The following is a 288,358-nucleotide window of genomic DNA, read 5'->3' as shown; positions in this document are numbered from 1 at the left end:
GACCAAATGTAATAAACATGGCCTAGGAGGGGACTAAAGCGTGATTTTCTGTGGGACAACTTCACAGTCCAGAAGCCTTCCTGAGCCCAGTCCACCTACAGGAACTGCCCCAGAAGCCTGTCCCTGTCTTGTGGCTTGCAGGAACTTCCCATGCACCATTGAGTGGCTGGGTTCCCTAGGATGCTACTTTAGGGCAGTCTGTGCTTGTGAGAGCAGATAAGACATGAGCTTAGAGGGGCCTTTTATCAGCTGCTATGTTCACAGAGGCCGGAGGATCTTCAAGGAGTTGCTTAGAGATTTAAAGCACTGATGTGACAAGGATGCTTTGATTCCAATGTTCCAGCCATCTCCCTGCAGCCAGTGTTTATGTAAACTTGAAAAAACCTGCCACTACTGTTCATCGCCCTCGTTTTTCAACCTTAATGATAATTACATTCCACGGACTAGGAGAGATTTAGCATCCTTCAAGTCTGGGTTGGATTCCTCCTCACATGTGGAGATGGAGTGTTATAGTCCAGCTTCTGGGGGCATGGGCGGAGCAGGCTGTAGGAGACAAGGGAGATTGCTCTCCACTGGAAAGCTTTTTGTCCCTGGAAAGTTTTAACTTGTTTATTGATTATTTGTATATGTAAAGTTCTGACTTAAAAGACTTGAAGTCTCTTTTTGCTTTAATGTATGAATCAACATTCAAGAACTGCAATATGTGGCTTTGTCACTGCACTCCGTGAAGACTGTGATCTCTTTCCCAGGCCCTCAGCCTCCTTAGTCCCCTTACTATCCTTTTCTCTAAAATTCAGATCCTATCTTCTCTCTTTTATGACCCTGCTTTTAATAGCAAAGATGGGGCTCTGAGAAACAGAGAGAGACCTGGTCCATCAGTTCAGAACCCCAAATCAAGACAACAGGAAGGGACATTAAGAATTGAGACTGCTCCCCCCAAATCAAGGGCAAATGCTAGCCCTTTAGTTAGCTTTAAGTATCTCTTTCCTGTCTTCCACTTCTAGGAGAACTTAGATGTCCCTCCCATCATCATTTCTCTTCCTCAATCTATCTTTATCCCTATACCTACTGTCCTATAAAAGCAAAGGAAAAACAAATGTCTTTCCATAGGGGGTAGAGTTATGTGTGCAAATATAAGTTTTCTTCACTCCCTTTCCCTAATCAAGGCCTAAAGGATGGAGTTGGTGGGTACCAGCAGACTCTATCATGGGTCTTAACCATCCCAGCCACTTCTAGGGCAGTTCCTGATCTCTGTTTGGCATTCTTGGTGCCACTAAGCCCTAGCTCCGGCATAGTGCCATGCTGAGCCCTGCCTTCAGGCTGATCTTTGGAATGGTGCCGAGGACTGTGAACACAACCATCCAGATGAAAGGAATTCAGATCCTGTTCCTGGAATCCAGAGCAAGCATACTGATGGAGCCTTTTTTTCCCCTCCAAGGTCCAGCCATTGGCAGATTTCTTTTCCATCTGTCCAGGAAAGCCGGCTTTCAACAAATACAGTTTTCAGAGCTTTTATCCTGCTCTTGCATCCAAGAGTTGGCCCAGAGCACAGCCTTGGCTTTTCTCAAAACCGATTCTGCTTGATATGAACTCCATAGGATTTAGTATTTGGATACTGGCATTTTTCAACTTGCCTATCTTAAGTAAAAATCCATGGTCAGATGCAGGTTTTGTGAAGCTTAAATACTGGTACAATTTTTAAGGACTCTCTTTAAGAAAAATTATATAATATTATTTTTAAAAAAAGATATGCCCCTGAGGCGGATCTCCAAAATGACGATGACATCTCAAAACCATCAACTTGATGGGAGGTGTGATAAAGGAGAAGACAGAGTGGAGAGAGACAACAGCCTTGCAAACTGGGTTAAAATGTCTTACTTTAGCAACTTAAAAAACAATCAAGCAGCATTATGACCAGATGAGCACATTACTGGTGATCGTCCAATGCCTGGGAGGGAGCCTGTGCAAGAGTGGAGCTCTGCGGGACATACTTCATTATCCTTATTGTAAATCTACCTCTATGGGAATGTTTTCCTCTTAAAAACATGAAAACATATCTTTCTCTTTCCCCAAACCACATTATTTTACATTTCCAAGAACGTCTTTCAAGCAGTCTTTGCACAACTTGACAATGAATCAAGAGTCCAAAAGCATTCATTCCAGATTCATTCCCAAAGCACTCAGTCTGGTCTCAGGAAAAGTATCTAGATTATGGAAGGGCTTTGTGCACAAAGACATCTGCGGCAGCATTATTTATGACAACCAAACATTGAATAAGCTTTAGTGACTAGCAATATGACAATGACTAATGGAAATATAATAAATTTACCTGCTGAAATATTATATTATTAATACCAAAGGGTTTTTTTTTTTCCCCATATATGTGTCTTCCTTGGTGAGGAAAAGAGAGTTCTGAATCCTTTGGATCCTTGGAATTTCCAAAGTTGAGGACTCACACTGACCACACTAGAAGAAGATCTCATTTTAAAATAGCCTCTGATTTTATAAATTTTTTATAGATAATTTAAAAAAATATTTTATTTATTTATTTGACAGAGAGATCACAAGTAGGCAGAGAGGCAGACGGGGGTGGGGAGCAGGCTCCCCACTGAGCAGAGAGCCCTATGTGGGGCTCCATCCCAGGATCCTGAGATCATGACCTGAGCTGAAGGCAGAGGCTTAACCCACTGAGCCACCCTGGCGCCCTTTAGATAATTCTTGATGTTGATGGGAATATGATGAAATCAGCACTTTTATTTATTGTTGATAGAAGAATAATAAATGATACAACTTTTTTGGAGACCACCTTGGCAAAACTAATCAAAAGCCCTAAATGCATTTATATGCTTTGACACAGTGATCCCAATTCTGAGCATTCTATTCCAAGGAAATTTTCAGAAATATAAAGGTGTCATGCACAAAGATGCCAATCGCAATGAAATGTAGAGAAGCATTATTAACAACTTAAAGACTCAACAATAGAGAAATGATTTTAAATAGAACGCAATGTTACTTAATGAACATCATCCTTGAAGGAGAGACCATACTGCACTTGATGCCATTTTGCATACTCTCCCTTCATTATAGACTGAGCCTATTACTTGGCACAACAAAGGATGCTTCAGCAAGAGTGGTTCTATAGGGGTAAGTGGGAGCAAGGAAGCCATATAGTAATGCTCAAATGCTTTCTTTAGTGAGACGACTCAACTCAAGGATAACTTAAAGAATATCCAGAAAAATAAATACAGTGCATGATCTTCATGCAGTTGTCCATAAATACTCTTTCTCTCAATAAGCCTTTTGACAGAGGTTAAGACACTGCTTTAGTATAGTAATCTCATTTATCTCCACAATTCTCTGTAGGTATGTAAAATAGGTATATCAGCTAATTAAAGAAGAGAGGTAAAGGGACACAGCAGTTCAGATTTCCAGCCCTTAGCCCATATTTTTACATCATAGAGTATTAGAGAAATCAGGTAAGGTCTTGTGTTCATTACCTTCTGTATCCCACGTGGCCTCTGTAAGTCTGCAAGTAAGCTGCTGGAGCAGGACAGGGGCTGTGTGGAACGCAGAGCAAGTCCCTTCTGTCTCAGTCTCTGGGCACGAGAATGTATTTGCCTATGGATAAAAAATACAAGTTATAAAATTCAATAGGATTTTTACAATAGTACCTCTTTCCTATATGTAATCCTGGTTTAAAAAAAAAAAAAAAAGCAAAGCCAAGTGTGATTGCACCTAATTCCTGCTTTATGCAACATCAAAACCTGTTCGGCCCTCTTCTCCCCCATCCCAGGCGGTAGGAATGAGCCAAGTCAGAGCAATGGTGTGCTTCTGAGTGATAGTCCAATAATGTCCTGCCTTTCTCAACCAGTTTCCAAGACAGTCATAGCCAAAACAAACGTGCAGGAACTCTTTGTTTATGGTGTTGATTTCTTTAAGGAAAGGATAGGTCTGATGGGCTAGCTCCAAATATGGCACATGGCTCAGGAAGCAGTGAAGAAGTAGCCATTTCTACTTTCTACAACCCTTAGCTCTGTTTTGGGGGCTGTCAGCCAAAATGCCCTCTGTTCTGTTCATTCAAGCATCCAACACTTATTATGGGTGTAGGCTTACTTTTGTCTTGTTTGGGGGTAGTTCTTACTCCCTGTAAAATCTGCTTGTTATAGTGTCCCATCTGTGAAGTATGAGTTACTCTCATTAACTGGGGCTTTATTTGTGTTGACTTGTTGTGGACATTTTATTGGAGCCACTGAATTAATATACCCATAGGGAATTATGGCTCATTTGAGAGAACTAATCTGTCCTTCCAGTATAGATTGCTGTGCCAACTACCACCTTACAGATTTTTTTTTTAAGATTTTATTTATTTATTTGACAGAGAGAAATCACAAGTAGGCAGAGAGGCAGGCAGAGAGAGAGAGAGAGGAGGAATCAGGCTCCCTGCTGAGCAGAGAGCCCGATGCGGGACTCGATCCCAGGACCCTGAGATCATGACCTGAGCCGAAGGCAGTGGCTTAACCCACTGAGCCACCCAGGCGCCCCCTTACAGATTTTTGTATTAAGTGCAGCACGGAGCAGATTTCATTTCCTTAGGGATAGGACCTCATTCCATGACTTTGGTCTTTTGGGACATTTCCCCACAAGTATAGCCCTTTGTATCTCTCTACACACATCAGTTCATAGCTAGACACTCAGGTCTTTCCAATCCTGACTAGGGCTTTTCAACATGACCGTTCACCCAAAAAAAAAAAAAAAAAAATGGAATTATACAGTTTAACAATTGAATAATATGGAGGTGTTCTACTTGCAATAATACCAGTCTAGATTTAGAATGACCATATCACTGAGAATAGCTAGAAAAAAAAAAAAACTGGGCATATGTTAAAAAGAATAGTTTGAAGGTTTCAGTGGAGAATTACAGAGCCAGATACTGGAGGAGAGAAACTCAGAGAGGTGACTGGTCCCTAGAAGTATTTTGCTGATTCACAGAGATAGCTAAAAGTTGTCAAACTTAGAACTTTTGACAGGGTCATAGGGCTAGGGGGACAAAATTGGGATATAGCACCTACCAAAAAGGCTTTAAGATGAGAGTCGGAGGGAGTATACACAGGAGCATGACAGAGAGCCGCCATGTTCAAACCACCTCAATTCTTGACTGGATGAAAATGATTGCTTGACTGGTGTTGGGGGGTGGGGGATTTCCCCAGCACAGCCAGGTACCAGAGGCAAACAAAATATCCTTTCTGGAGGAAGATAGCATCATTTTAGACGAAATTGACTTTATAGCTTTTAATTTACTATGTCCATCCTACAACAAGAAACAACTAGGCATATCTGAACAATACACATGAAAACTAAGAAAAATAATAATAGAAACAAAGCCACATGACATCCATATAATAAAATGATCAGATATAGAATTTATATCTAAGACACATAAGCTAACACGTTCAAGGAAGTCAAAGACAAACTTTTGAAGATAACCAAAATAGTCCTGAGAGGTTAGATGACTGTTAAAGAAATTGAACCCATAATTTAAAATATTCCAAAAATAAAATGGAAAAATTTTTATCACACATTTAAAATAAGACCAATCAGCCCAGACACTTCCAGTGAAGAGAAAAAGAGGTAATGTTTTCCAAGTCATTTTATGAGGCCAGCATTACCTCAATACCAAAATCAGACAAAACAGTACCAAAAAAAATTTCACTCTAGAAAATAGATGCAAAATTTAAAAATAGATGCTAACTAAATATTAGCAAATTGAATCCAATAATAAATAAAGGATAATACAGTCCAATGAAATTGGATTTGTTCCAGGAATGCCAACATTAGTTTTATCATTCAAAAATCAATTAATATAATAAAAGAGGAAAGCCTTATGATTATTTCAACAAGTACAGGGAGAAACGCATTTAACAAGTTCACTACCCTTTCATGATCAATAGCAACAAAACACACATGCAAATCCTCTTAGCTACCCAAGAATGAGGGAATCTTCTTTAATCTGATAAACAGTATCTAAAAATTGTAGTAAAATCATACTTAATGGGGAAGGTGTTAAAATTTTCTCCTTTGAGATTGGTAAGGAGATAAAAATGCTGCTATTCTCACTCTATTCAACATTGGTCTAGAGGTTCAAGCCAGTGCAATAGCAAGAAAGGGAAATAAAAGGTGAAATTATTTAAAATTGCCATTTTTGAGGAGGAGGTAAGATGGTGAAGTAGGGGAACCCTAAGCTTGCTTCATCCTTCAAACACATCTAGATAAATATCAAATCATTTTGTACACCCAAGAAATCTATTTGAGGACTGAGATAACAAACTGCACATCTACAGGTAGAAAAACCACCACCTCATAGAAAGTAGAAGCTTTGGAGAGTTGATTTGGGGGAGAGAAGAGCTGCAGGTCCTGGGGATCATGGAGAGAGAAGTGAGAGAGAAAAGAGAGAGAGAGAAAAAGAGTGAAAGCACTCACAGTGGATTGCACAAGAAAAACTCTTCCCTAAAACCACTGACTGGGAAAAGGAGAAAGACTGACTACTACAGTTTTTATAAGGAGCAGAGCATAGGCTGAAATTTGGGAGATGTGAGCCATTGCCAGCATTGAGCCTGGCAGGCTTGGCTGTGCTCTGATGGGGAAGAAGGGCAGAAACCTGGAATTGGGCAGCACAGTCTAAGGATCCTCTGGGTCTCATAGGGAGAAGCAGTTCTGCTTGGAGAGCCTTAGAGAATGGTGGCATGACTTCTCTGAGAACAAAAGAACTAGTGGCACCAATATACTGCCCTGTTCACTGGCGTAGGAACAAAGAGACCTGCTGAAGGCAGCAAACCTTGGTGCCAGCTGTCTTCTACACCTTACCATAAACGCCATAACCACCATAACCACCATAAACTCCATAACACCATAAACTCCGAACCACTGTGTGGTCACATAACCAAATTCTGGACAAATCAGCACTGCCCACCTTCCCCCAGGGGACCAGTGCAGGTCCATGCCACAGGGATCTCTAACACACAGGAGTACTGTGCCCCCTGGCAGGTAGGCAGTTCGGAGGTAGGCAGGATAAAGGCAGGGATCTGGGGTCAGCTGAGGACACAAGAGAGTTGATTGTTTCCTCTTTTGTGGGTTCTTGAAGACTGGTGGTCACAAACTCCCTTTTCCTGGGTTCAGAGAACTGTGGGGCCCAATTTCTCCCCACCCATCAGTGCTGACTCTCTTCGCCGAACAAAATAGCCTCATCTGGTGGAGGTTGGAGCCACTTACACCAAGCCATTCGCCCCTGCATCCTGCAGGGCATCTTCCTGAGAAGCAGGGCAGCAGGTCCAATCCCCAGAAGACCAGCACAAACTCCTCCCCCACCAAGTCTACTGATCGTAGAGTGCAGTAAAGCTTCAACTCTAGTGGAAATAGGATCTAAGTGTTGTTGCTGTTGTTGTTGCTGTTGTTATTGTTATTGTTTTTGTTGTTTGATCTTGCTTCTTTAAATAAGCAGATCTAGCTTCCCTTTTTTGGTGGTGGTCAGGGGGAACCTTTTCTTAATATAGCCATTACTCTTAGGAACAGCAATACAACAGGCTTTCTTAACAATCACACACACACACACACACACACACACAAAATAGTGACCCAAACAAAATGACAAGATGGAAGAATTCACTCCAAAAGAAAGAACAAGAAGAAGTCATGGCCAGGGAGTTAATCAATTTAATCAATTAATCAGTTCATGCAAGTAAGATGTCTGAACCAGAATGTAAAAAAATAATAATCATAAGGATATTAACTGAGCTTGAGAATAGCATAGAAGACACTAGAGAATCCCTTACTGCAGAAATAAAAAACTAAAATCTGGTCAAGCCAAAATAAAAAATACTATAACTGAAATAGAATACTAAATGAATGTAGTGACAATGAGGATGGACAAAGCAGAGAAATGAATCAGTTATATAGAAGATAAAATTACGGAAAATAATGAAGCTGAAAAAACAGGAAAAGAAAGGTATTGGATCATGAATGTAGACTTAAGGAAGTCAGTGACTCCTTGAAGCGTAACATTCATGTCTTAGGAATCCCAGAAAAAAGAAGAGAAAGAAAAAGAAGCAGAAGTTTCATTTGAGCAGATTATAGCTGGAAACTTCCCTAATCTGGGGAAGGAAACACACACTGAAATCCAAGAAAGCCCAGAGAACTCTCATTAAATTTAACAAAGGCTGGCTATCACTAAGATATATCTCAGTTAAAATCACAAAATACACAGACAAGGAAAGAGTCCTGAAAGCAGTAAGGAAAAAAAAGGTCCTTAACCTACAAGGGAAGACAGATAAGGTTTGCAGTAGATCTGTTCACAGAAACTTAACTGGCCAGAAGGAAGTGGCATGGTATATTCAACATGCTGAATGGAGAAAATATGCAGCCAAGAATACATTATCTAGCAAAGCTGTCATTCAGAATAGAAGGAGAGATAAAGAGTTTCCCGGACAACAAAAACTAAAAGACAGAGATCCTACGATGCATATTTTCAGAACAAAACACTATGAAACTTGAAGTCAACTATGAGAAAAAAATTGGAAAGATCACAAATACATCCTACTAAAGAACTAATGGGTCAAATACCAGGAGATTAAAGAAGAAACCAAAGAAATACAAAGAAGCAAATGAAAATGAAAACATGACAGTCCAAAACCTTTGGGATGCAGCAAAGGCAGTCCTAAGAGGGAAGTATGTTATAGTAAAGGCCTACCCTAAGAAGCAAGAAAAGCCTCAATATACAACCTAACCTTATACCTTAAAGATCTAGAAAAGAAACAACAAATAAAGCCTATAAAGCCTAAAGCCAGCAGGAGAAGAAGGGAAATAAAGACTAGAGGAGAAACGAATGACATAGAAACAAACAAACAAATGAGCACCAGTAGAACAGATCAATGGAACCAAGAGCTGGTTCTTTAAAAGAATTAACAAAATTGATAAACCCCTAACCAGATTTATCAAAAAGAAAAGAGAAAGGACCCAAATAAGTAAAATAATGAATGAAAGAGGAGAGAGATCACAACCAACACCATAGAAATACAAACAATTTTAAGAGAATATTATGAAAAATTATATGCCAACAAATTGGGCAATCTGTAAGAAATGGACAAATTCCTAGAAACATACAAAACTACCAAAACTGAAACCAGAAGAAATAGAAATTTTGAACAGACCCATAACCAGCAAAGAAATAGAATAAAAAATAACCCCCCCCACCCCCAATCTCCCAACAATGGTCCAGGGCTAGATGATTTCCCAGACAAACTCTATGAGACATTTAAAGAAGAGTTAATAGTTATACTTCTGAAAATTTTCTAAAAAATTGAAGTGGAAGGAAAACTTCCAAATTCATTCTATGAGCCCAGCATTACCTTGATTCCAAAACCAGACAAAATCCCCAAAAAAGGAGGATTAGAGATCAATATCTCTGATGAATATACATGTAAAACTTCTCAACAAGATACTTACAAATTGATTCCAATATTATATTAAAATAATTATTCACCATGATCAAGTGGAATTTATTCCTGAGCTTCAGGGGTGGTTCAATGTTTACAAACCAATCAGTGTGATATACCACATTGAAAAAGAAAAGGTAAGAGCTATATAATCTTCAATAGCTGCAGAAAAAGCATTTGACAAAATATAGCATCCATTCTTCACAAAAACCTTCAACAAAGTAGGGATAGGTGGAACATACCTCAACATCATAAAAGCCATATACAAAAGACTTGCAGTTTTCTAGCTTAATGGGGGAAACTGAGAGTTTCTCCTCTATGTTCAGAAAAAAAACAAGGATGTCCACTCTCACCAATCCTATTTAATGTAGTACTGGAAGTTTTAGCCTCAGCAATCAGAAAACAAAAAGAGATAAAAGGCATCCAAATTGGCAAGAGAGAAGTTAAACTTTCACCATTTGCAGGTGATATGATACTCTATGTAGTAAACCCAAAAGACTCCATCAAAAATTTGCCAGAACTAATATATGAGTTCAGCAAAGTCACAACATATAAAATCAATGTACAAAAATCTGTTGCATTTCTATATACCAATAATGAAGCAGCAGAAAAAGAAATCAATCCCATTTGCTATTGCACCAAAACAAATAAGATACTGAGGAATCAACCTGACCAAAGAGGTAGAAGATCTGTATTCTGAAACCTACAGAATACTCATGAAAGAAACTGAAGATGACACAAAGAAATGGAGAAATAATTCCATGCTCATGGTTTGGAAGAATGAACATTGTTAAAAATATCTATACTACCCAAAACAATCTACATATTTAATGCAACATCTCTCAAAATACCACCAGCATTTTTCACAGAGCTGAAACAAACCATCCTAAAAATTGTATGCAACCACAAAGGACCCCATATAGTCAAAGCAATCCTGAAAAAACCTGGAAGCATCACAGATCTGGACTTTAAGCTATACTACAAAGCTGTAGTCACAAGGCAGGATGGTAGTGGCACAAAGGGAGACACATAGATCAATAGAACAGAATAGAAAACCCAGAAATGGACCCACAACTATATGGTCAACTAATCTTTGATAGAGCAGGAAACAATATCCAGTGGAAAAAAGTCTCTTCAACATATGGTATTGGGAAAACTGGAGAATGACAGGGAGAAGAATGAAACTGGACCACTTTCTTACATCATACACGAAAACAAAATCAAAATGGATGAAAGACTCAAATGTGACACAGGAATCCATCAAAATCCTAGAGGAGAACACAGTCAGCAACTTCTTTGACCTTGGCCACAACAACTTCTTACTAGACCTGTTGCCAGAAGCAAGGGAAACAAAAGGGACTTCATCAAGATAAAAACCTTCTGTGTAACAAAATGTAACAATCAACAAAACTAAAACACAGCTTATGGAATGGAAGAAGATATTTGCAAATGATATATCTGATAAAGGGTTAGTATCCAAAATCTACAAAGAACTTATCAAAATCAACACCCAAAAACCAAATAGCCCAGTTAAGAAATGAGCAGAACACATGAATAGACATTTTTCCAAAGAAGACATCCAGAGGGCTAACAGACACATGAAAAGATGCCCAACATCACCTATCAGCAGGGAAATACAAGTCAAACAAACTCAGGGTTGCTGATGGGGAGGTGGGTAGGGGGATGGGGTAATTGAATAATGGGCATTAAGGAGGGTACTTGATGTAATGAGCACTGGGTGTTCTATGCAACTGACAAATCACTAAATTCTACCCCTGATACTAGTAATTCACTATATGTTAACTAAATTGAATTTAAATAAAATATTTTTTGTCTACAAATTCATTTATTTATTTATTTATTTATTTATTTATTTATTTATATTTTCAGCATAACAATATTCCTTGTTTTTGCACCACACCCAGTGCTCCATACAATCCGTGCCCTCTCTAATACCCACCACCTGGTTCCCCCAACCTCCCACCCCCCCCACTTCAAACCCCTCGGACTGTTTTTCAGAATCCATAGTCTCTCATGGTTCACCTCCCCTTCCAATTTCCCCCAACTCCCTTCTCTTCTCTAACTCTCCTTGTCCTCCATGCTATTTGTTATGCTCCACAAATAAGTGAAACCATATGATAATTGACTCTCTCTGCTTGACTTAAATAAAAAAATTTTTTAAAAACTTGATGAGGGGCACCTGGGTGGCTCTGTTGGTTAAGTATTCCACTCTTAGTTTCAGTATAAATTGTGATCTCATGGATCATGAGATTGAGCCCTGCATTGGGTTCCATACTCAGTGGGTAGTCTGTTTGAGGATTCTGTTTCTCTGCTCCTCTCCCCACAAAATAAATAAATAAATCTTGAAAAACAAAACAAAATAAAACCACGATGAGATACCACCTCACATCTGAATGGTAAACATTAACAACACAGGAAACAACAGATGTTGGTGAGGATTCAGAAAAAGAGGAACGCTTTTTTTTTTTTTTTTAAGATTTTGTTTATTTATTTGACAAACAGAGATTACAAGTAGGCAAGAGAGGCAGGCAGGGAGAGAGAGGAGGAAGCAGGCTCTCCTCGGAGCAGAAAGCCTGATGTGGGGCTCGATCCCAGGACCCTGGGATCATGACCTGAGCTGAAAGCCTCAACCCACTGAGTCACCCAGGTGCCCCAAGAGGAACCCTTCTACACTGCTGGTGACTATGCAAACTGGTGCAGCCACTCAGGAAAACAGTATGGAGGTTCCTCAAAAAGCTAAAAAAAAAAAAAAAAAAAAAAAAAGAACTACCCTATGACCCAGTAATTGCACTACTAGGTATCTATCCAAAGGATACAAAAATACAGGGGTACATGTACCTGCTATATTTATAACAGCATTATCAACAATACCAAACTATGGAAAGAACCCAATTGTCCATTGACTGATGAATGGATAAAGAAGATTTCATATACAATGAAATATTACTCAGCCATCAAGAAGAGTGAAATTTTGCCATTTGCAATGACACGGATGGAGCTAGAGTGTATTATATTAAGCCAAATAGGTCACTCAGAGAAAGACTAATACCATATGATTTCACTCATATGTGGAATTTAGGAAATAAATGAGATGAATATATGGGAGAGGGAAAAAAAGAGGGCAGCAAACCATAAGAGGCTCAATGATAGAGAACAAACTTAGGGTTGATGGAGGGGGCAGGGGATGGGTTAAATGGGTGATGGGTATTAAGGAGGGCACTTGTTATGATGACCATTGTGTGTTATATGTAAGTGATGAATCACTAAATTCTATTCCTGAAACCAGTTTTATACTATATGTTAATTAGAATTTAAATAAAAATGTTGAATGAAGAAGAAAAAAAAGCTGCCATCATTATCAGATGTCATAGTACAATATATAGAAAATGCCAAAGAATCTACAGATTTGGACTAATCAGTAAGTTGATATATAACTTAACAATGTAAGTATTACACAATATTACAAAAATCAATTGTACAGATTTAAGAAATATATTGTTTACAATAGAATAAAAATAACATCATGTACCTAGAATTATGTCTAACATAAGATATACTGGACTGTTATCCAGAAAAATGTAAATTACTATAGATAGAAACTAGAGAACACCTAAATAAATGAAGTTGTACTATGTTCATGGATTGGAAAACTATTGTTAAAAGATATGAGTTCTTTCTCTACCCAACTGATCTATAAATTCAGTGAAATCCCAAGCAAAATCCCAGCATTTTTATTTTCTCTTTGTGAAAATTGAGGCTAATCTAAGGTTTACAAAGAAATGCAAAGAACTAAAGATAGCCAAAACTTTCTTCAAGAACAAAGCTGGAGGACTTTAGTATATATCAAAATAACCAAAAGTAATTATTTGTAGGCATAATTAGTATTAATACAACATTATATTAAACCTCCACTTCTTCTTCCATCAACTTTTTTATTTTTATTAAAAGCATGTATAGCATATTATATATATATTTTATTTCTTTTTTATTTCCTTTCAGTGAAACAGAATTCATTGTATATTTTATATTTTAATTAAAGATATATATGACTGTAAATAATAAACTTTTATGTACATTAAATATATATGTATGTAATATATGTTATATATATTTTAAAAGTTACATAGTCCTATTTGGCTTTATAAATAAAAATAATTATTTTTGATAATGATATGTCAGCAGTGGAATTTTTTTAATTCACTCCATTTTCTACTTTGTGGACCTTTTTTTTATTTTTAAAGATTTTATTTATTTGACAAAGAGAAAGAGAGACCACAAGTAGGCAGAGAAGCAGGCGGAGGGGGAGGGGGAGTGGGAAACAGGCGGAGGGGGAGGGGGAAGCAGGCTCCCCATTGAGCAGAGAGCCCAAAGCGGGGCTCAATCCCAGGACTCTGGGATCATGACCAGAGCTGAAGGCAGAAGCTTAACCCACTGAGCCACCCAGGCGCCCCCTTTGTAGACCTTTTCAATTTGAAATTCTCATCTGTCTTTAGTTCTATAAAGTTCATTTTTTGTTGTGTGTGTGTGTGTGTGTGTGTTTTCTTTTCATTGAGAATTGTTTCCTCTGCATTTATTTGTTGTCTTTTATTTTGCACTTATCTTAGTTGGCTTGATCCTCTTTATTTCTTATTACTCAGATTTTTCATCTGTCACTCTACTTTCATGCTCTGACAGGTTTTCTAGACTTCTCCCTCAAAGTTTCTATTGAATTTTTATTTCACCAATCATATTTTTAATTTCCCAAACTACTTAATTGTACCCTGATCATTCTTATGCCTAGTTTCCTATTTCTGACTTGTGAATTAAACAGTTCTTCAAATTTTACTGAGCCTGTTGATTGGAATTTTTAAAAAATAAAAAAAAAAGGAATTAAAAAAAAAATCAATGAACTTCAATTATGTTCATGCTTGATTTCTCTTAGGCTTTCTTTTTGACAGCGCTGTTTTTTCTAAAATGGTAAGCGCAAGTGTTTGTTGATTTTTAAAAGTGTGGACTAGGAAGATGAATCAGGAATTCTCTATACATGGGTGTGGGCTTTTTATTGGCAGGCATGTCTTTAACATGAACAGGTGGAGAGCTATTATTCTGAAGGCCCTCCAAAAGCCAGGATGAAGACTGCTTTACCTTGGGGGCAGTAACACCTTCAGTAGTTGCCTTACTTCACTTCAGGTATATTGTAACTTCCTTCTTGTTCTTCTCCCCTTTACTCCCTCCTTTGTTTCCCTCTCTTTCTCTCTTTCTCTTTTAGAAAAATGTCCTTGTTTTTTGGCTGGGAGTAAATGCCTGCATGTTTGAGCTTTGTAGAAGAATGGAGATATTGACCATTTTGTTTAGTGTATTTTCACTTTTCCCCTGGTTTTTAGCCCTACTTGTTTTTTAACATAAAGATTTTATTTATTTACTTATTTGAGAGAGAATTAGCAGGGGGAAGTGCAGAGGGAGAGAGAAAGAGAGAAGCAGACTCCCTGCTGAATAGGGAGCCCACAATGGGCTCCATCCCAGGACCCAGAAATCATGACCTGAGGTGAAGACAGGTGCTTAACCAACTGAGCCACCCAGGTGCCCCATTCAGTTCCGTGTCTTATTTCCACTCCAACATATGTTCACTCTGAGTCAAGAGGTTCTATGGCTTTACTGTTTTGGATCCCACAGCTTCCTCAAGACTGCTGTTTCCTGTTTTGCTTCAAGCTACTGATACTCCTGCATCTACTTTCTATCATCTTGAAATTTGTTAAGATCTCTTGTCTGTTGATGAGTAAACTTCTAGTCACTTTCTGTTATAGGTTTATGGCTTTTTGTTGTTTTACTGTCATTCTTCTGAGGGTTCAGAAGATGGAGAGTCTAAGATGGGGGTTTACTCTGTCATCTTGAAGCCAAATCCGTTAATGTTAGAGGACTTTCTTAAATTCTGTGGAATATATTTGATTTAAGCCCACCTTTGCAAAGTAAGTAGGATTTGTATAGAAGCAGAGGATTGTAGCAGACCATATAGATGACATATTTGAGTGGCAGAGTGGAGATGGGTATGAGTACATTAGGTTTAAAGAATAATGAGTAACTCAGCCTAATGATCTCTGAATTTTGGGGAGGGTAGTCACAGGATAGAAGATGTGAGAAATAATCTGGATTGAGAGCTTTCAGTTCTATATGGAAAAGTTTGGCTCTTTTGAAAGCAATGAAATCAATATTTTAGAAAGATTCACTTGGCAGGACATGAAATATGCTCTGGAGGGGAGATATATCAGAGGCAGAGGGCCAGTTAAGAAATAGCAGTAATCACCCATTTGTGAAATGAAGGATGATGGCAGCAGGAATGGAGAAGTAGGAAGAGATATAGGCAGATTAGGAATAAGAACCTGTAGTAATTTGTCACTGATTGAAAATGGAGGATCAGATAAGTTTGGAATTGTTTGATATGGAAGATCAGTAAGTTTTGGGGACTATCTAATTATGGAGAATTATTGGCATTGATGTAATTGAAAAATTCATAGGTACCTATCATACTTTTACCTCCTTTCTCCACCAAGAGTAGGTTACTCATAGTAGAATCCTTGTTTTCCAGCCTAGGTTTTTACTGATGGTGACAGCAGTGGTGGTAGTGTAGTGATCATGATAGAGAGAGTGGTGGTTGTCGTAGTAGTGGTGGTAGTGGTAGTAGTGGAGGTAAGTGGCAGGAATCATAATGATGGTGGTTGTGGTGATGGTAATGTTGAAGGTGGTGGTAGTGGTGGTAGTAATGGTGATAGTAATGATAAGTGTGGTCAGGGTGGGGTGAAATAGTGGAGGTGGTTGTGATGGTGATATTGGTGATAGTGATAGCGGTAGTATTTGTGACAGTAGTCATGGTAGTAATGGAATAGTGGTGGTGGTAATTATGGAGGGAGCTGGTGGTGGTAGCAGTTGTGCAATGAGGATGGTGAAGTTACAGATGGTTTTAGTGATGGAGGAAATGAGAGTACAGGATCGTAGTAGTGGTTCTGATGGTAATTGTGGCAAATGATTGTGGTAGAGACTATGGTGGCAAGGGTGGTGCTGATAATGGTGGTGTTGGTGATGGTAGCAGCAGCTATGGTGCTGGTCATGGTGGATGGTTGTAGTGTTGGAGGGAGTCATGGTGGTGGGAGTAGCAGCAATGGTGGTATGGCGGTACTGGGGTTTGTGGTCGGGTGTGCTAGTGGGAGGCATATCCTACCTATGCAAATATGACTTTAAGTCTTGAGCTTACTCTTGTTCACACATATCATGAATTTAGGAGACAACAGAAGGCTTCGTTGTCACAGAGCTATGCAACCCTGCTCTACCCTGTGACACAGCTGATTAGACTCAAAGTGGACATCAGCCTCAGGGTAACAATACATAGACTCCATTGAACTAAGAAGACTTGCAACCTCTGGAATTTAACAGACTTGGAAATTGTAGCTATGAGATATGGACAGTTGAACTGAAAAGACTTGTGGAGTCAGAGCTGAGTCATCACCATGGCAATGAATTGCTGCATACAGTTAAGGTTAAGAAAGAGTTCACAGGTTATAAGTAAGCAGAAAAGAGCAATGTGCTGAGAGGGGCAGGAAATGAGAGACAGAGCAGCAGCCTCCTTCCTAGCTGATAAGGCCCAGGCCTTGTGGGTTCCCAAAGAAACCATCCAAGTCCATTATGATTTTAGATGGCCATGATACTGCCAGTTGTATTCTTTCCATAAACTTTCCTTTTATTGGAATTACTTTGTGTGGGCTTCTGTTTCTTGCAACCAAATAGCAGGGATTAAGAGATTTGTGAGGTAAATTGCTTATTTTCCATGCTGTTTACAGACTTCAAGGTCACTGGGCCCTAGATAACACTATTACATGTTTTTGTGTTTGGGCCACTTAGCCCTCTTCCAGAAGCATACCAGGGACAGGTCCTAACCTAAGAATTACATTTGATATCAGGTCCATTTCACATAGGGACCCAGGCATTAGTTAATATAATCTATTACTTAAGAGTGCCCCTTAGTATTTCAAAATTCGAGTTTCCTCACCCTGTGGGATATCACATCCTGCTTCTCCATTGGCAGGAATGTTTCTAGATTCTGTCTCCCACACATTTTCACTATGCTGTTGTTTCTCTGGCTTGCATTCTCTTGACTTTCACCCTGAGCCTCCTTCTCTGCCTTCCCCTTCACATCCTGAACCTGAACTCTCCATCTGACTTTGGTTTTGGCTCACTCATAAGAACCTAGCTCCAGTGCCCCTCGCCCAAGGATGAAAGCGCCCAGCTGACTAACGTGCTATACTTGGGTGTAATTCCCACACTTTTGCCAAGTTTGTAAGAGAGGAATGGAGGGAAAGAATCTTGATATTCCAAGTACCCTGCATGTGTCCAGTATTCTGTAACCTGGAAGATGAGCATTATTGCCCTCATTTTATAGGTGATAAAATGAAGCCTGGAGTGTTGAAAGTGACCTCCCAAGTTTATATAGTGAAAGAGTGGTAGATCTAGGGTATGAACGCAAGTGTGTTTGACTTCAAGACTTACTTTTTCCTTTTAAAGTGTGCCAAACTTTTGCCAAAGATGGACTCAAACCAAGACATGTTGAACACCATGGCAGTGACCTTTAGAGGCTACCCAACATCCATCCATTCTCCCTTTTCTCTAAGTTGCAAACCCTAGTTTTATTTGGTTTGAAAATATGTGGTTCCCTGCCCTCCCCCTCACCCCTGCCAAAGTCTCCATGCTGCGGACTTACTGAATCGAAGTATGGCATGTGAAATCTGTATGAGGAAGGAGAAAGGGTCATATGGGGCTTCTAAAAAGCCTGCTTCAGGAAGTCCTGAAGACAGAATCCATATCCTAGAGCGGTGGAGTCTGGGTCCCCAAAAGCTGCAGTATCAATTCTGGAGATTGCCTCTGACTTTGATGCAGAAGAGATATAAACATCTATTTTGTTTGAACTACCTTTATATGTAATAGAATTCTAGCATCTCCCATATGTGAGCCGCTAGGCTGGCACTTGGATATTTCATTGCTCCTATTTCACGTGAAGCCCTAAGTTTTAGAAAGCTTGCGTAATTAACTCAAGATCACACAGCTGCTTAAGTGGGCCGTGTTGACTTTAGAGCTTATTGCTCTACCAGAATAAAAATCTAAATTCCTTAGCATGGCATACAAAACAACCTATTGCTTATCTATCGAATCTTATATTTTGTTTTATGCTTTAAAACCATCTATTCCTTCTGCCTAGAATTCTCTGCCCCTGTTTTCCCTCTGGGAAATTCCTACTTACCTTTAAGACCCTGTGGAAGTCCTCTCTCCTCTGAAGTTTTCCCAAACAGCTGTCTCATGACGTAGGCCTTCCTTCCTTGTTCCTACCTCTCCAGGCTGTCCCTTAGGAAGATACCGTGTCACATGTAGAGTGGTAGTTGGTTTAAAAAATTTTTTTGAGTATAATTGACACCAAGTGTTACATTAGTTTCAGGAATACAACATAGTGTTTTAACTTCTCTATCCTATGCTCTGTTCACAAGAGTAGCCAGTATCTGTCATCATACATCACTACTACAATTCTATTGACTATATTCCCTTTGCTATGACTTTTAGTCCCATGACTGGGAGTCTGTTTTGCCCAACACCAACCCCCAACCTCACTTTCCTCTGGCAACCCTCAGTTGGTTCCATATATTTAAAGGCTTGATTCTGCTTTTTGTTTGTTCATTTGTTTTTGGTTATTTTTTAGAGTCCACTATGGTATTTGCAGAATATACGGTGTTTGTTTTTCTCAGTCTGACTTAATTCACTCAGCATAATAGACTCTAGGCTTACTCATGTTGTCACAAATGGTGCTATCTCATCATATTTAATGACAGCATAATATTCGTGTGTGTGCGTGCGCACGCATGCGCAGCATATCTTTTCTTATTCGTCTATCAGTGGACACAGGTTGCTTCTATATCTTGGCTGTTATAAATAATGCTGCAATAAACATAGGGATGCATATATTTTTTTAAGTTAGTGTTTTTGTTTCCTTTAGGTAAATACCCAGGGGTGGAATCACTGGATCATAGGGTAGTTCTACTTGTAATTTTTTGAGGACCCTCCATACTGTTTTCCACAGTGACTGCACCCATTTTATATTCCCACCAACATGCATGAGGGTATTTCTCTACACCTCACCAACACTTGTGATTTTTTGTTTTTTTAATTTTAGCTATTCTGACAGATGTAAGATGATACCTCATTGTGGTTTTCATTTACATTTCCCTGAAGATCAGTGATGTTGAGCATCTTTTCATGCATCTATTGGCTGTCTGTACATTTTCTGTGGAAAAATGTATATTTGGGTTCTCCACACATTCTTTAATCGGATTTTTTTTTTTTTTTTGTATTGAGTTGTATCAGTTCTTTATCTACTTTGGATCTCAATCCCTTGTCAGATAAACCATTGTACATATCTTCTCCTATTCGGCAGGTTGTTTTGTTTTGTTGATGATTTCCCTCACTGTGTCAAAAAAACAACTTTTCATTTTGATGTAGTCCCGATAGTTTATTTTCACTTTTGTTTCCCTTGCCTGAGGAGACATTTCTAGAAAAATGTTGCTATGGCCAATGTCAGAGAAATTACCACCTGTGTTCTCTTCTAGGATTTTTATTGTTTTAGGTCTCACACTTCGGTCTTTAGTCCATTTTGAGTTTATCTTTGTGTATGGTGTTTAGCATCGTAATTGGTTATGTGCCTGACTCCCCTCTAGAATGTCAACTACTTGAGGGGCCAAGCTCTTCCATCTCTGTATTCTCACACTAGTTCACTGCCTGGTATAAGAAAAGGAAGTAATTATTGAATGACTGACTGCCTGAATGAGTAAAAGGCAGTCAAATTGAATGGTATCTCTTAGTAAACTTCAGTGGCTAAACGTCACATAATGCAGCTTATCTCCTGGTATGTCACCCAAGCTACCTGGGATGCCTATCGGAGCCAGTCACAGGAGCGCTAGTTACCTTACACAGAGACCCCTTAGAGGCAAGTTTCCATGGAGACCCTTCAATTCACTCTTTACTCCCAGTCCATAACCCTTGTTTCTAAGGAGGACTGGGGCATATTTCCAACTCAAAATATCATTTTGTGAGGGAATGTGACTGAAAAGATGATAAAGGTAGATCTGATTCTTGCTTTAATCCTTTAATCCTTAAATTGAATCAGTTCTGACACATCCTTTTTCAAGATTTTGAAAACTTTGAATCCATTTCAAACTAGATTGTGATCGGCAAACCCACGGGAACATTAGCGAACAGTTAAATACTAATTAGCCAAGTCTCTGCTAATCTCTCGGCTGTCAAAGGCAGAGATAGAAACAGAAGCTCAAATTCAACCTGAGTGGGTCCCTGAGGAGGAAGAGGTCAGAGGGGAGTGTTCAGTCAACTGTGAGATCATGTGAAGGAAGTCCCAAGTAATAATCATAAAAACATGCAAATGTCCCTTCACTCATTTAAAAAGACATTATATTGACATGAAAACTCCTTTTGTCATTTCACAATCCCAGTTTACCCCATCATTTAAATGTTGCCCATTATTATTAGGATCAAGTTCAAAGTTTCTCCCATTTCTGTCCCCCAACTAAGATTTCCTTTGTATTTGTCACTTCCTCCGACTCTTGGGCTTTCCGCTCACATGCTAAATGTGCCTCTGGGAACAGAAAGCTTGGAAAGATAATTGGAAGGTTCCAGATAGGACAGATATTTTTGCGATTGTGAATGGTGGGGGAGGGGGATGGGTTGCTGGGAGGAAAAGGTAGAAAAGGCTGCCTCTTGAGGACCCAGATGGGTCTACACAAAAGACCTCTACCACTGTGGACTCTCTTTACACTTCACTACCCTTCAAAATTTCTCCTAATTTTCTATCAAAATTGGAACAAACGTAACCCAGTATTTAAGGTCAAGTCTGCTAGTGAAACCCCAACAAACCCATTTTTTAAAAATTCCATTGCTGTGAGATGCTTTTCTTCCACTCCCTTGGTATGCAGGTGGAGTGGGTAGGGGAGTGCCCATAATTTCACATAATTCTCTCCCCCAAAGATAAAGAAACAAGTTAGAGGAGATTAATATGAAAGATTAAAACAGAGTTTCTTAAATTATGGTCTGCAGCACATTTATGTTAGGATCAACTAGGGGACTGTTTTGTGTTTTTTTTTTTAAGATTTTATTTATTTATTTGACAGACAGAGATCACAAGTAGGCAGAGAGTCAGGCAGAGAGAGAGGGAGAGAGAGAGAGAAGCAGGCTTCCTGCGGAGCAGAGAGCCCGATGCGGGGCTCGATCCCAGGACCCTGAGATCATGACCGGAGCCAAAGGCAGCATTCCAAACCACTGAGCCACCCAGGCGCCCCAGGGGGGACTGTTTTTGATAGAGATCCTTGGATCACAACCCAGAACTCTTGAATTAAAAAATCTGGGCTGGGAATCCTAGAATCTGCATTTAAAAATCTTCCCTGAAGAAGTATGTTAAAATTTGAGAACTACAGGCTTTAAAATGGATCTAGATCCATGTTTTGTGGTATTTTATAATTTGTGATTCCTTTCTAATTACCCATATTCCTGAATTCTAAAAGTTTGATCCTTTGGTTTTCCTAAAAGACAATCATAACATTAGAACTAATGATAAATTTTCTTCTTCCTTTCAATTTTAGTCATTATTCTTTCTTTCTGTTTTCTCCTATTGCATTGGCTATGTTGTAGAATATGGTTGGTAAACTATGGCTCACAGTCCTAATCTGGCTACCACCAATGATCCACAAATTAGGAATGATTTTTACATTTCAAAATGGTTTTTGTATAAATACCTATATAATATCATCCATGTTCCTTTTGGCCAGCAAAGCCTAAAATATTTACTCCTTGGTCCTCTACTGAAAAAGTTGGATGATCCCTGTAGATTCTGAAATGCACCTTTCAGACCCCAGTGGAAGGAGGGACAACTCACCCACAACACGGAATGGGCAACAAAGAGCCTCCAGCCGGCAGCTCCTCCAAGGCTGGTCTTGGCTTCAGGGAACCAGCTTACAAGGGGCAAAAAGCCCTTCTGGGACAGCTCATAATAGTCAACCAAGCGCCATGGGGGGTATAAATGTCCATTTCAGCCCACAAGGAACACTCTGTGGGCACTACTTTCTTGGGAGCTACCTCCAGGCCACTCTGACTCCGTTGGACTGCATGGCCTTGTACTTCTTCCTCTGGACATTCCTGTTTCCTCCCCCTCCCTTCACGGGCATGGACCCCTGGAAATATCTTATGCCTGTGCTGTCTTAGCATCTGCTTCCAAAGGATTCAACTTTTGATGGCTTGTAATTTTGCATACAACATTAGTCATATTGGCAATAATGAGCACTACTGTGTGATTTCTAGCTCCAAGAGGCATGTCTCTTGTTTATTATATGAAATGTTTGGTGTAGATTTCAGTAGTTCTATATTGCTTTAAGGAAGTCTGTTACTAGTTTTCAGCATTATATTTTTTGCAAATTTTATTAGGAATACATTTTAAATTTTACCATGTATTTTGGACATTTTCCATCTTTTTGTATTAATATAATGGACTCCATTTAGAGATGTTTTCACACTGAAACATTCTTGCATTCTAGACTAAACTTGGGTAATAATATGTAATTTTATTTATTTGCATCGTATTTGCTGGTCTTTTAATTTTTAACATTTACAAAACAGTACTGTAAAATTAATTCTTTTTTTGGAGTACAGTCTTCTAAATTTTTTTATAAGATTTTATTTATTTATTTGACAGACAGAGATCACAAGTAGGCAGAGAGGCAGGCAGAGAGAGAGGAAGGGAAGCAGGCTCCCTGCTGAGCAGAGAGCCCGATGCGGGGCTTGATCCTAGGACCCAGGGATCATGACCCAAGCCAAAGGCAGAGGCTTTAACCCACTGAGCCACCCAGGCACCCCTAATTAAGCATTTTAGTATGTGTTTATTTGCCATCTGTGTGCCTTCTTTGGTGAAATGTCTTCAACTCTGATCATTTTTTAAAAATTGAATTATTTTCTTATTGTGTAGTTTTGAGAGTTCTTTATATATTCTGGTTACATTCTCTTGTCAGAAATATAATTTGGAAATATGTTAATACTATTAACAGTGTTTTTTTTCAGAGGAGAAGCTTTTTACTTTTAATGAAGTCCAACTAATCATTTTTTTCTATATCAGACACTTGGGTGGCTCAGTTGGTTAAGCGTCTGATCTTGGCTCAGGTTAGGATCCCAGTGTCTGGGGATTGAGCCCTTGCTTTGGGCTCCTTGCTCAGCAGGGAGCCTGCTTCTCTCTCTGCCTGCCACTCGTTCGCTAGCTCTCTCTCCGCTTCTCTCTGACAAATAAATAAATAAAATCTTAAAAAAATGCCTGTTTATAGCAGCAATGTCCACAATAGCCAAACTGTGGAAAGAACCTAGATGTCCATCAACAGATGAATGGATCAAGAAGATGTGGTATATATACACAATGGAATACTATGCAGCCATCAAAAGAAATGAAACCTTGCCATTTGCGACAACATGGATGGAACTAGAGTGTATCATGCTTAGCGAAATAAGTCAAGCAGAGAAAGACAACTATCATATGATCTCCCTGATATGAGGAAGTGGTGATGCAACATGGGGGCTTAAGTGGGTAGGAGAAGAATCAATGAAGCAAGATGGGATTGGGAGGGAGACAAACCATAAGTGACTCTTAATCTCACAAAACAAACTGAGGGTTGCTGGGGGGAGGGGGCTTGGGAGAAGGGGGTGGGATTATGGACATTGGGGAGGCTATGTGCTTTGGTGAGTGCTGTGAAGTGTGTAAACCTGGTGATTCACAGACCTGTACCCCTGGGGATAAAAATATATGTTTATAAAAAATAAAAAATTAAAAAAAAATGCCTGTATCATGTTGGTGTTATGCCCAAGGACTCTTTGATTAACTCAAGTCACAAGGATTTTTCTCCTGTCTTTCCTTTAAAAGTTTTTGGGTTTATGTTTTACAATTAGACCTAATTATGATTCATTATGATTGACCGAATTAATGTTTGTGCACGGTGTGAGGTAAAACTTGAGGTTCATTTTTTGCATATAGATATTCAATTGTTCCAACCACATTTGCTGGAAAGACTATTAGTTATCAAAAATAAATTGACTATATATGTGTGGATCTATTCCTGTGCGAGTCCTCTAACTTTATTCTTTCTTTTCAAAATTGTTTTGGCTATTCTTGTTTATTTACCTTTCCATGTAAATTTGAGAGTAAGCCTGAGCCTGCTAAATTTTCAAAAATTCTGCTAAAGTTTTGAGTGCTGTTGAGTTAAACCTGTAGATCAATTTGGGGAGGACTTTACACCTTAACTCTGCTGAGCATTCCAATTCATGAACAGAGTGGGTATCTTCATTCATTCAGGTCTTCCTTCATATTTCATTAGAATTTTGTTCTCAAGGTGCGGATTATATACATGTTTTGTTAGTTTTATACCTAAGTATTTCGCTTTTTTTTTTTGAGCTATTTAAATGGTACTTAAAAAATTTTTTCAGTTTCCAATTGTTGATTGCTAATATAAAGAAACACAGTTGATTTTTGTATGTTGACCTTATACCCTGTGATCTTACTAATAAGCTCAGGTACTAGTCCTAGGATCTTTGTTGAGTTTTGTCAAATGTTTTTTTCTGTGGCAGTTAATATATAATCATGTAGTTTTTATTCTTTAGTCACTTAATGTGATAGATTACATTGGTTGATCTTTTGAGTGTTGAACCAATCTTGTGTTTCTGCAATTGAACCCACTTCTTGTGATACGTAAGTCTTTTACAGATGGCTGGAATTGATTTGATAAAATTTTCTTTAGAATTTTTATGTCTGTCTCCATAAGGGATGTTCTTAGCTGTGTTTTTTGGTTTTTTTCTTGTACTGCTTTTGTCTGGTTTGGTACCAGCTTAATGCTTGGGAAGGGACTTAAGAAGTGTTTTCTCCCTGTCTTCTGGAAGACCTATTATAAAATTTCTGCTTTTATTTCTTTAACTGTTGGCTAGATTTTACAGTGAAATAATGTGGGCTTGAAGCTTCCTTCTTGAGGAGGGCTTAAATTAATTTTTAATTTCTTTAAGAGATAGAAGACTAGTTAGATTATTTCCTTGTTGGGTGAGTTTGGGTAGTTAGTGGCTTTTAAGGAGTTGGTCCATTTCATCTAAGTTGTTGAATTTTTATTCATAGGATTGTTATACTATTACCCTATTGTCTTTTTTTTTTTTTACCCTATTGTCTTTTTGATGTCTATGATTGATATCCCCTCTTTTACTTCTAATGTTGGTAACTAGTGTGTTCTCTATTTTTTTCCTTATCTGTCTGTAGGTTTGCCAATATAATTAGTGTTTCAGAGGATCAGCTTTTGGTTATATTGATATTTTCTTTTATTTTTCTCTTTTCAATTTTATTTATTTCTGCTCTTGTCTTTGTTTCCTCTCCTCTAGTTGGCATCTCTATTTTAATTGTTATACCATCACATCTCAAAACTTAATCAGTCTAATTTGTTGCAATTCTTAAATGGTCTACTATGTCTTCAACCAATTATTTTCAAGAAAAATAATATGTGTCATATAATTTTTTGAACTTTTGCCTCCCTGAAAATTTCTCTCTGTTGGTCATATGTGAAAGCCAAATAAGCTAGGTATATAATTCTGAGGTTACAACATATTTTCCTTCAAAAATCAATACATTCAGCTTCATTGTTATCTAGTATTTATATAGAGAGATGTTTGAAGCTACCTGGTTTGTATTCTATCATAGGACACCGATTTTCCTGACTGCTAATAGAAATTTTGTAATTTATTTTTGTGATTCAAAGCTTCTGCCAAGAAATGTAGGCAAATTTTCAATAATTTTTCCCTGGAACTTAGCAGGTGTATTTAATCTGGATTTCTTCATCTCATAAAAGTTGTATTGGATAATATACTTTGTTACTGCTTTATGTAGTATTTCTAGTTTTCTAATAGTTTGGACATCTTTCTTATAAATACTATTATCCAAGTGGTGATTTGCCGTTCCCTATTCTATATATCTAGTGACTTTCAATGGTTTTCATTGTTTTTTCCTTTTTCTCCTATACTCTATAATACCTTCTTATTTTGTTACTTTTTTAATCTTATCTTATTGCCTTGATTTTAAGTTTTTTGCTCCTATTTATTGTGATTATTTCCCCTTGCATTCCTCTGAATATATCAATTAGTTTTCTGAAATTTTGAGTTTTGTAGTAAATATTTCATAGGTTTATGCTTTTCTTCTGAGTCTTCACTACATTGTTCTTTTTACTTTGTTTTGCAGTACTTTAAAGAAATGTTGGTTTTCTTCCCTTTATGCAGTTATTGCCTAAAACAAGGACTTGCATACAATAGAGATTCAATGGGCATTTGTTTCATGATCCAATCATAAGTACAGTGAAATCCTTCTAGACATCAGGTGTGTGAATTGCCCTTGGCCCTGCTTTTACCCTACTCATGAAATGGTCTAATTTCAGATCTACACTTGCAGGGTAATTGGTGTACACAGTTTCCAATCTAATTCCCAGGCTTTCAACTAATGTGTCTCTCTTCAGTTAAGTTGATAACTCTCCCTGTGTCTGATGTCCACCTGTCTGGTACTCCATTGATGAAATGCATGAACCAGCATAATTCCCACGGCTATCAACTTTCTTCCTATGTCTGTGCATATCTATAATGTTATCCTGTGGTAGTTACCTATCTCATGGACAATGGACAATGAAATGAAAGTTTCTTACCTATACTTTCTAGCCAACTGTTATCTAGCATTTGTTCTTTGAATGTAGGAAGATGTCACACAGAGCAGAGAGGTCTCAGGCAGATGGAAACAGTAGTCCAGCTCTGTTCAGTGGTTAAAGGAAAGACTTATGCCCCGTTTTCTGGGTCATATAGAGACAGCCTCTGAATCACTGGTGGTATAAAATGCAGTCTCGTTCTATGGTTCAGATCTTTTAAAATTTAAATTAAAAACATTTAAATACAAATTTAATTTGAATTTAAATCTTGATTTAAATTTTAATTTAAATAAAATTGCTGTTTAATATTTTGAGAAGCTAGATGATACTAAACACAGAGCTATTCGCTAGCATCCTTTTGAACTAGAACTCCATTTCTCGGGTATTTTAACGGTTAGAATTTATATTAAAAGCCAGCCAGAATCTAGGGCATTTATTTTGAATGAAGACACATTGCTGTTTTTTCTTATCATATACACCTCCTCCTACACTTTCTTATACATAAATATGCCCAAACTAAACACCCGTAGTGTACTCTCACTCCAGACAGTTGACGAAGGATTTTTAAAACAATTTATAAATATTTATTAAAGTAAAATAATAGCTCTGTTTCCACAAGTAGCATCCTATCTAAGTATATTCACAACAGATGATCTCCAAAATCATTTTACGCTGACTCATATTTTCTTTTTAGTCTAAAGCTGACATGTTCCTCTCTCCCAAATCACTTCAGAGTTATCAGCGCCTCTCCCTCATGAATTTCCAGTCCAATTAGCAAACCCTTATGTATCCTATTACACTATCTTTCACAGTGCATTACTTAATTTCAAGTCCAGCACAAGCTATTTTCAGCCTGTGGTTCTTCCCACAGGAATTTTTTTGCAATTCTTCAATGTCAAAGAATTTATTTTCAAAATAAAAATGGATAAACAAGTTGTAGAAAAATGTGTCTTTTCCTCCCAAGAAAGATTACTGCAAAATGTCAGAAAAACACATCAACTTCTGATTTACCATCTACAATAATCCTGATTTACACAATTGACCCCCACCATCCCTTTTCTGAAGGGAGAAAACACAGTTGGGGAAAGTCCATCAGCTACAGAACCAAAGGCAAGGAAATGCTAAATTAGAAAATTAGGAAGCCATAGACTATATGTATTGATTCATTTTTCATTTAAACTATTTTAGCAACCATCTTAGCCATTAATTCTCTCCCCCCACCTTTTGACATTTTTTAAAGCAGTGAACATGGTCTCAACCATTGCATTTACTGTTTTTAGATCTGATGTTTGTCTTTGTTTGAACAATGGCTGTAATCATGTTTTCTCAGGTCTCTCAGAAGTTACACTAATAAGAAGTAGCAGACAGGCCTCTCCACGCATTCTAAAAGCAGATTTCTCGTGTGGCAAGACAAAAAAGGGGGGAAAAATCATGTAACATGAAATGAGGTCCTATATCTGAGACCCTGTGAGGTCATGTCTGTATAGCAGATAGGAGTTCTGCTTAACTTTTTCTTAGGGAGGCAGGAGTGATTGGGTGATGACATAAAGGGGCCCTAATAGGGGACTGTCAACTTTTTCTTAGGTGACCAGACTAGTTCAGAAAAACAAAAAAATTATTCACTCAGCTCCTCCCCCGGCTTTCCCAGGGCAGAAGTGGAGTTGAGGCTTGTCCAAATCTCCTCTGTCTACCCCCTTTAAAAATAGGTGTTGATGTGAAAATTAGGTCTCTCCAGTTCTTACCACCAGCACTGCCCTTACTCCGCTCACTGGCAAAAGTACAAAGTTGGCCAAATGAGTTTCTTGAAAGTTTATTTCCAAACTAAACCCAAGGTACTATTGTGTTTACAGTACCTTCCCTCGCCTCATCGATTAAGTATCAAAACAACGTATAGGTGCCTGTGTGTGATTGGAAAGAAAGGGGAATTTCAGAATTGGGAGAATCATTTGTCAGGGGGAAACCTTTCTCTGTTTTGTGAAGTACATTGATGGGCCATTTTGTTGTATGAAGAGCTCACAGTGCATGGCTCGAGCATGGAATGAGGCTGAGAGAAATAAGCTTCTTTCCAAAATTCACATGTCCCTGGCTTTCCTTGGTGGAGCTGGCAATCCTACCGTAGATCCCCGTTCACACTATTATTCCAAGATGATTTTTGCAGTGACTCAGTCAGGGCTCCATCGGAAAAGCAGACCCACTGAGTTATAGAAGAGATTTATGACAGTCACTAGACCTTACACAATTGTGGAAAGAATTGGGGAAATGAAAATTTAAGAGGGACGTTGAAGGATCAAAGAAAGAGTCACCAACCAGCCCGTCAGTCTCAGAGGCTGAGCATTTTCAGCCTCCAGAACACAAGGAGGCTTGTGGGAAGCCACATCTCCGAGTTAGCAAGCAGCACTCAGCATCTCCTGCTAAGTGTCTGTAGGATCGTAGGGGGCGGGGGGCGCTTGTGGTGACCCTGCGTCGCCTGGCACCACACCTCACCATGAAAACCTTCAGAGAATAATGGCTGCTTCGCTTAGATTCCAAATACTGTCTGCATGCTTGTATTGGTTAACTCTCACCCAGAACCTACAGGGAAGAGGATTCTGGAAAACATAGTTCCCACTTCATCAACCTGACACAGTATAAACCACCACAATCAGGAAATCTGGAAGAATCTATTGCGAAGTTATTTGAATTAATATCATAATTGAGTAGGTAACAGAGAAACAAGATAATAATTTTCTGATTTACAGTGATAATGAGTTAGAAAATAGAGTAGGAAAAATCCCATTTGGCAATCCCAGAATCTAAAACAGTCAGGAATAACGTCAATGAGAACCGGGTGGTACTTATGTATAATAAACTTCATGACATTCTCAGGAACATAAAAGCAAATTTGGATAAATGGAAATATAAGCCATGTTCTTACATGGAAACTCAGTATTGCAGAGCTATTGAATATTTAAATTATAAATGTGATATAATTCCAATAAAAAATCCAATGCATTATTTTTTAGAACACAGTGAAATTATTTAAAATTCATTTGGAGGAATAAAAACAAGGGAGAATAACAAAGAAAATTTAGAAAAGGAAAAATAATGAAAGAGGACTTGGCCTTACCAGATGTTAAGACACATTGTAAAGTTACAAGAAGCACAGCAACATAATACTGGCACCTAAAGAGACAGACATGCCAAACACCAGAATGAATTACTGAGATTTGATAAGATGGCATTTCAAATCACTAGATACAAAATACTCAGTAAATGACATTGGGGCAAATGGCTAACCAGTTGGAAAAAATTAAACTGGAACTTAAAAAAAAACAAAACCTCTAACAAAAATAATTTTCAGATGACTTTGAGATGTAAAACATCAGAAAAATATAGATAAATACCAAGCATACAAGTATATTTAATCTTGAGGGAGGGAAGGCCTTTAAAGCAAGATGCCATAGGCAAAAATCATAAAGGGAAGGTCAATGGATTTCACTGTATAAAAATTTTAAAACACATAAGCAAACAAAACAAAACAAAAACCTACAAAGTGACAAACTACAATTTGCATTTGTAATATTTTTGACAAATGGTTAATATTACTAACATGTATTATTTTTAAAAAAGAAATAAGATAGAACAATTAAAAGATATGTCAAGAAATCGCCTCCCCACACAGTATAACTAAAAGCAAAAAAAAAAAAAAAAAGGTAAATTCATAGTCATTAAGAAATTGAGGGCATGAAAATTATAATGGTATAACTTTTCCCCCATCAAGTGGGCAAAGATAAAGGGAAAGATAACATCCACTGTCAGACTGTCCTATTAGGAAAACAAGTCAGCATCTCCCGCAGACAGAGGCATGAACTGTAAGGTGTTGGTGGGTACATGTCAGTAGGGTATATCAAAAGCCAATGGTATATCAAAATTCTTAAAAATGTGTACCCCTCTGATCCAGCACTCCTCCTTCTGATATTTGTTTTCTAAGGATTTATCATGAACGTACCTCTTTAACTACAAGAATGTTCGTCATGGCTCTGTTTAAAAGAAGGGCCAATCACATGAGGTTTGGTGAAGCATGATACACATATTGATAATATCGTGCAATCATTTAAAAGATTGTTTTAATACATGGGAAGTTGTCTACAATATAGAATGTAATAAATGAAAAATCAGTTTATGAATCAATGTCATCAGTCATTTATGGCCATTTAATACTTTAATAAATATTTATTAAGTCTCAGTATGTGCCATGCACTAGGCAGTATAATCATATTAGTATTAGTATTAGAACTAAATAGGACATAAATAGTACTTTAACAGTGCCTGTCCTACTTTAATATACACATAGAAATACTATATACATAGAGACATATATTACACGATATACATGTGCATATACACACACAGAAAGTACTGGAAGAATATCTACTTTGGTAGATCCCTGTGATTTTCATTTTTCTACTTGGCTTTGTTTTGTTTTCTAAATTTTGCACAGTGAGTAAATTGCTTCCCTTTGTTTGATAACAAGTTGTTTTATTCTTCTTTTCCTTTTATGGTCTTTGACCTATTTCCCCCCTCCTCTGTCCAGTGTGCAGCTTTGGTGGAGAATCAGAGGACAGGAAATCAGTCGCACCTGGAACAGCTGAGTGACCTAACACTGTGGCTAGGGAAGTACACAGGCAAAAAAATGTCAGCCGGGGGCGCCTGGGTGGCTCAGTGGTTTAAGCCGCTGCCTTAGGCTCAGGTCATGATCTCAGGGTCCTGGGATCGAGTCTCGCATCGGGCTCTCTGCTCAGCAAGGAGCCTGCTTCCCTCTCTCTCTCTCTCTGCCTGCCTCTCCATCTACTGTCAAATAAATAAATAAAATCTTAAAAAAAAAAAAATGTCAGCCGTATAGAGAGACAACCCCCGACTCTCCCGCCTGCCATTTATCAGAAAGGAAGGAGAGCGGCGCATATTTGAATTATCAGAGACTGGACACACAGCAAACTCCTCCTCTGAGCAGCCACTTCCTTTCCAACAGCACTCCCATTCTCCATTTCCAGCTCCCCGGGCTTCTTCCAGCCTCCAGTCTCTTGTGTGCTTTGTGCTACAGGGGGCTCTCCCCTCACACTCCTTCGGCCGCTCTCCACACCTATGTGATGGGATCTGAGCACCTCAGCCTGGCGTTCAAGGTCCCTTCATCTGGGCCCCACGCTCCCAGGGATCTGCATCACCCCTCTGGGGTATGAGGGGGTCCTCATTTTAATATCCATCGCCTTGATACGGGGTTACAGAATTTAGCACTCCAGGAGGTTTGGGGGTTGCTTAGGATCTGAATAGACTGGAGGTATTTGGGATCGGTTCACCTAGCATCGTAGCATTGCCAGTGCATGGATGTCCCCGCTGCCCATCAGCTATTTGTCCATGTACCTGTGAAGTGACCCCGAGGAGTTCTCCTTTCCCAGGCTGGGGGAGGGCCACCCGGCTTCCCCACGGATGCTGCGGGCCTGCCCGGCTTCCTTCACGGAGGTCACTGGCCCCTGTATTTTCTCCTACAAATGTCTCTGGCATTTGAGAGGCGAGTAAAGCCCCACAGCGCCTGCTTGTTCACAGAGCGCCTTATCAGTTGTTGATGAGACCCTGTCTAGGCTCACAGACAGGCAGTTTCCTCCAGCCCCAGAGCCCGAGCCCGCTGTGGAGCCAGAAGAAGGTGATAAGCCTCCGAGAAGATTTTTTAGGAGCCTTGCCTATCTTTCACACCAAGTCGCCAGGGTACATTTTCCATGGTCGCCATTTACAGATAGGGTGACTGCTCTCGGATAAGGCTGGGGACAGCAGTGGGTGGAGGGACGTTAAGGGGGCAAATGGTTTTTCCAATTAACTACCCTTGGGAATCCCTCAGGACTCCACAGGCTTTGTCTTTGACAACTGAGTTTTTTTTTTTTTTCTTTTCAATTGTAAAAATCCCTCCCAGGCCAGCCCAGCAGACCCTTTGTGGCTGGCTCCAAAGCAATCAAATAGGGTAGGCCCGAGCCTCCCGGTGAAAGAGCGGAGTTTCACTGGGCCTTAACTATGGAGAATGTTCTGCCTACAGCTGCCAGGCAGGAAGGCTGTGGCGATAGGGGTGGCGGGGCGGTCCCAGAAAAGCCCAGTGTGAAGCCCAGTGTCTCAGACTAGTCAGGTTTCAGGAAATAGGTTTCTAGAATCGCCCACAGGCCAACCCCTTGACAGAGTCTCCTTGCCAAGTGTTTGGACAAGGCCAGAAGAAAGCACAGAGAGACTGGCCATTGCTTGGCTGGGAAGCAAAAGACAGGTTTGTGTTCCCAGCACTGAGAAAACCTACCTTCTCTTCGGACACTTTTTAAGAGTGAGCGATGAGTGATAGAGTGTATGAATGATTTGCGGCATTCTTACAAAGTTAAATGAGAGTTTCAAATCACGTTTAGAAAATGCATTACCTTCATTTCCTGTTTGGACCAGGAAATACATATTCTAGACCTTACAGAGAACTGAAATACAATCCATTTTTGAAATTCAGTATTTTGAGTTACTTGTAGAGTTATGTTGTCTTGTAGAATTATGTTGTCTTACTTACCCATTAGGTTGTCTTGCAGAATTCTTCTTATCCTCCCCCAGTGTAGGGCTGAGATGCAGGGAGTGAAGCCACTGGCCAGTGTCACACAACTTGTAAGGACACAGAGTATGCTTTCAGTGAATTATCCCTTTCCCCCATTTCATGCTGCTTTAGTTTTTTCAACTGTTAGTTTTGTTTTGATCATTCCCGCAAAGAGAAGACCCAGACTGATTGTAGCCTTGTAGGGTCAATTTTGGAGTAAGTGTGAGGTTTGGTAAGAATACGACAATGTGTGTGTTGGCCGGTGGGTGGGTGAGTGAGGTTAGCAGAGGGTGGCAATAACGTAAGGTTGGCTGATCTGGAATAGGCTATTTTATGGTACACCATCCAAAAGATTGCTCCTTTCTTGATTCAAGTTTTCCATGTGATAACACCCAGACTATTAGCAATGCTTTTAAACGCACTGTTCTGTTTTGGTCCCCCTGTTAACTCACATCATGATCTCACCATCGTGTCTCAGATACCACGGTGCAGAGCAGGTGGTTTGGGTCTAGTCACATGTTCTTGGGTGAGGTGATGTCTGTACCACCCACAGTACACTGACGGGCATAGAGAAATGGCTAATAAGTGTTAGCCAGAATGGTCATTGTTTCCAGTGACAGCAATGGTGTAAGAACAGATGGGTCCTTTACTACAGAGAAATGCATAAGCAAAGTACAAATGACAGGACTTCATTTCAGGCTCCCAATCAGTCACAGAGAGAAGGTGTTTATGGCCTGTGGGACCACTTTGTAGGCATTATGGCATCAAGACAGCTGTCTCTTTCCTCTATGGCTAAAGCTTGCACACTCTCCTTTCTGGTTTCTATTTGTCCTCAGAAACTTGAGCCTTGGTGAGACAGACATAGACAGAAATGCCTTTCTAGTTCCCTTGGTGGAAGGATCCAATTAATGGTCTGTAGAGGAGACTTTTAAGCCTAACATTGATCTTCCTGCCCAGCTTCCTTTATTTTGGAACTTGATAACTCAAGGCAACCACCAGTGAAGACCACCAACTACTCACCTTGTAGGTGAAATTCTACATGGGAACTTGGGTTTGGGGCTTCACCGTGAAGAAACAAAGTGGGTAACAACAGCCATGGCTAATGGTATTAGCACTATTGGCCACTGGATGCTGCCTGCTCCCTGGCCCCTTTCTTCTAAAGGGATGGTTTGGGTCCAGCCCAATGGTTACAATGTTGCTTAGAGACCCCATGTGACTCTCTACCCTTTGAGCTCTAGGGACAGACTCTGCCTCTAGAAGTGCCTGAAGAATCACTTCATAACATAAATGGTTTTTTTTTTTTCAATACAATGCTGGAAGAATTATTATGAGGAACTTTGGTGTGAGTGTGGACAGTGCCAAGACCTTGGCAAGCCTGGATTTATTTGGAATAATAACAAGGCCAGGACAGGGTGGGTGGTAGGCTATTTTATAGGTGAGGAAGTAGAAGAATGAAGCTAACACTGAGCTCTGGGATTCTAAATCTTGGAAGATACTGGATCCTGGAGAGCATGCTGCCTGGTTTTGTCTGGTTGTGCATTTAACGCAGCAGGATAGACTCGCAGGAGGGGCCGTATTTCCCAGCTTTGTGCTCTAGTCCAGGCAGTGTGCCTCATGGGGACACTAAGGAGCTGGTTTTAGTATTCCCAGGGCCCGGCAGTCTGTGACTCAGTACCCTCTCTTGACCACTAACACTGGCCACGTGAATGTCACACCTCCCTTGCTTATGGTGCAACATTACCCCAGGGTTCTTTCTCTCACCAAGATGGAATGTAGCAAATTGCCCCCTGGGGAATCCTCATTACTTGAGTTACTGCACGTCCCAGCATTTATGAGTCTTCCTTTTCACATATTTTTTTCCTGGTAAAATTGGAAAAATAGAAATCATCCAGGAAACATAAATACAGCATGTAATTTTATTTTTCTTGAAATGAAAGACATCTCTTTTATTCATCCCCTTACCCATCATCTAATCAACTAGAAATTCGGTAACCCAAGAATTTCACATAACACTGGTTGTCTTAATAAAAGACAAATAATAAAGTAAGCATGCCTCCATTAGGATATTTTTTAAACAATTTTCAGAGTGAGCAATAGTAGGACCAGTTTGCTTTCCCTGTAGGACCAGTATGATACCCAAATCAGGGTTAAAAGTATGTGCCCAGGGACAATCAGGTATCAGGACTCCACTTCCCTGAAATCTCAGAAACTCCAAAATTCTGAAAAAAACCTGCCCCTCTCACATTTGCAAACCTGTTATCAAAACCCTGTGGCATGACTCCTAATTCTCAAAGTTTCTTCCAATTCATTCACTCTCATTTGAATGGCAATTGTAGTTTTATTGCCCTTAAACTCTGAGAATCAATTAGCTCTTTGGAGCAAACGGATAACACAGCCAACTGTTAGCATTACTAGTAGGTTCCTGGAGCTCCCCTACTTTCTCTCATTCTGGAAAAGTTGGGGGCTTTTTGCATGTATTAAAAAAAGAAAGGCGATTTCTTCTTTCATTTACCAAATTTGCCGAGTTGGTTTCAGTGACTGTCAAAGATGGCCTTAATTTTGTTCATGACTCAGTTTTAGGCCATTCAGTTTTTTCCTTCTTCTTGCTGAAGTTATTTCAGAATTTAAAGCAAATATTAACTTAAAAAATAATCTGTGTCCTGAGCAGCTCGAATGTCCATCAATAGATGAATGGATAAATAAAATATGCTATTTGCGTACAACGGAATAATACCGGGCTTCGGAAGAAGGAGAGTCTGACAGATGTTACAACATGAATGAATCCTGAGGACATTATGCTTGGTGAGATCAGCTGGACAGAAAAAAGATAAACACTGCATGATTTCCCTTACCCCGAGGTCCCTAGAGTGGTCAGGTGCATAGAGACAGAAAGTAGGCAGTGGTCCGGGCTGGAGGGAGGGGGTCGGACCTGCCGGTGGGCATAGAGCTGTAGTTTCATGCGGTTGGTGGCAATGGTTACACAGTTCTCTGAACGTACTCATGCTGCGGAAATGGGCACCTAAGAAAATGGCTACAGTGGTATCTTTTATGCTCTGTATCTGCTCAACATTTTTAAATTTAAAAAATTTTTCAAAATTAAAAGCCATCAGGGAAAAAAACCCCAACATTGCCCTCCCTTGACCTTGGTTTGTGGGTTCGGGGGATTCAGGAATTTGGAATGGAGAACAGAGATGGGCTCTCTCCACAGCACTGGGGGCAGCTCCCTAGCTCCCTCCCTAGTTCTGTTAGGCCGGTGTCAGAGTTCTGCCACCTGCAGTCAGGCTCCCTGGTGTCCAGGACACATCACTGAGGCCTTTTCCTGCATCCCTGTTCTTTCTTGGCAAGGTGATAATGCTCTTAATTAGCACAGAGTCCTACTCCTACAGCCTGAGGCCCAGATGGGGAGGGAGGGGAGGAGGGCTGCCTGCAGGGCCAGGGGAGTGGCTGCGCCGTTGGAGGCAGAGCCTGGAAGGAAGAGGGAGGCCCTAGATAGAGAGGGCAAGAGGGGAATGTTTTGCTGACAGAAAAGAGATATATTTTAGACTGACTTCTAATACAAGTAATGTTCAAATCTCATTCCCAGAGTACAATGCTCTCAGGATAACCTGAAGTAATTTAGTGTCCTCCCTGCTCTTCCTCCAGTGAGGACCCAGGGAGGCTACGGAAGACTGTCTTTCTCTCTCTTCTCTTTCTGCTTCTTTCTCATAATCAAAGCCCATGAGAACACTTGCTGAATGATTTAACCCAAACTGGGACCCTGACAGTGGAAGGTCATCTCCAAAAATGTGGTACCAAGCCCTCTCTCTCACCCTGTAATAGACCTTCAAGTCCTAGAGATCGTCCCTCTCACTGACTCCCCAAAATGCAGTAGTGTGTTGAATGGTAGCCCTCCAAAATGTTTGTCCACCCAAAACCTGTGAATGCCACTTTAGCTGGAAAAGAGGTCTTTCCAGATGTAATTAAGGATCTTGAGATAAGATCATTCTGGATTATCCAGGTGGGTCCTGAATCCAATGACAAGTGTCCACATTAGAGCAAGGCAGAGGGAGAGTTGGGACACAGAGGGATAGGCCTTGTGAAGGCAGAGACAGAGATTGGAGGAACACAGACACAAGGGAACACAGACACTCCTCGCTATTGCTGTTGTGGTTTTTCCACTGATCCATCAAGGGACCCGCCCTCTCTGCAGTGAGCTGTGAGCGTCCTTCTGAAGATCTAATTCCTATGAACCAATTGTAAGTGAGCCTCTCTGATATCTCCTCCATTTTCAGGGGTGGGCGTTTGAGTGTGTGTGTGTGCGTCTGTATGTGTCTGTGTGTGTAAACCTTACTGACCAAATCCTTGTGCTTTTCTTATATACAAAACCCAGTGTGAAGTCTGACTAACCAGAGCCTCCAGGAGCTCGGAGAGGCAAGGAAGGATGCTCTCTCTAGAGTGTCTACAGGGAGCCCAGGCCTCCTGGACCCTTGATTCTGGGCTTTGATTTCCAGAACTATGAGAGGAGACATTCCTGTTGGTTTAGGCCATTCAATTTATAGTCATTTGTTACAGCAGCCCTACAAAACTAATACATGCCAACACTTGTAACCAGCATGGCAGTCTCCTTTGCTGCCGAACTGTAGCTGGTAGGACTCACGCTTCCTGTTCTTGAAAAGCAACTGCGCTGGCGACGCATAGGAGCCATGTTCTTGCCCCGTCTGTACGCATGCGCCATCCAGGGGCCTCTTGCAGCTCCGTCTGTGAGACAGTTGCCAGGCTGGGGTACAAAATTCTGCCTTTCTAAGATGCTTCCTATGGTACAGTTGCTGCTGGTGGTGTAGTACACTTTGAACCCACAAAAACTATTTGGGGACAGAGGCTTTCCAACAGAAGCATAATACACAAACATGTTAATTGTGTTCAGCTTGGAGCCACTGGCCAGCATTCAGTGCTTATCGGGGACTCCTCATGATCTTACCTACGTTTGTGATTTTTATCACGGTATTTGACCTAATCTGTTTGATGTTGTTTGATAGAATGCCATTATCCATGATCTCTGCCCCATAAACTTAGAACCAATAATCTGTTTTGCATAAAGATCTCTGTGCTGTATCTTCCTTACCTGCTAAGCAAGGGTCTTAGGCTAGGTTGCTCAAATTTCCTCCAGCTTGAACTTTCTTTGAGTGTAGGATGCTTTCCCCACACCCAGATATAAGACTCTCTGGAGTCTTCGTATCTGCTTTCGCCTCCAGCTTGAGGCCTTTCTCCTCATGTTAATGCCGTGAACCAAGGGCAGAAAAATGGCCTGAGTCTCTGCAACATAAAGGAAGGTAATTAAATATGCCTCACTTATTGCTGTTGTGGTTTTTCCACTGATCCGTCGAGGGACCCGCCCTCTCTGCAGTGAGCTGTGTGTAAGTGTCCTTCTGAAGATCTAATTCCTATGAACCAATTTTTAGTGAGCCTCTCTCATATCTCCTCCATTTTCAGGGGTGGGCATTTGAGTGTGTGTGTGTGTGTGTGTGTGTGTGTGTCTGTGTCTGTGTAAACCTTACTGACTAAATCCTTGTGCTCTTCTTATATACAAAACCGAGTGTGAAGTCTGACTAACCAGAGCATGCATGTGCGCCCCTAGCACAATCTGGAAAATACCAGTCCTTGGCAGTTGTTGCTCTGAGAGCAAAAACAACCACTGCCTTTATCAGAATGTTACTCCCTTAATAAGTGGTATTTACAAAAAGCACTTTACTGCCAGGATTGACACTGTAGAATTTGGCAAACGTGCTAGAAGACTGTCTATAATCCCAGCAGGATGGCCATTTTCAGGCCTCACATTTCAGTTCCTCTCAGTTCCCACTGCCCTGCCACACTTCTACTAGAAAACACTTTAAAGATTGGGCTTAAAACATATGCACACAACTGGTAATACAGGAGCTGCTGTTCGATGGCACAGATTCTCCAGCTCATCAAAAATGCATTTACCTTCCTCACAGGTCTAGCCTGTAACCCCTCACTGAATTTCCCAGGCCAGTGGAATGGGAGGCTGTCACCAGAAATGGAGTGAGGTAACATTAACATGTCCCCAAACAACATTGTGTGGGAAATATTCCTTCTAGAGAGTGAACCACGACCACTTACTTCACTTGGATTCATTTTTCACTCACTCACCCTCTCTTCTTCTCACTTGTTTAGTGATGAAAACAGAGACCTTCACAGGCCTCAGCTATGGGGTTGAGAGTAGGCAAATGGATTCCTGAGCAGGCATCTGTTTGTGGAATCTGGAACAGATGCGTGTCTAGGGCTGGTGTCCCTTCCTCATGCCTCTGGCTCTGTCTGAAGGACTACTTTGTGCTGTGTCCTCTCCCAGCAGATTCCTCAGCTCAGGGCTTTAGCCACTCTCTCACTCAGGCTTACACATGACTCTCTTCATACCCCTTGACCTTTTTCTTGCTATGTGGTACTTCACCTCTGACTGCATATTTGCAAATTTTTGCCATGTGCCCATTCAAAGTCTCAAAACAAAGAATCTGATCATAGGAGGATCTTACTTTTCATGGCCAGCCTTGGTGCGCCTGGGCCACGTGACCCTGGGTCATATGACTTGACTTGATCCAATCAGCTGCAGCTCAGGTATTAGGGACACAAACCATGGCCCAGGCAGCAAAGGGCTAGGGGTTGGGCAGATTCGCTTTGAAGAGGGTTTGGGCAGGGCTTGTGATGGAAGGACATATGCTTCCCTCATCTTACTTTGAAAAGGCTTTATATAAAAAGCCAGGTGAAGACTCAAGGGGCTGGGGGGTCATAGCTGTACAGTAAGTACCAGCCCCCTCCTGTTTTCTATTCCCAAATGTAAGAAGGGGTGAAGCCAAAGTCACAGAGAATTGAAACTGATCTCCTTGAAAACAACAAATGAATGTGGCTCCCCAGCCACAACCCAAAAAGTTTGCTAGTGCCGGCATAGAGGCAGCCTGACATAGCGAAACATCATCGGGGAGAGCAGGCTGTGGAATTGTGGGGAAGAGGTGGGGGTGACGGGGCAGGAAAAGCAAGCTCTCAACTGTGAATGTGTTGTGTGCACTTGGATGCGAATCAGGCTGCAGCCCGCCACACTGCACACCGAGGGTCATGGCACTGTGTGAATTCCATTTGCAGGTCCCCTTTTTAAAAGGCAGAGCTGGTCTCCCTGGCTCTAATGGAGGGAGATGGCCCCGAGCTCACAGCCAGACAGTCAGAGGTGCCCCCAGCACTCTGGAGACTTTGTCTGGGTTGGGCATCCACTTTGCTTCTGCTGGCCTCAGCTCCCACTCCATTGCCACCTCCTTCCCATTTCCTGTGCTCTTCACATTCACTAGTGATTTCTTGTGCTTTAACACCCAAGGTGGCATCAAAAATGACTTTACTTTTAAAATAATGCAAGAAAGCTTCTGAAAGAAAATAAAGAATATCTTTATACCTTCATACCTGGGGACAGGTAAATCATTTCTTAGATAAGATACAAAAAGCACTAACCATAGAAACATATAAATAAATTGGAATTCATCAAAATTAAAAAATTTCTGCTCATCAAAAGACACTATCAAGAAAATAAAAAGCCAAGGACCAAGAGAAATATTCACAATGTGTATATCCAACTTACATCTAGAATAGATAAAGCACACCTACAAATCAGTAATGAAAAGATAACCCAGGCTAAAGCCTTGAACAGATGCTTTCCCAATATAAAAATGGCCTATAAGCATATGCAGAATACTCAATATCACTACTCACTAGGAAAATACAAATTAGAAACTAGAAGGTATTACCACTTCACAGCCACTTGCTCGAATGGCTGTGATTAAAATGACTGACAATACCAAAAGTCTGTCAGCTGGAGAAGGAACGAAGGGACTCTCACATATTGCTGGGAGAAGATCACATTATAGCCACATTGGACAACTCCTTAGTGCTTATTCTTTCATTGTTAATTCTCCTACCCCATGACCTAGCATTTCCTTTCTAAGTATTTATCTGAAAAATGAAAGCACGTGTCCACACACAGACTTGTTCAAGAATGTTCCTAACAGTTTCATTCTTAGTAACAAGAAATTGGAGGGAAAAGAAGTCTATCAACAGGTTCATGTATAAACAGGAGTTAGGGCAACCTCCTGCAAGAGAGAGAACTGGGCAAGGCAGTCCCCCGAGGGCAGTGCCCAGTAAGAAATGCAGATGCAGTTTATCCCAGCTGATGTTCCCAGCCGCTGGGACATGTGAGTTCCAAAGAAGGCATCTGGGGGACACACTATAGTTTCTACTACATCATGTAACAAACACCCCACATAAGATAGAAAACATTCCTATCACCCAGTTCCCAGTACCCTTTGTGGTCATATAGTGGAATACTACTTAACAACAATAATTCTGAGGTACACAAAAATGTGAACCTAAATCTAAAAATCCATTATGGATGCCAGACACTGCAGACGATCTTCTTTGTGATTCCATTTATGTGAACCGGTGAAACTCACAAAAATAATCTGTGGCGAGAGAAACAGCAATGCTTTTCTCTTGGTGGAGGTGGGAACAAGGTGAGGGGGTGGAGATTGACTGCAAGGTGAACCTACCAGTACTAGCTACTGGACACTTGAGAAAAACGAGGGCCACCACTAAATGAAGTAGAAATGTTAGAACTGCCGTGACAGACAGGGAGGAAATCATCAAAAGACTCTGAGCAATGGGCATGCTAGAGCAGATATTTCAGAAGGCCAGAAATTCCATCAGCTGACCAGTTTTGCAGGACGGCCTAGAGAATGTGCTGGTTAGTGAGTGTGCACTAGAGTTGTTAAATAGCTCAGTGGTGGTTGTCTTCATAGATCAGGGCTTCCAGCAAAAGATGCTACTACAGAACTGGGCTTTTGAAAGCAATGGGGATAATAGGATCCCAAAATAAATAGAAGCAAGATGGCACAATTATTACAATGAGCAGCAAGGTCAGAGCAGAGACTTGACCAAGCAGGATGGACCAACAGAGAGATAGAGATGGTTGACAGAATACATTGTTCCTTGGGCAGAGATAGCTGGGCAACCAAAAGAAGCATTGTTAATATGTACAATTAAAAGAAATGCAGGATGAATGATTGGGGCCTGTGGACAGCAGCCCTAGAAAAATTCAAGATTCCTGGCTGTTCTCAGACCTGGAACCCATTGACTGAAGTATAGGCCAAGTCCCCAGGAGGAACAATTTTGCATGTCTGCAGCATGTATACTCAGTAGTAATTTCCCCAATCCTTCCCTGTGGCTATTTATTCATATAACCATGCAGTGAGCAAAGGAGAATATGCATAAACTTTTCAGAAATTGTTGGACATTCTAAGGTCTTGACCTAGGGAGTTGACATTGATGTCAATGAATCCAAAAGCAACTATGACCTGCCTGTTAGAATTGGAGCATATGGGGTCCAAATGATAACTGCAGCCCCGAACCTAGTTCAGCTAACTGTGGACTCATCGGCCCATGGTACCACCCAGTATCATTTCTCTAGTCTCTGAATATAGAGTTGGAGTTATCATTGTTGGTGGTTGGCATAATCCCTGTTCCTGGGCATTGCCATCCAAATTTCAACTTCCACACTTGGATCTTTGTTGCTCCATGAAGACCAGCTTGGACTCAAACCCATAGGCTCTTCCCAGTCTCAGCTGTGTTGAGTAACTTCTGTGGACATGAGATCCTATCCCTGACTCTAGCCCACCCAGCTGGACTCACCTGCCCCAGGAGGGACTGCACACTTTTCAGCCCAATAGTCCAACCTCCCCCATGCAAAGACAACCTAGACCTGGCCTGGACATCTTCTAGCTTTGCTTAAAGTGATAGCAGAATGTAAGAAAGGATATTGCATCCTGAGATCAGGGCTGATAACATAGAGGAAACAGTTCCCCGTTCCCACCAATGCAAGGGGAAACAAAATAAACGCATTCTAGACAATATACCAATAAAAAGCAGGGATACGAGGTATTTGGAAATGGGATGGGGAGCAGACCTGCTTATTATTAAAACCAGCAATAAATAATACAAGCTACAATGCATTTAGCAAGTACCACGTACCAAGAATGTTCACATCTGCTCTCTTATTTGATCCTAATGATGACCCTGTGTGGTGAACGGCATGCCCATTTTATGGGGAAGGAAACTGAGGCTCAGGGAGCTGTGATAAGAGGGCCAAAGTCCTAAATCTCCTAGGCAGCAGAGTGAGAATCCCAGTCTGGCCAGCTGATTGTGTCTCCAGCCCTGCAGCCGTCACACCGAACTGTATCCCTCTTGCAGAGGTTTGTGATTCAAGCACCTTGAATAAATCGCTTGGCTTCCAGAGAGTGGGCTTAAGAAAATATGCTTTTTCTTTCATGCTTTTGAAGACAGAATCAGTCATAAAGGGCATTCCTTTAAGACCTTCTGCTTTGAAGTGATAAAAGCTAGATTGAGGGAAGGCTCACAGGCCCCTGATCTGGGCTCACCCCTGCCCCTGGAGCCAGGAAATGTGATTTCTCCTGCCATCCCTTTCACTCACTGCTCTTGCTCTGCTTCTTGGGTCTCTGGTGATTTTTTTTTTTTTTTTCCTTAAGAAAAGAAGATAGCTTGGGTTAATTTCGAGTTCTCCACGATTTATCTGTGCTGAGCTGGAAGAGTGTTGAGTGGGAAAGGGTTTCATTGTCCACGAGGGCCTCACGGCTCTTCAACACCCACCACTTCTGCCTCATGTCAAAGGAAAGCAAATAGGTTTATTAAATAGCTGTCAAGCCGAATGAGCGAGCACCAAGAACACACGGAGGGGAGATTGGATTAGAGGGAGAGGACATGCCACACTAAACAAGGGCATAGATTTATGGCCTTGGCCAGGCGGCCTTCGAAATGATGCCCGAGGTAGATATGTGTGAGGGGGGAGGATGGGCCAAGGAGGTGAGTCCTGAGGTCCTGACGGAAGGACTGAGGCACGAGAGCCTTCCAGAAAGGCCGGGCACTTCCTTCCCAGCACATGGAGGGTTGAGAAGTGCGGTCTTTGACTTTTCAGCCTCTTTGATATTGGAAGGTCCAAGAAGAGGATCAGAAGGATGGAAGGAGCCAATATGCAGCATCTGCTGTATTATTTGCTACGTTTAAGCCAGTTTTTGTTGGGTTTCCTGCTACTTGAAACTTGTGCATCAAGTAGTGAATGTTGATCATTTTTTGGAAAACTTAGCCTTCAGTACTGGACAAAGGAGTTCAGAGTTTAATGATGAGGAACTAGGACTCTCTTTGAGTAGAAGAGTGACCTTAGTATCTTATGTTTGTTGTCTTTATATTTATCTTACAAAAACACCAATCTTATGAAAGCGACGATCTAGATGAATCCCAGCTCGGTGATTATTGCAAACATCTAAGTGTGGAGAGGTGATAACCTGATAGCCCGAATGGGTAGCTGATTAAGATGGAAATAAACCCTCAGATTTGAGACATGTTACTTGATTGGAACTGGTAGGACACTGTAGTTGGAATTCATTTAATACTTAGAATACTTTTAATTATATTAGAAATACCGAGGTATTGATTTAAGCAAAATGGGGACTTTAGTATCAGAGCGCAGTGGTGTCTGACAGAACCCAGGGCAGGGGAGCTTAGGGCCAGTACTCTTTCTCTCTCTTCTTTCCTTCTGCCCCTGTTGTTCTTCACCCTCCTTTTATATCTACAGAATGACTTCCTCTGCATTCCCATATCTCAGAGAGGAAAACAAGACCACCGAAGTCTTCTGTGTTTAGATGGCCCTCGCTCTCTTTCTCCTTCTAAATTCCCTTGGAAGGGACTCTGTTTGGCCCCACTGAGCCAATCGTTTATGGAGGAGGAGGGAAGTGTTGGAGGTCAGGGTATCCCAGGTTCTCTTCTGTGGTTCTGGGAAGGGGGATTTTGAGATGTATTAGCCTAGTGGGCTTCCATCCTCTCAGAACTTGGTGTCCTTGAAGGCGCCCTGACCAGGGGTGAGTTAGCAAGGGAGAAGGATGGTCAGTGACGACAGTGAGGCTCCTGGTCTGAGTGACCAAGAACACGAAGCAGCATTTCCTTAGATGGGAGGTTCGGGCTCCCACAACTGAATGAAATGTGAATGTTTTGAATATAGAGTGACACGGGCTGCAGGAGAAACAGCTAAGGGCTGATAGTATTGGGCATGGCATCTATGACTTTACCCATGTTTGAAGTGAGCAGAAGAGAGACAAAGTCACTTTGGGAACAATCAGGCATCTGATTTTCAGGAGAAAAACTTGAGGCTTAGGGGACACCAAGAATAAAGTGACCCTTTGGTTACAGAACATAGGCCTGAGCCCCAGACCAGACTCAAATGTGGCGAGGACAAGGCAGGGTCTGTGGCTACTCTGGCTTTTCACGTGGCTACCTGCTGGCTTTGTGGCTTGGAGAAAAGAGCCACTAGCCATGGCGGGGCATGAGAAGGGAAGACACCATCAATTTGTAAAGGCTATGTGTTTATAAGCAAGGTGGAAAGCTGGTCTGGGGGGGACATGAGTGGGTTACATGCACTGTTCCTTCAACATGCATAGCGGAAATTTTTCATTGATCAAGGATCTATTTCCTGCAGAGCCCAGAGGGAGTCTTTCTCAGTGAAGGGCTCCAGGCATCCTCTGTTGATCAGTTGGCACCTGTGATGAGCTGTGCTGGTCACACTGCTCGAGGCAATGGCTGGCAGGGGAAGCAGGGGAGTCTGGGCTCAGTGTAGCCGATCCATACATTTTGTGAAGAACCAGAGAGGTCATGGCGACCACAAGTGGGACTCTAACACAAAGGCCTAGATTAAGACATGAAGGTGTCTTCCCCTTCTGACAGTGCTGGTCTGTGATGGCGATTTTATACCGTGCTCTTGCACAGGGAATTTCATTCTCCAGCAACTCTGTGGAGCTACTGGAAGGTGGGTGCCTTGTATAGGTAAGAGATCGGAGACCTGAACAAGTGAAATGCCACCTCCAAGTACAACCAGTTGGGACCAGATCTCCTGTTTCACCTAGAATTTGATATTCTGATTGTTGGTCAGTGTTTTCTATTGCTCCAAAGTATAGTTTGATTTGAGACCACATTCTTCCACTGAAGTCCCTACTAAAGAGAATGTTCTCCAAGATGAGGATGATAGCCCCTTAGAGTCTTGGTCTAAAGTCAGTACCATCAGCATCCACTAGGAGCTTGTCACAAGAGCAGAATCCAGGCCCCTCCCCAGACCTCCTCTGTCCGAATATGCATTTTCACAAGCCCCCCCTGTGGATTCACGTGCTCACTGAAGTTCGAGAAGCACTGTTCCATAAACCCCTAGTCCTTTCAAATGCTCCGCTATGGCAAAAAGACTCTACAGGTAAATATGTTTGGGAAACACCAAATTCTATCCTAATTTTTTAATGCATTTACATATCAAAGACTTGGGAAAATCCTAAAGAAAAAAAATTTAATTACCTGATTAACAGGGTTTTCTATATTTTTATATTCTTTGTATGAGTGAGAATTATTAATATCCCATAGATTTACCGTTGAGCAGAACAGTTTGAGACATGGTGCCCCACAATAAAGCTAGAGAAAGCCAGAAATGCTTGTGTGTATTAAAAATAGCTTAAAGAGTTGCACAAAGATTGATCTGGCAAACAATTATTAATCAGTATCCTCTGGTGAAAGAGAGCACTGCTATTGTCAGGGCATTAATATTGGAAAATAGGAAAAAGAAAGCAATGAGGTAAAGGAAAACAAGCAATCAGTGGCAGTTTATTTTTTTTTTTAAAGATTTTTATTTATCTATTTGATAGACAGAGAGAGATCACAAGGAGGCAGAGAGGCAGGGGGAAGCAGGCTCCCCGCTGAGCAGAGAGCCCGATGTGGGGCTCGATCCCAGGACCCTGAGATCATAACCTGAGCCAAAGGCAGAGGCTTAAACCATTGAGCCACCCAGGTGCCCCAATCAGTGGCAGTTTAATGCAGGTAGGTATGTTTGACCAAGAAGAAAATGGATGGAAAATGGATAGAAAGCTGTTTCATTAAATGACTGCACTTTCCTACCTCACAGTCTTTCATTCAATGTGAAGCATCATGAAGTGGGATCTAGGTATGAAATGGGTCTATTCTGTATTCTGTATGTGATCTCACTTAATTTCGGTAGCACACCTGGGAGACAGGTATTAGTAGTCCCATTTTACAGACAAAGAAACTGAGGCTCAGATCGTTTGCTAAAGGTCATAGAGCAAATGAGCAGGAATGCAAAACCACAGCTGATGACTCCGAAGGCAGGCTCTTTAACTCGAACATGGTTTTGTACCGAAAACACAGAGAGAGGTCTGGGGCTCTGGGTGCCTGTCTGATCTTACCCTGCAGTCCCGAGGAGAGGGTACACCAGCCAGGAGCATCTGGGACCTGTGGCTCCAGGTTGTCTATCCCCTTGTGATTGACACGCTCTGCACCAGCTTCCTGCGTCTGTCTCTGCTCCCAGGGGGACTGCGCCGGGGTCCGGGACCTTGCACATTTGACCCAGCAATTTAGATCTTGTGTTTTACCCTCCCCACCCTCCAGATTAACAGAGAGGAGCTGTAACAGAGAGGTGCAGCCCACCACTCCCACCTGAACCAAGTAAAATAGATTATTGAACAAAGAAATGGATAGAGAATTGGGGGGCAGGAAAGGGAACCACCAGCCAAGTTGCCTGTTTATAAGCAGCAACTGCGATTGGGATAATTGATTGCAGGGAAGACCAGACCCAGGTTGGCCTAGTTTGGGGATCATTAACTCAATTAGTTAATTTTCAAGGAAAACATTTCTGTGATAAGTAAAAAACAGAATAAACCACGAGACTAAAACTCCTCCTTTCAGTGAACTCGGGTAGCGGGCCTGATCTGCAAAGGGAAGGCAGCTGAGGAGAACCAGACCAGGTGCACACTGAGGGGGAGAGCAAGAGTGGTGACAGTCACAACAGCCAGTCACAGACGCTAGGTTACTGGTCAGGCTCCGGTGTTTTTTTGTTTTTTGTTGGTTTTTTTTTTTTTTAATTTTTAAAATTTCTTTTCAATACCAGAATTCATTATTTATGCACCACACCCAGCAAGAGTTGCTCTCCATAACCTCCGGTGTGTGTTTTAACGCATTTAATTTTCACAGAAGCCCAATGGAGACAAAAACCATTATTATCCCCATTTTACAAGTGATAAAACCAAAGCCCAGAAAATTCACATAATTTGTATTTAAGATCGCACAGCTAGCAAGTGTTAAACACCTAGAAGACAAATTCTGAACCGACTGCCTGAATCCAGGCCCCGCCTTGCCAGTCATTTTCTCCTTGGGAAAAAGAGGTGGTGGTGGTGGTGGTGTTAGATCTTTTTTTTTCTGCGAAACCTCAGTCATTTTCTTAATGCTTTTGAAATTTTGGGCCAGCTGCCATAAAACCAACACTATCCCCCTCTTACGACTTTTGGTGAACCACTTTTCTATTTGAAAATTTAAATAAGCATAGGAAATAGGAAACACATCAAAAGGTAGGTTGAAAACCAACATCTGTTATCTTAAATACAAGTTAATGATAAAAATAAATATCATGAGGAAAAAAATACTATTATGTGAGTCTGGGGCACAGATCTGTTTCCTCCTTCTTAAAAAGAGAAGTTAACAAATCCTCCAGAAACGTTAGAGACCTATTAGCCTCGGTCTATAATTTTCCTCCTGCTTAAAATCAGAAGTATCGAAAGAGAACAGAACAGGAAATGCCTTACTCACAATTGTGCGTCAGGAAACGCATGTTGCCTACTTCTCAGTGCTTTCTCCTACACCACAAAGCTGAAATGAAACAGCAGGATGGAATGCTGGGCCTCAGAAGCTTAGAGAGTCCCAGAGCAGAGGGGCGGACCCCTGCTCAGGTGATCTACATGCTGATCTTGTAAAGGGAGATGGTGAGCGCGCCATCTTTATCCACTCAAGACGGATTCCCCCAGCAAAGTGGCACAAGCTCCAAAACATCTAAGTAATACTGTGGTAGCAGTTTATGACCATATATCCAGCCCACCTCTCCTTTCAGACTCATGGGAGGATTATATCCTACCCCTCACACTTTGACATAAACCATGGCTATTTGACGGGCTTTGTCAAGGGAAATGTGAGAGGAAAAGCTGTGTGCCACCTCTTGGTGGAAGCACTGACGAGTGGGGGCATGCTCTCTCCTCCCCTGCTGCCGTGAATCCTTTGGACCTCGTGTGGAGACCGCATGTGATAGGATGATCGAGTTCCCATCTGCCTGGGTTCCTGAGTGACCACTGTATACAGCAAAGCCTTCCCCAACATCCCATCTCTCTACTGACCCACAAGAGCGTTCACATTGTTTCAAACCACTATGACTTTGCCTATCTCTTGAGATCAAAACAGAGACCAGCCTATTCTGACTAATGAAGAGACAAAGCTCTTACACTGGCCATCAAGGCTAAAAATCCAGGGACTGGTTGTCCGGCAAGCTGCTTCTCCACACTGCTTCCCTTGCGTTGGTCACCGTCACTGCCTCTTTACCACCAGGGGAGCTGGAAATTTACAGATGTCTCTGGTGTCATTTACAGTCTCAGTTCTGGCCACTCTTGCAGTTCATGCTCTTACTGAGCTCTGGGATCCTGAGCCCGAGGTGTCACTGTCTCTCAGTACTGATTCCCTACTTTCACCTCAATCAGCAAGACCAATACTCCCTGTCTCTGTGTTACCTTCTGTCAAGTGTGGCCCATCAGTGAAGGTTCTTGGGCACCAAAAGATCCCAGCATTTAGAGATGAACACACAGCTCCTTCTGGCTGGTCCCATCTTCCATGCCATTCTCAGATCCCCATGTCTTCAGCCTCCTTTAGGGCCATCTCCGCTCATCAGACATGTTTATATGTGACAAACCACAATGTGTCCACTGAAGAATTAGTGGACATGAATGGATACTTGGAGGGAAAGCCTGAGTGCCTTGTGTGCTTTGGCCCTGGGTATAGTTTCTAAGTATAATATGGCTTCTTCTTCCTCATAGATTATAGCTTCCTCCCAAAGAAGACATAGGTTTTGATTGCATTTGCATCTATCTTCTGGTGCATGACAGGCCACCTCAAGCTTAGTGGTGTAAACCCCCAAATCATTTTGTTATGCTTACAGATTCTGGAGATCATGAATTCATTTGGACACAGTAGGGCATCAAGAACTCTGAAGGCTCTTGCTCCTTGCAAGCTAACAAGCCAGCTTGGCACAGTTTCATAGATGCAGGTAGAAAAAGGAGACACCTGGGTCAGAGATGAAGAACTTTATTATTCACAGCTACAGCAGCAGTTTGACTATCATTACTTTTTGGTGTCAGTTCCCTGAGGCCCAATTCCCACAGCGCGAGAGGAAGAGGCAGGGGACACCAGCACACACAGTAACCTATTGTGGGATTGTAGGGATTATTATTAATATTATTACTATTGTAGGGATTCCCAAGGATATCCTTATCCTTGGGAGAAGAATACCAAGTATAGGGAAGCTGAATCTTTTATAATGGGAAGGAAGCAAGCCTTCCATAAGATATTATCTTTATTATATGGAAAAATTTTCTGTTTTTCAAGGCTGTAAGCAAACTGGCCCTTTGTTCTAAGGGTGGTTGCAATCTCATTTTTCTGTGGTATTTTTGCTATATAAACATCTTATAAAAGAAAATCTGACTACATCAAAAACTAATGATGTATGACTAACTTAACACAATTAAAAATAAAGGATTTAAAAAAAAAGACAATCTAGACCAAAGACAGTCTGTGTTTCTGTTTACAAGACATGCAGAAAAGCACCATAGTCTCCCAATATGGCAGTGATTCTTTTCTGTTCCAAAATGTATGGAGACTTAGCTGAGAAGACTCACATAGCTGGGGACTGGAATTATCTGGAGGCTTCTTTATTCGCATGTCTGGTGGCTAGGCTGACTTGAAAGCTGTGCTCACATGGGATTGTCAGCTGGTACCACGCTCCCTGTGGGTTGGGATTCTCACATCACGGCAGCTGGATAGGGAGAGGAACATTCCAGGAGGGAGCATGTGGAGAACAACAGAATGAAGAGAACCCAAAGGACGTTGCATGGCCTTTCCTGACTAGTCTTGAGTGTCATGCTGCATTACTCTTCCACCCTCTATTGACTCTAAGCAAGCCGCTAGGGGCAGCCCAGACTCAGAGGGAGGGTCATCAAGCGCTTGATGTGGGAGAGTAGCAAGGGCACATTAGAGAAGAGCATACGGGATGGGATATTGTTGCGTCCATCTCTGGAAAGCATGCCCATCGAGTGTGGTACCAACCCGTCTGGGCTCATGGCAGAAGTGGAAACACCCTGGTGTGTACCAAGAATCGCCTTACCTCAGCTGCTATTCATGCGGCATAGTGTAGTAAAAAAGAACCCTGCCTAAATGTCTGCAGGGCTGTGTTCTAGTTTCTGCTGTAACCACTAAACGCCTGGCTGTGACCTCGGGCAAGTCACTTATGTAGCTGAGCCCCTGAGATTCCAGTGCCCTGGGAAAGCACCTGAAACATAAAAGGAACCTGCCCCCCCCCTCGCTTCACAGGATTGTTGCAAAAGTCACACGAGAGTCCTGTGAGGGTCCCGCACTGTGCCAGGCAGACGGGCGAGGAGTTCTAAGGATTATCCAATGTGGGACTGTCCTGGTGGTCGAGAGTCTGCAGGCCATCCGCATCTGAAGATCTCCTGGACCCTTCCTGAGTGAGAGGCACACAGCTTCAAAATTAATAATGTAATCAAAGCCTTTTAATTCTTATAATTGAGTTATCCATGAAGAGCAAGGGGAGCGCCTGGCTTTCTGCCCTTTAAGGGCTGGCGAACAACGAAAGGATTAAGTGTACCATGAAATTGCTGTGGGACGTTCCCACCCAGGGATGTCCTCCAGCTAGTGAAAAGAGAAAGAGACAGGGAGCAAGGGAGACAGAAAATGAAAGAGACACACACAGAGAGGGAGAGAAACGGCAGATAAGATCGTGGAGGGAGGCTCGCAGAACAGAATGAATAATTGGCCCCGAGTGACGGAGACTGTATCTCACGGCTGGATACAGCTGCCGACTGTAGGGGACTCGGGAGTGGGTACACGTAGCTTCCTAGGCACTCAAATGTCCAAATCTTGGGACTGGAGATGAGGAAAAAAGGGGGAAATATTTTTTTTTAGTTTAGAACATCAGAGGGTCTTGAAATGTTGCTGAGTAAAGTTGTGGAGCGTTCCTCTGAGGCAGGAATCTCACAGATCTGGGAGTTATTATTAGTATAAAGGAAGAAACCAAGATGCAGAGAGGAGAAGCAAATTGCCCCATTTGCATGGCCTCGAAGGGACAAAAGTAAGAGTTGAACCGAAGGCTATTTGGCTCCAAAGCCCAGCCCTTTCCACTGTTTCCCTTATTTCTCTGCTTGTCGGTAGAGATGGGAGTAGGAAAGAGAAAGGGGAGGGGAGTGTGCTGGGGTAAAAACTGGAGAAGAGGAGGCCATCCCAGCTGAGCCCGCCAAGGGCTTGCTGCCATGAGTCTGTCACTTCCCACCGTCAGCCAGAGACACGCAGAGGCGCCGGCGAGAGACTGGCAAAGGGAAAGCTGGCTCGCCACGTGGGTGAGGGGCCGCTGTATTTGGATAGCTTGAGGATGATGCGTTCTCTCTCTGAGAGCACCTGCAAAGCACACGCTTTCATCTCTAAGACAGATCTCTCTTAGAGACGCAGAGTGCTCTCTCTGGAGAGTGGTCTCGGTTCACTCTTCCTGACGGATGTCCCACTGCTCTGCTTATAACTTCGATCGGCAAGTATTTGTTGAGTGTTTATTATGTGCCACGCACATGCCTTCCTCTGAGGATGTGGTGATGAATCTGATTTCCTCGCCCTGGAGGGGCATTCAGTTTAACGAGAGAAGTGATCATTTCTATTCCGATAGATGAACACCTTTACGGAGGAAGGAATAAGGAAAACAGTAGTCAAGGGAGGCCTCCTGGAGGATTTCACTGCTGCGTCGCACCGTTGAGGACATTAGATAAAGAGCAAAGGGGAGCATGAAAGATGTCATGGTGGCATGGAAAGAAGCTCTGAGCCAACTGCTGCAGTGCCAATGTACATGATAGTTTCCTATTTCTTTCCTTCTATCAGTTAGATACCTTTAGTTTAAGTTGTATAAAACCCAGTTCTAGCAGGCTTAAACAGAAAATAGACAACTAAACAAATGTAGGAGGGAAAAGGGGGCCATAATTACAGAAAGAGTAGAGACTTCAAAATCTTTAAAAATCTTGAGAAAGTTAAATGAAGTCATCAACTTTCTAGAAATGCAAATTAAGAAAATTGACAAAGAAATAGCTAACCTGAATATACCCTGAACTCTTAAAGAAACTAAATAAACAGACAAAAATCTCCTTGGCCAAAAAGGCAACAGATGGTGTTACTAGAAAGTTTTATAAAACTTACAAGGAACAAAGAACTCATATTTTATATAAACTGATAATCTTCTGATCAAGAGGGCAAACCATATAATTTCTTCCATTAGGACAGGAAAAAGATATGATAAAATCCAATAGCCATAGTATGAAACCCTGGCAAACCATGAATTAAAAAGAAGTTCCTTAACTTTTAAAAAAACAAAGACAATGGGGCGCCTGGGTGGCTCAGTGGGTTAAGCCTCTGCCTTCGGCTCAGGTCATGATCCCAGGGTCCTGGGATCGAGCTCGAGCCCCGCATCAGGCTCTCTGCTCAGCGGGGAACCTACATCCCCCTATCTCTCTGCCTGCCCCTCTGCCAACTTGAGATTTCTGTCAAATAAATAAATAAAATCTTTAAACAAAAACAAAGACAAATATTATATTTGATAGTGAAACATTAGACATAGTCATTGTAAAGTTGGGCACAAACAAGGAGGCCTGTTACTACCTTTCCTAGGCCCCATGGTACGGAATGTTCCAGCCAATGCAATAGGACAAGGGGAAAAAATTAAAGATCTAAGAAATGAAAGAGACAAATTACTATTATTTGTACATTAAATAAAGAAAAAGAAAAGGATTACAAATAAACTACTAGAACTAAACTTTTAATAAAATTACTTGATGCAGGATCAATATACAACAATCAACAATATCCCTATGTACCTGAAACAAATTAGAAAATATACTAGAGAAATGTATTGTACCAAAAAAACCCCACAAACCTATAACTTGGCTAGAATTAAATGTAATAAAAGTTATGAAAATCTTCTATAAAGAAATATAAAACATTATTTGATGGCATGAAAGATAATTCCAGTAAATGGAGAGGTATGTCATTTTTATGGACAAGAAGAATTGATATCATAGAAATGTAAATTCTCCCTCAGGTTAACCAATGAATGCAATGAAATTCCAAATAAACACCTGTGTGTGTGTGTGTGTGTGTGTGTGTGTGTGTGTACATGTACATATACATGTATATATATACATATGTATACATATACACGTACCTACACACACACACACACACACATATTTTCCCCCATAACATGCCAGCTGACCCTAAAAGTGATAAAAACACAGGCCTAGAATATCCAGGCATTTTTGAAATAGAAGATAGTGTGGGAATTTTCCTTAAAGAGATATCAAAGTTTATTACAAAGCCATCACAATTAGGACAGTGAAGAATTTGTATGGATTATACTAGAAAGCCATAAACAGACCACCACAAACTCCCAGAAACATTATCTATTAAAGATGTAGCATTTATAGATCACTGGAGTAAAGATATTCTATTCAGTGAATATTGCTGGGCCATTTGGTTATTCATACAAAAAGAAATTGGATCCTTACCGTAAATAATACACAAAAATAAATTCTTGGTGAATTAAAGAACCAAATCCAAAAAGTAAACCATTTAAAGATGTATTTATTTATTTGAAAGAGAGAAAAAGAGCGCATACAAGCAGGGAGAGGGGCAGAGAGAAAGAGAGGATACAGATTGCCTGCTATGCGGGCCGCCTGACACAAGGCTTGATCTCAGGACCCTGAGATGGTGACCTGAGCTACAACCAGGAGTTGGACAATTAACCAAATGAGCCCCTGCCAGGTGCCCTAAAAGTAAACCATTTAGAAAAAGAAAAAAAAAGAAAAAATTTTGACATAGTTATAGAAACGAATTTCTTAAAGCAAAAACGATTTTTTGAAGTCTGATAAATTTCACTGCCTTGAATGAAAATATTTTGTATGGAGAAATACACCATAAATACAATGAAAAGATATTATATTTATATATAGGGAAATGGGAATGAGAAATTATATTTATATATATATAACCTTCAAAGAGAAGGTTTTTTTTTTTAATGATTTATTTATTTATTTATTTGACAGAGATCACAACAGATGGAGAAGTAGGCAGAGAGAGAGAAAGAGGAGGAAGCAGGCTCCCCGCTGAGCAGAGAGCCTGATCTGGGGCTCGATCCCAGGACCCTGGGATCATGACCTGAGCCGAAGGCAGAGGCTTTAACGCACTGAGCCACCCAGGCGCCCCTCAAAGATAAGTTTTTAGTGAAGACAAATCAAAAACAATTTAAAAGCATTAGCATATTTTTATCTGAATAAACATTGGTGCATCCTAGAAATGGAAAACGATTCAATATTGATGTTTATTGCTACCAATGCATTTTCCCCCTATTTTTAAAAAAGAAGCATATAGGGCAGAGATGAGTATTTTACCAGCTTGTATGCCTAAGGTAGGTACCTGTGTTTGTGTGTATGTAGGATCGGGTCTTCACTGAGGATGAGGAACTTCAGGGTGACAACAACTTTGCTCAGCACTGTGTAGGGAGCACGAGGTGCTTCCCAGACAAGGAAGTCAGGGGCTGCCCCTCACTCAATTGCAGAGGGAAAATGACTTCCTTGTGTGACAGAGGGGTCTTTTTGCCTCGTAGATATTCCTGCATGGAGAAAGGGCTGGAGTTAACCGATTTAGTTTGAGTTAAGATGCTTGTTTTTGAAAGTTTTTTTTTTTTTTTAATATTCCATAATTGAGAAAGCTTTAAAGGAGTCATAATGGAAAAGCTCCAATTTAAAATAACTCAAAACTTCAGAAACTAGTAATAAACTTTCTAAGAAATGTGTAAGATTTCTGAGAAGAAAACCAAACACCTACCAAGTCGCTTAAGAGAAGATGGTTAGGGGGTACCTGGGTGGCACAGTCAGAAAAGCGTCAAGGCTTGGTTTTAGCTCAGGTTGTGATTTCAGGGTCGTGAGTTCAAGCCCCCATTGAACTCAGTGCTCAGTGTGGAGTCTGCCTGGGATTCTCTCTCCCCTGCTCCCTCTACACCATTCCCACCCCACCCCTGTACCCTGCTCTCTTCTCTCTTTCTGTCTCTCTCAAATAAATAAATCTCAAATAAATACATAAATCTTTAAAAAAAGAAAAGATGGTTAAAACGAAGTCTTGGGCTGAGGCCCAATATATAATATATATACTAGTATTTGTTGCACAAACAGATCGCAGAATCGATTTATCAGGCACACGTTTATGCCAGACACCCCACAAAGCATTTCATACACATAGGTTCATTAAATCCTCCAATAATTCACAAAGCAAGGACTACCCTAATTCCTGTTTTACATATTCTCATATGCAAAACCCCATGGAATGTTGAGGTTCTCTGTTCATGATCTGGGATCCAGGAAGTCATGGAGTTAGGTTTGTAGCCCAGGAATTCCAGGCCCCGGAACCTAAAATCTTTGCTGCACTGTAAAACCTCTCATTGAAGTGGAGTGAGGTCCTAGAGCCCTATCTCCTTACATCCCTTTGCTCCCTAGGAGTGAGGAACTAGTTCTGCTAAGATGGAAATACCGTGCAGTTCCATACAAACTTGGCTGATTCATTATTTCTTATATGCTGCTCTGCTGTCCTCTGTTTGTTCACAGTTCCAGCCAGGGTCTTTGTTGCTAAGCATCATGGGGGTGGCAAGAAGAAACAGGGGAGAGGGTCTCAAGGGGAAGATAAGACAGAGGCAAAGGGTGGGTCCAGGTTCCCCTTCTCCCCACCTCCCATGCAGGGAAAACTTCTGGAATTAATCCTCAAAGCCTTTGTGATCTGGTTTTATAAGAAAGGTGATTTCCTGTCCCAAAGGAGAAGGTAGGAAACTCTAGAATCCAACACACTGAGTTTCAAGTCTCATCTCTTCCACACAGTAATGTATGAGCTCAGGAAATTTACTTAGCCTCTCTGGACCTCAGTTTCTTTAAGCCCCCCAAAATGTTGCCAAGGTTAAATGGCATAATGCAGAAATAGTGCATGACACAGAACTTAGCCTATGATAAGCCCAAATTGTGTCTCATCTATCAACACCATTGTCACTGTGGTCATGTCACCATCATTTCTCAGAACCAAGAGGCCACCCCCAGAATCTCAACTCTCAAGCCTTCTTGTCGCTTTGGCCACAGTCTCAGCTTGGCCAAGTTCCCTTCAGCAGTGACTCATGATAGACCAGGGCCCTGGGAAATGCCCACTCCATCAGCCCCTCGCTCCCAAAGTACAGGACAGATTTGTTTGTGGAAGCCTGAATGAGAGACTGATGACTCAAGATAAGATAGGCAATCAGCTTGGGCTCGCCACTGCAGACTTCTGGTCTACTTGTAAAATGAGTCTTGTCATTTATTTGACAGTCCCCAGGATTGCACAGAGCAAGAGGAACCAATAAAGCTGAGTCCCCAGCAGAGTGTTCCCGATAGCCTCAAGTGGAGACTTTGCTGTTCCTCGGCGCCCCCAGGCCTAAACATGTCCTTCACCATCCTGGCTGTCTCCAGGCTCACCATTCATTTCAGCCAATGTTTGTTGAGTGACTACTAGGAATGAAGGGGTCCAGGTGGTCTTCCTCTTTAGAAGCCAACAAAATATTTTCACTTCAAATGAATTCAATCCAGATCCAAAATTGTAACTCAAAGCAGAAATGTCCAACTGCTGTGCCTCTAGCTGCCAGCTGCCCTTTGCTCGTCTGTCCACTAAATGGTCAGGAATGTGGTCTTGGCCAGCAAAGATCTGGGTTTGGAGGCTGACTCAGCAGTCTGTATGCCGTGTCAGCTCTCCGAGCCCCATTTTTCTCCTCGGTCTGCTACCAATGTCAAAGAACTGTGATGGTTAAATGAGATGGTGTGCAGAGTCTCCAGGAATGTGTGCACCTCATTAAACTAATCCCAGGGAAAATCTCTGGTTAAGCAGAAGACCCTTCAGTCACTTTATCTACTTTATAGAGAGTGTTTTCATACTTCAGATCGCCTTAGAATTCAGACACCACAGCAGTGAGCGGAGGGGGCCCCAGTCCAGGGATGGCATATGGCAATCCTACCGCACTGGTGCAGGCTTGGGCCTCCACGGCCTGCTGATCAGGGAAGGTCATCTCCACTCACCTTATGCTTTGGGTGTGGTTCACCTACCTCTGTGTCCTCAGCACTGGGATCAGAACCTGCCACAAAGATGGCACCTCCATGGATATCTGCTGAATGAGTGATTCAAGGAATGAATAATAGAGAAACAATGGGAGAATCCCATTGTTTGTTTGTTTCTTAAGATTTTATTTTTAAGTAATCTCTACACCCAATGTGGGGCTCAAATTCATAACCCAGAGATCAAGAATCACATGCCTTCCCAGCTGAGCCAGCGAGGCGACCCGAGAACCCCATTGTTTGACTGGACCTGTGACTTATTCTTTTAGAGCTGACCAACACCACCTTCTCTCCTAGCTTTCCTGGCTTCCTCATCTCGTCCCAGTCCACTAACCAGGCCCTTCCTGACCCTTTCCTCTCCTTCTCTCCCACTTCTCCCTCTCCCATGATAGAATGCATTTGTCTCTTTTCTCGTATAAAACTTACTGAGAAAGTTGCAGGGGATGACGTCCACGAGGCGTGGATAACACAGCCACATAAATGCAGTGCCCTCCTACTGCGGAGCCATTGTCGACTTGGCTGTGGCAAAGGAGGGTCCTCTCTGATGCCAAAGACACAGGATAGCAGGAAGAGGTCATCCTGAGGGCTGCGAACCTAGAAACAAAGGGTAGAGCCTGATTACAGAGAATATTGAAGAATGTTAAAGGAGCGGGAATGAGAGAAGAGGTGTTCCTGTGGAGAACAAACTCTGACTAGCCAGGAGGCAGAAGCCATGGGCAGCATTCCTGTCGCATCAACCTGTACTTCTCAGACTGCAGTGTGCCTGAGACTTATCCAGATATCTGGTCAAAAGTCAGAGAGTCTGCTTTGATAGGTCTGCAGCTAGACCTGAGGTGCCATACTTCCAGCAAGCTCCCAGGTGCTGCTGTTGCTGGTCCAGAAACCACACTTCGAGGAGTGTGTCCAAAGGCATCCTTTGACCCCTCCTCCCTGCCTCTCATCTCATGGCCTCTGCAGGCACTCCCATGCACAGGGCAGGCTTACTCAGACAGTATAGGCTGAAGGGGGACTAGAAATTCCAAGAGCTCAATTTCAAACTTCTAGCATGATCCCAGAACCATGACAGCTCCTATATCATAGATGAGGGCAGCCATAAAAACACTTTTGGGGCGTCCTTCAAAGAATGCTCAAGTCCTCTGGAATTTAACTCCACTGACTACTGTCTCTTCTAAATCAGTGATATCGCAGTGTGTCTGTAGGTATTTATCCCTCGTTCTACCCTCCTGCACCTCCAACATACTCCCACTCTAGACATTGACCACCTGAGGACGGTGGGTTCTTTATTTCCAAGGACTTTAACTTAGTAAAATGCTTGGTAAATGCTTGCTTAATTAACAAAGTTTGACTTTTCTTTTAAACTACTTGGGCTAATCAAATTGGATTTTCTTAAGGCAGTCACACTTCTTTTGCATGACAGCTCAGGTTTTATGAGCTTGAGCAGTTTGACTTAAGGTAACTGGCAGGAAAAGGAATGGAACCAAAACCATGGTTCCAGGAACACACTGTAATCCTAGTTGCTCACAGTAGGCAGTGAATAAACTATTTAAAAAATCAAAAAATTCTATTACTAGTGTATCTTAGACCTTGCCTAAATCTGAGATGACAATAGCTAGCATGAATGGTGAGTTCTCTCTCTCCATTCCTGTGCCTAGGGCAGACATTACTAATCAATCATGGCACTTTCCCTACTAAATCTGGGTGTGACTTCAGAATCCCAAGGTTTGAATCCAACATTGAATTTTTTTCACCTGCCCACTGGTAAACTCTTAGGCTTCTGAATATGTCCATCTGAGCACATACTAGGTTACACCTGCTTTGTAGTTCACTTATAAAAGTATACACCTGATGTCCCTTTGCCTCCTATAAATCATAGCTCAGCCTGAACTGACATAGGCATAAGGTAAGAGAGGCAGCACACTCCACCATGCAGAGTGTCATAAGGACAGAGATTGCATCTCTTTCATTCATTCATTTATTGATTAGATACTTATAAGACCAGGCACTGGTTTGGCCTATGTTCACTTCCGTGTCATAACCCCCTAATATATGTATTTTTCTTTGTATGAAGGATGGATGGATGGATGGATGGATGGATGGGAGGGTGGATGAGTGGATAAATGTTTCATCAGTTATCTTTCATGAGGTGATGCCTGATAGTCCTGAGCCAGGACACGCCTCTTCTGCCTCTTTCTTTGCCCCAAATAGGTCATTTGCTGTTCTTTCTTCCTTTGTTTCTACTGAGCACACTCTACACACAGCCTCACTTGCAAGAGGTCCCCAAGAGCATCACTCTCTTCATCTCAAGGCACTTCTAGGTTGGTCTTCATCTGTCTTCTAGACATCTATCTTCTAGATTTCAATCCATTTGATGTCATTTTTGTGGATGGAACTCATTTTGATGTGGAATCTTATTAACATCAGTAAGGTTCTCTCATTTATTATCTATGAAAAATGCTATTAGTCCTTTTACATAGACCATCTTATTTCATCTCAAGTACAGTTGGGCAAGGCAGTGATTATGAACCCATTTTATAGTGGAGAAAGTGAAGGTCCAGAAGGACCTTTTGATATGCCCAGGCTTACAAAAATTACAGAGTAGAGAACAAGCCCAGCCTGCCTGACCCACAAGTCCAGACTCGCAGAGGCGGCTGCGGCTGGTTAGGGTCGACTCAAGTTACGGTAAACTGTGCAGGGTGACCAAGAAGCCAGGGCTTTCTGCATTCGTGATGATCTGTTCACAGAAAGAGTATTTTACCCAGGGCTAGTGAGGAGGCTGATCTCTCTTCTCTTCCTTCTGAGGCCAGGAAGGCAACGGCTCCCTGGCCTTTGCTGTCCCCATTTGCCCAACACTGCCTTGGGTGTCTCTAAGTTTTCCAGAGAGGAAGGGTTGGGTCATTCTGGAGTTGACAAGGTACCCCATCCCCTCCATAAAAGGATGGGGGATTCCTTTTAGGCTTTACCCAACTGAGGATTTCCTGAGGACAGAGAGAGAGAGAGAAAGTGTGTATGAGCACACTTGGGCCTCGTCCTTCCCTTGCGTCACTCCCCACTCCCCGCACCCCAGCACCAGAGGCGGCAGCTGCAGTGCTCCAGCCCCATCGCCCCTGGGGGCAAGTCTGGGAATGACCCAGGCACTGCTTGTCACCTCATGGCCCTGGAACACCCCCCAGGCCTCCTCCAGTCGTGGCCACCCCTGCTAAAGCTGCTACACCAGGAAAGCCCCACTTTGTGTAATTGTTTAATTATCATGTCAATGTGGATTCATTAGCATGGCAGCTGTCATTGCAAATGGCGGACATGGGGGCTCCCAGAGCCCCTAGGGTCAGCCTAATTGATGTAGTGAACAGAATACTATATTTACTCAACAATGGTTTGGGTTTCTCTTCTGACCTGGGAAGGGCATCCATGCTTACCAGGAATCAATAGCAGCTGGATTTTCATCCACAGTGATGGGACTGCATCCACGGGCTTAACCCCTCCAGGCCTGCCCAGAGTCGGGGCAGGCATCCATGGCAGCGAGACACTGGAGACTTGTCCTTCTCTCTGGGACGGGGATGATACGTGGGACCAGAGTGGAGGGAAATATATCCCTCATACACTCCACAAGTGTGGGACTGGGTTCTAGCTGCTCCTAATTTCCATGAGGTCCTGACTGCTTGGGTCACAGTCACTATGTGTCCATCCTAGCTAGAACACACTGCAGAACGACTTGGTGTTTAATACATGCTTGTGCAACTCACTTTGGTTGAATGCCGACTGTGCCAGGCACTGCCCTGAGTGATTTACAGGTGTATCAGCTTATACTTTTCACAAGAACCTTCTGAGAGGCATTGTTCTGGTGATTGCTCTCTGACCTTAGTGGGTGAAAATGGCACTTTGTTGTTATTATAGCTCATGATTCCGTGGGTTAGGAATTGGTGCAAGGTACAGAGGCGATGGCTTATCTCTGAGGCCTCAGTCAGGATGACTCAAAGGACTGGGAGTGATAAAGCCAGAGAACGCCAGACCTCCATCTCCAACACTTGACTTAGTAATTGTGTGATCCTTGAAAACACTCCTAAGTGTTTTGAAACCATCTTTTTATCTGCTAAATAGGAGTCATAGGCCTTTCTTCATAGAATGAATAGTTACTTAAATAAGACATTATGGAAAAACCTGTCAACCCCGAGCCAGGCACACTCTAAGTGTTCAACAAAGATTCATTGAATCTGAAGGCTGAGTGCCTTTGGGATGTACAGTAACAGGCAGGGTGGACTTTAGTTACCGAAACAAGTCTTGTCGAAGGTAGTAAAACCCATATTTGAGTAGTCTGTGCCATTTTAGATCAACTGAAAGGCTATAGTTAATACCATAGGCATGACGGAATACGGAAAACATACAGTAAATGCCCTTTCCTCATCTAAAAGATGGAAATGAAACCTACCGTAAGACGAGTAAAAGTGGTCAGTAAATGAGGTAAATATATATAAAACACCTCATGCGGAGCGAGGGCTTGATAGTAACAGGTATGGGAGAGCCTGTGGCTGGAAGTCTTACCTCACCCAACATTAAAGAGTGCAGGCTGGGGAAGAAAAACCCATGGATCTCATCAACATAGGAAAAACCTTGGGTTCATCTTTCACTCTTTACCCCAAATTGCACTTCCGGTTAAGTCCCACAAATGTAAATGTGAGGTGTCCTGTCACGTGTCAGGGAATGCCGGGCAGGAAACAGGACTCTGATGAGGTTGTGGCTTAATAGTTGGGGGATGACCAATAGACTTGCAAGTGAACAGACATTCATGGTGCCACCTCAACAATAACCATAATTTAAATTATAGTTTAATATCACACCGTGAGCACATACAGTGTGCCAGGCACTGGGCAGCTCATTTAGTCCTCACAGTAAGCCAAGGGGGGCAAGCCCCCATTTTCCAGGAGGGCACAGAGAGTTTTGGACATGCCCAAGGACACATGACTAGCACATGGTGGAATGAGTCTGTCTGGCTCCTAGCCTGCGCTCCCAGCCTCACGGCCTCTGAGTAACAGACCTCACCACTGTGGCTTCTTCCAGGAAAGTGACACAGGGTAGGAAAACTAGCTCTTTGCTAAGCCAGGAAGGCCTCTGGAGTGGGGGAGCCAGGCAATCCTGGGTTTAAATCTCAGTCCCAGGACTTATCATCTCCTTGACCCTGGGCAAGAGACTGACTAATCTTTTCAAGACTCAGTCTCCTCATCAATAAAGTGGGGATACAAATCATTGTCATGCCCATCTTGTTCTGTTTCTGTGAGGATCATGCCTGGTACATAGTAGCTGGCTAGTTATCATCAGTCTCCTTTTCTTTAAAACAGGGTGCCAGTGAACTTTCAACTACATTGAAATCACTGCGAGTTCCTCCGGGAACTCAGGAGGCCCTGGGAGTCTGAGACAGTGTTTGTCACATCTACCCGGACCTCTGTTAGGTGCCTAATTAGGAGGATGCAGGGGTTTTGTATATTTCTTTTATATAAAAATATGATTTTTCATATTTTGGATTTGGGCTTACTATTGATAAATAGTAAATAGTAAAATAAATAATAGTAATATAATATAATATAATATAATAATAATATAATATATAATATAAATTAAATATAAATATAATAATATAATATAATATAATAATAGTAATAATAGTAAAATAAATAAATAGAGCTAAAATGATTCAGGAAGAAAAAAATATTAAGATTCAGATAAACACATAAATAATGCCCACAATTTCAAACTCAGTATTTCTTTTCCTCAGAGTCTCTAGGTTTATCTGTCAGTCTCTCCAGACTGTCTTTTTTTTTTTTTTTCCATTAGACAACACTCTCCGCAAATTATTTCTAACTTTGGGTGATTTGCTGACCCTCACTGACTAGGGTGTTCCTTCCCCCCCACCCATAACACCCACTTTGCATCATAACCAAATGCAGCCTCCCTGTTGTTCCCCCACCTTCCATTGGGAATGATCTCTTTATCAATAATTCGACCCCTGGAAGCCCAGCGGGTGACTCTTTAGTGCCCCCGACACCGATGCAGATGGGGGCTTCGGATCCCCAGTGTAATCCCAGCCTGAAATGTTACCAGGAGCCCCACGGCTCTTCAATTACCTCCCTTGGCCTGTCAAGACCACAGCATCTCAAATTCAGTTAGCTGGTCTTTGGGTCTCAGCCAAGGCCCAGCCTCTGCTCCTAATGACAGCCAGCTGAGGGGACACTGAGAGGGGCTAAATTCAATTTGCAGCCCTTCTAATGAGATTAGGGGAGCAGGGTTTTTTATTTTCTCCAAAGTTTGCCATAGGCAGGATGAATGATGGCCCAGGGATGAGCTGTCAACGTCAACAAAGGCTCTGGGCTGGGAGAAGGGGGATGGGAGACAAGGATGGGGGAGAGAGGGAGAGATTTTCCAGACAGAGCCAAGGGGCCCTGAGTGAGTCGCCCAGCAGGTGACAATGTCTGGTTGGCAGAGTGTCACTCTGTGGACAGGATACAAAGTCAAGAGTCAATCTGGAGGAAAAGCAAATGTCAACTGTAAGCAATATTCCCAAGTAGAATCTCTTTCCCTCACCGCACCGCTTCTGAATTCTTTCTCACCTTTTTCGACTTTCTTAAATCATTAAGCAAACGGTGTTTTTTAAAAACAAGTCAACTAAAAGGTACTGTCTCAGATAGGACAGATGCCCACACTGTGTTGTGGCTGGTGGTGAGGAGCTGGGAAGTTCTTTATCTGATGCGAGTCACCTTGGGGTGAAGTGCGATGTGCAAAATGGGTCTAATGAGTGTTTTAGTTAGCACCTGCCTCTGAGGAGCTTCAGCTCGGAGGCCAGGGTAGAAGAAAGGGCAGGACATTCTGCTGGGTCGTTTCGCAGAGCTAGTCTTGAGTGGAGAAGAGCTAGCAGCCCTCTGGCATGATGGAGGATAGGAACCAACAAGGCTGTGAACGGAGATGAAGTTCACCCTACAGCTGAAGGTCTCCATGCTTCTACTTGCACACCCAGCTATGCCCTGTTTCCGGCTTGCTCCTGGTGGGAACTCCACCTGCCCAGCCACCTCAGGCCTGGATCTCATGCTCTGAACACTGATTTGTTGACCGCACCTTCTTCAAGTTCCTCAGAGATGCTCCATACATACAACAGAGCTCCTGCCCAGCTTCCTGTTCCGTGCTCAACCCCCTTTGATGCAGCCACCCTGCACTAGACCACAGCTGCGGCCTGACACCTCAAGTTGCTTGGTCTCACCACTTCTTCTCCAGGTGGCAGGAGTTGGGAATCACATACCTTGTCTCTTGTCCCTCAGCCACTGCCTGAAGTCCTGTTCCTAGTAGACCAATGACCGAGGACCATTATGGCCCCTTCTGTACTTCCCTTGAATACGGAAACCAACCCAGACCCAGGCCTTTACACAGTTTCAAGACATGTCAACATGAGTTAAAATGTCTTATAGGCGCACAGTAGACACTCACTAAAAATTTATCAGCTGAATGGGCTCACAGGGAAGGTGAAAGTTGATTGGGCTTGAGCATGGGAGCAGTTAGACAAGTGACTACAAACAGGAAGGCATTCTCCATGAATAGGAAAGCTCAGAGCCAGGACCATGTTGTTTGTGTTCAGAGAATGAGAGTTTCTTTCCTGTGATGCCCTCCTCCTGGCCAAGTTGTGACCCCTATGGCCCACTGGGCCCACAGCCAGCTCTTCAGGGCCCCTGCCTAGCGGAGCCCCAGTGATGGGCTCCTCAGTTTGTCCACACACAGGAAGGTGTTACTGAGTACGCAGATGGGACAGCTATGCCACTGGTACCACAGTCTGACCCTGGCCATCAGTCAGATGATCCAGAGGAATCCTACAAATTCCAGAACCCCAGGGGTGTCTTGTAGCCAGAACCTCTCAGAATATCTCCCATGCAAAACAAAACACAGCCCCTTCAGGCCCTGTGGAGGATTATGTTGGATTTCTGGGCCAGGCTAATCTGGGTGATTAATCCAACCCACCGCCTCATAAACCTAATGCTGGTAAGAAAGACAACTTCAGATGCTGGGGTTACGAGCCCCAAAGAGCACAGTTCTACAGTTAGTCATGGATGCTTTGTTAATGTGGTTCCTTTTATGCTGTGAGTCATTTCTATATTGTTTTTCTGATTCCACTTATTTTTTATTAAAATTCTTTGTGAAAAGACCATTCTGTCCTAGAGGGGTTTTGTGCCACGAAGTGATACAGGCATCAGAAACGTAAGGCAAAGGGCCGGGACTTCTCTAACTCTTCTCCACTCCACCGTGGAGGGCAGTCTGCTTCGGCCCTAATAAGAAGGGCTTGTTCTAGAAGGTGTTGTTTAGGAGCACTGCATGGGCTCATGAGTCAGCACCTGTGGCATTTTGATGAACCTCCAGCCTATGCCCTTTTCCCCAGCTGAGGGGAGGATCGAGATGGAGAATTCAGCTGGAGGAAGTAGAAAAAAAACAAGGATAGCAGAATAAAGAATGGCCAGCTCTCCAGACATGGTGCTTATTAATGAAAAAGAGTCCCCAGAGGCCAAGCCCTCAGGAGCCCAAACTCTCTGTTGTAAAGCACATTTTTTATCCAGGTTTTCATGTCTGTTCCTTATGTGAGCCTGTGAGCCTGTGAAGAGGGTGTGCTGATTCTCATTGCAGAGATCAGGAAATGGAGGCACCGGGGACCTCAGTGAGTCACCCTGGTTCAGGATGAGAGGCCAGGTCTATCTGCTGCCCGCTGTGTTGCTGGGCCCACCCTCCCGCATTTCATCTTAATATACCATCCATGTGAATATGGTGGACAGTCCTCCTCCATCTTCTTTGACTTTATTCCTGTGGGGAGCTCCAGATTCTTCTCCCCATCCTCTGATGGCAGAACTGATGACTCTCTGGGAAAGGGCCTTCAGGAGACAGCTCCCTTGTGCCAGCTCTGTGTCGACAGGGAAAGCACCTCCCTGCAATTTTGGAGCCACCAAGGACGCGGGATGTGGAACACAGAGCCCTGAGCTGGGTATACAGCCCTGCTGTCGCCAGTTCCCGCCCCCATGATCTCGGCCAAGGGACTTCCTCTCTCTATGCTCAGTGCCCTCTGGGCTCCTTGCCAGTTCTAATGTCCCCGGATTCTCATTCTCTAGCTGTCCAACTCTCTGTATGGTCACTCCAATCCATTTCGTGCTGCCTACAAATTACATTTTGCTTTCTTCTTCTCTTCCTTTCTAGTCTCTTCTGTTTGCCGCAGAGTTCAGTTCCACTCTGCTGTGGCCGTGAGCATTTCCAATGCAAAAGCTCACCCCGGTGTCTGCTGGGTTTGCTAAAAACACCTCTCGGGACTGCCCCTCCCAGGGCAATGCCAGACCAGGAGGATGGAGCCCTGGGTCTCTTCACTTTGCGCCACATTATCACAGAAAGGTGGATTAGAAGTTATCTCCGCTCTGCTTTCTCTCAGAGCTCCTTGGCAACAGAGCCACCTCGATATAAATACACACCAGAAACGTGCACAGGCTCATACTCAGAGTCGAGGCCTTCGGATCCTGGGGGCGGATACCGCCAGCACGCAAGGGCGGCAGGAGGTCCCCAGGACACGAAGGAGCGCCAGCCTCGCCACTTCAAGGTCAAATGTGGCACCCATCAAATAAAACGCCTGTGATCCCTGATAATGCTCTGACACCCCATCCCAAATGCTGGCAATCTCTCATCTCTCTGGATCGCCAAATAGTTCACAGCTGAAGCTTCTTTCGCATTCTTTACAGTTAAACTAAGAGCCGAATGATCCTTCCTGTCTTTGCTTTTCTAACTTTTTTTTTTTCTCCCTGAGGTTGCTAATATAGCCCTTTCGGGCCAAAATTCTGTTGTTTCTGGTTATTAGTTGTCTGAAGAGCTAAAAGGAAAGAGCGGAATCTTTCAAGAAGTGGATATTTAAGTCAGCCATGATGGTGGTGTGCTCCCGAATATAATCATGTGTAACATTTGAGGACTGGGGCGCCTGGGTGGCTCAGTGGTTTAAGCCGCTGCCTTCGGCTCAGGTCATGACCTCAGGGTCCTGGGATCGGGTCCCGCATCGGGCTCTCCAGAGAGCCTGCTTCCCTCTCTCTCTCTCTGCCTGTCTCTCCATCTACTTGTGATTTCTCTCTGTCAAATAAATAAATAAAATCTTTAAAAAAAAAAAAAACATTTGAGGACTGAACTAATGAAAGGAATCTTGAACCAGTCCATTCCACGCACACTGTTAACTCTGGTGTCTGAGCACTTTAAATTTTCAGGCAACCAGTGTGCACAGGTTCTCAGGGATAGCACAGCCTCGGAAGCAGGCCATGCCCGCTCCTTCTCCTGGCCCTGTTCTACACAGGACAACTCAAACATGACAGAACTATCAGAAACCTGACTCAGACATACCTAGCATAAGCAGGAGACACACACATCACCTGAAAAGATGGTGAGAAAAGTCCCCTTGCTTGGAGGCACATGAATAAAATTCCCCAGTATCTCTCATATATATGAGCATCCTCTTAAGATTTAGTTATGAGGCTCTGTCAGACATTTCAAACTACAGAGGGCCTGGAAAGAAAATACAATAAAGAGGTCAGAGACCTAAAATGCCAGGCCAAAGAAAAGAACCAGAAGGAGCAAGATGTGTTCATTGTAAATATTTTAAAACTACATTCTTATCTTGGTTCAGTGCTGTGCACTGTCTTGTCTCTGATAATTGTAAATATTTAATGTGCTATAGCTCCATCTCCTAGCTGATACAGGGATGATGAATAAATCCACACACGCAGGACGTGTGGTTTCCCTTGCTGTGCAGATGGCTGGAGAACAAGAGCCCCGGGAGGGGCCACTGTGGATGGTTGTGCAGGCTGTGCATTGTACAGGGGCACTGGGTGGGGGTTGGGGGGAGCTGAAAGACAAGCCCCACCCACCAGCTCTGGAGTCTCTGGGTCTGATCAGGACTGATCAAAGAGCCCTCTTGTGCAATGCTGGGTGTGCTTTTTCTGCAGTTCACAGTTTACGAGTGTGAGGGGGATGAAGCAGATCTATTGGGAAAAGTGCTCATGTTTATTAAAAAAAAATCAAGAAAGCTTTTAAGTCTCGGTGTGATTTTCTCTAAAATAAAAGTATAGTTGTTTCATTCCATTTTCCTTTTTTATTCCCTTAACAACTTAAGCCCTGTCTTGATACTTGATTTTCCCTATAAACTGACAAAAACAAGCTTCCAGAAGCAACCATGTACCGTAAGGGAAAGGAAGGTGGGGCCAGGAGACGAGGTAGCTTCAGAAGCCCTGGTTCTATGGCAGCCTATCCTGCTTGCCACCCTGCCCCTGACACCTGACTTGGTTTGCCCCAGTGGATGATAAGGTCTGAATTTGGCTTCAGCTCCCCTGGCCTTCCCAATATTCCATTCTTGCCCAGTTCTGATCTCTCCTCTTGGTTTCCTCACTCCTCTTGGATACTTCAGCTCTGCCACTAGAGCTTACATCGCCGGCCTTTCCAGGTGATAGCAAAAGAGCAGGTAGGGGAAACCCTAGAAATTCTAATTGGACCCCTTATCCAGAATAACCTTCCATAGTTACTCTGACTCCCTTGACCTTGTGAAGATGAAAACTGGAAAACACCCCCACCGCCCTCACAATCAACTTGAATCTTGAGTTTTGACATATAAAGGAAGACAACTTCAGTAGCTCTGTGATGCACACATTGTGAGGAGGGCTGGCTATTAGGAAAGCAAGCTCTGAGGCTGGAAGGTCTGAATTCCATGCCCGCTTCACAGCTTCACATATAGGGCCCCTGAGCATGGGCTCTGGCCGCCTCCCTGTCCTCATCTCTAAAGAGGGAGTAGTAGAATTGTAAGCCTCATGGCAGAGCAGTACTTGGAAGAATAAGTTGTCATTGTGTGTTGGCTATTATTATGATTCTTACTTCTAAAGGCTTAGAGTCAGGGCATGGTAGAGTCCTGAGAAGATTTTCTTGCTCGGAAGTCTTTGTTTTCTTAAAGATGTATTTATTTTTTTGAGAGCGAGAGAGGAGAGAGCATGCATGTGCATCTTGGGGAGGAGGCGGTAAGGGAGGAGGGGCAGAGAGAGAGAGAGAGAGAGAGAATCTCATGGAGACTTCCCGCTAAGCACGGAGCCCAACCTGGGGCTCGATCTCACAACCCCTGAGATCATGACCTGGGTCAAAAATCAGAAGTCAGATGCTTGATTGACTGAGCCATGCAGGCGCCCCCAGAAGGCTTTTAAATTTGACCATTAATGGGTTCCCTGGGTGGTTCAGTCAGTTAAGTGTCTGTCTTTGGTTCAGGTCATGATCCCAGGGTCCTGGATCGAGCCCCACATCGGGCTTCTTGCTCAGGCGGAACCAGCATCTCTCTCTTTTTCTCTCTCTCTCTCTCTCTCCACCCCTCCCTCCCTCAGCCCCTCACCCCCACTATTCGTTCTGTCTCATTCTCTCAAATAAATAGATGAAAGCTTCTAAAAAAATTAGTTAAATAAATTTGACCATTAAGATGCTCAGTTTCCATGTTAGAGAGCCACTGTGGCATCATAGGTAAACCCAACATACACACATGCACAGACAGATTCAGCCACACTGCTGCACACACACACATGGGTCCACACTACGATCTGCCAGTGTTGGGTTTTCATGGGCCTGCAGGACAGCCACCAGTCGGTTGCAATCCTGCAAAGACTTCTGAGAATGCCAACCTTTCTCATCCTTCAAACTTCCCCTTCCCTGAAGAACTTTCAGGGGATTTCATGGGTTATTGTTAAAGGATTTCAGCTGGGAGGGTCCTGGGTGCCAATACCTACAGAGGGAGGCAGGTGGTGATGTCATTGCTGATGGCACGTTCTCTAGACAGAATGTCAGAGCACCTTGGCCAGGTGCAAGTGGGTGTCCAAAAATGAGTTGCTGAATAAATGACCAAATAATAATAGATCCCAGCTCAACCAGTTGTCGGCTGATAGCCTTGGATAATTTGTGTACTCTTTCTTTATTTTAGCACCTTTGTGCCTAAAATGGAGGTAAACACACTTTACCCATAGGACCATGTGAAGACTAAATATTAAATCAGAGACTTGGCACACAATCGTCGTTTTTTCAGTGGTGGTCTCAATATACAGTAGTGGCTCAGGGCAGTGCAAGCAAGGATGGTCTCTTTGGAATGGACACCCAGGGACCCTGCATCTTAACACAGCCAGAAAGACTGGTGCTTGAGAAAGAGTCTTGCGAAGAGGAAGTTTCCAGGAAAGAAAAGGATTTTATCCACTTCCCTCTGTGGGGAGGACACAGTGCCGTTCTCCCACATCAAGAGGCTCAGACAGAGAGGGGGACTACGCTTTCCCGCACAGGATCCTGGCTGGTGAGGCATCTGCCATCTGCCCAGGGCGCCCTATGAGAGGTGGGACTCTCCCTGAGCTTTTGCTGCCTTTATCAGTTTTATGGCCTCTTTCTGGTTTTCTCATCGAGTTAGTCTTCAGGGAGAAGAGTCTAAGCCAGAAAGCAGAGCAAGCAAAAAGAAAATGTGTCTGGAGCCATGTTCTAACACTAACCAAACATACCAGAGACAGGGAATAAAAGACAGCGAAGCCAAACAGGGTGGGCTTGTCTGGTTAAAATTCTAGGACAGTGTCTCATAGTCTGATTTTCTAGATACTCCAAGGCATTGCAAAATATTTCAATAGCATAAAATACTGGGATATACTGAGATCTAACTATCTATCTATCTACCTATCTATTGAATATACCTACCTATCGATCTACCACAAATACATTTTAATTGACAATAACGGAACTGCAGGCACACAATAGGAGTAGGGTATATTTGGACGCAGGCTCTGTCAGGAAATCACGATAGTGAGCTGGGATCCCAGGAGGGTGGAAGTCATAGCACCAATTATTTAATGTCCCTCTCTGGATTTGAAGGTCATAAATGTTCTTCCCACAATTTCCAGCTGTGTTTCTCCAGTGGATGTGGGAATTACTCTCTGGTCACTAATTTGTCTTTGTGTGTGTGTGTGTGTGTGTGTGGATTTTAAAGTCATTTAATAGTTTTCCTACATCTTACAACACTTTCCTTCTATGAGATGGGGGATTCCTCTCCTCTTTACAGTTCTTTCTCTCCTCTCATCTTGGGCCCTTTCCCCATACCTAAAAAGGGGTCATTCATTCATTTATCAACCATCCAGCTAATATATATTATAAGCCTGTTAGAAATTATACTGGGAACTAGGAATGTACCCTGAATAAGAAAGACACAGTTTCTGCTTTCATGAAGCACACAGTCTAGTGAAGAGAAAGAAAATGTACAAAACTATGGACATTGGGGAAGGTATGTGCTATGGTGAGTGCTGTGAAGTGTAAACCTGGCGATTCACAGACCTGTAACCCTAAGGCTAATAATATACGTTAATAAAAAACAAGAAAATGTACAAAACTTACATAAAAAAGGATATGATGATGAGCTAGATGCTGCAGTGTGTTATCTAGAGCCTCCTTCAGGACAGGAGAAATCATTCTCCAACCACTGAGCACTCTGCCAGAACATAGTCTTCAGCTGAACCCTTTTCTGGAGTTCCTTAACTAAAGAGAGCTGCCTCACCCAGGATCCTGCCCCCTTCGCAGGGGCACTCCCATATCCAATGCCATTTGTCCCATTGTCTACTCTGGACAACTCTGAAGGGCCATCTGGCTCCTGAGCTTCGCATACGTGTAAACTCACCTCAACTTCACCTTCCTCTTCCCATAGGGTAGTTGACCTATGAGACAGCCAAAGTTGTGTTAACAACCAGTGTTCCTTCCTCCACTGATTGTTAGAAAATAGGACATCTGAAAGCAAAAACATTAAGAAGATGGGCAATGGTCTATGGTGTTCCGGAGGATGGAAGTCTCCAGAAATAGGGCTAGCTGGGTGATGACAGCAAGAACAGTGGAAGCATTCTTGGAGTTGTGACTTTTTCATACTCCAGTGCTTCAGAGTTATAAAGCCAAACAAAAAGAACACCTTCTCAGTAGGGCAACAACATATTGGTAAAGCCTGAGAAATACTGGAAGCTCGATGGACAGCTGTGAACATCGATTCACCTTTCAACCAGAGAATGAAGAACAGGAATCAACCATCACTGGTGGATAAAGCACAGAATCAAGGCCAATCCACACGGATTATCTGTTGACAACACTGAGCTTAAACTGCCCTCACCTTTTTGAAAATGAGTAATGCTTTTGAATAGCATAATGGTAATAGCTATTGGACTTTAAAATGAAATATTTAAAATATTTAAACATACTAAGGATGATAAAAGAAAATAAAATATGCTCTTCATTTAAAAAAACTGAAAAAGAAGGAAAAATCAAGGACATAGGAAACCAAAAGTCACAAAAGAATAAGGCAGTTTTAAGATGTATCAATAGATTATAACAATAAATGCAAAATAATATGTCAATATTTTCATTCAGTGTCGAAAAATCCACTTAAGCTTTAAAAATGAACACATAAATACATTCAGAGAAACATCAAACAGAAGTATGGCTTATTACCCACAAACAGATAGTAGTAGTCACAGTTTTAATTGTGAGCAATCAAAATGATGAGGGGAGAAACCCACTAAGTTTCCCTCCTCTTCTGTGCACTTACTCGCTTTCTGTCCCCTCCACCACTTGCTGAAGACAGATATGAGGGAGAAAAATTAACGTTAGAGAACTACATTTCACATGGGACAGGATACCGGAAGACCTCGTGTGTGCAGAACGTACTGTGGCACATCTCGTGAGGCAAGGTGGAGAAATTCTCCAAGACAAAGAGAACAGGATAGTGTGGCCGAGAGACATAAGCGTGGAAGAAAGACTGATCAGGGGCTCTATAAAACAGATTACAATAATGTTCCTTTAAAGAATTGAAAGAGACACAAGTAAAATGAATTCCAAACTTAACCTTTTTTTTTTTTTCCCCATTTAAAAAAATAAAATACAGTTAGGGACCTGACTTTTCCAAACAATCTCAAAATTTTCTGGGAGGAAACAAAACAAAACAAAAACAAAAACAACTATAGGTCATGCTCTTGGACACATGTAGTAAACCGGAAATTAAAGCTAATTATTTAAATCAAATCCCTGACTCCTCACAAGCTGTAAACATCTTTTTGCAGAGAACAAAGAAAATCGCAACATAAATTATTTAGAATATGCCACAAAGAATGTATGGAATTTGGCCCAAACTATAAAAAGAATATTCATAGTCCCGAAGTTTTTTTGTTTGTAAGCAGAAAGGATGAAAATAAAGTAATAACGAATTTGAATTATAAGGGGGCAAAGAAAACATTTAAAAATAGAGAAAAAGGGGAAAACATTATACAAAGAAGCAGAAATTATGATTTCAAAATAATACAATTAAGAAATAAGTTGATTCTTTGACAAGATGAACAAGTCTAGACAGATATCTAACAATGTTAATTTTTTTTAAATGACAAATATATATGGTATTAAATATAGGAAACATAATTACAGATTTTCCACTTTTAAGCATAGACTTGATCATAATACTGTACAACTGGTTAACCATTTGGAGGGCACAAAGCTACATTCTTAGCATACCAAACCCAAAATTAATTCCAGATGGATTAAAGTACAAAAATAAAGTATATGTAAATATTTATACATACTTACAGTAGGGAGGTACATTATAAATATAACATCAAAAGCAGCAACAATAAGGGAAATAATTAATCAATTATATCACATTAAAAAACCAAGACTCCTATACAGGAAAAAAAAACTACAAAAGATACATGACAAAATATTAGTGACTGTAATGCATATGAATATAATAATAAATAACAAAATTAATAATAGTCTTAAAATCAAATGTATAAATTTGAAATATTTAGATTTTTTAAATACTTTTTTTATTTTTAAATTTTATTTTACTTTATTTTGTAACAGATATAGCTATTTAAAAATGAGATATATTTTGCAACTACTGAATTAGAAAACATTGAAAGAGTAATATCACCTTTTGACATAAATGTTTTGGGGTACAGTAGGGTTACAGATCAAGAAGTCTTGAGGATGTATACACATTTCTGGAATTCCACTTCTAGGAAACTATCTGAAGGAGATAATCTAAGTTTAACTATTTAGTTATAATGATTTTTTGCTCCATTTTTTGAGAATCATATTCCTAAATTGGGAACAACATTAATTCTTAACAATAGGGATGGTTGAGTTAATTATGGACCCTCTATTGATGGACTGCTATGTAACCAATGAAAAATAATGAGGTATATTTATATGTATTAATCCTGAGTGATGCCATTAATATGTTCAGGTAAAGAGCACACTGCAGTACAAACAGTAATATCCAATTGTTTAAAAACATGTATATGTATATTCATGGACATACAACACATGTATGTTCTTCAGACATTTCCATTACTGGCTGGTGAGACTGGGGATTACTTTATTGATTTTTTTAAATGTTACACCTTTCGATATGCTTTATTATTTTAAAAAAAGAGTGAGAGAAAAGAGAAAAAAAGTCAAATAAAATCAATTAGGTGTTTTAAAGCATAGGCATTAGCTATGGTAGCGCTTATAGACTTCTTCCATTGTAGTCTTTGACACATTTTTTACATCTATCAATTTCCACATTAATTTGAGATCTCTAGCTCTTATTCCCTTGGGGGCAAGGTACTTACTATCTTTGCATGCCAGCACTCGGCCCAGTGCCTTATATACCGTGGACATCATTAAATGTTAGTATTTCGAGGAAGGAAGAAAGGAGGTCAGGGAGCAAGAGAAGAGGGAAGAAGAGAGGTAAGAAGGAGGGGGAACAGGGGAGGGAGAAAGGAAGCAGGGAGGACGGGAGGGAGGAGAGAAGGAATGCAGGCAGGCAGGCAGGCAGGCAGGCTGGGGGCGAGGGAAAGAAAACTTGGTCGTAGGTGTCATTTCTGCACAAATACAGTTTTACCTCCGGCAGTGGAACCAAGATCCCAACTGCCGCCGTCTCAACAGCCCAGTCCGCAATCTGCAGGTTGCTCTGTTTCAGGAGCCCTGTGGTGCTGTTGGGTCTGCCAGTCTTTCAGAGCTCAAACCAGTGGGATCCAGCCCAAGAAAACCTTTTCCCCCAAGGTATGAGTGTCCCTTGCAGATGTTTGTTCCCATTTCAACAGCTGGAGCTCTGCATAACACAGTTCCTCAATCATTAGCAGACATTACCTAATTGATAAGGGTGTCCCTTTAAGCACAGCAGCCTGTTCTCAGTTCCATGTGACACACAATCAAACTCTGTTCCCTTTCCCTGTGACATCAACATTCTTGGCCAGACCATTGGAGGAGAACTCCTTTCCACCCTAGATAAACGGAAATCTTGGGACAGAATCATTTCCCTGAGGATCCCCATAGGCACATTCTCCCAGCCACTCCCATCTTCCCGTTCCATGCCGAGCTCCAATTCTAGCCATGAGGCTGCTCTTCAGGCCTTGCTGACATTGACCCCAGCGCAGCTGTAGCCCTTCAGCAGCTCCCTGTGACAGCGGGAAACAGACTGAAGGCACCAAGCATTTGGTGTCAGTGGACAGACACACATGAACCCCTGAGGCTGGGACTACCCTCCCTCCCCCTTCCTCTGGGTGCCCCCACACCATTGTGCATCAACACTGAAAACGTCCATTTGGTCCTTCCTGGCAGTAGGTTCCTGGTGAGAATCTATTTCCTTAATAGCACTTGAGGATGGCCTGTGAACCCAAGAAGCAATGGGTCTTGGCCACCTATGGCCAGCTTAGGTCAAGGCACAGAGAGAAGCACAAAGCAGAGCCCAAATGAGAGAGAAAGCCCCTGAAATGTGGCCCTAGACAAGCCTACCCTTCTGCTACCTCTGATGCCTACTGAATGACCCTGTCGTGTTGAGATTCCTTGGCCAGCCTGACATATCTCGTAAGTACTAGGATCCCTATCTGGGTTGCAAAAAACAAACAAACGAACGAACACACACACACACACACACACACACACACACACACACACACACACAAAACTTTACCACTAAATTGGTCCCTGGCCATGAGATTAATAGAAACACATAAAATCAGCAGGAGAGAGAAAAACAGAACTTTGGTTTTGGAGGGGGTGGTAAGGGGAGGTTTAAATAAAATGAAAGGTTGATCTATCTTATCTTTGTCTTACAGCATAAGGGGGAATTTGGAGCCAAACAGACCCAAGATCGGGCATTGGCTCTACCACTTCCTGGCTTATAGCTTTGGGTAAATTTATCTCTTACAGCTTTCATTTTCTCCAGTGGTTCTTGTAAAGATTCAGTAAGAAAACTTATATAAATCCCTGGAATAAGTGCAATTTCTTTTTTCACTCAGTGCATATGAAGAGTTTTGGAGTCAATGCCTTGGATACATGTGTCTAGACGGCCAACTTGCCTTTTGTTGGAGTGGCATTATCTTCCCCTCCCAGAGTAAATTATAAGCTTATTAGCAGAGTGGTCAATAATCAAAAGAGAATGCCAGCAGGGCAAAGGCCTCAAAATCACCTCCCCCAGCACAGGATCTTTTACAGATGAAGCACCTGAGGCCTAGGGAGGGAAAGTGAGGACAAAATTGATGCTAGGATCCTGACCCCAGGCCCAGTCATTCATCCCTGGCACACGTGGGGGCCCAGGAAGGAGTAGGGGGCACAGGCCTGCAACCAACTCTTGGGATCAGGCTATCTTTCATCACAGCCCCCTACAGCAGTAACACAAGCCTCCTAAGGCTGCAAAAAAAAATTTGCTCATATTTCCCCAGCTTCCCGTTCTCATCAAGGTTGGGTCTCCACTGGAGTGTTCAGCCCAAGATTTTTGCTAAAATCTCACTCTGTAGAAAGTTGTGTGAGTATGAAATAAACTCCCAAGCCCTTTGACTTCTGGTGGGTGCCACACCCTGGCCAGCGGGGGGCCTCAGGGAGTGCAAAACTGGCCCCAGCCAGGGACAGTTATACCCCTGTGCTCGCCCCAGAGGGTGTCTGGGGAGAGCTTACTAGAACCTGGGCACTGGTGGGCAAGTAGAAGGGTCAGGAGTCACCTCCATCAGTGGTCCAGAGCGGCTGCGCCAGTCTGATCCTCCCAAGTGCAGAATGCTGGTAGGGACCTGGGCTTATCCGCCTCATTTTGGCCTTTGGTCAGCCTCCATCCCTGGGAGGCTTTGAGCAATCACGCCCCACTCCCTGAGCTCTGTCTCCCCTTATGGGTGGAGAGGAAGGTTGTGAGGGCCTCTCTCGGTTAGAGTGTCATGGGATGTCTTCCACACTGGCCTCCCTTCCCTCCCTGCTTTGCAGGCCTCGACCCCCCCACCGCCCAAAACTACAACTGAAGCGGCAGCACAGGGCTGCCCCTCACACCGTCCTTTCAAGAATTCACTCTCCAGAGGGAAGGATGCCACGGTGCAGGATTTCACTTTCATGCACCTGAGCTCACGCTGCCAATTTTTCCCGTCACCGGAACCCATCAGAGACCGGACTAAGTCAACAACTATTTCCCTATCTCATTCTCTTGCAGAGAACACAGCCATAGCTGCACAGAGAGTAAACATACACGGTCTAATCTTTCCCCTCACTGGGACAGTTTGTTGAAATGGGTGAAAGGATGCAGACCCCACCGAAATGGTTTGATAAGAGCTGTAAGTCTGGTTTTGTGATTATTAAACAGAGGGAGCATAACTCAACTGCTTCTGATCATTTTTAAGAGCCCTCTCTCTTACCAGAACCTTCCTTCCTACCGTGTATGCATATGGTTTCTACACACGTAGAAGGGTGGAGGGTCTTCCAAGTCATGTGCATGAACGCCCGTTCAACTTCTCCGTTCCTTGGGGAGGGTGCCTGGACTCTAGAGAGAGAGAAAATCCTACCATAACTTTACGATTGCTCATTGGGTTATTAACAACGTTATAAGAGAGGAACCATAGTCTGAGTGATTCATACTGCACAAGAATTATGCTGAAAAAAGTAGTTAATGCAGTCTGGGATATGCAAAGTGTTCATTTCTTAGAGCAAGGGTCAACAAACTACAGACCACAGGCCAAATCTGGCCCACAGCCTATTTCTGTATGGCTAAGAAATTACATTTGCATTTCGAATGACTGGAAAAGATCAAAAGAGGAATAATATTTTGTGACACGTGACATTCAGATTTCAGTGTCCATAAATAAAGTTTTATGGGCACACATCACCCATTCATTGACATAGGGGCTTTGGCTACTTTGGGGCAGACTTGAGCCTGAAAACTGAAAAGATTCATTATCCGGACTTTTACAGAAAATGTTTGCTGATCCCTGAGCTGGAGAATTTTTAGAAGTCTTTTTTTTTTTTTTTCAAAAATTTTTTATACCATTTCACAGATGGATGAGCTGGGAATCTGAGCGGGAATAAGACTTTTAAGAATGTTCTCAATGTGACTGAGCCCGAGGAGAAACCGCTTTCTCACCCTCATGGGGTAGGGTTCCTTTCTAATCCTTCTACCATGCACTGTTCTTCAAATGCTATCCCCCCACGGAAGGACTGTTGAAATGCCCATTAAGAAAAATTGATTCTGAAGTGTGACATCATGTCCTTGAAGATACACGATATCATGACGGGACAGGATATAATGTCCTGTGCAAAAATAAATTGTATTGTCACAGGCCCCTGTTCCTTCAGGAGGAAAGATACGGCTGTGAAAAATAAAATCATAATTAATGAAACTGTGATGTCTGTGGAAGGAATGTTTAGCGTTGAGAACGCCTCTCTTTACAGTGAACATCAGATTCTGTGTTAGATGCTCCATGACCACTTGCTTCCCTCCTTTTGTTCTTTTACTGACAACACCTCACAAGCACCGAGTTTCCCATGGTTATTTTATTTTTAGGCTTTTGCCTTCACTCAATGAAAGTTTCAGGAAGGTCACTTTCAAATTCAAATTCAACTTCTTATGTGCCATTAAAGCAACACCAGGTTGCAAATTCCCAGAACTTCTTTTTTTAAAATCCATTTTTAATGAAAACCCTGTAGGATTATGAAATCATCTAATTCATTTAAGTGCTGTAGGAAGTCTCAGAGAAAATAATGTGCAACCACATCCTACATGCCAGAGGAGAGGTGGCCTAAAAATAGGCAGGGGGAGAAATGGTTTGCCCCATCTTGGGATGAAATGTACAAATTCTAGAATGGTTCATAAAGGATGTTTGTTCTGGACCCAAATTATGTGTCCTGTTTTCATAGATGGTACCCTTTTATTGACCCCAAATGTCTTTTTCCAGCTCAGAATCAGCCTAAAGGAAATGGAATTGAGAAACACACAGGCTGGTCAGAGGCTCACAGGTGCCTTCTCTTCTGACTGACTTTGGGCAACCACACTGAGGCAAAGACGGAGGAACCAAAGAAGACAGGGACCCGGGGCCCATGCAGTTGTGGGTCTCTGTGAGCTGTAGGGAATGAGCAGGCAGATGGAGGTCAATCCAATGGACACCGAGAGCAGGGTACCTGAGTGTCCCATACTTTGTCTTGGTCTCATGTCCCAAGAAAATCATCTCCAGCCCATGTCATCCAATGCACCTCATAGCTCATCTAATAGATATTCATGTTGAACACTCAAGAAGAGATTCCAAGTTAACTTCTCTTTTTTGAGTGGCTAGTCTATGGCAGCCACTGCACTAGCAAATCCCTTGGACTTAACCTCATGTAATTCTCATAATGGCCCTTAGTGATGGTCACTGGCACATCCACAGTGTAAAGATGTGGAAACCAAGCCCCTAGAGGTTAATTATTTTGTCCCAAACCACACAGCTACAAATTCTAGGAATTCAAGACTATCCCAGTCTGCTGATTTTTGCCAACCTCCCCACCTCTCTTCTCTAATAAAATGAATCAGACTGAAACTGCCATTGGAATAATGTGGGTTTCACACAAGGAAGAATTTCCCAAGAGCCGGTGATGTTAAACATTAGAACATAAGGAGGGAAGGGCCTTGTGCAATCTCATTGGGCAGACTCTAAAATGATCCATCCTGCTTTTCCATGGTGGATGCCAACTTTTGAGTTGAACGAAGCTTGCTTCAAGCTAGTATTTGAAAGTCCTAAACATTCTGAACCCAGCTGAACGAGCCATGACCAGGCTGAGAATTCGGGGCTTCTCTGTCTCATTAGCCATCAGAGCCAAGCAAAGATGCCCCCAAATATTCAGTAGACAGTTTCACTGGACCCCACTTGTCCGGACACAGAGGCTACGCAAGAGAAGTTTAAAAGAGGGCTGAGCCGCTGAACGCTGCCCAGTTCTTCCACATCGCACTTCCTCTTGCTTCCTCTCTGATGCTAGTGGCTGATTTCCTGAAGGTTCTCTTTTCACCTTTTAACCATGTGTCTGTCGCCTGGGCTTATTAATGGCTTTGGGGCAGCCTGCGGCATAGTGTATCGCTACGCAGCTCCTCAGAGACTCCTGCCAGCCTCTCTCCTTGGTAAGGTCTTGCTTACAACTTGTGAATCAGCATATTAGTCACAGTTAAATGTCTACTCAAGAACTTTCCAAACAGCCTAGGAGCACCAGTTCCAATGAGGGATGGTGGGAAAAGGTTTCCAGAGCAGAAGCTTCATTGGCTTGTGGCCCAGAGTTGAGTCTAATCCCAAGAAACATTTGAATAGGCCATCCTTCCAGGGGGGGTGGTCATTCAACACTGGGAGCACTTGGGGGCACAGGGAGAGAGCACACACATCCAGAAGAAAACAGAAGGAAAATAAAGAGATTGCTGCTAGGCATTTTCCTTCAGGAGTCCTGGTTGGATACCCACTCTTTTATGCTGACGCCTCAAATACCAGTTTATTCAGAAAACTTTCTGCTCTACTTTTGGATTTATGCCCAGAGCATTTTTTCTTTTTTGAGAACATGGATTGCTGTATCTTCACAGCACACAAAGCCCCGACACCTCCTTGCCCTATGGGTAAAGGAATGACCTGAGTGGGTCCTGAACTCCTCATGCCAACCTGGAAAAGGCAGGCTGGTTGTGCAAGGGCTTCCATTATTACAAGGTGACTTTCCTAGGCTTTGGGGTCTAGGCCCTTGCATTAACTGGCCCAACAACTAGAGGCATTCAAAATTGGACTGGGCCGCCTTGTGAGGGGTGAGCTTCTCACCACTGGGAAGGTGTTGTGGAGACAGTGTGACATCTTCTCAGAGTTTAGAAAGAGAGAATGTCTGTACTGAGTGAGCAGCCCAATTCCGCAAATGTTTCCTGAGGTTACCATTCCTGTGGGGAATGGAAGGTGACATGGTTGCCACAGGCCACTCGCTTGCAGTCATTTGACCGTGTTCCACGTCAAAAGAAAGACTTAACCACCACTGTCTAGGACTGGAGTGGATGAAGTTTCCATATATTTCAGTCTTCAATTAACGCTCAATGAGATTACCACCTCACCCACACACTACCATGTAGTCATTTGGGGAAAATTAAAACAATATGGCCCATAGAGGACAGAGTCTGTCCAAAGATGGACCAAAATTTCCTGTCCTTGAAGATTAAAGAAAACTCCTGTCTAGTAGGTTTTTTAACAAAGCAAATTGCCCACTTCATGGCACCAATTTCCATTTCTAAAGAGATCAAGTTATTCTCATTCTGAGTGGAAAAAATCAAGAGTCAACCCATGAAGGCCCTGCTTGCCAGTAGCAGGGACTACAAAACGTGCATCTCTACCAATGTATATTTCACTATACCTTAGAATTTAAGAGATACTCAATAAACACTACTGAGTAGATGACATAGATTTCTCTTTCAATTACAGATTTGACATACCACATTCATTTTCCTTTTTTTTAAAGTAGGCTCCACACCCAGCATGGAGCCCAGCACAGATCCAAACTCTAGACCTTAAGATAGTGACCTGAGCCAAAATCAAGGGTTGGACGCTGAACTAACTGAGACACCTGGTGCCCACACCACATTCCTTTCTAACTGTTTGGAAGGGTGGGCCTTGAAACGTACTGCAGAGGAAGGGCCAGCAGCCCAAATAACAGCTTTGGTAGTTCTCCTGATACTACACTAAAAGTGAGGGTCTCTCTACTGTATTTTATTTGAACTATTTTTAAACTGGGACACTTCTGAGAATGAAAGGAGGTACTATTAATAATGGCTCCGGGATGTCACATGCAAATATGCACTGTCCCCAGCAAAGTGGATGTTCAGCCATCTTTCTCAGAACCCACTTAACCTCTGACTGTCAGACGTCAATCATAAGACAGTAAATGGCACAAGCTGAAAACAACATTGGAGGCCATTTGTCTTCAAGACTCTTCCTTAATACAAGAGGGCCCTTGAGGGGCACCTGGGTGGCTCAGTCAGCTAAGCATCTGACCCTTGATTTGGGCTCACATCATGATCTCATGGGTCATGAAATCGAGACCCTGAGTTGCTCTTGATACTCTCCCTCCCTCCTCTGCCCCTCCCTCCCCGCCGCATGCCTATACTCTCTCGCTCTTTCCCTCTCTCTCTCTCAAATAAGTGATCAAATCTTGAAGAAGAAGAGGAGGAGGACAAAGGAGGAAGAGGAAGAAGGAAGAGGAGGAGGAAGAGGAAGAGGAAATGGAGGAGGAGGAGGGGGAGGAGACATTTGGGCCAGAGAGCTTAAAAGACTTTCCCTGGGGATGACTGGGTGGCTCGGTTGGTTAAACAGTCAACTCTTAATTTCAGCTCAGGTCATGATTCTAGGGTCCTGGGATCAAGCCCCATGTTGGGCTCCTTGCTCAGCAAGGAGCCTGCTTTTCACTCTCCCCACAGCTTGTGCTCTTTCTCTCTCTCTCAAATAAACAAATTTTTAAAAACCTTTAAAAAAACAGAAAAAGTCTTTGCCCAAAGCCATACAGTTTGGTGGTGGCACACTCAGGCTAGACGCCAGGTCTGCCTGTCCCCCATTCAGGGCACAGGTGCTGCTTCTACATGCAGTGCAGCGCGCTTGCTTATGGTATGCCTGGCAAAAGAAAGAGCACAGCCACCAAAGTTCACAAAGTGTCACACCAAACAGAACACTAGCGCCCATAACAGTGTGTGCCATGAACTTCCTGGATGAGTTTAAATAAAATACCTAACCCTCCTGCGTCCTGTTTCCTAACTCGGAAAATAAGGAGAGATGACTACCTCCATGTAGGTAGGTGAAGTGGAAACAAAGAAGCCCGTGGAACCGTCGGGAGCAGGGGGCATCAGTGACCACCATGGAGAGCAGCAGGCATCCTTGTGCAGTAAAGTTATACCCAATCTCCTGATGGACAAGCTACTGGATAGTGCTCTTGGGTCTGGAATGTAACAAAGTGATCCCAAATACCTAACCTGGGAAGCAAGAGCACCTTACTGAAGAGAAGGATGTGACAGGAGACGGGGGACGGAGAATAGTGAAAAGACTTAGGCAGTGCAATCATGATTTTCCTAACTGAGCAGGAGAAAACTGCAGAAGAAACAGAGAACATAGTTCACTTTCAAAGATTTGCAGAAAAATTTAACATAGACTTACTATCCCCTCGAATTCCACTGTGACACTCTTACCCAAATGGGAATGACTCAATGAACTAAAACGGCTGAGATGGTGTTGGTATTGATGAAAAATACGGGGCAATGGCCTCAGCTTAACTCACTTGTCCTTCATGCGCCAACCTGGCAATCAGCCGCCCTGCTTCCGGAATGATGGAGCATTATGTAAATGCAGGTGGGATTTGCCTCTCAAAGTACGGAGTGCTCTGTGCCTCCCAAATCAATTTCTTCCAGTGAGGACAAGTCCTCTGTAAACTTTCCAGGCATTGCTGCATGTGAAATGTGCGCAGCTTTCAGAATAAGACTTCCATCTGGAGAGCCTCCTGGCTCCTGGCATCCCGGAGGCCAGGGGGTTAAGCAAAGGGATGCATCCTGAGAAAGCCAAATGTCGGATGCATAAAGAGCAGATTGGTGTACGAGCTTCGGCTGCCCAGTGTCAGCACCATTTTATGGGTGACTCATGTGAACATATGGTATTGAGTGTGTGTGAGAAGGTGACAGGGAGACTGGCGGGGTTTGGGGGGGGGTGGTCCACAGGCAGGCAGCCGACTCTGTTGTCAAAGACGGAAACTGTTGAATTACAAAACTGCAATTTTGCAACAAAGTAGAGCCTTTGGGGTTGCTGTTATGTCTGCTTTTCTTTAAGGAAGACAGCAATCTGTTTAAATAAGCATGTCCTTCCTATGGAAAACCAAAAATGTAAAATGCAGGGATATCATCTCTTGGGCAACTTGTGACTTTTAGGAACAAAGTTAAATCATCTGGCAAATATTGTGGATTTCCTTGAACCCGAAAGTCTGTCCCCACACATGAGAGGTTTATGGCAACCGAAAGCAAGTGGACTTTCTGTGGTTAGTTCCTTAAAAAGTAGCCGGGGTGAAGCCATTCTCAGGCTTGTGGAAAGGAAAGCCTTGTGTTTCTTCTAATTTGAGGCTTTTCATGCAGGGGGTAGGGGTTTGGAAGATAGAACGTAAAAGCAGAAGTGAGCCTTGGGACCAGCATGCTCGGATGGTCAGGGATAGAGCTATCAGGAAAGAAGGAAAAGTGGTCAAATTAAGAAAATGGATTTTAAGAAAGGGGATTTCATCAGGCTTAAGGGATTCATTGAAAAGCCTGCACAGAAAGGAGATCAAGGGTCAAACAGGGGCCCAGAGACAGCCAGGTGTTCTTGCAGGAAAAAAATTCCCCAAAGCTCTTGCATTGTTATCACTCACCAAAAAAAAAGAGGTAAGAGGTGGAAGCCGTCCAGTGAGTAAACCCCGGGCTTTCCGGGAATGAAGACACCCACCGAAGTGGCTGAGAAACTGTAAAAAGGACTTGTTCCCAGGGAGGATGACAAAGAAATCTGAAAAACGTGCTCAAGGAAGTCAGGAAATGTGAGGCAGGAGATGAGATTGAATAACTTTTCAGGGGGCGATTGAATAACTTTTCAGGGGGCAAGAGGAGAGTAAAGGGAAATACGGTCCCTTTATTAGCTGGAGGAGAAAAGGAAGAGGGGACCATTGCCCCTCCCCACCACACTCGCTCTGGAAGGCTCATTTAGTCTGTGGGATAAGCTAAAAATGAGAACTAAGAATGGGCTTCCCTTAAAAGTTTTACAATTTTCTAAGTGCTCTCGTGTCCTCTTACTGGAGCCACGTCGCAAGCCAGGGGAAAGATATGGAGGGGGGGGCATCAACAGAGGGAGAAAAGGCATGGGCGGGCGGGATGCCAAAGCTTGCTTTGACTCATCAGCCCGGTCTGACTTGCAGTCTAAGGACTTGTGACCCAGGGGCCACCAAGAGAACCACCCGGGGACATGCCAGGTGGGAAGCACGACAAACCAGAGTGAGCTGGTAGAGTGAGCCATCTTTGAGCTCGGTTCCTACACCAGAAAACTCCTGGCAAGACAGAAATAATGCTAAATGACTTCACAAGCACTGAGAAGGAAATAGGGAAAGGAGTGACATCCCTTACTCGTGTATTCATTCATCCATTTAACAATTAAGTTGGGGATGCCTGGGTGGCTCAGTTGGTTAAGCAGCTGCCTTCGGCTCAGGTCATGATCCCAGCATCCTGGGATCGAGTCCCACATCAGGCTCCTTGCTCCGCAGGGAGCCTGCCTCTCCCTCTGACTCTGCCTGCCACTCTGCCTGTGCTCGCTCTCTCTCTCTCTGACAAATAAATAAATAAAATCTTTAAAAAAAAAAATTAAGCTGTGAGGATCCTACCGTGTGCTAGATGCTGTCCTAAACGCGATGACAACCACCATAGTGTCATAAAAGGAAGCTTTACGTTGGACCAGTCTAATTAACCTTCCTGTGACAGCCTTGCTATTTGGGTTAGAATTCATCCTTGTGAACTGTCTTGACTTTGCAAATTTTCCACTTGTGCCTCACATGTCCTAGCTCTCCACAAATGGAAGAAAACTGTGTGTGCTCATGCCCATCGAATGCCTCAGCCCACATGATATAAAGGATCAGGCCTTACATCTTGTTTGCTGCCCTTACAATTCTGCTCACTAGGCCGGGAGTTTAAATCAGGAGACTGGGATTCAGAGAGGTTGGGTACTGTGGCTGTGAGCCCGAAGCTGGGGCGGAACAAGGCCGGACCTGGCACCAAGACATGCTGTGGTATGGGTTTCTTCCAGAATGGATTTTTATTGCTCTTGTTTAGGATGAAGAAGAAGACAAACACTAATGTACAGACCACAGAAGACCAAATGCGAGCTGCATCAGCGCCTCCGGGATTCAAGCCACTAAATCATACACGAGATGCGCAGTTAAATTTCGATTTCGAATATGTCCCAAATATTGTCCTTTTTGTTTTGTTTGTGTCTTATGGCTAAATCTGGCAAGCCTTCCCAGGATCCACTGGGAAGCCAAAAACCATATTCTTGGGGCCCTTGCCACACACTCCTTTGGAGCAAGGCTCAATGCCTCCTGAGACGGAAGGGGCTGTTTCCCTGCGTAGCACCTTGGGCTTGCTGCCTTCTTTCAACAAGTGTTTCCATCTGTTGAAACAGACAAGCAGAGAACCTGGACCTACAGAGAAACTGGAATGTCATGAAGACTGACAGTGATCCATGTGCACAACTCCGACTTGGGCTTTGATACTCAGGACAATGCTAAGGTCCTGCTATGATGTTCTCCATCTTATACTCCAGTATGGAACTGGTAAACTGAGGCCCAAACAGATGAAGGGTGAGCAGCTGAGATTTAAACTCCTACAGATGATACTGTCTGTGTTCCTCTCATTATGGTCCCTAATGCAATAACAAACATTTTCCAGAAACTAGACCTGAGCTGCTTGGACAATACTCCCTAACAACTTCTAGCCGGGAGACTCCCACCAGAGGCAAGGCTACCTAGAAGTGGGAGGACATGTGAAAACCCAAGAGGGCTGTTAAGATTTGACAAGCAATGGAAAGGTGTCAAAATGACAAATGTTGTCTTGCCCCAGGCACTAGAATTTCCCTTTGGGGAGCAATCTAATGAAATAAAACTTCCACCTTGCTAGGCTGGGTCATGGCTGTTAACATCTCCCAAGGGAGTTCTACTCTCCAGTACTCTGGGGGTTGGGGGAGGCAATGTACTATCCTCCCTGGGGGGTTCTCAGCTCAAGGCCTCACTCTTCTGCCCAGAGGCCTTTCCACGGTTCTCAGCAGCACCCCCAGCAGTCACAATGAAACACTTGGTCTGACTTGGTGAGGGAGTAAACCAACGTGATTTCCTCACACATGTGCGTTGGTGGGGAGAGAAGAGAGAGGTGTAGAGGTTTCTGGTCCTTTTTCATTATCTGTTGCTTATGACAGCCCAAAGCAAAAGGTTATGTCCTTTTGATTCTCTGACTTTACGTCCTTGGCTATTCATCCTGCTTCTTGGAATCCCCACTCCAGAGAGAATGCCCTTCCTTTTCATCTCTTACACTCATGGACTGGGGGGGTGAAGAGAAGGGAGAGAGTGAGTGAAGAGGGTAGATTCAAAGTCAGACTCATCACAGGCCAACCCTCCCTTCCCTGCCCACAAGTCTGCCCACTGCTCTCTCTAAAAGGCTTTCTGTGATCCATATAAATTCAATTTGTGACTCACAATAGAATGGCTGCAGAGAACCAGTGGATAGGCTGGGATGAAAATTAAATATATGCATCATCTTTGAGTAGGGAACTTTGGTTGACAACATTACTCTCTTAGCCAAGGGTGGGAGGCCAAGACTAAAGGTGGCCCCAAATGTTTCAAAGATGTTCTGAACATACCTGAAAAATAGCAGGTATGTTTTCTAAAAGAACTAAGTAAACTCAGCAGCAGCCAGAGGCAGGAATGAAATCATGACACTGAGCCAACCACATAGATATATAGACATGCCATCTGAAGAGGACATAATAAGAGAAATGGATCTATTCCACTTCAATGGACCCCACACATAAATTTTTTTTTTCAAAAATATATCATTGTTCTGTGTTGGGCTAGATGTCTAGTTTAGAAAATTTCCTGTTATCAAGAGCTTGCTGCATGTCGAGTTTTGTATGCTCCATCTTGTTGAACTTTCCCAATACCCAGAACTTGCTCTTCCCCCTGCCCAACACTCTCCCCCAGAAAACAACATGGCACACAGCTGCTGCCTTCACATCATGGCGTCTCAGCCCAGGCGGCCCGTCTTCAGAAAGGTCTTCCCTCCTGGGCCACCCAGAATGAACCAACACCTCTGTTACCCTCTGCCTCCTCACACGACTTTATTTCTCTTCAGAGCACTGATTTTATACACATCTTCCTTTCCCCAACATTCATGTGGGCAAGGTCAGACTTAAATAAGCATCGAGGATGCCTCTGAGAGAAAGAAAGTTCAACTCACCAGGGAGGCACTCAGCTTGGTGTGTGCGCACATGTGCGCGGAGAAGGATGGGCCCTTCCCCATTTGCTGGCGTGTGGTGCCATGCTCGGGAAGCTGGTTTTGTTTATTCTCTTTAACTCACCTGGAAGAGGTCACAATGTGCAGGCAACACTGGGTTCTCATTTGAGCTTTACATTTTCCTCCCATAGGTAGGCCAGCATGTGGGTCTTATAGAAGAGGAAACTGAGTTTGGGCAGACTGGAGGAAACATCCGGAGGTTAGGTAGAGGAGGAAAGGGCCCCAAGGGCACCAGCCTGAGGCATCGGAAGCTGGGAGCGGCTCTAGAGTAGAAAGGGTGTATTCGTAAGCTGGTAGCAACCCCGTGAAGACAAAAAACAGCTGGCCCAAACCAAGTCTTCTCAGGGGGAGATACGTGGGCATGGGGGGAGGGGAGGAGTCTGACTCCCACCTCCTCGGCTTAGTTACCACATGGTCTGGGCTGGTTTCATCACTTTGTGCCTGGGAACCTCAGTCTGCTGACCTGTAAATGGGCGTGCTGAGGTCTGTCTTTCAGGGGTTTTTGGGAAGATCAGCAATGATGTGTGTCAAGTGCCTCCTGGGATGCCTGGCCTGGTGCTCAGTAAAGAGTCACAAATCCAGGGGCGCCTGGGTGACTCAGTCGGTTAAGCGGCTGCCTTCAGCTAAGGTCATGATCCCAGCATCCTGGAATCGAGTCCCACATTGCACTCCTTGCTCCGCAGGGAGCCTGCTTCTCCCTCTGCCTCTGCCTGCCTGTACTCTCTCTATCTCTCTGACAAATAAATAAATAAAATCTTTAAAAAAAAAAAAAAAAGAGTCACAAATCCAGAACCTGCTGCTAACCATTTTATTAAGGCAAGCTCAAGTCTTCCTGGGTGTTTTCACATCAGAGGTATTTTAAATGTGTAGCTATAGTATTCTTTGATTCCTAAACTTGGAGCTACCTCCATGACCTTGCGAGCTGCCCTCGCAGGGTCCTGCCTTATCTGTGATCACATCAGAGCTCAGCGTAGAGCCCGGAGCTGCACTCATCACGGGGGTCTCAATATAGAAATACCGTAATAAACACGATGCATTTCTCTGAAAGGGACTTGCCATCTGCTCTCAGAAGGGTTGCAGCTTGTGAAGGTTGGTGTGAAGTGGCAGAAGGTGTGTGTTTCATAACACACAGAGGGCAGCCGGGTCTGAGATGCGGGCACGTGTGTGACTGTGTGTCCCTACACAGCACATTTCAGCTGGGGGGTAGTTTTCTGCTTTGCCTAGTGTTGCTTATGGACAAAACATGATGCTCAAATTGTGCCCTGGTATTTCAGTTGCATTGGAACAGGTTCATGCCTTCAAACCCAAGTGCCACAGCAGAATTGACTCCAGCATTCAAACAGGCAGCAACCCAGGGGCTCACCCAGATCTTTTTATACAAGAACACTTCCCCTGTTTCATCTGTGCTGTCAAGGGAGAGCTATTTCTCCTATTTCACCATTGCCTTCCAAGCCCTTCCAAAAGGCGTAAGCAAGTGCCGTTTGCCCCTAGTATACCTCTTTGAGAACCACTATTTTGTGTCCCCATTACACTCTCGGCTTGATTTTCTCTAGGACTGCCCAGCTTCCCTTAAAGTCCAGGATCTGCTTTTGCCCTCTGGCCACACCTTCTGCCAAAAAGAACTAGCTCTGGACTTGAAAAATTCAAGACTTCCATATAATCTGGAAGTTGGCAGTTTCTCGTTTATAGCTATCCCCTGCACCCTGGTTAGAGGAAGGTCACCTCCAAGCAGGTCCCACCTTAGGCAGAAGGCTCTGTGGGTGCCTCTCAGCCTCCCTCCAGGTAGCCCCTGGGCAAGGTGCGCTGTGCAGATGACACGGCCCAGCCAGGTCTCCGGGCCACCTTGACTCTCCCTTGGGCTGGGCTCATCACCAGTTCTCTGGTTCCATGGTATTGGGTGCTGGACCCAGAGACTCCAGCGGGGGCCTAGAGCGGTTCAGGCGCCCTGTCTGTGAACACATGGTAGCAGGTGACAGGACTGCTTTTATAAACTCGAGAACCAGGCCAGAAGGAGGGGACGGCAGGCTCTGAACTGGGCCCCAGGAAGGGACCTCAGGGGTGAATCCCATGGTTTACCCTCTCAAACCCCACTCACTTGTAGCTGAGCAGCCACAGACAAGGAATAGCAGAGTCCATATCAAAACAAAATTGGGAGGGTTGGCCACGATCCTGTGTGAAAGCAGCAAGCCAGGGTGCAGGAGCCACTGCCAAAGGTGTGTAACAAGGAACTGAAACTACCCAGTTTCACTTACCTGTTGAGATTTGGACTGTTTTCAAAAGGAGGCAGAAAAGGACTGGGTTTTGCTTCCATTCGCCAGCCCTCTTGGTTCCCTGGGAGAAGTCACTTGGGGCACGGTGTGCTTGTACAGACTTGAAGCCTGGTGGGCTCCCTATCTGTTGGCCAGATCTCTTCAGGCCTCTTCACAAGTGGGGCTGTTCCTACAGGTGGATCAAGGTTAAGTACCTGAGGATTACTTCGTGTTTTCTCTCAGCTGCAAATGGTGCCCAGATGAATGGAGTCCAGGTCAAGAAGCCAAGAGAGTGGGGGGGGGGGGGCAGTCACAAGGTTGGGAGGGGGGACATTCTTTAGCTCTTCTCCAAAGTTATCTTTTTTCTTTAAGAGGGGAGAAATCGGGTAACAAAACACAAGAGAATGAGAGAGGGAGAAGGAGAGGAGGGGGGCAGGAAGGAATACAATGAGGGTAGGGAAAAGGGGAAAGAGAAAGGAAGTATCTTTTTCTATGCATGAAGAAGTCAAAAGAACATGAATTGAATAGTATGTATTTTAGTGTTTACCTGAAGGGCTTTTATCCTTTTAGTCTCAGGGAATACAAAGATACATTTGGAATGGGAAGCCCCATTGACCCTTAGCCACCTATCCTATCCATCACGGCCCATGCTCCCCTCTTGTCTATGACTAGTCCTCACAGGAGCAGGCCAGAAGCATCTGGGGGTCTCGAATACCATGCACAAAAAAGGATCGCCTAGGAATGGCCGCAGCCCATAGGTGGTTCCCTCCTTGGGTCAAAGGTTTTGGCTTCCTGAGGGTAGAGTGGATAGGGTCACAATCAGAAGCCGACTCTGCCAGCTCTGGCTTGAGCTCTGAGCTGTGTGGTCCTCCTCCCGGTTTGATTCCAGAGCACATCTACTCTGGAAATCACTCCGCGAAGAGATTCAAGAGGAGCGAAGGGGGTTTCAAGAGTCTGGGCAGTGAAACGGCAGCGGGCTAGCCAAGTGGGAGTCTCTCCCAGCGTTCCCAGCAGAACACCCACAGACCCCTAAGAGGACAGAAAATGCTTTCCAACACCAACAAGCAAGAGAGACCGATGGGATTCATTTCAGGATGTTTCTACAGAATCAAGGAAAACTCATACTGATTTAACTGAAAGAAACAGACTGAAAAAAAAAAAAAAAAAAGAGAGAGAGAGAGAGAGAGAGATACATTATGTCTTTTCCTAGTGTCTATTCCTAACTCTAAACAAACCCAGAATTCTACCACCATGGTCTTCCCTTCCTCTGAAGCTGTGGCAACCACCCAGTCCCACATACTTTGTGGCCCTGCCTTCCCCTGCCCACCACACTTCTACATACAGCAGCCTTGCTGTTCACCGAAGGAGCAAAAAAGCAGAAGCGGAAGTGATCTTCCCATAATGCAAATCATGTGTGATGCCTCTCACGTTGTCCCCAGCACTGTTTCTGTCCCCTTTTAAAAGAGCAGGAAATCTCCCATCTGAAATAGCTGAGTAAGCCTGCATGAATATCCTAAGCCAATGCATGATTTCCACTTGGATTCCCATAGTGGACATCCGTAATGGATTCCCATTATTACTTTCAGAAATTATTAACGGAACAGGGTCTGCAAATACGGGATCCAGACTTAGAGGAGTAAGTCCAGGAAGAGGGCTTCCTCTAATTGACTCCACAATTCTTGCTGTATTCTTCTGCCCCTTTTACAGGATAGCAAAACTGTCGGTTGGAGGTGGTTGTTGCTGTTTTTTCCTGTATTTATTAGATGCTAGGGGCTTCAAAGATATTATCTCTCATCCTCATTTTAAAACAAACCAAAAAGGCAAGTGTTATCCTAACTTTACAGACACAGATACTGAGGCCAACGGCACCCCCATGCCTCAACTCTTGTCCATTCTGAGAACGCGCTCTGTCTTCACCCCCTCTCAGAAGGTAGTCCCAAATCTCTGCTCCTTACTTCTCTGTCCCTTTGCACATTCTCTTTCTCTATCCGGAGCCCCGTTCTCTCTTGACAGCCAAACATTCCTCTTTCTTCAGCACTTGGTTTTGCATTTGCAGGGGAGTCTTCCCAGACCCCTCCTCCCTGACTCCAGCACTCATTTCTCTGCTAGCTTTCAACACCATAACTAATTGTCTGTTTTAGCTCCTTCCCCTCCATGGCGTGTTCATATCCACACCCAAGATATCTACAGTTGTGGATCAATGGAAACTCATTTTGAAGGGGCCTTAAGCAAAAGGACAAAAAAGTAAGGGGTGGGAGGTTCTTTTAAGGCACTGACTGTGGGATAACTTGTTGGACAGCAACAGAGAAGCAGAGCAATGCCTGCCCCAGAAAGTGGTAGTGAGGGTCTGATGTATAAAATGCTCAGTGACGGGCTGAACACAGTAACAACTCAATTAGTATGGTTAATTAATTTATAACTTCATATCTTTCTAACATCATTGTTTTCTTGGTAATATATAACCCAAGAAGGTGTAATTTCCTACGTTTTTAGAGGTATGCCATTTAGAATGTAGGTCACTAATCAATCAAATTAAAACAGACGAGCTTCCTGCCATCTCCAACCTCCCTCTGGAAACTTGACAACAAACCTCTTAATGTACGTTATTTGGAATCCGATGGAAGTGCTCACAATGCAATCTATATGTGTAGTGCCAGCAAAATCTCAGTTTTTGATGAAGAGTCATCATCACTTGGCCATTTCTGCCCTCAAAACATAAAAAAGCATAAAGAGAAGATCCAGGGCCAAAACTTAACAAAAAGGACTATCAACACCATCATATTTTAAAAAATGTGTTTGAGGTCAGATATTTTATGTTCTCCCTATTAATTCTTTCCACACCAGCCAGTTCTCCAGGAGAGTAAGACTCTGGTCTGTGCAGGTCACAGACTAATTCAGCAGAGGCAATTCAATCAAAGTCACATCCATTGGTCAACCAAAGAAAAGCTGTGATTCCCTGTCTCATTAGTCAAATTGCTTCCCCTCTCTCATAGTCCTAATTGGAAATTAAATGCAGCTTTTTAAAGCATTGACACAAAGTTTAGAAGTGATTAATTCCTGGTTGTATTTGCAGGCCTTTTGTGCACATACATTTAAACACACAATGAATCCTGCTTAGGTTGAAAAAGACTCAATTTAATTTAACACATTTATTGAATTCCCAATATGTGTTAGGTGCTGGTAATATGGTGACAAAACATTGCCCATGAAATTATCCCGGTTTTCCAATAAATTACACTGAAAGTCTATTTAAAATTGAATGCAACAATCTATGCTGGGTGTCCATGCTTCTGTAATTTGGGAGGAGGTATTACTAGGACTTTCAAATTTTTAAATATTTTAAAATATTGCAACAAATACCTGTTGAATGAAGGCATGAATGTTGTAGTTCATTAGTTGACTCGAGTTGATTATAGCATAGATTATGTCTCTGTTGACACATCCTTTAACAATCCCATCGAAGTTGAACTTATGATTGTCATCTGATTTGTGGACAGTCAGTACTTCAAAATTGTGTTTGCTGATAAAACTTTGTCCTGGGACTCACTGATGGATTCTTTTTAACACCCTTTCATTTTGCTAAGAGCCCTGAATAAAGCAGCTAAGTAACTCAGTTGTGAGTTTGAGAGCAGAAATATCAACACTTCTGCAAGCTTTTAGCTTCTTGGGCATGATGGACACACAGTGTCTTTGGTCATTTTGGTCATTCTAAAAATAGACTCCAATATAAATAGAAATATTTGCATGATTCAAAGCTGCCACATAAAATAGAGGTCATCTAAACTTAGCCTGTTGCTAAGGCCAATGCAATAGGCTGTTTAAAATGAGTGAGAAAATTTTCTGGAAATTCTGAGCTTCTAGACTCTCTGTTCTCTGCTGACAACTGAGGGATCCTTGGAGCTCCCTTCACCCCAGAAGCCACTGTGAAGCCATGCACAGCTCATCCAGGGGGCCTGTTTCCATATGCCCTCTTTCACATCATCTACTAGGCCCCCCGCTTCATGATCAAGCAGAACACGCCATGAGAGGTGAAGCTAGGCTGTCCCCCCATTTCTTCCTTCCACTAGTTGAAAGTGAAGAATAAAGAAAACCTACCGAAGAATGTTCTCTCCCTTTTTCACAGAGCAGTTGTTTTCCATTCAACGTCTTAAGAGTGTCTGACTTTAAATGAAAAGATCGGAAGCATAAACAATTATACCTCCGTGACAGGTGTTGGTACTGCCTGTGGCTTCCTAAACCTGAATCTGTCCCCCTTCCCCTTCTCATACTTGTCAGAATCCTTCCAGATTTCCCCAGGCTTCTTGGCTCTTTGGTGGTCTCTTTTGCCATCTGCTTACCCTTACCCTGAATCATTTTAGTTGATTGGCATTTCCTTGGAAAAGTTGTCTAACAGATCTTTTAAAATTCCTTTAACAACTACCGAGTACTCAGGATGTCATCTTGGTGGGCAGTGAGAGTGACAGTCCCAAGGCTTCCAGAAAGAGGATAACTGTGTACACATGTTCCCAGGAGTCTTCTGCATCGAATGGTACATGAGCTTTAAACATTTTATTTCAGCTACAAGAACTGAACCCATTCCTGGCCCTTAATAGTCATTCAATTTTTGAAGAATCACAACTTCCTCATCTGCGAAGTAAGGATAATACCATGAACTTGTCAGGGTTGAGGAGGGAGATGAAATCCACGAATGTGCCCTATCCTGCACCAGGCACACAGTTGGTGGATCAGGTCCTCCATGAGAATTAGGCCTCTTCCCCCAGCTGCTTCCTCCTGGGAACAGGAGGTGAGTGGAGAGGGTCCGACATGGCCCAACGCACTCAATCAACCACTTGTCAGCGCGGCTTCCTGGCTGTATCCCTAAGGGATTCTTTCTTGGGGGGGTCCTTTCATCTTCCTCCCTGCTTCCTCCTGCCACACAATCTACTGTCCGAGTGTCCTCATCCCCACACCTCAGTTCAGACGCCATAACACTGACCTCTTCCCACAGCTGTCCCCACAAGATCCCTTACGGAAGGAGAGACCCAAATCAACCAACCCAGACCTCCCTAATGCTGTCCAGGGAAGAACAAGGTCAAAACAAGCATCAAACTTCTACAGCAGATGGAAGGATTTAGTCTATGCTTGAAGAGACTGATCGAAATCAAGAAATAATCCAGCATAAGAGGGTAGAAAAGATCTTTTAATTTAGAAAAACATTTCGGATTCTGGAAGAGTGAGGGTTTTGCTTTTTTTTTTTTTTTTTAAAGAAATAGCAGAAGCAGGAGATACTGCCCATTCTTTTAGAAAAGAAAAATGAGGGGCGCCTGGGTGGCTCAGTGGGTTAAAGCCTCTGCCTTCAGCTCAGGTCATGGTCTCGGGGTCCTGGGATAGAGCCCCACTTCAGGCTCTCTGCTCTGCAGGGAGCCTGCTTCCTCCCCTCTCTCTCTGCCTGCCTCTCTGCCTACTTGTGATCTCTCTTTCTGTCAAATAAATAAATAAAATCTTTTAAAAAAAATTTTAAAAAAGAAAAGAAAAACGATGCAGATGAAAGACAGAAAAATAAAGCAGAATTAGCAACTTTTTTCTCTAGAAAAAGCCATATTAGACCAGCTGAATCTTTTTCTCATCTTGATCCCTTTCTAAAAATTCATGTCTTGAAACTGAGGAAAGCCAATTCCAGCAAGCATGAAAACCTCATTACATGTCCTTTAAAAAAAAAGTGGAAATTAAATTCTTAGGTAGTGATAGTAACAAACGTTTGTTATGCTTATAATGTCAGGATGTGAAGGATTCCATCCTGTGTTTTATGTGCAGCGTGCATCACGTTACACTCTCACAGTGACCATATGACGATGGGTAGGATCAGCCCCATCTTTCAGAGGAGGAAAGGGAGGCACCGGGAGCTGAGCACCTGGCTCCTGGTCACGTGAGTATAAATAATGGAGCTAGGATTTGAGGGGAAGAGCCAGGCTCTAGAATCCACCCTGAGCCAGGCTGCCACGCTCAGGGGTGACTTCCCCACCCTCCCAGGTGCCCTCTCTCTACCTTCAGGGATGCTGGTCCTTACCTTGGAGCCAGGCAGTTCCTGCTTAGGTGGTGCTTTCAGGCCACAATGCCCTGCGGCTGCAAGGAAGCAGGAGTTAATGACATCATAGGAGAGCCGATGAGGTGAAGACACTCTTCCCTCTGGGAGGATCCACTTGTTTGGGGAAGGGAAGAAAAATGTCAGAACTTGGAAATCTCTGAATGGTTGCTTGAAAAGTGATTTTTTATTGTGGAATGCCTTCTGTGGTCACAGGCTTGAGATAGTGCTTGGAAAGAAAGACAATATAAGCTCCTGACTGAAAAACATGTAGCTGGTTTCTTCATTCCTGTTGAGCTCTATGGAAAAGAATGAATAATAGTTGAAAATAATAACTAATAATATATACTATAATAATTAATTATATCACTTGAATTGATAATATAGCATAATAATTAAAAATCATAATTGATCATTGAAAACTAGCTGAGGAAAGATTAGGTAGAAAAAACACTGCATTAAATAGGTGCCTGGGTGGCTCAGTGGGTTAAAGCCTCTGCTTTCGGCTCAGGTCATGATCCCAGTGTCCTGGGATCGAGCCCCGCATCCGGCTTTCTGCTCAGCAGGGAGCCTGCTTCCCTTCCTCTCTCTCTGCTTGCCTCTCTGCCTACTTGTAATCTGTCTGTCAAATAAATAAATAAAATCTTAAAAAAAAAATAAAAATAAAATAAATAGATAACTGAGTTCCAAAATGCTGAAGGTTAAAAGTCTAAAACCAAATTTTAAAGTCACTATAGTATGTGGTATTTGACAAATTTCCCAATTTGCCTGGCTGAATAAATTGAAAGTACTAGTTCTGCTCAACAATACTTATAGTAATAATAATATCTATTGATTACTATGTATCAGATTGCTGTGCCTGACGCTATGAAGCATCATAGCAGAGAGAAGTCAACACATCAAAAATGCAAGGCGTGGCACATTTGGGTGTATGAATATAAAACAAAATCAAAAGAAAAACACAAGCAAAAAATAAGCAGAATTAAATCGAAAGACAGAGTTAGGGGAGTAAATTATTCTGTCTGCAGTCAGGAAAAGCTTGCTGGATCCTGGCTAGATTTTGAAAGATGAGTAGTTTTCTACACATGTAAAGTGGCAGGGCTTGGGTCAAGAAGAGCATTATGGAGGAATAGAGGAAGGGGAGCAAAGCCTAGTATAGAAAAAAAGTAATTAATGTTTTGGATTTGCTAGAAGGCAGAGTGTGGGAGGGAGACAATGGTGGGGACATAAGAATGCATTTGAGGGGGTAACAGAGGAGGAGAAGTTGGCTGGGGTTACCATACTAGTTCTAATGATAGATAAGGAACAGTTAAACTATGCTGGCCTCAGAAAAAAAGGAGAGACGACTTACTGGAGAGACAATTAGGGGCTTGGAGTGATAGGACTTGGAGGTAACTTCAGGACTGAGGGAGAAAGGGAGACCTGAAGTTTATGTCAGAGGTCTTATGTGCAGGTGACCAGAATGGAGACAGTGCTGTAAGGATGGCTGAGGCTGTCTGTGGAGGACAAGATATGAAAAGTGAGGCTGAGGACCAGGTCCTGAGGGAGAGAAGCCAGAAATAGGTAAGGAGTCCATCTAGAAAGGACTAGGTTTGAGGCAGCAGCTAAGAGCTGACAACTGCTCTTGCCATTAAAACACCTTCTGAAAAATGAAAAAAAAAAAAAAAAGATGGGGTCCACAGTGGTGGACACACTTTAAGGTGGTTTCCATGACCTTCAACCCCTAGTGTCCACACCTATACTATCCCTTCCCTTTGGGTGTGGACAGGACCTGCGACTTGCTTCTAACCAAGAGAATATGGCAGAGGTGAGGAGTGTCAATCCCATGACTATGTTATATTATAAAAGACTGTCTTGCTAATGGAGTCTACTGACTGGAGATTCTCCTTGCTGGTTTGATGAAGTCAGTGGCCATGTGAAGGGATTGCAGGCAGCCCCTAGGAGTTGAGAATGGCCTTACTCTGAGAGCCAACAAGAAGCCAGGCCCCTCAGTCCCATAGTTGCAAAAAAATAAATTCTTCCCAACATCCTGAATGAGCCTAGAAGTGGATTCTTTCCTAGTCAAGCTTTCAGATGAGAACACATCTCGGTCAACACCTTGACTGCTGAGTTGCGAGACCCCGAACAGAAGGCCCAACTAAGCCATGTTCCCACTCTTGACCCGTGGAAACTATATAATACATGTGTGTTGTTTTAACCCACTAACTTTGTGGCAATTTGTTACAGTAACAATGGAAAAGTAATAAAGTCACACTGTGGGAAGAGTAAAACTGTAACTACTCTCAAGTGTTTTGAGGACTAGTAGGAAAACAAGGAAAAAAGGAGGAAGAAGCAGTCAAGGAGGCCATGGCTGAGGTGGTCGGAGAAGGCTGGCTCAAGACACTGCCCAGTTGGGGACCCATGGGAAGCCACACACAGGCTCACTTTCCAGCCCCTCTACCTCTGGGGGGCTTTGTGACTTCTCACAAAATGAAGACCATCTCATATTGTCCCTGAAGTTTGTGCAGGTGAAGAGGGACCTCCGTGTGCTGACTTCTGGCCTGTGGGGTGGAGTGTCTGCCTCTTGGGGGAGATGCTAGCCCTGGCAGATGACAACTAGGCCCAGGAGCAGCATAAACCGCTCTGCCCCAAGCAGGTCACACCTGCGTCTTCTCTGCATGGCAGACACAGCCACTGGTTCTCCTCTGCTTCCAAGCACACCCTCCCTGTTCTCTTCAGAGCTGTGCAGTTCATAGTCTACAAGGAGAAAACTCTTCTATTCCTTCCTTACATTTTCCCCTCATTGTGCTCAGAACCGATACTACTTTCGACTATTCAGATATAATTTGGGGGTATTTTTGGTAAAATTTTAAGGGGAACTGAGTCTTATTTATACCCAGGAATACACACACACACACACACACACACACACACACACAGTGCTAATATCTGTTAGAGAATAATTGTGTCCTGTCTATAAGTTATTATGTGAAAGATAATCATTACCCTCCCTTGGTGGCTTGTTATTATGTGAAAGCATGGTAAGGGAACCCAATTTTGCTAAGAAATGTAAAATGCATAAGTCCAAATCTTAGTTACTGACCACCACCAGCAACCCTCATGGAAACAAAAGAGCTCTGTCCCCACTCACTTTTAGGTTAAATAAGAATGAAAGCTGCTGTTTGTTGGGGGCTTATAGGATGGCAGGCCCTGTGCTAAGTAGCTGGTGCACTTTATCTCCCACAATCCTCACAACAACGACACGGAGGAGTAATATTACCATCTGCAAATGAGGGAAAGAGGAGAAGCTTGGGCTTGGGGTGGCCAGAGTGAATGTCTAGCTGGACAGCTCCGAACCAATGCCTCTCCACACCCCACTGGAAGACAGCACAGTCAATACAATACAGCTGTATTCATTCTTCTCTGCCCCAACTTAGATACACAAATCCTGAAGATAGACTCAAAAGCTCCACGGCCACGAGAAAATTTCCCTTTGTTTTTAAAAGGTCAGAGACTCTGTGCAGCAAGCAGTGTGCACGCAGGCAGACTCCATCCTGCCTACAGAGAACCAGCTGAGCCTGTAGCCCAGCCCCTTCAAGAGTGTCCACCAACATGGCTTCCCCCGAGACAAAGGCCCCATCCAGCTCAGCGCTTGTGGATGTGGAGGTGGAGGTTGGGTCTTTTGTGTTCACCATGGTAAACTTGGTGCTAAGCAGAGAGGAGGTCCAGGCAATATTTGTTAAACAACTGAATGAGTAAATGGATGGATGGGTACATGAATGGATGAATGGGTAGACGGACAGAGAGATGGACAGAAGGAAAGACAAATGGATTAACGGTTGGATGAATGGCTGCCACAAAACCTAGCTCAAGAGAGGGAGAGAAACAAAGCCAGCTCCTTTTAAATCACACTCCTCATTTCTGGCCAGGGACCCCTGGGCATCCCAGACCTAAAATGCAAAAATGTCAGCAAGGAATACATGTTTTTCCTCATTATTGTCTCTAGCCATGTGCTTCCACGATGAATTTTAATAGTGAGTGTAGTCAAAAGATGTTCATTTTATTAAGTATCAAGTCAAAAAGTCTTTTTAAAAACCAGCCAGTTGAAAGACAGACATCATTCCTGCCATGTTGAATTCTTCAGATGGGGCCTCACATACTTAGCCCCTGAATGGGCATGTTGGATCTTACGAAAAGGCACATTTGAAGAAGTAAGCATGTTCCTGCCTGAATACTAACAGATTAATAAATTAAGCCAATCCAGGCTGCACGATGCCTAGCTAGACATTCAAATACTATGGTTCCAAGCCTCTCAGCCTTATCTGCATTCTGGAAGCATAACCTGAGCCTCTGGCAAGCTGACTCCCAAGAACTGATCTCTTGATACTGAGATGGCAAATGGGGTAATGATCTCAAGCCTGCCCCATGGCTACAGGGCATGCCATTCTGTGCCCAAAGGACGCCATGTTTCCTGCCCTCTTGCAGGGGCAGGACCTGTGACCATGTCCTGCTGTGTCTCCTGTTTACCAAATGCATCCCTCAGAGGCCAGGGAAGCTGGCAACCAGGGAAGCAGAGGCCAATCATTAGCAAGAAAGGTTTCTTTGTTGGGAAGTCCCTTTGGATAGGGACATCTGCTAAACTGGCCACATGAAGCTGAGGACCAGCCATGGTGCTCCAGAGGGAAGCAAACAATGATATACAAACTTTTTCCACCAGCCTTGATCCTTAGAGAAATCTGTTTCCAGATGTGGCCTTTCATCGGCTTCCTACTAAGAGACCTCGAGGCGCCTAAGCCACGTTCTATAGCATTTGGATCATCTAACACAAATAATGTCTAATGACATTGACTCTCAGTTATCCAGAAGCTATTCATTTAGTGCGTGGGTTAATCAGAATCTCAGCTCCCTCTTCCCCCCATGGCTGGCCTGGTCTTTACTGTTATCTAGCTCCCTCCCCCAGAGGAGGCCCAAGTGAGGCTCAGTGGGCTGCCTTCCTGTTGGCATCTATAGGAGTGTAAAAAGCCAGTGCTGGGACAGACCTTATTCCATGACCCGTTCCAGTGCTGTCATTTTACAGATGAGGAAAGTGAGGCACAGACTGGGGAAGTTAGTGGCTGAACTGGATTTCTAGCCCAGTGTCCCGCCTCTCATGCCTAGCTCCAGCTGAAAACATAATTGGGTTAAGAAAGGCTGAAGCCTGGGGCGCCTGGGTGGCTCAGTGGGTTAAAGCCTCTGCCTTCAGCTCAGGTCATGATCCCAGGGTCCTGGGATGGAGTCCCGCATCGGGCTTTCTGCTCAGCGGGGAGCCTGCTTCCCCCTCTCTCTCTGCCTGCCTCTCTGCCTGCTTGTGATCTCTGTCTGTCAAATAAATAAATAAAATCTTTAAAAAAAAAAAAAACAAAAGAAAGAAAGAAAGAAAGAAAGAAAGGCTGAAGCCAAAGGTAACGAGGGTTTGGGGACCCTTGTATTCTTCATTCCTTCATTCTTCACTCAGTAACTCCCCATTTCCAACATCAAGTCTAAAGACAGAGGCCTGGGATGGGAACAGAAAATAGATTTTACCTTGAGGACCGAAGCTGACCAACTGTCAGTGGCTGCCCAGAGACCTATACAGAGGAGGACCTGGAGCACCATGAGTGATAAGTGATGTCTTTCTTGGGACAAAAGAGGGGACAAATACCAGAAGGCACTGGCTTGAATGTGAAGACCCACCCTCATCGGGCCCCATTTTACTCATCTAACCTCATTCTTCCTCTCTCCCAAACAAGGTCCTCTGCTGGGGTCAGAATCTGGCTGAACCTTCCCACTGAACCACATCTGTCTTTCTTTCTTCTGCCTTCTTCTTTTGTGTTTCCTTGTCCATGATTATCTCCTTTCATCAAATCCAGTCATGATACCCATTTCTCTGCAGAGCCTTCCTGACTACCAGATGATACCCACATCTGGTAGTATACCACAATACCTGTGTGTTGATACCCACACGGGTATCAACCACACTGCGAAAGACCACCCAGCTTAGCATGTAATCACACTGTTGGTCAGGGTCAGTTCCTTTGTGCTGGTCTTTTCTCCTCAACGAGGTACCCCAAGAGTAGTGAAGATGTAATTTTTCAATAATGGACATTATAATCAAGGTGACTGGTCAATATTGTTTTAAATGTACATGTATATTTTATTACAGTTAAATAAAAAGTGGGACTTGGGGATCCCCTCTCCTTTGCTTCTTCCCTTCTCATTCATTCAGCCATGACTTCCTTCAAAACTCAATCACAGGGACATTCAGACAAAAGCAGCATTTTCTAAAAACCAAACCCTAAGCAAATCATGCCTAAGCAAATCAGTTTGAAATAATTATTTGGCATTTCAAAAAGTCAAGAGAAGAGATGGGTAAGCCTTCCAAGCACAGTCTTTACTCAAGCTAAGCAGATGTTAACTGTCATTTCTTCTAGGATTCAGTCCTCGGAACTTAGTAAGGAAGTCAGATATAGATAATATCCCTAAAGATTTTTGCTTCAGGTTTTTATCCAAAAGTCTTCGTAATTTCTTCCCCTTAACCCAAACCCACAAGTTGTTCTTACCAAAAAAGAAAACACAATAATTACCACCATATTATTTTGAATAAAAACAGTACTAAATTGAGGTATTATTTATACAGTGGCCATTTCTTAAAAAAAAAAAAAAACAACTCAGAAATATGTGTGTGAGAGCTTGGGGATAAGAAGAATAAAAAATCAGGATCTTTTACCATTATTGAGGGCTCCTCGTGTATTTTTCTAATTTTTTTTCAGGTTAGGCCATTAGTGTTTGTCAAAAGAACTGGTGCATAGAGCATTGAGGCCCCTTCCTCTCCATCACCCCCTGCCTGCCCCGGCAACATTCCTTCATTTCCCACTTTGAGTGACATTATCAACAGACCTTTGAGCTATTTTCCTGGACACAACCTATGTTTCCCTAGATAAGCAGGAAGGTCCCCTCAAACAAATCATCCTAAGTCACCTAGCATCTCCATTGCCCTGGGCTTGGGAAGGTTTGCCTCATGTACACTCAACTTTTTGGGGTTCAAAATCTTATTTTTAAGTGATGGGTCAGTAGAGCCTCTCCATATCATGAAAAGCCAGGAAGAGAAAAGGAAGGCCTCTCGCACTGGGCCAGAAATGGGCCGGCCGACAGAGGACCTGTCTGCGTACACCCATCACCCATGCATGGCTCAGGGACAAATGAGGGACTCAGGCTCCCTACAGGTGGTAGGGGCAGGGCACTTGAAGAAAAGGCCTAGAAGGCAGGACTGTGAGCCCACCTTCCTCCAAAGTCAGCTTTAGTCTACGCTATGGGACACACTGAAGTTCTAAGTGGCCTGATTATATAAAAAGGTCCTTCTGTTTTCAAAAAACCTACTGACCTAATGAATGTCGCATCGCCTTAGAATTCCAGGGTACTGAGGGTACGTTTTCACCTTGGGAGCAATAAGATGGGGAGGATACAGAAACTGGGAACGAAGATTATTTGAGTTCATTATTCTCCATAAAACAAAAGAAACGATGAGGATAAAATTCCAACAAGCCCTGTTAAGAAGCCTGTTCAACAAAACAGTCTCATAGATTTTTGTTTTTCAAGGCTTGACAAAATTTCAGAGACAAACATTTTTGGATCCCCTGGAAACTTCGTATCATACCAGGTAAGAGCACTGAAAACAAACAAAAGCCAAAGCAAAAAAAAAAAAACCCACCCAGCCACTATGATCATTAATTCAGAAAGTCAAAACTTTAAAAAAAAAGATCATTTACTGCCAAAGACACGAGCAGGACATAAACTCAGAAGCGAGGCCGGTCCTCTAAGTGAAAGAGGCTTGTTTCCCTGAAAAGTGCACACATGGCCTTATTTTTCTCTCTTGCCATGGGCATGTGGATGTGCCATGAGGGCCTCGTTCTTGGAACCTATTGACCTGGGGTGGCAGGAGATTCACAGAGGAGGAGAGGACTTGGGTCACAGAAACCCATGTGTGTTTCCCAGGCCCTTCTCTCTCCTGTGACTAGCTGGAGGGCCTCGGAGGGTCTGAATGTCTGGAGCCTTGCTCGCTCCTTCTGTCAAGTCTGGCCAGAGTCTGGGAGCCAGCGTGGAAGTGTTTGTGGAGCCAAAGTGGAGATTAAGTCATGTTTTAGAGGTGACCTCTGTCCACCCTTTCGGCAGCTGCTCCCTCCCCTCTGGGCCTCCCTCCCCAGCAATTCCCCACCTAGAAGCTTTTGTTCTAGATGAGCCCATCCCTGCTAACACAAGACCCAACAGGGTCCTGCACACCCACCATCACCTTCCGACCCCCCACCATCCCCTCAGTTGCCTCCTTCTCAAATGGACCTGGTCTTTGTTGTTGTAATTAGATTATCTCTGCCTTAGGGACCTAAGGGACAGTCCCCAGCAACCCTGGCTGGAAAGACAGGTCGCATAATCCCTGTTATCAAGAGGCTTGTCATTTAGCATGTAGATCAACTAATTCTTTCGATACCAGGGGAGCAATTGTGCATCTTAATATTGATTTTTTTTGAGATACAATCGCCTACATTCCTGAGTCAGACTCACTTACTGAAGCTAAAAGGTTCCACTTACTATATTATGAAACTACCCCCACCCCCATCACACACTTCATCCCAATGCAATGTTACAAAATTGGACAAATCTGAAGGGCTTTGTGTTTTTCCACTTGGTCCAATTTCAGAAGGAGCATCTAGCTGAGAAGAAACAGAAAAAATAATCCTGGCTATTTTAAGACCACGTTGGTGCGTTTGTGTTTGAGGTGGAGGTGGGGGCCCATTCTGCCAGTCCTCAACCGCCCACCTGACCAGCACACGCTTCCTCTAGTCCCCTAACTTTGTGGGGTAGTGATATTGGCTCTTAATTTAAGGAAGCCGGGTTATCAGGTTTCTATGTTTCAGGGTGAATTAGGAGGCTGGGTTTTCAAATTAAGGTGGGGGCATTTTCTTATTATGTACCCTTCCAGGGCAGGGAGAGGCAGAGGAAGAAGAATTTCGAGCTACAGCAGTAAGAAAAAAGGCTACCTCCTCAAAGGCCAAAGATGTGCTCCGATTTGGGGCAGGCAGAGGTGTGGATTCTATATTATGAAGGAATATGAGGCAAAGGAAGTAGCATCCATGAGCCAAGTATGTTCCACCCAGGAAGTTCAGTGTCCCTAAATGTGAGGGTGTCTGCTGCTGGAAATCATGCCATAATCCACTGGAAGACCAATTGTGATGACTCGTTCCACCACTTAGGATCAGCCATGGGTCTGGCAGTTTGCAGAGTATGTGCTATATCTTTTACGCATACAGTCCCACCTCATTCTCACCACAAGCTTGTGAGATGTGTTTAGTTATTCCCATCTTACAGATCTAACTACTGAGGCCACGAAAGATGCTGGGAGTTGCTCAAACTCCAGAAGCTGACAAGTAGCAGAGGCAGATTCTAACCAAGGCTGCCTAATTTCTGTACTTGTAGGCCAACTAGAGAACTGTTCTTCATGCTTTGCTGGTTGATGGGGGGAGGCATTCATTTATTCCATTATCTGTGCATTCAGTGTGAGATGTATGCTCATCTTTTGGGTCCTGGGAACCAATGATAGAAAAGAACGCACAGTGCTGGGCAGGAGATAGAAAATCAATCAATCACTCAATCACCATCAAATATGAAAGTGATGCCTGCTTCCCTTGGCAAAGGAATGAAACTCAGGAGGAATTGTGAAGAGGGGTCTTAAAGATTTCACAGAAGGTTTTCGGGTATCAGTGGTTTTGTTTTGAAATTCCTTGCAAATGATTAGATGCTTGAGAGAGAATGAGAAGCGAAATAAGCTAAGAGAGTCTCATGATAAGTCCATTCCGTACACAAGCTAATGTAGTCATGTTACTTCCCTTTATATTTATGTGAAATCTTCTATCTCACGGGCTCTATGTGCATATTGATGTTTTATGGCTTCCAAAGTGAAATTAAATCTTTAACAGGAGAGCAAATGTATCAGATTTCAAGACACTCTCAAAGGAGAACTGCTTTGCACTGGGGACAAGATACTAATATACAACTTCTTTGTCGTTACTCTGTGCTTAAGAAAGGAAGAGTTGTATTTACTTTTTGCTGTGCAATTGTAATGCAGTGTGTGGTTAAGCACTTACAGATTTCTGCCCTAAAACTTCTAACTTTTATTGCATTGTTTTGCTTACCTATCTCTCATGCTTCTGAACTGCAAAGTCTTTTGTGGTACATAATCTAAGGGCCGAGTTCAGTGTCTGGCCTATAGTAGGTGCAGAAGAAATATTTGTTAAAATAGAACACTGAATGCATGAATGAATGAACTAATGTTTATAAAACTTATCCTTGAAGCAGATGCTATAGTCATTGTACCACGGCCATATCATACTTTTCTGGAAGAGTCCTGACTTGAAATATTCTCTTTTTTCATTTTAATATCTGAGCATTATCTATCAGCTTGCTTCTTGTGCCCAAAAAACAGTGATCATGATCCTTTGTCAGAATCATGTGTCCCGTTGTTCCTGTTGGGAAACAAAGTTGCCACAGTAAAAGGTAGACACCATTGGGAGGGAGACAAACCATAAGTGACTCTTAATCTCACAAAACAAACTGAGGGTTGCTGGGGGGAGGGGGGTTGGGAGAAGGGGGGTGGGGTTATGGACATTGGGGAGGGTATGTGCTTTGGTGAGTGCTGTGAAGTGTGTAAACCTGGCGATTCACAGACCTGTACCCCTGGGGATAAAAATATATGTTTATAAAAAATTAAAAATTAAAAAAAAAAAGGTAGACACCATTAGGGGGTATGAAAATGAGGAACTAGAAGTACAACCAACAATTTGGATTCTAAGAGTTTTTGGTGTTATTAAGAAAAAAGAGTACTTCACATGACAACATTTATTCATTTATTAGCAAACACTATTAAATATTCCATGAATGCTCTATATGTGTTGACTGTAAGAAATCTTATATAAGACTTTGGTGAGAATCCAATTGCAAATACTTGACTCTCGGCCTTTTTCATCACCACATGGTATTTGTCAAGCATGAACTGTGTCGTCTTAGAGGCCTAGACATTGAAGAAAACATAATGTAGTAGTAGGAAAGGAGCACTCCAGGCCTGCAGTGGATACCTGTCATATTCTTGCCAGCCTATCAACTTTTAAAAGACCTCCCTTTATTAGCTGACCAGTCTGTGTCTCCCAGTGTAGAAGTTAGAGCTGAAGTTACTCACCTCCCTTGCAGCTAGAACACAGCATGTGACTCAAGCATTCACCAGTCAGGGACCCTTGGGAAAGATCTCTTTCCAGAAGATCCTATTGCACAAATGGCTTCAAAACAGGTGGAAGAAGCTGGAGCAGGAGAAGGGAATCAAATCTCAGGTGCTTTGTGCTCAGCAGCACCAGAGTTAATGGTCTCCTCATCAGGCCATTCTCTCTGCAGGGTTTGGGTATTGCTTCTGGAAGCTGAGCTTCCCTCGCCTTCCTCTAGCCCTCTCCTCAATTCTGTGAGTTTCTTCATATCCTTCAATAAATCCTTCCTCTGCTTACACATGGATAATGAATTCTAGTTGCTTTGCAGCTAGGAACATGGACCGTATAAAAGATGACATTCAATTATAAAAACAGTCTTGACACTCACAGCGAATACATTATGTGAGACGTCCAGGGTGATCTCTGAGTGTGTCTGCGTGTGCCCAGACAATGGGATAGAAAGTCAAACTAGTTCAATCAGACTGCAATCCTAGCAGTTGTTTGTCAGAATATGGCTAGGGTTCTTCTGTTAAACATATTACTACACTTACTTGAACTGTTTAGAAGAGAATCCTGAGCTTCCTACTGTTTAAGAAAACATTGATTTGGAATAAGCAAATGCTTCTTTCCCAGCCTGGCTGAACCTGTTTCCCAGATTTAACACAGGGCTAAGTTCTAGTGTTTTATGCCTCTGTAATACCTTTGTATGAGTTTGCTTAAGCTGCTATAACAAAATACCTCAGACTGGGTGGCTGAGACAACAGAAATTTACTTTCTCACTTTTTTGGAGGCCAGAAGTCCAAGATTGAGTCCAAGATTAGAAGTCAGTAAGTTTGGGGCACCTGGGTGGCTCAGTGGATTAAGCCTCTGCCTTCGGCTCGGGTCATGATCCCAGGGTCCTGGGATCGAGTCCCACATTGGGCTCTCTGCTCGGCAGGGAGACTGCTTCCTCCTCTCTCTCTCTCTCTGCTTGCCTCTCTGCCTACTTGTGATCTCTCTCTGTCAAATAAATAAAATCTTAAAAAAAAAAAAAAAAAAAGTCAGTAAGTTTGGCTTCTTCTGAGGACTCTCTCCTGGGCTTGCAGCTGGCCTGCCTCTCGCTGTGTCCTTGCATAGTGTTTCCCCTGTGCAAGTGTACATCTGTGCACTGATTTCTTCCTATAAGGACAGCTGCCATATTTGACTAGCATCCATCCATGTGAACTCACTTTACCTTAATTACCTAATTAATGGTCTTTTCTCCAAATACAGTCATATGCTGAAGCTCCGGTTGTTAGGATTTTAGCATATGAACTTGCAGGGGAAGAGGACACAGTTTAGCCCATAACAATTGTGTTCATCTAAATTATTTAAATCTAATGCTGATTTGGAGAAGCTAATTCCAAAAGGTACCACTACTCCTGTGTACTTTAACATAAATCTTTATAGTGAAATAATCTATTGGTTATTACATAAAAACTCTAACTCTAGGTTAGACCTCTGCTTCCCCACACCCTCATCCCCCATCCTTCAAAGTTTACCTTTTAAGTAATTAAAGTAAAAATGTCTAAACAGCTTTTAAAGTCTGATCTTTTCCACAAAGTTGTCCTCATTCTTCAATCTCCCACTAAAATCCTACTTTTTACATAAGTTCTCCCCTGATCTTCCCCGGCTGGAGGAGCTTTCTCTTCTTCAGGACTCTGAGAGTACCAATTAAAAGGCAGAGATTGGTAAAATGGACAAAAAATATGATGTGACTATATTCTGTCTACAAGAGAGACACTCTAGACTCCAAGGCACAAATAGTTTGATCATAAAAGGATGAGAAAAGGGTGGGAAAAAGTATAGCACTAACCGAAAGATCTCTGGAGTGGCTATCCTAATAACAGACAAATGGACTTCAATTCAAAATTGTTCTCAGAGACAAAGAAGGACTTCTCACAATGATAAAAAGATAAATCCATGAAGAAGATATGACAGTTATAAACATTTAGGCACCTAACAATAAAATCCCCAAATGCAGGAGTAAAACTGTCAAAATTGAGGCAGAAATAGAAAATTCAACAATAATAGTTCGAGACTTTGATACCATACTTTCAATTAAGAATAGAACAAGTACGCAGGAGATCAACAAGCAAACAGAAGACTTGAACAACATGAGGGACCAAACGGGCTTAACAGACGTGTATGAACACTCCAACCATTAACAACAGACTATATACTCTTCTCAATATAAATAAGAAAATTCTCCATGAAACACCATGCATTAGGCCATAAAATAAGTCTCAATAAATTTTAAATGATTGAACCCCAACAGAGTAGGTTTCCTGATCTAATGGAATGCAAATATAGAGGAAAGACAGGAAGATTTGGAGGAATCCAAAAATATGTGGAACTTAACACACTCCTAAATAACCAATGAGTCACAGAAGAAAGCACAAGGGAAATTAGAAAATATTTTGATTAGTAGTACATTTTGGGCTGCTCTTCCAAAACTAAGCTATTGTGCTAGAAAACTGTCCATTTTATTCATCAAAAGAAAAATCCAGTGGATCATTACTTCCTGGTTATCTGGTAATATGTGAAAGTCATAAGGAATCAATCAGAATTCCTGTCCTAAAAAATCCCTCCGGTTCTGTTTTGATTCCTCATGTCTCCATTTCTTTTATCAGTGTGTGGAGGAGAAATGCCATGAACCAGAAGTGGCAGCTTGCACTTTGAGAATGATTATAACCCACTTAAAATTTACTCCTTAGAAGCTGTCAAAAAAGTCTGACAATAAAAACAACCTAAGATTCACAATAACGTAGAGCAATGATCCATAATCCCATTTTCACATCTATTATAAAGACTAAATATGTGTCTTACCTGCATTCATTAGTGCTGTGACTGGACATGTGTAAATGATCATATACGTTTACCTTACAAGAAGTTTTGGGTTTCACACCTGCATTCTACCATAGGAATCCAGACTCATCCAGCTCTAACAAGAGCTGGATAAACTCAGGGTCTTTCCTAAAATAACAATGATTACTCTTCAGCAAAGAATTGCCAGTAAAGTCTACACTTGAGAAGGTATGAATTATCTTCTACACTGCACACATGTAGCAGTGTTTCACTTTGAGACCTAATATATCCGCACCACAAATCAATATTTTGATTAATTATACAGGTTTATCAAGTTCTTTGATGATCTTGGATGAAAAGGTCATACAATTCAAAGGCTGAATCTGGACTACATAGCATAATCTTACAGATCAAAAGCCTGCAAGAAACCAACTGTGGAAAAGTAATAATGTAAATAAAAATGTGATTTCAATCCCTGCTTGGCGACTGTCCTCGCTCTGGCCACCAAGGCTCGATGCCATCAGATGCATTAAGGCTGGGACACTGGTCACTCATGGGGGAAGGGGAGATGGTGAAAGCTTTTCTGCCTGTAGCCTGGGGTTGTGGGGGGGGGGGGGCACTGCTTATAAGCCTGAAGTACATTCAGCTGATGCATCAGACATCAGTTACTGAAGAAGTCCAGGCGATGAACTTCCTTTAGATTGCCCTGACCTAAGGGGATAAATGCAAGCCAACGTGATGAGTTACTTCAACAATGCAGAGACATCCAGTGTCAAAATGCCACAGGGCTGTAGTGTTCTAAGGCTGGGACTAGGTTTCCGGGAGACTAATTTAAGGTGGTGGGATTTTTGAAGCATTTGCAGAGATGGCAGCCCTCCCCCAGGCCCACCCTCACCCTCACTCTCATTGTGGGAAGGGCATAGTAACTTTGGTCCTAAGAATCAATGATGGATGATCCCCAAAGCCTGAGGCATGTAAACAGTGCTGGTGTCACGTGGTGGGTTGGTGACAGAGGGAGGGAACCAAGAAGAAGACAACCTTGGCAAAGAATTTCTGTTCTGTTCTTTCTTTCTATTCTCTTGCTAAGCCATTTTCAACTGCTGAAGCCCCAGAGGGTTTAGGACTTTGGCTGGAGAGAGCAAAGGAATGGGCATCTGATATCTAGGATCCCAAGCCCTTTGATCAGAATGGGAAACCTTCCTGGAGCAGGGGACTTTAATAGCATTGGATCAATAGCTAGGGCAGAGTCAGATACTCTCGTTTCAGATTCTGATCTGTCACTTGGCTGTGCAAACTTGTAAAAGGTGCTTAACTTCTCTGAGTCTAATTCCCTCATCTACAAAGGGGACTTAATAACAATATCTATCAGAATAAATGAGGATTAGGTTGATCTGCAAGTACCCAGAAACCTAAGATCACAGTGGTTTTAACAAGATAGAAGTCTCTCTCTCTCTCTCTCTCTCTCTCTCTCTCTCTCGCATAACACAGCAGTTCAGACCTGCTAAACTGGAGGACCATGGAACCATGGAACAGGCCATCTTCCACCTAGTTGCTCCACAGTCTTCAATGGTGGCTTCCATTCTAGCCCAAAATGTTTGCTGTAGCCCCAGTCCTCATACTCATATTCCCCACAGAAGCAGCAGGCCAAGAGAAAAGAAGGCAATGGCTTTCCCCTTTCTAGACACAGTCCCTAACTTTCTTTTGTCCTGAGCTTAATCCCACGGCCATACCTGGCTGCAAGAGAGCCTGGGAAATGTGGTTTTTACTCTGGATGGTCATGCTTCCTACTGCAATTAGGAAAGTCTGTTACTGAGAGGAAGGAATGAGAGTGAGGGACACATAGGATCTCTGCTCCTCAACCTATGAGGCTATAGTGAGGATTCGGGTCATGCTAGTAAAGTGCTCTGCAGGGACGCCAGACTAAAGGAAGTGCCCCATGAATGGCCAGGCCTACTGCCATCCCTCACTCCACTCAGAGCACCAGTGTTTGGTCCTAGGTGGCCAGGAGGGAGCAGCAGCTGCTGGATGGCAGGCCAAAGCAAGACAGGTAAGAATGCTGTTTGTGGAGCATGGGGGTGCAGAGGGCTCTCAGGGAGCAGGGCCTCACTCACCCCCACTGGCAAAATTTAGGGGTGGGGGTGTGCCAAAGAATCAGCGTTCAAGAAATGTAATATTTAAAATATTTTAAAAGCCAAAGGGAATGCAGAAAATCCACAATAAACAAGACATCAAAAATGTAAGTAAATATGGAATCCAACACCACACTTGTTCAACTCACCTCACCTGCTTTACTCTGATCCCTGATCAGAGCCGTCTCTCTTGGCCTGAGAGAATTCCTCAGGGTTTAAGGGATGACCCAGTGGGGGGGCAGTGTATCTGCAATAACAGATCCCACACAATATGAAACCTCTAAGGCATAACGGATATCTTTACTCCATACGTTAGCTTTGAAGAAAAACAATACTCTTTTTTAAATTGAAAAAATCCGTACCACCTAAATCACGAGAAAATTGAAAACACTTAAAATTGTACCACCAGTAATAATAGCAATAATAATATTTTAATTTCTATCTTTCCAACTTTCTAAAGGCAGTATATATAACTTCTTCCATTTAAAATTGAACTATTCAGTATATATTATAACCTGCATATTCACTTAGCAACATTTCTGTATTATTATATATTCTTCCACAATACAACTTTTCATGGGTCAGTCCATTGTAGGTGTATACCAAATCAGATAATTTCCAACTTTTCTGCTCTTATAAATAGCTCTGCAATAAATATCCTTGTAGTTAAGTTGTTTTTGTAATTATCTGTTTATTTGCTTGATATAAATTCCTAGAAGGGGAACTGTTAGTCATCCTTCTTAAGATTGCCATATACCCTTCCAGAAAATTTCTACCAATATATACTCGTCTCAGAAGCATATGAGTACATTTCCCATACTCTTGACAACATTGAATATAACCAGTGCTTTTAACATCTCAACTGATATAAAGAGTGAAAAACTAAATTAAAACATTTTATTCACATTTCTGTAATTGCTAATGGAAGTTTAGTTTTTCATTTTTTATCAGCATTTGCATTTTTTAAAATAAATTACCGGAGGAGGTAAACTCTATCATAGCAAGGAATTGTGTTTGCTTGTTCATTTATGTTTCCAAGCACCTACAATAGTGCCTGGCAAAGAATAAGAGCTCAGTCAATATTTGTTGAATAAAGGAAAGTGCCGAACAATTTGAAAGAGCTCTTTATGAAAGGAAATAATATTTAGGATGGGTTTCAAATATTTTTCTGTTTATCATGTCCCTGTCAGTTTTATTTATTGTGTTCTCTGTTATGTAGAAATACTATTAAAATCAAATTAATCGGGGTGCCTGGGTGGCTCAGTTGTTAAGGTTTCGCCTCAGGTCATAATCCCAGTGTCCTGGGATTAAGCCCCAAGTCGGCTCCCTGCATAGTGGGGAGTCTGCTTCTCCCTCTCCTGCTTACTGTGTTCTCTCTCTGTCTATCTCTGTTAAGTAAATAAATGAAAACTTCTTAAAAAATAAATTAAATAAATTAAAAAATAAAATCAAATTAATCAATGTTTTCCCTTTTTGTGTCAGGATATTACATACACCAAGACCGTGTGTGTGTGTGTGTTTGCCTGTTTGTACATACTTTTCTGACTATTTTTTTTCTGTCTTTCCAAGATTTTATTTATTTGAGAGAGAGAGAATGCAAGCTTGAGCTGGTGGAAGGGCAAAGGGAGAGGGAGAAGCCGACTCCCCACTGAGTCTAATGTGGGGATGGATCCCGGGACTCTGGGATCATGACCTGAGCTGCTTAAATGACTGAGCCACAAAGGTGCCCCATATCTTTTTCTGTTTTTAAATCATGTGGACCTTTTTTTACTCTATAGCATATTTGATTTTTCTAGATAGGTAATTATCTTCTGCAAAAATTATCTTTTCCTCTCTACCAGTATTTATGCCTCTCATTTAATTTTCTTACCTTATTGTCTTCCTTTAAATTCCAGAAAAATGTTTAATAATAATGGTTACAGTAGGCATCCTCATCTTGTTTCCTGACTTCAAGGGAAATACTTCTTATTTTTATGCTATTATTTTCAAGATATTAATTTCAGGATGCTTACTTAAGTTAAAAAATTATTTCCCTTTAAGAGGATTTTTTAAAAATCAGGAATGGATTTTAGGTTTTATCAAATGTTTTTGACACCAATATATTTGATATTTTGCTCTTTGAGCACTAATATTTTTTCTTAGTCTGATAATATTATTAAAAATCCTAAGATTATATCCTTCTTATTTTTCTAAAATAAACCCACTTGGACATAGTATATTTTTATTTTTATTTTTTTTTTTTAAGATTCTATTTACTTATTTGACAGAGATCACAATCAGGCAGAGAGGCAGGCAGAGAGAGAAGCAGGCTCCCTGCTGGAAGCAGGCTCCCTGCTGAGCAGAGAGCCCAATTCAGGGCTGGATCCCAGGACCCTGGGATCATGACTAAGCCGAAGGCAGAGGCTTTAACCCACTGAGCCACCCAGGTGCCCCGGACATAGTATTTTTTTTTTAAATCCAGGTTTGATTTGCTAATATTTCATATAGGATTATGACATTTATATAGTTATACATTTAGTCTATAGTTGTCTCTTTTTGAGGTTCTAATATGTCAACTTTGGCGTCAGGGTTACACAAGTTTTCTAAAATAAATTATGAGGCTTTTATTTCTCTCCATTTTAATAATTTTAATAGCACAGAAACTATGTGTTCCCTAAAAATATGAAGAGGAGTGCCCAGGTGGCTTGGTCAGTTAAGCATCCAACTCTTGGTTTTTGGCTCAGGTCATGATCACAGGGTCCTGGGATCAAGTGGAGCCTCCTAGGGGTCTCCCAAGCTCAGGGGGAAGTGTGCTCCTCTCCTTCTCCCTCTATTTTACCCTCTCACTTTGCTCTTCTCCCTGCTTGAGTGCTGTCTTTCTAACATTAAATAAATAAAATGCTTTTTTAAAAAAGAGAAAATACAAAAGCGCTTGTCAATAAATTTTCCTGAATCCAGTACTTTAAAGGTAGGTCCTCAACAATGTTTTCTGTCTTTTCCTTGCTTTTCATTCTATGTAGACTCTCAACTTGTTTTATACAAACTTGACCATTTGTGTTTTCATTTCTTAAAAATGAATTTAATCAGGATTTTGAAATGTATCAACACAAAGATATACATTGTATTTTCTTAAAAGTTTCCATAATCTCTTTTGTATCTTTGCCCAAACCCACTGCTTGATATTGATATTTTATATTGGATTTTTGAATCTAGGGGTTCTCTTTTTTCTCTGTTTTTGTTTTGATTATACTTGTGAGGAACCTGACAACATAACTGGTCCTATTGAAAGAATGGATTTTGAATGTAGTATCAGTTCTCTATTTTTCTAATTAATTAATTTTGCTTTAAACCTTCTGCTACCTTCCTCCTGCTTCCCTTATATATCTCTCCCTTTCTGGACTGACCTAAATACTTAGGTTATTTTTGTTGTTGTTGTTGTTTTTTAAATCAACTACTTCGGTGTGTCTGTATTAGTCAGTTTTTGCTAGGTTATGCTGCAGGAACAAATAATCTCCCAATCTCTTTAAACATCTTAGGGTTTATTCTCTTTCACATTACATGTCATTTGCATGCTGGCTACAGCTCTAGTCAAGGACTTCTTCATTCTGAGATGCAAGCTGAAGAAACCTCCCATCTGAGACACTTTCCTCGTGGCAGAAGGAGAGCAGTGGCTGAGGCACACATGGGCTCTTAAAGCTTCTGCATAGGTTACTCTCATTCACATTCTAAGGGCCTAGGAAAGTCAACTGATAGTGGTGGGGTACATAAGGTATCAAATCCTTATCGCAAGGAAGATAGCAAATAACTGTCCTAGACTTTGAAAGACAATACTCTTTATTTTGAGAGAGAAATAGAGAGAGAACACATGCATGTGAGTAGGGATGGGGGGAGCAGAGGCAGAGGGAGCAGGTTCCATGCCCAATGTGGAGCCTGATGCGGGGTTCAATCTCACAACCCTGAGATCATGACCTGAATCAAAATTAAGAGTCAGACACTCAACCAACTGAGCCACGCAGGCATCCATGAGAGGTAATATTCTTACTGTTATTTTTCTAAGTAGTATGCAACTATGATTTCTGCTTCTTTTCAGAGTATCTCATAATGGTTTGCTGAGAAAACGAGTCCAGAGAGTCTTGTGACTACAGAATACAAAGACATCTGGCCCAGTTAGAGAAGTTAGAGAGAGCTTTCTGGTAGAGTGAATGGTGGCTGCTGACCTGACAGAGAAGAAATTGGGCAGTTTTAGGATTAAAGGTGGTTGAGGGGTTAGGTAGGGGTGGGGGGGGGGGACTCCTTCAATTATCTGGTCAGATACCAGTCTCACAATTTTTTGCTGTGAATCCAAACTGTGTCAAAAAGTTAAAAACACAACTTCTGTGCAAATATAAAAGGAATATGTGTCAAAGATCTTCTTTGATTCATTAACGGGAAAATCCATAAGATGTTAAGACTATTTCAATGGAAAAGTTGAAGAACAGAGCTATCTACAGACAGTCAAGAATGTCACATAAATTTGCTAATAGATGCAAAACTGGTTAATCCCTGAAAGAGCAATAAAATGCAATGTTTGGGACTATCTTTTCTATAGCCCCTGGATGAAATTCATTTGCTTTGCTGTGAACAAGAATCATTTGCATTATTATCAAGTTTTCCATGTGTTAACGGCTACTCCTGTGGTTGGAAAGTAGCCTAATCAATAGAAAGTCAGTGAAAAGTGCACACCTTATAGGGGACGTTAGATAGTGGCCCAGCAAGCCACTGAAAAGACACATAGTAGTCTCTTTTGCTGATTTTCAGGTCTGAACAATTTTTCCTGATAATACCTTTTGATTGTGAAAAAAAATTTAATATTGATTTCCAACAAAGTCATTAACTCTACTGAATGGATCAAATATGTGTGAGCCCACTGCACCATCTTCAAACATGTATCCCCACCTCCCTGCCTAGACTCAGGTCAGGCCTATATGCTAATAATCTCTACTGTGTGTCCCGCGAAGGTCATTCGGGTTTACTCTTACTATCAAGGGTAACACATTCAGCAAATTCTTAAGCTCTTGTCATCTCCCCAGCAGCCTTTTGTGGTCCTTTTAACAGTCTGCTGGGCTGAGCAGGAAGAGACAGGTTGCTCTGGGCAGTGTTCAACAGCACAGCTCTTTGTCTCTCGTTGTCAGCCAGCCCTGTCACTACATTGTTCTCCAGGCGGCATGCCTTTGATGGACTATCTACCCCTCATGTCTCAACACTCCGGGCAGCATTTGGAGAAACAGCAGCCCTGCGTTGTTCCTTCGGCTACAGAATAATCCTATTATAATATGATGTGCTATCAACTCAGTTCCACATATTTGTTGAGAACACCATGAGGGAGTCCCAAAGATGTAAAGGCATGCTCCTGTTCTCAAAGACTGTCCCTCTCCAAAGCAGACAAGCCACATGCAAGAACAAACACAAAGGCCAGCTAGCAGAGTCCACAGGAAGGGCACAACAAATCCGTACTCCGCTACTTGCGCAATCGTGGACAAGGATTTCCCTTTTTTAACATCATTACCGAGGTATAATTTATTTACCACTACCCATTATAAATAAAGGTCCCGATGCAATTATTTTCAGTGAATTTACAGAACTGCGCAAACCTCATTTCAGTCTAATCTTAGAATATTTCCATCACCCCCCAGATGTTCCCTTAAAATCAATCCTCATTCTCGCCCCAGTCCCAGACAACCACCGACCTGTTTTCTATTTTTATAGATTTGCTTTTTCTAGAAATTTTATATACATGGAATCATACAATATCTGCTCATTTGAACATGACTTCTTTTACTTGGCATAACATTTTTGAGCTCCATTCTTGTTGTAGCATGTATTAATGTGTATTTATGCCTTCTGATTGCCTAATTGTATTCTGTTTTCTGGATTTCCAGGTTTTGTTCATCCATTCATCAGCTGATGGATATTCATAATAAGCTGATAGGCTTATTATGAATCATGCTTCTATGAACATTCACATATAAATCTTTGTGTAGACACAGGTTTCCATTTCTCTCGGGGAGGTGCCTGGGAGTAGATTTTTGCGACTTAAGTATCTGTTTGATTTTTCAAGAAACTACCAAACTCATCCAAAGTAGTGGTAGCATTTTACACCCCCACCAACACTGCATGAAAGTTCCAATTTCTTCACATCCCCATCAATACCTGTTATTATCTGTCTTTTCAAATCTAACCCTCCCAGTAGTTGGGGGATACTCTCTCACTGTGGTTTGATTTGCATTTTCCTAATGGCTAATGATGTTAAGCATATGTTCATGTGCTGAAAATCAAACACATATCTTCTTGGGCAAAATGTCTCTTCAAATCAGACCCATTTTTAATTGGGTCATTTATCTTCTTACTGTTGAGTTGTAAGAGTTGTTTACATACTCTAGATACAAATTCCATGTCAGATAGATGATGTGCAAATATTTTCTCCTAGTCTGTGGCATGTCTTCTCATTTTCTTAATGGACAAGTTATTTAAGCTACTGGAATCTAACTTCAGTTTCTGCAGATATTTGTGGTGATAGTAACTACCTATTCTCAGGATTGTTGAAAGGATTAAATGAGGTAAAATACATGAAAGATACTTAGCATGGGCTTTGGAACATATTAGGAGGCTTGCTGAATGTTTATAGATCAGTCTGAGTATAAAAAAGTGTGTAAAAAGTGCCAAATTGCAGGTAAACAATGAGTGCTTCTCTTGTTTGGGGAGGAAAGAAGTCAAGCTAGAGCTGAACGCTACCCAGCTTCACAGTGGGAATAAAACCTTGAGATGTGCTGCAGGATGAAAAAAAATCTGTACAGAGGAAAGTAGTCCAGGATAGGGAAAGGGCCAACAGAGGCACAGAGACATGAGTAAGCAAAGCTTGTGAGGATGGCAGAAGGGAAACCAATTTACTACAGACTGTGTTCTTCATACAGAGCCAAATATCATTAAGGCCTGGCATTATCAAGTTAGTATGTAAAGTAGGCATTTCAACCAGTTCTCTAACACTCAAGTTAAAAGACAAAACTGATTTTCTATTTTGAAAGGGGGAAATCAAAGATCAAAAATATTTTAGCTGATATAAAAATATGCCACCAATCCTGGAGAACACCACATATACATTACTCAGGGTGGGGACACTGTGGTGCCTGACAAGGCTAGGCAGTGGACAGGGCCCAAGAGAGAGCACCCAGGCCAGCTGTCCTCGCTGGAGACTCCTGCGGACATGAGCCACCACACTGGCTTGACAAAACTAAGATCATGTTGTTGTGGAGTGGGCCACCAAACACAGATTGGAGAGCCTGGGCCGCTAGCTCAGGAAACCCCAGCTGTCATTAAAAGAGGGTAAACCCAAGATGTCAGGAAACAGTAACAGCTGATACCTGTTTGAGTTCACTACACACTGGGGACTGGGTCAAGTTTTTACATAAAGTATCTCATTTAAAGTCCCATTATTGTCCCCATTTTATAGGCAAGAAAACCAAGACTCAATGAGGTTAAGATATTTGATGGAGCTGGAGGCCTATCTTGGGCGGTCTGACCCAGGCCCTTGTTCCTAAGCACAGTCCTTACTGATTGTGTCCTCAGCAGGGCTCATGTCCATGGCAGGAACTGCTGCCTAGTTCTCTCAATATTGTAAGCCAGCACAGGATCTGGTATATATGCAAGTCCCCAAGAGGTGTGTATGGCAGGAACCAAAGCCAAAGTGACCCTTCACATCACAGAACAAAGCTGACCACTGCACACATGAGGCCCCGATGAAGAACCCACAGGGAACATATCCACAGGGATTGAGGATCAGACACGAGATGGGCTGCTGCTCCTCTGTGGCTAATAGGAGTTAAGAGTTCTGAAGTTTGCAAATCATCTACCATCACCTACTTTTAAACAGCAATTAGGGCAGTTCCAGGCTTTTCCCTCTGTCAAAATAACTTGATTCTGTCACTTTATTTCACTGAACTTTGTGAAGCCAGTCCCATAATTGGTCCGCTGGGTCTTGTGCACGACTCTGCGTCCATCATAGCTGGGGATTCGAAGGAGCAGAATCACAGCTGCAGCTGCCAGGGACAGGTTGGGAAACCGCTTCCCCAACCTGCGTCACCCCACACAGTATGGTGATTCAGGGGCACACAACATCAGCGTCTTGCTGGCTGCATCCCTTGCTGGCTGCCCATCCCATGGGCAAGAGACTTAACCTTTCTGGTCTCAATTTCATCCTCTTTAAAATGTAAATAATAACAGTTTCTACCCAAAGAAAAGCCATAGGGCTGCAGGGACATTTAAATAAAATGTGGCCTTTAAAGTCATAAGCATAGCACTTGACATTTAGAAAAGACTAAAATTAAAAAAAAAAAAAAATGTTGGTCTTATCATTTGGCTTTCCCAGGTGCTAGTTCCAAAGCCCGTATCAGGTGGGAGTGTCTCTTCCCCAAATGTGTCACATCCTTCCTGTGCAATCCCAGGCTGGATACGCAGGACGCCAATAGGGCCGACTTGCAATTCTTATCCTATGCCAAGAAAGAATGGATGAACTCTCTGAAGATAAGGCATCCCTAATTCCCTTCCTTCCTCTGTAATTCTCCACCCCCTCTTTTTTTTTTTTTTCCCCCTTTCAGGCTAGGAGACAAAGAATGAGTGTCCTGGCGTCTTGCCAGAGGTAGCAGGAAGTTATGAATGAGGATTGCACAGGACAGTTGACTCTCTACAGAGATAGGCTCCAAATCAATCCTGAAGGCTGGGCAGTAACCACAGGAAACTTGGAGCCATGAGGCCACCACTTAACACTTACATATCTCTGTCTATCCTGGAGCCTTAGGCAAACAATAGCTTAATCCAGTAAAGGACTGGGGAAGTATTATTAGTCATGGACTATCTGAGATCAAACTTTGGGAACAGAATCTGGAATCAGGGACTCGGGTGGAACCAGAGTCCGTCCCTCTGTGAGTCTTTGAGGAATGTCACAGCAAATTTCCAACAACTGGTTAATGTCTACCAATGCTTAGCAAATTAGGCCTGTGTTGAAGTGTCAATGCCCAAGGGACTGATTTATTGAACTACCCTAATTAGGATCTTGTAACACATCAAAGGGGCATTAAAGAAAAAAGTGCTGGCTTCTGAGACTAAGGAGTACACAGAGGCATGGTTTGTCTCTTTGCCAGGCTCAACAAATGCCATTCTGATAGTGGGACAGCAGCTATCAATTAAATTAAAAACATTGACCCACCTGCTGGAGCAACCATATTGTAACCTCTTCCCCACTTCCACTGCTCCTTTGCTAGACGTTCACCTCTTTTAGGACCTTATTTGTATCATGATATGAAAAAACTACATATGGTAGGGTATGGGGTGGAGGGAAGGACGGGAGAAATAAGTAGATATTGAAAGATATTAAGGAATTATTGCAATAATTTTTAGAGGCAATAACGTACTATGGTTACGTTTGAAAGATAGTTCTCTGTAAAACTAAATACTGTAATGTGCATATAATAATATGAAATCTGGGATTTGCTTTAAAATATGCTGGTAGGAGAGCAAGTAAGAATATTTCTAAAACAAAATTGCCTAGGTGATGGATATATATGGTTTGTTACACTATTCTTCTGACTAATGTTTATGCTTGAAATTTTCCATAATAAAAAGAGAAAGTGCAGTACTAATTGGGGTACCAGGTACAGCCCCATGGCAACACATTTGCTATGATATTACTTGGTCCCATGAACAAAGCTCTGGAATTTTTACCACCAAGGAGGAGGCCCAACATGGACACATTAAGCCAGTTAAGTCATTGCAATCTGGGAACCATTAAAAAATTAAAGTAGATCTAATTAATTTTTCCAAACTGTTGGAGCCCATACCCATGAGGTCTTCTGTGGTTGACATGTTTAATGGGAATTTAAAATTTGATACTGTTGTTTTCTCTGCAATGACTTCTTAAAAATCAAGTATCATGGAGACCATGTCTTGATACTGTTCTACCAAAGGGAGAGAAAAATGAATAACTGCTGAGTCTCATCTGTGTGTCAAACACTAGGTTTGCTATATCTCATTTTTTAAACAGAAGAGTCTGGTAAGGTAGATATTAATATTTCCATTTCAAGATGGGGAACTGAAGTTCAGAGAAGGCTTGGTATGTGGCTGAGCCAGAATTTGAACATTGGCCATCTGAGTATACATTGTTTCTTTTTTTCCCAATTTTTATTTAAATTCAATTACTCAACGCATAGTACATCATTAGTTGCCGACGTAGAGTTCAGTAATTCATTGGCAGTTCAGTAATTCATCAGTTGCATATAACACCCAGTGCTCATCCCATCACATATTCTTAATCTCTATTCTATATTTTCTTTAGGGATTCCACCCAGACTGATTTTTAGCCATCATTTAGGAATATGACAAACCTTTCTGATTTTAGGTATCAAATACAACCATTCTTTTCTCTTTCTCTCTCCCCTTTCTTTTTCTCTCCCCCTTCCTTCCTTTCATTCATTCATTCATTCATTCATTCACTCATCTTTCAAAGTCTGTCCACAGTTACATGGCAGTCTGGGTTGCTGATGTAGAGGGCTAGGGATGTATGGGGTGGAAAGTAGGACACTGAGATTGGCCCGAGAAGCAGATTCAGGAGTACATAGAGAGCTGAGTCAATGACCAGAGATCAAATGAAGGCCTCACACCAGACAACCATCCAAACAAGAGGCCTCTCTGAAGAGCTGGGCAGGACCAGGTATGGGACTGCAGGATAGAGCTGGAGCCATCAGTCAGAAGAAGAGAACCACAAGAAGGAGAGTTGAGGAGGACTCAGACCTGGTATCCTGGTATCCTGAGCCGGTCTGCACAGAATCACAGATGCCTCTGAATCAAATACCCAGAGGTCTGTCTGTTTGTGGTCTGTCTCAGACAAGCCCTGTTGCTCATGGCATCACCACTCACCTTTCTCTCTCTACGTGATGCCTACTGTGTCACAATTTTCCTGAAATATACACCTCTCTCTAGGTCATTTGGTGCTTCGTTCCCACAGAACTGGACAGATTTAAGTGTTAGGAGAAGTCTCAGACAGTGTGGAGTTCAGAGGTTTTATTTTATTTAATTTTTTTTAAATTTATTTCACAGACAGAGATCACAAGTGGGCAGAGAGGCAGGCAGAGAGAGAGGAAGGAAAGCAGGCTCCCTGCTGAACAGAGAGCCCGATGCGGGGCTCAATCCCAGGACCGCGGGATCACGACCTGAGCCGAAAGCAGAGGCTTTAACCCACTGAGCCATCCAGGCGCCCCAAGTTCAGAGGTTTTAAACACTTCTGAGGTATCTAGGCAGACACCTCAAATCAACCCATAGATCACAGGCCCAAAAAAGGTGGTCTTCTCTTTTTTTGCCCATTAATGTAAGCATTACCTAGAAGGTCTCTGTCTCTGCATGTGTCATGTCAGTAGGCTTTCAATTCCATCCAAGTCAACAGTTATTAAATGTCTACCTATGTTTTAAGCCTTTGAGCCCAGTGTGATTAGAATTTTAGACTGAGCCAGAGGACATGGCTAGAAATATGTTTCCCTCTCCCCTAAAACATGGACTTCTGAGAATCTGAATATAAGCTATCTCTGAAAGAATGCCTTATGCATGCTGTCCCAAAAGTTCTAAAAGAGTTGATGAAAACTGTCAAAGCCAATGTTACACACCATGACTTACCCAACGTATCATTGTCGAGGTTGGATGAACCAGACCTTCTAATTCTACTGGAGCAAATTTGGGTAAAATAGTAAGACTCCAAAGTCACCATATGATAAATACCGTCTGTGATTTATTGCATGCATTTGCTATTTTGGAGGACTTGGTACTCAGTAGGTACACAATTAGAGTGAATACCTTCAGGTTACCCTATTTTGTAAAGGATGAAAATAACATAGAGATTTGGGTGTTTCTTTCAAAAGTCATCTGGGTAGCAAAGCATCTTCTTCCAGGGGTGTGACTGTGGTCTGAGATTCTCTGAGGCCAGTCTGCTAGGAGTCCCAATTAAACCAGTCACCAAGGAGGAAATAGTTTGATATACACCCCCTAGTAACTTGAGTCTATGCCTGCAGGTGACCAGGAGCTTCAGGGAAAATTGGGGGGCCCCAATGCAGAGTGGAAGTCCTTAATCAGTAAGACTGAGAAGCTACTAAACCCAGCTGGCCTCCTTCCCATTGTCTCCTGCCTTCTCATCTGCACTCCATGCAGACAAAATCGTCGTGAGAAACTTACCTTCGGTAGTTGATCTCTTGCAGGTGGAACATCTAGAACATTTGGAAAGTTTAGCAGAACAGCCACTGGTGATCAATGCCTTCCCCTAGGGACTCTCCGTAGCCACCATAAGTCACTCTGTGAATCAGCCCTTCTGAAGTCGGCAGGCTCTTTGTGAAGGAGAGAGAGCTCTTCTCAGGAACTCAACCCTATGCTCTCAACACACAGTCAGGACCTGCCTAGACAATAGGATCAAAAAAGTCAGGACCAATTTTAGCAACAATGCTGAGATACTATAATCCTTTTCCACAGCTTCAAAATGTCACCATCACGGATGTGGAGCGAGTAGCCAATATGTTAACATTCAGGACCCTAAACTCATTTCTATGGACTTTCTTCCACCCCTCAGACCTCCCAGAATCACCCTCTCCTTGCCAGATGACAGCAGAAATACAGAGGACACAGTGTCCAGCTACTGTAGGCAGGGCCTCTGCTCAACTAAATGCCATCTCCTCTGTCCCTCATCACTCCCTGGGAAACAAGCAGCAAGATATTGCACTCCCCATCTTACAGATAAGGAAACTGAGGCACAAAGAGGTAATATTATTTTGTCCAGATTCCTTCAGCTAGTAGTTAATAGAGCTGAGACCACCTCCTTGGTCTTCTGACACCTGGACCTTTGTTCTTTCCATTACCCATCAAAGCGACAGAAATGCAGGTCCTCACTGTAATGTGTTGTTACTCTGCTTTCGTCTTCTGAAAGGGATGCCTACTAATACACGGCCAAGTAGCGGCAATACAAGGCTGTTCTCCCACCAGAAGGTCCTCTGCTAATAATGTCCATTCTTTTCCCCAAGTCCCTCTTCACTCTGCCCCCCTCCTTCCTCTACTTCCCATCCCTCCCCACCACCGGCCTTGGGCTGCCTTCCCCTGGCAGATGTGGGGTTCCCGCCATTTGCTGGGGCCCTCAGGAGGGGAGCATCCTGGGGGATTGTCACCTCTGGCACATCTGTCAAAGGGAGAGAAATGGGGAAATCATGAGAAAAGGGAAGGTGTGGGAAGAGCAGCTATCGTGTCTCTCCGATCCCTGGAAGAGAGAGTGAGATTTCCAGCTTCTACAAACCACTGGGCTGTGCAAGAAGGCCTCTTCTACATACACTTTGCAGGGATGACTTAAGTAAGTCTTGACGACTCTCTTTCCCTGGAGACTAGACTAAAAGTATTGTTTAGAAATCTAATATATGGTTTATTTACTCAATTTGTGCTGAGCTCCACAGTTCCTTCAGGCCAGCCTCACTAGCCCATTACTCTATTAATGCTCCATTACTGAAATTAGTGCTGTAATTGGAGGGGGAAGGGCCGAGGAAGGGGGCACTCCTTAAAGGCACAGGTCTCATTTAATCACATCACAGGCAGAGGCACGGAACTGCAGTGGGGGCCACCTGAACTCCTGAGCCAAAGTGACACCTTAGCAGCTAGGTGGCAGGAAATGGCCAGCAGCACCTGGTCCCCGCCAGTGAGCACACAGCACCTGCATGAAGCCCAGTGCGGGTAGAGGGAGCCGAGGTCGCAGCCCACCCCGGGGTAGCTCTGCCAAACATGATGTTTTAGACCTCATTTCATCCTCACACCAGCAAGTCCCAAACACACTGGCTTGGCCCCCTGATCCCACCCCTGATCCCCCACTCTTAGCAGGTGTTATGAAGGCCATTTTCCTTAAGCTTCCTTGGCTTCCCACCTCTTTACTTCAATATGCCTCTGGCCTCTCACTCCTTTTTGCTTCTCCTTGCCCAAACCGAGCCCCCTCCCAAGCACCTCCCACACACCATCCTCTGTACCTTCAGTCTGGGCCACGCCCACTTCCTCTAAGAACCATTCCTGAAACCTTCCATTCTTGCTCTCCCTTTCTGTGCCTTCTCTCCTCCATTGCTGACTTTCCTGTCTTCCACAAAGTAAAATATAATGAGCCACGCCTTAAGTATCTGGCCATCACTTCCTCTCATCAATACGTTTCTCGTGAGGGGAGCCCATGCTCCTTGTCTCGCAGTCCTCACCTTCCACTCACTTCTCCGTACTCTGAGATCTGAGTTGCACCCTCTCCCATCTACAAAGATGGCTTTCTTTAAAGGTCACCAGTTGTCCAATCCAAAAGACATTCCTCAATTGTCATCCACCATGGGACATCTCTGTAGCATCTGGAATTGCCAAACATCCACTTTCTGGAATGAATTTTCCCTCTAGCACCTGTGAATAATGGTTTCTCCAAATTCTTCTGTTCTTTCTGACAGAACATTCTCTTCCCACAGCTGTAATACTTGACTTTTTTTTTAAAGAGTCACAGGTTGTTTTGAGAAATTAATACACATACACACATACACACCCATTCAGGGGTCCTATAAAGTCTGGAAATGCCAGGTTAACCACCTCTGCTCTTTCTTGGTGATCTTGACAATTCCTTTTTTAAAGTTACATATTTGAACAATTCTCAAACCTAAGCCTCCAACTTCAGTGTCTTTACCAATTCCATACTTGGGACCTCAAACACATCTTCCCTTCATATCCTGCTTTTCTCTTGCCCATCTCTGTGAGTGACCTGTACCATCTCTGTGGTTATGCAGACTGGAAAATTTGGGGTCATCATTTCTCTAGTCTGCCATCCTCTTCCCTGAAGCCAGAATGTGGAGACTGCCTGGGTCACACAGACAAGGGCAACACCCCAGGGGGTGACAGAGCCCTTAAGCTGGGAACCTGAGTCTGGAAACAACCAACCAGAGCACTACTCCCCTGACCACACAGACCACTCCCCTCACAACTGTTGCATGAGACACAAGTAAGCTTTTACACCCTTTAAGCCACTGCATTTTGAGGAAACTAAGCCTTGACTCTAAATAAACTTACTGCTTCCCCCTCAAAACCGAAATCCCACTCACACAGAACCCTTCACCATGTCCAAATATAGCATGCCTTTCTGTATCTGTGTTCCAAGATTCAAGCTGATGTCTCTTCCTGGAAGGCTCTTCCTCACTTTCTCCACCAGGTGAGCCCCACTCATCCTTTGAGACCCAGCTCAAGGGCCATCTGCTCTATGCAGCCTCCAGTGTGTTGGCCTCCCACCCCCAAGAATTTAGTAGTATATACCTTGTTAAAGCCCTTCTCTTGTTTTTAACATTTAGGAATGCTTTTGTCTACTAATAACAAAAAATGTAACTCACTGTGGCTCACATTGAAGGAAGTTTATTTCCTTAATAGGCAGGTGACAGATGGCAGGTGACAGATGACAGTCAGGTGACAGATGGCCCCAGGTTTGCCTTGGTGGTTCAATGTCATCAAAGACCCAAGTCCCAGTGTCTCTACTTCATCATCCACAGTTGTCCAGAGCTATTCTCCAAGTCACAGCATGGCTTCTCCAATTTTAAGCAGCACATAATTACACAACAATATTCCAAGAAAGAATGAATGAATGAATAAACAAACTATTTTAACCTTATAATGGCTTTTGTCAGGGATAAATATACTTTTCAGATGTCCAGAAGACCTCTCCTGAAATCTCACTGGCCAGAACTAGACACATATCCATTCCTAGGGCTGGTCCCTTATGAAAAGGGGATCAGAATTGCTCTGATTGACTCAGACCCATCCTAACTGATCCACCCCATGGCAGAGCAGGTTAAATGGGAATACAACTGGTGTTCCATTCACAAGAAAAAAGGGGAGAATGTCTGTTCATTTATGCATGTAGGCAGCTAATTATGGCTGCCATGTTATAGTATTATAATTTACCAGTTTATCTGACTGGTAGTTCCTTAAAAGGAAGAGAGACTATCTGTTTCACCTTGGAGCCCTCTGTGTCTCTCACAAAAAAAAGGTGTTTAAAGACGGTTTCAAAGGATACATGAAGAAGCCCCAGTCTTTGGATTCTTTTCCTGATTCCCAGGTTTAGCATTCTTGTCAGAACCAAAAGTTGACTTGATGGCCTCTGTCAGAGGAGAAAGCTGAGGAGATTCATCGTCACTTCAAACTTCATGTGAAACTTAAACAACCAACTAACACTCACCATTCCCAAGAAGCCCAGATTATTTTAAGGGTATGCTGGGGAAATACTATTAGTGTCTCACATCCCTCTACCCTTATATGCTGCTGTTGAATCCAGAGACAAAAGTGCTAAAATATAGCTGAAAAGGCTGGTCTCAGGGCATTTCTGGCTAAGTCAAAGTTGGAAGGATGAGAAATCCCACAAGATTGTTCTTGTAAATCTTGAGGCTATGTCTTGGACAGACTCAAGGTTTATGGGGAAGTGGCTGCCCTTCAGGGTACTCTCTGGGTCAGCGGAGAGCTCTGACTCACACCTTTTCTGGGCAGAGTGACATACTCTGCTGCCAGGGAGAAGCTTCTGTTAATGATTTTGCAAGCACAGCAGTTCTAAGTGCTCTGTGCTGTTCTCTGGTGGGAGCTCAGCTCGTAGGACAGTGGAGGGTGGTCATGAGGACCGAATGGTATAAAGTGTGTTGAAAGTGCTACATAAGGTGAGATTTGCAAAATGAGTCCCTAGAACAGGGTTGGCCCTGCAGATGTTAATAGGCTTTAAGGATTGACTGCTACAGGATCAACAGTCCTTAATATTAATATATTATTTTAATAATCTGTCAAATCTACTTTGTTCGTATGTAATTTGGGATCTTTATACCTCTTGTCTTAGAGTAGAAGACCCACTTTCAAGGTGAGCTCTAATTGAATATCTGGCTTTGGTTTCCTCTTCTGCGGCTTGTGTAATTCTCAGCTTGCTGTAACTCTAAAAGCTCAAGATCTGCCACCCATAACTATTTTCATCTTTTCTTCATTTTCCTCCATGTTAAGGAAGTTTCTCAAGTTGCCCTTCCACATTCCTTGTATCATTTTCTGCAGATCTTCTCTTTTACTTACCATCTTCAATTGGGTTTGAATTCTGATATTACTTTTTGAATTTCCCTGCATCCTTATTTCAGCCAACTATTTTTGGCTGATCCTGTTGCATGGCAAGGAGTTCAGCTCCATGGTTCTCCTCTTCTTCTAAAAGAGTAGTGGTCTCCTATATTTTGCAAAACTTTGCATAGGCCCCTTAGTGATCTTTTCTATTCATTCATCCTTGAGAGGAGAGATTGCTGTCCAAGCCTGGAGGGTCCACAGCCCCCATCCCTGCACATTCTGGTGCTGCAGGTGCCTTCCCAAGGTACAGAGCTAAGAACCAGCCACTAGGTCAATTCACCTGCAGGCCTTTGCCTTGAGTAAGGCCGCTAGGCTGGTTAAATCTTCCTTGTGCAATGAGCATATTCTCTAAATAAGATGTAGAACATGAAAGAGAACATGCCTTCCTTATCCAGAACTGTGTCCGGGCCTCTTCCTGACTCTACCCTTCTTCTCGTGCTTCTGTCCAGACATCTAAGTGAGCCACGATGAAACATGCTTCCTCCAGTTCCCCTGTGCTCTGTGGCAAGCATAGCTTTTGAATGGATGCAGGTAAAGATAATCTGAAGGCAGTGGTGTGAGGGGCAGGAGGGCGCTGGGGGGCATCCTGGGGAGAGACAGAGGACTCCTGCGGTGCCGCCACCACCGAAGGTACTGGAGGAGAAAGAATCTGTTTTCCTAATCCTTGTCCCCATTCCTTGATGACATGGGCATCAGTAGAAAGCTCTGAGGTTGTTCTGTCTTCTGTCTTTGAATGTGAGCTGTTTTAATTGGAGAACGTGTGCACCAAAATTATTTCTCAATTCTTTCCTATTGGTGCAGCCATCAATAACAATTATCCCCAGAGTTTAACACATAACTTGTCTTATATTTTGTTAAACAAGAATTACCCGCTTATTTGTTTGTTTGCATTTTAGTGAGTTTTATGCTGCCATTTGGTGGGGCGGGGGGGGGGGGGCGGTGGCATAGTGTGCCTCACACACCTTGTTATATCTGAATCCCTTACTTTTGAATTCTCAATATCGCTGAGTTTTCTTTTCTCCCAAACCACATAGCTATTATAAGTATTTAAACATAGTGATCGTTTTTAGGCTATGAAAGTATATAAGAGAATGCCCCTACACTGAATGGGCCCAATCTGTTGTGCTTTTTAAAATCTTTTTGTTTCCTTTCTCTTTTCTCCAGAATCTTCACATGAGGCTGTCTTTTCTTCTGGGCTCCCTCTTGGACCACCCTATCCTTTTCGAGGTGAAGTGTCTAAGTTACTGTGGCTGGAAAGGACTCTGCTTGTTTCTGAAGAGTCATCAGATCTCAGATTGGAAGAACATTCTTACTAGGTCTGAACCAGTCACCGATGCTAATCCAGAGGCCCCTCTAACCCTCTCCTTTCTCCAACCCACCTCTACATACTCACCAACTGATCTTCTGTCCTCTGCTTGAACACCACCAGTGGGAAGGAACTCACTACCTCTTGGTGCAGTCAGTTCCCTCTCCAGACAGCTCAGATTGTTGCAATAACTTCACTTCTTACACTGAGTTGAAACGTGTTTCTCCTCTGCTCCACTGCCATGATCCTGGTTCTTCCAGGCACAGACTCCGAGCACGAGTCTACCCTCCTCCCCGCACAAGTGCCTGTTGGGCAGCTGAACACAGAGGCCTCGCTGCTCCCCCTTCCCAAGTCCTCCCTTCTCTGAGATGAACATGCTCATTTCCTCAGTCTCACCTGCAATTCCTCGGAATTGCTTAGTTGTGTCTGTGGACTCAAGGTGTGGGGGGGGACAGGGGTTTCCATTCCTTTAGTGGGAAGAGGAGAAACATAAGCCCCCAAGGTGAAGGTGCTGGGGAGAGATTACCCATCAACTGATTTGGGGGCACCATCAGAGGGCAAGACAGAGAAGATGGACCAGAAGTATTCCTTTAGAGCTGGAGCTGCTGTTTTCAGTAAGATAAGACAGCCACTCACATCAGAACACTAGAGAAGAGGCTAATAAAATGAGTTCCAAAGATGTAGATCGGGGTTAAGGGAAACCACCGGGAAGGTGTCATCCCAGGAGCTCTTAGCTGTGGGACTGGTCACCATCCCTGGGACTGAAGGGGGAAGGGGAGGGAGTGGTGACTGTGGGCCACAGCACAGACTCTATTAGTGGTGAAACTCTCCCTTACTTCAGTTAAAAAACATGAACATTGATAAAAAGTCTATAGCTTTATTTAACACCCCACTTGTAGAGATTAGCTGGCATCTATTAAATAGCTAAGAACTTCGTTAGCTTTAACTAAGCATCAAACGAGGAATGAACCCAGTAATCAGGAGGGCTGAAGTGGGAGCATGAAGAGAAGTGCATTCGGAGACCTATTTTAAAGGAGCCTGTGAGCAAGAGCCAAACCCTTTTGCACCCGGGATCTCACTGCCCTCCCCCTGCTCCCAGAGGTGGCGATTATGTGTCCCTGTTTGGCACAGGTCTGAAGCGGGCCCTGGCTGGGAGGCAGCTGGCGCTGGCCCAGGCATGAGTTCGTGCCTCCCCTTCTGGGCCCCACTTCCAGCAGGTCACCCGGGTCTGTGTTGTCACCTTGAAACATTCAAGAGAGTTGTGAGCTCCAGAAGGTGAGACGTGTGGGGCTGGGGGCAGGGACGGCCAGCCCTGGAGGGTGGCTGGAGAGCTTTTGACAGGCCAGACCAGAGCCCAGGGTCCTATTCCTGACAACACGAGCCCCCAGGCAGGCGCCGAGTGGATAAGAGTGTAGACAGTGAGGCCGGCCGTGACGCTTGCCAGCACCTGCAGATAGCAGGCGAATAATTGGCACATGTTTAAAAAAAAATTAAAAAGCTATTGGATAGGAGTATTTTCTAACAGCGTCTGGCGGGAGTGCCTGGGAGGAATTTAATCAGCAAGAGTTGTTTAAACGGGGCTTCGCACACAGGCCCTGGCGAGGCTCGTAATGAACTCCGTATCATGTGCCACTCCTGTCTGCTGGGGACATTCAATTTGTTAATTCTGCAGCTGGTGAGAGAGGTCAGATAGGAAAGTGACGATTGTTTTCTGACGTTCCAGCCCCTGCTCACATCTTTCTAATTAATCCTTTTAGGAGCCACGGGTAGATTAAGAAGGAGAAAAGGTGCGGGAAGCCAGCGTGAGAGAAATTGATGGAACGACAGCGCTGCCCTTCTCTCCCCCAGTGGGACGGGATGCTGGGCGCAGGGGCAGGGAGAGAACCAGCACCGCCTGGACTGCCGCCCGCTGCTCTCTTCCCACTCAAAGGGAAATCAGATGCTACAAAGAGATGGAACCCACGGGGCCTTCAGAGAGTCTCCTGCAGTGACTGTGCGTTTGAAACAAGGGTCACAGAAGGAAGGGCCCTTGGTCTCCGTCACTGGGTCCTAGACGGACCAGAGCCAGCAGAGGCCTTGGAGGTATACGGCTTCCTAAGCAGAGTGGACAGCTATCCAGGGTGGGAGTGTAACCTGCAGCTGAAGACCCACAGTCACTGGAATGTTCTAAGAATGTCTCCTGGGCACCAGAGGACCCAGTTAGGTGTCTCCACACCCAAGTACAGGTTGTTCTTGCTTGCCTGTGCGGAGAAGCTGCTGGTGTGTACTCCTCTTCTGTCTGTCCTTCCAGATCTATTTCCCCTCCTCGCCACCCTGCAAGCAGAGCTCTGCAGACACATCCATGGAGTCCTGGTCCCTGGGAGGAGGAGCATGGAGGTGGCCTCAGGGTGGCTGGGTCAGGCCAGGGAGGCCTGTGGCTCTCAGCCCCTCTCCTTACAGGCTCTGCACCCACTCTCCTACTGCTCACAGCTATGCTGCTCCCAGCCCGGGATCCTGCACTTCTCCTTCCCCTCAACCTACCCGTAGCTTTATAATCCGTATCTCTGTAAATACACATCCTTCAGATTGTCCTAACAGGGCCCTTCCTGCCGCCCCACTTGCATGGGACATTGACACTAGAGCCTGACGGGTAAGTCAAACTTGAGCTTGCATCGACCTTCTTCTCACGTAAGGACAACAGAGAGTTCCTTCCCTCTCTAAGCCTGGGTTAACATCTGTAAAATGGGAACAGTGATACCAACGCACCACGTTGTGAAACAACCTGAATCAAATACCTGCTGCTTTTTCAATGCCCGTTTCTTTACTTATAAAAACCTCAAGTTTAGGAGAACCACAAAGCAGCAAAGTGTATGAAATAAAAGAACACAAGGAACACCTGAATCGTGATCAAACCCAAGATTTACGTACTTCTGCCAGTGTGCCTCCAGCCAGGGAGTGAGACCTGACACAGGATTCCTCTGTCCTGGTTGAAGGAGAGCCTTGCTCAGAGCTGTCCACTCACAGCAGGCTTTGGGCGTGGAGCAGGGATGTCCCCTCTCCATCCCATAGGCTTCTTGAGTCATCAGGGCTTCCATTCACACTGATATGTACATTCTGCTAATAATTCCTGGGTCACCCCCGTGTGCCAGGCTCTGTGCTAGGTCCTAGGGAATGAAACATGAATCAGACACAGTACCAGACCTCAAGATGCTCACAACCAAGTGGTTAATAGGTCCTAAATTGTTAGCTTTGATTAAATGCCTTCAAGCACAAAAACGAAAATGATTAATTCTGCTGTGTGTGTGTACGTGTGAAGGGCCTAAGAAGTCTCCTCCAGGCCCTTGAGAGATGAGCTTCCCAGAGAACAGAGAAGAGCTCTGCAGGCAGAGGCAACAGCACGTGCAAAGGCTTGGAGGCAGGAGAGTACACGGGGATCCTTGTTCCACAGTGGCTGGAGGACCCTCCATGTCCCAAGAGTAGAGAGATTGCCCTGGAAATAAAGTTCAGCTTGGAAGCAAGGAGGACCTAAAAACCAATCTGAGAGATCTGGCTTTGATTTAAGAGACAAAGGAGAAGTAGCAAAAATTCTTCATCCTAAGCATTTTGGAAAGAAAACTCTGGCATGAACTCTGCGCATTTTTTGTAACCAACTGCCTTCAGACAGGAAGGCCCTGTTCTGCTGCCTAGGCAGAAAATTGATTCACCACGACCACCACTGAGACTTCCCCTTTCCCTGGCTGCCCCCAGCATGATGTGCTGTGCCCAGACTCTTGCACTAAGCCAAATCTCTAGGGGCCCCCACAAGCCATCCCCTTGAAGTCCATCCACCTCCCCTGTGATGGCCACGGGGAGGGACAGACTCTCATATCACTTATGCAGCTCGCTGGCCAGAGATCACACCCCGAGCTGGGGGTCAACTGAGAACCACCCCCCACCACCCTCCTCCTGGAGATGCAGATTAATCTGCCAGAAGCGTTTACAAATTACAGGAAAAATCATAGACTTTGAGCAGTTTTTATTTAGACTGTCCTGCAAAAATTCCCTCAGGCAAGGAAATGATAAGGGCCTGACAACTTGCTTGAAATGTGGGAGAAGGAAAATCCAGAGAGAGCAAACATATATGAGTACATCCATGAAATGGGCATTTTGAAAGGCCTTCAACACTCCTTTCTAAGTAGAACATTCCACATTCTCAGGCCATGTGTATTGAAACAATTTTCCAAATAATTTGGTTCCCCAAGCGCTTTTGGCAAAAGCATCCAGATACTGGAAACAACAGCAGGAATATTCAACTTGAAATTTAGAACACATTCATAATAATCACACCTGAAATAGTCGCTACCAGACAGTGAACTTCTTCAGGGCACAACTGCTAACTGTAATGGTCTTGAATTTCAGAGTGTGATTTTCCTCTCTGAGTTACAGAACTGTGAGCAAATTATTTTAATCCCTTGAGCCCTTTTTCTCCATCAGTAAAAGAGGGCCCACCTTTTGGCATGGTGAAGACACTGTCCATAACAAGACCTGACAAGGAGTAGGCATTAAATAAGTGCTGACTGGAGGGGTGGATGGATGGAAGGACTTATGGACAGCCTGAACAGATGGACACCTAGGTGCTTTGATACATGATTCCAATCATGACACTGTTGGAAACTCTGCATTTTGGAACCACATCTAAGCATTTTGTAGCTCTTAGTTAAGCATAATTTCTAACTAGGATGTAAACTGGGGTCTCTGTCTTGCCTGTGCATATTATTGCACATAAAAAGACATGCTGAGGGTGGAGAGAGGGGAGGTGGGGGTCAATTACCTCTTTATCAGGTGTAAGGACAGCACATTCTTCCATTCATTAGCACCCACTTGTGCCTGCCAAGAGAAAGCCAATCAGCTGCCATTTGCCTGGGGCACAAATAGAAGAGGTGACCCAGAGACAGAAGACTGGGTGCAGCAGTAGAGAGAGCCAAAGAAGAAAGTCAGGATCTGCCGACTGCCAGGAAGGGGCTAGCTCTCCTGGCCTCAGTGATACAAAGATGGGACCCCCACCGGCCCTTGCAGAGTACTCCAAAGAAGCTGACAAATCATTCAGGTTCTTACTAATCATCATAAAGTTGTTTTGGAAGGCAATGAAGTTCTTCCCTGAAGTGACAGAGAAGCAAATCTACCCAATGTCCTGGTCGGGCAAGCAGTGTGATTGTTTTAAGCAAGGAGTCATCACCTCCAGGGCCCGCGGGTGGAAGAGTGAAGCAAGAGAAATAACATGGGGAGGGAACCACTGGCCTAAACACAGAGGCTTCCAGTCTATCAGGATTGCCATTTTTTCAAATAAGTCTGAAATTTGGGTATATATGTGATATCTCCCAATTTTATTTTTTTATTTTTATTTTTTAAAGATTTTATTTATTTATTTGACAGACAGCGATCACAAGTAGGCAGAGAGGCAGGCAGAGAGAGAGGAGAAAGCAGGCTCCCCGCTGAGCAGAGAGCCTGATGCGGGGCTCGATCTCAAGACCCTGGGATCACGACCCGAGCTGAAGGCAGAGGCCTTAACCCACTGAGCCACCCAGGTGCCCCAAAATCTCCCAATTTTAAATGTGGACTATGGACTCGAAATTTACCAAGACACTGTGTAGTCAAATAAAACATGTCCGAAGGCCTTCAGTGGCCCTCAGACTGACAGGGAGGGTCTCAATTGAATCCCAGATCCAGGCATGAGATGAGGGTGGTATGAGGGGTCAAAGCCAGATTCAATACCAAGAATCATAGTGGAATATTGCAGGCACCAGCTAAAAAAAACAGCACGATCAGGAGCCAAGTTTGGAATTAGCAATGCCCATGAGAGAGTGGGTGATGAGGTCTTGAGGGGAGGTTTTGTAAGGGATGACTTAATTCTGGCATATCCTAGCTGGCAAGAAGCTGTGACCACACTACACGTTTCCATTTCTGGTTACCCTTCAGATTCACTGCACTGTGTATAAGAGGGCAATGGTAGTAATTACGCTGTAGTGATATCATTATAAACAATGTAACAATGATCCTTTTTATATATTTACATTTTACTGTTTTTCTATTTTCTGAAAATACATATTCAGGAGTGAAATCATTATTGCATTTGACTTCTACCTTAAATTGATTTCCAAAAGGGCAGAATTTACTAAATACTTAACATTGTACGCTTATTCACTTGTCAAGCTTCCTTAAGTTTTCTAGCTCTCTTGTGATTAGTTTGGGGTCATGTGACTAGTTCTGGCCAATGGGTTTTGAACAGAAATGACACACATCCAAGATACTTAAGGGAGGCTATGTTTTCCACACCTCCTGTTCCATCTGTCAAGTGATGCTGAAAACCATACATTGAGCTAGTACTATAGACCCCTGAGTCACCAGATGGAGAAGAGCCATAACAACCAGCCACTGGGTTTTGCAAAAGTGAGAAACAAGCTTTTGTGTGAAGCCACTGAGATTTTCTTTTCCTTTCTTTTCTCTTTTTTGGAGAGAGAGAACACAAGCAAGGGAGGGGCAGAGAAAGAAGCAGGCTCTCTGCTGAGCAAGGAGCCTGACACAGGACTCAATCCCAGGACCCCAGGATCATGACCTAAGCTGAAGGCAGACACTTAACTGGCTGAGCCACCCAGGCATCCCAAGCCACTGAGATTTCCAAGTTACTTGTTAGAGCAGCATGCCTAATCATCCTGATTAATATATACCACTTTCTAATGCCATCAGTAACCAGTGTAAATACCATTTCTACTGTGTCTCTAACATTTGGCATCACCATTAAAAACATTTATTTTAGCTTATTTAAGAGATGAAGTATTATTTCTCACTTTTGTTTAATTTTGCATTTCTGAGATCATTTGTAAGGTTGAATACATTTCATGTTTATTCACTTGTTATAATTCCTATTCCTATTCTGGGAATTATTAACCATTTCACATCACCTAAGTGTGTTGATTTTAATGCTTTATTTTTTAAAGTCTAGATTGAGCCCCTTGTATGATAAATTGTCTTTATCAATAAAATTGATTGAACCTATTTTCCAGTGTGTTTTTTGTCTTTTTATTTTGTTTTTCATTTTAAGGGCAGTTAAAATTGTTTGAGTGAAATCAGTCATACTTTATACCTGTACACTTTTTCTATTAATTTTTTAAACTTAAAAATCCTTCCTCCACGAAAGGTCTAATCAATATTTAACTCACATTTTTAACTTTTTGTAATATTTTAAAATAAACTCATCTTGAATTTATTTTGGCTTATAATAAAAAATGATGACCTAAATAGTATTTAGTTACAAAAGCCAGTAGGTTACCCCACATATTTATATGTAATGTTGATCCTTTTTCCAAATTAATTTATAATGCCTATTTTATCAAATATTTAATGTAAATATAAAAGACTATTTCTCTGTTATCCTATTCCATTGTTGTATTTACTCCTAAATCAGTGCCACAAAGTCTAAATTATTATAACTTTACAGTGTGACGTAATGACTGGCACCACCCTCTGCTCTCATGCTCACCATTTTCAGAATCATCTTTCGTATTCCTGGTTGAGCTCTTTTGTCATGTGAGACTGAATTAATTTTTATCACATTCCCTGCAAAATATCCAGTATATATACTTCATGGGAATTTTATGTTGGCAGCGTATTCATGGACAAAGATGAAATATTCATGATATGTGATCTCTTGTTTCAGAATTTAGTACATCTTTAAAAAAAAAAAAGAATATAGTATGTCTTGCTATTTGCTTAAGTCATCTTTTGTACCTCTTTATATCATTTTGTAATCCTATTTATATAAAGAGAAGTTTAAACAAATGTATATTTAAATAATGATATAAATAAAACTAAATGCATTTGAAGGAGAAAGAATTTCAACAGTATGGCTGAGCACATTCTGGAGAGAAATGGAGGATCAGCCTCAGATTCTGGCACTTTCACTGATGCCATCTTTTCAAGGTGCTGGGTGTTATGCTAGGTTTATGTTAACTATACAAGATTTTAGCCGAGAGCTCAGTTTGTGGTCTCACTCCCATGTGAAAGGTGGTTCCACCTGCGTTCCCAAGCACCTATGATTAAGTTTATTACATAGTTTGTATTTTTTGTTTACTATGTAGTTTATATTTCTTTTGTTATCATGAAATCTCTCATAATAAGATCTTGTCTCTAGGGACATCTGGGTGGTTCAGTCAGTTAAGTGGTTGCCTTCGGCTCAGGTCATGATCCTAGGGTCCTGGGATCGAGTCCCACATCAGGTTCCCTGCTCAGCAGGGAGTCTTCTTCTCCTTCTCCCTCTGTCCCTCCCCCTGCTTGTGCTCTCTCTCTCAAATAAATAAATAAAATCTTTGTTAAAAAAATAGATCTTGTCTCTTTCTTAATAATCTTTACTTTTTCTTATAAGAGAAAAAGTTGTTCTTTATATAAAACTCATAAACATAGGTTATCAACAAGAAAATTAAATATTAGTAGAAAAATGGCCTACTAGGAAGCTTCAGGCTCTCATTCCCCCATAGAAACACTTTTTTAAAAAAATAACTAGTGAGTAGCTAAAGTAACTTTATACACGTTCTGGAAAACTATCAAAGGTTGACAGCAATCAAACAAATCAACAGTCAAGAAAATCCATATTCAAAACGGTAGGAAGTGACATGCTTACTGATCCTTGTCCCTGATTCCTCACCCCTCCACCCCAGTATAGAACAGTCTTAGTCTGTAGCAATCCAGCTCCCACTTCCTTCTCTTGAACCAGAGGGAGCAGAGCAGAACTTATTTGCAATATTTTAACCTGTTTGGGAGCTTCCTGAAGGACTGATGTCTGTTTGCCTAACTTGCAGCTTACTGAGGAAAAGTGGCATAACTTGCATCTTGGGCTGGCAAAAATAGCAAAAGGCAGTGGGCATAGTTCATAAAAGTTGCAGGTACCTGAGCAAGAGATTGCAAACAGAGGTATACAATAAAACATTTAAAGTCCTAGGGAGAGTCTGAGGTGAAGCTCTTTGGGAAATTAAGATGTTCAAAAATACTCAATTATCTGTATATAGAGGGGAATTCAGAATACCACATACAGGTCCAGATAAGATACATGCTCACAAAAGATTTATAAAGACCTTAAGCCTTCACCTTTGGTTTATCCTAAGACTCAAAATATGTCCTGCCAGTAAATAGAGGAATTCCCCAGCACATAGCCAATCTTCAAAGACTGGGAGAAGTGATTATTTTATTTTTTTAAGATTTTATTTTTAAGTAATCTCTACACCCAACATAAGGCTCAAACTCACAACCCCAAAATCAAGAGTCACATGCTCTACCAGCGGAGCCAGCCAGGTATCCCAGTAACTATTTTTCAAATACCCAATTTCCAACAAGAAGTAAGTTAAATAAAGTACACAAAGAAAAAGAAAAATATGTCTCATTCAAAGGAACAAAATATATCTCCGGAAACCATCCCTGAGGAAACACAGACATCAGACTTCTAGACAAAGACTTTTTAAAAAAATTATCTTTAAGTGTCCTCAAAGAGTTAAAATACAAAGCACCAGGAACCAAAGGAAATTTTAAAAATGATACTTGAATAAAATGATAATTTCAACAAAGAAATCAATAGCAGAAGGAAAACTGAAAAATTCACAGATGTATGGAAATTAAAAATATACTCCTAAACAACAAATGGGTCAAATAAGAAACCATAAGAAAATTGGAAAATACCTGGAGACAAATTAAAATGAAACATCACATGCTAAAACTGGAATGCAGTAAAAACTGGAGGGAAATTTCTGCCTGCAAATGCTTACAGTAGGAAAGAAAAAGGATCTTAAATCCATAACCTTTCATTCCATAAAGAACTAGAAAAAAAAGGAGAAGAAGAATTAACCCAAAAGTAGCAGAAGAAAAGAAATAATAAAGATTAGGGCAGTGATAAATAAAATAGAGAAGAGAAAAGAGATGGAGAAAATCAACAAAACCAAAATTTGTAGGTTTTTTAAAAATATCAATAAAATGGACAAAGAATTAGCTACACTAAGAAAAAAGAGAGAAGACTCAAGTTACTAAAATCAGAATGGCAGAGGGGACATGACTACTGATGTCACAGAAAGCAAAATATGAACAATTGTATGCTAACAAACCAGATAACCTAGATGAAATGGACAAATCCTTATCAAGAATGAATCACTGAAGAAAGTGTTGGCAATCCCACTACTCATGATCATTCTGGTATCTACACACCCAGATGGATGAATGGACAGAAAGGAGCAAAAATAGAACCTTCCCCATGGAACTTTTTATCAGACCTCTCCAATTAGCAACACTTCATGAACATCTACTGGTTACCATTTACTATCTACAACTGCACTATCCAACATGGTAGCCACTAGTCAAATGTTGCGATTTACATTTAGTTTAGACTAAAAAAGTCAAACAAAATAAAAAATCCAGTTAGTCAGTATATTAACTTCCTATTGCTATAACAAATAACCACAAATTCAGCAGCTTAAAACCACACGTTTATTATCTTACAGTTCTGGGACAGAAGCCACACAGGCCTAAACTCAAGGTATTAGCAGGGCAGCATTCCTTCTGGAGGCTCTAAGGAAGAATCTGTTTCCTTTCTTTTTCCAGCTTAGGGAAGCAGCCTCACATTCTTTGGCTCGTGGTCTCTTCCTCCGTCCTCAAAGCTAGCAGTGTAATACCTTCAGCTCTCTTTCTCTCTGGCTCTGACTGCTATGCCACCTCCTTGTGAAGACTCCTGGGACTACTTTGGGCCTGTCCAGATAACCCAGGATAATCTGCCCATCTCAAGATCCCTAACTTAATCTACTAAACCCTGCTGCCATGCAGTGAAACATAGTCACAGGTTTTGGTGATTAGGATGCGGACATCTTCAGTGGGGGTGTCCGGGGGGCAGACTCTGCCTATCCCACTCCCAAATCTGCAGTAGCCACACATACAGGATGGCACATATCATGGAACATTTCCATCATCCCAGGATATTCTACTGGACAACACTGATGGAAAGTTAAGAATCTTTAACTAGTTACTTAACCTCTTTGTGCTTCGTTTCCACCTCTGCAGAATGTATAGAGTAACAGGACTCAGTGCGGGGCTGTTGTAACGGCAAAGGAATTAACTGTGCTAAGCCTCGCACAGTACTTACAATGTGCCAGGCACTGCTCCAAGCACTTCACATATTTTACTTCATGTAATCACAACAACCCTATGAAGCAGATGAATGATTATTATTTCCATGTTCTAGATAAGGGAACTGAGACACAAGAGGTCAAGTACCTTGCACGAGACCACGCAGCCAGCGGGAGGCAGCACGCTGCTGTGTATCAAATGCTTCCCATTACATGGAATTCGACATCAAATCTGCCCGATGACCCTGCAAGGTAAGTCCCACTCCAGACAGGAACACTGAGACTTGGCAAAATAACTAAATAGGATCCATAACTTGCTGAAGTTCACGCACACAGTGTGCACTTGTGGTAAGATGCGAACTCATTGCTCTTTCCACCTCACCTCTGGCATGCAAAGGCACTGAGACTAAGGGCAAGGGCGGTTCCTATATCTCACAGAAGAAAATAAAAACTGTGCCCTTGCAGGATATAAAAGCCATCCTGGCTCCCCACAGGGGCTGATGGTAAGTCAGTGGTGAGCAACAAGGCCAAAACCAGGGGGCCTTGCTGCCTACCCATGGGGTTATGGGGGGAAAGACCCATCGCTCACGCTTCTGAGCCCATAGTGGGGAGCATAGCTTAGCCTCCTCACCAGGATGACAAAGGACAATGGGAAGAGACCAGAGTTGGAGGGTGAAAATGATTTCAGAGACTTTTTAATAAAAACATGGGCTTTGAAGTTAGGAAAGAAAACAAGACCCATGGATTGAATACAGGGCAAGAGCCATGCATTAAATACAGGGCAAGAGTGATGGAGGAGCCCTAATTAAAGAGGAGCTTGGCTGTCTGCTGAAGGCTTCGTGGGCGGTCAGCACCCCCCCCCCCGGTTCTCCCCCATGACGCCCTCCCCTGACATTCAGGGACATGCTCTCACCATGATGGATGATTCAAATAGGCTGGGAAAGAGAGCTATGCATGAAAGCAGAGCTCAGGCAGTCTACAGGACAAAACGTCCAACTACCTTGCAAAACACGAGCAATCTCATGCAGAAATCATTTATGTAGCACCTAATCTGTGCCAAGCCTCTCCTGAGCATTACTTGGCCCATCCCATCTTAACTTATCCCCTACCTCCTCTCTCCATGCTTCTCCTACCCATCCTGAGTTCTGGCCACCCCAAATTCCACTAGGCCCATGCTTTCCCTTATACCTGAAACACTCTCTCCTACCTTGTCTGAAAAACTCCTACCCAGACTTCAAAACCTCAGCTTGAAATGACCTACTCTGGAGAGCCATTTCTGAGCCACAAGCCCTCCTCTGTGCCTCACCCCAGCCTCAAATCATTCTGGATCTTTCTATTTTTATACTTAGGTTGTATTACACAGTATCTACCTGTCCCCGCCAGACCAGCAGCTCCTTGACTCTGAAAGCTGCATCCTGTTCGTCTTTGGATTGTCAGGGCCGCAGGGTCTGTGCACTGGTAAGTGAATGGGGGATACAGGGTAAGACGCAGCCACGGCCCGGTAGTGGAGGCATGAGATGCACAGCAGTAACCACACCGCAGGACACCGTTCACTGAAAACATGAACAACCCACCTAGAGAACTATGGGATTGCAGAGGATGAGCCAATTATCCAAGCCTAGAGGATAAGCAAAGGTTACTTGTGAATGAAGCCATGGAAGGTAAAGCAGAATTTCCTCAAGCATCTCAACTTTCTAGTGCCTTGTGGGACGTCAGGATCTCCGTTTGCCCTCAGATAGTACCAGAAGGGAACAGCTTTGACAGCTGGGATGTACATGTCAGTTTGGAAAGTCTGGTCATGTCGGAGTCTGGGGAGGTGGGCAGCCTGGTGCTAGAAGAGAGGGAAGGGACAATCTTCTTTCTCTTCCTGACCCCGCATTGGTTTCTTCCTCCCCATCCTCTCTGTCGAGGTGCGGTAAAGCAATGCAGTGTTGAAAACTAAGCCTCTGGAAACTGAATTCAAAGCCATCTTCTGTCGCGTATGGCCCATGTCCATATCCTATCTGGGAATCATCTGGAGGCAAGATACAAATGGCTACCTCAAAGATACTGCAGGAACGAACTGGCACAGACACACCATATCAGTTAGGTCTCCGAGGAAGCAGAAGCCACTCTAGCCGGAAACACTGAAAACAGGGAATTATACGAAGACAAAAGCAGCAGGCGGTCTGGAGACCAGGCCTTGAGGAATTTCTCTCTGAACACAAAGAACAAGCCCACCAATGATGCAATCAAGAATATGAGGAATCAGGAGCCTCAGTACCACAACAACCAAGTTCAGACACACTAGCAACTTCAAGGCTGCAAGTCAACCCATGGCCTTTCTTAATGTGAATTTATCTACACAAAGGTAGGAGTGGCCCAGGTTGAAGTTGGGGCAGCCCATGATGACAGGGCTTGGGGCAGTTAACAGTGAGGACCCAGAGAACTGTGTGTAAGCCCTGTGGATACGGGTTCTTTAGGTAGGGTCCCAAGTGAGATAAGGGCCACAAGCAGCTTTGGTGAGTGACTAAGTGTAGCTCCAAGTAGGGGAGCAGGGCGATCCTCTCCTACCAGTACAGAACACAGGAAGGACTCCAGGGCACATGGCTCAGATAGGGCACCTTGAGGGAGCAGCTCTTGGAGTCCAAGGAAACAGGGGCTATGCACGAATATCTGTGTCCTTATAAGAGCCCCTGCCACAGCGGCTGAGACATGACCCCACTCTCCGTGGCCTTGTGGGCAGCTGGCATCATGGGGGGCACACAAAACAAAAGGAGAGAAGATAAACTCTCCTCAGGCACTCCCAAGGTCAAAGCCAGATTAAGATCTTTGGAGGCCTCTGCTCTAACACTGTTGTGCCATTCTCACCTGTGTAAATTAAGCCAAAGACAACAGGAAACAATCAGATCCACCTGTCCAGGGATGCTCGTTCTTCCACTGATGACCCACTGGAGGCTTTGATTTAGTTTTTTTCCCACTGGAGGCTTTTAATACAATATTAAAATCTCTCCCTACCCTCCCACCCCTACCCCATAAAAATCCAAGAGCAGTAACAACTGGCCACTCCAAGAACATGCTTGATAGATTCAGAGAATAAACTGGACAAGACGTTAAGCAGGTATGGAAGACCTATCCATATCAAGAACAAAGGGCAGAGGAGATTTGGGCTTATTAAAATTATAGAAAATCTATTTAAAAAAACCCACAGAGGAGAAGGGTCTGGGGAAACCGTGGATTAAACAGTATCGAAATATTATCTGTGACAGTCCAGAGTTTTCCAGAGGCAGTATTTTCCCACCTTGTGAATCAAAGGCAGAGAAATTCAAGATTCTGAGCTGGAATCCTCTCTTCTGTGACCTCCCCAGATGCCCCCAGAAATCCCTCAAAAGCAAAGTTAAAAGATGAGGCTTTGAGGTAACAGGCATATGGCACAGGGCAGCAGGAAATGGGTCTATGGGTCGAGGCCAACCTGCCTTGCTCCCAACCCCCTCAACACTGCTTTTCACAGTCCATTAAGGTCTGGATTCTGGGGACAGCCCCCAGCAAGGAGCCCCAAGGATGAAGACCCTGTTCCCTTCAGTGATGTGAAACTGGGCAACACCTGAAAAGAAAATCTGCAGCAAGAAACCAACCCTTCCTTCCATGCTACCACCTTCTTCCTCTCTTCCCCTTTCCTCTTCTCTTCCTTTCCCTCATCCCATCCCTCTCTGCCTCCTCCTGCTTTCTTTTTGTTCCTTCCTCTATTCTTCCTTCCATCATCCATGCAACTTACTCAAGCCTTTATTATGCACCTACCATGCCCCAGAAATGCTGTAGGCCCTGGCCAATACAAGTGTGAATAAGACAAAATCTACGTCCTCACCAAGCCTGCAATCTAGTCAGGGAGACAGCAGAAATAACTCCATGTCTGAATTCATGTTGGGAAGTGATGAATGATGTCCAGTAAAATAAAGCAAGGTCAAATGATGGAGAGGGGCACAGGGGAAATTCCTTCAGTTGACGGGGTCAGGAAAGGCTTCTCCGAGGAGAAGCCATAGCAGGGCAACAAGAGCAAAGGCTCTGAGTCAGGGGACTTCCTGCCATGACTGACAAGCAGAAAGGTGGTCACTATTGCCAGAGCCAAGTGAGCCAGAAGGAATGCGGAATTGGGTCCTTGGGACTTTATACACTATGGCAAGAGTTTGGGCTTTTATTGCAAAGGTTATAAAAGCCCTGAGGGTTGTGAGCAAGACAATGAGATGAACTGCTTCTTGTTTAAAAAAAAAAAATCTATTCTATACACATGTAACATGTTTAGAAGGAAGAGCACTGATGCTACTACTGACTCAACTTCCTGTGAAATGCATCCCAAGGTAAGATGGACTGAGGGAAGCCTAGAGGGACAGGCAGATGAACAGATCTGTGATCAAGTCAACGTAGGAACATGCCCCTGGCTGAAACTAGGGACGGGCATACAGATGTTCACTGTAAAATCCATTCTGTGTACATGTGGTGTTTTTCATAATAAAATGTTTAAAAGAGGCTCACTCGGGCCGCTGAGTGGGGACTATATGGAGGGAGGACACAGGAAAAAGCTGGGAGATGAGGGAGGGGCTTCCTGCCAGGCCCTGGCTGTAGGTGGCAAAGCCCCGGACCAGGCTGGTGGCAGGAAAGGATGGAGAGCACTCCAAATTAACGAGTGGCAGGGACTGTCTTGGAAAGGGCAGGTAGAGGACGGCCGGGCATCAGGAATGAGCAGAATGAGTTGTGAGCAGGGCTGCAGCTAGTCTCCATTGGAATCCTGCCTCTTCTATTTGCTATGTGGCCTTGAGCAACTTACCTGGTCCCTCTGAGCCTCTGTTTCCTTGAGAGGAAAATGAGGGGGACTGAATTTGCCGTCCAGTGTCCTTTTCAATAACATGACTCACACAAATTGCCAAAATGCAGGTCAGAAACATAGCAGATGTTTAATAAGTATCACTTCTCCGGCAAAGGGGGCGTAAAGAGCTCTTGTGCATAACTGGTGACAGAAACAACCACTTGAAACACAAACTCTGCTACTTTGAAACACAGATGAGCAATGTCCACTAGTATCGTACTGACTTACGGAATGAGATCAGAAATTGCCGTGCAAAGTATCTCTATCATTAAAAAAAAAATCCTCAGAGCCATAGGGTGACCTTAGGGTGAAATAAAGAAAGTGAGTGAAGTTCCTTTAACATATGGAGGTCTGCCACACACTTTCAAGCAGAAAGGGCCAGTATGCAACCTTTCAGTCCTGCTCTCAGTCCATATGAACAAACTTTGCCTCCACTAGCATATCTGACTTCTGACAATGACATAAATAAAAAGTGGGAGCGGACTGAATTCCAGAGGTTGCCATCATAGACTCAAACTTTTGTGATCTCCCTACTTTCCTCTACCTTTAAACTTTCAAATTTTGGCTAAACCCCAGAATTTAAAAATGCCAAAATGCTATGGACAAGACATTCTTTTATAAAGGTACTGGAAAGTCTGTACAAGATGTCCAGTAAATTGACATTTCTGTGCCAAAACGGCTGAATCAATTGATTACTCCCAGAGAAAACATTCTGTCCGATTCTTTCTCTCCTCCTCTCATGCCCTACCGCCCCCTCTTCCCCCAAATCCCCCTGGAATTGCCTCACTCTCCTGGAACCTCTGACTCAGCTGTATAAATAACAGGAAAAATAATTAGGAGTCAGAAGGTCAAAGGCTCCAAATGCCCATTGGACAATATGCTCTTTTCCCACCAGGACTTGCTGTCTTGGTTTCCCTATGGGAGCAGTTTTTGTGATTCCAAGTCATTCAGGTAGTGAAAAAATGGTCCAAGAGTTGGGTTTCAGGTCTGGTAGGAATCCTGGTCCTAATTCACACTGGAGGAATGCTGTGGGTCAGTGCTGCTCTTCTGCTATGGCATCGAATGGCCAGAAAATCCTGGAGTCTTCTGTGGGGATACTAATTGAGATGTTTCCTCTACCTGGCCAGGGCAACTTCATTATTTAGTGAGTCAGGATGTGTGTGATGACTTCAAAACTCAGTAATCAGAACAAGACTCTGTATAACTTGCTTTGTCTATATGAAGTCATTTACTCATCACAATAACCCCATAAAGTAGATACTACTGTCATCCCTCTTTTGGAGATGAAGGAACTGAGACACAGAAAGGGTAAGTGACCAGCCCAAGCTCACACAGCCGGCAAGTGAGAGGCCAGGATTTGGACCTGGGCAGTGCAGACTCCTCGCCACTATTTTATGAGTTTCCTCAAACCCAACCTAACCTCCTTTCTCAGTGGTGGAGGCCCCATGTTACTGCCATCAGTGTCCCCATAGCCCAGCCTCATGGAATCGTGATGCTCCCACTGATATGTCAGGTTATGTAACTGTTCATCCTGTGGGTTGTGTACCTCTCAGACATACACGAGTGCTAGACATTCCCCAGAAAAATGTACATATAAAATAACAGATCTAAATACTGTCAAAATTATGGTATAAATGCCCAAGGACATGTCTGACAGACTGAGGTTGCCCCATGGAAGGCAGACCATGGCAGGAACCACAAAATCCCTGGAACAGAAATTCACCCTGAGGGACAAAGGAGTCAGACCCTGTGGCCTGAGGCCAAGCCAGGAGGCCCCCACATGAGGAGTAAATGGGATTCTGGGTACATGATGCCAACTCCCATGCTGCCCAGGTCACTTATTTGGCTGGTGTGTGTCCTAGGAACAAAGAGCTGTGTGTGGAAATTAAAGGAGTGGGCCAATGTGGATGGACCTAGAAGGTATCAGGCTAAGTGAAATAAGTCAGACAAAGAAAAGCAAGTACCGTATGATTTCACTTGTAAGTGGGATCTAAAAACAAGAGCACAACATAACAACAACACAGGAATAAACAAGCTAAAAGCAGAATCCGATCTATAAAGGCAGAGAATAGGTTGCCAGAGGGAAGGAGGTGGGGGAGGGGAAAACACGTTCCAGGAGTGGGAGATACAGGCTTACCATTATGGAACGAATAAGTCACAGGAATACAAGGCACAGCATAAGGAATACAGTCAACGGCACTGCAGTAGTCATGTACTGGGACAGATGGTGTTCCACTTGGGGTGGACATGGCATAATGTATAAACTTGTGAATCCCTGTTGTACACCTGAAACTAATATAACATTGTGCATCAACTACACTCAAATAAAAAAGTGAATAACAAAAGAGAAGTCTCCAGGGCGCCTGGGTGGCTCAGTGGATTAAAGCCTCTGCCTTCCGCTCAAGTCATGATCCCAGGGTCCTGGGATTAAACCCCATATTGGGCTCTCTGCTCAGCAGGGAGCCCACTTCCTCCTCTCTGCCTACTTGTGATCTCTGTGGGTCGAATAAATAAATAAAATCTTAAAAAAAAAAAAAAAAAGAGAGAGAGAGAAGTCTCACTTAGGGATCAAGCAGCCTTGTTCTGACCCTAGCTGATTTTAACAGCAAGGGCGGGGTTAGAGATGGAGTTCTCATCTCCAGGACAGCAAGCTGGATTCCAAGTGCATCAGGCCCAAGGCAGAGTGCAGCGTGGGCCTCTAGCTGCAGCAGCCACAAGAGCAGTCAGGTTTCCTTGGCAATGAGACTTGGAGAGGCCCAGCTCCCCCAGCACTGGTGTGCAACCCGCCTTGGGCAGCAGCTGGGACAGCCAGCTAAAGGCCATTTCCGACGGGCACCTCTGTTTTCTGGCACGGCAGCAGACAATGACCAGAACTGAGTCTCAGAACACATACAGCAACCCCTGAGGTTACCAAGAAGAAACGGGGGTCAGGGAGGAAAGTCTTCCAAAGACTGGAATGCTTACAGATAAGCTGGGGGAGCCTGTCGCCTCCAAAGGGCCATCTTAGTCAACCACCTCTGTACTCAATGGCTTGTGAAGCCAGAGTAGTCAGGACACGCACCTTCTAAAACTGGAGAATTCTGGCTCTGGTATTCAGTACATGCTGAAAACATGGATGGCAAAAGCATCTGTGTCTCCGGATTGTATCACAGGATCGCTTCAACCCCCATTATTGCCTCCATGGTACAACAGAAGAACGGCCTTAAAAGCACTATGAGAAAGAAAGTGCCACGAACACCTTCTAGGTATTCCTGGACACCCAAGTGTTCCTTCTAAGTGTCCCTTTTAGGGACACCTCCAGGTATCCTTCCACATCATGCCCCTAAACCCACCACACTCTTGGTCCCATTTAATTCTGCCTTTGGATCTTGCTCCTCATCTTCCCTCCCCGGAGAGCTCCTTACTCTGCACCCAATGTGTGCACCACAAGTGTAGGCAAGAGCCTCCTGGTCCTTCCTGCAGCCCAGTGGGCCCTCCACATGCCTAGGTCCCCCTGGGATTTGGCTACTGGGCTTGAAGCCGGCCCTCAGCAGATAACCAGCTGGAAGGCAGTTTGCCCCTGGGGATGCCGAACCCACAGACCAGTGTGGAATCTGCACACCTGGGGATCTGCAGATTTTGTCTCATGTCAGAGCCCTGGGACCGGGCATGACTACTTTATTCTGGTCCCTCGATGCTTCCATTTTGCTTTGGCATCAACCATCAGGCTTTATTTTTCTTTTCTTTTTTAAAAGATTTTATTTATTTATTTGAGAGAGAGAGAGAGAGCACAAGCAGGGAGGAGAGGGAGAAGCAGGAAGCCTAACGAAAGACTCAGTCCCAGGACCCTGGGATCATGACCCCACCCAAGGCAGACGCTCAACTGAATGAGCCACCCAGGCGCCCCATCAGCCTGTTTCCTTAAACGTTTTTATCTCACTCTTCATGAACTCACGTTCAGTAACAGAGTATCCTAGAATATAGTATTCTGTGATGAGTTACAAATAGGACCTTATTTTTTAAATTTTAATAAACAGCATCACAAATTATTAATGCTTTTATCAGATGGAGTAAATTCATATGGCTTCTGTGGTAGTATGATGAATGCTGAATAACTTATAGTCAAATACAGTCTATTACTTCCTACGCTCCAATAACGAGACAGTAAATTTGACGGTCAGACCCTAATATCTACAAACACTGAACAACCCAGAGTTGCCAATACTCTTCTATGAGGGGACCATCCTTCCAGGAAACCCAAAGCTACCCCTGCTTCAAGGAGGGACTCTTCCCATTAAGCAGGAAGATGGAAAGGTGAGATCAGACCCAAATAGAAGATTGTCCTTGCTATGCAGACTGGCCTGTGCAGTTTTCTCCCCCTGGAGACCAGAAAACATCCACAAAGAAAACACAAAGCATTGGCATTTTTTATTAATAGTTGCTTTGCCTGTCTAAATCTAATTTTCTGCCCATCCCCTGAAGTCTGAATAAGAATCTTCTTACCTTGACCTCATACCTCCTCCCCAGGGCAGCCAGCAGCTTTCAGGGTGCAACTCCCTGGTGAAGGGATGCTTCAGCTCCCCTCACTGCCAGGCTGCATTAGCACTTCGCGTTGGGGAGTTCAGGAAGCCAGCCCCCACGGGGGTGCATGAAAACGCTGTGTCCACACCCCCTCGGCATTGGGGGACAGATGCCAGACAGATTACATAGCAGGCCCTCGGGGACAAGTGTGGTACTGCTAGTGACTTTGAGAGAGCCAGGCCTTCAACCTGCACCCTCGGAGGCGAGGTCCCAGTAGCTCATGAGAGGGGTCTTCGGGCTGGCTCAGCTCCTTCCCTTGCAGGCCTAATGCAGAATCTTCCAGCATTTGAACTGTGCCTCAGTCACAGTGCTGAACCCCATGGCTGAGAGAAAACATACTGAAAATTTCTGTTGTAAATTATATACATATCTCTCAAGTCTCTCTGAACTCTGACCACCACCACCACCATCATCATCATCATCACCCTGAAAAAGTACGTCATGTGACTGTGCATTAAAGTCTGCACAATAGCTCTGACTTTGAACTCTAATTTTTTTTCCATTACACTAATTTAATTTTCTTTAAAGGACCAAAGGGCTCTGTTAAATCTAGATTAAAAGGAATTCCTATCTCACCATCTATAATAGCTGTGTTACTTAGCCCACAGTTCATTTTGTACCTTTTTGTGTGTGTTTCTAGACACGTAACTGGTGAAAACATCTTCTTATTTTCCTATAAAACTGACTAGTAATGAAAGATCGGTTTAGATTCTTTTTGGCCAAGATCTTTTGAGTTCTGAGACAATTTCATTTGTAATTTTGTGATAGGTCAAAAAGCTAGATACTCCCTCCTGATACTTCATTTCAAAACAAAATATATTTCTTCATCTGTAAAAGAGGGGTAATCATACTGACCTCTGACAGAACTTGGGAGAACTCAGTGAGATCATGTACATGCATCACCTCCCAAAGACGGGCACATAAGAGGTTCTCCTGCCTTGACTACTTCCCATAAAAAGGGCATATCCCATAGCCTTCCTCAATTGCTCCTGAGTCATGTGGGGATAAAGGAGAAGGCAGAAACTCAAGAGTCCTACCAAAAACTAAGGCTGACAGTGACCAAGCCCTCCTGAATCAAGACACTGGGATTTGGAAGTTAAGTGTGTATATCAGGTGCTCCCTGGGTACAGATGAGGTAAGGAGACTCCTCCATCACCTGAAGGAACAGAAATCTACCACAAGGCAAACACGTGCCACATGTTTGATATAAACACTGAGGCCAGGTAGATTTTCCCATGATTAAGGGTACGTACATTTGAAAAGAGATTACAGGAAATAATTTTTTTAAAAATCTGAGACAAGGAAAAGGAAAGGTCATACAGAACATGAAGAGGAAGAACATACCTCTAAAAAGAATCTACCACCTGAGCAAGAGGAAAATTTTCAGTGATGCCTGACGTCCTCAAGTGGATGTCATTGTATCCTCCTATAAGAAACAGAAAACTAAATTAGGAAGACATGGGCTGAGATAAAAAGACAACGAGATGAGAACTGAACAGAAAGATAATAGAGAAAAGAATGGAAACCCAGAATGCGATGACAGAACTAAAATGCTCGTTGCAGGCAGCAGAGAGTGGAAATGGCGCCTGCGGCCAAGAGGATCCCTGTGTGCAGGGCAGACCTGAGGAGCTCCCCCAGAGGGGAGGACCAGGGCAAAGAGGTGAAAAGGGGGAAAAAAAAGATGAGAAATACAGATGACAGTAAATGGATAATCAATGCCATAGATGTCTAAGGTAGAAGAAGATTACAATGACATTTTCATTAAGACACAGTTTTTAGGGGCACTTGGTTGGCTCAGTCGGTTAAGCATCTGCCTTTAGCTTGGGTCATGATCCCAGGGTCCTGAGACTGAGCCCCACATTGGGCTCCCAGCTCAGTGGGGAGGCTCCTTGTCCCTCTGCCTTTCCCCTTGGCTTGTGCTCTCTCTCTGACAAATAAATAAAATCTTCAAAATAAATAAATAAAGGGACCCGGATTTTAAAGACTCCCCAGGAGAAATAAGAAGCTTGGTTGTTCAGAATGAAGGGTCACCACTTTCCAGCCTAACATCAATGAAAATAGCACCGCATCTATATGTTTTTGGGAAAATATTTTCATTTCAACAACAATGAAAAAGGTCCTACAAACATGTTAACAAGCAAAAGAACAAAGACCAGGCTGGCCTTAGGCAGCCATACAGTCCTGACAGCCAGAATGTAGCGTTTCCCTACACAGCTCTGAGTAGGGAAAAATGCTCGTGCAGGAGTATGAAACCCAAACCAGTGATCTTCTGTGTGAAAGGACAGTCCTGAGCCGCTCCACTTACACGGCTTCCACATATCCCTACCAGGCCCAGTGGTTGAAGACATAGACTCACAAAGAGATTCACTGAATTAGCTTCCTTTTCCTCTACGCAGTTGGGGTATCAAACTCAGGCAGCCATTTAGATGAGGTGTTATAGGTCGATTCAACATGAACTTGGCCCTGCGAGAGCTCCCTCTTCCCTACATTAATAAGAATTGTGTTTCTGACACCACGATCCTTCACTTTGTTCAGAACGTTTATCGAATTCGACGCCTCTGGGTACCAATCTGTTCCGTCACATCTTAAGACCACAAAGACATTTCACATGCTTGGAACACTTCCTTTGTCAGGAGAACTGTTGAAATAAGTGCCTGAGAGCAGCTTTGTGCAGGAGGGCAGATGACCTGAGGTTGTCTGAGATCTGAAGTCATTTTGCATCTTTAAAAGTTGGTTGTTTAATGGGGCGCCTGGGTGGCTCAGGGGGTTAAGCCACTGCCTTCGGCTCAGGTCATGATCTCAGGGTCCTGGGATCGAGTCCCGCATCGGGCTCTCTGCTCAGCAGGGAGCCTGCTTCCTCCCCTCTCTCTCTCTGCCTGCCTCTCTGCCTACTTGTGATCTCTCTCTGTCAAATAAATAAATAAAAATCTTTAAAAAAAAAAAAAAGTTGGTTGTTTAAGTGGGAACTAATTCTTTGAAGGCAGCTTTTTATTCATCTCCGTGTACTAAGCGATTGGCCAAAGTACTGTAGCCAGAGTTGTTTGTCAGCAATTATAACCCCGTGGAGGAAGGAAGCAGTACTAAGGGCATGCACAAAGGGCCGAAGGTCTGACTCTCAGACATCTGCAGAGGCGGCATCCCAGCTGCTAGCAAGAACTAAACATCCTCAGTCACAACGATGGAGAAGACCCAGAACAAAGAACTAGTGGGGACAAAGGGTAGGTTGATAACAAGAGGAAAGACATACTATCTCCCTGAAGCAGCTCACATGATACTATGGAAGTGTGATTACCTTCTTTCTGCGTAGGTTTATTTGTATGTGAAGCTGACTACATATATATAAATACCCATACTCAGAGGCAGAAAAAAAAAAAGTTGGTTGTTTAATTAATTGAATGGTTGATCTCATAAAGATCAAGAGCAGATATTTATTAAGTCCCTCTTTATATCATCCTCCTTCTAAAAGCTGTGATTTTCTTGTACTGATTAAAAACCAAATGGGCAAAATGACCTTGATTATATTTAAAAATGCATAGAAAAAAAGGTTTTCAGGCCATATACTAATAAATAATAAATTAAGTGATTATCCATGGGTGGTAAGATATTAGAAATCTTTCTTTTCTTTTTTTTTAATACATTTTCTAAACTGTATATACAATATGCCTAACCTTTACAACCGGGGTGGGTGGGAGGGGGACAGTCTCTTAATAGCTACTGTGTGCAATTTTGTTTTTGCCATCTGATTACAACTATGTAAAAATATTGTGTAGTGCAAAATAATTCAAAGTAAGTACACTAATGCATTAACATGGATTGTCTTAGATGGTATCAAATGGGTTAAATTCTTTGCCTTCCTTGGTTATTTCTATATTTTTAAATCTTTCCCTTATTAGCAGATAAATATTGTTACCAATAATAACAATAAGTCTTAGAAATTTAACGTATATATCTCCCTCCCCTCTCTTGGTTGAGAACATCAAGAATGAAGATGTAAGGGAGCTGCGCTTTACAGGGTCCTATAGAGACCCTGCCTGAGGGGCAGAAAACCTTAGGTTGCCTTCTTCTACCAAGTCTGAGCTGTCACTTATCCAATCCAGGGGCCCCTCACCCTGTGTTCTCCTTTGAGGTCAAGATAGAGTCCTGAGGTCTCTTGACAACCAATCCCACTAAGCAACCTGGAAGAATTCATGCAACATGAGAGCCTGCCTCTGAGACCCCTAGAAGGAGCCCTGCTTCATTCCCTATGGGAGCCTCTCCCCTCCACCAAGGTCACAGGGGCCTATGCTGGTGGCTACAGTGTGTTTTCCTAAGCTGGGAAAAGCACCTCACAGACAGAAAGGTGAAATGTGAACTAAAAATAGAGTGGGGCTAGCTCAGGCCATGGGGGCTGAGGCGGCAAACAGAGGCAGACACAACAGAAGGGCTGAATGAGCTGAGGACAGACGGGCCCCCGGCAGCCTCTCACATCTGCTCTAAATCAGACCCTGTTTTCCACAGCTCCCACCGCTCTTTGGGGCTGATCTCCCCAACACTGACATCTTTCACCCCACATTTTGGAATGCTGCTGGCCTCCCAAGACTGTTCCAGTGGCTTCATGCAGAAAATAGAGGCCATCTGCTTCCATGCCTCTTGGTGGCCTCAAGGAAAATTCATTCTTACCTGACGAATTTAAGAAGCCCTTACCAGAGCAGAATGTTATCATGGCCAGAAATGTCCAGTGGAGTTCAAGAAAAATGGGTCCCACCACTGAAGCTCCAAATCGGCTTTTTCTGGCCTAACTGGCTTTTTGACAAAGAAGTCTTATTGGGTTTCCTTCCTTCCTTCCTTCCTTCCTCCCTTCCTTCCTTCCTCCCTCTCTTTCTCTCTTTTTTTTTTTTTTAAGATTTTATTTATTTATTTGACAGACAGAAATCACAAGCAGGCAGAGACGCAGGCAGAGAGAGAGGAGGAAGCAGGCTCCCTGCTAAGCAGAGAGCCCGATGCGGGGCTCGATCCCAGAATCCTGGGACCATGACCTGAGCCGAAGGCAGAGGCTTTAACCCACTGAGCCACCCAGGCGCCCGTCTTTCTCTCTTTCTTAAGTAGGGCTTAAGAAGGGCTACTTTCTTAAGTAGGGCTCCATGCCCAACATGGAGCCCAACATGTGGCCTGAATTCACAACCCTGAGATCAAGACTTGAACTGAGATCAAGAGTTACCCAACCTACTGAGCCATCCAGGCACTCTGGGCTTTCTTTCCACTCACAAACTATAAGCAGCAGATGGAATGCTACCTTGATTTCTCTCTGCCAGAGGCTAACAGCCAACCAGGAACAAGGCAGGTGACTTTTTAAAGCTTCATTGTCCTCATCTGTAAACTGGGCATGTTGCTGTGTACACTGCAAACGCCCTCTCCCTTCTTCCTCTATAAACAGCAAAATGCAATTACAAAAATGTCAAGTTAATTCAGCAGGATCCAATTTATCCTTCCAGTGGCTGCTTTCTCTTCTTAAGAGCCTGCTACAAACTGATATAGATAAGCTATTGATGTATGTTGACAGTCTTAAAAGAACTGCTTTTAGGAATGTCACTCAGGGCCCTGGCAGCAAAGACAATTCCACTTCGGGGGTTTCCATTGAAGAGGTATGGGCAGGGCAAAAAGATCCCAAATGGATTCCGAGGCAGCCAGGGATAACAATGGCAGGACGCCGTAATTAGCCCCGGTCTAGAGGGACAAAGAAGGAAACGTCACTGATAGCTGGTGAGAAGGGGATTCCCGAACAGGAGTTGAGGGCCACAGTCACAGAACTGTGACAGAGAAGGAGAGTGTGAAAAGAAAGACCTCAAATCACGCTTCTCCACTCTCCTGTCTCCCACTGGCACCTCCCACTGGTCAAACCCAACCAGAAGCCAGAGGGTGAGGGGAACCCAAGGGAGGGTGCTGAGCAAACCAGAGGAGAGTGAGGGGAGGCCTCGAGTTGACCAGAGACAAACAGCTCCATACACCTTACTAGTACACATTATGGACAATTGCCTTGCAGATTGCCAGTCCTCTTTATTAATCTCTTCCCACCTTCAGAAAGCATTTACTGAGCATATCCTATGTTCTCGGCTCAAATTAGGAACCTGGGGTGCAAAGATGAATGGGATACCACCATGCTGCCCATGAGGATCTCACACCCGAGCGGGGAGACCAGACAGTTACTGTGAAGAGGCTCATCTGGTGTCCACACTGCGTATGATGAGATTAATCAATCTCTAAAGCAAGTACCAAGCATTAGACCATTTGATATCTCTCCTAAAGCTTCAACTTTGATAAGCAGTGAGCAGGATTCAAACTATTTGAACATCTCCCTAGTTCACCGCTGTAACCATCACTCTATCACATGGGAAAGGTGATGTTAGCAGGTGGCACAGGCTGCCCTGGGACCCCACCCAACCCAAATCCCATCAGCCCAATAGCGGCCAAGACTTTAGCTGTTTGTTCTGTACTAAAGTATTTTATTCTATTCTTTTTAAAAGATTTTATTTATTTATTCATGAGAGAGAAAGAAGCAGAGGCAGAGGGAAAAGCAGGACTTAATCCCACGACCCTGCGATCATGACCTGAGCCAAAGCAGAGGCTTAACCGACTGAGCCACCCAAGCACCCTGTATTGAAATATTTTAAAGAAACAAGCCTACATGCCTCATTAAATTCTACATCATCCCACTATAAATTAAACATTCCCTACTTCCAACCACACTGGTTTTTAGCTCTGACCAATGTTAGAACTAACCTCCTAGCCTAATAACCACAGAATACTTCTGAATTCCCTAACACTTCTGGGCCCCTTTGGACAAGGACCTGTGGCCTTAGATTAAGGTAAAAAAAAAAACCTAGCAACAGTCCATCCCTGCCTTGCTTCTCACTCCTCCTCGTCTCTGAGTTTGCAACCAGATGCAAAACGGATGAACTGCATTTTGAGTAGCTAGGTGACAACTACAACCCCTAATGTAGTCATTTTTGTGGAAATGGAATTAGAGCCCAGTGCTCAGGCTCAAGTTCCCTCTTTGGGTTTTCATTTTCTATCCTCTGACTCTAAGGTGAACGGGCCACAAAGCAGACCTAGGCTGTCCTCCCCACCAGGTTTCACGGTCAGCAGAGGAAGAAGAATAGAAGCAGAAGTGGCTGGGCCTGCCCCAGAGAATGCAAGTGGGCTTGCTATATGGCAGCAAGATCTAGGACATGGGGAAGCATGGTGGGGTACTGGTCTTGAAAGCCACTAACCCTACCCGATAGTCAGTTGGGGCCCAGAAGGAACTTGGGCCTCCAACAAGTCAGATTAACACTCCTCCAGGAGAAGATAGAGTTGGTATGGGGGGTGGGCACAGGGGAGAAATCTTGGTGAGATGAAATAGAACTTCTCTCCTTAACACTTCCCTCCAGGGACACCTTGCTTTGGGAATTGTGCTGCTTAAAGGACACATTCAATGTCTTTGGCAGAAAATAAATTAATTAGGAGAAAAGAAAATCCATGATGAGTGCTGGACGGAACATTTTTCCAAGTCACCAAAGATGATGCCAGCTTCTCCATATAGAAATAGAAATGCCTTACCTCCAAATGGTTCTTTATTTTTTTTTAAGATTTTTTTTAAAGATTTTATTTATTTGACAGAGAGAGAGATCACAAGTAGGCAGAGAGGCAGGTAGAGAGAGGAGGAAGCATAGCAGAGAGCCCAATGTGGGACTCAATCCCAGGACCCTGAAATCATGACCTGAGCCGAAGGCAGAGGCTTAACCCACTGAGCCACCCAGGCAGCCCTGGATCTTTATTTTTAATGTTATTTTACTGTGGTGAGAACACCTGATGTGAGATATCTTCTCTTACAGGTTTAAGGGCACAATACAGTACCGTCATCTGCAGGTACAATGTTGTAAGCAGGACTCCAGAACTTACTCTTCCCGCCTCACTGAAACTGCATTGCCTTCCATGCTACCTCCACGTAAGCAGAATCTGCAGTATTTGTCCTTCTGCAATTGGCCTATTTCATTTAACATGATGTCCTCAAGGCTCATCTGTGTTGTTGAAAATCACAGGATTCCTTTTGTTTTTATGAAAAGTACTTCCAAGGAGGTGATTTCCCACCATGCATGCCTCTCACCACCTGCTGCTGGTCAGGAAAGGGCTTCTAAGTTTTGCCACCAGTGGGGAGTTACAGAGAGGGAGGCAAAGACCTGATTTCCAGGCCCTCATCTCTGCTAACCAGATGGTTGACCTCTAATCACCATTTACAGTCTCTGGGCGTCAGTTTCTTCAGTAAAATTAAGTGATTGTATCAAATGCCTCTAAGGTTCTTCCGCCTTGGAGTGGTTACAGTTCTGTGTGGATTAGATAATGCAATGAACATGTGTCTAGGGTGTGTGTCTATAGACAACCACACAAGAATGTTTAAATCAATGTGTTTCCTCCCTGAGGTCCTTGCCATTTGGGAAAAGAAGTTTGTTTAATGGTGGTTCCAACACTAAATTCCATGAGAATAAAAGCTTTATTTCCAGTGTCTTCCGCTAGTATGCTTTTCTGTTTCCCTTTTTTATTTTCTTAGAAAATGCCATAATATAAATGTTAAGATCATTATAGAAAAGGAATCCTTCCTGATGAGCTTGGGATCCTATAGTAATCATATTAAACCAGGCCTTTTATTGCTAGTTAATGAAATTCTTTTAAAATTGAACCAGCTTCAAGTAAACTGATTTGCATTGATTTGGTGATGTATAGAGCTCAAGCCACTCTATGTATAAGCAAATTAAAAGCCTTAAGCCTGTATAGCCAAGCTGCATAGTCCCTGGCTGAAAAATTGATCCCATGGTTCCCCCCAGGGGCACCTTGCTCTGGGGTTGGTGCTTAAAGGGACATGGGCAATTTCTTTGGCAGAAAATAAATTAATTAGGGGAAAAGAAAAATCATGTTCTGTGCCGGACTAAACCTTTTCCAAGTCACCAAAGACAATCTCTGTAATGAAAAAATCATCTTCGATGCCTTCTAAGTCCACTGCACATACTGTGAAATGACACAACAGGGGTGAAGCCTCATATCCCTCCAAGCTACCCCCGCTGAGCCTCCTGCATGGTCCTAGGTGCTCTGGGGCCTCAAGAAGGCTGGTCCTCCCATCCATCCCCCTGCCACACTGCAGTCTGGTGCTCCTTCTCTCTGTCACTCCCAAGGGATCTCTCCTCCTGCCAAAGAATAGAAGGGGGACCATGTAGAGGGCCTCCCAGGAGCCAGGCTCAAAACCAAGGCGGAGCATTTTTTGGAGTGTTAGAATGTGAGCTCTACCACTTATTAGCCATGTGAATGTAAGGTCTCCATGCCCCCATGATTTCATCTGTAAAATGGAGGTAGTGACAGTACCTACCTGATAGAGTTATGGAAGGGATGAGAGCTCTGAGCATTGAGCTAAGTGTCCAAAAACGAGCAGGTCAGAGGAACCCCATGGGGGCAGGGGTGAAGGTGAGGTTTCCCCCAGGCTGCCCATGGGGAGTGGCGTGAAGTACAGCAACCAGATGAAGCGGTCACCAAGAAGAGTGTGCAAGAGAAGGCCAGGAGGTAGGCATCTTTATGGAAAAGATGATGATACTGTCCCAAGAGCTCAGGCAACCACCAGTGGCTTTCAGACAAGAAGTGGCATCATCAAGTTTGCATTTTAAGATCTCTAGAACCATAAACATCAGTCCACGAATCAGGCAGGATAAACTAAGCCATGCTTTCATCATAACCAATCCCAAATCAACACAGTACCTTATTTCCAAGTCAGCCTGGCTCATGGCTTGGCAGCAGCCTTTCAGCACTGTCTCATAGACGCTGGTGGTTCCTATGTTCTGGCTCCGCCATCTCCAAACACAACTTCCACAATCTCAGTGGCAGGGAGGAGAAGAGAGATGGGGGGTCTCGCTAGAGTTTCTTTCCCACCTCAGCTTAGAAGTGACTTCCACTTACAGTCAATTGGATAGAAACCTGTCACGTGAGCCTGCCCACTTGCAAGAGAGGTTGGGAAGAATGGAGAATCCAATGACACTTAGCAAGCATTAAATGTCTCTGTCATGTCCCTCTTCCAGGTCTGCCAGGCAAAGCTTCATATTAACCTGGCATGTTTAAAAAAACCCTCATCTGCTCCCTCCAGATGCCCACAGGGCCTCCCTGCTTGGGTTTATGCCCAGCCAACTTTCTTTACTTTAAGCATATTGCCATACATACCCATATGATAAAGTACTAAACTGCTAAAATCATTATTTGATGATTGGCTTTATGATATAGGATTAATGCTATAGTACTATGATACATATGTGTGATGATAGTATTATGATTGATATGATTTGTATTCACATCAACACTGAATGGATACTATTTAACTACTACTATAAAAATCTGTACTTTTAGAACACACCCCTCTCAATCATAAATGGTTGCACTATACATGGCTAAGTTTTAGAGTACAATCACTGAACTGGACCTAAAGTTAAACTAGTTAAATCCAGTAACTAACAAATTAATCCACTCAATCCCCTTTTTAACACTTCTAATGACAAGCAATTTACTAATTCACACGGCAAAGACGGGATGTTAGACCCTTTGAGAAACTTCTGGAGACCAACCCACTCTTTGGATGAGAAGAAAAGAATGGGAGAGGCCAAATGGCACTGACGGGCTCCACAGGGGCAGGCTGGGGCCGCCCCTTCCTGCACTCAGGCCTGTGCTCTTCCTCCTCCTCCATGTTCACCAGCCCTGTCATCGGGGCACACTCAATGGAAAAGGACAGCATCCATCCTACATGCAACGACAAGAGGCCTTTGAATTCCTGTCTTTGATCTTAACGAGTCATTTGATTTGTATAGTCTAGTCCAAAATACATCCGTTTTCTTTTTATATAAAAATACATTGAATTAATTTAATCGATGAGCTACGAAGAGCCGCTTCTTTATTTATTCTGTGGCGTTCGTGCCCCTAGCCTACCACTGTGCACTTCCAGAAGTACCCATGACCTACTTCGGGAAGTAAATGTTAATCTAAGAATGAAAATATTCCTTGGATTAACCCAACACATAGTACTTTATGCACTCAGTAAATACTACAGTTGGCCTGCCTGGGTCATGTGCCCACCCTCCTGGCTAGAATGAGGGTGAGGTGGAGGGTAGCTACAGTAACGAGCAGCCACCTGCCTTGCAGGACCATGCAACCAGTCCAAATGAAAGGATCCTTGGCAGACAAAATTCGATAGTGTCCTTTCCAATAACCCTGAGACACGAAGTGGACTAAAAAGTAACACTCATAATAAAAATCTATTTTACTGGTCTTCAAACCTCTTTCACTGCCCTGTGATGGGACTAGAACAGAGATGGCACATACAGCCATGCCCCCAATTTTTTGAAACTTAGAAGGTTTCCCTCTTAGTCCAAAATGAAGGGCAGAGAGGAAGGTAGACATCCCACAGTCAGCTGGCACAATTAGTCGAGACCAATGACTTATCTGAGGGAGCTAATTGCCGAAGCTCCTGAGCCAATGCTCTTTCCAGAAAAATTGAAAGAAAGATTGCTTGATCTCCATAATCTCTCCCCAAAAGTGCCATTACACAGGGGCCTGCCCCTGTCCTTGGCTACCCCGCTATACAGCTGTCCCTCTGTAGGGTGCTCGGCCCAACTCCTGAGTGTGCAGACAAAAGGCAGGTAGCAGCTTGGGGCACCACTGGAGTCTGGGTTTCCAAGCCCAGCCCCACACTTGCCAATAACTATTTGCATTACGGAAGCAAAGCACAAAGCCCTGGGCCTCACTGGAGCTGAGCAGCTGGGTGAGGGCCTTAATGAGCCCCGAGACTCCTGGCTGGCCAGCTGAACCAGTGGCTCAAGGTTAATATCGTCAGAATTCAGGGAGAATACCTTGTTTTGACTGAAAGATCAAAGGAAGGGGCGTTTTTGATCAGAATAGTCCAGACAAATATTTCAGCCTCCAATTTATTCTGATTATGCACAGCCAGCCTGAGAGGGTCACAGCCAGTTAGAGAGGCGGTCACTCAGCCCAGCCAGGCTGGAGGGACGGCAACTCTTGTTTGGGAGTCCTGAGATTGCAGGACATTCTACCAAGCCTGTCTGTGTGAAGTCAGAAGGGCAGGCGAAACGCTCCTGGCCTGGCTTGCTGAGCGTGGTGTCCTGGGATGAGAAAGGAGGAGAGATCTGGAAGGGGCCCCGGGGACTTCCTTCAGGCCCCAGTGGTGCTCCCCTGGTTTGCCACCCAGCCAGTGGATGGCCAAGTTGGGAGGAGCGTCAGGCCGCCCTCTTCTAACCCTGCCATCTGTGCTTCTCCCCTCTGCTCTCCGCTGGAAACCCTCACAGGGAAACAGGGGCCTGCTTACAAACTGTGGGCCCTGGGGAGACATGCGTTAGAAGCCTTGGGGCTGCTCCTGAGAAGCTGGGGTGACCCAGCCAAGTCAAGATGCAGCTCAGAGGCACTCTGAGAGGGACTTGAGCAGACCAGGGAGGAAGCATAGCCCTCAGAGCAGCACACACATCAGAAGCAAAGTCCGCACGAAGGAGGCAGATGGAAGATTCTAGAAGCGGATTTAGACAGCAAGCTGAGCCTGTGCTCCTCACAGATCCTCACAGGTGCACAGCCCTGGAATTTTATTTTAATACAGACATTTGATCGGTGCTTATTGTGTAGCAGGCACCATGCTTTCACACAATTCTTTTACCCAGTTCTTGTAACAACCCTGCAAGGCCGTCTATGCTTAAAGTAAGGAACCTGAGGCTCACAGAGCTACAAGGAACCTAAGGCTCACAGAGCTACAATAATTTGCTCAAGGCAAACTAGCCAACACTGCAGAATGCAGGATTAGAACCCAGACCTGAATGTCTTCAAAGTCTTCCCAGAATCAAGCAGCTACCCTGATTTACTTCTTCTTCTTTTTTTTTAATTTAATTTTATTTAATTATTTTAGATTTTATTTAACTATTTGAAAGAGAGAGACACAGCAAGAGAGGGAACACAAGCAGGGGGAGTGGGAGAGGGAGAAGCAGGCTTCCCGCCAGGCAGGGAGCCCGATGCACGGCTCAATCCCAGGACTCGATCAGGACCAGAGCCGAAGGCAGACCCTTAACAACTAAGACACCCAGGCACCCCTACCCTGATTTTCCTGTATGAACTGTACCTTGGATTAACCATAGAGTGAAGTGTTTTTAGAAGAGTCTGGTTAATAAATGAAAAAAGAATGATAGATTTAAAATATCGCCACCCTATAATCACTAGTGAAGAAATAATGAAGTTCTTTGTGATAATCATCAAGGACTGAGAAAACCACCAGGCAAAACATCTGAGGGGGAACTATACATTGGTTGTATCAACCTAATACCACAAAAGAGACAACCAGTCACACAGTGCCTCCCAAATTTAGGAGATCAAAGCAGTACCCTTTTGTTACTTCACCGTTCTGTAGGTCAGAAGTCGGGGTACAGCATGGCTCAGCTGGTCTGCCAAGAGCCTCACAAGGCAAAAAAGCAGTGTGTCACTAGGGCTGTGTCCCTTTCTGGAGGCTTGGAGGAAGAACCGAGTTACAAGCTATTCAAGTTGTTGGCTGAATCCAGTTTACAGTGGCTCAAGGAGTGACATCCCCATTTCCCAGCTGGCTGTCAGCCAGAGGCCATCCTTAGTTCTTCCAGAGCCCCCTCCCATCCTGGCTCATGACCTCTCCATCTCAGAGACAGCAGCGACTCACCCCACTATCCTCACATGCAGAGCCTCTTGAAACTCCCTTTCCTCTGCCTCTCTCTTCTGCCAGACACAACTGTCTGCTTTTAAGGGCTAGCAGGACCAGTTGGGCCCACCCCAATAATCCAGAATAGTCTTTAGATCCCTAACCTTAATTACAGATGTAAAGTCCTTTATGCCACGTATTCCCAGTTTCCAGGGATGAGGCTGTGGACACCTCAGGGCTGGAGGGATTATTCTGCCTACTGCAATAAGGAATTAGGGATTTTTCTGGAATGGTAATATTATAGTGATTACGACTTAAAATAAAATAGTCCTTGGAACGCCTGGGTGGCTCAGTGGGTTGGGCCTCTGCCTTTGGCTCGGGTCATGATCTCAGGGTCCTCAGATCGAGCCCCGCATCAGGTTCTCTGCTCAGCAGGGAGCCTGCTTCCCTCTCTCTCTCTGCCTGCCTCTCTGCCTACTTATGATCATTCTCTCTGTCAAATAAATAAGTAAATAAATAAATCTTTTAAAAAACTATTAAAAGATTTCATTAGGAAATTAGACTTCATTAGGAAATATTTATAGATGAAATGTTGTAACAGATTTTCTTAAAAAAATCCAAGGGGTGTTGGGGAAAGCAGGGGAGGGTGTAAGTAAAGTATATTACCCCTGTTTTGATCACTGTTAAACCAGAGTGGCAGGTTCATGAAGATACATTATTTTATCCCTTCTGCTTGCAAACACGCATGAAATTGTCCCTAACACAAAAAGGCAGGGGATCCCCTTCCACTACACAATGATCCTCAAAATTGGGAAATGGCATGGAACACTAGAAAGCTTATTAAACATGCATATTCCTGAGTCCCTACAGATCCTGGACCAACAGATTTCGAATGGGATCCAGAGGGTTCTAACAGGAGTGGCACTGACCACAATTTAAGAAGTCCTACACTGGGTGCGCCTGGGTGGCTCAGTGGGTTAAGCCGCTGCCTTCGACTCAGGTCATGATCTCAGGGTCCCGGGATCCAGCCCCACAACAGGCTCTCTGCTCAGCAGGGAGCCTGCTTCCTTCTCTCTCTCTGCTGCCTCTCTGCCTGCTTATGATCTCTTGTCTGTCAAATAAATAAATAAAATCTTAAAAAAAAAACAAACAAGAAGTCCTACACTGTTATGGGTAGTTAAATAAGAAACTTAATAAGAAAGTGACCAAATATAACAATTAGGCCAAAAAAAATGTTAAAGAGCACCAAAGGATTGACAGATTGGGTCCACTGGAGAATCCGGGAAGGCTTCCTGAGAGAGGCGGTACTTGGGATAAGAACATGGAAAAAGTGAGAGAGTTTTAGTAACAGGAGAATTGAAATTTTCTTTCAAACAATAGAGGCAGGAAAGTGTAGGGCATAGCTGGGAGAACCCAGTTTGTGCAGCTTACTTGAAAATGTGAAGGGGAGGTGTAATAAAATAGATGGTCAGGGTCTTGCTGTGCACAGTTCTAAATGGTAGTGCTTGTACGCAAATCAGCAGACAAGAGAATTATTGTGTTTGTAAAGAGGAGTGCCATGTTCCAAGTTACATATTTCAACCCAAATCCCCATTTCAGAATAAACCCCACTTACCATCTTTTTTAACCTAGTCAGAATACTAGATATGGACATGCTGTGACTCACAACATGTTTGTCAAAACCAAGACTGCCACTCAGAAAACCATGCGCTTCTTACCTTGGGGGGGCTTGTTGTGAGGGTGGCCAAGCTTCATGTGTCCTTTCCCCTTTCTGCTTTTCCAAACACACGGTGCAGAATTATATACTTGCCTCAAAAGAGAAATAACAAAGTGGCAAATGTATAACAGATCATCAGAGCTGCTATTTTAAATCTTACCTGAATAAACTTGTTATTTTTCTGAAGTATTGACTAAGCATGGTGAGATTCAGGCCACTGTTTGGAAAGGCGAAACCGGCTTCACATTTTTCCTTGTATATTTTGAAATTCTTGAGGCGTACACAATGGAATTGAGAAGACTGGATCTGTGTTATCCCTTTGGGAAATGGAAAATGTCAATCACTACCCTTTCTCCTCTACTATATCCAAAGAGAACCTTAAAGGCACAGAATATTTCACAGCATTTTTTGCCCTTGTGAACCCAGAGTTTTGTGTTAAACAGTTATGTTTGTTATGAATAAATACAAGAAGGCAGTGGACACACACACACACACACACACACACTCACCCACACTCAATTTTATACAAATGGAAAGGACCACACATTTTCTACTGAATTTCACTGCATCTAAGACACTATTGATTATAAGACACATCATTACACTATGATGTGCTATTGATTATAAAATGCATCCTAATTTCAGAAATACTAAAATGTCGATCGATGAAATAAAGTATTTTGTTTAATTCCTCCTCTAGAACAGAGCTCAAATTCCACCTTCTATAAATACTGTTATTAGTCATTGGCAGCATTCATAGGAACATGGAGGTCATCACTGGAGCCACAGTAAGTAAGGCCCATCTCCAAACAACCCAACAAGAATTTATTAAGTAAAGAGCTGAACTTGGTTTTAGGAAGCTTTGGCTCAGACACCAGCCCTGCCATTTAGCATCCATCTGAGCTTGAGCTAGGCATGAACTTCCTGGGTTTCAGTTTCCTCATCTGTTAAATGGGAGTAATGAGATTTACTGTCTTAATTCAGTCTGTTATCATAGAATACCATACACTGGGTGGCTTACAAAAATTTGTTTCTCACAGTTCTGGAGGCTGTAAGACTGAGATCAGGTCAGGTTCTGGTGAGACCCTCTTCCTGGCTGCAGGCTGTCAACTTCTCGTATCTTCATTTGGCAGAAAGTGGGCAAGAGAGCTCTGGGCCTCTTTTATAAGGTCACTAATCCCATTCATAAGGGCTCCATCCTCATGGCCTAATGATTTCTCAAAGTTCCCACCTCCTAATACCATCATCTTGGGCTTAGGATTTCAATATATAATTCTGAGGACCATTCAGTAAATTACATCTACCAATCAAGACTGTTTTAAGAATGAAATTATAAACCACAAAGGGAGCCCGCCTCTCCCTCTCCCGCTTATCCTGCTTGTGTTCCCCCCCCCACTGTCTCTGTCAATTAAATAAATAAAATCTTTTTTAAAGAAAGAATAATACAATAGTATCCAACCATTTAAAGTGTGAAGTAATGAAGCCAAGGTCAACTTTACTGGGGAAAGGAAAATAAACATCCATTGCTGGGTGTGGCATCAGCCCCAGATGCCTCCTTCCGGTGTGTGGAAGCAGCCTGCACGCAGGGAATCCCACCCTGAAGGAGGGGCTGCAGAGGAAGCTCAGGAGGCTTCTGCTGGGGAACCTTCTGGTTTCATTATTTGTGATGGGGCCATTGTTGCAATGTGTGCTTGCAGAAAGCAGAAAGAAAGCAGTCTGGGAAACACTTTTCTCCAGCCTGCCATTTCCCAGACTATATTTTGCAGGAAAGCAACTCTGCAAGATGTTACTAGAAGTGCCACGCAAAAGTGATTTGGAAGTTTAGGGAACATTTCACCCCATGCCTGCCATACCGGTGCTCAGCAACCTTGTTGCACAAGGTCAGGTGAGGAAAGAAAAATTTCCAGGCTCAATTTAAGAAAACGAAGAAGAGGGGCGCCTGGGTGGCTCAGTGGGTTAAGCCTCTGCCTTCAGCTCAGGTCATGATCTCAGGGTCCTGGGATCGAGCCCTGCATCGGGCTCTCTGCTAGGCAGGGAACCTGCATCCTTCTCTCTCTCTGTCTCTGCCTGCCTCTCTGCCTACTTGTGATCTCTCTCTGTCAAATAAATAAATAAAATCTTTAAAAAAAAAAAAGAAAGAAAACGAAGAAGATACTTTAAGTCATGGAGGGAAAACCGGCAGTTGTACCTCAGTATTCTCTCCTTGTCCCCTGCTCCCTAAGGGAAGAAGAGCATTTCATTCTTCTTTATTGGGCCAGGAACTTCCTTGCTCCTGCAGTTTGGTGGCTCCATATGCCCAGCATTTGTAGTCCTGCAGGGACCTTCCCCAGAGGCAGTCTCTGTTCAAGACTCCACCCTGAAACAGCTACCCAGCCTTGTCTCTAGGTGATCCAGAGGAGGCAGAGCTGGCCGGTAGGAGGCCAGGGAGACCTTTCTAGACCAAAGTACACAGCAAGGGAATCAATCTCATTTAGTTCAGTTTCTTGTTCCTGAAAACAGATCACAAAGCCTGGTGACCATCGGTCGCTTGTCTCTCTACTAGACTATAAATTTCTTGAGACTTACCTTGCACCTGGTACACGCTATGTGTGTTTTACATATCCTTGAAAATAATATATATTCTCTAACTGTTGAGCATGGTTAATACACATCCAGTTTGTTCACTAGGATTTTTTGTCTACCTGTTGTATTTGTTTCCGTGACAATGGTCTAAAAAATCTTTTATAGTGGATTTAATACTTGCCTTCTGTAATTGCAAATTTTTCTTCTGTATGATCTGATACTATGTTATTATAATCATACAGTTGAGCATTGTTTTATCTTCCTGGCAGAATTGTTCCTTTTATCATTACGTAGTGGCCCCACTTTTGTATTATTCTCCTCGTTACCATCCACATTTTCTTTCCTTAGAGAAAATGTTGAAGTGAGTCTTGCTACAATGTCAGGGATGCCAGGGATACTTGTGAGCATTTCTTCTCCTTCAGAACTTGCTAGCAACGTGCGCACTGCCAGGTCACTCACCAGCACCGATCTGACCACCGTGGAACAGAATAAGGCGCTGTCAGCGAGGTGGCTCCCCAATCTCACCCAGAAGCCTGTTGTGTAGCCCTAATGAAAATACATTTCACCAGATTCTATGTCAACACAGGCCTAAGGCTGGTGTTCAGCTTTCCTTTGGAAACCAAACCAGGGAAGGGACCTTGGACTCACTCCTTGATATGTCCATACGAGCCAAGGAGATGTGCTAATTCTTCATGACAGTGACACTGACCAGTGGTGATTGAGGAGATGGTGGCCGGGGGAATGATAGGGGACCTGGTGACATACTGTAACAGAGCTCCCATCATGTTCAATCAGCTGAGAGTGCCTGGGGTCTGAGAGGCTGTACCTCTGGGGCCTTTAGGGAAGTCTCCGGATTTCAGCACCCTTGTGAATGACTCATGGTGTGCCCGAGCCAACTGAAGTGTTAAGGATGATTTAGAACAAGTGGGATCCGTTTGTGGTTAGATGAACCTCCTTAAGAGTCTAATTGCCAGCTTTTCTAGGGCTTCAAAACCCACTGAGTTTGGAACAAAGCCAGGCCCAGGCAAAACCGTGGCCCTTTCTGATGCCTCTTTTCTCCTTCTGGGTGTGTCTGCCCACAGCCCCTCGGTATGGTATGCTCGTGGGGAGCCCCAAAGCCTCCCCCCCACAGGATTACCTGACAAAATGTGAGCACAGTGCTAGGAGTTACACACACAGTCTCAAATCTTCACAAAAGTTCTATATTTTAAAAATAAGGAAATTACATTACTTGTCTCCAAACCCCAGCTAGGGTGAGAGAAATGACGGTGGAATCCCAGGCGGAGACAATTCTATCCTTAACCTTCTCCCCTACCATTGCAAGGCACATATCCAGCTCAGCTCCCTCCCTACCAACTTTTCCTTGGGCATGTATGTTTCATTCCCTCTCAGCTGTAAACGAAGTTGCCAAAATCAGTCCTTCCTAAAGTGTCTTCCCAAACTGACATCAGCATCACCTGGAATTACAAATTCTTGGAGAACCAGAATCAGAAACTTAGAGAATCGGAATCAGAGATGCTGGGGGTAGAGCCCAGCAATCCGTGTTTTAACAAAAATCTTCAGGTAAGCTCGATGCACACTCAGGTGTGAAGACCACCAGGCAAAAGCACCACAGGGCTGAGACTACCAATCCAAGCAGTTCTCTCTGCCTCATATGGGAAAATGCCTGAGGCTCCAGAAGACAATCGTCTGGATCTTCTGGGAGTGTTTACAGTTATGTTCCTCAGTATGTTGTCTCCAGATCACACTCCTCCTCCCCTCAAGTTTGGTACACTGGCTTAGGCAGTGACACAGTGACACAGATCTTTCCACAGTGACACAGTGACACAGATCCTTCCACCAACTTTGTAGTTGTTTCTACCAACAACTATAGTTGTCAGCCACTGCTTGGAGCGTCTTGTCATATCCGCCCAGTGAGTGAGATGATTTCATTTGCACTGACTTTCTCAGCTGTAAATTATTCAAAACAGTAACAGCAGCAGCAGCAACTACAAAATTCTTGAATGGAGACAAAGGGAAAGGGGAGAAAGTGAAGGGGGCTGGGGGAGGCAAGGGAAGGCTGGCTTGTGTAGGAAAATTGTAGGATGGGCTTCTTTTTATTGTGGAAAAAATACACATAAATTTTACCATTTTAACCATTTTTAAGTGCTCAGATCAGTGGCCTTGAGTAAATTCAGATCAGTGGCCTTGAGTAAATTCACACATTGTGCAACTATCACCACCACCACACATCTCTAAACCTTTTCCTCATTCCAAACTCAAATTCTGTGCCCATTCAACACTAACTCCCTTTCCTCCCTCCCCCCTGGTCACTGCTACTCTACTCTTAGTCCTATGACTTTGGCTGCTCTAGATACCTCATGTAAGCAGAATAATACCATATTTCTCCTTTTGTGGCTGGCTTATTTCCTATATATGTCACATTATATATTTCATAATGTCCCCAAGGTACATCCATGTTGTAGCATCTGTCAGAGTGTTTTACCTTTTTAAGGCTGGACAATATTTCATGGTGTGAATATACCACATTTTATTTTCCCATTCATCCATCAGTGGTCATGTGGGAAGCTTCCACCTTTTGTTTGCTGTGAATAACACTGCTATGAACATTGGTCTACGAATCCCTATTTGAGTCTCTGCTTTTAATTATTTTGAGTATATACCCATAAGTGGAATTACTGATCATATGGTCATGCTGTGTTTAATTTCTTGAGGGACCATCACACTGTTTTCCACAGTGGCTGCAGCATTTTACATTCCCACCAGCAATGTACAAGTGTTCCAATTTCTGCACCTCCTCGCCAATGCTTCAAGTGTTCTTCTGCTTTTTTTTTTTTTTTTTTTTTAAATAAAAGCCATCCTAATGTGTGTAATACGGAATGGGTTTTTTAGGCTGTTTCTCTCCACCTTTCACCACCTAAGAGAAAAAAATGGTTGGTAATGCCATTGTGTTTCTTTCTTTTTTTTTTTTTTTAAAGATTTTATTTATTCATTTGACAGACAGAGATCACAAGCAGGCAGAGAGAGAGGAAGGGAAGCAGGCTCCCCGCCAAGCAGAGAGCCCAACGTGGGGCTCGATCCCAGGACCCTGGGATCATGACCTGAGCCGAAGGCAGAGGCTTCAACCCACTGAGCCACCCAGGCGCCCCTGCCATTGTGTTTCTTAGCTATGTAGACCTGAAGGTACTTAAAATATTGCCTACTTTAGTAGCATTCAAACTGTTCTAACAGCAGAACCTTTCTTTTCCTTCCCAAATCAGTATTATTTGAAACCCTAAAACTAGGGTGCCTGGGTGGCTCAGTGGGTTAAGCCTCTGCCTTCAGCTCAGGTCATGATCCCAGGGTCCTGTGATTGCATCCCAAATCAGGCTCTCGGCTCAGTGGGGAGCCTACTTCCCCCCTCTCTCTGCCTGCCTCTCTGCCTACTTGTGATCTCTGTCAAATAAATAAATAAATAAATAAAATCTTAAAAAAAAAAAAAAAAAACAGATAAAAATAGAGATGCCCTGGTTAATCCAAAGATGGAGACCAAACCCCATCCTTCAGCCTCCTTTTGTAGCTCCACACCCTTCATCAGAGCCCTGGGACCCTGGAGAATTCATCTTGAAAATCAACACCTGTAATAGGAGCAGGAGCTAAAACTGAGGTCTCTGTCCCTCACTGGACTACGTGCTCTGTAAGAGCAAGACACTGTTTGTCTGGGTCAGCTCTGTATCATCAGCAACTAGCAAAGTGTTTGCTACTTCTAAATGCTCTATAAATCTGTGAATTAAATGTCTGGCTGATTGGATGAATGAATGAGACCTAGTCTTTAACTCGGGTCTAATGCCAAAGTTGAAGCAAAGACCCCAGACTGCCTGGTCTCATGCAGGGATCTCTCCATACAAGTGGTTCTCAAACTTGGATCTGGCTCAGAATCAGTGGGAGGACATGTGAAAACATGTATTTCTAAACACCCCCTCCACTTGGCACCTAGATTCTATATTCACAGGTCTGGGGTAGGGACTGAGAATTTGCATTTCTAATAAGTTCCAGCTGATGCCAGGACTTTGGGGTAGCCACAGTGGGACAGGAAGAAACTGAGGACGCTGAGAAGAGGCAGGAGCTCTCTGAGTGGCCTTGGAAGAACCCGAGACCTGTGTGGCTCTATCTTCCTATTTTTTTAAGATACAAATTTTTGTACGAAATCTGCAAATCTTCCAAAGAAAACTCAATTTATTTTTAAACTGTGCAGGTGAAATGGAACATTCTGAGAGCTGAATGAGCATTCCAAAGTCACCAGTTTGCCATCTTTAGTCTAAGAGACGAGCTCAGTCAAAGCAAGTATTTAATAATTCCCACAAAAGAAAACCCCATGCAACGAAATGCAAAACACATGAAAAAGATCCTAGGGGTGAGGACCAAGATGGTTTCGGGAAGAAAACTCCTGGAGAGGGGCTCTTTGGTTGAGAACTGGGTAAATTATCAGCATGCCCTGTCTACATTAATCAAGTTTGCCAGATAATTCCTCACCTCCCTACTTCACAGGGCCTGCTGAGTACTCATTTTCACAGTTGCATCCTAAATTTAGCTCTGACTCCTGATAACTGGGACCAGGCTTCAGGTCTATTCTCTGACCTGGTCCTGGCTAACATCCAAGGCTCCAGCACCCTAGGGAAGTTTAGAAGAGATGACCTGAGTTGTGTTGCCTCAAGACTGGGCCTTCAGCCCTAATACTTCAGAGCCCCAGGTGAATGGGAGCAGCCGTCTCTTGCTTGTGACTGGTGAGGAGGCAAGAACTAGCTCAAGGGACTACACAGACATTCTAGAGCATCTGTTATGTCCTTGGTCCATAGCCTTAGTTCTGATTTAGTTCTCCATCAGTTATTCTTATTTTAGGAGAGAGGTAATCAGAGCTCAAAGAGGTTAAATAACTTGCCCAAAGGCCTAACAGGCAGAAAGCGGTAATACTGGAATTTTTCCCTGGGTCTCCTGATTTACATTCACTTTTCTTTCTTCTACATCTTAATGGATTATTGAAGGTAAATCAGTCCAAATGAACTCCTTATGAAAATGTTCTCAGCAGTTCCCTGGTATAGTGTATTAAAAACAAAACAAGAGGCGCCTGGGTGGCTCAGTGGGTTAAAGCCTCTGCCTTCGGCTCAGGTCATGATCTCAGGGTCCTGGGATTGAGCCCCGCATTAGGTTCTCCACTCAGCAGGGAGCCTCCTTCCTTTCTCTCTGCCTGCCTCTCTGCCTACTTGTGATCTCTCTCTGTCAAATAAATAAATAAAATCTTAAAAAAAAAATACAAAGTAAAGACATTCAAGACTGACAGGTTTAAATGTTGGCTCTGCCACTGGCTACGATGCAAACTCAAGCAAGTGTCCCTGCCCCTCGGCTCATCGGTCTTCACACCTGTGACATGGAGGTTCTACCCACTCAAGAGATGTCATGAAGGATACAGTAGTTCTGCCTGAAAGGAATCTAGATAAAACACCCAGAAATGGGACTTTCTCTTTCCCGATTCTTGGGAGGACTGGGCAGCTCCCACAATATGTGCGGGGTAGTACATTCACACACACACACACACACCCTGCCATAGCACCTGGCTGCTTGGCACAGTTGCCAAAGAGGAGAGCCTTTGCTGTGCCCTTCTCCCATCCCAGAAAAGTGAAGAGGCCCCAACTTTTTGCCGCACCCTTTGAAACACTGTAGATGTCACTTCCAAAAGCACATTCCAATAGAACACAGCTCTGCTGAGTACCAGTAGGTCCTGAGTTCATACAATTTCAAGCTAAACAATGTTAAACTGATTTTTTTCCTGCAGGACATTTTGGGCCTTTTAAAATATGAAGATGCTTTACAGAGACTCCGAAGAGAACAGTTAACAACCTTACCCAAAGTTAACTACATTACCTTATTTTTTCACTGAGACTCTTGCTGAATTCATGTCTTGAAAAATACATGTTGGAAAATACTGATCTGACACTCGGCACCTGGGTCTGGTCCACTGCCATCACCAGCTTGCAGTGAAGGCTGCAGCTCTGCTGAGACTAGCCAGGGCTGCCCACCAGGGGACTTTTCCAATGCCCACTCATTTAAGTGTCTAATGGCTTTCTTTTCTGTACAAGCAGTATCCACTAATATACAGGCCCATGAGGTTTGGATTTACATTTCAAAGCACCTTGCTCAAGTTCCAATCACATTCTGTCCAGAGCTTAAAAGAATTGTGGCCAGTTCCGGGTAGGAGACAATAGGGAGGTAGAGCCACCTACAGGAGACTTATGTTATTGCACAAGGAGAAGGCCTAGGAGCTTGTAGAGGACTGGAGAATACAATACAGCTCCTACTAGAAATTGCACTCTACCCTCTCTTCACTTAAAATGGAGGTTTAACAATGAGAGTAGTTTTCGCAGGTGGACCTATTATCTTTATTTGCTAGGGGTAGATGGAGAGACATGATTTTGACCATGATTTATGTTGTGATAAAATGTGTGTGTTGGGGAGGCAGGAATTTGAAGTAGTTGTTTACTCTGCCGGGCTGAATATTCATTAAAGTAGTCACAAAGGTGAACACATGTTCAATGTCTCCATATCGACCACAATTTGATTTAACCATAAGGTCGTTTTTTACCCTGATGACAGGACATTCACACAAAAAGTTTGAGGGCTCTTCATTATAGCAACTAAACTAAACCAAGTAAGGTTTAGTTTCTATAGATTTCCTAGAAGGGATCTTTAGTAATGTGAAAAATAAGGTTTTTTCCAAAAAAAAATTAAGGCAGCAAAATTTATGTCATAAAAACTATGTCTGATGTACTACATTTTGTGATAAAAGCAAAATGGGAAGTATGTTCATGCACTTAGTAACAGATGTGAACAGATGTGTTCAGGCTGACGAGAAAGCTCTTATCAGACCTTTCAGAGCAGGCAAGGGAGGAGATCCATGTGCTGGGACAGATGATTCCCAGCTTCTCTTATGTGCAATGAATGAGGATCATGCCTCCATCCAACATCCAACAGTGTTTCCTGAGGTCTGCTACATATCAGATACGATTGTGGAGGGGGGCGATGGATAGCCTGGTAAAGATGACAGACACAGTCTCTTATGATACCTGTTCCCACCAAACAAGAGGACTGAGAGCAACATTTCCAAATAGGAAGAATATAAAAAAATCATCCTACAAGAAATTCTACTTAAGAGATATTTTCAGATTTATAGTAGATTTTGCCAACAAGGAGTGAAAAGGGGCTTCATTGACATTTTGTTAGGCAGGACAATTATACCCAAAGTAGGTATCAATTTGTCTTTTCCAACAATTCAGTGGAAGCTGGGATCAATGCCCTTATGAATACTTTCCATCTTAGAATCTTTACGGGGAAACTTTGGCCTACTTCTATAAGAACATTTTATCTAAGCAATCTGTCCATTTAAGACAAGCTTCAATTACCTAAGTGATTGATAGTTTATAATTAAATAAGCTAATGAAATCAACTTTATAATCAGAAAATCCAAGTAGTAAGAACACCCAAGTGATGCTTGTTATTTTGAATGCTGTTGGTCTATTCTCCGCCATGCTTTTCTTTCTTTCTCCTTTCACATTTTTTTTTGTTTCTACATCATATATTTTTCTTTATAAGTTATCGTCAATCTTTTAAAGAATAAATAAATAAATTTTAATATTAAAACCTATATGGAAAAGAGTAGTTTATATTATTTTTAACTAGGATTATCTAGCTGAATAATCTACATAAAAACCTTGAATGCCAGCATTCCCAAGAGACCAGATAAATAATAACTTAGATATAATCAAACAAAATCTAGGAAGAACACTCAAATCCCAACACTTCAAAACACCGCTTGCTCCTACAGTTGTGAAAAGGCAACATGGTTCTTAATAACAAAAGCCATAAAACCCACAAGATGTCTTTCTGTCTATAAAACAAGATAATTGCTGAGGACAAGAGACTTTCTGGAGAAAAATACTTTAAGGTATAAATATTTAATGTCATCTATAAATGGGAAATCAGACTAGTAGCTAGTTTGGGGCTAAGGGAAGAAATTGGGAAGCATAAGGAAAGCTTCTGAAAATTCCAGGTATCTCCATCTGGGTGATACACAAGTGATTACTGACATTAAAATTATTAAGCTGTGGGTGCCGGGGTAGCTCAGTGGGTTAAAGCCTCTGCCTTCAGCGCAGGTCATGATCCCAGGGTCCTGGGATCAAGCCCCACATCTGGCTCTCTGCCTAGCGGGGAGCCTGCTTCCCCCTCTCTCTGTCTCTGCCTGCTTCTCTGCCTACTTGTGATCTCTGTCAAATAAATAAATAAAATCTTTAAAAAAAATTATCAGGCTATACACTTAACATTGGTGTTCTTGACACACTTTCCTATGTTATACTTTGAGATACCACATTACACCAGTTAAAATGGCAAAAATTAACAAAACAGGAAACAATGTTGGAGAAGATGTGGAGAAAGGGGACCCCTCTTACACTGTTGGTGGGAATGCCAGTTGGTGCAGCCACTTTGGAAAACAGTCTGGAAGTTCCTCAAAAAGTTAAAAATAGAGCTACCCTATGACCCAGCAATTGTACTACTGGGTATTTACCCCAAAGATACCGATGTAGTGAAAGGAAGAGGCACATGTACCCCAATGTTCATAGCAACAACGTCCACAATAGCCAAACAGTGGAAGGAGCTGAGATGCCCTTCAACAGATGAATGGATAAAGAAGATGTGGTCCATATACACAATAGAACATTACTCAGCCATCAGAAAGAACAAATACCCACCATTTGCATCGACATGAATGGGACTGGAGGAGATTATGCTGAGTGAAATAAGTCAAGCAGAGAAAGACAATTATCATATGGTTTCACTTATATGCGGAACATAAGGAATAACATGGAGGATATTAGGAGAAGGAAAGGAAAAATGAAGGGGAAAAATGAAGGGGGAAAATCAGAGGGGGAGATGAACCATGAGAGACAATGGACTCTGGGAAACAAACTGAGGGTCTGCGAGGGGAGGGAGGTGGGGGGATGGGTTGGTCGGTGATGGGTATTAAGGAGCCATGAGCACCGGACTGCAATGAACACTGGTGTTATCCACAAACAATGAATCATGGTGACTTACACAGCACAATAAAAAAATAAATAAAATAAATTAATAGTAATTAAATTACTAAATAAAATAAAATAATACTAATTAAACTTAACTGTTACACCTTAATTGAGTTAAACATGCTTTACTACATTTATACCTTAGTACGTATTCAATTAAGGCATATGTGTACAAGATTTTTATTTCAGAAATCTTGTTGACTCTTAAGATAAACCAAAGTGAAATTTTAAGAGGATTAAATTCTATTCGCTATCCTCTACTTATACCTCTTCTGCCAAGTAAGGAAATAAGTATATATTTTTTCAAAGAGTCCACCCAGAATAAGGATTTAAACCAAAATGTGTCCTGTTTAGAAAGAATCAGCACATCTTACCCCAAAATGAGAGGTCCTGGGTCTCCCTGGCTTCCTCCCACACAGGCAAGGATTCTGCTCTCAGATGGGCCCATCAAACTGGACACTAAACCCTCAGAGCTCTGAGAGCTCTCCTTGAGAAGCAGGTGTCCTGACAGTTGTGGAACCCCTCCTTACTCAGGGTGGTTTGGACATGGGAGGCCCTGCAGGGGGCCAGGGAGCTGGGAGGGAGAGGAAAGCCGCTTCCCTGGGCTCATCAAGAGGTGTGGCTGGCTTTGTGTCCTTTGCTCTGTCCTGCCCTCCCTACACCATCACAACAATGAAGAGTCTGACTCCCTGTGGATTTATGGGAGAAAACATGTATTTCCTAAAATGTCATAAACATTCAATAGAAGAATACCAAAGCCCAGGGATGCAGCCTCCCGGTGATTCTTATCAAGAGAGGCTTCCACTCAAGTCAAACAAACCAGCACTGGCAGAGCACACACACAATGCCGTGCTGGGCAGAACCCCAGAGAGACCCACAGGAACACGAATTCTGGGTACCATCCAGTGTGGAGGGCAGGCATGCAAAGGAATCATTACCTGCCATGCTGGCTATGTGATGAACAGGTACAAAGTGCTAAGCGAGGTATAAGGTTGGGGACACTTAACTTTGTCCAGGAGTTAGAGAGGTTCTAGAGAGGAAATCATTTCCATCTGTTTCTTTCTTTCTTTCTTTCTTTGTTTTTTAATATTTACTTCTTTATTTGGCGGAGGGGGAAAACAGCAGGTGTGGGGGTAGAGGCAGAAGTAGTGGGAGAGAGAGAAAGAATCTCCAGTGGACCCCTGCCAGCCACCCCCCTCCCCGCCCCTGAGCACAGAGCCCAAGCACAGGGATCCATCCCATGACCTTGAGATCATGACCTGAGCCAAAATCAACAGTCAGCTGTTTAACCGACTGAGCCACCCAGGCACCCCCAACTGTTTCTTGATAAGACCTACAGGCTGTAGGAAATACTGACATATTCTAACATAAGATATGATAAGGAAAGTAAAAAAGGTCCCCTGGGAGTCCCACTATCCAGGACAGCCATTATTAGCGTCTTGCTTCCGGATATCTCTGCCCAGCCAGTGTTAATCCATCACTGACCGCTTTGCCTGGCACTCTGCTAAGGGTTTTTCACCATCTCATTTTATCCTCACAATAAATCTGTACAGCAAGTAGAATTAGAAAGAGAGGTCTTAATATGGAGATTGGTGTGAATGTCAGTCTCCTTTTCCAGGCAAGGAGATAGGAAGATTTAAGGAAGGTAATGACTTGCCCAGGCTGCCCAAGTTGGTCAGTGTTAGGACTTACCCACTGGTCTGTATGACTACACAGCCCAGGCTCCTAACCTCCAGCCTGGGGTCCAGGGTGACCTGGAGGGTGAAGGTGGAGAGAAGCAGGGTTGTGAGCGGTAGGAAGTGAACCTGGGTGGGGAAAACGCTGAGTGCTTTGCTGAGAAGTTTGGACTTCAGCCTGAATGTAGTTGAGTGTCTTCTAGGAGTCTTAAGCATGAAAGGGACAATGTCCATTTTGTGTTCTAGAAAGATCCTGCTGGCAGCTACGTGATGTGAGGGCATCACCTGCAGCAGTGTGAGTGGTTGCAAGGAGACCCTCAACCAGAAGTGCAGGCTTGAGGAAGAAGAGACAAGAAACGCACCTGGGTGGAATCACTCTACTTCCAGGCTGAGGGAAAGGACGCGAGTGACAAAGAAGAAAGAACTCAGGAGGACTCTCGTCCAGGGCCCTCATGTTGCAGTGACTGAGGGTACACTGTTCGCGATGACCCTTTCCTTTGCTGAGCGCTGTGCTAGATACCACAGCACAAAGCTGAATTAAACAACGGTGACTTGGGGACAATAGTAATTAGCACTTTGGATGGCTCCGTGACAGGACCACCTTACTCTAGATTCTGCCTGATGGATTAAACTGGGGCATTGAGGCCCCATGTGTACTTTTCAGCCTTTCTAGGTGGTGAAGCCAGAGGGTTGGACTAAGGTTGGTTTTTAATCATTTACAAAAATACCTAGATGCTGTGATGAACTGTGGGAGGAGGAAGAAAGAATCTTTTCTTTGCATTTCCTTAATGTCATCAAGTGAACTTTGAGTTTGCATGCCCCAGACCTTGATGCCATGCAGGGACACACACACTCAGTCAGTTTCTCTTAAAGGGTTATTATTTTAAACTTCTCTAGACCTGAGCTCTTTATGTTATTAGAGGGAAAAAATCTTAGACGTACCTTTGGCAGAACCGAGTGGTGGTATTAATGGAATTAAATCTAACTGAATAAGATGTAATAAACGGTGATATTTTATAGAGAGTGACTTAGCCCCATTGGAGTGGAACTTCCATAACTGGAGCAGCTTTCAGCTTGTGGATATCTCCCGGCATCATCGATCTATGCAGTGGGAAATCTGAACTACAGACTCAGGTGAGCAAGAAGGCTGCTTGCTTTACTTCCTACCACTTCCTTTAATTTCTGACTCTCAGCCCCATTCTGATGGGTTGGGAGAACAGTGCACATCAGTCTTTCTGGGCATTTCTCATTCCCTCTCCTTGCTCTCCAACTGGTCATCCTTGACCATTGTCCACAAGGCTTGTGCCATCCCACAGAAAGCCTGGTCCATGTGGCATTTGGGCGTGGGACCTTCTCAGGCTGCCTTTGTCCCTGTCTGCCTGGACCTGAGGCCAAAAACTAAAAGTACCCACACACAAATGTGGCCTGTAGAGATACAGCGTGCTTTTCTTTCCTTTGGACTACACACTGATTTTTTTAAATTAGGACTTTTCACATTCTTAAAAACTTAAACTACCAGTTTCTCTTAAGACCTGGAAGATGGAGGAACGCTGGCCCCATATGTTCTCTGGCATTCATTAGTTGGGGCTTAGTGGCCCATGCCCCCTTCAAAGAGGCTGAGTCCTCCAGCCCATCCTGTTCATAAGACAGCCCGTCTACCAACCCCATATCACTACCCCGCATGTTTGTTTTTCTCATAAGGAAGAAACGGCTTTCTGTACTTGCGGTAGACTGGGTTCTCCTGATGCCAACAGGGACACAGATTCACATGGAAGAAGCAGGAAGTACGCTTGGGGTCAGCACCTGCGAAAGGAACGAGAAAGCCGGGCCACCTTGCAGTCTCTACAGTGGCCTCAGCCAACCTTACAGGGAGCTCTGAAACTGTGATGGCCCCTTTCTTGTGGGGACAGGAGCCAGGCTTTCTGCATTTGCAGCCACCAGGCTTTGGATGTGGCTGCCCTGGAGAGGAACACGACCTTGGCCCAGTGGATCTCTTCAGCTGAGGGCAATTCCTTGCAGCTGGAGAACTGGTCCCTCAGCCTGAGGAGGGATCTGGATGGTGAGTGATGGCATCAGCCATAGCACCCGTTGTAGAGTTTTGGGGTTGTGGCGGGATTCACAGGCCAAAGGACTGGTGCAGCACCCTGACTCACTTCTACTACTTTCCAGGTCCCTGTGGACATGTGAGGCAAGCACTCCTCTCTGGGGGTTCTTCCAGAGGCTCAGGAGAGCTGCCCGAGGAGCCAGCAACTTTCACTCGTGCTCCTCCCTCCTCTCTTGGTCTGCCCCTGGCCCACCACCCCTGACGCCCCAGAAACCTTTTCCAGTCTTGAGAAATCTGCCTACTACTCTATTTCTTCCCCTCATCACTACCTCTCAGCCCCTCTGCGATACCTCTAAGGTCCTGAAACAGAGGCTTTTAGAACACATAGGTAAAAAAGAACTGCTGGTTATTTCTGCTTCCCTCCCTTCCACGAATCTCCCTGAGACAATGAACACAGAGATAGCTACTTGTTGGACTAGGAGGAAAAGAAATGAGAAACTACAGAGAAATAAGAAAAGCATAAGCAGATGCTGTTGGCTCTCTACTCGCCCATACTTGGGCCAGGACTCAGACCAGGCAGCTATGCTTATATGGGAGAACAGAACGGTCTCCAGCAGCCACTCCCTGGCCAGAGTCCAGCAGCGGGAATAGACTTTATTCCCTCTGAGAGGTAGTTTTCCTCCTCTTCACTGCTCTCCCCCATGGCCCTGTCCATCCTCAGGCCCCAGCCTGTATTGCTATTTTCTCCACTAGGCCTTCCTAGCATCACATTATAATTAGGGATCATTCAGAGGCTTTGTCTGCCAGGAGTCATGGGAATGCCAACTGGGGCAGCTGCCGTGGAAAACAGCATGGAGGTTCCTCAAAACATGAAAAATAGAAGTACCACATGATGCAGAAGTTTCCCTTCTGGTGATTTATCAGAAGAAAATGAAAACATGAACTTGAAAAGATATATATCCCTCTGTGTTCATTTACATGTACGTCATTTAGAACAGCCAAGACATGGGAGCAAACTAAGTGTCCGTCAACAGGTGAGCAGATGAGGAAAATGCGGTGTGTGCGCATATATGTTCACACATGTATTAAAATATCATTCAACTACAAAAGAAAAAGGAAATTCTTCCATGTGACAACATGAATAGACCCTGAGGGCATTAATGCTAAGTGAAATCAGTCTGACAAAGATAGACAAATACCATATGATCTCACTTATATGTAGACTCTAAAAAAAGAAAACAAACAAAAAAAACAAAAAACAACTCACAGATACAGACAACAGATTGGTGATGGCCAAGAGAGGGGGTAAGTGTAGACGAAATGGGTGAAAGCAGTTTGATCAAATGTACAAATTTCCCGTGCTAAGTCCTAGAGGTGTAACGAAGAGCATAGTGACTGTAGTTAACTAATCATGTGTTGCATATCTGAAAGTTGCTAAGAAAGTAGGTCTTAAAATTCTTATCACAGGAAAAGAAAAAAAATGGGTGGTGTACACATGAAATTAATAGAATGTTATATGTCAATTATATCTCAATAAAAAAATAATTAAAAATAAAAGAATGCCAAGTCAGCTCTCTGAGGACATCTGGCTAGTTCACCAACTTGCAGCCCTGTGGTACAGCTTTATCACACTATGCTGCTACCAGAGGTTGGTCACTCCTTCCTATTCTTATTTTTTCTTCTTTCCTTTTTTTTTTTTTTTTAAGATTTACTGATTCATTTATTTGAGAGAGAACGGGGGGAAAGGAGGAGGGAGAGAGAGAATCTCCCGCAGACTCCCCACTAAGTACGGAACCTGACATGGGGCTCAATCCCATGACCCTTGAGATCATGACCTGAGCCGAAATCAAGAGTCAGACACTTACTCAACGGAGCCACCCAGGCGCTCCCACTCCTTCCCATTCTTAACCCACTTCCTGATGTGCAGGCCTGTCTGGCTAGTTTACAGTTCTCTTTATCTACCCTAGAGTATTTACACAGAGGAAATGCATGCCTATAATTTATAGAAGGATATGTATTATATAAAATTAACAGTGGTGGCTGATAGCCAAGTCAGGAAATATATGTCCACATTTTTCAGCCACATCTAGACAATTCTGTGGAGATGACGGTTAGTGATCAGCCTGGTTGAGGGGGGAGGAGTGCCCTTCCAGCCTGGATTCTGCAGGCTGTTGTCTGAGTCAGAAACTCTTTGCAGAGGACCCCGACTTGGAGTTCTTAAGACATTTTCATGGACTAGTTTGTGTGAAATGAGCAAAAGCTCAAGAAAAGGCCAAGCCTGGAGAACGGACATAAGGAAGGGGAAGAAGAGCACTGATGCAGTTGGGGTAGGGAAGGCCTTCCAGCAAGCAACCCCAACCCCAGGGATCCAAGGCACCTGGGGCTCAGATAGGACAGACACAGGACACTTAAGGAAGGTGGACAGATGCCAGAACCACATTTGCTCTTTTCCAAACTCCAAGAACAAAGACGTCCTCCCTGCCTTCAGGAAGCTCTACCAGAACAAGGAACACAGACAACAAGCACTAATTCCAACACACTGGGAAGGCTGGACACAAAGGTGGAAGAGTGACAGACCGTGTTTGGGAGATGCAGGGTGGGATTACAGGATGGTTTTCAGAGAAGGCATCACGTGCCATGGGCTTTGGAGGATGAAAATGATTTCACCAAGCAGAGGGCATTTCTTCATGGCTAGGGCCAGAGGGTAACAATGTGCCAAGGACCACTTTCAGAACATCGTCTTTTCATCTCCCCCATACTGGACAGAAGGACTGGAAAGTGGTGGATTGTGCAGGAGTGTCCTTAACAGGATTCTTAATTGTCCACTCTTCCCTAATAAAATAAAACCTGAGACCAGCTCTGGAAAAGTGTGTGCAAACCCAATTTCCACGTATCTTTGATGTTCTGATGGAGATTGTACCTGCCAGTTTCCCTTAGAAAATGAAGGCATGGACAGCTCATGAGAAAGACAAAATTGCATTGACTTAGTCAATTTCCATTTCCCTTCAACTTACCAAATTTATACTAATGGTTATTGGGTGACCCAATTGCTTTGCTCCCTGAATCAATTACCCATGTCACGTTGTTCATGATAAGGGCTGGAAAGTCCATTCCAGAAACACAATTTGAGGACCTACTATTTGTCAGGCATCGTCAGAAAGCAGGAGGGTCCAAGATGAAAAGTGTACTCATCAAAGAACCAAAGTTGCAAGGAAGAGTCACTCACAGACCACCTTCCATGATGGAAATGTGCTGCATGAATAATAAAAACATGAATGTACAAGAGTTGCCCTACTACATGTACAGTGAGCAGAGCCCAGAATTCCTAAATGGGACACACAATAGGCATCATAGGGAAGCGGTGCATGCCCCTCTACTCCCCCTCCAGGGAAACTCCTCAGAACTCTGCCCTCTGCACAAGTTGGACTGTGACCACAAAAACTGTTTTGGGGTATCCACTGTAAAATGCTTTCAGTTCTACTCTACGTTTGAAAGGTTTCATTAAAAAAAAAAATGTGAGAGTGAAGAATGTTCTTCTAAACCAGTGCCTCTCTGGTTTTCATATGCATAAACAGAACGCTGAAAGAACACTGATTCTGATTCAGGGGTAAGGATGGGGCAGCATTTCCACCCAGCTTCCAGGTGACCCTGCTGCTGCTGATCCAGGAACTACAGTTTGAGCAGCAAGGCTTCATGAAGCCTAAAACATAACATCACGGAGGTGTGGGCGTGTTCCAACAGGTCAGCTCAACTAAGTATATTACTGAGAAGGGGTGGCCTGAAGTGGTAAGAAAGGGTGACGTGCCCTTTCCAGGGGACCTGGAGAGCAGGGGGATCTGGGACATGAAATACACGCTCTTTGCACAAGGAAAGAAGGAGAGATAGAGGCAAACCAAGAAACAGACTCTCACCTACAGAGAACAAACCAGAGCGGAGGTGGGCAGGGAATGGCTGTAACAAGTGATGGGGATGAAAGAGGGCACTCGTCACGTTGAGCACCAGGTGACGTACGGAAGGGCGGAGTCACTATACCGCACACCCGAAACTGATATTGTACTGTATGTTAACTGGAATTTAAATTAAAACTTTTTAAAAATACACACTACCTGTAAAAAGGAAAGCGATTCCACCCAGGATCTCAATGCTGGCTGCTCATCAGAATCACTGGGTTATGTTTAAAACTATGATACCTGGACCTGCCCTCAGAGATTATAATTGAACAGACCTGCAGTACCTACACATTGATTTTTTTTTTCAGTTTTCCAGAGAACTCGAGTGTGCATCACCTAATATGATCATCAGTGTCCTCTGTGGGGTGGTATCACCCATGGGTTTGGAGCTGGTGAGCTGAGAAGTAGGTAGCTCTCATGATTAACATTCCCTCAGTTCTGCCTGTGAAGACTACAGTACAGGAGAAGCCTGAGATACTGCATTTTCCTAGTAGGGAGACTGGCCTGTGCCACGCCACCCTCAGTCACATCATGAATTATGAGGCAGTGATTCCACCTTTAGCTTCAGAGGGCTGGCAAAGAAATTGGAAACCATGAAGCACTAGATAGCAGGCAGCCCAAGCTAAGACTCAGAGTGGTTCTGTGACCTCTCCACCATCAAGTCACCAGGGATAGAACACACCAGGAATGGGGAGAAAGTACTGTGTCTCCTAAACCAGGGCTCTCTCCCTCCAGCCTAGAGGGGATCCCATTTTGGCCCTCACATGGAGACCTTGGCAGGCACTCTCCAGAGGAGAAACTGTCCTACCATGCCCTAACTCACTGGAGCACAGAGAGAAGAGAAGACAAGACAAGAAGTCTGTATGATTTGCTCATCTAGATCACACCTGCGTAGGAGCACTCACGAACTTGTCTTATCTGTCCCTCCCAGCCAAGGTCTTGAATGGTGGGTCTGGACATGCCCCAAATATACCTAGCTGAAACCTCAGGGGACTCTGTAGTGTAAAGGTCAAGAGCCCAAGGAGCTGGGGTTTCCATCTCTCAGCAGAGAAACCCACTGTGCCCACCCAAGACTGAGAACCCACCCAGTCAGGGCTCTCCTCCAACTCCTGCCCCTAGATGCACAGCAGCTTGATTTCATTTGGCTGATCAAGGACCCCTCTGGTCCAAATCCATGTTCTGTTGCAGACAGCAGACTCCATTAGAAGATCAAGATGAATTATTGGTTATTTGCAGCTCTGAAACCCACCAGGCTGAAAATCAGCCATCTCCCTTTGAATAAACTCACAGAGTTCAGTTTCAACATTTCAGGAACTCTGGTCTGCCCTTTTGACCTGCCATATTACCACCTGTGTACTAATGGGGTTTTGCAAACAGAACAAACTTCTAGCCAATAGGCACTGGCCCTCAGTGGGCACATGGCCCAAACCCACAGCTAAAATCAGGGAAGCCACAATATCCAGGGCAAGAAAGTCCCCCTTATTGTCAACCCAAGCATAACTTTTAGCAAATAAGGCCACAGCAACATCTTATATAAAACCCAAATCATAAAGAAAGAAACCTGTCTCCAGTGAGGTATCAGAACTTCACAGGGAAATAAAAGCAAGTCTAGTGGGATGGCACCTTCCCTCCACACCCCCAAGGAGAGTGGGAATTGAAGGGGTGGGTGAGTGAATGAGAGAACGAGTGGTATCTATTAATCACTGCTCTAGCCCCAGCACCGAGAGTGCCCTTTCATATATGTTACCTCAGGAAATCCTCAGGCAAAGTAGATGTCCTAATCTCCCAGATAAGGTACAGGGAGGCTAAACAGCCTGCTCAAGGTCACAAAGTGGCAGGGATGAAAAGCCCAGGGCAGTTGAGAAGTGCGGGTCGCATTAAGGGCTCCCCATGGGAGTGGGGGGCACATCAGAAGCCTGCAAAGGTTAAGAGTTCGAGGGGAGCCACAGGAGCACAGGTCAGGGCCAGGGGTCATCTGGGGGAGCACGGTGGAGCGTCAAGAAGGGAAAGAAGGGGTCGTGGGGGATTGTAGTGCGTCCAGTGGTGGGAGGCGTATGGGGAGTGTGGTGGGGTAGGGAGCGTAGGGTGGGGGCTGGGAGTGCATCGGGATGTGTGGAACCGTGTCACAGCAGACGGAAGGCACACGTCGTCCACGTTTTCCCACTAAGGGCCGCCCCACTGCAGTACAGACTCCCGCCGGCTGGTACTTGTAGTGTGAGGAGTATCCAAGGGCAGATCAGCTAGACACTGACGCCATCTAGTGTTAGAAGCACTTTAATGGCCACTTTCCCAAAACTTGCAAAACTTGCAAAACTGAAAGTCACGAACTTTCAGAGGCAGTCTGGAACCCTGGAGCTCAAAGGAGATTTGCCCTTAGGCAGGCCAGACGTGGGCCAAGAACTGGGTCTTCTAGGGCCCACCCAGAGCCACCTGGTTGTTGGCTGTGGGGGGAGGGGGGAGACTGCAACACAGAACACAGCCACCTTCACCAGCAAGGTGCGTGCAGTTGGACTGCTGGGCTCCCCCTCTTGGTGACCTGCCATGCTTACCCTCTCCCTCACTAAAAATTTATCCACGGGTTGCTTGAAAATGTTTAAAAGAACTCCTTGAAAAGGTTTTTTGTTGGTTTTTTTTTTTTTAAGATTTTATTTATTTATTTGACAGAGATCACAAGTAGGCAGAGAGGCAGGCAGAGAGAGAGGGGGGAAGCAGTCTCCACCAAGCAGATAGCCCAATGAGGGGCTCGATCTCAGGACCCTGAGATCATGACCTGAGCTGAAGGGAAAGGCTTTAACCCACTGAGCCACCCAGGTGCCCCAAAAAGTTATCTTTTAAATAGAATTTAAAAGAAAATAAAACTCCCTACAGCCTCACAACTGACAAACCCCAACTGTAATTGACCAACTAATGCTTCAGCAAGAAGACTGCTCCTGTGGACTCAGAAAAGCAGAATGTATGCAAATCGTGCACAGTTCCTGGAAGTCCTAACCCCACCCCCTTTATCTCTTATTCTGGAGAGAGGATGAAGAAACAAGTGTGTAAGGTTGCTACTATTATACAGATACCTGCACTTGTGCCCACTTACAAAGCAAGTAAATAACCCATAAGCTCTGGTCCTTTAGCACTAAGGACGGGTTGCTCATGGCCCAACTCATGGCTGAGTGTGTGGCCTACAGGTGCCTAGATCCGTGCCCTGTGGCTCTGTCCTATAACAAAGAGTTTCAAGTAACAAGCTCTGGGGACTTGTGTTAGAAGCAGTGGTCTGACATTTACTTTCTTAGGAAAGTAAACTGTGATTCCCACTTGGTTGGCATACCACTTCTTCTATGGGAAGAGACAGCTTGAACTCAGGGAAAGAAGCAAGGCTTTGCCACTATGAGCCACTGTTGGGGCTGGAGACTGGGGCACTCTCTCCCCAGGCTTGCCTCCTGGGCTAACCCTCTTGTCTTCCTGGATCTCACTTGCCAGGGTTCCTGTTCGCCCATAGCATCTTGTAATAACATTCAGTCAAAACAGAGCCCTCTATTTAGACCATTGTGTGGCTTTCAGTTTACCTTGGGATAGAAAGTGAAGTCATCCACAAGGTCCTGCCTGCTCTGGCCCTTTCCCACCTCCCAGCTCTTCGCACACACCACACCCCAGTTGCTCTCTGCTCTCCAGCTTCACCCATCTTCGGCCTTCTCTCAGGCCCTAGTTCTTGCCTCTCCACGGTCACTGCACATTCCTCACCCCTGCCTGGAAGGTTCTTGAGGAAACCCTCTCTGACCTCCTTGACTGACCAGGTCTCCATGTCAGAGGTTTTTTGGGTACCTTTGCGGTACATGTTCTAATTTGACCCATGTCTCTCTCACCAGCAAGACAGTAAGCTCCATGTTGGATTTTGTTCATCTTATACCCCACAGGGGCTATGGCATTCCATAATATTAATGGTGAAAACAACGACCATTAGCCACCTACTTGAGCTGGGCATTGCAGAAATGCTCTCACCTCTTCATCTCAGAACAACTCCATGAGGCATACTAGCCTCACAACACAGATGAAGATAGTGAGGCTTAGGAGGGTAAACAAGTTACCTCACAGTTGTTAAGTAAAGGAGCTGGGATTTGAACCCAGGGACTTTTGATTGTAAAGCCCATACTCAACCAATACTCTATATATCTGACAATTATAGCTCGCTCTCTCTCTCTCTCTCTCTCTCTCTCTCTCTCTCTCACACACACACACACACACACACAGTCATACACCATGCTTCTACCATCTCTTCGTCATCTTTGTTCCATCCCCACCCACTCTGCATAACTCATGGCTGACCCAGAGCATGGATTCAATAAATGCTGCTTGTTGAAACCTGGTCTGGCAATCTGAAGTCAATGTTCCTTCTGCAAAGGCACAAGTGCAGGATTGCCACTGAAAATCATTTAAGGGACACATTCAGTCAGCATCGGTCAGATCCCCCGTCCCAGGCATTTCCTCATGACCAGGTATTAGATGAAGACTGAATGACCCAAAACATTATTTGCCAAATAATGTATTGGCGAACAATATTCCTTAGGATATCATAAGCACAAAAAATGGGTTCTATCAGCCAAGTGGGGAAGGCGTGCATTGAACAGAGTTCCACAGGCTCCCTGGTGGTAAAATTTCATAGTCTTTCATGAGCTAATGTGTACTGACAGTCCCCAAAAGCAGTTGGGGTAGACACTTTTTCTTCAAACAACTTGGGCGCCCAGAACCTTCTTTTCAGGGAGCCTACACTGGCTAGAGTTCCAGGGAAATGCTTTGAGCATCCACTAACCCATGGTACAATTCTCCTCTTCACTTTGTCGGTGAAGCTGTGGAGGCTCTGACATCTTCAATGCCGCACTGGTGTCTTGTACTTGGCAGTGGCCGATCTAATAAATACTCAAGATTCAGTAATGCTTAGCTACAGGGACTCTATCACTTGCCAGCTTTAAAGTCTGGTATATTTCAGCCAGAAACTCACATGGCAACTGCTTCTCTTGCCTCCCTTCTTGGCAGTGGCTCCCAACTTTCTTGATTTACATATGATCCCCATTAGGTGCAAAAGCCCCATGGCTTCCTCTCCCAGGTACCTTGGCCATCAACACTTCAGTGGAAGGTAATGAGAATAGGGAGTCTGCTTAAATGAAGCATGGGGGAGGAAATACTAAGATAATATCTATTTTTTTAAGGAAATAATAGAACAGATCTGCCAAATGACTATGGTAGAAAGAAGCCTCTCTCCTGGTTGACTGAGGGTCTCAAAGGCTCCTCTGACCTTGTTCCCACTGAGGGAAGAATTCAAGGAAAGACTCTGACAGCACCATCCATTAATTCAACACACACTTCATTAGGGGATGAGTATTTTTACATTGCTAACATTGTTCAAAGCCCACCTTTTCTCTATTTCAATAGATAATTTTAAGAACTTATGTGCAAGGAGCTGTTGAGTTGATTGTTTTCCATACCTGATTTTGGAGAGCTTTGAAAGAATTCAATACAATTTGGAGAATAAAGAGAACTTCCAGCCAAGAAATAAGACTATTTCTAAGGAGGGCCTGCGAATTGTTTGGAGCTCAGGATGTACCTTCTGGAGGAAGTCTCAGGCTGCTGCTGCTGATAATAATAATAAATAATAATAATGATAGATATTGGAAATAGTCATTGAGTGTTTATTATGTTTCTGGCTTTTTACAAAGCACTTAGTACTCATTTTCTCACTCCAGCCCTGCACAATACTGCTGTGAGTTTTACAATGGTCATCTCTGTCTTCCAGGGGGAAGAAACTGAGGCTTGAGGAGATGCAGTAACTTATTTTGGGTCCGTATTTGGTAAGTGGCGGAACAGGGACTACAGCCCAGCCCCAGCACAGAGCCACGCCAGCAAAAGGCTGTGCAACTGCAAGGCTGTGCTGACATATGGCAGAAATCTGCACAGTCATAATTGCAGCATCTGTTACAAGGAAATAATAGCATTTAGTAAAGGCCTCTTTTTTATAGTGAACATTAAGGATTTAAGAAAAGAAGCCGTGGTTCAAGAAATTGGTTTTCTACCAAAGATTTCTTAGTACATCGTTTGCATTTCCCAATTCCTGATCCCTACCACCCTTGGCAGCTTTCATTCCGGTGCTTCATGGTCTATCTCAGGAAACTCGAGTACAAGCCAGATACAAGCCGACTGGCCAAAGGAGTGCAGGGCAGCTCTGCTCTCCACACTCACAACCAGGTTCCTGCAGCCATAATGGGAGGAAAGGACATCACCTCTATCTGCACAGCCTGAGCAAACCAGGGGACAAATCAACCAATTAATGGATTCAAACTAACTGATAACCAAATGGTCAATCCAAATTATTCAAAGAACACTGCAACAGAAAAATAAACAGGAAACATGAAAGGCAATCCACAAAAAAGTAAACACAAATGGCCATAATCTAGGAATTACTGAGATACCAATAACAATGAAGTACACTGGGCCATTACATTTACAATGTTTGGATTGGTTTGGTTTGGTTTTTTTAAACATGGCAGTATTTCTGAGGATCCATGGGAAAGGCGCTCCCATTTTCTGCCAGTGAATGGTGCTACAACTACTCTGTGCAGCAACTGGAAATGTGCACCAAACACCCTTAGAAAGTGCATATCCTTTGCTTAGAAACTCCACTTCAAGGATTCTATCCTGAGGAAATAAACAGGGATGTACCATAAGATCAGCTACAAGCAATGTGTCCTGTATGACCCCATTTTTTGTAAAAAAACAAAAATGTATATATATGTATATATATAAAGAATTTATATACATAGACACACACATCTTTAAGACTATGTCTAGAAGAATATAAACCAAATTATAAATTATGGTTATCACTAGATTGCAAAATAAGGACTGGTTTTATATGCCCTATTTTTGTATTCAATGAATATGTATTAATACTATAACATTTTAGGTGGTATTATATATATATTTTTAGATTATATGTGTGTGTATAGATATAGATATAATATAGATATAGATATATAATTCAAGCCAATGAACCCACTCTGCATTTTTTGCAGGGCTAGGGGGTGGGGATGATTTATCCGGACCAGTGGTCTCCAGAATAGGTCATGTGCACGCCGGGGCGTACAGAAGATGTTACACTGAGATGTGGGGAGAAAATATGAGAGCTTCTATTTATATTTTATTTTTCATCAAAAAATAAGAAAGAGGTTAAGTGTTAGGAACACTTAATGACCTAGCTGACACTGGTCCCTTACTGGGTCCACAGGTGAGCCTGGAGTGAGTGACATGTGACCTGAGGGAGTCCCAAAGGAGGCCGGACTTCCGGGGCCTAGGCCTCACCTACTTCCTCCCTTGCCTTCAGTGCCTCATGCTGGGCCTCAGTTGACACATGCCCAGGGACTGATTCACGACTCTGGTATTCAGATTCAATGAAACCGGCCTTCAGGAAATAGGCAAGTAGCTTTAAAAGAGTCCTGCCAAGAAACGGCAGTTGCAGACGATAATGACAATATTGCAAGCACAGCAAACGGCAAAAGAAAGCTCTCTGTGACACTTGTGCTCCCCGTGAGAGCAAGTCCTGGGCCACGTTATTAGATAAAAGTAATGACAATCTAATCAGATCTGACAAGAAGTCAGCCAGAAGGAGCCAGAGCATCCTGGGAGGTGGAGGTGATGTTTTAACGATGACAAGGATAAGGAAGACAGAAACCGAGTCCCAGCTTGGAGGACTGTGGATATTGTGTGAAAAAGCGAAGTGCACAACAGGGAGCAATCATCATCAACTGCGGTAAAACAGGAGGGAGATACTATCTGTACTGGCAGGTCCGCGTGTTGAAAAACGACCCTGGAAGGATAAACCAGACACAAACAGTAGCTGTAACTTGCTTTGAAGAGCAAGACCTGAGGAGACTGGCAGGGAGGGGAGGAGACATTTCAGGCTTTTATTTAACAAGTTATGAGGTTTACACCATATGAATGTGTTACCTCCTCAAAAAGGTAAAATATTTTAATTCCCTTTTTTCCTTAGGCCCTTCCCGAACATTTCTGAATATTCTACAAAAAGCCTTCTACTCTTAGACTCTGCCCTACTAGTTTATGAGAGCTGGTTTAAAAGCTGTGAGAGCTGGTTAGATTTGCCTCGTTCCTAACACTTGCTGATTTTCCTCCAAAAATCTATTCCTTGGAACATTTCTGAATGTGGCAAAGGAAAGAAAGGGAGAAGGGGAGGAAGGGAGAGGAGAGATGGTCTGAATGGGTGCCACCTGCCTTCAATCCAGGGAGACACCAACCAGTTCCCCCCAGAACCTATTCCATCTCCTCCCCATTCCCCCACCATCTGTAACAAACTCTATTTGATAGAAATTGTGCCACTGCCTTCTGAATGGCACACAGGTCACTGGGTTAGAAATACTACCCTTGCACAACAGAGCCCATCCCAACCCTCCTGGGAATATCCAATTGACTGAATAGGCAAGCCACAACCATCCACTCAGACAACGGTTTTAACACTGTCCTAGGAAGTGGTTTAAAAAGAAAATATATTGAGACTAAAAGTCTTACAAAATCCCCAGGCAACTTCTGGTTTCGGGTCCAGCACATGAAAGCCTTGTCATTACTTGCCAAAGCAGGGCTACAAAGTAGCCCCTCACCTCTGAAGGATTTCCAAGGGTCTTCAGGAAATTCTAAAGAGCTCAATAAGTCCAGAAGCCACAGAACTCGGGTCAGGTGTTCTAAATGTTACAAATTAAAACTCAAAAAGAGATCCTCAATACCACCATCCTCTTTGTCCTTCTAAGGGAATATTGTGATTTTCTCTTTTTTTAAATGTACACCTCGATCTCTTTTCCATGTCTATTTTGCCATTTTTATTGTGGCTGACAGTGTTCTTTAAAAGATATAAATACCTTAAATATTCCAAGGTATATTTAAAAGTCTTTCCAAGAATGGCTTTTACAAGGACCCACCTTTCCTGTGGATTCCAAAGCAGTTCCTGGAAGGAAGAAAATCCCCCAAGTTGACCTGTTAAGAACTGAGTGTACTTGACATCACTAGTCATCAAGGAAATCAAATAAAACCCACAATGAGATACCACGTCATACCCACTAGGATGGTCATAATCAAATATATGGACAGTAACATGTTGGTGAGGATGTGGAGAAACTGGAAACCCTGTACATTGCAGGTGGGAATGAAAAATGGTGTAGCCACTGTGGAAAACAGTTTGACATCTTCTCAAAGAGCTACACATAAAATTACCATGTGTGCAATTCTATCCTAGGTAGATATCCAAAAGAATGGAAAACAGATATTCAAGGAAAAACTTGTACTTAGAAGTTCACTCATCACTATTCACAATCACCAAAAGGTAGAAATTACCCAAACGTTCGTCGACAGATGGATGGATAATCAAAGTGTTGTATGGCCATGTGGTGGAATATTATTCAGCCATGAAAAGGTATGAAGTGCTCAGATGTGCGGCAACATAGATGAACTCTGAAAGCAGTAAGTGAAAGAAACAAGACACAAAAAGACTCATATTTTATGATTCCATGTATATGAAATACAATAGGTGAATCCAAAAAGATCAGTGGCTACAAGAGATGGGGTACTTGGGCAAGTGGGGAATGACTGCTTGATGAGTATGGGGTTTCTCTTTGAGGTGGTGAAAAGTTTTGAAACTATCTAGTGGTGATGGTTGCACAACTCTGGAAATACACTAAATGCCATGGAATTGTAGGCTTTAACATGGTTAATTTTATATTACATGATTATTTTGATTAAAAAATCCTAAGGAGTGTTGGTCCCCATCCTATGGCTTGTGGTCTCCTCATTTCCTCTCCATGTAGATCATGGGTAAATGACAAATCAAGCCACAAAAGCGTATGCCTGTGCTCTTATTTCCATGCCAGTTCTCACTTGTGCCCAGGAGCAAGACTGGCCAGTTACTCTGCCCTACCTAAACTTTATCCCCTTCCTATTCTAGTACTTCACAGACACTGCTGATGATTCTGCTAGGTAATACTAATTTCACTGAGCACCTCCTATTTCCAGAGTCACTAAGCTAAGTACTTAGCGTGTATTAGCTCATGTAATCCTCCCAACAAGGCCATTAAGTGGGATCATCATTGTCCCCATTGTACACTTGACGGAACAGGGGAGGACTTTCCCCAGGTACCTGGGCAGTGGCAAAACTGGGCCAGGAAGGCAGATGGCAATGTTTCCAAAGTCATGATATAAATCTATTCTCTGAGATGTGAATACTGTTCCCCAAAAAATAAAGTGAGAATTTCTATTAATATAATAAAGGCTCTGAAAATAATCTTTCAGGAAAGAAATTCTGAATGTGTTTTTCCCAATGTTTTCCAAAAACAGTGACTACAGAGCTCATTCTCTCTCTCTTACCCCTCCTGCTCCTCCTCCCTCTCTTCATCTCTCTCATTCAGAGAACTTCTCTTAACATCCTAGGGGACATTCATGTTTCTGGGACCAGAGAGTGGAAAATGCTGCATCAGAAGGGTGAATGGTCAAACCAGAGAGGCCTCTCCAGCTAACTAATGTCAAAGAAAACCCCAGTCATGACACTGACTATAACAGTAAGGCAGGCTTTTTTGGAGACCACTGAGCTGGGTTTAGGGACCACAGCAATGGCTTCTGAAGAACAGGAGAGAGATTGGGTCCAACTCCAAACCTGATAAGGAAAAGTGAGAACATATGGCCAAGGAGCCAGTTGGGGGTAAGTTGGGTAGAAATTTACTAAGAGGAGACATCAGGGGTTGGGGAGGTCCTGGCTAAACCTGGACCTAGCAGGATTTTTGCGGAAGGCAGGCCGAGGTGATCAGACATCACCCAGACGACAGTGGAGGAAAAGGAACCAGATCAGATATCGAGGGTGGAGACTCTGGCTAACCCCACTTAGCAGGATTCTTGCAAAAACTGGATGAAGCAGGACGCACCCAGAGGCCCAAAAGTCAAGTCCTCATTGGGAAGAGGGCTCAGAGGAGCCTGGCTGAAGTTTGATCAAGGAGAGACTCTGTCAACAAGCCAGCTGCTGAACTCCTATGCCAGACTCTGAAAAAAAAATAACAGGGCAAAATGCAGAAAGACAGACTAGGAGGCTGGAGAGGAGCAGGATGAACCAAAGAAGTTGTTATAATCAGGGCTTCCCACAGGGATTTTCAGCCCTGAAACACATGGAAATCCCCTGTAGAACATAAAAACAAGCAAAGAAACCACCTCTGCCCGCCCTCCGAAGATCTGAGTCTGGATAGAGCTCAGGCATCTGTGCGCGTGTCAGTCTCCCCAGGTGAGTCTAGAGTGCAGGTGGGGTGGCTGCTTACTGTGCCAGGCTGGGTCTCCCTCCCAATGAGGGTCACAGACCTTCCCCCAGGAAGATACCCTTGTAGGCTGCAGTTTTCTTGAAGAAAAGCTGTCCTTGGCAGCTCTGACCTCAAGAAGTTAAGACCCTGACAAGGGCCAGGACGAGGAAGGAAGGAGGAAGCAGCATTTCTCCCATCTTCACTGGAGCCAGAGCCATTAAGCAGAAAGGGCTTCCTCTCCCCCGGAATTTCCACGCTCACCATCAAAAGCCAGAAACAGATGAGTGATTACAGTTCCTTATAATCAAGCCATTTCTTAAGGCCTCCCTTTCATTGATTTCCTAAATAAATGGATTTTGGGGGAGATGGATTTATTGCCAATCAATCCTGTCAGCCCTCCATATCATAAATGTGTATTTACTTTTACAAAGTACTTCCTGTGTTCTGGTTTTGGGATGTGGCTTGAGATATGTGCATCCTGGAGACGTTAAGAAATTCCATTTTATTTTGTTGTTTGCCTCCAGGCTTTCTGGGTGCCCATTTCCCTGGTATCTTTGCCTTTACATTAATGGTTTTCAAGGACCCCCAGGACCATCACCACCAGCAGCAGCAGGGAGCACGTGAGAAATGCAGTTTCCTGGGCTTCATCCTGGTCTTCTGAATCAGAAACCCTGGAGCATGGAGCAGCAATCTGTATTTTGACAAGGCCTTCAGGCCATTCAGAGGCACAGTAAGACTGCTTTCAATTATTGTGCTTACTACCCCAAAAGCCCACACTTTGCAGGAAACAGTCTGTGTCTTTAAGCTCATCCCTTAGATTTCTAGGCTTCAGTTTAATCAAACATGCAGGGGATCTATTGAACACCCACAAGGGCTGGACTCGGAAAACTTACAACACCCCAATGAGGCTTGACTTCATTTTAAGATGGAAAATCAAGGCCTAGAGAGTCAAACCACAGTGAAGGTCTCAGCTTGTGAGGATCAGAGCTGGGTCTCAAACTCATCTACCTGCAGCCAAAGCAGCAACACCCCGGGAGCCCCGCCCAGCCTCCAGCTCCAGAGTATCCTAGCTCCCAAGGCGGGCCTGTCTACAGGAAGATGGCCAACCGCAGATCCTCTAGTTCTTTAAAACAACTGATCCCGGCCGAATGGAGGGGAAGTAGGGTGCTCTCAGCAGCTGAATCTGTTCAGAGGAAAGATATTACAACAAGCCCACCCCTGTTCTCTGTTAAATAGCAAGCACCCTTTCCCTGGAAAAGACACTAACATGCATTTAATTTATGCTTCCTGAGCACCCAATGCTCTGCAGAGTCTAGGAATAAGTATAGAGAACGAGGCAAAGGTCCCTGACCAATGGTGACAAGGGCTTGCCCCCGGTGAGCCCTTGGCCCAGCCATGGTACAAAACAAGTTCAAGTCATCATCATGCTCGCCTATTAGTTAGGGAACTGAGACTTTGAATGAGATCAGGTCTTTGTGGTGCACAAGAATGGTGAACCCCGAGGGGCCTGAAGGGCAGGGGCGAAGGTGCATTCATAGTTTGCAAAGAAAGAATGGGATTCCAAGTAGCAAGTACAGGTACCTAGGCCTTTGCCCCACTCTGACCCATGAATTTCCTGGCGGTGGAACTGTGAAAACAGAACAGTTTCTGAAGGCTTCGGAAGGGAGAAAGGTGCTCAAATAGTTCTGGTTTGCAGAAGAGGACCTGCCCTATCCCACTCCCCTCCTGGCCCCAAAGCCTTGAACTACAAATATGCTAACAGAAGTCACCTACCCTCAGGTTGCATCACAGGCACCTGTCCTTCCTTCTGGGCAGAAGGCCCTTTCTCTCCAGCAGGCCTACACATCAGCAACCTGAGCCCCACCTCTCCCACCACCCCATCCTCTGGGGTTCACATCCCAGGCTGCCTTGGCCTCCCAGAGCAGAGGAAGCCCCAAAAGATCACAGAGCCATCTCCGGGGGAGAGGCGGTGGGCAGTGAGAGCTGAGGGGCACACGCTTTCGGAGGTCCAGCACACAACCCATCTTCAACAGATTTCATTCCACTTTTGGGGTGACAGTTATGGAGTACTCCTGAAGATATCATGTTTAATGGAAGCAAATTCAGTCTTTGCTGCTTCATTCCACGAGACACACAATACAATTTTAGGGGTGTGGAAGCGTATGCATTACGATCAGAACCACAAACCAGCCCAGAGTTTGAATGGATGCCAGGAGACCAGCCCCCATCCAGGAGGGCAGGGAGATCATAGGGAGAAGCTCTTAGGTTCAGTCTTGGGCTTTTGTTATGGGATAGATTCCTCGGACTCCACTGTGTGACTGGCACCACCAGACCCCCTCCTTCACTTGCTCCTTAGTGCATACTAATCAGAACTGGAAAGCAAAGACCAGGAGTCTGTTCGAGGACATCTATGGAAGGGAAGGTTTGGTGGATCTGGTGGCTTGTCCTGGTGGTCTACCAGCTCAAACCTCAGAGGCTGCCAGACCACTACCACAGTAGCCGAAGGGATCTAGGGGATGGCACGTGGTGAGGATTCCTGGGTCCAGCCAGAGTTATAGATCTGGCCCTGGGTAGAGTGACACAAGTGTCCTTTTACTTCACCATAGTTCACTCAGCTGTATATTTATGTTTTATGCAGTGGAATGTTTACCATATTTCATAATTTTTTTGAAACATAGTTTAAAAAAAAAAAAGCCATCCTGAGCATTTCCACTTTAATCACAATATTGCTGCCAAGGCCTCCTGAAAATGATGCCATGTATGAGTCAGGAAATGTCTGTGAAAGGGAAATGTCACTCTTTAGGCACCATAAGACAGAGGAATTTGATTTCACTCTGTGGGTAGTGGCCGATGGGAGATATACCCCTTCTAGAGTACAGGAGCCCATGTCTCCAGGTTCAGAGGGATGCAGAGCAGCAGACAGCCTGGAGGAGGGGCCTCAGGGCACCCGCTTGGGAGGCCAGGCTGTTGAGTGTTGGCACTGGGCTGAGAGATGCAGGGCGGCCATGTTGGCAGCTGCTGAAAGAAGGAGCCGCCAGGGGCCCCCCACAGGAGCCCGCCTCCCTGATCTCTGCTACCATCGCTGCAGATTATGTGAGGTAAAATGTGTTTTTATAAAGCCTCTCCCAACTTTTCATTAGCTTGCTTTTTTCTTAACGAGAAAACTAATCAGGAGGAACCACAAGAAAGCCCCAGCTGGATTTGAGCTCTTTCCAGTGTGGCCAAATGTGGCTGAACTCAGACCAAATAAAGATGTTTACTGACAGCCTAATAAACAAATGGGCCCCTTTGGATGTAACCTTGATGAATGGAGCATCCAGGTGTTTTCAATAATGGCAATAAGCACTACAACTCAAAGTATTTCTGATTCAAGTATAATGCATTATTAGGCCATTAGAGGCTGAGCACGGAGGACCATTTGGACACAGCCCTATCAATAATGCTGCTTCCCAGCCTGCATTTAGGCCCAGGGAATTAGTCATCCTGATATTCTATTTAATAAAAACCTCAAGAAGAAGCATCAAAAATCACATTACATTTTAACAGGGTTACAGCAGCCCAGGAGAACCACAAGTTTAATTTTCATAAGAGCATTCATTCCTCAATTATGTCAGACATGAAAATGTAAATGGCAAATTTAATGCTAACAATATCCCTCAAAGCACATTGGCAGGTAAAGGCACAATTATGTTGAGTAGATGCTGGCTGCATATCAAGCAGCCCCCAAAGTGAGACTTGGGGTGCAGAGAGGAGGAGGGATTCAGGCTACTTAGCTGGAAGAGTTCCAGCCCCTTGGGTGGGGGAGGGGAGGGAACACTTACGAGTCTTAGGGACATGGGCTCCCTTGTACCCACTCATGGCATTTCTACTGGGTGCCAAAAGCCCAGTTCATTTGATGGCAGCAGTCAAAAGATGCCAATGAAGGCATTCCAGGGCCTAAAAGTGAAAAGAACTCCCAGGGGATGACCAGGAATTGCATGGAGTATTTGAGATGGGCATCTGTATTTTCAACAAAAGCCCATGTTAGAGATTCCACTTCCTTCAGAAGACTAGACCACTTCTCTGGCCAAGAGAGTGATACAAAGAAAGGATTATTATTTCTACTTTTAATGGAAGCCATTGACATCAGCTGTCAAAGAATTTCACTGCCTTTTTCTAGAAAGAAAATTGCCTCTGCAAGATGTCCATGATATACTGATAAATTTTTAAAAAGGAATAATCTATAGCAAGAAAAAACCAGATATGAATTGTAGAGGTATATGCATAGGAAATCATCTGGAAGATTATACACCAAATTAAAGGTATCTAATGAGCATGCATTACTTTTGTAAGCAAAAATAATAATATCAAAGATTTTTTTAAGACAGACTCCATTAGAGAAGGTCCATTCATGGATAGAGCCCTCTCTCCAGTGACAAGCAGTTATACAATTTCTTCTGAGTTTCTCTGTGTCTGTAATTAAATCAGAATCATAAACCACAGGAGCAGAAAGAAGGTTCAGATGCAATCTGGTCTTATCCTTCCCCTCACTTGGAGAAAGCTGAGACCCAGAGAGTTTCATTCAGTCCATAAGGATTTGCCAAGAGTTCAAAATGTGCCAGGCAGGACTCAAGGCTCTGGGCTTCTCTCTAGGGCTTCTATCTTCTTGGAGCAGATACACCACCGATAACTGGATCCCATGGAACCTGATACATGACAGCAAATTTTACCATTCTTTCCCTTTGGGGAATTTTCTTGGAAGTTTGCCTTTCTAAAGACCTACTCAAATGTTTTTATTTCAAGTAATGTAATGAGTCACTGTTAGAAATATTCTTTGTTTTTTTCACATGAGAAAGATTTTATAAAGATATTTAAAAATTTTTTTTCAGGGGCGCCTGGGTGGCTCAGTGGTTTGGGCTGCTGCCTTCGGCTCGGGTCATGATCTCAGGGTCCTGGGATCGAGCCCCGCATCAGGCTCTCTGCTCCGCAGGGAGCCTGCTTCCCTCTCTCTCTCTCTCTCTCTGCCTGCCTCTCTGCCTACTTGTGATCTCTGTCTATCAAATAAATAAATAAAATCTTTAAAAAAAAAAAATTTTTTTTCAGACTGTATTATTTTGTGTGTGAAAGGCCCAACAAGGAAAATGTAAGAAGGCACAAACTTTAACTGGATGCCAACAAACTTTGAACGGCCCAGGTAAGAAGAAATAAGGGTCCATGCTAGGGCTGTAACTGAAAAGTATGATGCAACAGAACAAATGAAAGAGATACTTAGGAGGTAAAACCTTCAGAATGTATCAACTGAGTGGATGTGGGGATGAGAGGGGGAAGAATCAAGGATAAATGTGGGAAGATACAGCTTTAGAAGCTAGGGAATGGTGATGTCTCCAATACCTAGGAAAAACAAGAGTCGTTTGGTTAGGGTGGGGTAGGGAATGAATTTATCTTTAGGCAGACTGAGTTTGAGAAACCTTTGCTACATTTGAGGAAAAATTCTGATGGACACAGAGTCTGGAGTTCCAGAGAATATTGTACTTGGAGACACAGATTTGTAATATGACTCCATCATAGGACAGTGGTGAACACTGTGATAATGAATGAGTTTTTTGGCCTAGGCAGAAAGTGAATGAGAAGCTAAAGTAGTTACCATTGTCTAGTAAGGAACAAAAATGTTAAAGCCTTATGCAAAATAAGAAGAACTGATACAGGTGACAGGGAAGGAATAGAGAAGTAGTAAAACACCAGGACAGTGATAAATTACAAACACAACACAGCAGTTTCTGGGGAAAAGCTGATGAATCATGCTTCTCTAGCCAGGGGAGGTCTCCTGGACAATACGTGGCATGAGAAATGGGAGAGGTATCAAATTTCATAAAAGGTAATGGAGTCTCATGTCCAAAGGCCATGCAGATCACAAGAAGCCAGCAACTAGGGGCGCCTGGGTGGCTCAGTGGGTCAAGCCTCTGCCTTCGGCTCGGGTCATGATCTCAGAGTCCTGGGATCGAGTCCCACATCGGGCTCTCTGCTCGGCAGGGAGCCTGCTTCCTCCTCTCCCTCTCTCTGCCTGCCTCTCCATCTACTTGTGATTTCTCTCTGTCAAATAAATAAATAAAATCTTTAAAAAAAAAAAAAAAAAGAAGCCAGCAACTAAAGGTGGGGAGAGTTCTTAGCATTATGGAGGAGGCATGGCTCTTTGGGTTTCCTCACTTGGAATTTGACAAGACTCACCAAATCATAGAAAATTCGCCATATCATGGGAAATTTTATTGATGCCTGATTTCTGGGTGAACCCCAGGGAAGCTGAGGCAAAGCATGCAAAGCCCCAGCTCTCAGACATTTTGAACAAGACTTATTTTTTTTTTTTCCAAAAGAAAACACTCTTCTCCCATGACAACACATCATGACCGACTCCCAATTCTCAGCTCTCCCCAACACTTAACAACCCACACCCTATGATAGGGGTAGAGGAAACCTTGTCAGGAGAAATGGGAGACATCTGCCTGCTACAGAGACCTTCAGCTGCCTTGGCCACATCCGCCTTCTCTCTGCCAGCAGTGAGTATCTGCCACATGCTAAGTATCTTGATTCTTGGGTCCTTTCTCTATGCCCAGCAGCAAAAGAACAGAGGAGATTAAAATCACCTAGATCCTACCTGTCAGCGAGGAAGAATATTCTAAGATAAAGAATCATACGTTGTCTCCATGTGGTGGACCAGAAGACAACACAGGCAGGGCTGGCCAAGAATCTGACTCATGACAGTAAACCAGTGGGGACATTTTAACTAGACGTTTGACTCTGGGATCTTGTCACATAAGCACCTCCCCTTTCCTCCTGGAGCCTTCATGACCATATATGACTGCTAAAGAGCATGGTGAGAGAAGAGAGGGGTTAAGAATGAGGAAATGAAACAGTATAATAGCCAAGTTCAAGGATGGCAAACCCCTGGTATTGGGCTGGGAGAGTAACTTCGTTCCCTCTAGCTTCATGTTTCCACATGAGGGCCATGACTGACTCTCTTGGCCACTCCTAGCCCCTGTGGAAGAGGAGTGAACTACCAGACTGTCTAACTGGAAGCAAACACTTGTCTGAGGATGCACCTGTGTCCGCAAAAGACTGAAGAAATCCCCACCAACAGAAGGCATTACTGCTTTTGTGGGTTCCCAACAGAAACGTGGAGAAACAGATTGCACTGATGGCAATTTTGGCGAAACAGCTGGAAGGGCTCCACTTTGCACAAAATAAATCTGCAACATAATGTAAGTCATGACAATCACCAAGAATGAGCTTCTACTGGCAAATACACCAATGCGGCTGGGACACTGGTTTTGCCCAGAAGAGACTGACAGAAATGACAAATGAACACACATAACCTGAATGAGAATTGGAACACCCAAAGAGAGAACGAGAATATGTATTCAGGCCTTCCTGTGTGCTGAGCCCTGCATTTTATATACGTTATAACCATCTCATCTGTATGCTAATTCCCTTGGACAGTTAGGGAAACAGCATCAGAGAGACTGGGCAACTTGCCCGAGATCACACATAAAAAGAGGCAAAGGTAGCACTTGGAGACCTCAGGCCTGTCTAATTCCAAATCCCCTGGTCTGTCCACTCACGTGTATGGCCAAGTGGAAAGCAATGTGTTTTCCTCATTTTCTCTTTGCTTATAGTTTCAGTCCTATGCCAGAGCAGAAAGCCCATTGTCTAGACATAGCAGAGCAGAAGTTTGAGTTTGAACTTGGGCTTCAGAAAAATCCTAGGATCTGGTAAGGGACTTAGCTGCTGCTGCAAGGGAGGTGGCAGGACCACAAACTTTGAGGAAGACAGGCCCAAGTTCAATCCTAGCTCTGCCATTTCTTAATTAAGTGATATTACACAAGATTCTTTAACCTCCGAGCCTCAGTTTCCTCATCTGGAGAATGAGGTTGATGATAGATGCCTCAGAGAATTGTCATTAAGTGCTTAAAGTATACTTAAAGTTAAAAGGAGGGCACCTGAGTGGCTCAGTCAGTTAAGCGTCTGCCTTCGGCTCAGGTCATGATCCCAGGTCCTAGGACCAAGCCCCACATCAGGCTCCCTGCTTAGCAGAAAGTCTACGTCTCTCTCTGTCCCTTCCCTGCTCATGTTCTCTTTCTCCCTCTCTCTCTCACTCTCTCTCGTGCACACATGAGCGCAAAAATAAATGCATAAAAAAATATTTTAAAAAAAGTAATAATGTTGGGGCACCTGGGTGGTTCAGTGGGTTAAAGCCTCTGCCTTCGGCTCAGGTCATGATCCCAGGGTCCTAGGATAGAGCCCAGCATCGGGCTCTCTGCTCAGCAGGGAGCCTGCTTCCCTTCCTCTCGCTCTGCCTGTCTCTATGCCTACTTGTGATCTCTGTCAAATAAATAAATAAGATCTTTTAAAAAAAAAAAAAGTTAAAAGTATACTTACATGCTATCATACACCTGCATGTTCCAGTGTACCTGTACACTGTAGTATACCTATAAGCTATCGCACACCCGCACACTCTAGCACACCTCTATGCTACATAGTATATAGCATATAGTATATAGTGTATAATGTATAGTACATAGTGTATAGTGTATAATGTATAGTACATAGTGTATAGTATATAGCGTATAGTATATAGTGCATAGTGTATAGTATATAGTGTATGGTGTATAGTATAGTCCGCCCTCAATAATGTTAGTTCCCTTTCTCAATGTGAGCAAATGATAGGAATTGATCACAATGACAGAGACGGCATCGTGAAAGCAGTAGCTAAAAGACATCAAATAAAACTATTCGGAAGAACTAAAGGCAGGCTTTTTTCCATGGAGGCTCACATCCTGGTGAGAATCAGATCCTCAACTACTCGGGAAAAATGTACAAAGCCCAAATCTCACTGGAAGTACCAAGCATCATAGACCACCTTCTGGGACGATCTCCAGTGATCCCTGTCTCCCAGTGTTCACACTCTTGTGTAATTCTCTCCTGAGTGTAGACTAAACCTGATACTTGCTTACAACAAATAGAATACAGTAAAAGTAATACAATGTCACTTCTGAGATTAGGTTACCAAAGGCTGTACCTTCCCTCTTGTTGGCTTGCTCAATTGTTCACCCCCCACCCCCAACTGAGGTAAAGCCAGCTGCTATGTTGTGCTGCCCTCTGGAGAGGCCGTTGTGGGAGAAACTGAGGGTCACTGTCAGCCGAGGAGGAAACATCTTGATCGGAACTTAACTGGAGATTCCAAGCTGGAAGACCCAGGTAAGCCACGCCCAGGTTTCTGACTCACAGAAACTGTGACATGATAAACGTGTGTTATTTTAAACTAACTTTTGGAGTAATTTGTCACACAGCACTAGATAACTAAAGCACCAAGTAGTCTACCCTTGCACAATCTTTCATTTGAGTAAACATAGTCCAGAAGCCACAAATAATTAAAATCAATCCCAAGCTTAGGACACCTGGCTGGATCAGTTGGGAGAGCATGGGACTCTTGATCTCCAGGTCATGAGTTAGAGGCCCATGTTGGGTGTGGAGATCACTTTCAATAATAATAATAATAAAATAATAATAATAATTAAGCAAATCCTCATTAAAAAGAAATCATTCCCAAGCTTCACTGCCGCTTTGTGAAGAAAGTCTAAGCAAATACTGCCTTCTAGCCGCTGCCACAGCGCAAAGCCTCTGCCACTGCTTCGCAACAGTTATGTCTCCCAGCCCGTGGCTGCTCCACAGCTTCTCTCTCCTCACACCTCATTCTCAACTGCCTGCCGGAACTCGCCGTCAAATATGGGCCCTCAAGGCCCTTCTCTGCACTTCTACTGTCCCCCTCTTTAATATCTATCCCTTCTCCTCTTTGGTAAGTATATCTAGATCACATCAGACCAAAATCACTAGTGATTCTCCTTCAGTCTCGCCTGTTCTGGCCCTAAAGCGGTTAGAGAACAGAGCAAGTGACAGCGTTTGCCTTAGAGATCAGGGTGCTGTGAACCCTCACTCAGAGTGAGGATTTGACCCTCTCACTCCTGTGATGGGCTTAAGCTGTTCCATGAACAAGTACAGACCCCACAGTTTGTGGGCTTCGGCTTAAAAAAAGAGTAGCAGGTCCTCAGAGCACAGGCCAGCGGATAAGTTGGGGGTGTGTCAGCCACCACTTCTAGACAAATGCAGCCTTCTGGAATGAAATTTTCCTTTCAGAAAATTTTACAGTTTCTCTTTCCGTGTGTGATTCTATTTGGAAAGGGGAGATTACAGATATTTTTGAGCTAGAGATGTGTAGCTAGAGATGTCTTACATCCTCATGAATTAGGTTAGGTTAGGGTTTTATCCCACAAGCCACATTATTAGAAATAAAAATGTCTTCAAAATAAGAAAAAAATAATAATCGTCATAAAAAAAAAAAAGAATATCTCAGGCAGGAAGAATGCCAAGTTCCACCAATCCTGAATTTCTCAAGGCCCTGCTAGCTAGCCGGTGTCTGGTTGAAAATTTGCTATAGCCTCGTTCGGGGCATTCAGATAATTCTGAGTATATCCTGATAGGCTGGGCAGAGTCATTATCTCCCCTAAGTAGATCCAGTTCCAAGGGCAGGAAATTAAATAGCTTATTTTAGCCAAGAAGACTGCGGTAAATTAGCTAACTCTATTACCTTCATTGCAGTGCTTATCTTGCCCTAAAGGACAGCCTCGCAGCAGCACAAGAAACTCTTAACCACTGAGAGCAGGCGTGGCTTGCGCTGCCTGAAGGCTGAGCCTCACAGTGTCTGCAGAGAGAGAAGACCATTTGATGCCCCAAATGCCACCACTTTGGGTTCAAACAAGAACGTCTCAGGTTATTTTCAACAAGACAGTGAGCTCTGTGAAGACTAGGATGGTATCCTTTATTTCTGAATATATTGTAAGGTGCTCTCTGATTTTAGCTAAACCAGAATTTTTTATTCTCTAAAATGGGGGTAATGCATGCACACATTCGGAGCTGCAGAGAAAATGATCATTTGTGCACACTGATTTTTGAACAGTTGACAGTTGCCTGTCTACAACACCCTCTCTCTCTCTGCCTGCCTCTCTGCCTACTTGTGATCTATCTGCTATGTTAATGAATGGGGAAGAGAGTATCACAAGAAGGATAATGGAAATAAAATCAACCATAAAAACATATCTTTATTATTATGTATGCTATTTGTCTGGCACCATTTTCTTTTTTTAAGATTTTATTTATTTATTTGACAGACAGAGATCACAAGTAGGCAGAGAGGCAGGCAGAGAGAGGGGGGGGAAGCAGGCTCCCTGCTGAGCAGAGAGCCTGATGCGAGGCTCTATCCCAGGACCCTGGGATGATGACCTGAGCTGAAGGCAGAGGCTTTAACCCACTAAGCCACCCAGGCGCCCCGGCACCATTTTCAATAAAGAGCATCAAAATCTATAACAGAAAAATACAGTATTTTTACTATCTGCAAACTTAATATAGTACATAACTGATTTGTATATTTAACTATTAACAATTTATTATCATGACCATTCTATGGGTAAGAAAACTGAGTATTTCAGAGATTAAGTAATTTGCTGAAGCTATTCACAAATCTATAATAATATAGATTTATATATATTATATAATATATATAATATAATATATATTATATATATAATAAGGTTCTTATAATAACAATAGTATCTTTTGAGTATATACTATTTACCAAACACTTTACATACATGAGCCCTTTTAATATTTTCGGCAACCTCATTATTATACTAGAGACCATTATCCTACTTAACAGGATAGGAAACAGAGGCCCACATAACTGGCAACAATCAGTAAGTAGCAGAGTCCACGTGCTTCCTCCTGACAATATACCCTGCTGATTATGTAACCAAAAATCCTCAACAAAGTTCTAGCAAACCAAAATGAACCACACATTGAAAGGATCACACATTTGGATCAAGTGGGATTTATCCCTAGAATGCAAAGATGTTTCAAACATAAGCAAATTAATAAATATGATAAACCACATTAATAGCATAAAGGATAAAAGTCATATGGCCCTCTCAGTTGATGCAAAGAAAGCATTTGACAAACTGTGACATCATTTTAAGATAAAAGTTCTCAATAAAATGGGTATAGAATGAAAATACCTCAACATACTGAAGACCGCATATGACAAACCCACAGCTAACATACCCAGTGGTGAAAAGCTGAGAGTTTTTCCTTGGAAATTAGAATAAGACAGGATGCTCACTCTTAACCATTCTTATTCAACAACAAAAAAGAGAGAGAGAAGGAACAGACGCCCTGAACTGACACTCCCAAGGCCAGGTGTTCTGAGGCTGTGTATTTGCAGTTGAACTTCCTCTTCCCCTTAAGCCACCCTGTCTTTGTGATGAGCAGTAGCCTGGAGTCAGTCAGTTATCAGCACAGAAGATTCTCTTTAACAACACCTGAAGCCAACCACAACACTGAGAAACAATTCCAGGTGATAGATACAACAAAGGAGGAATGAAGGAAGAAAAAAGGACTCGGTAGATAAAATCTCTTTTCAAGTCAGTGAATCAAAAAAAAACAGTTATAAGTCTTGCTCCTTCCCAATGAAGTGTGTGTGTGTGTGTATGTGTGTGTGTGTGTGTGTAACAACTCTGAGAAATAGAATAGCACTTGTTAGAGGTAAGAGAAAGATGGGTTATCTTCCTCAGAGGATAGAAGGCTTGCAATAAGAAACAGCATTCCACTAACATAACATAATAAATAAATAAATAAATAAATAAATAAATAAATAAAAGTACAGACTCAACCATTAAACTTTTAGCAAGTTGAAAAAAAATAGCATGTGCACAGGCACAATTAAAGTACATTTTTAAAAATGATTTAATTTTTTTAAGATTCTTAAAATTTATTTTAGAGAGCCCATGTAGGCATGAGATGGGGGAGGGGCAGAGGGGAAGAGGGGTAAGGAGAGGTACATGTAGACTCCATACTGAGCAGGGAGCCTGATGCAGGGCTTGATCTCACGACCCTGAGACCATGACCTGAGCCAAAACCAAGAGTTGGACGCGCTCAATGTACTGCACCACTCGGGCACCACTAAAATGATATAATTTTAAGATTGGATTTTACATAGTTTTCCAGAGAAATATCTTATCTGGACTAAGTGAGAACATTTCTGCCAGCTGATAGATATTGCTTAATATAGTTCAGCCTGGTCCCTCCTGATGGGACAGTATATTGTCTCTATCAAGGAGTGCTGGCAATAGGGGTATTACCTGAAGCTAAAGTAAAGACTGATCAAGAGGGGCGCCTGGATGGCTCAGTGGGTTAAAGCCTCTGCTTTCGGCTCAGGTCATGGTCTCAGGGTCCTGGGATCAAGCCTCGCATCAGGCTCTCTGCTCAGTGGGGAGCCTGCTTCCTCCTCTCTCTCTCTCTCTGCCTGCCTCTCTGCCTACTTGTGATCTGTCTGTCAAATAAATAAATAAAATCTTTAAAAAAATAAAATTAAATTAAATTTAAAAAAAAAAGACTGATCAAGAACCTGGAATCCAGAGGAAAAATACCAATCAGTAAGATGCTTTGGATGACTACTGTTTCCAAGATGTATCGATTACATGATATGTGACCGAAAGTATGATGGCTCTGGAAGTTCAGACCAAAGCTTTGAAGGGCATATCAGAAGCAGTTCAGTCTGAGAGGAGTGTCAAAGGGCAGGGAGGGAGAGTAAGAACTCTAGCAATGGTTGAGCCCTGCCGTAAACTTGATACCGAGTGCTGGTTTTCATGCTTATTCTTTTCCTGCCCATTAGGCACTTACTTCAATCTGTGGTTTCTCCAAACTGCCGTATCTTTGGCCTCCCCAGGAATAACCATCTCAAGGAAACTGAGATAACACAATGGCAATTAAACGCTGGGAGGAAATGAGTTCTTGCCATCATGGGATAAAGACCCCCAAAGACACCGGTTTGGTTGCTAGAAAACATGCAGCTCAGTTCAAGCCTAATGTAGGAAAAAAAAAAAACACAGCATCAGAATGCTGGAAAGGTCAAGCTCTTTCCACAGTGGGAGCTGCTATGGTTGGCCGGCCAAATGTTAGCTCCAATTCAGTAACAAGAGATAAGGAAGGGACAGTGCAAACCCATAAATCTCTCTGCCATGCAGCCTTTTATCTGAATATGTTAAAAAAAAAATCGAGACAGGAAATATGTAACCCTAAAGCAGTAGCCTGATACATTTATTAGCTCTAACTAGGTTTTCCAAACATGTAACATAAGTTAATTGAGACTTCAACGGAAGCCTTAAATTGCTAGCCTCTTCTACCCATTTAAAATTTAGAAAATCACAGTGCTCCTGATGAGAATTAAGGGAGCTGTACTGTTTGAAGAAATGGGCCCAGGAACCAACCACTCGCCACTAGAAGTCTACCTGTAGACTGCAACAGTTGATCCCTGCTTTGGTACCATCTTGCAAATGGTGAGTCAAGTAAATATGACTAGTCCATGCTAAGGCACTAAATGTGCAAGTTCTCATTATTCAGTGCCCAAATAAGGCCCAAGATGGCCAATCCTGGCTACCAGTTCAGATCTCTCCTCTAAAGAGAAGGGAGTTGGGGGAAATTGGAAGGGGAGGTGAATCATGAGAGACTATGGACTCTGAAAAACAATCTGAGGGGTTTGAAGAGGCAGGGGTGGGGGTGGGAGGTTGGGGTACCAGGTGGTGGGTATTAGAGAGGGCACAGATTGCATGGAGCACTGGGTGTGGTGAAAAAATAATGAATACTGTTATGCTGAAAATAAATAAATTTAATTTTAAAAAAAAGAAACTTCAAATACTCACTACACAACTATATGCACATTAGACTAGATGTCTATACATATTTTTATCTATGTTATTAAAGGTTAATGTAAGCATAAATACATACACTTACAAGTTCAAATACCATATAATCTTACATGGTTCTAGAATTATCTACCAGTCCTTCTCCCTAGGGAGTTTCGTCAGGCACAATTAGGCTAGACTGGTGCTCAACCGATGCCTCCTGGAGGACATCTGACTATGTTTGGAGACATTTTTGATTGTCACAATTTGAGGTGAGGTGCTACAGGAATATGTGGGTAGAGGCAGAAATGCTTCTAAAAACCCTGAAATGCCTAAGACAACCCCTCAAAACAAATTAGCCAGTCCGACTTGTAGAGAATTAGGATACTGATCGTCTTTCCTTCATCATCCTGGGTCCACGTCTACGAACCTGGCCCACCCATGCCTCACAGCTCTACCACCAGTAAACACAAATGATCAGTTCTGAAATGATAGCAATTTCCCCAGATCTCTACCTCTCAGATTCTTCGTTGCAAACTTCTGAGTCCACTCTACCTCATTTAAACAGAAAACAAGGGGCACCTGGGTGGCTCAGTGGGTTAAAGCCTCTAACTTCCGCTCAGGTCATGATCCCGGGGTCCTGGGATCGAGCCCCACATTGGGCTCTCTGCTCAGCAGGGAGTCTGCTTCTCCTTCTCTCTCTGCCTGCCTCTCTGCCTACTTGTGATCTCTATCAAATAAATAAAATCTTAAAAAAAAAAAAACCAGAAAACGAATCTATTCAAGACTATCAAGCAACTTGCAGAATTTCTAAGGTGGGGCGGGGGACAGAGAACCAGTTTGGGGTTAGGCACCTGGAGCAATGTGCATCCCACCATGCCACAAAAGACCACACATACACACTGGAGGGGCCTCTGCCACCCCTGCGCCAAAAGCTCGAGTCCAGCTAGGGCCAGCTTTCTCTCGTGGCTTACTTCTGCACTCAGGGTTCATACAGATGGCCCTAGTTGGCAGAGAGAGAGTAAAAAAACACCTCCCATGCTTGATGACAGGATGGAAAAGATGGAAAAGCAGCTTGACTTGTGGACTGATAAGACGACAACCAATTCTTAAAAAGCATAGTGGGCAGCATTGTTGTGAGGCTGAAAGCCAAAGGAATCGGTGGTCCCCCTACTATAATTAAAATATAGTTTCATTAGAAAACACCACATTTAATTAATTATGTATAAAATACATATTAAATAGTGTCTTTAAACAGAAACCCACGGAAAACAAAGTTATGGATTGATGTATGACCAGAGGCATGTGGGAGCCCTACCCTATATTTATTTCCTCTAGGAGCAATGACTCCATATTCACTAATTCGGTATTCATGCTAATTCAATATGCAGGACATAACTACTGCAAATAATGAGAGAACTAACTGCATCTTGGTAGGCACTTCTCAGAATCAACATCATGCATAAGTATAAATTCCTGATGGTATACGCTTGCCTGAGGGCACATTTGAAAGGCTTACTGAGTGGCTGGTGGGAGGTGCACTGCAAGGAAAGAGAGGCAGATCAAATAAATAAAATAAAAAATCTTTAAAAAAAAAAAAAAGAAAAGAAAAGAAAGGACAAATGAGAGGAAAAGACAAACGCCTCCTATTTCCATGTAAGATTATGGTTTTGCCAAAGATCCAACAACTCAGCAGCTCCTGGAGTGAAAACCCAGTGAAATTAAAATGATTTGCCAAACACCAAATAGCTCAGTGACCATGGCGTTCCTCCCTGGAGTATGGTTCTGTCTTTTCTGCATTTTCCCCACAGTTACAGAAAGATCTCCTCATGAAAACGTGGCCAACAACACAATATAGTCATGCCTATGGGTACGCCAGCCATGTCAGGACCGCCCATTGGCAGCTAGCCACCAGCCAAAAGTCCTGGAAAGGATTAACACCACACAACATGATTCGGCCTACAGATATCTTGTTAATCAATTAATCAATTTAGAGAGAGAGTGTGCAAGCAGAGGGAGGGGCAGAGGGAGAGAGAGAAAATCTCAAGCAGAGATTCTCAGCACAGAGTCCAATGCAGGGCTCGATCTCACAAACCTGAGATCATGACCTGAGCCAAAATCAAGAGTCAGATGCTTAACCAACTGAGCCACCCAGAGGCCCCTAGCCTAAGGATATTTTAGAAAATAGCCAGGCTGACTGGCTATTCTAGGGCTCAAGACCATTACAGACTCACTCAACAAAGAATGACATTTCTCAATCCCAGAGAATACACTAGAAAGTATACATCTGGTAATATTAACATCAACCAAAAGATAACGGCAATATTTATTGAGTACTTCTCTGTGGCAAGCATTGGATTCAGTGTTTAACTTGTTACAAATTGAGAGTTTAGTGTACAACAAAGTCACGCCAACTAGGGCATCATTTTGAAGAAATGGTTTTTGTGGACATGGAAGTTTCTTTCATACTGATGTAAATTTAGGCAGCTGTCATTTCTGAAACTCTCCCTCAGAGACGTGTGTCCTGGCAGTAGATGATACTGAGAACTTAACAATGATCGTATTACATTATATTTATTCATGGAAGACTATTTCGGAAGCCCCCAGTGTGAGAAAGGGAGCAGGCTGGGTGCCAAGCACACCGAGTACAACAGGGCCTCTGCCTTCAGGAACTACAGCTGGCAGAGGACAGGAGTCATGAACTGCAGTAACTGAAAAGGAAGCAAATAGGACTGTAAGAAGCAGCCTGTGGTTGTGTCTCTAGAGAGGTTCAGAGAACGGAGCAAATTCTCCTACATAGGAGACACTGGGAAGGCTCTTGGAGGAGGGGGTGCTTATACTCTCAATGAAGAGAGAGCAGTGGGGTTGGGGTGGAAGAAAGGGGGTGGGTTCCGAGGCAGGCAAAAGCTAGAGTCAGTCAGCCTCTGGATAGCACCATGCAACAAGCATAAAACGGCTTTACAAAATCCAGCATTCATCATGTCCCAGCACCATGATAGAGCTCGGATCCAAAGATGGTTCAGCTAAGGCTACAGTCTTTAAGGAGGGCTCCTGCGCTAGAGCAGTGCTTCTCCAAGTGCAGCCTTTGGTGAGATAAGGAGCACTCACTGGAATGAAAAGCAACCCGCTGATTCTTTTATTAAGTCTGGTTGGAAACAAGTGAGCTTGTTTCCAACCAGACTTAAGTGATTTCCATGTTGGCCCAAGGTCACTCGATCGCAGGCCTGCCACTGATGTGCCATACTCAGAGTCGTACTTCTCTAGAGCAACAGTCTCCAAAATGGGGCACCTGCAAGCAGACATATGGGAGCACAGAAAGAAAATGCTGAAAGTCCTTCCTATACAGGGCCATGATCTCTTAGTTACAATCTTTGGGGCCAGGTGTGTTTTGCACTTTTTGGGGGGTGCCAGAAAGGCAAATGTGCACACACTGTGTATTGTATGACATGCCCTATTGGAGGTAGGGCAACACCAATTAATCAGACACATGAACATTTCTACAGCAAAATTTGTGACTGATTCTCAAACAGCATAAATACTGATCCCAAATAATCTTTTATCAGTGCAGGTCAGGCTTTGCTGATGTTGGAAGACAATTTTCTCCACATTTCCTGTCATTTCTACACAGTCTGGTTCCTCTGAGTAAAGGCATTGGCAAGCTCTGCTCCAAAATGACTGAATAGCAAACACGCCTTAGAAGCTGGAAAGAGTGAGCATATATGATAAAGATAGAGAATATCTCCCTCCTTGAAGACATTCCAGGATTATAAAGCTTAAAGATGCCTCCTTCCTCAAAGAGGTTTCCAGGGGAGTAAAGATAATTTCTTGTCTTCCTGCGAGGCATCCAAAAATAGCAGCCGCCATCATTACTCCACCCCAATGCCCCTTCCCTGGACCTTGGGCTCAGCAAAGTTAATCCAGCAAGGTCACACAACCAACAAACAGTGGAACTGGGTCGGAACATAGTTCTAAAGGGTTCTGTGGGATGCCCAGATCTGCTCTTAGCCACTGAACTTGGATGAGGATGTGCCAAGAGCACTAGGAAAATCACCAGCCGTTAGGCCTTATTTAAGGTCTATCTCTTAACTTCTCTGTTTCCTTACTTGCAGAATGGGGCTAATACTTTCCTATCTCTGAAAACAGTGAGGATGTGGTAAGATTATTAAGAGATGGTACAGGCTGAGATATTCTGGAAATTAAAGGTCAACATAAAGTGTAAGGAAGTATCATTTATGTTGCTGAAATCATTATGGTCCTAAAATACACAAAATGGAATGAGTAAAGTGACTTAAGAGTCTTGCCACTGCCTTCCACTGCAGCCAGGAGAGGCCCAGCACAACACCCATAAGCCCAGCCTTGGTGAGTGGACAGGCCTTGTCTGACAAGACCTCCAGAGCATGACCAAGCAATGAGGGCAAGGGAGCTTCGGCCCTTCAGAAACATTATCATCCTGTTTTCCATTTCTTTCATTCCAGAAATAACAAGGCCTTCTCAGTGGGGAACTGCTATGTTTTGATTTTACCCAGAAGTTATCCAAGGGAAAGAGCAGTTCCAGAGCCCCTGTGAGCAGGAATGAGGATCATGCACTCAATTCCTACTTAGCCAAACACTCTCCCTTGGCTAATCTGACAGAGTTTAGAAAGAGTAAATATTTTTTAGAGGATTAAGCAAGTGATTTTGTTTTCTAAATACATGCTGACATATGGTCTGGATAGAAGAAATACAGATTCAGATTACGTCTAAGGAATAGGAACTCACATTTGAGCCCCAACTGTGTATCAGACACAGAGATGAGCATGTGCACAGTCTTCTTCTCACTCTTCATAGTAGCCCATGAAAGAATGACTGTCACCCTCATTTTACTACAGATGAGGGAGGAGAAGCTTGGAGAGGCTAACTGGTCTACCACAGACACAGGTGGCAAGTAACAGAACTGGGGTCTCAATACAGCTTGCCTGTCTACAACACCCATGCTGTTTCCAGCACACCCTGCTCAGCTGAGTTATTTCTGACCCCCCTTCATTGCCAGCTGACCAAAGAACAGACACTGTCACACCAGCACCTCTTCATCTGTCCAAAACCATAACTATTTTTCCCTTGGCAGATGAAAAAAGTAGCTCTTTGAGACAATAAAATGATGCCATTGGCTTTTCCATCTTACCCTAGAATAATAATAGACAATACCTTTAGAAGTTGACAGAGATGGCCTGCTTTCTGTGGTTTCATTTAGCACTCAGTTGCTAGGTTTGATCTGCATGCGTGATGTTGCCAAAAGGTGGAGAGCAAGTCAGCCAGTTACCAGAGGCGGAGCACCTAACACTGGGTCCAGCCCCAGCAAAGGCCACAGCTCCTGAGAAGAAGCTGGGCTCTTCCAACAACAGCGACAGCTTACTGGCCTCTGCTCCTGTAACCCCAGGAGCAACAGAGTTTCTCCTGCTCATGGTCACACACTTCTGTTTATTGACACCCTCCTCCCAATTTTCCTTGCTATGACCTATATTGTAACCCAGCCCTGGAGGTTCTGGGTCCGTTTCGACTTGAAATGGAAGGGGAGATTTGAAAAAGTTCTGGAAGAAAGCATTAAACATTGTTAAAGAGTTTAAAAATCAAAGAGATATTGGAAGAAAGATATGGGGAAAGGGGGAAAGAAACAGAGAAAAAGAGAGGGAGGGAAGGAGAGAGGTAGGAATGGAGAGAGAAAATAGTCACTTTGCCTAGAGAAGGGGGCTACAGTGGAAATACAGTCAAATCTTTATTTTGCAGTGCATTGTTTTTGTTGAAGAAAATCCATGGAGAGATCATCTTTGTTATATCATTGGGCATCCACTATACAGTAGGCACTGGTCTAGCTCTCTACCCACTTTATCTGGAATGGGGTACTCCTTCTAGCACACCCATATTACATATCCACTGATGCCCTTAGAGAGAAAACAGGAATGCAAATAAGGAAGAAGAGGAGGGAAGGGAGGAGGAGGAATAGGGCAGGGGAAAGAGGAGAAAGAAAAGAAACTATTGGGGACATGCATGTCCCAGCACTATGCCTGGCATGTTACAGGCATCCCAGCATCTCTCCTCACATCCACTCTGCAAACTGCAACATAAGCATGAATAGTGCCATCTGACAGATGAGGAAAATACAGTTCACATTATGGTCACATGGATAATCAGCGAGCTCTCACTGAACCATTACACTAATTTGAGTCAGAGCTGATGAGTGGACCAAAAATTCTTCTATGAGAAAGAGAGGGATAAAATTCCTTTGTTCCTAAAATAATCATGTCTCTAGGGCAAAAAAAAAAAAAAGAGTTTTATTAGATTATTGGGTTACTTGCCTTCCTTCTAAACTTCATATTCATATCCTGTAGAGACAATCCTATGTTTTAATTCCAGTGCCACATGGGACAGTTAAATCCAAAGTTGTATTACCAAGCCTAGTCATTTTATATCTACTAATGTTTTTTGCAGTTTTTGTTGAAGTATAACAAACTTGAATCATATACTTATCAATGGAAGCTGCAACCAACCCTCAAGGCCAACAAGGCCTTGACCAAGGTTTGTGGTTTGAACACAATGCAAGGGTGAACATCTAAAGCCTTCTTGGGGGGGTTGTCTAAGGTCAAAACCAAGTCCATGCTGGGGGTCAGAGAAGCCCAGGAACCAAAGTCTAGGGCCAAAAGAAGGAAAAGAAGCAGAGAAAGAGGAAAATGAAGAGCTGGCTGGAGGTGGTCTCAGATGAACAGACTGAAGATAAGTCTGCTCCTTGTGACATGTGTTCCAAGTGCACAAGGGATGAATAAATCAGAACTATGTAAAGGAACCCATCCCTGAAATACTCTAGCCTGTTGAAGCTCAGATTTTTCATCACATATCACTGAATTTACCATAAACCAGAATTTACCATTCTGATTCCTATCCAGATCTCAGTGCTATGTCTGCTATATGGTCAGCTCTCTATAAATATTTGCTGAAGTATATGAATCAACAAATTTTTAATATACCCAGAGAGTAAAGTTTCTAGATTCCCAAACCTTGACCCCACCTGAGGAGAGATCCACTTGAGTCACCAGTGGGCAGCTCACAATGATTCCTCTGCCTCTTTTTTAACCATCAAGACCCCCAGTTTGAACAACATAGCTTTCCCCTAACCAGGACAAGTTTCTCTGCATCAGCACAAGAAATCCAGGCTCAACGCTCAGAAAAGAAGCATGAAATCCTGTAACCTGCACTTGTCCCCCAGACAGTCATTATGTAGTGGCTCCTTGTTTTCGTAGTAATGGGTTATCAGGCTTTCCTAAATGCTTGATTACCCGCTCTGAACTCTCACAGTGCAAAGATTTCTGTATATGTGGAAGGTAATACTCAAAGCTAATGACCAGGTCGGATTTCTTTCCACTTAAGATAATAAGAAATACTGGTAGAAAGAGAAGAAGGCTTCATACAATGCAAGAAGAACACACATATCACCAAAAACATATCCCTTTCACACTGCTTGCCTGGGTCAGCCTGCATGCCAAAGGCCTTGGCTCATCGCACCCGGAAATAATTCACAGGCTAGTACAGTGCACGATTATGTGATAGTACTCAAATATATTCAACTAATGGTGAGTTTTACTCACCATCTCCTCATCTTATAGATGAGGAAACCAAAGCTGGGAGAATAAAGCTACTAAAAAGCTCTATCTGTTGCTGCCTAAAATAAATAACCCCAGAAATTCACTTAAAACAACAGACATCTACTATTGCACACAGTCTCTCTGGGTCAGGAGCTGGGAGACAGTTGGGATGAGCGTTTCCGGCTTTGGGTTTCAGTCAAGCTTGGACTACGGTCTTTGGAATGCCTGACTGGGGTATGGCCGGTAGGCTGGTGTTGACTGTGAGTGGGAGTCCTCAGGTCTTCCCTAAGCTGGCCCCTCAGCGGGCTGCTTAAGTGTCCTTATGACGTGGTGGCCAGCTTTCCTCAGAGTGAGCAATCCAAAATTTTATCCACTTGGCTGTCCATCATATCACTTTGACTACATTCAATTTGTTAGGAACAACTCACTAAGACCAGCCATATTTAATAGAGGGGGAAATAGACTCCACTCTTTTCGGACAAGTGTATCTAACAATTTGCAAAATATATATCACTACAGGGGTAGAACTGGAATTCTCATTTATCCCTTTTTCACTTTACATCTCCAGCTCTGTCTTTGATACCCAAGGTAGGAAAAAGGTGTCATAAGTATTTCCATAGTTCGCCTCCCTACCTGTAGTGGACATCATAAGCAGCCCGCTGTGCATTCTGCTGAAGCTAGACTTGGCCTCAAACTCTCTCTCACTGTGCTTGAGGAAATCACCACCAGTCACGTGGAGCTGGTACACAAGTAGAAACCTATTCCACACTGCCTATTGCATAGCTGTGTAGAAAAACCTCTCAGGCATGGTAGGTTTTGGCTATCTTAGATTCCCTAAGCTATGGATTACCTCTTGAACCCTCTATAAAACAGGATTTATAATAATAAACCCCTCTCACAAAAGTTGTCTAAGAAGGAAAAGTCTTTAGAAAGCCTCATTTGTCCTATATTTTAGAAGATCCTCCAAACTCGAAAACCCCATTATAACTATGCACTCCACACTCCAGCGATGTCATTTATCCTCTAATGACAGAAGAACAGGACTGTATCTAACACCCACAATTTTCTTTTCTTGGTACAGGGGCCCTCACTCATGGGTGCACACTGGAGGCACCAGTACTGGGGACAGATTCCAACCCCAGGGATTCTGATATCTTTGAATTGGGATGTAGTCTGAAACCTGGAGCCTTTTCAGAGCTCCCCACATGATTCTAATGTTCAGCCATGTCAGAACAATTGACTTAGCATTTTGTTTTCATGATCAAATAATCCAGCTATGCATGCATTAAAACATGTCATGTTGGGGTCCCTGGGTAGCTCAGTTGGTTGAATAGCTGCCTTCGGCTTGGGTCATGATCCCAGCATCCTGGGATTAAGTTCCACCTCGGGCTCCTTGCTCAGTGGGGAGCCTGCTTCTCCCTCTGCCTCTGCCTACCACTCTGTCTGCCTGTGCTCGTGTGCTCTCTCTCTAACAAATAAATAAATAAAATCTTTTTTTTTAAAATGCCATGTTGTCACTGGTTAAGTGAACATATTAATAGAATTTAGAGAGTGATTAATCCCCAGGGAATATTCAAAATTTGCTCCTTTGTTTCAAAATGCCAATCTCATTTGGACTGTAGCTTGCCTTCTTCCTGTAGGTTTTCCATCTTTATTAAATGGATCAACTTCCCTGATTCAATAAAGACCAAATTACTTTGCACATGTATGTGGCTTTAACACGCATTTTTATAACCACCTCCAAAACCCCCTTTCTTTCAGACAACATTCATTCCCTCTATAATCTGTCCCAGTTTCATGAAAATAGAAGATCATCTTGTAGCCAGTATAAAATTCTGCTGATTTGGGGTACCTGGGTGGTTCTGTCGGTTAAGCATCTGCCTTTAGTCAGCTTGTGATCCCAGGGTCCTGGGATCGAGTCCCATGTCAGACTTCCTGCTCTGGGTAGAGCCTGCTTCTCCCTTTGCCTCTGTCTCTCTTTCTCTTTGTCTCTCATGAATAAATAAATAAAATTTTTAAATAAAAAAATAAAAATAAAATTCTGCTGATCTGGAATTTAATTATAGATTTTAGTAAAATATTTAGTAAATACTTTTCCCCTCCCACATAGTCAACTCTCACAGAGAGAGATTAGTTACATAATCTAAAAAAATAAAGAGGCGGGCGCCTGGGTGGCTCAGTGGGTTAATGCCTCTGCCTTTGGCTCAGGTCATGATCCCAGGACCCTGGGATCGATTCCCGAATCAGACTCTCTGCTCAGCAGGGAGCCTGCTTCTCTGTCTCTCTCTGCCTGCTTCTCTGCCTACTTGTAATCTGTGTCTGTCAAATAAATAAATGAAATCTTATAAAATAATAATAATAAAAAATAAAAAATAAACAAATAAAAATAAAAAATAAAGAGGGAGATTAGATAATTTAAAAAATCTAAAAAATTTCTTTCAATTATCACATCTATCCTAAGAGGGACATATTTTTTACTGAGACATTTTAGTCTTTACACCTTAGTCAAGGCAAGGATAGACCATCACAAGACACTGAAGGCTTCTGGAGACAAAGGGATGGCCACAGTTCCTTCAACATAGTTCTTAAACTTTATTTCTCATTAAAATCATTTTTTAAAATTTTTTGCTTAAATTCAATTAGCCAACACATAGTACATCATCAGTTTCAGATGTAGTGTTCAGTAATTTATCAGTTGTGTATAAAATCACTTTTCAAAGTCCTCGTGACCAGCTGCACCTCAGATATTTAAATCAGAACCACCACGGGGTGGAAGTCAGGCACCTGTAAAATTTGTAAAATTCGTAAAATATTTCTACCTGGTTTCTAGATATAGTTCGAAAACTACTGCCTTAAAACTTTACTGCTAAATCTGTATGGATCTGTGAACACAATAAATTTTCTACATAGTCAAACTATTTCAAGGAAAAAATACCTACTCAGATAGGAAATATCTGCATCTACAAGTTCATAATGAGCTAGACTGTTACACAGTTAAGAACTTGAGGAGTACATGATTCTTCACTTACCAAGATTAAAAATTAAAGCAGAACACATTATTTCAATGAAGTATTACCCTTTGGATTTGGAAGTTAAGCAAAAACGTAGTTTATCAGTGTGTTCTTTGTTCTCCATTTGTTATAGCTGACATCTCATTATGTCATATATGTCTCAAAAACAAAGACTAAATTAAAACTGATATCAAGAATCAGGTAGTTTTTAAAAATTTATTTATTTCACAGATTGAGAGTGAGAAAGGAAACACAAGCAGGGGGAGTGGAAGAGGGAGAAGCAGTGATTTGATAATCACTGAGCAGGGAGCCCGATGCAGGGCTTGATCCCAGATTCGGGGATCACGACCTGAGCCAAAGGCAGACACTTAACCAACTGAGCTAACCAGGTGCCCAAGAATCAGGCTTTTAATCACAAAAATAGTTTATCTTTCTATTGCAAGGAATAACCACTTACTAGCTTAACTCACAAAACTTAGCATCCATACCACTTTTTAATTTCTTAATCACATATTGCAGCCTTAAAACTTCATTTATGTAACTGATTTATATCATTACTACTTGTTCAGGATTTTTATTTTCAGTGTGTGCCTTACATGGATTGTAAGAGAAGAGAAGACATCATATACATCAACTAATAGTTACTAAGCATGTGCTATGCGTCTGAAGATATATTAGCCCATCAAAAGTTTTGTGCTCCCTTTGGCTGTGTTATTCAATTTGCCGTTTACAATCAGTAATAAAATCAGCTTAGTGGCCTGATCCCCTTTTTGTTAATGACACAGTGTAAAACAGAAGAAACTAGAAAAGAATGGCAGATAGCAGCACGCTCCCCACGGTTTTTTTTAAGTTTTTTTTTTTTTTTTTTTTTTTTTGACAGACAGAGATCACAAGTAGGCAGAGAGGCAGGTAGAGAGAGAGGGAGAGGGAAGCAGGCTACCTTCTGAGCAGAGAGCCCGATGTGGGGCTCGATCCCAGGACCCTGGGATCATGACCTGAGCTGAAGGCAGAGGCTTTAACCCACTGAGCCACCCAGGCACCCCCATGCTCCCCACATTTTAAGGGTAAGTTCAGTTAAGTGAAACTTTGTTTCAAAGTGTGTATGTGTGTGTGTGTGCGCGCGCACACATGTGTATACAGGGTGGTGGAGCCTTGGAAAATCAAACAGAAAAATATATGATGATGATTAATATCTTAAACTAATTTTTTAAATGCCTGTTAGTTTTTTGCAAGACTAAAACTCACACACAATCTGTGATACTCAGGTACTTTATAACTCATTAATAGCCACAAACTGTCCACCACACTTATATCCCTATGATCCTGATTGTGATTAATGTGGTCATTCATTCCTGCTGCTATCCATATAGTAGATACGACCCATTTATGGTTTGGACTAACTGAAATGAGGGGGACTATGGCCACACGCAATGTCTGCAGGAAATTACAAAGTGGTTCAGTAAAAATGAAGCACTGTATTTCACTACAATGCACACACAGTTTGAATGCTGAGAAGACACATATAAAACGATTCAACTAATCAATATTTGGGTACCTACCATATGCTAAACACAAGAAAATTAAATATGATTGTTTATACTATGGAATTATAATAAAGTTACACCTGAACTAGTGGTAAGTCAAAGGAGGACACTAATTGCTATATGGATAGAAAATTGCAAAATTCAGAGCAGACATTAAGATAATTTGAACAAATTTTAAAATACTGAAAACTCAGAATGTCCCAAAATGTAAGAATCCATTGAAGACAAAAATTTCACAAGCCACAAACATACATGGGTCACAACAAAACAACAGACTTCAGATGAGGTTATCTGGGTAAGCATTGCATGAATATGTACTGACAGATAGAACTTACAGACATATATAATGTGTGTCTGCATTGATTATGTTTCATTCTCAAAATGTTAACAATTGGGAGGTAATATGTGGCATACTTGCTTCCTTATCAAGTCATTACAACATTTTCATATACTTTCCAAATCAGTCTTCACATGAGCTATAAGAAAACAACTTGCGTGCTCCATGGTTTAAATTGTAGTGTGGATGTTCATTGGCCTTCCTTTAGGTAAGAGGCAATAATTGGACAACGATCTGCTCTCACTGCAAAGGGAAGAATAAAGTCTTTGCAGAATGTTTCCCATCCTTTATCCTCCTCTCTGCAAAGGAACATTTGCCAAGGCCTTAGACATAGTGTGATAAGCAGGAGTGCTGTAATCAGAAATGGGCTCCACAACACCGAAAAATAGCTTTCTTTTGGAGGAATACCATCTTGAGTTGAAAGATCTAATGAAGGGTTAGGAGAAAGATTTGATAATCACTGTCTAGGCTAGTTGAATTCCTCCTGGAGTAACCAACTTTGTTTTAGAATTTTTTTTTCCCCCTCAAAGGACGGGAGCTTTTATTCTTGCCCTGTATATTCATGGTCTTCCAGCTTTTATCTCCACTCTAGGGAAATGTAAGATACTGAGATACCAAGTACACATTGGGTTATTTTATCAGTATTTGCTCATGATTCTTGTTTTCAGTTTCTTCTAGAGTTTTTATTGCTTGTAACTACTGTTTTTCTGTTCTGATTATAATCATTATAGAAACTTTCAACAATATTTTGTGATTATAGTTCAACTCAAGATCAAAGTAAACTATAATCCACATTCAGCATGTCCATTCAGTGTCCATGAGAAAAGGCCACAGGCTGGAAACCAAGCGATCTGAGTTCTAGCTCAGCTCTGTCATGCTACTGTGTGATCCCAAGCAAGTCTCTGGCCTCTCTGGACTTGAGTTGTTTCATCTACAAAATAAAGAGCTTAGGGGGCGCCTGGGTGGCTCACTGGGTTACAGCCTCTGTCTCTGGCTCGGGTCATGATCTCAAGGTCCTGGGATGGAGCCCCACATCGGGCTCTCTGCTCGGTGGGAAGCGTGCTTCCCTTCCTATCTCTCCGCCTGCCTCTCTGCCTACTTGTGATCTCTGTCAGGTAAATAAATAAAATCTTAAAAAAAAAAAAAAAGCTTAGAGGAGATGTTTTCTCCTCCTTGAGATCTTTAAACCTCTTTCAGTGCTAAAAATTATAATTTGGGCTTAACTCTACCACCTGCAAGACCTCTGCACTAGACTTTGTGCACTGGTTATTCACATGCTATCTGCAGCCCCTTTTCTCTTGCATTCCTCAGTCATGGGCTGGAAAGCTAATGTTCTGGATTCCCAGACTCCCTTGCAATTAGATGGAATGGCCATGTAGCAAGTTCTGGCCAATGATGTTAGTTGAAGCCTCTAATAGGAAATTCCAGAATAGCTTTTTGAAAAGAAAAAGCTCAGTTATAATATCCCTTCATCCTTTCATCCCTCTTCCACCTTCCTGCTTGGATGTGGCTCATGAGCCTGGAGCCATGGCATGTGACCATGAGGCACAAACATGAAGATTAAGGCCATAAGCTAATGTTAGCAAAATGTGAAAGGAGCCTGATTTGCGAATGCATCCCCAAAGTATCCTCCCAGACCCAGCTGATCTACACTACAGTCTTGTTGCTTGAAACAGATCCTTGCCCAATTAAAGCACTAATTGGGCTTTCTATGCACTGCAAATGAATGCAACCATAATAACCTTAAAAATGCTCTTTCCAAATAGTAATGACTGCAGAACATACTTCTGTACACTTTAGAATCCTCCTTCTTGAAATCAGTGTCCACTTTGAGATCACTTCCTTCACCTTATTTAGAGCTCATCTAACTCCCCCTCAGCATTCAAGACCCTGGCTCATCTCCCTCATCCTGTAGAAGTGCTCTCAGACTCTACCAAGTAGAGCCAATCACAGCTTCTTCTTTGCCACCATCATACCTGGCACTTTCCTCTGTCTTTGCCCCATCTCTTTGTACTGGGATTTCCTTGATCTAACATTCCCCCTTACCAAATCACGAGTTTCCAGAGGGCAGTCAGCATTTCTTACACAGCTTTGTTCACACCAAGGATAACTTTGAACCTGATATACATAGATGTTCAATAAATGGCAGTTTAACTATTTAATTTTGAACAAGTGTCTTAAATTATTAATATTATTATCATTTTCCAAACTCCTTGTTATGTGGAAATGGTTGGAGAAAACTGGACTTCACGTGGATTGTTCTATGTAGAGACTGGATATCCTACCTAGACTGGATAATTGACTCTGCCATTCCGTTCTACAAACTTATTTTAAAGAGGAGTTTCTTTTTTTATTATTATTATGTTATGTTAGTCACCATAGATTACATCATTAGTTTTTGGTATAGTGTTCCATGATTCATTATGTATAAGTAACCAAGTGCTTCATGCAATACCCTCTTAATACCCATCACTGGGCCAACCCATCCCCCCCACCCCTGTCCCCTGTAAAAGCCTCAGTTTGTTTCTCAGAATCCACAGTCTGTCATGGTTCGTCTCCCTCTCCAACTCCCCCCTCTTTAATTTTCCCTTCCTTCTTCTTATGTCCCCCATGTTATTCCTTATGTTCCACAAGTAAGTGAAACCATATGATAATTGACTTTCTCTGCTTGACTTATTTTACTCAGCATAATTTCCTCCAGTCTGATCCATATTGATGCAAATGGTAGGTATTCAACCTTTCTGATGGCTGAGTAATAGTCCATTGTATACATGGACCACATCTTCTTTATCCATTCATCTGTTAAAGGGGATCTTGGCTCTTTCCACAGTTTGGCTATTGTGAACATTGCTATGAACGTTGGATACATATGGCCCTTCTTTTCACTATATCTGTATCTTTGGGGTAAATACTGTGTAGTGCAATTGCTGGGTCATAGGGTAGCTCTATTTTTAACCTTTTGAGGAACCTCCAGACTGTTTTCCAAAGTGGCTGCACCAACTTGCATTCTCACCAACAATGTAAGAGGGTTTCCCTTTCTCCACATCCTCTCCAACATTTGTTGCTTCTTGCCTTGTTAATTTTTGCCATTCTAACTGGTATAAGGTGGTATCTCAATGTGGTTTTCACTTGAATTTCCCTGGTGGCTAATGTTGATGAACATTTTTCATGTGTCTGTTAGCCATTTGTATGTCTTCATTGGAGAAGTGTCTGTTCATGTCTTCTGCCCATTTTTTGACTTGATTATCTGTTTTTCGGGTCTTGAGTTAGAGAAGTTCTTTGTAGATCTTGGATATCAGCCCTTTGTCTGTAATGTCATTTGTGAATATCTTCTCCCATTCTGTAGGTTGCCTCCTTATTTTGTTGACTGTTTCCTTTGCTGTGCAGAAGTTTTTATCTTGATGGAGTCTCAAAAGTTCATTTTCACTTTTGTTTCCCTTGCTTTTGCAGACATGTCTTGAAAGAAGCTGCTGTGGCCAATGTCAAAGAGGTTACTGCCTATGTTCTCCTCTAGGATTTTGATGCATTCTTGTCTCAAATTGGTTTCTTTCATTCATTTTGAGTTTATCTTTGTGTATGGTGTAAGAGGATGGTTGAGTTTCATTCTTCTGTATATAGTTGTCCAAATGAATTTCTTTCCAGCACCAAACCTATGTCTAACTCAGTCAATCTCCCACCTCTTTTGATGCAGCAATAAGACTGATCCTAAATTTAATTTATTAGCTTAAGGGAAATAAAAGATGTTATTAAGGTCCTGAAACTTATGGGAATGAAAAATGGGGAGTTTATAACAAACAATAAGTAAATATTTATAATGTTACATTTACAATGCCTGGGAGGCATGCATTATGCCTTTCCTGGGACAGCATTATAACAAATGGAAGAGATGGCAAGATATTCATTCTTTCTGATCTATTGATCTGCTTGGCATAGCACAGGGAAGACATTCAGAACTACCAATTGTGTGTGTTTTTAAGGCAAGGAGCACCCTAAAAAGGTCAAAAAAGTAATTGGGATGTAATAGGATTGTGTGAGATTACATTAAAGCCTACAGTTATTCCGTTTATTACATTTTGCTATGAACCACTAAAATGTCTATCTATCTAAGCAAATGGAAGCTGATTCAGTTATGCTTACGAATGCTCAGATAATTAATATTTTAGTGGACCTCATTCACTAAAGCTATGGATAAAACATGTTTTCTCATGAGGAGTGGTTTGTCTAGTGAAAAGCACCATGGCTGAGAAAAGCATTCTGAAACTTTAGTAATTCACACACTGAATTCACAATTTGGGCCACAGTCTTTGCTGTATTATCATACAACTAGTGTATCTGTTGTTTTACTTTGAGAAATTCATTCTTTTTCCTTTTCTACTTAAGTAAATTTATTTTAAAAGGAACTGCACACATTTAAATAAATATGTGCATGCACACACACACAGACACACACATACATCCTTCAAAGCTCCCCAGCCTTGGATAATGTGTGTGTGTATATATATGCATATGTATATATTCACACATATATATACTTACATATATATTAGAGATACTGTTATCTGAAGGCTCTAAGCCTGGAGGCTTGATCTTTCTTTACTCAAAAGTGAAATAAGAACACCATAGAGAGTATATGTTAACTAACTAGAATTTAAATAAAAATTTGAAACATAAAAAAATAATAATTAAAAAAGAACATGGTAAAAAGGTGATGGCGTTCAGTATGGGACTAACCTGAGACTTCTCCATTGACATATTAATAAAAATAATTGAAAAGTGAATAACTGAGGCGCCTGGATGGCCCAGTGGTTTAAGCCTCTGCCTTCAGCTCAGGTCATGATCTCAGGGTCCTGGGGTTGAGCCCCACATCGGGCTCTCTGCTCGGCGGGGAGCCTGCTTCTCCCTCTCTCTCTGCCTGCCTCTTGGCCTACTTGTGATTTCTCTCTCTGTCAAATAAATAAATTAATTAAAAAAAAAAAAAGCAAATAACTTTCTGTGAAAATGTAATTTAGTATTGTATCCCCAAGCCACATAAAGTCTGTTTTAATACCATCAGATACACACACACTACAGCCTGGCAAGTATGAGCATAGTAGAAAGAACACCGATTTTGGAGTCAGAGAGACCTAGATACAAACTCCAGCCCCACCACTTCCCACGTAACTTGGACAACTTCCCTTATCTCTCTGTGCTCCACTTCCCTCATCTGCAAAATGGGCATAAAGTACCACAATGGCATATAGTCGGAGAACAGAATGTCATAATTTGCAAAAGCATGCTGATGTATGAAGACAACTACAGTTTAGGTCAATAGAGAGTTCACATGTAATGTCTGTTAGAAAAAATTTTCAAACCTCAACAAAGTAAAAGAATACAGTGAACATCTATGTACCAATTTCTTATATTCAATAATGTTACTGTTCTGCCATTTTGCCATTCTCTTTTCTCTCTCTCTCTCTCTCTCTCTCTCTCTCTCAATCTATGTGAGTGTGTGTGTGTGTGTGTGTGTGTGTGTGTGTGTGTGTTTAGAAATTCATGGATGGAATAGAAAAGGGCTTTTTGGGGGGAACAATAAATTTTGCAAAACTCTGTCCTTAATCTTTCTAGCCTTATAAATCCAACTACAGACTCAGATCTCCACTAGCTGTCTCATAAGCAGCCCAAATGTAACAGAAACCTTGACTCATCATTTCCTACCCTAGACCTGCTCCACCTCTGTCTTCTACACCCTAGGAAATGATAAAACTAACCACTCAGTTGCTCAGCATGAAAATCTTGGAATCAACCTTGATTCCCCTCTAACATGGGACACTTTGAAAAAAAAAAAAAGATGTAGGGGCGATGACCCAGAACAGGAGGGACCCTGATAGCATGGGGGTTATGAATATGGACGCTCTGAGTTCACTGTTAGGTAGATAGCTCATGAGCTTTGTGAATGTGGGCAAGATACTAACTACTCCAACATTCAGGTTTCTCCTATGAAATATCAAGATCACAACAGTATCTATGACTCCAAAGTTGCTGTAAGAATTAATAACCCCAGAGTGGCAGCAGCCCAAGGTTAGCTCACCCAGGGCATACAGAGTAAGCTTATTTCTGGTTCACAGTCTCCTCCTTGCAGTAATGGTAGAAAGATAGAGTGAGAGCTACATGATTGTCCACCTACAGTAAGCTGAGCAGCATCAGCAGGGGACAGGACCCATTGCCCCAGAAGCTCCTTCTGTAATTACATTTGGGTTTACATACTTTCACCAAACCAAACCATTTTCTTTGTTTATTCCCTCTTCTAACTGTTTACATTTCCAATCACAGCCCCTCTGGGGGTGGGATGCCTGGTGCCACCCCTTGCACGCTCATGTTAGGCTTCAACACCCACCTCTCTGTGTCATATAGCCACTATGATATATATGGACCCTAGTTTAGGATCCTTTCCTGCCTTACTTGAAGCCTATGATGCCTCCTCAGTGGATATAATTTAATAGTTTGCTTATTAAAATGAATGTATTCAAATGATAAATCCAAAATTATAATGACTTCTGGCTTACTAACAACCATGCAATAAATAAGTTTTCTAATTTGATTAAGTGTCAGAAGCAGATATATTATCATTTAAGGACCAAGTTCTGTGCTATTTCACTCAATGATGAAATAATCATTTAAATATATATGACTGATAGAAAAAATGTTCAAGATAAACCCAATATAATATATATTGTTCTAAAATATACCAATAGGTTAATTATATTTTAAAGCTATAGTTAAAATATTTATATTTATCATTTATTTTTATATTTATATATCTGTATATATCTAAATAATCATGAAAGATTATTAATAATCCTTCACTGTAAATTATCACATGAATAATTTATAAAATGAGTAAAACTAGAAGTAGGATTTTATTATTCAATAAAATCTGTGCCCTTTACAATATTACTTTTATGTACACATTATCCCTACTCTGCAAACTCAAGAAAACTAGTTAAGTTTACTAGCTAAGGGGGAATTTATGCTAAGTTAAATGCCTCTTACTTTGCCAGCATGAATATGATTGGAGAAATGGAACAGTCTATGATTAGACTATAAAAAAGAAGAAACATGACCTGGATCTCTGGAGAAGACCCACCTGGACTTGGGGGCATGTTTTCTTGGCCTGGGATTAGTCATCTGGCCCTGACTTTACAACTTATTTCAAAAACTAATGTTGTTCTTTCATAATTGCCTATATCCCACTTGATCGGCACATTCTGTACTGTCAAAAATGCACAAACACTATCAGATCAGATTATTCAACGATGCATCCTTCAACTGTCAAAAATGCACAAACACTGTCAGATCAGATTATTCAATGATGCATCCTTCAATAAAAGGAGCAAGGAGTACTAATTTGTCCAAGTACAAACAATGCTTTCTGGACAACCTCCTGATAAACAGAATCTCAGTAATGGTGAAAATCTCAGTATTGTGAATTAATGTCCTGTGGCCTCGTTTTATCCGAACCTTGACCAGAGTGAGAGACAAATAAATCTCTGAAAGCCAACAGGCACACTAACAGCAAGACCATGAGGTCCTACCAAAGATAAACAATTTCACAGAACACCAACATCAGATGAGTTCACTCTGGGATCATGTCAGTGAGATAAAAGTGAGACTCCTTTGAAATTATTTCTGAGCGCAGACAAGAACAAGGATATTGGAAAAACCATGAAAATAATCAAATGTCTCCTTCTCTCAGCTAATATGAGTGACCACGGACGGCCTTTTTGCCAATTTCATCTTTAGCTCCTCTCCACTTCTCCCACCTCCTAGATAAAAAGGATTAAGTTATCCAAGCATAGATTTAATTTGACTTCCTTACAGTATCCAATTTGGAAGAGTGCTCTGCTTCTTTGAACACTCCACGAAATCACCTAACATAGGCTCTGATCCCAAGTTGTTTTCTGGTGTTCTCCGTAACAAGTCACACAGGCAAATCTGTTCCCCCACAGATATGGTCTCAGGGAACTCTGGCTCCAAACAGTGTTAACACCAAGAGCTACACTGAGTCATTTGACCCAAAAATGATCCAATGACAGGGGAAGCAGAAGAAATCAGAAACAGAAATTGCAATGAGCACTCACGAGATGTGTGTCAGGAGGAATTTTCACATGTTTGCCTTTGTTTCACACACCAACTCCATGATTTTTTTCCTTCCCTCACAGCCTCTGAGCAATCCACAAAGAGGCTTCCTTAACCCCCCTCAGAGCACATCCCCAACTTGACCACACCTCATCACCTCCACTGCACACACCAAGCCCAGCCTCCCTCAGCCACCACCTGCCCTGTTGCCCTCTGCACCTCAGCTGTGGCCTCCAGGCCCCTCCCATGGCCCATTTGTCTCATCATAGCCAGAAGGCACTTTACAAATAGGAAATATATATGTATATGTCATATTGAGTTTACAAAAAAGTGCTCGATGTCAACAAGCACTTCAACGTTTTCGAATTAAAGTAACATGATGCTCAATGTAGTACTTGGCACAAAAGCACTACAAAAGACTACTCTGTGAATATTTATTGTATGCATGAAGAACAATTTTTCATCCAACAACTGGCAAAGATTTAAAAATAGAAATTCACAGTATTGGCAAGGGCTCACCTTATTCCATGCACTTCTGGAGAGATTGTGCATTTTATTAGAACATTTGTCTCAAAAGCCTGTAAATGTCCATACAGTTTGAGAAAGCACTTTCATATTTAAACTTGTGATTTAAGGATTTAATTGAGGATGTCACAAAGCTCTATGTACATTCAATATTCCAGGAATTTTCTTTTTTCTTTTTTTTTAAGATATATTTGTTTATTTTAGAGAGAGAGGAAGAGAGAGAAAGTGCAAATTGGGGGAGGAACAGAGGGAGAGAATCTCAAGCAGGTTCCATACTGAGCGTGGAGCCCAATGCAGGAGTCAATCTCATAACCCATTAGTTCATGACCTGAGCTGAAATCAAGAGTCAGTCACATAATCAGCTGAGCCACCCAGGCACCCCAGTAGTAGTCCTGACATTTTAACTAGCTGTTTAACCTTACATGCTCAAAAATGGATTTTTTTCTAGGTTATAAAAATTCATCATGAAATAAAAAGATACTCTTCTGCTGTTGAACAGTGTCTTCATCCCCTACTGCTACTGCTACCATAACTGTTTACCCCTAACTTGTGGCTTAAAACAACATAAATTTATTATTCTAAATAAATAGGGGAAGGAAATCAGAAATGGATCTCACTGGGCTAAAATCAAGATATCAGCAGGGCTGTGCTCTGTCTGGACACTCTAGAAGGAAATACATTTCCTTGTCTTTTCTGTCTTCTATAAGCCTCCTACATGTAAGATGCCTACATTTCTACAGTTCTTGACTCACAGCCTCTTCTCCAACTTCAAAGCCAGTGGCTCATTAATTTCAAATCTCTCTGCGATTCTGACCTCCTCTTCTGCCTCTCTCTTCCACTTTGAAGGCCCCTTATAACTGCAACAAGCTCACTTCCATAACCCAGAATAATATCCCAATTTTAAGGTCAGATGATTGGCAACTTAGTTCTTTCTCTAACCTTAATTCTCCCTTGCTATGTAATATAACATAGTCAGACATTCTGGGAATTCAGCTATGGACATTTTTGGAGAGCCACTACTCTGTCTACCATGGGGGGGGTAAGAAAATTTTTATCTCAATTCTAAGAAAATGATGATCCTCCCAACTTAGAAAGCTGGTTTTCAAACTTTGAAAGTAGGCTGGAGTTTGCAACCTCAGCAGCAGAAAATGAGAAAGACTTCTCAGCACACTCCATATACCTTTGATGAGGACTGTAGTCTTGGTGGTTGGGAATCAGCATTGTTCTTATTGTTTGAAATCCAAATATTCAGGCAAATAAGGTGGCCTAACTAGAGCCCTGGTGGGTATTTGATCCTCAGACACTAGGTTCAGTCTACTTGAAGCTATCTGGAGGGGAGGAAGGCCATAAATTGAGTTCTTAGGCCATCTGAGAGTCAAAATTGAGAAAACAAAGTTCAAACACAAAACCAATACAGCAAAAGTAGGACTGACACTGTGAGACCAAGCCAGTAGCAGAAACCAAGTATAAGTGGGATAAAACTGGAATTAAGCATCCAAAAATTGAGCCCATTCAGCTAACACACCTATGTGTGCCTATTTGCCAACTGCTCTCATTGTGTTCAGACAAGTCAGCCTGGCTTAAAGGTATAACTTTGACATCATTTTTCTCAGAGGAGAAATTAAAATTTTCCCTTTTCTCTTACAGATTGAAAAAGCTCAATAGTTAGAAGATGAACCTTTGGCCCCATGCCTAATAGTAATTTGAATGTGGAAGTGGCATTTGGAGCCACTGGCTGGGGTCTCCTTTCCCAGCACCTCTGCAGGTGACTCACTTATAGTGCATACTAGCAGAAGGGACACGAGATGGAAACCAGCATCTAATGCACACTACTCACACATTTCCAAAGAACCCATATTGCCCTGATTCTCCCCTTCCAGATTTATCTTATATATTTTCTTTCCAGCAATAATGGAATGCCATTGGTGAAGGAAACAATGCATGAAACCTCTAACTTATTCCTCTGTGGTTCAGAGAAAGGAGATTTAATGTTCACACCTCTGACTAATATGCTTCCTTGATTTGAATAAGTAAAGGAGAAAAAAAAACTATAGCTAACTTCATTCTGAAACATGGAAGGTGGGGAGGATTGTATAGGATAGAGATAAAGGAAGAAAGGCAGATCAACTAATTCTATTTTTCCCAACAAAGGATCAAGAAAACAAAAGCCCAAATCTTTACCAAAAACTACTGGGTGCCAGACTCCTAAAATTCTCTGGACTCTTGAAGCATTACTAATAAGCTAAAAGAAACCAGGTCAGTGTAGAACAGTCTTGAGACACCATCACAAATTCTGGACTCCCTTCCCATACCCTCTGATGTGACTGGGGTAGGAAAACAAATTGTCTCCATTTGACTGCAAACGAAGCCCACAGAAGAAACATTTCTTTTGACCCCAGCCTCTGCTTCATCCAGTGCTTATGATTCACTCAGGGCCAGGCCCTGGGGCCCACCTCAGGGGTGAGACTTCTCTTCACCCTGCATGAAGGAAGCAGTGTTGAAAGCAAAGTATTTGATTTCAAGAGAGGAAGGCCTGTTCTCAAGGCCTAAACATTTAACTGTAAAATGTGTAAACGGTGCCATGGAATTCTGGCTGTGGTATGTGTCAAGCTAAGAAGGCAACATGCCATCTTGCCACTCTGTGTTACACAGAGGTACAGAGAGGCTGAGATAGATAAACACATACAGAACATAGTTCATTGTGATATTCAAGTAAGAAAGCCACTCGGAGAACTTCTCTGCTGCTGAAAAATTAAAGTTACCATTGTATAAAAGCCATAGACATTTTGGCTTGATATCATCATCAGTTAAGCTGCAGTTATGACAATTTGTCACTGGAAATGTATAAAGATAAGGGAATACCTTGTTTTTCACTTGACAGGTTTCTGAAAATATGGAATGTATTTTGTAAGTGATGTCATACTGGGCATACCACTATTTAAAAACTTTTTTCTACAGCACTTACTATCTTCTAGTATATAATTCACTTACTTGTTGCATTTATTGTTTATTGATTCTCTCCCTCCTACCACTCCACTTTGCAAGCCTAGGGTGCTAACACTAACACTTCATTACCCAAAAGGAATTATAGGGTGATTTAGTCCCCAAACAGGCAGAAGGCATCCCTTTTACCAACCCTTCCCTGCAATCACCATCCCAGGTTAGCATGATGTTCCCACAAAAACATGCCCTGATTTACTATTTCAACCTCAACATTTTTCAACAACTAATAATTACTGAGCACCTACTATGTGCAAGATACTATCCTGGGTCCTTAGGATATAAACAGACAAAGCAGACAAAAACTCTTGAATTAATTCAACTAATATTTCTTAAGTACCCACTGAAGTTGATCCTGTATGCAATGCCTCTCTATAAATTTACCTTGTATGTCTAACTCTATGTTTACAATCAATTTCACATTAAAATATCAACCTGACACTAATTTCTGATGCTTGCCTTTAAGATGAGCAGATAATAGGGCTTATAATGGTCCAGATCTCTAGGGTTTTTGTGAAAATACCTTACTTCACACTTACTGTAAATGAACAGGCGCTCACCTCCCATATGGCCTTGGGGAAAGAATCACTGAGTGTAAATATCACAGGCTGTACAAATCTCGTAGTCACTTCAAGGAGATTCCTCACACTCCCCAAGTAACCAAAAAGCCAAATTGAATTATTATGGAATTCTGGAATAAATCTCCTAATCCTCTCAGAAATCTCTGTCAGTCTGTTTCCATCTCAGCATACTGGTCCACAATCCACCCAAGAAGAAACTCTTGCCCAGGCAAACCAATGGACATTTTTAGTTGGAGTGTAATTTATGTGCCATGTCGTAATAACTATCTCAAAAATATTATGAAAAGTCAATATAATGAAAAGCTTTCCCTTGTCTCATTCTTGAAATTCTTCTCCAGCTTAACCCAATTGCATGAGTCACTTAGAGGCCTTTAAACAAAATGAAATCCTAATGATGTCTCTGCCATGAATAATTAATTGTTCATGTACAATCTTCTCAACAAAATCCATTCTCATTAGATTAGAGGTTTCCTCAAGATGCGTGAGTTCATTATGGACATTTTTACCTCCTTCTTGTATCTTTCTTTCTTTGTCCATCTTATCTGTGTCTGTGATCTGAGATTCCATCACCCTGGCAGCCTTCCAAAGAAGAGGAGTTGGAAAGCATTTAAAGAACTTTGAGAAGTGGTCAAATGTCTAATGTTTTAGAACATAGTGGCTTAACTGAGACAGTAAACAACAGATAGTGAAGAACTAAACTCACCATGGTAAGGAAGGGTAGTTTGCTCTTTCAGTGGGAAACAAGGGGAGTAGGATAGGTATGCTTAGCCATCTTCTTAGAAACTCACTTTTTCATCCATGAGTCTTCTGTCTTCATGAGAAAATCTTGATGGTCGAAAAGCCTTGGGAAAAAAGAAAGGTAGTAAAGTCTTGTAATTTCTTTTCAGATGACAGAATGCAAGGTCATAGACACAAGGGGAGAAACTTTGGTGGTCATCTTCCGCTTACTTGACAAAGAGCTGAATGTAGCCATCTGTTAACAGTTCTAGCCACTGGACCATAATGAAAGTTCCTATCCCCTTACAACCCTTCCCTTCCATACTTCCCTCTTCCAGGCTTACACACAAATGGGTTCAATTCTTCCAGCTGTATTGCTGAACTGAATCAGATTTATTAAATCTGTTTGAATTTTTCTAACTATTCTAGAAGAAGAAAAGGATCCCATTTCCAACTTCAAACACATAATATTTCTATTTTCCTCCTAAACATAAGATATACACACTGGATGATGCCTAAATAATTGTTGTTCAAAGTAATGGTCTAAAGAACACTTAGGCATAAAGCGGACTTGGCAGATACTAGGCACAGAGCTTTTTGTTTCACAGTTTTTTAATATAACTATATTCACCCAATAGACAAGATTTTGTATTCTGTCCTTTTTCATCTAGCATATCATATGCATTTTTGAGTTTACACATAGGCTTTACAACCATCATTTAGAAAAGCTGAGTGACATTCCTTCAGGTCGACACATTCTACTTTAACAAACCATGCTCTTTTCTTTCCATTTTTCATGATTATTAATAACACTGCAATGAGCGACATCTTTCTGCATAAAACTTTTCCAATATGTAGTATTATTTCTATAGCTTCAACTCTTAGAAGTGTAACTACTGAATTAAAGGATAATATTTAGCTTGTTAAGATATGTGAAAAACTTTCCCAAAACACTCCTCCAATTTATACTCTTACATATTCTATTCAAATTAACAGGATCAATTAATGTGCAATTCAAGGTGGTCAACAAAGTACAGAAGAGGGTGACTTTAAATGTTTATTGTGAAAGGTATTTTACATGCAGAAAAATATGTAACATACATGGAGTTTAAAGAATAATAACAAAATTAACACTCATGTATCCATCACCCAGTTTAAGACAGTATTATGAATACCTTAGAAGCCCCCTTCATATATTGTTGCACCTACAGACAGATGTCATAATCTCAATAGATTAAAATTCATATACAGACACATACATTTATATTCCATTCATATTCTAAGGAAATCTCCTTGACATAATTTTGGGGTGTTTCCATCTTATAATTTTGCCATCTTGAACCTTTTTTCTGCCTCTAGTCAAGTATGACAAAGAACAGATGGCCTGGGGGTATCCGGGTGGCTCAGTAGGCTAAGCCTCTGCCTTCGGCTGAGGTCATGATCTCAGGGTTCTGGGAGAGAGCCCCACGTCAGGCTCTTGCTCAGCGGGGAGCCACTTTTAACTGCCTTTCTCAAGAAGTGACACATCTCTGCTTTCCTTGTGAGAACTGCCTCATGGCTTCAACTTTACGGTAAAGAAGGTTGGCAGATGCAGCCTCTCTTTATACCCAAACGATGCTGCCCATCACATACAATCTCCACAATAGCCCCCTTCCCCAAGTGATAACCCATTCTTGACTTTCCTGTTAATCACCCCCTTGCTTTTCTTTATACTTAAAAACAAATTGCCTAGGAAGCACAAACCTAATTGTGTGAGAGAAGCATCCAAAATCATATTCATTCTAGACAATCTATTGTTGACTGACTTCTCGGATGCATTCCTTCTGTCATCATTTTTTTTTTTAATGACTGCCTTCTACATGCAAAATCTAGAAGGAAAGATGCAATTAATATTCATGAAATCACATAGTACTTGACTCCATCAGTCCATCAGCAAACTTCCCTCATGAGAAAATTCTAACTGTAATCAAGGAAGTAAATATCTCCCAAGAGCTCCTGGGAGAAATGGCTAATTCGAGGGCTGGGGCAGGACATTTACAAGATGGGCCTGAAGCACCTTGTTACACCAGGAAGTAAGGGAAGAAAGAGAAAAATGAAAAATCCCAGTTCAAAAGAAAAATCCCAGTGATGGGAATATGTCAAAGGGACATAGGAGCCAACTAAAAGCACTCATGATGGCCAAAGCTGGAACAATGTGAGCAGCAAAATAAAGTAGCATTGGATTAAAACTCAAAGTATAAAATATGTTAAGATTCATGAACCCAAAGGACATAAATAAATGACTGGAAAATAAATGGGAGAGAAGAGACAAATCTTGCATGTAGAAGAATTCTAATTTATGTAGTATACTCCATCTGCAAAGTGGTAGAAGAGAGCTCCCTATGACTTAAGTATAGGCAATACATGGTGACTTCCTTACAGAGTATGGAAAGGGAATAATTTTACAGTGAAGAAATCTGACAAACACTACCTCAACCAGGTGATCGCAGTCAACGTCAAGAGTGATAAGTCATGTTGATGGAATGTACTCCTGATACGATGTGAAGAAAAGGGCAATTTATCTCTATGACCATCCCCCAAAACACATATGACCCTAGACTAGTGAGAAAAACAGACAAATCCCAAAGGAGGGCTATCCTATAAAATACCTGACCGGGGGGCGCCTGGGTGACTCAGTGGGTTAAGCCGCTGCCTTCGGCTCAGGTCATGATCTCAGGGTCCAGGGATCGAGTCCCACATCGGGCTCTCTGCTCAGCAGGGAGCCTGCTTCCTCCTCTCTCTCTGCCTGCCTCTCTGCCTACTTGTGATCTCTGTCAAATAAATAAATAAAATCTTAAAAAAAAAAAAAATACCTGACCGGTACCTCTTCAACTGTTAAGGTCATCAAAAACAAGTGAAGTCTTAGAAACTGTCAGAGCCTAGTTTAAGTAGACAAGATAACTAAATGTAATGTGATATCCTAGAGAGGATTCTGGAATAGAAAAGGGACATTAGGTAAATATTAAGGAAATCTGAATAAAGTATGGATTTTAGTGAATAAATACATATCAGTATTGGTTTGTTAATGCAATAAATGTACCCTACTAGTGTCAGCTGTTAATAATGGGGGAACTGGGTAAAGGGGACATGGGAACTCTCTGCACTATCTTTGCAATTTTTTCTGTAAATCTAAAACTGTTCCAAAATTAAACATTCATTTTTTCAAGTTAAAGAAGCTAAAGGAAAAGATCAAAAGAAGTATCAAGCAATTTCATCCACTTTTATCTATATGCTTGAGTTTTAGATAGTAATAATTAAATCCCTGTAATAAGAGCTGAAGGCTGAAGAGAAATGTCTCCCAAGGGAACTGTGGGTATATGGCATGAGGCAGAGGGTGTTAGATCACTACCAAAAACTGTAGTCTTATTGGTGAGTTTTCTGTGAATTTGTCCAAAATAGAGTTTGTCAAAAATTTAAATGACCCTCATCTGAAAAATAACAGTCTGATTCAACCACCAGCAGTCAGCTCTGCACACAGGAAGATAGCGACAGCAATGCTTAGCTCCTTCCGGAACCACTTGCCTCTCTGGCGCCCCCCTCCAGCACCCCTGAGGCACCTGCACAAACCGTTGTTATTCTCTGCATTTTTCTGTATGCTTGAAACATTCCATAATAATATTAAGGTCATGTTTTTCTAGAATTTTTTCCTACTGAAACTTCAATTTTGAAATAATTCCAGGCAACAATTTGCAAAAATAGTACACCCTTCCCCCAGTGTTCCTAAATGTTAACATCTTACATATCCATAGTACACTGACCAAAACCAAGATGCTAACTTGGAAGGAATACTGTTAATTAATTTACAAACTATCTTCAAATGTCACCAACTGCCCCACTAATGCCCCTTTTCTTGTCCAGGATCACACACTGCATTTAGCTGCCACATCTCCAGTCTGGGGTTGTTCCTCTGTCTTTGTCTTTCATATCCTTAGCCCTTTTGAACAGAGTAAAACAGTTAAAGCCATAGAGTTTATGGCAATCTCCCCAAAACAGTTTCATTGAAGGCAGTTCTTCAAATCGTTGCCAGCACATCAGGGAGGAGCTGTGATATGGGTTCTTATCTGAGAGAACGCAGTCACCTCAGGCGAATCCCCAGGAGAAGAGGAGAATAAGGAAGTGGCTGAGCAGGGGCAGGACTGACCTGCACCCAGTTTTAACGCTAAGGTCTCCTGAGCCTCTACCACAGTGCCAAGCTCCTAGAAGCCCTCATGTGCAGGAACTTCAGAGGTGGGGCGGGGGGGGGGGGGCACCGTGGGTAAGTGTGTGCCCAAGTCCCCTCAGCAGGGCTTGTGGAGGAGTTCAACCCAAAACTGAGAGAGGACCAGGCTGTCAGTACCGCACGTCCTGGAGCTGACTGGGGGCCATGGTCTCCGGCTTTCCCCACGTTTAGCAGAAAAGACCAGACTATCAGGCCCAAGAGAGGGTCTCGCATGCTTTCTCATGCCACTGTGACATAGCATCCTGCCCTACAGTGCCCCTGAGCTCTAAGTAACCTTCTTCTAGGACTCCCAGCAATGGAGATACGCAGTGGCACATCACCATCTAGTGCTGAAATAAGGAAGTGCAACAATGCTCTTCCCTGCCTCTCCAGTTGCTGGTCTCGGAAGAAGACTAGTTTTTCCGCAGAGATTGACAATCTTGAAGAAGCAACATGCCAAGATTTAATCAGTTGACTAATTTCATAGTATGACAAGTCGGTGTGGTTTATTGGGCAGAGACTTTGGAGTCAGATGGACCAGGAGAGAATCCCTTCTCTGTTCATATTCAATGTGGCTTGTTCAGCCTCTGAATGTCACTGACCCTTATTTTCCTCACATTTAAAATGAGGGTAATATAATTACATTTAAGGTTGTTGGAACATACCTTGGTGAGGCCTGGGTTCATAGTAGGCCCCCAATAAATATGCATTTCCCTCTCATGCTCCTCTCTATGCCCTTTTGTGTAATTTCATTGAGATTGAAAACATTGAAAAGAGACCATTCATGAGAGGTATGATAACATTTATCCAAAAAGCCAGACACGCTGTAAAATCCAGAAGCCAGACCACATAGTGCTTAGAGCAGAGACTGTGACAGGGGACTGCCTTGTTTTGAATACCAGCCCTGCCAGTTGCTGGCTTTTCCATCTGTAAAACAGAAACAGTAATAAACATACCTACCTCCTAGGGTTGTTGTGAAATTTAAATAAAGGAATACCTGCAAGGCACCTAGAAGAGTCAACATTTGATGAGTGTGATCTCATTAATATTTCTTAATGTTGCTGACCCAAAAATGCAGGGCTGGGAGTGCTAGCATTTATTTGATTTATAAAAAGAAAATGTTACACCTTGTCCTTTTGAATGCTGCTACTCTACCCCTTGTTTTCCCCTAAAACACACACACACACACACACACACACACACACACACACACAAACACCCAGGACTCTATCTTCAAATATTGAGTCTGGTGCTTCTTGACTGTTAGCTTCCTGGGGCAGAAGAAGATGCAGCGGGGCCTGGGCAGCCTATCTGCGCTTCATAAACAGCTCAAACCCCCAGAGAGTTGCACCTTCCCTGTAAAGTGAAATACCCCTCTTACTCCAGTAATGCTTCTTACCTTAAAGTTTGCTTTGGATACTAAATACATCAGCTTCCTGTTGATTCATAATTGCATTGGGAAGGCATTTTCAAACACTCTTCTACTTTCAACCTTCCCATATCCTTATACTTCACACTTGTTGTTTTTAAGTCTCGTAGAATTAGGTTTTGTTCTTTATCCAGGTTGGCAATATTGACTTTAAATTTTAACGTTTAGTCCATTTATGCATGATGTAAATATTGATGCATTCACATTTAAACCTACTTTACTGTTTGCTCCACTTGTCCCCATCCGTGCTATGTGCCTCTTTTCTCTTTTCTTGCCTTTTTTCCAATTTTTAAAATGTCATTTTCTCCTTCCATTATCTGTTTGGTTTACATTTTAGTTATTCTTTTAGTAAATACCATAGAAATCAAAATACGTACCTTGCTTTATTATTTCCTAATATAAATTAGTGTCTTCAACATTTCCATTTCCAAGACAATTTAAGGACCTCAGGATATTCAATTCCATTTACCTCCCATCAGACGTATGGGCTACTTTTGTAGTTCATTATATATGTAAGACCCCATAGAGCATGAAATTCCCATTTTATGGCATTATCTTTTTAGATTTATACACACATTTACCTTTCCACTGCTTTTTGATTCCTTTCTGCTCCTCCGAGTGATCTGTGGCCATTCTCCTTATGCTGAAACACCCATTAGTGTTTTCTTTTGTACTTTTGGTACTTCCAGATGGTGACAAAGTCTACCTTCCTTTGCCTGAAAATGTCTTTTAAAGGATACTCTTGTTGCAAATAGTCTCCCACGTTGGCTGTTGTTTTCTTTCAGCTCTTCAAAAATACCACCTATTAGGCTTACTTATTGTTGCTTCTTTGAAAGTTTTTCTCCAGCTACTTTTAAAATTTGTCCTTTTTTCAACACTTTTACTAGGAAGTAATTGGCGTGATTTCCTTTGTATGCTCTGCTTACCACAGTGTAGCTACCATCTGTCCCCATATGACATTTTTTTTTAAAGATTTTATTTATTTATTTGTCAGAGAGAGAGAGCGAGAGCGAGCACAGGCAGACAGAGTGGAAGGCAGAGTCAGAGGGAGAAGCAGGCTCCCTGCGGAGCAAGGAGCCCGATGTGGGACTCGATCCCAGGATGCTGGGATCATGACCTGAGCCGAAGGCAGCTGCTTAACCAACTAAGCCACCCAGGCGTCCCCCCATATGACATTATTACAATACCATTGACTATATTCCCTATGCTGTACCTTTTATCCTTGTGATTTATTCATTCTGTAGCTGGAAAACTGTATCTCCCACTACCCTTCACTCATTTTGCCCATGCCTTTACCCACTTCCACTTTGGTAGCCATCAGTCTATTCTCTGTATTAAAAGTTCCAATTCTGCTTTTTGATTGCTTATTCATGTTTTTTATATTCCATGTAAAAATGAAATCATATATCTTTCTCAATCTGACTTATTTCACTTAGCATAATAGCCTCTACGAGCATCCATGTTGTCACAAATGGCAAGATCCCATCCTTTTTATGGCTGCGTAATAGTCATGTGTGTGTCTTCATCCTTTTATCTATCAATTGACACTCAGGTTGCTTCTGTATCTTCGCTATTATAAATAATGTTGCAATAAACATAGGGGTAAAAAGATAAACACATCTTTTCAAATTAGTGTTTCTATTCTCTTTGGATAAATACTCAATAGTATTTGCGTAATTTTTGTTTTTAACTTTTTGAGGAGGCTCCATGCAGTCTCCCACTGGCTGCACCAGTGTGCATTCTCACCAGCAGTGTACCAGGGTTCCTTTCTCCCCACATCCTCACCAACACTGTCTTCTGTTTTTTATTTTAGCCACTCTGGCAGGTATAAGGTGATAGCTCCATGGGATTTTGATTTGCATTTCCCTGAAGACTGATGTTGAACATTTTTTCATGTGTCTGTTGGCCATCTGGATGTCTTCTTTGAAAATACGTCCATTCAAGCCCCCCGCCCATTTTTTAATTGGATTGTTGTGGTGGTTTTTTTTAGTGTTGCATTGTATGAGTTCTTTATATATTTAGGATATTAATGCCTTATCAGATATATCATTTGCAAATATCTTCTCCCATTCAGTGGATTGTCCTCCGTTTTACGGATGATTTCCTTACATAAGTTAGGGAAATTTTCAGCTATTATTCCTTCAAACAAGTTTTCTGCCCTTTTCTTTCTTATCTTTCTGGGACTGCTATAATGTGAATGTTTGTTCACTTGATATTGTCTAAGAGATCCCTTAACCCATCCTCATGTTTTTTATTCTTTGTTTGTTATTTAACTTGGGTGCTTTTCATTAACCTGTCTTCCAAATTGCTAATCCATTCTTCTATACCTGCTAATCTACCGTCGATTCCCTCTGGCATATTTTTTATTTCTGGCGTATTTTGTAGTCTTCAATTCTGATTCCTTTTTATATTTTCTTTCTCTTTACTGAAAGTCTCACTGAGTCCTTCCACTCCTCTCTGCAGCCCAGTGAGTATCTTTATAATCATTACTTTAAATTCTTTAGCAGGCATATTGTTTATATCTTTTTCATTTAGTTCTTTTTCTGAGGTTGTGTCTTATTCGTTCTTTTGCAGCATATTCTTATGTCTCCCCATTTTGGTTGGCTTTCTGTGCTTATTTCTATGGATTACACAGAAGAGCTACTCCTCCTAAGCCTGAAGGAATGGTCTTGTGTGTGGTCACCTCCTAAGTAGACTGTGTGTGCTGGGTAAATGTGCTGACTGGCTGGAGCTATGGGTGACATGGGCTGGGGTCCCACGGCTCTCCATGCAGCAGGTGCCCTGATAGGGCAGCTAAGGCTAAAGGGAGTACAAGCCAGGGTATTCTGAGGCTCTACACACAGAAAGCACCTTAGCACAATAGCTGAAGCTCAAGTGGGTGTCATCTGGGGTGTCCTGGGGTTTTCCATGTAGAGGATGCCCTGGCAGGCTGGCTGAGCCAAGGTATAGGTCAAGAAGTCCTGGGCCTTTGTACACAGAGGGTACAGGGAAAACAGCTAAAGCTGAAGTGGGTGCAAGCCAGGGGCTATGGGGCACTCTCTGCAGGGTACCCTGTGGGGCAGCTAGAGCTGAAGCAGTGCGTAGTCTGGGAAGTCCCTGGACTTCTGCACAGAGGGTGTCCTGGCAGGACAGCTGAATCTAAAGTGGATACCAGCCAGGGGAATACAGAGCTCTCTGCACAGAGGGCACTTTGGCAAGAGAGCTCTAGCTGAAATGAGTGTAAACTGGGGTATTCTAGGACTCGTCACACAAAGGGTGCACTGGAGGGGTGATTGGAGCCAAGGCAGGGTCCAGGCCAGAGGGTCCTGGGTGCTCTGCTCAGGGGAAGCCCTGGCGGGACAGCTAAAGCTAGGGTGGGCAGCGGTCCCTGGGCTCTGCAAAATGCACCCTAGCAAGACAGGTGAAACTGAAGTGGTTGCAAGGGGGTTGTTATGGGGCTCTCCACATTGAAGGCGGCCTGGTGGGACAGCTGAGGCTGAACTGGATGCAAGCCACGGTGTCCCAGGGTGCTCAGCTCAGGGCCTGACAACTGGAGCCAAGGCCAGTGCAGGTGAGAGGGGATGCCCCCCAAGCGGGGGTCCTGGCAAGGGCGCTGGGGGCTTCCGGGCAGGGCAGCTAGATCTGAAGGAGAGGTCAGCCGGAATGTTCTTGAGAGCTCTGGGCAGGGGTTGCTCTAGGAAGCCGTCTGAAGCCGAGATGGTGTGGGGCTGGAGCGTTCCGACGTCAGCCAAGGCTGCGGCTGTAGTGAGCACTAATGAGGGGTATCCCCAGGTGCAGCGCCCCGAGGCCACCCTAGAGGACGGCTGGGGCTGGAGCAGGCTGGGGCCCCGGGGCTCGCGAGGCGGCCGGCGGCTTAGGGCTCCGCCTGTGCCCTCAGGGTGGAGGGGGAACCCGCGGACAGCCGCTCCCACCCCAGAGCCGTCCAGCAGCTCGGCCTAATGGCCGAGTCCTAGAACTGACTTTTCTATGCCAGTCACTCTCTTAAACTCCGGCTTTTCCCCCGTGTCCGAGGACAGAGGGGTCTGCTCCCGGCCCGTCCACACACGCCCTCCCGGTGGCCGTTCGCGGCGCTGGCGGCTTGGGGTTCTCGCCTTACCTTGTCTCCGTCTCTCTTGCTGTTCTCTCTTGCCTTCTGTCTTTTGTTGTGCCAGAGTGTTCAGCGGGCCGTCAGTTCTTCCTCAGGAGGAACTGCTCGGTAAATCCGGGCAATCTGGCGCCTCGGGTGGAGCGCTCGGCGAGTTCGGGCTCTTCCGACGCCGCCATCTTGGGCTGGAACGTTTCCTTCTTGAAGCTTTTAATCCCAGCTCTCGTTAAGGTCTGTCAGATAATGCTAGATGCCTGAATTTTCTGAGGCTCTGTTTCTATTCAGTTTCTCATTTTAGTCAAATCCTATGTTTCTGTGTTCTTAGTTACCTTTTATTAATGAACAGAGTTCAAAAGCCTGTAGAGAAAACTGAGAAACTACATGTTCTCTTCCGCTGGGATTTATTTTTGCTTCTGGCTGTTACTAGGTTTGCTGCAAGTTGCCTCATTCTGTGAGGGGGTGGAGGTGGTTTGAGACTGGGCTTTGGTTCTTGTGAGAACAGGCCCATTTCCAGTTTGTGTACTGGAGGGGTAGGTAGCCCTTTTGGGGAGCCAATAGAAAGCCTGGGGTGCTCAAAATCACTTCCACTTAGTGCATCCTGGACTCTAGTTTTTGTTACCGATGAGTCTCCCAAAAATGTTTGTGCTGCTTCCCAGTCACCACACTTGACTGAACAAGGCTTTCAGGTTGGAAAAAGTGGCACTAAATGTAGGTCACACCTATCTGGAATACTGGCCTTTGCTTTCTTGGTAGCTCTCTGGTGTCTTATTGGACACACATGTTCTGACTTTTCTAGTTTTCTCAGCAGAAGGGTTGGTGCAAAACATAACAAGCTAATCACCGATTGCTGGAAGCTGAACTTTTCACATGCCTTACATGAATAATTTTAAAGAGTTCAAGTTCTGAAGTAAAAAAACAAGTTCAAATCTTGACTGTGTCACTTACTAGCTATGGGACCTTAGGTGAGCTATTTAACTTCGTTGTGTCTTAGTGTCCTCATCTGGAAAAACAGAAGTAACAATAGCCCTACCTTGAGTTTTTTTGTTTTTTGTCTTTAAGATTTTATTTTTTTTATTTATTTGACAGAGAGAGATCACAAGCAGGCTGAGAGGCAGGCAGAGAGAGGGGGAAGCACTCCCTGCTGAGGAGAGCGCCTGATGCTGGGCTCAATCCCAGGACCCTGGGATCATGACCTGAGCCAAAGGCAGAGGCTTTAACCCACTGAGCCACCCAGGTGCCCCTACCTTGACTGATTTAAGGAATTTTTTTTTTTTAAGATGCAGGTAGAGCACAGAGCCAGGGATGTAGCAAATATTCAAATGTTATTCAAATATTAGTGATAACTGTTTTCAAAGTACTATAATAATTTACATAAATTACCACAAAACACCAGCCTCTCTCCTATGCACCCTCTGTGAGGGGTGGTAACTGGTAAAGACCCAACACAGACCTTAATTTTTCCAACTTTCCTATGGCTTTCGAACCCTTGGATAGAGTGGCTTACTGCACTGCATGAAATAGTTTACACAGGCATTCATATTGGAAAATAAAACAATCGGAGTAAGAGAAAATTTAGTAGCGGGATCAAGGAAGTAGGATGCATGAAATTAGTCCTCCTAGACTATAGCCTCGAGGGTGTATCCAAGTGTAATGAGAGAAAGTAACCATCAAGGTTTGCTCTGAAAAAGCGAGACAGATCTTTTGCTGTCCTCCCCGTATTAGGGCTGAACCCTCATTGTGCTGGGAAAAGCTTTCTGCTTACTATGACTCCTGGACACAGAGAAGCTCCAGGTGCTAAGGAACAAGAACTAATTATTCTGGGTTCTCTTTGTAGGAAAAGCCTTTATTTCAAAGCTTCCATAGTATTTTAATAAGAGGCTTACACTGCTTCACAACATTCAAGAAGCATCATTTAAGTGTCTTAAATGTTTTTAAATGCTACTGTATTGTACACTTAAAAATCTAATAGTCTAGATCTCATGTCCATTGTTCCTACTGTGTAAAAAATTTCAAGAAAGTTTAAAGTACTTTTAATTCTTGAAGTATTGAAACATCCAAACTATATTTATGTAAGATAGAAAATACCAGAAGCATGTTTTGTACTCACCAGGCGGCCAATTTATTTCACTTTCCCAGGTTACAGTTACAGCACATGATGCCACATGGAGAGGTAAGTTCAGTTCACTGGGACTCCCAGAAAAAACTCTGTCATTAAGAACACTACATTCCAGAGCCTGCAGTTTTGCAGACCCAGCAACGAAATTTCAGATATGACAGGCCTGATGGTCTGATTTATACCAGACTTACAGAAAACTGATCTATAAATCAGCACACATTGGTCTCTCCACAGTGAAGCAAAAACAGCTCCTGGGACTGTACAAATGAGGATCCAAACATGGTCTTTTCTCTCCTCATTTGAAAAGCCAGATTTCAATAGTGATGATGGAGCCAGAAAACCAGTTAGAGAAACGATGGATGGTGGCATTAAACAATGCCACCAAACTATGGCAAGAATTGTCTCCAACTCTCCAGCCCTGAGGATCACCCTTTTCTTTTACCCTCTCACCCATATTGCTTGGCTATACAAAGTCTAGTCTTTATTGTGATGTATAAGGAACAGAAGTCCTAAGAAGTGTTTATCCACAAATCCATTCTGGCTGTTGCTAGTCAGCACTTGGCCTAGAGACCAGTGTCAAAGCTGCTGTGCTGCTCATTTGCCATCTGGAAACCATCTCCAAGCTACCACAGCCCCCTAGGCACCGTCTGGCCCCAGTATGGACACAGCTCCTCCCTTAATCCTCTAAAACACAGCCCACACTGGGCTGCAGGTTTTGACAAAGACTCACCAAAAGTGAACCTAACAAAAGGGAATTAATAATGTGGAGAAAATCATTAAAATCCAGCAACACATTCCATTGTTCTTAAAATCCTTAGCCACCCCCCTTTAAAGGGGGCATCTATGACTAACATTTTTCTCCTTAGCCCCAATCTACGACTAGGATACAGTGACCTGTTCATTTCCTCCACTTGGGTGTCCCCTACAATGCTGTTCTCCTCTATGAATTCTATGGCTCCAATTCTCCCATCTCTAGCTCCCAAGGGAAGAAAGACTAATCTGTCTCATTATCTCTGCATTCTTACCCTACCCACCCATTCTGGTTTAGGATATGACCCATGAAGCATTTCTTACAGCTTTAACAGTTTATTTATTTAGCTTCCAGGTTAAAATCCAGACCCTCCCTCTGGATGCACTCGCTCCCATCAGCCCTGAAACAAGCCATTCCTAATCCTGATCCAAAGAGTATACTAATGTACCATAGCTCACCCAGTTGAACATCTATCACTTCTAGTTCTTTCCTGTTAAACAATAGAATGAATATCTTAAAGCTAAATCTCACACATACACCATACCCTTTCAAACTTTTGCTGATTCAGAGGGTATGCACAAAAAATAAACCAAAAAACAAAAAAACAAAGGGTATGTACATTTTCACTCACTCATTCAGGATCAAACTAATTACTGGGCACTCTTCAAGGACTGGGGATGTAATAATGAGCATATGTCCCCTACCTCATAGTCCTCATTTCTTGTGAGAGAGACAAAAGGAAATAAATGTAAACTGCAATGGTGTAATATGTGAAGAACAGTGCTGCCAGGGAACAGTGCTGCCAAGGAAAAGCTTCTTTACAGAACTGGCCATTAGCTCAGATTTCATGAATGATTAGTAAATGTTAATAAGGAAAAAAAAAAAAAAAAGGAAGAGACTGTGTTCCAAGCAAAAAGAACAATTTAAAAGTCTTGGGGCTGGAAGGATGGAAGGAGAGAGTACTGGGATTGGAAGACCAGCCTAGCTCAAACAAAGGCATTAATGATGAGCAGAGACTGAGAGGGTCCAAGGATCCAACCTTTCAGAACTTTGTAAACATGTTCAGGAATCTGATCTTTATTCCAGTAACGATAGGATGACACTGAATGATTCTGTGTACACATTGAAAATTTGGTACTTGCTGGAAAGGCTATATACTATTTTATATTCCCCTATAGCTTCACCTACACTGAGTATTATTATCTTAATTTGATAGTTTTAACCTTGAGACTCATTACATCTGTTTTCATATTTATTGCCCATATTTGTATCTGTTACAGACATAATGTTTGTGTCTTCTCCCCCCTCATATTCGTGTTGAAATCCCAACCCCCAATGTGATAGTATTAGGAGGTAGGGTCTTTGGGAGGTAATTAGGGCATGAGAGCAGAGCTCTCAGGAATAGGGTCAGTGCCCTGTAAGAAGAGATGGGAGAGCGCGCGCTTCTGCTCTGTTCTCTGCCATATGAGAATACAGCAAGATGGTCATCTACAAGCCAAGAAGAGGGCCTTCACCAGACACAGAATCTGCCAGCACCTTGATCTTGGACTTCTTAGCCTCAAGAACTGTGAGAAACAAATGTTTGTTGTGTAAGCCACCCAGTCCAAACTGACTAGAGAGTATCCTTGCCCATTTCCTTACTGGAACACTGTCTTCTTTTAACAAAATTTAAGACTTACTTATTACTATCTTTTTAATCTTTTTTCCCCCTAATTGTTTGCCTTTTAATTATGTATGTCAAAATATTATATACATAGCAACCTTTTCTTTCAGGAATTCTGCCATAAAGGCATTTTGTCACCCCAATATTATGGAAGTATTCACCTATGTTTTTTGTTAGTATGTGTATGTTCAATTGCTCATACTGAATCATGATATTTTGACTGATATCTATAAACAGAAATATAATTTCACTTTTCAAAGGGTTAACCAGTTATCCCTTGAAATGTCACTTTCATCATTATAAGTAAACAACTTAGAAAATAATTTGTTTTCTTAATTTTCTATTTTGTTCTCTTATCTAATCATATATTACCAGACCAGTACCACATATAACTTTATAATACATTTCATGTGAGATGAAGTTCTTGCACACTAAGTTCTCCCACCCTCATTTGTCCAATTTTAATATTTTTCTTTTCAGCGTAACAGATTTCATTGTTTTTGCACCACACCCAGTGCTCCATGCAACCCGTGCCCTCCATAATACCCACCACCTGGCTCCCCCAACCTCCCACCCCCCGCCCCTTCAAAACCCTCAGGTTGTTTTTCAGAGTCCATAGTCTCTCATGTCCAATTTTAATTTTTAGCTACCCTATGAGAAACTTATTCCTTTTGTATGAAATACTGAATTGGCTTTCACAGGGCTTTTTAAATAGACTATCAGGGTTTCCAACTAAGAACTAAGAGATATCCATCTGGAACACAAAGAGGTGAAAATGACCTGGAAGACTTCAGCAACTTTTCCCAACAACTACTGAAATTTACATGTAATGGGTATATTAGTGAAGGGTCCAAACAAATATCCCATAAGACAGTTTACCATAATTGACCTTTTATTTTAAAAAATTACAGGGAGCAATTTCCAGCATATTTTATAAAAGTACTGCCTGTATCAAACATTTATATCACTATTAATTCCATTGAAGAGCTGCCTTTTTTTTAAGGTACTAATTCCAATTGATGGGATACATGCCCTTAAAATAGAAAGTTTCCATTATTTATCCAAATGTCAAAATTAAGATTATTGAGAAGTTTATTGCTTTATGGCTGGGCAAGATGCTGCTAGCACATTTTAGGTAAATAATATTCTTTATTAAAAACTATGAGGTCATTCTGTTTAAAACTTTCAGGATAATTCACAGAAAATAGATATATTTATTCAAATTATACACTGAAGGGCTGGGCTATTGGCTATAGACATTTACATGTGAAGCAGCTCTTTAAAGAAATAAGACACACAAATAGATCTGCCTTGATATAATATACATAATTGAAATTAACAAAACCTGGAAGACCAACATTGTTATACTATGTTTTGTTAGGATCTTAAAAAAGAAATCACACATTTAGTAGTCCATTTGTGCTTAAAATATTCATATGCATGAGAAGCTTAAAGAAAAAAACACCTCTGTACATGATGATGAAAAGAAAGTAATAAATTTTTTTGAAATTGCACTGTTATTTAAAACCCTTCCCTAAAGTCAGACCCTCCTTTGTAGCTGGCACAGTTTTTCAGGTCTAATTGGCAACCTGGGGAGGCCCCTCTGGTATCAGTGAAGTAAAGAAGGTGGTGATAAAAGACCAAGCTGATGCCATTAATCCAGGCCTTTGAACTGCACTGGCATCTTCACCTGCATCTTCTCCACTCTCATCTTCAAGCCCATCATCCATAAGACGCTCCTTTCAAACAAAACAAGAAACATTCTCCTAAGGGATTTGAAGTTAGTATTAACTCATGACAGAAAAAGAAAGAATTAAATCCTTCCCTACAGAAAAGGAATATGAGCATGTAATAAGGAAGTGGGACATATCTGGTTATTAGAAATCTTTGTTAAATCCAAAATTGATAAATTCCTCAGTGTTCAAGTTCAAAGGGATAACTGCCAATTTAATCAAATTCTCATGGTGTGCATAATTTTCTTTCTAGGCTATTTTCAGTAAGAATAATGCTAATTCTTCCTGCTTAACTCTTTTTTGGGTTTTGTTTGTTTGAGAGAGAGAGCAAGCAAGCATGGGGGAGGAGCAGAGGGAGAGGGAGAGAGAATCTTAAGCAGCCTCCCTGCTGAATGCACAGCCCAAAACAGGGATCTATCTCACAACCCGTGGATCAGGATGTGGGCCAAAATCAAGAGTTGGATGCTTAACCACCTGAGCCACCCAGGCACCCCCTACTTAATTTGAATATATGACTGATTCAGTATTATATTCTAAGTTCTCCCAGAAAAAAATCATACAATTTTATATGTTTCTTCCCATGCTATTCCACAAAACTTATGGAATGCCCCAAGATTCTTTTATCATGTTGGTTTCTTACACTGCTGAGGAACATCTATATTTGAAGTATACGAAAGCCTCATTAGCATACCATTTCTTCAAGTTCTAGGTTGTTTGCGTTTTGCCCATCATTGTTAACTTCGGCATTATTGTTGGGAGCCTGTTGCTGACCTCCTTCTTGCCTAAAAGGAAACCATCCAGCTTGGTGTCTGTTCAGTAAAATAAAGAGAAAAGGAAAGAAGTCGCAACTGTTTTTATTTGTAATGCTGTAAAACATTAGTGTCCTACAAAAGAAAAATTATTTCCACTATAATAGATAAAAAGACCAAATTTCCTACTTTGGACCAAGAACTGCCCCTCTCAAAGCAATGCAAGCAAAACAGGAATCAACTTAAGTCTAAAAATCTATCATGGACTTTGCTGGTTCTATGTCAGATATCTTAACAATGAACTTAGCTGTCTTAATGTCCTAACATACTGAGAGTCGTATCATCTTTCCCAATATTTTTCAAAATGAAATTCAACTACATTATTTCTTTGCCTCTTGGAATAAAGGGGGGCAAGAAAAAGTCTACTTAGGAAAAAAAGTCTGACCTATTCCTATAGGTCTTCTTACTGATAACTTTAAGTAAAAAAGACTATCCTTATGCAATAGTGCATCAGACACTTCAAGTTCTAAATAATTGACAGAGCATGTCTAAATGAATTAATTTTTATGAAAGACCGTAAAAGAAAAATCTGCTTGGAGACAGTTCTGATAAACGTTCTTATTCTTACTCTGGAGTCCAAAACTCCTATTCCTTCACTCAAGAGTCATGACAATACTGCATGCCAAATTCTGTCAACAGTTTTAGAAAGTAATTAAAAGAAAGCACAAGAAGTTAATAAGCATCACTCACAAGTAAACCAGTAGCATGGCTCCCATTACCATGATAAACCGACTAAAAGAAGAATAGAAGTATACAATGCTAAGGAGAATTGCGGCTCGTGAGAAGGTGTACATCCAGTCTAGCCAGTCTCGGTTGAAGTCTTCTTCATTTAGCACTGGACCTCCCTGTGCATTCATTTGAACATTCTCATTCATGGGTCGATTTTCTTGGGCCACTAGGTTTGGAGCTGGTGGGGGTTCTTCGCCAGGAACATGTGCCAGATTTAGAGGCTGTGAAGCAGCAGGCTGGGTTGAGTTGGCATTTGATGTGGCCTGAGCTGAAACTGCAGCTTGGCTGAAATATTCACCAAAATAAATATTAAAAAAAAAAAAAAACACTATATCATACTCTCTTTTATTTTGCAAAATGTTCTTGGGGAATCATGTGTATTTTTTCATAAACCTAATATGGAATACCACAACTCCAGTACCACATTTCTTAGGTAAGCATGAATCCCAGTGGAAAAGTGGAGCCAAGACTGATGGTAGGAGTGAGTAGCTCAGGAAAGGATGCTCTCTTAGCCTTACAGTCTAAGATGGCAGGGGAGAGGTGGAAGAGAAAGAAGGCCATGGTAATCATTATCTTTCCTGTTTTTCATTAAATTACTTTATATGGTAATGACCGAATCTTTTTCCAAATCTTTTCACTAATGGCCCGTTTTGTTTTTCTACATCGGATGACTATCACGGCACCCTCTCCTTTAGAGCCATGTTTTGAAAAATATGTCTAAATATGTACAGTGATCATTACCCTGTGTGGCGATTGTTAGTGATAAATTATTTGTATTTATGCTTTAAGATATTAACCAGATCTCAGATAACAACCCCTCAACCCAAATCCTGACTTTTGGGAACTTCACCTGGGAACCCTGGAATAGGTATTCGTACACCAATGAATACTTGTGACCCTGAAGTTTGCTTATAATTTGACTGCTTGAAAGAATAAATTTTCCCATATGAGGCTCTCAGTAAAATGGTAATATATCTGGGATTTCCTTTAAATTATCCAGCACAGGAGGGACAAGTTCTAGAACAAGAATGCCATGATTTGATAAATGTTGAGGCTGGGTGATAAGTATACAGGGATTCATTTCACTATTCTATCTTTTCACATGCTGAAATTTTTCTACAATTAAATGTTAAAAAATCAAGATAGCAAAATAAAACAGTAGTTTCCTGGCCTATTTAATTCAGTAAGCTAATACCTTGTATCTGTAGGGAGAGCTTTTTAGTTTCCAAAACACTTTCTACCTCACAGATATTCTGATTCATAGGTGACTTATTTCACTAAAGAAGAGAACTTGAGGCTCAGAAAAATAATAATAATAAATAATAAAAATAATATACAAATATTGTATGATTCAGTAGCAAGCTACAATAAGCCCTACCTTATCTTACACAGTTCTCAAGAGGTTATAAATAAGACAAGGGGTGTAAAGCATCCAGCATCTGACAGAATATAAGCACAAAGCAGTCAGTCCAATGGTAGCTTTTACCACAGCAATAGGTAAGGTACAAATAGCCAATCTGCAGCCAAGGGGTCATGCAAGAGAACAGGAGGATACAAGGTTCCTGGAGCACATCAGCTTTATGGGGTAAGGTCTGCAGTAAGGTTAAGGATGCAGACTTCACACTGTGGGCAAGGGAACCGTATTTGGGAGGATGGAGAATGACTGGCTCAATGTTGTATTAAGCACATTAACCGGGCAGCAGCAGGATGAAATATAATGAAGAGTCTGAAAGGAGAAAGAACAGTTGCAGTAAAGTAAATCCAAACTGAGAAAAGATTTGGGCAAAATATTGAAAGTAAGGTCTAGGGGAAGAACAAAAGTTAGAAACAACATATTAACTCATCTTGGTAAACTGTTGGGTTTAGGGATCACTGAAGGCAGAGTCAAAGCTGATTAAAGTTAAAAGCCTGGAGAATGAGTAAGAAGAGACTGTGTCACTGAAGAAGAAGTCCGGAAGGAGAACACATTTAAGAGGATGGTGGTGTCAAATTTGAGACAGCCTGAATTTACAGGAAAAGCAAATTTCCCTACAGAAATCTCCCAGCAACTGGGATGAAGCACAGGAGATAAAGAATAGGGGTCATCCACAGAAAGCTAGTGACGAAGCCACAGAAGTAAGTAGTCCAAGAGGACTGGCACAGGACTGAACTTCCTTACCTTACTGTCTTCCTTACCAGACTGTCCTGAGGTACATGGCAAGTACACTGATATTTTTCTAACTAAACAAGCAATGTTACCATTTAGAAGAAGGAAAAAAATAGGCCATCAAGGACACAAGATGAGTGATCAGAAAAACAGAAACAATCAAGAGGATAGCAAAATCATAGAAACAAGAGAACAGTAAAGAGAAGCTAGAAATGTTAAATGAACGCATGGAGTCCAGAAGAGTGAAGGCTGAGAAGCTGTGCTCAGTGCTAAGACACGTGCTGACCAGAAGCAAGACTTGTGAAAATGCTGATAGTCCAGAAAGCATATTATTAGCCTTATGTCAACACGAATCTCCCTGACACAGGATTCCTTTTCATTGAGCGTCCTCTCTCTTCATGGAGATTTGCTGCCTTCCAGTGAAACTTCCCTCTGTTTTCTCCTCTTAAGTAGATAAAATGTTATATTAAAGAAAGCATCTCAAGGCTGCTAAATGTAATTAGGGGAAAGAGGTAGAAACAAAGAACGGGTTTAGCTGATGTGAACTGGATGTGAACCCTTTTCTCTTAAGCCAAATAATTTAAAAGGAAGTATCTTTTGAAATGTTGGCAAATTCATTCACAGTAATTTTTAAGAACCAATAAAATACATCAGTAAATGAAAGCCCAAATCAACTTACCTAGGCTGAGAAAGAAAATAAAGCAAATAGCACACTAAGCAAAAAACCCAAACTCAAACTAACTTACTACTGCATGTAATACTGATGAGCATACAGCTGTTGCCACCACAGCATCTGCAAGGGGCTGAAAGCAGGATACACTGGGAACCCAGCTGGAATGGCTTGCCCAGGAAGTTGGTTGTCCACATTTCTGCAATACAAAGATAAAGAAATGTCTTTCCATGTTCTAGAAGTTGAAAGCATTTCTCGGAATTTTCATTTCTTAAGTATAAGCCACCTGTGACAAAATACACTAAGTCATAGTGAAAAGAGAAATACTTATTTTCAACATTTTTCAAATAAGATTATGGCTCACAGAAGATGACCCAGGCCCCCAAATATATAGAATAACTAACATTTCAGCCTAATCTTAATAAGAAAATAAAGCAAATCACCCACAAAATGTGTGGCAAGCCTGATCATTTTGCTATCTTTTCATTTCAGCAGAAAAGGCCAAAATGCTTTTAATTACATTTTAAGTACACTCTCCTTAAGAACCAAAAGCCCTAAAATAAACTTCACAACAAAATATTTTGAGGAATGGGGAACCTACCAAAATGATATTGTATGTTAGTAATATTATTAAAAACATAGCATCTATTAGCTATAAAATAAAAAGCATTATAAAAATCTATATTTTTTTAGTTAAAAAAACAAGATTGGCAGAACATATGTATACATGTATCCTTAAAGTAGGTTAAATGTCTATTAACTCAATAAAAGTTGTGGAAGGCATATTTAAGATCTCTATGACTCAGTTTCCTCACCTCAAAAATGGGGCTAATAACAGAATCTCCCTCATAAGATTGTTAGTCTGTAGTCAATAAATGTAGCTATTTTTATTTTTATTGTCCCCTATGCCTAAATCAGAATAAATTCCAGTGTGTAATGTGAGATTTGTAGAAATTCACATATATCAAGACAACTACAGGGATAAACATGTGAGTAAACGCAGAATTTGCATTATTTGCTAACTTTCCTTTTCTTCATATTAGTTGAATTTTATCTTTAGCTGATAGAACCTAGGTCTAACCAGAATGAGACAAGAATCATTACTAAATTCATGAATTTTTAACATGATATTCAAAAGACTATTAATGTACATACAATTGGCAATAATTGACTTCACTGCTAACAGAATGAACTGGAATAAGGCTTTAAAAAATGATTTTACAAAATTAAATACCTTTAAAAATGTTTACTTTTACCCAACTTCCCAAGTAATTCTGTGTCTGAGAATTAACTTAAAGAAATACAAAATATGGGAAAAAATTTCACATCTCTGCCCTACTCAAATGGTATTTTGTTTTAGCAATATTGTTAAAACATAGCAGCTATTAGCTATAAAATAAAAAATAAATACTATGAAAATCCATCTTAAAATCCATCTTAAAATCCATCTTAAAATCCATCTTAAAAAAAAAAAAAACGAGGCGGAGAAAGGAGTAAAGGATTAGAAGAGCCTTAAGAAACATCAACCAAGGGGCGCCTGGGTGGCTCAGTGGGTTAAGCCTCTGCCTTCGGCTCGGGTCATGATCTCAGGGTCCTGGGATCAAGCCCCGCATCGGGCTCTCTGCACAGCAGGGAGTCTGCTCCCCCCTCTTTCTCTGCCTGCCTCTCTGCCTACTTGTGATCTCTTTCTCTGTTACATGAAGAAATAAAAAATCTTTAAAAAAAAAAAAAGAAACATCAACCAAGGGGCACCTGGGTGGCTCAGTGGGTTAAAGCCTCTGCCTTCAGCTCAGATCATGATCCCAGGGTCCTGGGATCGAGCCCCACATCAGGCTCCCCACCCACTGCTTTCTCCTCTCTCTCTCTGCCTACTTGTGATCTCTGTCTGTCAAATAAATAAATAAAATCTTTAAAACACAACGAAAAGAAACATCAACCAAATGTAATATCAACCTCTCTGAATACTGATTCAATCAAGACAACTATAAAAAGACATTTGAGATCATCAGGAAAAACTGAATACAAATAGGGTATCTGATGATATTAAAGAACTTCTGAGTATTCTACTGGTATTTTGATTAAGATTTTCTTACAGGCCATATCTGTCACAGATACCCAGTATTCACAGATGAAATGAGAAGGTAGCTGGGTTTTGCCTTGAAAATACTTCAGCCCAAGAAAAAAAAGAGGAATAAGAGGGAATAAAGAATGGTTAACAGTTGTTGAAACTGTCAGGTAAATGGGGGTTCATTGTAATATTTTCTGTACTTGTGAATGTTTAAAAAGTATAAGCAAACTTGGTGAGGAAACTGCTGTGATATACCTGTGGGAGGAAATCGTTTCATGGCACAAGGGCTAACAGTTTTTTTTTTCCTTTTCAGACAGACTATACCAGATAGTACTATTTGATAAAACTAAACAACAGAAAAAAAGGGGTGAGGGAAATTCACAGAAACACATGGAATGGTTGAGTACAACAGAGATCATGACAAAAACCAAGAACTTGAAAGACTGTCATTCACAAACCAGTACTTGAGAGCTATACCAAAAGACACCCATTACTACGTTTTTTAAAGTTAAGGAATAATATGGAGGACATTAGGAGAAGGAAAGGAAAAGTGAAGTGGGGTAAATCAGAGAGGGAGATGAACCATGAGACACTGAGGTCTTGAGAAACAAACTGAGGGTTTTGGAAGGGAGGGGGGTGGAGAGATGGGTGACACCGGTGGTGCGTATTAAGGAGGGCACGGATTGCATGGAGCACTGAGTGTGGTGCATAAACAATGAATCTTGGACACTGAAAAAAAAAACAAAATAAAATTAAAAAAAAAATAAAGTTAAGAATTATAAACAAGAGAAGATAAAAGGAACCGGAAACTTCAAAATTCAAGAACAAATTCTTTCCCAAATAACCTGTGAAGTCAGTCCCATCTCCCGTACTACTCCATAGGAAGATGCAGCAACTGCAGGAAATCCCCACCTTGCTCCCAGAATATGCCTTCTCAAGACTTTCCACACTTGCTTTGTTCTACCTGCTGAACTCCCCTTACAATCAGCTCAAACATTAGCACCTATGAAGCCCTTCCCGCTCCTCCAAGCAGAGACAGTCACTTCCTTGTCCAGGCTCCTACAAAATTTTTTTCAAGACCATGATAGCACATCAGCAGGTGGTTAATTTGTCTCTCTGACCTATTTCCATTGAGGGCAAGTACGTAATTCATCTTCCTGTCTTCGGTGTCCAGCACATAACACATTACAAGGTAAACTTTTATTGAAGAAAGTCACAAGGTTCTCAAAGAAACAGATTTGCTTACTCAGTCACCAATAATTAAAATCTGATCAGTAGATCTGACTAGAATAAAGTTTTAAATGGGAGGGCAGAGAGGAGAGAAACACCATTATAAATGAAGTCAAAACAAATGGCAACCTACTAAAACAAATGACAAAATAGAGTCACTTCAACAAGACTGTTAAGAACACAGACTTTCAAGTGAGATATGGATTTGAATTCTAGTTCTGCTGCTGACCACGTCTGTGAACTTAGGCAAGCTCAGACCCTTTAAGCCCCCTTCTTGTCTATAAAATGGGAGAAAATAGTACCTAGACCACAAAGTTTATGTTAAAGTCAATGTATAGCACTGAATTACAGCATGTATAAATGTTTAATACAATGCCTAGCTTGTGCTAACTGCTCTATAAGTATTACTAATACTCTTTTAGATGAAGAACTGTCAGAAATGAAAATCAGCAACACACCACAAATAAGTATTTCACAAAACAAAGCAAAAAGAATGTCTCTTTATCATGACTCAAATTAAAACAAGAACATTACAATTCATCACACTGGCAAGTACTCATTTGTATAGGGTATCAGACACCTTAACAACTGTTATTGGGAGAATAAACTGGTACAACTTTTCTTTACTGCAATCTTGTAATAGTCTTTAAGAGTCTCAAAACGTCTTAAGAAACACTTTGACCCAAGAATTTCCCTTCTTACAAATTATCCTAAAAGAATAGCTGCTAACATGTGAGTATTTAAGAATATTGAGGGGCACCTCAGTGGCTCAGTGGGTTAAGCCTCTGCCTTCAGCTCAGGTCATGATCCCAGGGTCCGAGTATCGAGCCCCGCACTGGGCTCTCTGCTCAGCAGGGAGCCTGCTTCCCCCTCTCTTGCTGCCTGCCTCTCTGCCTGCTTGTGCACTCACTCGCGCTCTCTCTCTCTGTGTGTGTCAAATAAATAACAAATCTCAAAAAAAAAAAAAAAGTATTAATTGTCGTGAGGTTTAGTGGGAAGAAATTAAACAACCCAAATATTTATGATAGAATATTGCCCCAATTCTTCACTCTTCTATAACAGGATTATACATGCATACTGTCTGGCATATAGAGGGCAAAGTGGGCTTATGCCAGCTAATATTGACTCACAAAGCTAATTGCTCAAGTTCAGGAATTTTGTGAGCCAACCCTTGGTATCTTGAAATCAGTCATGGTGAAAGTATAAATACCACAGAAATCAGCAAATGCCACAAATCAGTTTATTCGCCCTCCCCACGGGAAAAGCCAGTTCGTAAGCATTTACTGGCACATCTCTGGTAACTTGGCAATACCTCAATGCTATTGAGCATGGCCATGTGACCTGTTTTGTCCAAGGGAACATCAGTGAATGTGACACATGCAGAGGCTGTAAATGCGGTCAGGGGTTAGCTTCCCTTCTTATGATCCTGTCATTTGTCATAAAAAGAACCTGTCCAGGGAGTTTCTGGTCCAAAGAATGAGAAACATGAAACAGATCAGAACTCAGCCTAAATATAGCCTGAAGCAGAGCTCTCCCAAGTGCCTAACAAGACTCATGAACAATGAAAATGAAGTGTTTTGTTGTAAACCACTGAGATTTTGAGGTCATTAGGTAGTACAACTAACTAAAGACATTCTTCATCGATAGAAGAGTGAGCAAAGTGGCATATCCACAGAATGAAAAATCTTAAACTTTCTTAAATAAATGGACACCAGATGTTGAGACATACAGAGATAATGCTAGGAACAGAAAATGTCCTGTGTGCATCAAAGTAGTCTCCCTGGAAAGAATGGGCTTTGAATTGGGTGGTGAATGGTAAGAGTATGATTAGCAAGTGCTAACCAAAGGCTGTTTCAAACAAGAAGTCAGTACAGAAGCCGACCAAGGGGAAGCCAACCAGGATGTTAAACTAAGGCACTACCGAAACTTCAACAACTGAGAAACTTGAACTTTTTAGATCTTCTCTAACGAGAACTACACAAACGTGGAGGGAGTATTTCAATAAGATGCTTGGGGTGGTGGGAAGGAAATGTTCATGTTCAAATAATAATAATACTTGGTCTTTAACTTCCTGGTTAGCAGCAGGGCTTTTATTTTGCTGTTTGGGCACTGCCTCTAATGGTCTTTGTCCCTGTTCTTTATCCCCACTTCCAATTCTAGTCCAGAGTTAAATCACCCTAAATGAATATTGAACAAAAGTCTAAAAAACACTGGTGTAAATATAAGAACTCATCCAGAGTACCATGTGTCTCAAGACTTTAAATGTGATAAATTTATATTTGAACTGGAAATATGTCCTGACTAAATTATATTTTTAAAAAAGGTTTACCAAATATAATAGTATTATTTTTATTTAAAAAGTTTACTTAGAAGAATAAAAGGATATTACAAAAATAATTAGTTACTTCTATGTGATGAGCTATAAGCAATCTTTACTTTTGGAGGGGGGTGCGGAAGGAGAGAGAATCTTAAGCAGTGTCCATACCCAGCACAGAGCCCAACTGTGGGCTCCATCTCACAACCCTAAGATCAGGATCTGAGCTGACATCAAGAGTCAGACACTTAAATGACTAACCCAGTCAGGCACCCCAACAATTTTTACAATTTTTACTTTAAAAAAAAAAAAAAAATCAGGGCACCTGGGTGGCTTGGTCAGTTGAGCGGCTGCCTTTGGCTGGGGTCATGATCCCAGGGTCCTGGGAGCCCTGCTTCGGGCTCCCTGTTCAGAGGAGACCCCGCTTCTCCCTCTCCCTGCTGCTCTGCCTACTTGTGCTCTCTGTCTCTCAAATAAATAAATAAAATCTTAAAAAAAAAAAAAAAGTCAATATGCAAGGGTACAATGAGTAGGTTTTGTTAGTATTACGGGGGAAAATCCAAGATACAAAACAGTGGGGATTCTATAACCCAAACAGTAATTTTTGGAGTTAAAGTAAAAAATGTGACAAAAGACTGAGTCCAAAAGAGTCAGTCAAGATTTATAAATGATGGTCAGCCACTGTGGTGATGTACATGTACTGCTTTGGTCTTCTTACATTTCCTCAACACCTAGCTATGGGCAAATAATCACTGTATCAGGATTTCTCAAAGTGAGGTTCCCAGAGTATTAAGTTGGCAAATTCCTGAGCACCACCCCAAACCTAGTCATTCAAAATCTCATGGGAGAAGGGAACAGGATTTAGCAGTTTTAACAAGCTCACTAAAGACTGAGAACACTAACCTACATGGTGAAAAACAGGTGATTAGTTAAATGTAAGCTGTACTGAATTTTGAAAAAGGAATGCAGAGCTTCTATTTTGTTGGTGAGTTCATCAGGGTCACTAAATTATTGCTCTTGCACATTTAAGGCTAAGGCCCATGTTAAAATCACTTAAAGACAGATTTAAAGTCTTCATTAGTAAAAAAATTATACCTGTGAGATTAAGTTAAATTATATTCATTATTAAACTGAATAATCTATTAAACTTTCAGTAAATTACTTTGTCTATCACAAAGTACTCTTCCCAAATAATATTTTCTAGCACCTAGTACTAGCATTCATTCATTCATTCAAGTCTGTTTGCTGAATCAATGTACAACATTCTCTTCTAAATATGAATGAATTTGTAAGTAATTGCTAACACAAAACTAAACACTTTACATACATAAACTCTTTTAATCCACATTGGAATCCTGTATGATAACTACTATAATCTCCAGATAATGAGCAAACTGAAGCAAAGCAGGGAAAAGACTTGCCCAAGCCCGTCAGCAGATAGATTCAAACCAAGGCAAGCTGACTCAAGAATCTATAGTCACTAAGCTGTACCGCCTTCCTGATTTGAAACCAAACATTATTCATCTGGTAAGAGATTCCCTAAGTAAAGCTGTAATATCTTTAAAGATTTTACTGTTCATCATCTTAATACTCACATTTGGCAAAATAAACACTATTTCTGAATTTTCTGATCTGTTTAATACATTGCTAAGAGCCGAACGTTTTCATCTCATGAAATGAAATTATTAGAGAAGAGAAACTTTTAGAGAAGTTATTAATCTTAGAGAAATTATTCATCTTTTTCCAAGATATCTATGGTATTATTATGAAGACCTGCAACTTATAAGCTTTGTTGTATTACAAAATATATTCAGTGTAAGTAAATACACTGAAAGAGTTAAAAATCATATTCTTTTAGGTTTATCATATATATTATACTCTCACTTTCCAGCACTACCATCAAATAAAATAAATAAAATCACTGTACAAATTGAAAGGAACTGAAACTGTCTTACTCTGAAAAAAAAAAAAAAAGAGAGGAAATGAATTACTGTCATAGGACAGAAAATATTTTAAGCTACTATTCCATAATGTAAACCCTGTGAACATTACTTTTTACAAATAACTATGTTTTGGTATGCAGTAATTGTTTTGTAAAAACAAAAATTGTTTCATAGGTGCCTCATAAAAGCCAACCATCAGCCTTACCTAAATACTTACTTTTACAGAAAAAACTTCACATTCAAAAAATAGGAGACAATGAGTTTTCTTATATTTTGCTATGTACTCATCTTTGTTTTTCAACATGAAGAATAGAGTTTTTCTGTACACCTTAATTACCTAATGTTTTATGTCAAATATAATTCAATATAAAAACAAAAGGACTGTCTAAAGCTCTAAGTAGAAAGTATCTTAATGTTTATTCTATCCCTTTTAACATAGCCATCAATGGCTACTCCTTGGTTATGTCTCTACTACCACTCTAAGGTCCTAGCTACTTCCTTATTTCCAGCCTCACAATCATAGGTCTGGAGTACTGCCACACACTGCAGGACCATAGCATGCTATACAATACAAAACTATCTCACTACCAATATATTACTCATGTTTCCTTTACTTCAAAAGTAACAATCGTACCCCAGTTAAATACCTTGGTTTCAAACATAACCCAGGTCCAAACCGTATTCTCCAGGATCTTATTTGAGCTGTCTGAAGGATGTGCTATGGCTGTTGGCCGCACTTCCCCCTAGAACAGCCTAATCCAAGCGGCTCATTATAATTGCTAAATATAACGTAGCCATATCAAGCCTCTTGGGTAAACTCCTCTAACACAGATGGTTAACATAACATGCAATGGTTAACATATCCTTTTTAATACATCACAGTTGTTACCAAGTCTGGCTGATCAGAAACACCTGTGGAACTTTCTAAAACCAGATTATTGCGCCTTATACTCTTCCATGAACATCCTCACTCACCCATGAGCTTCCCAGAAAATTTGAGTAAATCCATTGTGAAACTGACTAAAAAAGAATTTGTTTAGTTACCTAAATCCTGCTATCTGAAGTGTGCTCAAAGCATCAGAAGCATCAGCAGCACCTGGGAGCTTGCTGGAAATGCAGAATCTCAGGCTCATCAGATTTACTGCATCAGACTTGCAGCTTAACAAGATCCCCAGGTGATTAGCACAAAGAGTAAAGGCTGAGAAGCACTGCCCTAGATGATTCTGAGGTATGGCCAGCTTTCAAAAGCACTGCTCTACTTAACCCCCTACTTCTCAAAATGTATAAGGAAGAATCTGAATAAATTTCCATTGATTATTGCAGAGGGACTATCCTGAAATCAGGAGTAACAGATTTTTAAGAGGCCCAACTACGATTTCACTCACCCTTGCATTACATAGGGGAACTGATGACTCTGTGCTGGGTCGGTTTGTGCTTGTGGAAGGGTACGTTGCCTCAATCCTTCTGAGGAAGAACTGGCAGCTAAAGACAAGGTTTCTTGACTGGATGATGGAGTTGTTGATCCTGACTGATCTGAACTCTACAAACAAAAATGTAGTTATTTCTTCAAGGAGATTTAATTCATTGCAATATGAGATTAGAGACACAGTGGTAAAAACGTATTTATGAGCTGCAAAAAATGAATTTTAGAAATATACAGATTTGAATCTTGGGCTCAACGTAACAGGCTGATACTTTCATTCTAATGAGATTAAGAGTTCAGAAAATAAAAAATACGTTTTTTTACAAAATGAACAAGATAGATACCAATAAAGATTTTTAAATTTTCATGTTCTGATGATATTAACTCACAGATTCAATAACCTTAAAAATGTAATGACTTAAAGACCACCCCAATTTGTTGCTGTTTGAAAATAGTTTGTCACGTGTTTTATATAAATTTAAAACATAATTACATTTGAAATATAAAATAGCTGGACAGAATATAATTTTAACATCTTTCCAACTTCATTAAAATTATATTTTACTTATACTGCCTTCCTATTAACTGCATGTCTTTTGGTATGTCTATCTTCCTAACTCCTGCTATGCAAAAAGTGCCTGCCAGGAAGAGCAGTCTTTTGCAAAACTAACAAAGCTTTCTTTAAGAGGTTATTCCACATAAAGTAGATACCAAGTAGGTGTATACCTAATCAGTCCAGGGAGTCTGATTCTTAGGGACCTAAACTGGTAAAGGCTTCCTTTCTGTCAAAATTTCTCATTAAATGGACCAGCATAATATGTTAGTCATTTTTTTAAAAAATTAACAGAAGAAAGGCATAGCCATTTGGCATCACAGCCTAATTTTGCTAGAACTAATTTTTTTCTGACCTTATTAGATAACACTTTCAATGACTAGACTTTTAAGACATTCTCAAATCCCACTGAAATTTCTCAGCCATAAAAAAAGGATAATTCAACTTAATCTTCCCTTAATACTTCTCAGATTTGCGTAACACAGCTTGAAAAAAAAATGAATATATATATATACTAACAACATGAAATCATGGCTGAGGAATCATGAGACAAGTCAGGAAGGATCCTTCTTAACAAAAACTGAAGCAACATATATGTGTCCAAAGACTATATCCTGAACTCTGTGCCTAGGCCAGTGTTTTGTCTCTTCTTATTGAAAGGTAGGAAACATAGAAAGACCCTTGGGTTTACTGATAAACCAAACTTCAGTTTAATGAAAGCTAAATTCTCATAGTTCATGCTGGAAAATACTTACCACTGAGCCCATACTAATTAAATATAGCAACTAAAGGATCTAGTTTCTTAAAGAAACAGTTAACTAGTAATTACTGGAAGATCCTTCAACTAGTTATAACCTCGGGCCATCCATCCCCTCCTTCAAGTTTTGGTTACATTCTTGTCAAGAAGGTAAGTATACTTAGCAGTATGTAAGTTCCTTGCCCAAGAGATTTAAAGCAACCTTCCATTCATCCAATCCTTTTCTCTCACCTCCAAAGGTGTCATATAAAACTTTAATGGGAAACCAAAAATAATTAAACATAAAGAATTTGTCTTTAAAAGTTGTATGAGTATATCTAAGTTGAAAAGTTCAACGTTTTAAAAATTTCCAAAACAATTCTGGCAGATGGAAAAATAAGAAGGGAAAAATGAATACCCAAGTCTGAAAGAACTGAGCAGATGAAATAATTTTTCCTCCTGAAGTTGGAATGTATGTCCAAATCCAGTCACTTTAAAAAAACAAAATTCTTGACGAAGCAATCTACTTCAAGAAGATTTAGCGTACTCAAAACTTAAATAATTTAATCCACCTTGAATACAAATACCTTTAATATTTGTGAAACTTTACTAGTCCTAGATTTTAAACTATGTAATCATATCATCACTCTGTTTTCTGGGTATTTTAGCATTTAACCCCTGAAGATTGGATCTTCAATCCCTATAGCAAATAACTCAAGCTTCCAAGGATAACACTATGCACTGGATCTCTAAAAACAAAGCTTAAACGCCTAACTCAAGCTGTTCAAAACACAATCTCACAACCCACAAGCTCCAATTGTTCTGTTTTTTCACTTCCAAGGATAATCAGAAAACTTCAACATTTACTCCTCCCCAGAAAACTCACAGAACTGCTGCTGGATGCCAGTGCTTCATGACTTTCTCTAGTGGTGCTGGATTTTGGAGAACTGGGAGGAGTCCGAGAAGTACATACTAGATGAACCATATGATACTCATCTTGCTAAAATTAAAGAAAATTACATTGAAAGAGTAGTACTGGAAAGTGTATAATTCAAAAAGTCAGTAACTAAGCTGAAATATTTAACTCCAATTTTAAATTCCTTTCTAGCGTAGCCATTTTATTAGTAATAAATCATTGCCATTTGAAGGTATGGTGATTTACTCTTTCACTATCTGGGGCCCTTCTGAATTCAATATATTCTCCATGCTCTATAGAAAACCATCTAGTCTAACTATAGACTATGCAATACCTACTATACGAAAAAATTACTTTGTATATCAAGGAGTCTCAAAGCAAGCAGTGCTATGAAGTTGTAGCAATGCAATCTACTTCTTCAACATAAAGATATCTAGCATTATAATATCAAAACTATGTAACAGTCACATTGGAACTTGGGCCTACAAATTTTGAGTAGTGAAAATATTTCCATTACTTGAGACTTTGCAGCCCTAATAAAGAAACTCAACTGTACCTACTCTACCTTAATTTTAGCCAGGTGATATAGTTTCTTTTATTTTAATTCAAAAATTAGTCTTACCCCTAACAATTATACACAGATTTAAAGTATATATTTGAACTACATTCTGTATGTATTCCATGTGTTGCCTTGTGACAATATCTGAAGGAACATATTCTAATAAGGATTAGGAATGGCATTTAAGCTTAGTGATTTCATGAGTATATTTACAGTCAGGCATAAAGCTAGTATATGTAAGATGGAGAAAGGAGAGAAAATAAAGGAGGGCAGAGAAGAACAAAGGATGACTCAGCAACTTAAAAAAAGGAAAAAAGAAAACAAGAAAATGGTAAAGAAAACGGGACAGAAAGAAAAGAAAGATTCCCATTTGTGAGAAAGAGAAACGAAGCTACCAGAAACTAAGAATGTATCAATGCCTTCCATCATCCTAGAATTGTGTGTAATTCTGAGGTGAATCCAAAAAAGGGTAAGAGTCAACCCTTCACCTAAAGAGGCTCACGACATTGTTAAAATATCAGAACAACACATTAGAGCACAGTTAGGGAATATATAAAACAGTCTTTTGCACAAAACTGAGAGGCATAAATTACAATTGTTTAACAAGTTAACAAGGTTAGAAAGCTAGGGAGAAGACATTCCCAGAGAAAGCATGACATGAACTATACCTACGAAGGTAGGTAGAAAGCACACCTGACTTAAGGTCCTCTTAGCTTCAGAATACAAAATACTAAAAAGCATCCAAGTATAAGATGTTTACCCTTAAAAATCTAGTTCCAAAGGTCATTATTAATCACAATCAATTAATAGTTTTCATTCACCTTTGGAGAACGTTTCTGCAAAATATTTTATAACTAAACTGGTAAAGCTAATGTCAGCATCTACCTGAAAAAAAGTAAAGGGGTACCCTGACTTTAACAAAAACGCTTTTAAGATCTATTCAGAATATAAACAGATTGTTCAAAATGTTTCATATAAGGGGCACAACATCCTTTGAGCATTTTTATTTTAACTCTTCTGGACAGAAATCATTTATGGAAGCAAAAACCTTTTTAAAAGTATTAAGAGGCCCCCTGGTGGCTCAGTCATTAAGTGTCTGCCTTTGACTCAGATCATGATCCCAGGTCCTGTGATCGCCCATGCTGGACTCCCTGCTCAGCAGGAAGCCTGCTTCTCCCTCTCCCACTCGCCCTACCTGTGTTCCCTCTCCTGCTGTCTCTCTCTCTGTCAAATGAATAATTTTTTTAAAGTATTCATATGCATAGTCTAGCCATCTTGGATTAAAATGATAAATAAGTGTGTATTTCAAAGAGCATATAGCAGAAACATTTTAAAGCATAAACACGGGGAAGATGAACAGGTGGAGCACACAGGATTTCTAGGGTAGTGAAACTATTCTTCAGGATATTATAATGGTGGATACACGTCATTATTTACTTGGGAAACCCATAAATTGTACCACACCAAGAGTGAATTCTAATGTAAACTATGGGCTTTTGATGATAATGCTGTATCGCTGTACATCACTGTGTACAATGTCAGTTATAACAAATATACCACTCTGATGTGGAATTTTGTTAGTGGGGTAGCCTAGGCATATGTAAAAACATGGGGTATATGGAGAATCTCTATACCTTCTGCTCAACTGTGCTGTGAACCTAAAGCTACTCCAAAAATTCACGTCTATCAGGGCACCTGGCTGGGTCATTAGTAAGGAAGTGGCTCTTGATCTCAGGGTCATGAATTCAAGCCCCACATTGAGCATAGCGCTTACTTAAAAAAAAAAAAAAGTCTATCAAAGAGAGAGAAAGAGGAAAAATCTGCTGCAATCCACTATTTTTTAAGGTTTTTATTTATTTATTTGACAAAGAGAGAGATCACAAGTAGGCAGAGAGAGAGAGAAGGAAGCAGGCTAACTGCTGAGCAGAGAGCCTAATGCAGGACTCGATTCCAGGACCCTGAGATCATGACCTGAGCCAAAGGCAGAGGGGCTTAACCCACTGAACCACCAAGGCACCCCCACAATCCACTATTTTTGAGGGGGGTCAAGGAAGAGAAGCTGTTAAACCACTTTGGCAAACTAAAACTACCTGATTAAAATGAAAATGACAGCAAGAAGTCACAACAGCAAAGCTAAAATTTAAGATTTAAGATTTAAGGGATTTAAGAGAGAAGAGATTATCAGTGAAAATCCTTCACTACTACTTGAATACTCTACTGATAAGTCAATACTGCTTTCTTATATAACAAATACCTGCACAGAAACATAAAATCATATTTCAAATTTAGCTATCAGATGGATATACAAAACTACTACCTAAACTAACTAGACTCCATCATTATGTTTCTTACTTTCTAATTCATGTTCATCTGTTTTGCCACCCAGTTTTAGTTATCTAAAACTGAACTAGTTGGATATAGATAAAAGTTCAGAACATATCTCTTTTCATACTCTGAATGTATCTGGTATCAAATAGTGGTTAGAAAAGCTTACTTTTCTGAGAATGTCTTTCAGCTGCAGATGATCGGGAAGCAGTCTGCCCGAATACACCAATCTCTGATCCTTCGTCAACTAAGAAATGGGACAAAGAAAATAATTCAACTTTTTCTAATTATACAAATTGGAAGTTGAGAATAACATGCCTAAATATGAGTAAAGTAAAACTCCCTTTAGGCACAGCTTAGCAGAAAACTGACATGATTTAAGGATTTTTTTCCCAAATTCTACTTAAGACATTAAGAACTCAGCAAATGATAGTTTATAATAAAATATAAATAGGTAGATAAAACTAAATACAGGTAATTACCATTTTTTTTAAAAAAGGAGAAAAAGGTAAACTAGAAGTTTGCCTTTTCAGCCATCATACAATGCATGTGTGACTATCATCAAAAACCTTTAACAATATGAGAAGATGGCTAGCCTTCTAGTAATAATAAGTCAACAATGGGATAAAACTTCAAGGTCACCACAGTTACTTTGAATTGTTTTATCAGTATTTATAATTTAAAAGAATACACAAAATTTATTTCCTTCTTTACTAACATACAGCACAATTTATTGGTTTTAATTCAAGAGTCATTTGGATTCAGTTACAGTTTTATGTAACAATTCCAGTTTTTATTATTCCTGCCATTCTCACAAATACCTCTGTACATTTTTCAAAAACACAGGACTAAAGAAAAATCAACTCAAGTGCATAGAGATTCAGCTGTCATCTCTATATGAAACCGAGAATAGGAAATACATTCTGGTTACTTCTGTCCCATTTTGTATGTATGATAAATCTGCTAAGTGCTCACACTACTACTATTAAAGTATTTAAAATCAAATTGTGTATGGTCCCCATAGTACCTAAATAGGCAGATGTTCCACAAATTCTATTAAAACAATTAAATATTAGTTATATCAACAATTGTTAAATATGCCAAATCCAAGCAACAACTGTAACAATTTTCAAACAGAATATATGTATTCAGCATGGCTACTAACAAGGGTCTTATAACAAAAATAATCATAATAGAAACTGTCATACTGAATAAGATCTGTGGTTCAGGGTTGCTTGAGCACCCACGATGAAGGGAAAGGTATAGCCCTGTTTCCAAGATACTTAGCTGTTAGGCATAATCTAGCTTCTTCTGAGAGTATTTTGAGTGTGCCATTCCCAAAACACACACGTTCAAATTCCAATATATAAACAACCAAATCAACACAAGAGGTTTTTTTTAAAAATACACTGTCACAAATCTTGAAATTTCAATCAATACATATAAATACTGAGTGGGGAATGAATAGTAAATTATATAACACAACTTAAAAGCTAAGTAGATAATAAATGATTTAACCCATGGACAAAATGAATTCTATAATGCTTTACAAGTTTCCATAATATAATTATTAATTCAGCTGGAATCTAAAAAAGTTTCTTTGATAAATACTACAGTCATCATAAGGTATCATTTTTCCATCAGTCCAAACATTTAATAGATACTTCTATGTCATACCATTCTGCATAAAGGACAGTCTTATGAATTTTTTTTCTTTACTACGAAAATTTTCAAACATACACAAGGTGGAGAGAACAAAACAAACCCCAAGATACCATCTTCAAGAACTCCCAAATATTCAACTCAAACAATTATCAATATTTTGCTATTCTTCTTTCATCTATCCCCCATTGCCTTTTTGAGGGAAAAGAGAGTTTTGAAACAAATATCACACATCATTTCTTTTCACCTGTAAAAGCAGTATGTATCTGGAACAGGTTTTGGGTTTTTGGTTTTGTTCTTTTACCCCCAAATAACTGCAACATTACCACAGTCAACAAAAGAAGTATCAATTAGGTCAACTTTGAATAAACCTTTATCTTTCCACAACAAAGGAACATCAATTTTCAAAAAGGCATACAATAATATAGCAAAATTACATGGCACGCACCCCCCACCAAGTACATGAAGCAAAAACAAGTATGGATGAGGATGTGGAGAAATTGGAACCCTCACACACCACTGGTAGGAATATGAAATGGAACAGCCTCTATGAAAGTTTGGCAGTTCCTCAGGGAGTTAAACAAAGAGTTACCCAATGGGGGGCACCTACGTGGCTCAGTCAGTTAAGCGGCAGATTCTCGATTTCCGGCTCAGCTCAGGATCTCATGGTCTTTTGAGATCAAGCCTGAAGAAGGATTCCATGCTCAGCACAGAGTCTGCTTGAGAGTCTCTCTCCATCTCCCTCTGTCCTTTTCCCTGTTCACTCTCTGTCTCTCTAAAATAAGCAAATCTACCCCCCCCCAAAAAAAGAGTTACTCGATATCTCAACATATACCCAATTCCACTCCTAGGTATATACCAAAGAAAACTGAAAACTTATGTCCACACGATAACTTGCATAAGAATGTCCAGAACAACTTTAGCCATAATAGCCAAAAAGTAGAAACAATCTCAATGTCCATCAACTGATGAATGAATAAACAAAGTATGATAAATACATAAAATAAATACTAGTTGGCCATAAAAAGTAATGAAGAACTGATACATGCTATAATGTGGGTGAACCTTGTAAACATTATGCTAAGTGAAAGGAACCAGACAAAAAAGACCATATATACTATGATTCCATTGATACGTAATTTCCAGAATAGGCAAATCTATAGACAGAAAGTAGATCAGTAGTTACCAAAAATGGAGAGTGACTACTAGTGAGCATAAGTTTTCTTTTTTGAGGTATCAAAATTTTCTGAAATTAGACAGTCATAATAACTGCACAACTTTGTGAATTATCTAAGAACCACTGGGTTGCACATGTTAAAGAGCAAGGATTTTTTTGTTTTTATTTTATTTTTTTGTTTTGGTTTTTGCTTTTTTTAATTAACTAATTTATTATTTGTTTCAGGGGTACAGGTCTGTGATTCATCAGTTTTACACAATTCACAGCATTCACCATAGCACATACCCTCCCCAGTATCCATCACCCAACCACCCCCTCCCCACCACAGCCCTCCACTCCAGCAACCTTCAGTTTGTTTCCTGAGATTAAGAGTCTCTTATGGTTTGTTTCCCACTCTGGTTTCATCTTGTTTCATTTTTCCCTCCCTTCCATGATCCTCTGCCTTGTTTCTCAAATTCCACATATTAGTGAGATCATATAATTGCCCTTCTCTGATTGACTTACTTCTTAGCATAATACCCTCTAGCTCCATCCACGTCATTGCAAAAGGCAAGATTTCATTTCTTGATGGCTGCATAATATTCCACTATGTATGTATAGGTATGTATGCATATATATTTGCTACATGTGATTTGATATATATATGCATACCACATCTTCTTTATTCTTCTGTTGATGGACTTCTAGACTTTAAAGAGCAAGTTTTACAGTATGTGAATTATATCTCAATAAAATTGTTTCATGAAATTAAATATTCAAATGTCTTCAAATAATCAGAAATTTTAAAAGAAAGGAATTCTTTAATTTTACTATGACTGAAAAACAGAAAAAGGAATTTTCATGTGCCTAACTTAGGCGAGAAGATCTGAAAATTTTTCTATGTCACTAAAAGAATTCCCTCTTCACTTTAAATATCAATACATTAATTAATTTAAATATCTGGAAAACCAGTAGTTAGACATGATAACAAACAATACAATCAGTAATCAACTGATTCAGGCAGTAACTTTCAACTAGCCTGAACTTTCAACTAGCCATTTTGGATCATAAACTAGAGTACTGGGAAAAATACAGATTTCTAAGATCTCAATTCGATTCAGTTTCACTTATAAAAGTGACACAATTTTATTTATCCAGACCAGCTAATAACAGCATCGTTTATCGTGATTGGAAATCCATTTCTGTATTAGGTTAAGTAATGTTACTATATATATGCTATAACAAACTTCATAATCTCAGTAGCTTTTTAAAAAAAAAAATTACACGATACCCTTTCGATATAAAAATCCAGAAGACTCAGGATTGGTAAATCTAAAACTAAGTCCTAATTAAATTGTCCATTAAAAGTCTACTGTTAAGATACTGGTTACAGAGATACCTAACACTTGACCATCTATGTTAACACCACCCTCATTCTTCCTGTTGCTCACACACTATATCCAATAGTCAGCAAGTCCTATCAGATAATGCTACTCTCACTACTTCCGCTACTCAACCACTAGATAAAGCCTAGAGATACATGGTACCTGGTATTACATGGTAGAGCCAAGGCAGCTAAATTACCAAGTTAGGAACATCCTAATGGTACTCTGAGGAGCGAGACAGAACCAAGGCCACTCCAAATAAATACCTGCTTAACTAACTGGCCCAAAAAATTCTACCACCCACTTAACAGACACTGCTAAAAACCAAGGTGAGGAAAGCTCATCAGCTTAATATAATATGCAAAAATAAGTCATAAACTAGGAAGATGTTTTTCTTCCTAAAATGTTTACATATACTATCTAAAATATCTGACTTTTTAACATTTAATCAGATATCAAAAACAGACAAAACACTGTGCATCCCTAATGCATTTAAAATAGAAGAATTTGATAGATGAGTTTACAAAACCAACAACAGTTTCATATTTCTAGAAAGTCACCTCGTTGGTATCAAAAGATTAAATTTTGTATATGAGGAACTAAATACAGTCTCTCATTTTGGATGGCTCTAAAAAATCATGTCTTATTAGTATATCTGAATCACCATAGTCAAATACCTTAGTAAAAAATCTTCAACTTACATGTTAGTTCAAAGAACTAGAACCCAAGTCCTTACCCATTGAAACTGGTAATTATTATTATTATTTCAGTACTTACAGATAGCTCAGTCACAAACAAGCATCAAGTAGCTGTAAAGAGGTGGTTCCCAGAAGGTACACAACGTATTGATTCTGTGGGAAATGAATTCTATGAATTTGGACTGTAACAAAGCTTCCTCTCATTCCCACTAAATTCACCCAAATTAAAAACCCCAGAGAATTCAGAAGCACTGTAAAAGGAAGCATGGTTTACCCAAACTGCCTCTACCCCTAATCTTCTTGGAACAGCAATAAACAAAACCAGCATACAGGAGCTTAAAAAATAATTTTCTCTAGAATCCCAAAGGGACATCCTTGCTTAGCTGTTTCCACTCACAGGCCATTTGCAAATCAGGTATACATACAACAGAGAATGCCAAAATAGATGTCTGCTATGGTTTATACAAGCAAGCAAGAATGTGAAAAGATAAAGAAAAGCAATGTGCTTTTGAGGTCTTAACATACTAGATTCCCATAACTTCCCTAAAATCCATCAAAATAAACAGAAATAGCACACACTAACATGACCTGCATTAGAACACTATTAAGGCTATGTTATCCATTCATCTACAGCCTTTAAATGACAAACCATCTAACCATACACCCCTTTTTATACTTCACTTCTCTGCAGTTTGTAAGTGTATATAGCTAAGATGGCCAGGTCCCTAAATGACTTTCTTCATCTTATTACATATAACCATCATATACAATGTGAATTAATGGTTTAAGCACTGAGACTTGAAAGTCAGACCAACCTGGGTTCAAATTCTAATTCTACTACATAAGGAGTTCTATTATTTATACAATAGAGCTAATAAATAAAACTTACATCATAAGATGTCTATGAGGAATAAATGTGATAAAACATATAAAATACTTAGTAGAATGCTTAAGATACATGGCAACCACTTAGTAAATGGAAGTTTAAAATCTGAGCACCAACTGTGACAGCTAAACAAAAGCATTTGAGACCATGAAATCACTATCTATTATGTAGAGGTGAGAAACTTAACTAAAAGTTCTAGAAAAATCCATATCTTAAAAAATGCATGATTAAACAAAACATAGTACTGTTATTTCCTGAAAAAATACATTAGGAAAAGACTACAAAGGAGTTAAATAAAACAAATTTAGGGATGTCCGGTGGCTCAGTTGGTTAAGTGTCTGCCTTCAGCTCAGGTCATGATCCAGGGTCCTGGGATGGGTCAAACATAGGGCTCCTCACTCAGCAGGGATCCTGCTGCTTCTCCCTCTGCCTCTAGCCCCCCCTGCTTGTGCGTTCCTTCTCTCCCTCCTACCCTTCCTCCCTCTCTTTTTCTGAAAAATAAATAAAATCTCAAAAAAATTAAAAAATAAAAAATAAGGGGCACCTGGGTGGCTCAGTCGTTAAATATCTGCCTTTGGCTCAGGTCATGATCCCAGGGTCCTGGGATCAAGCCCCTAATCAAGTTCCTTGCTCAGCCGAAGCCTGCCTCTCCCTCTCCCACTCCCCCTGCTTGTGTTCCCTCTCTTGCTCTATCTCTCTCTGTCAAATAAATAAATAAAATCTTTTTAAAAATAAAACAGATTTAGTCCACACTCATTCAAAACTTTTAACTTTTCATCAATCTTCACAATGTAATAATGTCCTTTGTTCCGAGTTTTAAAAATATGAACTATATTGCTACGCGACATGAAACCCTCTTAAACATATGCACTAAAATTGTAAAGACAAGTCTTATAAAACAAAAATTATTTAAAAGTATGGATTATAAGCCCCTTTAAGTCAATAGTTCTGAGACAGTTAAGTAAGTTTTTTAAATGATATACCTGAGTAAGGTAATAGGGAATTACAAAAAAGAGACAGATATAAACCTCAAATTATATTATTCAAGCTATTTCCACTGCTAATGAAATTAAGACTTCCATCTCAACTGTAGGCAATTTGGTTATGGAATGTTATATTCTCAAGAACAGAACTCATACAACTGGTTCTATTCCTATGTCTTTAATTCTAACATAATCTCAGAGCAGTGGAGCAATTTGAAAAACCAGAACAAACCTCCCTAGCTGAGCAGGAGAGCTAGAAGAGAAAATGATATTGACTGCTTTAGTTTGAGAGCATAAAGCACCAAGACAAAGGAAATCTACCCAGAACCGAGGGACACGTTTAACAGGCATTTTGACCTCAAGACTGAAAAGTGAGAAGCTAAGGAAAGCCCGTTTATCCTCAAAACTGAATTCGGGGTGAGTCAGGTCCATCTTAGTTATTGTTTGTGTATGAGAGAAAGAAGCAATAATGAGAAAGAGGCCTAATAAGACTTAGAAATCCCTACTTTTTAAAGTTTTCTCTAAGACAGTCCATTCTACTGAATAACATTAAGTTCAGCTATGTTCATATTTACATCTTTAGCAAATAAACTTAAATTAGATTAAAGTCGCAAACTACTCAAGTAAAAGTCGCCTTCCTGACAGATATTTTCATGCCCCAGGAGCAAGTACCCAAATTTACAGAATAATTATTTCACATTACTGGCCAATTTCAGGATCTGAAAATCTAAAGTCATGAAGTGATGACAAATGTCATATCACAACATAATTCACAATTATCTATGTACACTATTGACATGAACTGATGCACTTTTCAATTCCTACACCAAATCCTAAACCAATTATCAATAACATTCAAAGTTAAACAAAACTCCCAAAGAGCTCAATTCCAGGTTTTTAGTGATGGCACTATAAAGTTTTATGTAAATATGGCAACTGCCCTATTTCCTAACTAGAAAACACCTTCCCCTCTGGAGCCCATCATGGATATGTAATCTTTTTACATAATACATAATTACAGTGAGAATCATCAGAGCAACATTACCTTTGAAATAAAAGGTTTAAAAAAGAAAAAAAAGCAGCTACTTGTCTACTTAAAACTGTTATCAACTCTTTAAGAAAAATGTCCCCAAGAGCACCTGGGTGGCTCAGTTGGTTAAGTGAATGCCTTCAGCTCAGGTAATGATCTCTGACCCCAGAGGATCATGCTCCTTGCTCAGGAGGGAGTCTACTTCTCCCTCTGATCCTCCCCCTTCTCATGCTCTCTTTCTCATTCTCTCTTTTTCAAATAACAAAATCTTAAAAAAGAAAAGAAAAAAGAAAAAGAAAGAAAGAAAGAAAGAAAATAAAGAAAAATGTCACTGTGAACCTTTTCTTAAATCAGCTACACATTCCCTTACCTCCCCTTCAGAGTTGACCATTCCCTCCCTATGCTCCTATACCATCCCTCTCGTGTAACACAAGTCACATAATACTAGAGCTTTTTACTACATATCTGTATCCCCACTGGATCTGAGCTTTATAACAGCAAAGGGATCATCATCACCTTCATGCTTAACATATAGACACCCAAATGCCAGGTCAATAAAATCCTAATTAAATAAATAAATGAAGCCCAAGAAAATATGCTTTGATGGGAAAGGGTTTATTTGCTGCGAGTTTACTGACAGATGGAAAATTGAACTTCAAATATTCGTGTGGAGATTGTGATTAAGTCAAATCAGTATCTGAAGATAAGGCTAAAACCTTAAGACTAAATATGCTCTTTTTTAGCCAGTTCTGTTAACTGTTTAGCTAGTTAGCTAAGAGATAACTCTGTTAGCTCAGAGTTTAGCCAGAGTTCTGCTAACAGCAGTAGACATGTGACCTATTTTAGAGATCCTAAAAGGACAACTTCAAATCTCCATTCTTTTCCCTCTAGCAGCTCCTATTTACTTTCCTAGAAACCACTGCCCACAGAGACGAAGGCCCTCCACCCACCCTTGGCCCATCAGACCCAATTAGAGCGCTACTGACCAGAGCCATCAACTTTTCTACTCCTTACTGGAGAACACTTACTTCTACAAGGCACTGGAACCGTACTCTGCTTCTAAATCATCCACCTCCACCAGGCAGATGTGCGAAGAATCAGGCCTAAGAAATAATCTCTGTTAAACACCAAATAGCACTTAAGATGCCTAAACACAGAATTAGTGTCAAGCAGTCTTTGCGGGTGCTCATAAGAACCCAAACTTCTCTCATAATATATTAATATTGCTTATATTACAAAATGTTCTGTTCTAAATAACCATCTTATGAAGTTAACTTCTAATACTCCAGTTCCTATACTGAAGACTACCTGTGGGGTAATATGAAATAGTTGGTGTGTTCAACAATTTAAAAACTTCAAATCAGGGGCGCCTGGGTGGCTCAGTGGGTTAAGCCGCTGCCTTCAGCTCAAGTCATGATCTCAGGGTCCTGGGATGGAGTCCCGTATCGGGCTCTGTGCTCAGCAGGGAGCCTGCTTCCTCCTCTCTCTCTCTGCCTGCCTCTCTGCCTACTTGTGATCTTTCTCTGTCGAATAAATAAATAAAATCTTTAAAAAAAAAAAAAAACACTTCAAATCAGTTTCCATGTGGTAAGTAAATTAGAATGTAAGCCTGTCAAATCTAAAAACCACGGGAAGTTTTCAGTGAAGTTCTAAGACAGCAAACACATGGTCCTCACCCCCAGTTCCACCCACTCTCATTAACTAGAAATAAATTTTAGTATTACAGTTCACCTGGAGGGGTGCCTGGGTAGCTCAGTGGGTTAAGCATCTGCCTTCAGCTCAGGTCATGATCCCACGGTCCTGGAATTGAGCCCTTCATTGGCCTCCCTGCTCAGCAGGGAGTCTGCTTCTCCCTCTCCCTCTGCAGCACCCCCTATTTGTGCATGCACGCACTCTCTCTGTCAAATAAATAAATAAAATCTTTTTAAAAAAAAAATACAATTCACTTGGAGATGACTTGCTGGAAGAGAAGAGAAAAGTCAGGTTTGCCATAGTTAAACCTGGAAGTGTGTGTACGAGTTGTAAGTGGGTTAAGGAGACGGTGTAGAAAAGTTTGCAACTGATGTGTCCTCCCAGCAGCCAAATGATCCATATGGGTACTAGAGATTAGCACTAGGAGGGCAGAACTCCTGCCAAAAACTGACTTCTACTGGGTGCAGGTAAGGTAATTGGGTTTCACACCACTCTTCTCTTACTTTTTGAAAAAGAAAAAGTTTTAGAAAAGTGGTAACTCTTGGTGTACCATAGTGCAAACCAAGTCCCTTTTGGTTCACTCATACAATATAAAGATCTCATATAAGCACATACTTGAGCATATATCTAAATGTATATGTATATACACACTTTTATATATAGATACATATATAGAGACAGAGACACACAAACACACACACAGATATGTGCTCAAGTATATACTTATATATTTAGGAATGGTATTCCAGCTATGTTATAAACAGCACTATGGAAGTATCTGACTTTCAACTCTGACTATTCTGAAAAACTATTTTTCTACTTTGAAAATGTGTAGAATGAATCATATGCAACAGGAAATCTTCTATAAACCAGAAAATTTTAAAACAAGTCTGTTACCCCCTGTGAAAATCTTAACTTTAAAACAAAGGATCTGGAAAAAATGGCAGTTCCAGCTAGTTTGTCTCAAGCACTTAAATAACTTGGGGGTTTTTATTTCCTCTATTAAAAATATTTGTATCAAAAATACTGACAGACAAGACCAACTAAGAGTTGATTTTCTAAACCTCCTGCTTTTGCAGTAACTGCCTTATTTCTGTAGTTCTTCTAAAAGTCTCAACGCCTAACTAAAGCAATAAAAGCTTTAATATAGGTTGCAGTGTTTACCTTTTTTAAGGATCCATCTGTCTCTCCCATACTAGGCCAATGACTTAAGTCCAATGAAAATGGTCCCTTTTTATGCCTGTCAGTTATTATGTCTCTTGATATTTTTGTACACAGTACTCTTACTAATTAACTGAACCTCATGAGGAAGATACTAATGATGGTTGAGGCACTCAAGAGACACACACACACATCTCGCAACTCAAAATACTTCGCAGTCTAGCAAGAGACCTATTTGATTCAAGAAGGGAGGGGATGAACAGAGAGACGGGAGTGCATGGCACGAAAAGTTGCTGGCCAGAGCAGCTGTGCCCAGCTTTTAAGACACTTACTGGTTTGCTAGGGTACACGTTAGATAGATGCGTTTTTAGTTTCCCCACGGTCCAGTTCAAGAAGCAGCTAATAGTCTGGTCACTGTATTTCTGATTTGGTGCTTTAATGATGAGGGTCACAGGAATCTCCATCCCATTTTGGTCCATGGTGCCCCCGAGTTGAACAGTCAAGAGGAGCAGCCCAGATGAGCCGAGGTGGTAACTGCCGGCGCGACCGGCACAGGGACGGCAGCAAGTAGGTTCTTAATATTCCGTGTCCAAGTCAGTCACAAGTGCATCGGGCGATACAAAGGCCATTGCCGGTACCAAGGATGATGGACAGTGGCGGCGGCGGGGTCCGGGGACCCGGCCGTGGGTGCAGCTTTCCCCGCCAGGTCCGGGCTCCGCCGGGCTCCGGACTGCGGAGAGAGGCCGGGAGGAAGAGAGAGAAAGCAATGATAAGGGAGGGAGTCACTGCCCCGCCCCCGCCGCGACCCCCAAGCTGAAACGCAATAAGGCCCCTACGCGACGGCCCTGCCAAGCGGACCAGAGAAGGGGCCGAGCCGCTCACGGAGACCCGCCGGGGCAGGGGGTACCTGAAAGAAGGCCGCGGGGCCCGCCACCGCCACCCTCCGCGCCCGGACAGGGCCGCCGTCCGCACAGTCCCACCGGGCGTCCTCGGCGGCGGCCGCTCCCTTCCTGCTGCTCCGCGGCGGCCACAGCCCGGCCCCGGGTCTCGCGAGGCGGCGCGGTGGCCGCGGGAGAAGTTGGCCAAAGGGCGCGGTCCGCCCTCCGCCTGACCCCTCGGGCAGGACACTGCAGCGCGGCGCAGGGCCGGGCGCGGCCGAGGCGGCGGCAGGTGGCAGGAGGGCGGGGACTAGAAGCCCAGGGGCCCGGCGCGAGCGCGCTGGTTTTGTTGTTGTTACGAGGAAGGTCCCGGGGCCCCTTTAAGCCGGAAGGCGCAGGACGGAAGTGCGTCACGCGTGGCCCGCCCCGGCGCCCAGCTTTGCCTCTGTAGTCGCAGCCCCCCGCCGCCCCCCGACTGCCCGGGGGACAGCGGGCTGAGCTCCGGGTCGCCCCGAAGCTTCTGGGCTGTGTTGGAGCCCACCTGGCCTGACCGCTCGCTGGGTCCCGTCCCTCAGGCGTGCTCAGGCCTCACTACGAGCTGAGCTGGCGCTAGCACGTCCTGTTTTGACCACACCCTGGAGCCTGGAGAAGTGTTCTCCGCCCTAGGAGTTTCTCTGCAGAAGTTAGTGTCCTTCAAGATGCGAAATCAAACTTCCTCTCCAAATCTCTTGTGTCGACTGTCTGCAAAGCATGGTACCAGGACCTTTGGTGGAGGAGAGACCCTGGGGTACACTGCGTAGGGAGCAAAGGCTTTCAGGGAAGCCTGAAGCCTGCCTTTACTTTCCGTGTGACCCTGGCTATCCTTTCTGAGCCTTGGTTTAGTTCTCCGAACAGTAATAGCTATCTAACTGCGTGTTGATGAGGACATGAGCCACGTATGTAAGCCATCTGGTACAGTTCAGGCATATGACAGTATCTCAGATGTTAATTTCCATCTCATTCTTACTAGTCTAAACAGAAGTTGGTAAGTGTTTACTGAGCCCCTACTGTGTGTTTCGTTCAGTGGGAGATGAAGAAAGATGGCAGTGTTATTTTGCTGTTTTCACAGCTTGGGCATAGAACGCAAAGGTTTTGTCCACTGCCCAAAACTGACTTATTCTCCATTTTCTGCACGGGTTTGGGGATCAGTACAGCAAGTTAAAGTTGGACGTGCATTTTCCACTTCCACGTACAGGACAAGGCAAGCAGATAATAAAGAGAGCTAGTCTTTTTCCCTCTCGCCTTCAGAAGGGTTAATGAAGGCTAGCTACCATTTAGTGACCAAGGAGGAAACTCTTCCTCTCTATAGCTAATGCAGCAGGATCCCTTACACCCTCACTTCCTTCACCACCTTCCTGGTGGTAGGACATCTACCATATTTGAGCCATACCTTCTAAATGCTCTTCAGAAATAAGAGTGAGGCCCCCTTTATTTTTTATCATGTACTGAGGAGAGCTTACTATGACTCAGGTTTTCTGTAGCAGACCCTGGTCTCTTTCTACCTAGTATTTAGTCAACCTAATGGAACTTTAACTTAATTCTAGCTAAAAATACCTTTTCTAGACTCCTGTACATCTAGGAGTAGTCCATTTGATGCAGCTCCAGCCAATTAGACAAAAGTTGAAGTTGCCGCTGGCCCTTTCAAGAAAGCTTTTAGATGGACATGTTCTGTGGGCCAGAACATGTCCTAAACCTGGTTTTTTTTTTTTTTTTTTTTTTGCTTGAGGAATATGATGCCAGAGGTGCAGCAGCCATAGTTCGGTCATGAAGCAACAAATGGAACAGAGGCCTGCATTCCAGGGATGACAGAGCAGAATAATTCAGAGACTATATCCTTTATGGCATCATTGTGCGACCATGTAAGTCCTAAGCTGTCTGCCCTAAGACGACTTTTGTGTCCATTTCCTGTTTGAGCCAGGAAGTTTCCGCAACCACCACCACCTAACTCTGCAACTCTTG

General features: G+C 42.4%; 1 protein-coding gene and 5 long non-coding RNA genes across 13 annotated transcripts; 1 reads left to right on the top strand and 5 right to left on the bottom strand.

Annotated features, from left to right (window-relative positions):
• Positions 1-56,471: 56,471 nt before the first annotated feature.
• LOC116569503 lies at positions 56,472-77,620 on the bottom strand. 2 transcript variants are annotated; one of them, XR_004277058.1, is made up of 4 exons: positions 77,196-77,620; positions 59,678-59,845; positions 59,216-59,304; positions 56,472-56,745 (listed from the first exon to the last, which is right to left on the bottom strand). It is a non-coding gene; the product is annotated as an uncharacterized LOC116569503 (long non-coding RNA). The 2 variants fall into 2 exon arrangements; XR_004277059.1 differs by lacking the exon at positions 77,196-77,620 and adding an exon at positions 73,953-74,035.
• Positions 77,621-77,770: 150 nt separating this feature from the next.
• On the top strand, positions 77,771-80,544 carry LOC116569504. The gene is made up of 3 exons (XR_004277060.1): positions 77,771-78,160; positions 79,018-79,100; positions 79,547-80,544. It is a non-coding gene; the product is annotated as an uncharacterized LOC116569504 (long non-coding RNA).
• A 7,853-nt stretch (positions 80,545-88,397) lies between these two features.
• LOC116569569 lies at positions 88,398-99,030 on the bottom strand. Its single transcript, XR_004277080.1, has 3 exons — positions 98,931-99,030; positions 92,888-93,074; positions 88,398-88,771 (listed from the first exon to the last, which is right to left on the bottom strand). It is a non-coding gene; the product is annotated as an uncharacterized LOC116569569 (long non-coding RNA).
• Positions 99,031-99,097: 67 nt separating this feature from the next.
• On the bottom strand, positions 99,098-206,899 carry LOC116569568. Of its 7 annotated transcripts, none has more exons than XR_004277074.1 (8): positions 206,822-206,899; positions 155,468-155,549; positions 136,520-136,755; positions 131,201-131,336; positions 130,557-130,745; positions 127,366-127,583; positions 110,167-110,284; positions 99,098-99,244 (listed from the first exon to the last, which is right to left on the bottom strand). It is a non-coding gene; the product is annotated as an uncharacterized LOC116569568 (long non-coding RNA). The 7 variants fall into 7 exon arrangements; XR_004277077.1 differs by lacking the exon at positions 110,167-110,284 and adding an exon at positions 126,814-127,002 and having other exon boundaries at positions 130,557-130,827; positions 131,237-131,336; XR_004277073.1 differs by having other exon boundaries at positions 130,557-130,827; positions 131,237-131,336.
• Positions 206,900-255,549: 48,650 nt separating this feature from the next.
• HERPUD2 (HERPUD family member 2) lies at positions 255,550-286,721 on the bottom strand. Its single transcript, XM_032304562.1, has 9 exons — positions 286,390-286,721; positions 285,815-286,212; positions 274,999-275,076; positions 271,916-272,029; positions 269,703-269,857; positions 260,839-260,961; positions 257,908-258,231; positions 257,100-257,217; positions 255,550-256,414 (listed from the first exon to the last, which is right to left on the bottom strand). Exons 2-9 carry the CDS (start codon positions 285,959-285,961, stop codon positions 256,253-256,255), a joined length of 1,221 nt encoding a protein of 406 aa, XP_032160453.1. The 5' UTR covers positions 285,962-286,212; positions 286,390-286,721; the 3' UTR covers positions 255,550-256,252.
• On the bottom strand, positions 279,008-283,983 carry LOC116568862. The gene is made up of 2 exons (XR_004276767.1): positions 283,658-283,983; positions 279,008-279,883 (listed from the first exon to the last, which is right to left on the bottom strand). It is a non-coding gene; the product is annotated as an uncharacterized LOC116568862 (long non-coding RNA).
• Positions 286,722-288,358: the final 1,637 nt, after the last annotated feature.

This window comes from Mustela erminea, chromosome 11 (genome assembly GCF_009829155.1).
Source record: "Mustela erminea isolate mMusErm1 chromosome 11, mMusErm1.Pri, whole genome shotgun sequence".
NCBI classification, from domain to species: domain Eukaryota; kingdom Metazoa; phylum Chordata; class Mammalia; order Carnivora; family Mustelidae; genus Mustela; species Mustela erminea.
Note: the sequence above shows the minus strand (reverse complement) of the source record. Positions and strands in the feature narration are given on the sequence as shown.

Coding starts and splice junctions, on each gene's coding strand:
- HERPUD2 (XM_032304562.1), bottom strand. CDS start 285,961: ATGGACCAAAATGGGATGGAGATTCCTGTGACCCTCATCATTAAAGCA. Junction 269,858..271,915: donor TGGCATCCAGCAGCAGTTCT/GTGAGTTTTCTG, acceptor TTTTGTTTGTAG/AGTTCAGATCAGTCAGGATC. Junction 256,415..257,099: donor ACCTAGAACTTGAAGAAATG/GTATGCTAATGA, acceptor TTTGTTTGAAAG/GAGCGTCTTATGGATGATGG.